Source organism: Chlorocebus sabaeus, chromosome 7 (genome assembly GCF_047675955.1).
Source record: "Chlorocebus sabaeus isolate Y175 chromosome 7, mChlSab1.0.hap1, whole genome shotgun sequence".
Taxonomy (NCBI): Eukaryota; Metazoa; Chordata; class Mammalia; order Primates; family Cercopithecidae; genus Chlorocebus; species Chlorocebus sabaeus.
Genome location: NC_132910.1, coordinates 103,472,990 through 103,761,347, shown reverse-complemented (window position 1 = coordinate 103,761,347; position 288,358 = coordinate 103,472,990). Strand labels below are relative to the sequence as shown.

General features: G+C 40.5%; 4 protein-coding genes and 2 pseudogenes across 9 annotated transcripts; 2 read left to right on the top strand and 4 right to left on the bottom strand.

Annotated features, from left to right (window-relative positions):
- Positions 1-17,625: 17,625 nt before the first annotated feature.
- On the bottom strand, positions 17,626-61,983 carry FHDC1 (FH2 domain containing 1). 3 transcript variants are annotated; one of them, XM_008000015.3, is made up of 12 exons: positions 61,486-61,983; positions 54,149-54,773; positions 43,862-43,923; positions 43,115-43,217; positions 36,733-36,818; positions 36,539-36,639; positions 34,515-34,585; positions 34,250-34,357; positions 32,423-32,493; positions 29,254-29,371; positions 24,816-24,980; positions 17,626-22,681 (listed from the first exon to the last, which is right to left on the bottom strand). In XM_008000015.3, the coding sequence occupies exons 2-12, from the start codon at positions 54,644-54,646 to the stop codon at positions 20,615-20,617; spliced, it is 3,450 nt and encodes a 1,149-aa protein (XP_007998206.3). In that variant the 5' UTR covers positions 54,647-54,773; positions 61,486-61,983; the 3' UTR covers positions 17,626-20,614. The 3 variants fall into 3 exon arrangements, with proteins under 3 accessions (XP_007998206.3, XP_007998207.3, XP_007998208.3); XM_008000016.3 differs by lacking the exon at positions 61,486-61,983 and adding an exon at positions 61,213-61,402; XM_008000017.3 differs by lacking the exon at positions 61,486-61,983 and adding an exon at positions 59,748-60,073.
- Positions 61,984-68,497: 6,514 nt separating this feature from the next.
- Positions 68,498-72,304, bottom strand: LOC119622035 (PSME3-interacting protein pseudogene; annotated as a pseudogene).
- Positions 72,305-84,029: 11,725 nt separating this feature from the next.
- On the bottom strand, positions 84,030-209,935 carry ARFIP1 (ARF interacting protein 1). Of its 4 annotated transcripts, XM_008000009.3 has the most exons (10): positions 209,586-209,888; positions 161,097-161,198; positions 131,697-131,805; positions 125,887-125,982; positions 124,196-124,308; positions 115,025-115,246; positions 113,340-113,497; positions 107,528-107,702; positions 101,119-101,209; positions 85,791-85,898 (listed from the first exon to the last, which is right to left on the bottom strand). In XM_008000009.3, exons 2-10 carry the CDS (start codon positions 161,187-161,189, stop codon positions 85,894-85,896), a joined length of 1,062 nt encoding a protein of 353 aa, XP_007998200.1. In that variant the 5' UTR covers positions 161,190-161,198; positions 209,586-209,888; the 3' UTR covers positions 85,791-85,893. The 4 variants fall into 4 exon arrangements, with proteins under 4 accessions (XP_007998199.1, XP_007998201.1, XP_007998202.1 ...); XM_008000008.3 differs by lacking the exon at positions 101,119-101,209 and having other exon boundaries at positions 84,030-85,898; positions 209,586-209,878; XM_008000010.3 differs by lacking the exons at positions 101,119-101,209; positions 125,887-125,982 and having other exon boundaries at positions 84,030-85,898; positions 209,586-209,935.
- Positions 191,915-195,441, top strand: LOC140712041 (ribosome biogenesis protein NSA2 homolog pseudogene; annotated as a pseudogene).
- Positions 209,936-210,027: 92 nt separating the features above from the next.
- Positions 210,028-225,076, top strand: TIGD4 (tigger transposable element derived 4). The gene is made up of 3 exons (XM_008000013.3): positions 210,028-210,338; positions 218,101-218,190; positions 218,348-225,076. The coding sequence occupies exon 3, from the start codon at positions 218,889-218,891 to the stop codon at positions 220,425-220,427; it is 1,539 nt and encodes a 512-aa protein (XP_007998204.1). The 5' UTR covers positions 210,028-210,338; positions 218,101-218,190; positions 218,348-218,888; the 3' UTR covers positions 220,428-225,076.
- A 31,082-nt stretch (positions 225,077-256,158) lies between these two features.
- Positions 256,159-256,703, bottom strand: LOC103236399 (small ribosomal subunit protein uS17-like). Its single transcript, XM_008000006.3, has one exon. The coding sequence runs from the start codon at positions 256,686-256,688 to the stop codon at positions 256,212-256,214; it is 477 nt and encodes a 158-aa protein (XP_007998197.3). The 5' UTR covers positions 256,689-256,703; the 3' UTR covers positions 256,159-256,211.
- Between the last annotated feature and the right edge of the window lie 31,655 nt (positions 256,704-288,358).

Sequence of the window (288,358 nt, the reverse complement as noted above, 5' to 3'; positions counted from 1 at the left end):
GAAACCACTATAAATAATTTTTTAAAATAAATTCTTACAGGACACGTGGCTCACACCTGTAAACCCACCACTGTGGGAGGCTGAGGCAGGTGAATTGCATGAGCTAAGGAGTTCAGGACCAGCCTGGGCAACATGACGAAACCTTATCTCTACAAAAAAATAAGAAAATTAGCCAGGTGTGGTGGTGCGCACCAGTAGTCCCAGTTACTGGGGAGGCTGAGGTGGGAGGATCACCTGAGCTCAGGGAGATTGAGGCTGCAGTGAGCCATGACCAAGCCACTGCACTCCAGCCTGGGCAACAGAGCAAGACCCCATTTCACAAAATAAATAATCTCTGAGAATCCAAAATAGCTGCTGTCCCCATATCCTCTCTCACTCCCTCTACTTTCTCTCTGTCTTCCTATTTCACCTGGGCTGTAGGTAGACCCAGGAATTCAAAACTCTGGCTTAAATCATAGCAAAATGCTCTAATTCAAAGATGCAGAAGAAAGTCTAGGTTCAAACGTTTAGACCCTGGAGGAATGAGGTCAAATCTTTTATTGACCGAAAGGACAAATAGTTCACTGGGTTCCATGGACACAAATTGCCCCACCAGCCCCAGACAACAGTCTTCTTTTTTCCTACCCACTTTCCCAGGCCTTTTCTCTCCAGAGACTCAGGCCCAGATTTCTCGTCTAAATGACATGGCCTCCCCCAACAGCAGGCACTGCACTAACAACGTGTGATAAGGTGGAGCTTCCCAAGCTTTGTGCTGTATCGGAATCCTCCTGGGCAGCTTTCGCTAGGATTTGTACCCCACGGAGCCTCCTAGGGATCTTCCTGCAGCCCAGGTAGGGTAGGAAGTGAGGGAGGACAGAAGGAAGGGCTGAAGGAGGCCAGGAAGGAAAGGAGGTCACCGGAGAGCCACAGGGTGAACTTCTTTCTGGAAACACCAACTGAATTTGTTCTATTTTTATTTAAAAAACGTAAACTTCCCGGCGGTTTTGACACGTCCCAAACCAGAGGTCCACAGCTACATGTTACTCTAACCAAGCTAGGCTGAAAAATTCCCCCAACTCCTGTTCCCACAGGAGGGTAGAGAACGTGGCCCTCCTTCAAGAAAGGCACGGAGCTGTGGGAGGGGCCCAGGAGGGAAGCGAGTGTGGCCAGCGTTGAAACGGCCTTAGAGGCCAATTTTGGGCCCCATTTCTAAGCATAGGGAGCTCACTTCTGCCAGGAAGCTGGCTGTAGCCTGGGGCTTTCCTGCTCAGACAGGGCTGTGTTGAAGACAGATTCCAGGGCCCTCGGAGAGAACCTGGCAGGGCACTGCCTAGGGGAAGGAGGACGGCAGAGGCTGCACCGGTGTTCAACTTGGCCACCTGGCCATGGATCTGAGGTAAGGCGACAAAAGAGGGATTCAGAGGAAACAAACAAACCGAGCTGTTGGGGGTGGGGGGCCCGTGGGAGGAGAAGAAGAGAGACCTGAGGCCCTGGTAACCCCCAAACACTTTCCCAGAGAGCAGCAGAGCCTGAAAGTCCAGTTTGGTGAATGGGTGGAGAGGAGAAGAAAATTTCTCTTCAGCAAAGCCAGCGTTGAAGTAAGCAGAAAGATAATTATTTCTCCTTCAGGTAATGCAACTTCCTCAGTATGGTGTAGTCAAGATGGCCCTACTAATTTCAGAGGCTGCATTCAGGTTTCCATTTCAGGAGAGGGGAAAGAAAAGGCTCCCCCGTCATGGCCAGTGAGCAGAAGAGCAAAGCGAAGCCATCCTCCCGAAGTGAAGCCATCCTCCCAGTGTGTGGGCGTCCCGTGAAAGTGCTCTGCCAGACAGCTGTGCCTGCCCCCTGGCTGGGCCACGTCCCCACTGTCCTGAGGATGGGAACAGTCAGTCAACCTGGATAACCTTTCCCAGGGTCTGAGTGGGCTGGACTTGTCTTCTGTCTTCCAAGCAAGGCTGACAATCGGCCCAGTGGCCTTTTCTTCTTTCTGGAAAACAACTTTGCTGATGGTTGCTTGTTTTATGAGACTGGGGACCCCTATTCCACAGGGGAGGCACTTCTCTGGCTCAGAAGGGCTCTCTTGCTCTTTGCCCCAGTGACACCCTATCCCCTGGGACCGCAGATCCTCAGTTCTCTGGACACCCAGGTCTACGCATTTCTACAGCTTTCCATGAATGTGTGTGAAGGGGTGACCCTGCACTTCCAAGGCTCCCCTCCCCATCTCCACTCAGATGGCTCCAGGTGCCCAGGGCCACGCCTCCTCCCTCTGCTCCTCCTGCCCATCTCCCTTCACCACAGCTGCCGGGGAAAGAGCCTCAGCTCCTGTCACCTCTACCACGGTCATAGCCTCACAATCCCTACCTGCCCTCAGAGTCTTTCCTCACCAGACACCTCCAGAGAATCTTCTCAAGTGCTAATTTGTTCTTGCCCACTCTGTACAGTCTTTGATGAATTACTGCCCCCAGGATATGGCTCTGCCTCCCACCCTTCCCCCTGCAGCCTCACCTCCCTGCACCCCAGCCCATCACCACCCAGCCTCCTGGCCTCAGCCTCCCGCTCCAGAAACTCAGGACCCTCGCGCCACCTGAAGGCACTGTGCCATCCTCACTCAGACCTATGCATGGTAGCCCTGGCTCAGATGGTTCCTCACCACCACCCTCTTGACAGAATTCAACCCCAAGAGTCCCCTCCTCAATGCTGCCTGAGTTAGCCAGTGCCTCTTCTCTGCCTCCAGTGTCCCAGGCGACGACATTGTCATTAAAAAAAACTCTTCTTTATGCATCGTAATGACTTATTTTCACAACCCCCACCCCCCTACTGGACAGTGAATTCTTGAGAGTTTCGGAAGCCCACATGCTATCACAGGGTCATCGCATAATTGACGCTCAATGAAAGAGAGAGGGAAGAAGAGAGAGGGAAGAGGAAGGCACCAGGTTAGATGCTAAACTTGTGGTCAAAAGCTTTCCTAAGTCTGGTGTAGTGGCTCACGCCTGTAATCCCAGCACTTTGGGAGGCCAAGGCTGGCAGATCACCTGAGATCAGGAGTTTGAGACCAGCTTGGCCAATATGATGAAACCCCATCTCTACTGAAAATACAAACATTAGCTGGGCATGGTGGCAGGCACCTGTAATCCCGGCTACTTGGAAGGCTGAGGCAGGAGAATCCCCCTGGGAGGAGGTTGCAGTGAGCTAAGATCGCGCCATTGCACTCCAGCCTGGGTGATACTGAGATTCTGTAAGAAAGAAAGGAAGGAAAGGAAGGAAGGAAGGAAGGAAGGAAGGAAGGAAGGAAGGAAGGAAGGAAGGAAGGAAGGGAAGGAAGGAAGGAAAGAAAGAAAGAAAGAAAGAAAGAAAGAAAGAAAGAAAGAAAGAAAGAAAGAAAGAAAGAAAGAAGGAAGGAAGGAAGGAAGGAAGGAAGGAAGGAAGGAAGGAAGGAAGGAAGGAAGGAAGGAAGAGAAAGAAAGAAAGAAAAGGGAGAAAGAAGGGAGGAAGGAAGGAAAGAAAAGAAAAAAGAAAAGAAAAGAAAGAGCAGTTGAAAATTGTGTTTGAGGCTCAGAGCTGTGTCTGGGATGAGACAAGGGAGACCCTCTTTCCCGGGTCTTGCCTATGCAGATGGGCACCGGACAGTGAGGGCTCCTTAAGTTTTGTGGCCTGGACAGTGCTCTTCCCTTCCTAATCCCTGGAGGCTTCAGTAGTATTTGTCACAGCTCAAGCTCACTCACTGATTTATAAAGCCACTGGCTGTTTGCTGGGCATCTACTGTGTTAGCTCGGTCTCAGGCATGGGGCGTAATACAACTGTGAGTGAGAAAGCCACTGTACGTGCCCTCAGAGAACTCATGGTCTAGGAGGAGGGACAGAGAGTCAAATAGTAAATCAATTCACATTTAACTCAAACCATGATGCGGACTATAAAGTAAGGGGATGCACAGCTCTTAAAATAGGACCCAGTGAAAAAACCGCACCTTCCCCGGAGGAGAGAATCTGGAGCCAGCACCAAACAACTCAGCCAGACAATGGCTCCCGTTCAGCAAGCCCCTCTCCAGCCTCTCTTTCCCCAGCACTGTGCCACCATCTCCTCTGCCCCCACCCCTAGAGCAATCTAGTCAGGACACTGCAGATAACTCTGTCTTATGAGGCAACAGCTCCCAAGAAACTCTCTTTGAAGTCCTTAAGCGGATGATGTGGAAATGTCCACAGTGGCGCTATGTGTGGTAACATGGTATATAAGTAACATAGGTGTCCAGCGTGAGAGAAATGGATAAAATCAATGTGGTGATCCCATACCAAAGCGCGGTGGCTCACGCCTATAATCCCAGCACTTTGGGGAGCCGAAGCTGGCAGATCACCTGAGGTCAGGAGTTCAAAACCAGCCTGGCCAACAAGGTGAAACCCCCATCTCTAAGTAGAGGTGTGTACAGGTGGCACACACCTGTAATCTCAGCTACTCGGAAGGTTGAGGCACAAGAATCGCTTGAACCCAGGAGGCGGAGGTTGCAGTAAGCCAAGATCTCACCACTACACTCCAGCCTGAGCAACACAGCAAGACTCTGTCTCGAAAAGAGCAAAAAATAATTCTATGCATCAGTAGGAATTAACAAGCTAGATGTACACACAGCAACATGGAGGGATCATGAAAACAGAGTGCAGAGTAAAGAAACGGAATGAGATTTCCAACATGCTACCATTTATATAAATTTAAAACATACCCCAAACTGTGCTATGTATTTTACAAGGATATATCTATAGATAGATACACACAACACACACACACACACACACCTCACATATATAAACACACACATATCTAAGAACAGATATCAAATACATTGTGGTGGGTGCCTGCTGAGGAGAGAAGACTAGGGATAAAGGGGGAGAATAGAATAATACCTGGCATGGAAAGGCTTTGCACAGACTGATGACAACTGTGACCAAGAACAGAGGCATGTGGTCAGCTTGCTCTTCTGCTCCTGCAGTCCAGCACAAAAGAAGACAATGCAAACCCAGTCCACCAACCTGTACAAACCCTGACTGCATGAGCATGGTGATTTCATTCCATTCTTTTCAGGGAACTTAGAAATTACTCCTACCCAATTTGTCACTTTTGGTTTAAGAAACTCAAGGCCCAGAGAGGGCAGGTGAGTTGTCCCAGTCACACGGCTCCTTGGTGGCAGGAGGAGAATGTTCTAGCCCCCAGCTGGCACTCTCTGTGTCCTGTCCTCTGCCCGGTTCCATTTTCTGACCGCTTGGCCTAACATTTCCACAATGTTTGTTTAAAGGGCTTGGCTGTGTTTATCTTAGCACATGAGTGCCCAGTCTGAAGTCACGTACTGGCATTAGCTGGCCTTTTCCTATGTGAAGTTCAAGGTGAAGGCCTCCTAGGGGCGGGAGGCTCAGGTACTACTTTATGTTTGTTGTTTAGTGTTTTTTCTCTTTCCAGGACAACCGCCTCAAACCTCAGATGAGCTCATTGACTCACCTGGGCAGGTAAGCACAGAACCTGGACGGGGCTCTAATGGGAGTGCACGCTGGCTGGAGGAAATGACGTCATTGTGGGGCTGAGGGCCTTTAGAGGCCCCATCTTTCCCACAGCCTGTTCAGCATTGGCTCTGAGCACAACACATCCAGAAGCCTCTGCAGAGTGTGGGTATGATGTGTTGATGTGCTGATGTCAACAGTTTTGTTGGAACCCATGGACCCATAAAGCTGCTGGCAAGAAAATTGAGCAGGGTATTAATGTGGGCAGTTGGTCAAGGGTTTGTAACAGAACTTTTCTTTTTTTTTTCTTTTTTGAGACGGAGTCTCCCTCTGTTGCCCAGGCTGGAGTGCAGTGGCGCTATCTCGGCTCACTGCAAGCTCCGCCTCCCGGGTTCACACTATTCTCCTGCCTCAGCCTCCTAATTAGCTGGGACTACAGGCGCCCACCACTGCGCCTGGCTAATTTTTTTTTTTTTTTTTTTTTTTTTTTTTTTTTTTTTGAGACGGAGTCTCGCTCTGTCACCCAGGCTGGAGTGCAGTGGCCGGATCTCAGCTCACTGCAAGCTCCGCCTCCCGGGTTTGCCCCATTCTCCTGCCTCAGCCTCCCGAGTAGCTGGGACTACAGGCGCCGCCACCTCGCCCGGCTAGTTTTTTGTATTTTTTAGTAGAGACGGGGTTTCACCGGGTTAGCCAGGATGGTCTCGATCTCCTGACTCGTGATCCACCCGTCTCGGCCTCCCAAAGTGCTGGGATTACAGGCTTGGGCGACCGCGCCCGGCCTAATTTTTTGTATTTTTAGTAGAGACGGAGTTTCACTGTGGTCTCAATCTCCTGACCTTGTGATCCGCCCGCCTCGGCCTCCCAAAGTGCTGGGATTACAGGCATGAGCCACCGCGCCCGGCCGACAGGACTTTTCTTGAAGCGAGGGTCTGAACAGAAGTAAGTGTCAGAGTGCCTCTCAAAGAAGCAGCCTTCAAAATGGGTTTCCATCATGAATGCCCCCAAATCCTGCATGGTCCTGTGCGTGTGTGTTTTTTATTAAAACACTGTATATATACATAGAAAAAATTGTATGTATTGTAAGGATGAAGTTTCACGAATTGCACCTGCCCAAGTAATCAGCACCCAGATCATGACACAGAACATTCCAGAACCCCTCCCCCGACATCCCTCTTTCCCTGCCCTGTGTATTCTTCAGGTTACCACCTGCCCTCCTGACTTCTAACAACACAGATGAGTTTTGCATCCCTAGTTTCAGCTCCCTGGGGACCAGGGTCAGCAGACGTCAGCAGACAAGAAAATCTGTGCTACTTGATTTAACTCCAAATGTTTGGGGTTCCAACTGACTTGGAGTCTGAAGCTCCTAGAAATTCCATCCTGACAGGGATGGGTCATGCCACCAGTTCTATTGGTTACTAGACTGAATTGGAATTGAGGGCTTGGAAAATTTCTCAGGGAGCCCAATTTATCAACCAGCAGAATGAAGAAAGAAACAACTAGGTGAACCTTTTTTCCTGATGGCTATGTTTGCACTCAGGTTTATAAACATCTGAGCATATGTTTATAAATATATGCTATAAACATATAAATATCTAAGCAATGTTATTTTGAATCTACAGCAAAATAACATTCAGAGTTAGCTCCTGGTAAGAATATTATGTGGTTAAAACCACTATTCAGTTCCAATATGCCACCTGTCACTCAAGATTGAAGCCCTTTTAAAATGAGCTCCCTTGACCATACTACATTCCAGTGAGATAGGCAGGTGGCAAGCCGTCTTCCCATTCTGGGCTGCAGAGGCACAAAGAGAACAAGTGGCTTGCTTAGTCACTAAGTCCCATAATGAGTTAGCAGAAACCTGGACAATCAGCCAGGAACCCAGGCTGGCTCCCAGCTCACCCCGCACCAGCTGATATCTGTGAACAGCATCCAGCAGGCTGAAGCTCTGCGCACAGCCGTCCGAGCCACGCTGGGAGGGCCACAGGTTGGAAATGTGATAGAGGCCCCTGGGAGATGCCTGGCCCCTTCCTCCGAGAGGGTTCCATGGTGACAAGCCTTAGAGATGTGTTTCATTGTTAGAAACAGCCAAATAGTGTACCCCATGTGAGAAGCAATGGTCTGGTATGCTCAAAGTGCTTGGAGAACTTCTCTTTTGGAAATTCCTTTGGTGCTGGCTGATAAGCCATCATTATTTTATCTTACAGTTGCATCTCATTTGTGATGGAACAGGGGTGTAAGCCTGTTTGACTCCCCACCATTTTTCTGACACGTGTTCCCATCAGGAAACAAAGCTCCAGCCATTGTCATGAAGCATACAGGACATAGTCACAGAACAGACTTCCCTAATAATTCAGCTGACCATTTATTTAGCACCTCCTATGCACCACTTAAATAAGCACCCCAAAAGGTAGGCATGGTTTTTACTATTTTACAGATGAGAACTTGTGACTCCCCAAGGTAACCCAATCCATAGGTGCAAAGTTGGGATTTGAACCAGGTGTGTCTGGTTCCAAAGCTCATGCCATCACCCATCAGTATTCACAGGTTCTCAAAGAGGCCCCAGGGTTCTGGAAGGGACCATAAAGAACAGCGAGGGGAGGGCTCTTTGAGCCCCTTCTAGGAGATGGGTGGAGGCTACGGGCATAAGATGTGAGCACTGGCACAGAGGGGTGGGCTGCAGTGGGGGTCAACATCCTAACACTCTTACCAAGAACTGTGCCATGAGAATCAAAGAACTTCAGCCCTGATGGGAACTTGGACACTGAGCCCACCTCCCTTGGAAGAATGAGGAAACAGACATTTAGAAAAGATGTGTGACTGCCCAGGTTCACCCAGGACAAGGCCAGGAGGTTTCATGCGCTCCAGGCCTCTGCTCCTTCCCTAACATCTTGAGGACTCCTCTTTGCTAGTGTTCCATAGTCACTGGGGCACTAAATGTCTCCTCCCCTCCTGTCTTGCCTACTTCACAGCTGGGGTGACAGCGTCGATGTGGGCAGAGGACACACCAGTGCAGGTGGTGCCTGGGAAGCAGGTGATCCCAAGGTGGAGTCAGGCAAGAGAGTCCTGGGCCCCAGAGACAGAGCCTCCCTGTTCTTCCTGCTTCTGCTGGGCTTTGTTGACCTTAAGGGAGAGCTCTGGGCACAGTGTGTTCCCTTGACCTTTCCCTGAAGGGACATAGTGCCTGCTGCTACGTAGACAGCACTTTCCATTCTTATAAGTGGTGGACAAACATTCTCCAGGAGGGAGGGATGCCAGGAGTCCTGGATGGGAGGGATTCCCCAGAAGACTTTGGCCTTGAGGATGAGATCATGGGCTTTGGAAGCAAATGCATTTTATAGATCCAATAAATTAGACACAATCTGGCTATTAATGTGCTGTCAGGTGTCATGGAACCATGCCTTGCTTTCTCCAGTGGAGGAGGAAGCAGAAATAGAGGCATAGCTGGGTTTGACGACCTACCCAAGGTCACCAAGCAGATGGGGGTGATGTCAAGGCATCATAGGTCACTGCCCTGAGTCATCAGGCTGCTGTGACTCCCACCTGAGGCACACAGGTCTCTACAGCCATCTCTCTGGCAGGCAGAACTCCAGGAGTGCATTTCCAACTGAGAAGTTGCCATGTCTGTGCTCTGGCCTAGAAGAATGATAATGGCAAACATTTACACTGTTTCAACACATTTAGTCATTTAACTCTCTCGATTGCTCTGCGATTAGATACAGCTATTGTTCCCAAGCAGAGATGTTCAGCAATTTGCCCAAGGCCAAATAGCTAATAAAAGGCCAAGCTGGTCCTACCTAGCTGCTGGTAGAGCGCAAGCACCCAGCTTGTCCATTTCCCAATATCCCCTGGAATATGTTGAGCCCTCTGCAAACTAGGGATGTAGGACATGCCTTGAAATGCACATTGGCTGCTCCTTGCTGCTCAGTGCCTGAGGGTGTGGTGTAGAAGCGTTCAGAACAGGGGGAGGTAACTGCCTGCAGGGGTGCTATGACCAGTCCAGCTCCCTCCTGACAAGCCTGAGGGTTTCTGGGATGCCATGAGTTTGCCATTCTTCTCAATGTAAAGCCTAGGTTAGGTGCCTTGGGCACTTGGTACTGTCTTTATCTTTGCTCTTGTCCCTTTTCTGGCCTCTAAGCACCCTCGTCTACCAGAAGCCCTTTCTTTGCTCCCTCTATGGGAACTTTCAACAGAAGCCCTGGGTGCTGTCACCTTTTCCCGCCGAGGCCAAGCCCAGGGAGAGGCAGAGATCTGATTGGGAGCAGGTCCCTGGGCAGTGGGTCTTGATCATGTGTTCCCCTAGGACCAGGGAGATCCCAGCATCTTCCCTTCGTGTATTCAATTCCATCAGCCTGCACACGGTGAGCACTCACTTAATGTTGGCCCTCACTGGGTCCTGGAGAGCTCTACAGATGAAAAAATATACCACCTCAACACACACACACCCTGAGGAGGTCACTGCCCAGTTCAGTAGCCAAACAGGAACAACTGTCGAGTCAGGCAGGTGGGGATCAGTGTGATGACCCCAGGTGCTCCAAGAGCTCAAGAGAGGGAAAGATCTATTCCAAGGCCACGGGTCAGAGGAAAGATGATGGAGGGAAGCATTTGAGCTGGTGGATGCTTTTCATGTTGCTTCTCTGAGCTTTCATTTGTCATTATTGTAAAATGTCATTATAAGATGCCATATTTTCTTATAATCTAATTCGTTGTGTTTGTAATCACTGGTTTTAAGTTAGCTTTTCAAAACCGCACCATCAGTCTAGTTTGTGAACACATGGCTCCCCTGGGGCCTCGCTACCAATGGGCTGCCATTTGTTAATGCTGTTTTAACGTTATTTTTATTTTCTGATTTTTAAAAAATTAACTGTAATTCTCATAAGAACCTGTGATAGGTAGAAAAAGTTCTGTGTTTTTGTTGCTTTCATTATTGTTGTCCAGATTCTTTTCAGAATATTTTCTTTGGTTTTTGCATCTACTGATTATGAAACTAATTAGTTACTTTGCTTCCAATTTTGGTTGTTGCTATTATAATACAATATGGTAATATTTAGAGCAGAAATTGTTTTCATGTGTATAATATACTTTTTTTTTTTTTTAAGATGCAGTCTCGCTCTGTTGCCCGGGCTGGAGTGCAGCGGTGCAATCTCAGCTCACTGCAAGCTCTGCCTCCCAAGCTCAAGTGGTTCTCCTGCCTCAGCCTCCGGAGTGTCTGGGACTACAGGAGCGCACAACCACACCCAGCTAATATTTTTTTGTATTTTTTTTAGTAGAGACGGGGTTTCGCCGTGTTGGTCAGGCTGGTCTCAAACTCTTGACCTCTACTGATCTGCCCGCCTCGGCCTCCCAAAGTGCTGGGATTACAGGCATGAGCCATTGCGTTCGGCCTTCATTTGTATCAGGCATGGGAATGTAATGTTGCTTTATTTTTATATGCTCTGAAATTTTTTTTAAATTAAGGTTTGTATTCTTAGAAAATAGTAGACCTGGCCGGGTGCGGTGGCTCATGCCTGTAATCCTAGCACTTTGGGGCTGAGGCGGGCTGATCACCTGAGGTCGGGACTTCCAGACCAGCCTGACCAACATGGAGAAACCCCATCTCTATTAAAAATACAAAATTAGCCGGGCATGGTGGCACATGCCTGTAATTCCAGCTACTCCAGAGGCTGAGGCAGGAGAATCGCTTGAACCCAGGAGGCAGAGGTTGCAGTGAGCCAAAATCGCGCCATTGCACTCCAGCCTGGTCAACAAGAGCAAAACTCCATCCAAAAAAAAAGAAAGAAAAGAAAAGAAAAGAAAAGAAAAGAAAGAAAGAAAGAAAAAAAGAAAGACTATTGTAGACTTACATATATGAAGTTGAGAGAAATATTACAGAGAGATTTTGTGTACCTTTCACCTAGTTTCCCCCAGTGGCAACACATTGCAAAACCAGAGTACAATCTTACAGTTGAGATACTGGCATTGATGCAGTCAAGCTACAGAACATTTCCATCAATACAAGGATCCCTCGTGTCGCCTTTTTATAGCCAGTACTTTGTTCTCCATTTCTATAAATTTGTCATTCTAAGAATGGCATACAAATGGAATTACACAGTATGTAACCTCTTGCGACTGGCTTTTCTTCACTCAATATAATTCTGTGGAAATTAACACAGGTGTTTGCATGTATCCATAGTTCATTTCTTGCCATTGCTGAGTAGTATTCCATTATATGCATATACCACAGTTTATTTACCCATTCACCTGTTATAGGACTTCTGGATTGTTTCTTGTTATTAGCTATTATGGATAAATTTGCTGATTTGCTGTAAAAGTGTACATGCTTTTGCATGAACTTAGGTCTTCCTTTCTCTGGCATATATGCCAAGTCAAATAATTGCTGGGTTTTACAGTTGCATGTAAGAAATTGTCAAACTGCTGTCAGAGGGGCGCTACCATTTTAAATTCCCACCAGTCAATGTATGAGTGATCCTGGTTTTCTGCACCTTCTCCAACATTTGATGTTATCCCTGCTTTTTTGTTTTGGTTTCGTTTGTTTTCTTTTTGAGATGCAGTCTCGCTCCGTTGCCCAGGCTGGAGTGCAGTAGCGTGATCTGGGCTCACTGCAACCTCCACTTCCCAGGTTCAAGTGCCCCTCCCACCGCAGCCTCCTGAGTAGCTGGGACTACAGTTGTGCACCATCATGCTTGGCTAATTGTTGTATTTTTGGGTAGTGATGGGTTTCACCATATTGGCCAAACTGGTCTCAAATCCCTGGACTCAAGTGATCCGCTCACCTCGGCGTCCCAAAGCATTGGGATTACAGGAGTGAGCAACCTTGACCGGCTTCTCATTGTTTTTTTTGTTTTAGCCATTCTGATAGGTGTATGGTGCTATTGATTGTGATTCGAATCTGCATTTTCCTAATGTCTAATGATAATCAGGAGCGTCTTTTCATGTGCTTATTTGCTGTCCATATCTCCTCTTTGCTGAAATGATGCTTCTTTAATTTTGTGTATCTTCAAATTTCTCCTCGATAAAATGTTTAAAAATGAAAAAAAAAAAATAAGTATTCGAGCTGGGGTGGAGGACGACTGGGATTCTGAGGAGCCATTAGACAACACAGACCTGAGCACCCCATTTCCAGAATCCCTGCAAGACTCAGTGCTTCCCAGAGTCACACACTTTTCCTAACTCCCACTGCGAATCTGTTATAAGGTGACGGTCCTTGTACTCCAGAGCTCTGCCATGTGGGTGAATCCAAGAGGAATATACAAATGCTGTTCCTCCTGAAAGGGAGGTTCCAGGGCTGAGGACAATGTCCAGTGACCAGGTGGACCTCATTCTGGTGCTATCGTTCCAGGAACATTGCCAATGGTAGCCACATGGAACCACTGGTTCACAAGCTCCCCCTTCACAACTCCTGGAAGGAATTCCTCCACTGACAAGTGGGAATGATATTTGACAAGTGGGAATGATGTTTGACAAGTGGGAATGATATTTGACAAATGGGAATGATGTTTCACCTCCTGCTTGGTCACTAGGACCGTGGGAATGTGGTAAGTACTGTGTGCAAAGCCACGAGTTTCTTGGAAGACAAGCTCCAGCCAGAGTTCAACTCATTGTGAACTGGTTGAGAAAAGCAGGGGCTTGAGAAAGAGCTGAGAACAATTAGGCACTTTACCCCACTGCTTATCTAGTGATTCGTAGTTCTATTGTATTGGAGTCGATCTTGAACTTGAGAGTAGGAGGCCCTATGGGGGTGGGGAAGCTGTTCTGCTGCCTCAGTCTCTCAGCAGTGGTGAAGAAGCCTGCCCTGCAGGGGAGCCCACCTCTTCCCTCTCCTCCCTGGGGATGAATCAGCTGGTGGGAACCTCTTGTACCTTGGGAAAGAAGGAAATGCAGCCAATAGGGAAGTTGACGGCTCCACTCAGCCATAGCTGAATGGAGGCACTGTTCTTTCTGCTGAGGCAGCTTCCAAAGCTGAATCATCATTTTCTTTTTTTTCTTTTGTTTTACATGGGGTCTCACTAGGTTTCCCAGGCTAGTCTTAAACTCCTGGGCTCCAAGTAGCTATGATTACAGACATGTGCCACTGAGCCTGACTGAACCATTGTTTTCATTCAAATATAGCTCAAACCCTTCTTCAGCACTTGCCTAGACTGGCAAGATCATCCCTGAATGTAGCAAGACTGTCCAGGTTCTTCCAACAAACTTCTCAGACTGATGAGCAGCCATTGACGGCATGGGAGATGGGAAATGGTCAATTATTCTATGCTGGCCACTTTGGTAACAACCAGGCTCGGTCCTCCTTCCAGGGAGGGTTTCCACATTAAAACAGGGTGGGAGGCTGTCTTCCCGCGTCCCTTCTTCTGCCTGCATTCTGAGTCAGCACCCTGGAGAGCTGCACCCCACCCCCTTCCTGACCAGTGAGGTCAGTGCAGATGCCGGCTTGCCTGGCCCCAGCACAGAGCAAGAGGGAAGGAGCCACAGCTGCTAGATGGGGCTCCCAAGGCCCAAGTTGAAGTGATCCTCGTGAAGGCTGTGGAAAACTCCAAGACCCAAGAGGTCCAGGGAACAGGGTTCCAAAGAATAGTTTTGCTGACAAATTCTTCCTGTGGGTACTCAGACATGGGTGTGGCCTTGTTCAGCACTTATTAGTAAAATGCTTCACATACACTATGGCAGCTATGGCAAGACGCTAGTGAAGTGTCACTTCCAATGTTCTCCCAGGAGCCATTGTTATGGAAGCTCTAAGGTTGTGTGACTGAGAGCTCCAGACTCTCAGTGGCCATGCGTATGACTGGAAGTCCTTATGTTTTAAGATCCTCAGGCTCCTTTGAGGCAGCTCTCCTGTTAATCGGATGCTGAGTTCCGAGTAAATGCCTCTGTCTTGCTTGATCAGAGTGAAACACAACTACATTGCCTGGACAGCGGCTCTAAGAGGGGCCCAGCCTGGAGAACAGCTCATGAGCCTGCATGGGAATCCTGGCATTCTTACCAGTCTGCCTTCTTGCCTCTCTCCAGCCCAGTGGGTCTCAACAGCAGGAAGGAAGATGAATCAGTGGAAAATTTCTTAAGTGCAAATCTGGGGGCCTATCAGAAAGATTCTGGCTTGTAAGTCTGCGGTGGGACTAGGAATCACCACCCCCAAGTAATTGGGCTGTGCACAGGAGCACTCCATGCTGTGGGTGCCGCTGGATCCTCCAACACTGTCGAGTCAGGGGCACCGAGGGAAGCTCACCACCTGCAGTGATCATCCCGGCTCTCACCAAGGTGGCTCACTTCCCCAGCTACCAGCTGGCCTTGGCTCATGGGTCCTTGGCCCTGGCCCTGGCCACACATAGCTGTATGCAATCCACACAGCCTCTGCCATCTTCTCATTAGTTGTCTAGCAGGCTAGGGCTGAATCCAGCCTCCCTCCCAGAAAATGAAGGCAGAGGGTGTGCACCCTTCTGTTGGCCCAGGGTGCTCTCTATTAGGAAGAACAGCCAAAAGGCAATTACAGTTAGAGAAATGACCCATGTTTCCTGGAGTTGACCCGGGAGACGGAAACCCCTGTGTCTGCTTCTGCATTCAGTCCTGCCTGAGGAGCAGAGAGGTCCTTTCTTCTCCAGCAGTGGAGGGTGGACATCGCTCCTCCGGTCGCCAGTGCCCTGAAGCTGCAGTGCCTTCACCTCCACTTGATGGCAGGAGGTAGAAGAGAAACGTTCCTGGTGCTCCTGGCCTTTTCCCTCAGGAACACTGCCGTAAGTGAGCTTTTCCCTCAGGAACACTGCCGTAAGTGAGCTTTTCCCTCAGGAACACTGCCGTAAGTGAGCTTTTCCCTCAGGAACACTGCCGTAAGTGAGCTTTTCCCTCAGGAACACTGCCGTAAGTGAGCTTCTCTTCTGTAGAAATTTCGGTGCTGCAATCTACCCACACCTGGCGTCTCAGGCTGCCTGGGCTGCCATAACAGAATACCATAGACTTAAGGTCTTACAAGCAACAGAAATGTATTTTTCACAGTTCTGGAGTCTGGGAAGTTTAAGATCAGAGCACTGACAAACCCAATGTTTGCTGAGAACCCGTTCATGGATGGTCACTTCTTGCTGTGTCCTCACAAGGTGGAAGGGATGCTTGCGCGTCCTTGGGCCTTCTTATAAGGGCATTAATCCCATTCATGAGGACTCCAGGCTCATGACCTAATCACTCCCCAAAAGCCCCACTTCCTAATCCTACGTCCTTGGGGTTAGGATTTCAACACCGGAATTTGAGGGGGAACAACATTCAGACCACAGGGGACAGGTTAAATATCTTTCTAATGTGCTATCCTGAAAACATACCCGTAATGCATGACGTGGTTGCTCTGGGAAAGTGCATTCTGAAATCCTCAAATCTCATTGCAAGTAAACTTGGGGAACATCCTCTGCTTGTGAGCTGGGGACTGCCTGCATGACTCAGCCCTTTAGTGTGTTTCTGAGGCGCAGGGAAAAGCCCAGGACCTGACTCTGGGTGCCTGGCACGAATCCATCGGTGAGGACCTGGAATAGGCATCCTCCCTGAAACGCCCAGGTGCCTCCCTCCATGGCTCATAGTCAGGGATGTCAGGCTCCTGGTGGGCCCTTGGTAAAGGGTCTGTGAATGAACGACTATGAATGCTGCTTGCGGCCAGTCCAATTGTCCCATCAATCAGGAAGCCAAAAGCCCCACTGCAGAGCTCTGGCTCAGCAGACAGAAAAGCCGTTTTCTTCAACTACAACATTACTCTTGTCTTCACTTAGGAGATCCGGTGAACTGTGGGACATCCAAACCGGGAGATATTAGTGGATGAAAAGCCCCGAGGAGCGGGTGTTCTGGGTTATGTTTTCAACTCTGCCACAAATTCGGTTTGAGCTATGCATTCTTTCCCCACAGAGGCTGCGCAGGGTGATTTTGCAGAGACCCCGGTGCCCCGGTTTGTTTGTGCTCACAGCCCAAATAATTTTAAACAGCACTTAATGAGTGATCAGATGCAACGTCCTTTATTCAAATTTGGTTTATATATTTGATGCTTATATGTGTTTGGGGACAAGCACCAAAACAATTCTCTATTTTTTCTGACAGGGTTGGAGCATGCAGCAAAAATATAATGATGAATTAAGTTTAAGTTTCAATGGAAAATTCCGTAAAGTTGCAAAATGTCATCACTGCCATATGTGGGGAGGTAGGGGAAGGATACTGCACCCTTAGAGGCAGAAATTCACAAATGTACACACCCCTGAAGGGGAATTAATAGTTCTACCAAAGTCTTCTGGGGTCCTTCACCCTAACACATAAATATGCAGAGTCTTGAATGAACAATTAGGAGATGGTGTTCCCTTGAATTTAATGAATTTCTTTAGGAGGATGAAACCACAGGTTCTTTATGAAAGCCATAAAATAAAAGGGAAGGAGAAACAGAAGATTACTTGAGACCCATTAGAAAAATAAAAAGCTTTCTTGGTGAGGGGGTGGGGGCGGTACATGTCAGTAATCCCTTCAACAGCAGGATTGAAGGTTTTGGGAGGAGTCTGGTGTCCCAAACTGCTTACAACACAGACAAGACCAGCTTCTAAATGTTCAGGGAGCAAGCGGCAACTCCCAACAAGAATATCATTTACTGTCATCTGCTGATTCTGACCCAGGGATGTCCCTTTAGCCCACTTCAGATAAGGCAGGAAAGTAGCAAGGACTGAAACATGACATAATCCCCACTCCTTTTCACATATGCACAATGCTGGTCATATAAAGCCATCTCTCCCTCCTCTCTGCTCATTCCTGAGTCAGCCATGAGGTGAGCTGTGATTTCCTAATGGTGTCCTGAATCAAAATGCAGGAGGACACCCAGGACACCATCTAGACTTGCCGGGCCCACGGAGATGACATAAAACTTAGCTCAGCATGGAATAACGTGAGCTGCGCACTCCAGCCTGCGTGTCAGAGGCGGGGTTGCATCCCCACGGCCTGGGGCAAGGCCCACTCCCTAAGCCCTCAATTATGAGCAGGTTCTGTGCTAGCAAGAAGACACACAGCCAACAGCCTCATTTAAGCTTTCAAGCCTTTGGAGGGCAAGTCAGCTGCATCCCAACCCTCCCTCGCCTCCTGGATCTCTGCTTCTCTCTGGGCAGGAAATTGAATACTCTCCCAGCAAGATCACACAGACACATCCATGGAAGAAGCTGAGATGAAACACGACTCTCATAAACAGGAACTTTATTAAACTACATGTTACATAAAAGAACATATAAATGGACCATTAAATACATTCAGTTCATCTTAAACAGATTTACATTGAAACTTATTTACATTTCTCCATTTGTTTTCTTAAATTATTTTTCCAAGCTTACTACCAATAAAAGGTAATAGAATGATCATCTGCTCATACAGATGCATACAGAAGTTGTCCACAGGGCTAAGCACCACTTCCCAGGAAACACAGCTTATTAGATCTTCCAGCAACAACTCCTGCTGAAGGTGCTTTCTTCTGAGCAGCCCTTGGGGTGAGGCTTTTGCTTTAGAGATGCTGGGGGTTGGTTCTGAGGAGCTGATCCAGGGCAGAGATGGGTCCTTGGTGATTGACCTGACTTGGACTCATAGAGTCAGAAGGACCCGTGGAGACCATCATCAAGGCCATGGCCCCACATCTGTGATATGGGAAACAGGCTTGGGAAGAGGTGGTGACTTGCCAAAGTCACTCAGCATCCATGATAGAGAAAGGGCCTGGGAGCTCGGTACCCAGGGTTCCTCCAAGTGGTCCCGACCCCTCTGCTATCCACAAATCCACACACTTAGAATAACTTCATTCATTTCCCACCACCATGGACCTTATGCTTTGAACTGTTTTGTCTACCTGATTAACTATATAACTTCTTAGGCTTCTTGAAATGGTGAAAAGCAGCTCAGGATTCACATAAGCATCTTTGTGGAGCCCCGGAAATACCTACTCAGGCCATTTTTACAAGAGATTTTGTGGTCAGGTGCTTTACTACTTCAGTCCTAACATTTGCCTTTAAAACTCAGCTGAGTGACGGAAGCTCAGCATTTCCAATTAACTTAGATGAGAGGCAACAGTCTGCAGAATGGAGGCTCTAACATCAACCATGTGGATTCCCCACAAATGCATCATATTTGCCTAAATCCATCTACCTACCAATGTCAGATCTAAAATGACGTTTCACTAATAAGTGACCTAAAATTAAAAAAACAAAAAACAAAAAAAAGTTCCAATAATTTTCCCATTTCCCAATTAGTCTCAGATGAGTCATGAAATGGGCATTGGGTAGAAAAAGTCCATGTTTTGAACTCTTTCTTTCGAAAAAAGCATGATTCCCCCCTCCCTGCCCCCAAACTTTTCCTGATGATATACATTCTTCTGAAAGCAATTTCATGCTTTTGGTCTGCTTTAAAAAACTTGATTTGGTTCTTCTCAGGATTTAAAAACCACTGTATCAAGGAAGGGATGTCAATGTTAAAAACTATTAAGAGACAGAGACAAGGAGAGAGAGGGACTCTCTCCAGGCCATGTTAGAAAAGAAGGAAGTGCTGGGGGCACACACAGAGATTAGAAAGGTTGGGAGACAGAATGGTTTGCACCTCCCTGTAACCAGAGTGAACACAGGTCATAGCAGCCTTCACTCAGTTTTATAACAGACACACGAATGGAGGAACACGGGATTGGAAAGACGTACACTGTCAAACAGCCCTGATGCCTTTCCACTAAAATATGGCACTTCTAGATTCCAGAGAAATCCAGCATTCTACCAGGGTCTGCCACCCATCTGCAGGGAAGCCTGCCCTGCAGCCATGAGGCCCCCGAGGCTCATACCCCACTGCTCACAATGTGCGCCCTGAATACATGGAAGCATCCGATTTCTGTCTGAGTCCAACTTTCCCTCCTGTTCCTAGACAGACTCACACCCAGAGTCATGCACGGAGAAGTAGGCAAGCCAGACAATCTTCAGGGAGACACAGCCCATCACAGGATACCCAAGGCTTGTGGGGAAGTCCAGTTGCCAGCAATGGACAGTGTGTGGGCAGGTGAAACTCTGAGGCCAGAGAACACAGGAAGATAAAAATATCTTCATATTGAGGATATACTGGCCAAGTGTGGTGGCTCATGCCTGTAATCCCAGCACTTTGGGAGGCTGAGGTGGGAGGATCAACTGAGCCCAAGAGTTCGAGATCAGCCTGAGCAACATAGTGAGATCACATCTCTACAAAAGATAAATTCAAAACAAAACAAAACAAAAAAACAATTAGCCAGGCAGGTGTGCTGGTGCCTGTAGTCCCAGCTCCTAGGGAGGCTGAGGTGGGAGGATCACTTGGGTCTGGGAGGTCAAGGCTGCAGTGGGCTATGATTGTGCCACTGCACTCCAGTCTGAGAGAGCAAGACCCTGTCTCAAAAACAAACAAACAAAAAAACCCATACATATACATACATACATATATATATGTATGTATGTATGTATTTTTTCCTGGGAAGCATTTCACTATGCAAAAGGAACCAAAACTAAAACATTTCATTTTTGTTTTGTTTTGTTTTAGATAGGGTCTCACTCTGTCACCCAGGCTGGCGTGCAGTGGTGGGGTCCTTGGTTCAAGCCATCTTCCCATCTCAGCGTTCAGAGTGGCTGGGGCCACAGGCATGTGCCACCACACTCGGCTTAATTTTGTGTTTCTGATAGAGATGGAGTTTCTCCATGTTGCCTAGGCTGGTCTCGAACTCCTAGGCTCAAGCGATCCGCCCATCTTGGCCTCCCAAAGTTCTGGATTACAGGCATGAGCCACTGCACCTAGCTAATTTTTATATTAAAAAGAAAGTCTTTGATATATAAAAACTGGCCAGAAAAAAACTTTTTTGACTTGTTTCATAAGAATGTCACCTTACACTCCTATTAAGTCTTTCTCGGGATCCGGGGTTTGGGGGAGGCTGGGGTGCATGGGGGAGGTGTGGCCCTCACAGTAGTGAACCTTTGTCCATCTGGATGCTGGACTGCAGCAGGGCTCAGCACAGCAGGCTGCAGTCCACAGGCCTCCTGGACTGTGCCATCCCGACAGTGTCACTAGCAGTGGCACCAGTGGCTGCTTTATCTGTAACAAAGACATGCTGCCTCTTTCCCCATCCTTATCCCAGAAGTCAGTCTTCACCGTCTGAATCCCAGGAGGCAGGAGAGGACAGGCACCCATCACTTCCATAACGGATTGAGGATTCTTCCCAGCGTGGTCCGACTGGAGTCCTTCCGACGGAGGGAGGCCCTTTCCCCAGCCCCTCTGGACTTCAGAGGGGCCTCCGTGTTGGCACTGGGACCCTCCGCAGACTCTGGGCGCTTCTTGGAGGCCCGGGCACTGCTGGCTCGCCTCAATGTGCCGCTGTCCTTGGGAGTGGTATCCTCGGGGTCCCCTTTCACCCTCAGCTGCCGCTGCGACACTGTCCGGGTGATGCCGGGGGCTTTGGCCGCGGGAGGAAGATCTGTTCTCATGCTTCGAGAGGAGGAGGCCACCGTGTTCCGGGCAAAGCTCGGGACACGGGGGAGTTCATGGGGGACGCTGGGCACCGGGGGGGTCTTGGGCTCTTTGGGACTCTCGGGGCCCTCGGAGTGGGAGCGGCAGGTCTTATTTTCCTCAGGCTTCTGTTTGGGGAGGTTCCTGAGTGGTTTGGCACTGGGCTTCTTGAAAGAACCCCTGGGCTGCAGGGGGACGTCCCTCCCCGGACGGGTGCTGCTGGAGCTGCTGCTCCCCCGAGGCAGCCTCTGCTCCTCGGCGCCTGTGGAGGTCCTCCTGGGCGACGTGTCCGAGGCCCTCCGCACGGAGTTCTGGCGTGACCACACAGTATCTGTGCTGCTGGGGGGATTCTGGGAGGGCCCCCGGGATGACAGCTCTGGTCGCCTCCAGCCGGCGTCTCTGCTGGACTTGGTGATGGGCATGACCTTGCGCATGCCCTCGCTCTCCGAGGCGGTCAGGGTCCGCACGGGCTTGGCCATTGCCCCCTGGCTCCGCCGGACACTCCCAGGCTTGGAGGCCCCCGGAGACGCCTCTTTGAGGGAGCCTCTCTTTGGTGCTACAACATCCTTCCTTTTGGTGGATTTGTCCCTGGGCAGGCCACCCTTGCAGCTGGGCTCACTATCCACAGAGATGGGGGCAGGAGCCTCCCCAGGAGGGTTGGATGTAGGGTTGGAGGAGACTTGACTGTCCCCCATTTCTCCAACCCCAGAGGACATGGAGCCATCCCCTTCCCCGCCTTCCTCCGGGTCCCCGCCTCTGGGTCTGGAGTCGGTTCCCTCCGAGCAGTCCAGGGTCAGCGAGCAGTCGGTGTCCGAGATGCAGAACAGAAGCCTAGGATCTTTGTTCTCAGGGTCGCTGCTACCCACAGATCCCAAAGCCGCACTTCCAGGCTCATCGGGGGCAGCTGTGCCATCCTCCAGGGCTGGGCTGAGACTCCCCAGGGCATCTCTGCCCATGGGTGTCAGGCTGCTGCTGCTGGCACTGAGGGACTGCGGGACCCCATGCCCCACAGACCCTGGCTCCATCGGACTGAAGTCACTCAAAGTCAGCTGGGAGGTCTCCTCCATGCCCTGGGAACCCTGGAGGTTGAACTGGGCCAGCCCTGTCACCAGTTCATGCTCCTTAATCCCCAGAGCCAATGGCGAGAGAGGAGGGGACTGTGCTGAGCCCAGGCTCACCGGCTCACTGTACCTCTTTCGGAGGACACTGACGCCCTGGTGCCGAGCTCTGCGGAAGGCAGAAGCAGGGTCCTCAGGCTGGGCGGCTGGATGCTGGTGCCCTCGTGCTGAGGGTGGGTTGGGGGCCTCCTCCTGGCCCCCCAAGGCCTGAGGTTTGTATGCAAAGCTGGAGTCCCGGTGCCTCACTTCTTCAGGCTCCAGGCAGGCTACCGTGGTCCTGGCCTGCCGGGGGCTGCTCCGGGGCAGGCTGTGGAACTTGTTGGGCTCCTCAGGGCTGCGGGTGGAGCTCTCCAAGAAGGTCAGCAGTTCCTGGTCAGCAGAGGGACCCAGGGAGAGGCGGGAGCGGCGGGTGTTTGGGGGCCTGTAGGAGGGGCTGGCGGGGCTGATGGGCCTGGGGTGCAGGAAAGGGAGAAGACCCTCTGCACCCTTCTTCGTCAGCAGCTCCACATCATTCTCACTGCTGCTCCGGCCAAATGCCCCCAGCTCCCCAGTTGCCCAGGAGCGCTGCCTCTGCTCCTGCTCCTTCAGCCTCTGCAGCTGCCTCAGTTCCTGCACCTCCCGGTCGTGGTTGTCCTGAGGGATGGAGAGAAGCCCGAAGATGCATGAGACATGTGGGACCCATGTGCAGTTCCAGAGCCACCTACGCTAAGAGCCAAAGAAAGATACAGGCATGGAGGGGAGCTCTGGGTCATGTCTTACACTGAGAAAGAGGCTGTGTGTGTGTGCGCGCACGTGTGTGTGTCTGTGTGTGTGTGTGGAGGGAGGGTGAGGCTCTGCAAAGCTACCAGGGATCTGGCCAGAGAGGGTGAATGCCGTAGACCTGGCCCAACAATCTGTCTACAGTTTTTATCCGGTCCTTGGGTCCAACTTCCAGCTTTCCAGCCAAGGCACTGCCCAGTGGAGGCTGCCCTTCCACATATGCACACGACCTCAACTCCCAGGAAAGCCAGCTCTGTTTCTGAGCAGTGTAAGACAGAGAGGACTTCCAGGAAAGCGCTATATAGGCAATAGCTGAGAGAAAAATACTGTGGGTGTATAAAGAGTGAGCCTCAAATTGTACTTCTGTGCCGCATGGATCTGTCCTATACACATTCATGTGTAGCACATTCTACTTAACAATGATTTGGATGTTTTAATGTATAGCCATGATATTAAGAGATGCTCTGTTCAGCTCTGTTCGCTGACTGCTCTTTGGTAAAGCAACACCACACATGGCATGGTGGCTCTGCCAGCTGCAGCCTGCAGCACATGGCTCTGTCGCTCACGTCCTAGCCTGTTCCCACAATCAGAGAAGAGGAAGAGGTGCAGGTGTGCTTTACGAATCCTTCAGCCCTTCACCCTGCTCCCGAGTACCCAGCCCTTCCCATCCAAACTGCACCAGAGCAAGCTCACATACCAAAGCACTCGGTACCACCTGGCCGTGTACTTTAAATAGATTGTGTCATGGAAATATGTGGATCTCACAGCCCAAATGTGTTATCGTTAGCAGTTTTACTTGACAATCAATTTCCTCCAACGATAGCCTTTCCCTTCCAAGTTTCTGTTTCTGTGGGGCTCTAGCTGGGGACTCTTGGCTCCTCCTGCAGCTCTAGCCTCAGCCTCCCATCTCGTCCCCAAGTCTCTCAGGTCTTCTTTCAAGGTTGCCTGTGGTGGTGGTGGGACCGGTGCCTGGCTCTTAGGACAGTGGGGCTGAGAGCATCACACAGGTGGCTTCACAGGCCTGTGGAATTCCTGGGAGTGAGGGCCTCATTAAGAGCCAACTTGGCCTTGACACCCACCACTGCCTCCCACAGCTGAGCTCACTTCTTGGCCAGAGGAGCACAAACGTGGCCACAGGCTAAGCCTCCTTCTCTTAACTGGATAGAGAAAGGAGGGGTTGAGAACACAAAGCAGTTCTGGGCTTGAGAGAAATCTGACCAATCCCTCAAAGAAATTCAGCTATGGACAAAGTTGCATTCCAGCTGGAGGCAGAGAGATGACTCAGAAGCTTTGCTTCCTCGTCACCACCCGGAATGAAGGGATGTGAGTGGCCGGTGTGCTTTCAATTGACGGATTAAAGTTTTACTTGAAAGCCAAGCAACCCAGAGAGTTTTCTGGCTTCTACATAAAACCCAGAGATGACTGGAATTGGTGGTTGAAGGGCAACAAATGTAGCTGTTTTGCTCAGTACGGCAGCAGGCTGTGTGGTTATTTGGGAATCTGGAAGACCGCTCTGGGGAGGACAACATGGTTGCCCTGGTGCCAATCCCACAGTGACGGCAGCAGAGCTTGGAAGAGGGGAAAGGGAGGGCCGTCCCATCATCCCACCACAACAGAAGTCTCCCTGAAAGGGGACATTCTCTTCTGGGAGCGGGTGAGGAAGACATTCAGGATCTTCAAGAGACTTTTAAATGGTATGACTGCCATCATGGAGGAACTTTACTAACAAAATGCTCTCAAGGCATTAATGTGAGCGTCAGACAGCCTGTGCACCAAAGCAGCAGAGGCAGTCAGATGCCGCCCTGGATGCTACACAAGCCCTTGGGGCTGGGATGGCAGAGCCACTTTCCAGCAATCCCAGCCGAGAGCCTGGCAATGCCACCTGGGTCAGATGTTCCTGAAACCGTGGAGATGCAAAGTGCCTTTCTGTGGTAGGCAGAGGACTAGGTCGAGAAGAAGCAAAATAAAAATCCAAGCAACCCCGAGACACAGATGCCGCCAGCCATACCTTAACTGCTTTGTTGAACCTGGTACAGAAATCTCTAAATATCTGAAAGCATTCATCCAGTTTCATGGTTTTTTTGTCTTCACAGAAAAAATCTATAAGGGTGTGGGCCTCGTCCTGGAGCTCTTGTTTCCAGCATTCCAGTTCCCTCAGCTTTTCTACGGCAAACTGCAGAAAAACAAACGAACACACACTGAGGTAAACGTGGTCAGCTGATGCGGCGCCAGGCACTGCATCGGGTGTCCAGAGAAGACATGCTCTGGGGTCTTGGAAAAGGAAGGTTTATTGCAAGGCCAATGCAATCAGAGCCAAAAGGAAAATAATTCAACTCAGACCAAACCTCGGGAAAAGCAAGGTGAACTCCCGTGTGAGACCCAGATAAGCAACAAGATAGATTGAAGAGCTTTAACCTGCAGAACGTCACTAACGAAATGTTCACTTTTAATGTCACTGAAAAAAATTACATGGGTATACAGTTGGTTTCACCAAGGAAGATCCATTTTTCATCTGTTCCTCCTCCTCTTAAAATTGAGTTTTACATGGGTCAAGAGTTTACTTTAGGGTCCCTGAAGCTACTCGCTGTACTGATGCATTATCAATTTTGCCCCACCGAGAGGGTGTCTAAACTTAATCCCAACTGAGCTCTGTGAGGGTCAGGGTCACCCCCACAGGACCAAAGCCCTCGTGCCTAACTGGGGGTGCTGATCCAAGTCAGCTGGGAAGCTTGGCAACAGGCCATGCCTGCATCCCTCCCATTCAATTTCACCAGTTTAGGGTGGATCCAACACTAATATTTTCTGAAAGCACCACCCCAGGAGATTCTGAGGGGTCCCGAGGGCTAGGCATTACTGTCCTTTACAAATCCACCCTCTTCGCTTCTTCATTTTCTCCGAATTCTTCTAGGACAAATAAGTCTCTGAGGCCCCTATGCAATCTGGTACTGCACTGCCTCAACACAGTGATGGGAAGGAAGCTTGTTTTCCTCCAATGAGTTCCAAGGCCTTCAGCATGGAATCTGCCATGTCCAAGGGTCACACACACTTCCCTCATGGCAGTTCAGTGACAACATGGGGAGCTGCATGAGGAAGTAGTACGGTGCAGAGAAAAAGGGCTCCATAGCAGCCACAGCCCATGCAGAATGAATATTTGGAATCACACTGAAGTCTTATGTTGAGACAGGGTCTCACTCCACTACCCAGACTGGAGTACAATGGTGTGATCACGGCTCACTGCAGCCTCGACCTCCTGGGCTCAAGCAATCCTCCCACCTCGGCCTCCTGAGTAGCTGGGACTATAGCTACGCACCACCACACCCAGCTAATACTTAAATATTTTGTAGAGACAGGCTTTCCCTGTTTCCCAGGAAGGCCTCAAGCCATCCTCCTGCCTAGCCTCCCTAAGTGCTGGGATCACAGGGGTAAGCCACTGTGCCTAGCCTATGTTGCTTCCTTGTTTACTGGGAAATAATGGTTAGATGAAGAAGGAATGTATGAAGTATGTTACTCTATGAAATCACATGTGTCATGTTTTTTAAAAAAAGCCTGTATTTGAAAACATTTTTTGAGTGAAGCAAAATGTTGGGCTGGGAAACGGTAAAGCTAAAGTTGGCCACTTTGGAGGGGTGAAACTGCTGTTTGAACCTGCGTGGAGAGCTACGGAACCTACAGGGAAATTCTGTGAAGATGCTACCTCCTACCCACTCCAACCCACTTTCCCCCTTAAAAGCCCTTCTCTTAACCCAAACACACTCAAGAGGTAGTAGGAAACCAAAACTATGTAGGAAACCAAATACCAGAGAAAGTAACCATCTGAGTCAGTAGCCCAAGGCAGTGTGTGCATTCGTGCTGTATTTTTCTTTATGGAGGAATGGTATTAATGAAAGGATAAATCTTTGCCTGTCATTCTTCCACAGGGGGAAGGATGGATTCCAGCCAAGAACAGCTCAACTACAGAAAAATAGGCCTCTTGACAAGAATCTACATGGGAGCTCAGCTCCACCTCGTATGTTTCATCTCTAGATCCTGTGGGGATTGACAGAGTACCAGGAAGGAAAAACTTAAATACACTGAAGTCACCCTTTGGACTTGGGAAAATGGAACATTCTAAATGTGGATCTGAACAGTAACCATACTTGAAGTTACCGGCCAGGAGTTCTACATGATTAGGGCCAGAAATGGAAAAGTTCAAAGCTACACTGGCAAAGCAAGAATGACAACAGGTTAGCAGCTGTAGTGTCCAATTCAACCTTACATCTCTAACTTGCCTGCTACAAACCAAAGTTTCAAACAAGTTTACTCAGTGTTTCTTACCCCAAGGGTGAAAATGCTGAAACAGATCTGCAAAAATGTGTTCTTGTTATTTTTCTGCTTGAATCCTTGAAGAGCTCCCCACCTCTTATGGCATAGGGTTTAGTCCAGCATTCAGACTGGTGTTCAGAGACCTGTGTGGCCTGGCCCTGACCTACCTTGAAGAATTTTATCTCACCTATTCAAAAGGAAGTTGAATTTAAGAAGGAAGAGTACATAGCTGTATGAAACGTTTTACTTATAGAGATAGAAATGAGACTGGCTGGGCATGGTGGCTCATGCCTATAATCCCAGCACTTTGGAAGGCAGGCAGATCACGAGGTCAGGACATCAAGACCATCCTGGCTAACATGGTGAAACCCCATCACTACTAAAAATACAAAAAATTAGCCTGGTGTGGTGACATGCGCCTGTAGTCCTGGCTACTCAGGAGGCTGAGGGAGGAGAATCACTTTAACCTGGGAGGCGGAGCTTGCAGTGAGCCGAGATCACACTACTGCACCCAGCCTGGGTGAAAGGGCAAGACTCTGTCTCAAAAAAAGAAAAAAAGAAAAAAATGACTGCCAGAAAGAAGTGTAAAGGGGTAAAACAAGACTGACTATGAAAAGCAGTCCAGAGGTAAGGCTAAGTCAGAGCTGTTCTTCATCCTAAGCTTCTCTGTATGAATATTGCCTATGAGATGGTAATAGTTAATATGAGAACTTGGAAGAATGAAACATCCAGAATTTTAATCTTGATGTGCGATGGTCCTTATTCTTGAATTTCTGGATTTGTTTAACGCATTTGTTTACTGTTCAGTACTTTTGTGGTGGTGGTGGTGGTGGTGTTTGTAACAAGAAAATTAATTTGGTTTTACTTGAAGGAAAATACAGAGCACGTTTAATAATAAAAATAAACTCACAGCAGAGCCAAACAAAATCAAGCATCTGCCGAAGGTCATAATATTTTGAAGGAGCTGAATTAAGAAGCAAAGGCTTCAGCTGGCACAACCTCAGGAGCATACTGTTTCCCCCCAGTGCCCAGGCAGTTCTGCCACACGATTCCACCTCATAGGTCTCAAAACACTAACAACATTTCAGATCGCACAGCCTTTCGCTGAAGACTAAAAGCATGAGATGGTGCCTTTTTTTTTTTTTTTTTTAATAAGGAAGATAAAAGAAGTATGTCAGACTATGTGATTAGTGAGTCACAGTGAGCTGTCACAAACATGTCCACTCTGCTGTTTTTTGTTGATGTTATTTGGAGCAGCTCCTGACACACCCTGTGGGCCCTGTATACTCCTGGTGTTGACGGGCACAGCGCTCATGTGTTCTGCTGCTCTCATTATAAAACATGCCAAAACGCAGCTTGTTTCTTCAATGTAAACAAGTGAAGAAATGACAGCCCAAGTTCTAAGGTGTCTCAATTTCTGTGGAACTTCGTTCTGTTATCCAAAAGTTTAATTGGTTTAGAAACAAAACCTGAGTTGCTAGGTATAGCCCAAGTGCAACTCCATGGCTGATACCAGTTCACCACAGTAAACTGCAATCGTGCAAACTGAGCAGTGAACAACAGGAGCCTCGCAGAAGCACTGACCCTAAACAAATACGTCAGGCTCAGGCTGGGTGCGGTGGCTCATGCCTGTAATCCTAGCACTTTGGGAGTCCCAATGAGGGCAGATCACCTGAGGTCAGGAGTTTGAGAGCAGCTTGGCCAACATGGTGAAACCCCGTCTCTACTGAAAAAATACAAAAATTAGCCAGATGTGGTGGTGCACGACTGTAGTCCCAGCTACTGGGGAGCCTGAGGCAGAAGAATTGCTTGAACCAGGGAGGCGGAGGTTGCAGTGAGCCAAGATCACACCATTATACTCCAGCCTGGGCGACAGAACAAGACTCCATCTCCAAACAAACAAACAAACAAACAAAACAGTCAAACAAACAGAAAAACAAAAAATATATATATCAGGCTTAGATCACATTTAACATTCTCTGCAAAGAATGGGCATGGAAATACCAAGTTCCTTTTACTAACTTGGAGAAAAAAAATATGAATGGGAACTGCTGCTTCCACAAATACACCCATGCAAATTTAACCAGCCCTGGGGTGCTGCTGGGAGATGAGATTAGAGGGACTGACTTGAGTCACCTACAAACCTGAAGAAAATCTTCCATCTGCTGACAAAGTTCACCATCCCGCTGGATGTTTTCTTTTAGTGATTTTGTCCTGACAAACAACAAGTGCAGTTCTGCCTCTGTGTTCTCCAGGGATAATCTAAAAGAAGAAAGGGGAGAGTGGGCAGCTGGAACAAGGAAGCCATGTGTCATGTAGGTATATGAAATAAGACTAACTGTTGTTCAACCTTGGAAACAGAAGGGGAGAGCTACTGCGATGATACTTATGATCTATGATATTGTGATGATCTAAATACCTACCCCTGTATGTAGATCTTTTGCGTTTCCTCCTGCTTTAAGAGGTGATTTGTTTCTAAAGACATATACTGGTTGAAAGAGAACAGGCTGTAACTGTGCTCTTGATGGTGAGATCATCAAAACCATGGGACCTGTATACCTTTTCATGAACTAGCTCTGAACACCTTTATGCAATAAGCATTACAAACTAAATACCAGCAGGATTCTGGGATTCATATGCTTTCCATGGGCCACTAAACACAAATATGAAACTCTAACCCATAAGAAGCAAGGCGATATATGTTGATAATTCTAACACTAAAGGTAACAGTGAGAGAACAGCAGATTCCATGTTGTTCACCACAGGTGGCCACAGCAAGCTTTTTATATTTTACAGAGAACTAAAACATAGCTAACAAATGTGTAACTTTTTTTTTTTTTTTTTTGAGACAGTCTTCCTTTGTCACTCAGGCTGGATTGCAGTGGCCTGATTTTGGCTTACTGCAACCTCTGCCTCCTGGGTTCAAGCAGTTCTCATGCCTCGGCCTCCAGAGTAGCTGGGATTATAGGTGTGTGTCACCACGCCCAGCTTAATTTTTGTATTTTTAGTAGAGATGGGGTTTCACTATGTTGGCCAGGCTGTTCTAAAACACCTGAGCTCAAGTGATCTGCCGGCCTCGGCCTCCCAAAGTGCTAGGATTACAGGTGTGAGCCACCAGGCCCAGCTGATTTTTATTATTATTATTACTTTTTTTAAAAGAGACATTCTCACTCTGTTGCCCAAGCTGAAGTGCAGTGGCAAGATCATGGCTGCAGTGAGCCCAGTGAGACCTCTGGGCTCAGGTGATCCTCTCACCACAGTCTTTCAAGTAACTGGGATCACAGGTGTGCACCACCACACCCAGCTAATTTTTAAATTTTTGTAGAGACAGGGTCTTACTATGTAGTCCAGCCTGGTCTCGAACTACCAGTCTCAAGCAATCTTCCTGCCTTGGCCTCCCAAAGTGCTGAGATCACAGGCATGAGCCACCACAGCCAGCCCTAATTCTGCAAATTAAGGGTTGGATTGATTGCAATGCTTTTGTTATATACATTAAATCAAGATAGGCAGAATGTGGGCCTGGCACGGTAGCTCAGGCCTGTAATCCCAGCACTTTGGGAGGGTGGGGTGGGCACATCACCTAAGGTTGTTCAAGACTAGCCTGGCCAACATGGCGAAACCCCATCTCTACTAAAAATACAAAAAAATTAGCTGGGCATGGTGGCAGCTGCCTGTAGTCCCAGCTACTTGGGAGGCTGAGGCAGGAGAATCACTTGAACCTGGGAGGCGGAGATTGCAGTGAGCCAAGATTGCAACACTGCACTCCAGCCTGGGTAACACAGTGAGACTCTGTCTCAAAAAAACAAAAGATAGGCAGAATGTGAATGACGGTTCTGTTACCCAGAAAATTGAGTAGGCGAAACCTAAAACGCATGTGAAATTCATAAATTAGGACGCATTCATGCTTCCACTGACAATTCAAATTTTTCTTTGTGCAACAAAGTTTTCCACCTTCACTGGTCACCGGCACGTATCTGAGACCTGCTTGTACTTCACAAGTGTATTTCACCTTCCATTTCAAATAAACAAGCTTGCTGAATAGGATTTTTCTAAGACAATATCTAGCTCCAATCCAGCTCTGACCAGAAACGCCATTTCAAAAATATAATGCTAATTTCTACCTATATGTCTCTTAGGAACATTTTTATTCCTTTTATTCCTAATTAGAGTAAAAATGTTCCCACATAAATTTCTTTCAGTAATTCAAAACCAGAAAGGTTCTTATCTTATAAGATGTCCACTTTTTGGAGAATAATCTAGAGATCTATAAACATGAATTCTGAACTGTTTACACCTTTGAACTGATAATCCCACTTTGGGAAAGATATGTAATCTGTGGTTAGATGGTCATAGAATCAGTAACTTTGAGGTACAGGCCAGTGGCAGGGCTGTGAACTATGGTTCATTTATTTATATGCATATGGTTCACAGATGTCATAGCTGGATACACTCACTCAAATAATAAGTATATGCTAGGAACTGGGTTGACACATGAAGCGGTGGCTGAACCCGCTCATGAGAACCAACTGCGGGTGTCTCTTCTTAATTTGTATTCAATAACATATGTCAGCAGCTTGACATCAGCCATGGTGACAGTATTTACAACACGGAAATCAGCAAATGCTACAAATCAGGACTTTTTTCTCCAACAGCTGGTTATTGAACATTTACCGTGGAATGCGTGGATATAATATAAATTTAAAAACACATATACAAAAGTCAAAATAGTATATACACACAGAATCTAGCCACATTAAGTTACATATCTATATTAGGATCAGAAGCAAATTAGAGTGATGTAATTAGAGCCTTATGTTTGGCAGATACTTTGTATGTGCCTTTCTCTGTGAGTGACTAATTTAAAGTAAAATTGTTTCACAGCTCTTGGTACAGTTCCAAACTCTTTTAATGCAAAGGAAAATAAATGTACCATATTAGATTCTACAAGGAAACAGTGAAATGTGGCCATGAAAGTTTGATTGATATATACCAACTCCCAGGGAAATAGGCGGTGTTGTTTAAGCTGTGTCTCTTGGGTGTGGAGGGATCTGAAATTCTTAATCCATAGTTTTAATACTGATGATATTCATTAGAATAGACTGAAATAGTTTCTTTAGTTTACAAATAAAGATTTTTCAGAACCCCCAAATTCCAAAGGTGCACACACATCTGTGTTAAGCAAATGAAGGACAGTCTGAAAGTTCAATGAAACAAAACCTTTTAGAGTTCAAACTGGAATCTAAAGGTTTTAACTACTTATCAGTTTTCATAAAAAGGTAAAGAATCTTGAATTCTCACAATTCACTTGCTCACCTAGCAGTCTTCTGAACGTGATCCAATTTTTCTGAAAAGTTGAGAAGAATGGTGTCTTTCTTTTGGGCTTCCTGGAACAAAAGCAGAATTTCCTCTCACTATATTGATAAAGCTGGAAGGAAATAATTTTCTTAGGGCTTAAAGGAATCTTAGAATCACTGCTGCTGTTTTTAAACTTGACACATTCAAAGCATTTCACTGAGACATGAACTCTGATACTCTTAGTAAGATTCGCTAGAACTCTCCTACTCTCAAGATACATTTAACTTGCCAAAGCAACTGATCTTGACACAAAATACAATTAATGAGCATTTGGCTGCAGCTTAGCAGGGCCCCTTGTTTCTGAAAGAATCCAACATATCCTGCTTAAATACCACCCAGACCTGTGAGCATGCCTTTCAGTGAACGAGATACCTTCAGCTGTTAAACCAGTTTGCAAACAGAGTTTAATCAGAAGGTACAGGAGCCATGGCAGTGTTTGGATTCTTCACCTGTTCAGAAGGTGAGAGGAAGGCAGGTGGGAAGGAAGCAATGACTGACCCAGGAGGCCTCCCCACACGGACAGAGACCAAATTACCCAGAGGGCCTGGACATTTGGATTCAAGAGAGCTGTGCCCGAATACTATCCATAACCCATGCTGGGCAAGGAACACATTTTCTTCTTTTGATGCCTTAAAATTAACCTTTCAATCAAGTCCCAAGTTAAACATGGCCCTTTTTCTTCTGAAGAATATAGTAATAATAGTGTGTATGGTTATTTATGGAGAGCTCACCATAGGCCAAACATTGAGATAAGCACTTTATGGAGTCGGCTCCTTCAGCACTCTCAATTACCTAGTTTTGGGGTAAGTTACCACTACTCTCACCATTAGATGAAGAAATTGAGGGTCTTCAGGTTTAAGTAACTTGCCTCAGGAAGTACAGCTAGCAAAGGACAGTCAAAATCTCCCAGTCTTGTCCTGTTCTGAAGCTCACATTCAAAACAAGACAGCACCATGGCTTCCTCCCCAGGTTAAAGCTACGACTATGGCACTGATGTCAAAATAACTGAGTGATTCAATGGAGGAAAAGAAAATCAGTTCGATTAGTTGAGATCATTTCAAAACAGAGACAACTGTCTTTGATTTTCCACTTTGTACCTCACTCTTTTGGTGTTATAGAGACCCAGTCAAAAAAAAAAAAAAAAAAAAAAGCAATGGAGAGAGTCAGATCCCAAACCCTGTGCTAGCAGCATTGCGCTCAAATGCCTGGTTCACAGAGAAACACAGAAGTGATCTTTCTACACATAACTGCTCACAAATCTAGTCAATTCCACATCAGGAGTATTTCAATCCTCCATCCTCTCTATTCTCTGTCCCTATGACCAGTACCCTCCCTCAACGCTCACCAAACAATTACAGCCAACTTCTGCAGAGGTATATTCCTATTTCTAGTTCTTTCTCTACTCTAACCCAGCCTCCATAGTGCCTTATTTGCCTAAAAACAAAAACAAAAGAGCTCCAGTCAAGCTATTACACTGTGCACAAACTCCTGTTGGTTCCCCACTGCTGAAGCATGAAATCCAAATTCCCCACCTTTGACACTTAAATCCTTCATAGCTGGCTTCACCAGCCTCTCTGCTTCACTCTCCCACTTGCCTTCGTCCTATAGCCCTGGGTGCAGTACAACTCAGGAATCTGCTAATGCTGCTTCTGCAAACAGAACTGTCTTGGAACTTGCCATGTCCTTTCCTAACCCTGCTTGACACTATCTTATGCCTGGGAAAAATTTCACTGCTTCCAAGGGGTATTCATACGCATTCTCTAAGTCCTAATCATTTCCACATACCTGTGCAACAAAGTGCAGGAGATTCATCCCAGGTTTGTTTGCTTTTGTGTCTGCCAATTTGAGCAAAGAAGACAGTTTAAATCCCACTGCATTGCCGGCATACCCTCCCTAAAGAAGACAAATCAAAAAGAAAAAATTATGTATACATTTTTTATATATATATATACACACACACACACACACACACACACACACACAGACAAACACCTTTAGACAGACAAATAAGCTTGAAAACATAACATTACAATCGTTGGATTTTACTTACTGCATTCATGATATTCCCAGCCTGGAGCACCAAGTGTAATATAGAATGTAGCTCTTCACATGACATCAGTTCTATCAAAAAGAACACATCACAGCATCTTAGAGAAGCCTTCAGCTTCAAATGCACAAAAGAGAGCTACCACATCCAAGTTCAAGTGTGTCTGAAGCAAGCTGTGACCTTAAACTGTATATAAAACTGAACAAACAAAGCAATACATTCTATGGGATACCTAACACATCATTTGCTACCGGCAATCCATGTCATAGTGTTTACTTAGAAATCAAATAGGTATGATAGTTAAATAGCACAAAATAGTTCAATAATAAAAATTTTCAATTAGTGAGAAATGCAAAAGCCTGATGCAAAGCAGTATCCCGTGACATAGGAGTTAACTTCCCTCTCAGCAGTTATTTAATTTTTCCTTGTATATCCACTACTGTTTGAGTATGCAGTCTCTTTGAGACTGCATTTATGGAATATGAAAACAGCAAGCAACGTTTTGCTTAGTCAATGAGTTATGAAGAGATAAAAAAATAAACAAGCTGGGGTAACATGTAAATAACTTGCAAAGCACAAACTGCGAGGGCCCAGGTATCCAGGGAATCTTTTCATTTTATTCAAAGCCACACATTTCATTTGGATTGGCTGAAAGCTTTAGAAAGAAACTTATCATTGTAATATATTGGTAAACTAGTTCTTTATTAACACCAAATTCTTTATACACCCATGCAAAGAAACAAAATTAAAAATTTTTAATACATTTAGAAAGGTAAAAAGAAAACTTGATTATTAAAATTACACTGTCAATAAATAATAAAACATCACTGACATTTTAAGTTAATATTCTCCATTAAGTCTGATAATACTTTCAAAAAATTACAGTTGGATCACTGCCTATGTTGTGTTATCTAAGAAGGCCAGTTTCTGAAGGGTGACCAGATAAGAAATGTTTCTCCCATGCCCACAAGTTTGCATTGCTCAATATAAAAACATATTCTTCCAGAACAAACCTTCCAAAGTTGCTGCAATAGTGTTAGTATGGAAAAAAAATGTTAAAGGCCTCTACACTGAAATTTTAAAAAATCTTTTTCCTTCTTAGTCTCCTCTCTAAAATGAAGAAAATATGATGGACCAAAGAGAAAAATTTTATCTCAAAACAGGTCAGAGCAAGTAAACAGAAAAACCAAATAGGAATAAACAATTCTACAACAATAATTAGAAATACAGAAAATGACCAAAAGGAAATCAGGCTGGCACTGACGCATGCTGAAAAGTGTGTCAGGAAGGGCCAGAGAATACAGCTGGGAGCTGAGAAGACACCAGCTGCAACTCCGCCGGCATTCTCAGTGCCAAGATGCCAGAAACCAAAGCTCCTACCCCTACGGAAGGAGATGGCAGGGCAGCTCTGAGAAGAGGCTGTCCAAGCTGGGCAGGCGAGAATGTAAAGAGTTGTCCAATAAATGAAAATGGCCTATCTGCTCCTCTCAAATTTAAATAGCTCAGCAGAAGTTGGAGTATGGAGGAGTGGGAGATGACACCACAGAACAGAAACGTCAGGAACCCTGGCAGAAGAGTCACACGGGTGACCCCAGGAAAGGAGGTCTGCTTCTGGAAAGGCTGGGTCCCAGCCACCAACGGAGGCCATGACAGGGAGGAGAGAGGCAGCTGGGCCAGGGGCCTGGGCTTTGTGTACGTGCGTAGCCCACACCACATACCAACATACACAGAGAAAGCTCATCCAGGAGAGGAACAAGAGCAAGTGGTAACCAGCAAGGTTGACTCTGAAGCCTGAGATGAAAGCAACTCCCTTCCGTGGGAGGGTAATATGCAAATTAACATTCATTACAGGGGAAAAATGTCAATGGAAATAAACCTTAAGTGCATCCCTAGTAACATCTCATTTCCCTTTTAAGGGTATATCAGAAATTCAGGACTTTCCATGTCCAATTTCATTTGGCTTTTTAAAAAAAATGTTATCGAAATTAATAAAAAGAAATTCTGTGAAGGATCACATGTTGACTCACCTTTTATAGCAGTTCTTAAAACTGTGATATCTGTATATAGAGAAGAGCAAGAAGGTAGAAATTCCTTCTTTAGCACCATGGCTTCAATCCGAAGTGAATAGCTGAAAAATAAAAAAGTAAAACTGTAGAATCTGATGTCATTAGCTTAAAAATCTTACTGTGCGAAGACTAACGACCAGCGGCTGTATCCTTACTTTGGCACCTGAATTAAGCCGTACAGAAAGGAATCTGCCAGAGACAGCTTGGACACGTCGCCACTAAATGCTTTTAACTTCTTTACCTAAAAGACAAATGGAAAGGGGGGGTAGATAAAATCACTTAAATTAAAGTTTAAGATTAATTTTTAAGATTAAAATTTAAGATTATTTAAATTTCATCTTTGAATTCTTCTTAAAAAAATAGGATTTTAGTGCTAAATTCAAATTAATTTAGAAAAGACAAAAAAGGAAATCCTCCCATCTGCTATTTGGTTTTTTTAAAAGAAAAATACAAACTCACAAATTTGAAAGCAAAGAGTTAGTGTCACTTATGTAGCTACAGATATATAGTCTTGTGTAAACAGGAGAGCTGGAGCCAGCAGAATCCTCAGGAAGGTTACAAAAGGGAGGGACTAAAAAGGAATCAGTTCTAAGGATGAAAATTTTCTGTAAGCAATAATCTGGAAATGAGATCATTGGGAGAAGAAATAAAAGACTGTAGAGTCATTATAATATGGTCCTTTAAGTCATAAACGGAAAAAAAAATCTTATTTTGAGTATTTTGTATATAAAATACTTAGACTGATAAGATCTAACACAGATTTTCTTTCTGTGGCCAAATCCCACTTCACATATAATAGCTTTAAAGGAAGAGACTACTGTATCTTCAGGTGGGTACATATCTGCTCTTCAGCAGAAAGACAAAAAGGAAAATTGCCTAAACAATGGGAAGATCACTGTTAAGACTGCCCCCAGGGACCCTGGCAGAAGAGTCCTACTGTGCATGCCTGGAAAGGAGGTCAGCTTCTGGAAAAGCAGGGTTCCAGCCTGAAAAGACCAGGCAATAAAATAGTATGTACAGGATGCCATTTCTATAAATTTTTTAAAGAGGTAGCTATTAACCTCCAACCCTCCCATACACACACCTACATACCCAGGAAAAAGATGAAAAAGTCCCACATCTCCAGGTGGTGACTCATGCCTGTAATCTCAGCTCTTTGGGAGGCCAAGGCAGAAGGATCACTTGCGGCCAGGAGTTCAAGACTAGTCTGGACAACATAGGGAAACTCCTCCCCCAAAAAGCCCCACATACACTAGGTGATAGGATCACAGTTGTCTGCTATTTTCCTCTGTTGCTCATTTTTATTTTCTAAGATATCTACAATGAACATGATTACTCTTTAAAAAATAAACTAAACTAAGTTTTTAAACACACAAACAATTATTCCTTCAACCGTAATACAGGAAAAAGAGAAGAGTTCTGACAACAGGTATATAGCCAAATAGCAAGTAGGTGAGAGTGGAGATGAAAGGAAAGTTTTCAAACAACATTAGATCATAAATCATGCCTTCCCCACAGAACACTGGCCATTCCCATGGCAAAACTACTTCTAAGTCCACTGTTAATAGAGAGTCATCCAACAAAATTCTTTATGGTAAGTAGTACCTTAATACTGTACAGCCTATCTTTGCAGCTAACTGTTGCCAGTAAGTAGCTAACACTTCGTATTATTCTTTATAAAGCTTATTCTCTTCCACCCCCTTGGTTATGATTAACAAAATGATTTTAAGTTCCCTGCAAAATAGGAAATGACAGTTCAAAAATATAAAGAAAGGAGTATTTGCAAAGATCCACAAACTGAAACAGCTACCTCAATTATGTGAAAATATAAAATGTAACACTTCGAGTTCACATCCTAGTATTAATTCTGACTCTTAAGACTATTTTCTTTATTTAGGACAGAAAATAGCCATTTATATAATTGCATTTCCCTTACTGGTAGAGCCTCAAAGCGAATTGACCATTTGTAGCCTTATTAAATTTAAGGGCACATGGCACTTCTGGTTTAGCTAAGCCCAAATCGGTCCCTGGCTTCTGCGCTAAGAAACCTACACGGTGAGTTCTAACCCCTTCAGAACTAGAGTTTAACAATTCACTATATATGGGCAGGGGCAGAGGGAGGTTGTATAAGACCATATATGTAGCATGTGTGAAGCCTCTGAAAATCACAGCATGGTTTTCAGTCTAAAGTGTAAGAACAGGTCATGCTAAGTAAACTTGGTAAATGTTTCTATTAAACATGTGCTAAACTGTAACTGAGCAATGATTAATCTCCTTCACTTACGTAAAAAGCTAAAAAAAATTTATGGACTTCAACAGAAGGGTGATGGAAAGACCGTATTTAATTTAAATGCCATGTATACAGTTCTTTGTTCAATTTCAAAATGAGATTTATGTTCTTTAAGAGGGATTATTGTATCTTCACAGTGGCAGGGAAGTAAAAAAGAAAGGTGAACAGACCCTATAATTATTATGCATTCTCATTACCAAAAAAACATTTATTAAACATGGTTAGGCATAATTTTGTGGGCTGAGCCAAGAGACACTCATTATGGCCCCGGTTGTGCCTGGTTGCTGTCGTAACAGTGAGAGCAGGCTCCTTGAGACTCTCACACTCCAAAGGGCACGCCTCCTTCACCCTATCTAATTCCAGTCACATGGCTTGAAATGGCAGGATTTCCCACAAACATACCCACCCAACAGAAGACCCACGAGCCTCCTGTCATTCCCCTCCCAGCAGCCGAGTCAATGAAGAAGGTGGGAAACATACTACAAATGTCCAGCAGAGGCAACTCAAGTTGCTTCAGGAGAACAGAAAGTTTTTACTATGTCTAGCACCAGCCCACAACAGAGGAAGGGCTGGTCAGGTGCAGTGGGGGGTTCCCTGGCTTGGGAACTCTGTGCTGGACAAGAACACCCTCCCAGAGTTTCATTTCTGGGCCCACCTTCTTCCTCTGCAAGTGTGAACCGCACATTAGAGGAAAGATGAACAGACGTGCCAGATAAAAGATTTGTGGTAGAGGGCAGAGAAATTCTCAACAACAAATTAACCTTGGCTTTGGTTGGCTTGTCAGCTGAGAAGGCAGGAGAAAAGGGCTGTTTCCGTTTATATCTTTCAGCATGCTGATAAGATTACAGTATTATTCAAGTGACACTTATTCACACCAGTACTTTGTGATAGCAGAGGTGATGAAAAGGCTGGCAGGCCAGCAGCGCGAGGCGGGGTTTTGACAACCTTTGCCCTTCCTTCCTCCAAGGCAGGCAGTGGCGTGCAGCAGAAAGAACCACGCTGGGCTCAGCGGAATCAGGGCTCAAGTCCACCCCACTGCTGTATCACCCAGCAATCATGTGACACCAGACAAGGTATAACCAACCTGTGTGAGCCTCAGTTCCTCATCTGTAAAACCAGGAGTGTCTTATAAGATTGCCACAAGGATTAAATGAAAAATACACAAAAGAATCATAGCTAGGATTGACTTTTTATGTGCCAGGCACTAGGCTAAGCACTTTCAAAACATTATCTCATCTCACTTCATTCTGCCCTGTCCAGTCAGTGCCCAGTACACAGGGGCACTCAATAAAGGTTCAGTCCTTAATTGCGCTAAAAATGGGCACAGAATGTTACACATAGGCTGAGAGCCACGTGGTTACGTGTCCACTTATGAATTTATTAGCATATTTCTGCCACATTCCTAAACCTCTCTTACTTGGCCCTGCCTCCTCCTTGGCCTCTTCCACATCCTCCAACCTCCATCCAGAGACCCAAAGACTCCAGGGTTGGCCCTGGGTCTGAGTGGTGCCAGGGGACACAAAAACAGTTTGTCCTTACAGTGGGCAGCAGTCAGGGAGCGGCTTCGGCTTTCCCCAGACCCCCTCCCGCAGCACAGATACCCCGGAGTATTTAGGAAGGGGCTCCGGCCGGCTCTGGGGACTGTCAGGGTGTTCCTGCTGAAGGAAACTCCCAGTTGAGTTTGGAGGGTGTGGTGAGCTGAAGCCCAGAGTCAGTAATGTAAACAAGGAGGCGAAGTGTGACCAAGCGCGCCAGATATTCAGACTGAGGATGGCCCTGCAGCAGGAGGCTGCGGGGAGAAACAGCTGCTGCTGGCTCAGTGGCTGGGAAGGCATTTCAGGGTTCCAGGCCAATACTTTCATTTCGGCAGGACCCCGTCTCCCGGGTTAGCTAACTGGGGGTGACAGAGTCTCGGTGATTTAAGGCAGCGCCTGGGTGGGTTTTCATCACCTTGCCCTCAACAGTCTTCCTTTTGAATTATATCCCCCACACAACCCAAAGATACAAAATTCTTTTAAATATGAGGTTTGACAGCTTACTTGCTTCTTTGAAAAATCACTTTGCATTTTCTAATCACCTTTGAATTTTAAATGAGAAATGAAGATATTAAGAAAATTATATTCAGTTTCCCACCTCACCGCTGCGTGAAGCTGAGCTGGCAGCCTCCGTCGTGCCTAACTTTGATTTAGTTAGCAGTTCAAAGCTTTTCAGAGCACTTTCACATGCGCTGTCAAATCTGATCCTCACTTAACAACACGATGAGGTCAGTTAGGAGTGGGCCCGCAGAGAGGTCTGAAAGGAGCCTTGAGAACAGCCCAAGCAGGAATAAGGTTTGAAGAGCAAGTACATCGTTTTAAAACTCAAATTAATTAAAAACTATCTATCCTAACAAGATTTTGGAACTCCTATCCTTCACAGAAAAGATTAAGTACTGTTCAGTATGTACAATCCAGGGTAAGTTATGATTTAATGTACCTTTCCTTTAAGACTTCAAGACTCTACTGCTAACATGAATAACTGCCACTAATTAATCTTGGCTTGGGTTAATTACATTTAATGTGCAAAGAGAAAACTTGAGGGAGAGAGAGCGCCCAGGTTAATAGGAACACCTAGATATAACTACATCTCTAGTTACTCACTAAGATCCTAAATTTGGCATTGTGAGTTTGACACTAATCAATGTAAAACAAAAAATACAATTATATCTCTCTTGTTATTAATGACACTAAAGTAAAGCTACATAAATTATGTCTGGGAAGAAGAGTGGGAAAGGGGAGGGAGAAGTCAGAAGTGCCTGTGAAAAGGATAACATATTAAAAAGTCACCCTTACTTTTTACTTATAAACGTTGGCCAGGTGCAGTGGCTCACGCCTGTAATCCCAACACTTTGGGAGGCCAAGGTGGGTGAATCACTTGAGGTCAAGAGTTCAAGACCAGCCTGAACAACATGGTGAAATCCCATCTCTAACAAAAGTTAGGCGGGGTGTGGTGGCATGCACCTGTAATCCCAGCTACTTCAGAAGCTGAGGCAGGAGAATCGCTTGAATCCAGGAGGTGGAGGTTGCAGTGAGCCGAGATCACTGCACTCTAGCCTGGGCGACAGAGCAAGACTGTCTCAAAAAAAAAAGTTATCCATTACTTTTACTTATAAAGTAAAAAACTTTGTAAGAGTCTATATTATTTAGGTATTTATAAGCATAGGCATTTGTGTAATTTCTTACTGAAATTTTTCAAGGAATTTTTTCCTTAGAAATAAAGGACAATATCAAAATTTTGGAAGGTTTTATACAACTGTTTTTCTGGGTTTTTTTTTCTATCAAGCTCCTAACCATTCAACAATGCAGTTAATTCAGTCAGTCCAAACAAAATAAATAACTTTATATAATGGTAGTATGTATTACTATCACAACAATTTCTGCCTTTGAGTTAATTATATAGACATTTTATTAACAGTTTACCTACCTCTCCAAAATTTTAGAGCATCTTTATTCAAAAATGATTGTTTTCATCTTATTTTTTAAAAGTATATGGATTATAAAATAACCTGGGTTTATACTATGCAGAGGTCATCTTTAGATGATAGAAAAGGAATCCTTTTCTTTGGATGATGAAAATTTATTGCGTTCCCCTGCGCCAAGTGCCATGTTAGATGCATAACCAGGATTTCATCATCTTGACAATCCAATGAGGTCAGCATCATTATCCTCCCTTTACACGTGAGGAAACTAAAGTTCACAGGAGTTAAGAACCTTGCTCCATTTTCGCAATTAAGGGAACAGCTCAAATCTGAATCTAGATTCTCTGACTCCATAAGCCATGTTCTTTCTACCAGGTCACTTTTGACTTTTATGTGAGAAAGCTCTGGCTCTGAGTTTTTTTTGAGACAGATTCTCACTCTGTCACCCAGGCTGGAGTGCAGTGACATGATCTTGGCTCACTGCAAATTCCACCTTCCTGGTTCAGAAAATTGTCATACCCCAGCCTCCTGAGTAGCTGGGATTACAAGTGCCTGCCACCACACCGGGCTAATTTTTGTATTTTTGGTAGAGACAGAGTTTCATCATGTTGGCCAGACTGGTCTCAAACTCCTGACCTCAGGTGATTCACCTGCCTCTGCCTCCCAAAGTACTGGGATAACAGGCATGAGCCACCGCTCCTGGACTTCCATGTGAGCTTTGACATGCTTACAAATACTAAGTTTTTATGATCAATCCTAACATCTACAACTCATGCGCTGAATTTCTTACCTCTTCTGACTCTGGCAAAAACTTAAGAAATTCTCGCAAGGTCTCCGATCCATAATGCTCACTTTTTCCTTGATGAATATCTTCTACAATGGACCGAGGAGACCTTGAAAAGACAACGAATCACATTCTGTTTCCTGTTTGCTAGAGTGCCAACAGAGCTGCAAGCCAGTGGAAATCAAATATCCACCCTCCTTCCCACCCACCTCCTTCCCGGTCTGGCTGGCAGTTTTGTGTGAGTGCTCAGAACAGCCCCACTGCCTCAAAACAGGGAACCCCAACACTCTGCTCAGGGCCCTTCACCCAGACCACCATCCTTGGGCATCCCAAAAAGGCTGAAAGCATCAACAACCACGGGGAGTCTCTTCTGTTGCGAGAAAAATAATCCCCTTTGGTCTCACCGAAACCCCCGCATAACCTTCTCCTTACACTTCAGAACACAAAACTCCAACTGCTATTTGACTCATCAGCCCAACCTCCACTGAAGGGGCGACACTAAAGGTGACTCTAAAGGTGTCCCTGATGGGACAGGCTTGAATGGATGCCCTGGGGCAATTCTCCATATACTTCAAGCTGCCATGTTACGTTTCCCTGAAGGAAAACAGCAGAAAGTGACAGTCACTTCCAGACTCATCAAGCCATGCTTCTAAGAAGGATTTGAAGGTGTGAGGGATTTGAATTTCAGCTCAGTCACACCCACAGACTTTGATAATGACAGCAGGGATATGACTAAAGCGTGCAAAATCTTACTTCTTAAATTGCTTAAGAAATATCCCAATGTTCATGCTCCGTTTTGCGTCCAAAATAGTAATCTGGAAAAAAAAATAAGGACACATAAGATTACTAAATTCAAATAAAAAGAGATGGAGAAAGTAGATAATTAAAACCGATCAAAATGCAACACTAATTTATCAGAGAACAATTCCCAATGTATAAATCTGGTGATTAACAGATATTCTTAACATAGTTTTACAAATATTAAAAGATTATCATCTCCCCAAGTTTTCTACAGTGATATTATATTTCCTTAAATGTAATAATAAAACATACCTATTTTAATATTATATAACTTTTAATATACAGATGGTCCCGACCTATGATGGTTCAACTTATGATTTTTCAAGTTTACTGTGGGCTTAGTGGGATATCAAATGCATTTTCTTTTTTTTTTTTTTGAGACAGAGTCTCACTCTGTTGCCCAGGCTAGAGTGCAGTGGCATCATCTCAGCTCACTGCAACCTCTGCCTACCGGGTCCAAGTGATTCTCCTGTCTCAGCCTCCCGAAGGCAGCTGGGATTACAGGCATGCACCACCATGCCTGGCTAAATTTTGTATGTTTTGTAGAGATGGAGTTTCACCATGTTGTCCAGGCTGGTCTTGAACTATTGATCTCAAGTGATCCACCCGCCTCGGCCTCTCAAAGTGCTGGGATTACAGCCGTGGGTCACCGTGCCCAGCCACATTTTCAACTTACAACATTTTTGACTTACAATGGGTTTTTAGGATGCAGCCCCATCATAAGCAGAGAAGTATTTGTAAAGTCAGTCATCCTTTAGTACCATAGGGGATGAGTTCCAGGACCCCTGAGGATACCAAAATCTGAGGATACCAAAATCTGAGGATGCTCAAGTCTCATATAAAATTGCATGTATAAGTGTCATATAAAATTTTGCATATAATCTATGTTCAATCTCCTGCATCTTTTAAACCATCTCTAGATTACTTGTAATACCTAATACAATGTAAATTATGTTATGTAAATGGTTGTTATACTGTATTTGTAAGTTTGTATTATTTTTTATTGTTGTATTGTTATTTTCTATTTTTTTCTGAATATTTTTTATTCATGGTTGGTTTAATTTGAGGATGCAGAATCTGCAGTCATGGAGGGAGGACTGTAAATACATACTTTAAATGTTTTTAATTTAGTAATTTCCCCTTAGAATAATATTGCCCACATTTAAAAGCCCCAATTTGGAAATGGATGTCTTGGCCTAACAAGAATCATGAGAGATTTGAACTGAGAAAATAAAAAACAACTCTGAAGATATGGCAGATTGAGTCCCAACCCTGATTTATGGATGCAAAAGAACCAATAAAGTCATATTTCAGAAACATCATTAAATTTTTTTCTAAAAGAAAAATTTCATTTCATTCAAAAACTTTATATATGTCCAGTAGATCTTTTAGGAGAGAGTAAGGTAGTGTCCCACATTTTATTTACTCAAAATTTTCAAAAGAAAAATCTTGTGCTGTATACATTTCCCCAAGGCTAAGATACTTTTTTGTTTGTTTGTTTGTTTTTGCATTTTCCTGATCTCTGGAATCAGGATGTCTTACAATACAGGGAATCCTTTTATTTCATGAAATAGGGGATAGCTATTCTGTCAAAACCAGATTTGGGCTGCAGCAGGTTTTCATTGATCGAAATTTATAATTTTAAGTGGCTTTATCGGACTAGAAATTAGAACTTTTTTTTTGGCTGTTAAATACAGAAGCCATTTCCATGTCTGGATGCAAACATCCAGGCTGCGTGGAGGAAAGATAACCTGAAAACTGCTGCATTTTTTTCCCATTTGTTTTTTGGTAAAGGGAGACTAGCTAAAATAGGAATGTTGTTACAGTGCTCTTCCTTTCCAAATGTATGTGATTCACTGTGAACAAAAGAGAATCAGGTTTCAGACTAAATTCCTGATCTCTGGGTCTGCTTCTGAGTTTATAACCAGCAGCAAGACTGTTAACCAACGTTAATGTCACTTCCTGGCTATAAGGTTAAATTTTTACAAGAGTATGGTTGCCTTCTTTTGAAGACCAATCTTTAACAATCACATTATTTACTAACCTCGGGGTTTATTTCAGGTTAACACAATCACCTGCCAGCCATAAAATAAACTCCGAAGCTGAAAGGGTAGCCTCCTTATTGGAATCCTATCTAGGGACTGCAGTTCAAGTTCAGTGTAAAGGGAGGAGAGGGGAAGAGAAAAAAGAAGGTGAGAATAAAATCTGTCAAACTCAACACCCTTTAAAAGCTCATACCAAAAAAGGAATCTCAATTTATGAAGACAGAAAACTGGGTTTCCTATAATTCATAAACTAAAAGGCCATGCATAAAAATCTGTATATTGATATAGTTACATAGCACGTTCAAAGAACTTCCTCTGCATTCACCTAGGATGGATAAATGAAACGACTTGTTTTGTATTCTTTTCACAGAAGTGCCACCTTCCGCTACATTCAACCCTTGACTGCAGTGCTCTCCCACGCCCCACATGAACCAAGCCCCACACTCATCCTGTTCACTCCTCAACCCTCTGGGACTCTCTTCACTCAGCCTAGATTCAGAGACATTGCTGCTGGAAAAGTGAAGGAGAAAATTACTCTTATGATCTCTACTGGACAGGTAAGGAGAATGAGCCTCATGGACATCATTTTATGACTTTCCTAGAGCAGTGTTGAACTGATAGGCTAGCCTGGTTCTCTTTGACTCCTTTTCACTCTAGTGTCTGTGGGTTTTCATATTACTGGGCTTCCTATAGAGACGCAGCAAATGTTCCCTACCAGCATGGTGCTTGCATTGTGAATTTTCTCCAGGAATGGGGGCAGATGTGTAAGAAGCTATGTGTGCCTGGCCAAGTCCCCTGGTGACCCCAGAGCTGTATCTGAGAGATGATGGATGGGAATCATGTTCTCACTAGGCAAGAGAGCCTCCAGGGGCCTGAGCCCTGGCCCTACAGGAGCAGCCCACGGTGCCCCAACCCAGGGGCAGCCCAGCTGTGGAAGCAGGCATCTCTACAGCTCAAGCTGTGTTTCAGAAACGAAGAGAATTCGGTGATATTCCTAAGGGAAAACCTGGGCTGGCTGTGACTGAGCACCTTACAGGAAAAACAGAGCCCAGTACTTCACCCAAACAACATTAAAATGAGACAACTGATACCACTCAGGGACAGTCCCACTGGCTCCCGGCATCCTCAGATTTGCCTAGTGCCTGAGGAGTCTCTTTCTCCACTTTATCGCATTTGATCCTTCCAAAGCAGTGTTATAAGAGTGACTGTTGAAGTCCTTTAAAGAGGGTTATCACTACACATGTAAATTAGCTTATCTCACTTCCCAAATGCTTGCTGTCTCAAAGCTGGGCCATTCAGAAACAAAGCCGGGTCGGGTTGGGTGGTGTTTTGGAATCATTCAGAGCAGTGGAATCTGCACAAGGGATCCCAGTGGGACTCACTGGCTGCACACGCTGACAAATCAGAGGCAAGAAACTGCCCAAAGAATAGGGATAAACAAACCCAGCCAATGAGCAAACTGCATCATCCCCTCCTTCCCACCAGCTCCAATCAACAGGCCACACCAGGACATGCAGGCAGGACCGCCACAGAAGTCACTACCACCGGTACAGTCAGCATACTGCAGAGTCCGTTAGCTCTTCCCCCAAAATTCCTACCAAAGAGTGGCAAACAAGGCAGCTAGAAATATAAGGTAATGAGGTAATTAATGCACTCAACTCATTTCAAGGATTTCCTACTAGGATGAGAAGGGGGCCCAGAGGACCAGGGTTGTGCTGATACCCACTGAAACAGTCAGCAGTGCTATGCCACTCAGTGAGGCGTGTGAATGGCTACACCACCACTCTTGCTAAAACCTCCAAATCCGCTCTCCTAGTTTATTTTACTACAACTTTTGTAGTTTCAATTCACTTCATCAATCCACTACAAAATCTGCCTCCCATATCCTTTGAAGGAAGAAGAAACTTTTTATCAGTTGTGGTAAAATACAAATAACAATTACCATCATAACTTTTTTTTTTTTTTTTTTAAGAGACAGGGTCTTGCTCTGTCACCTAGGCTGGAGTGTGGTGGTGTGATCATAGCTCACTGCAGCCTCAAACTCCTGGGCTCGAACAATCCTTCTGCATCAGCCTCCTGAGTAGCTGGGACTATGGGTGTATGCTATGATACCTGGATAATTTTTAAGACTGTTTTTTGTGGAGATGAGGTCTCACTATGTTGCCCAGGCTAGTGTTGAATTCCTGGGCTCAAGCTATCCTCCTGTCTTGGCCTCCAGAAGTGCTGAGATTACAGGTTTGAGCCACTGTGCCTGGTCCATAACCATTTTCTTCTTATTATTCCTATTACTGAGACAAGGTTTCGTTCTGCTGCCCAGGCTGGAGTGCAGTGGCATTATCTCAGCTCACTGCAACCTCCACCACCCGGGCTCAAGCAATCCTCCTGCATCAGCCTCCCATGTAACGGGACTATAGGGACAAGCCACCATGTCTGGCTAATTTTTAAGTTTTTTGTAGAGATGGGGGTCTCACTAAATTGCCCAGGCTCCATAACAATTTTTAAGAATACAGTTCAGTGGCATTAAATACATCCACGTTGTTGTATAACCATCACCACCGTCCATCCCCAGAGCACTTCATCTTGCAAAACTGAAACTTTGTACCCACTAAACAATTAGCTCTCAGCCCAGTGCGGTGGCTCACACCTGTCATCCCAGCACATTGGGATGCTGAGGTGGGCAAATCACTTGAGGTCAGGAGTTAGAGACCAGCCTGGCCAACAAGAGGAAATCCTCTCTCTACTAAAAAGTACAAAAAAATTAGCTGGGCATGGTGGCATGTGCATGTAGGCCCAGCTACTCAGAAGGCTGAGGCAGAAGAATCGCCAGGAGGCAGCGGTTGCAGTGAGCTGAGATCATGCCACTGCACTCCAGCCTGGGTGACAGAGGGAGACTCCATCTCAAAACAACAACAACAACAAAAAAAACAATTAACTCTCCATTCCCCCTCTCATTTCCTGGCAACCACCATTCTACTTTCTGTCTCTATAAATCTGGCTACTTTAGGTACTACCTATGATGGAATCATATAGTATTTGTCCTTTGTGATTGGCTTATTTAGCATAATGTCCTCAAGGTGAAGGTAGGAACTTTTAAACCAGTTTTGTTTTTTATGTCAAAGGGGGCTTCTTTACCTACTTAAGTAACACTACATAGTGGCTATTTCCATCCCACTTCAAGTCCTGAAAAACAAAAATGTAAAGATCTTCCTCTATCCTCCAATATGGACCTAGCTTTCGGGTTTTGATGGTTTTTCATTTTCTTTTTCACGTTTAGTTGGCTGTCAATTGGAAATTGTTATTTCCCCTAACTTTGGGGGAAAAAAATGAAAACCCAGTTGAAGCACATTTTTCCCAAATGTATTTGAAATGCTCTATCTAGTTCTACGGTTCTGGATTGTGAGCAATCCCGAAATTCTAGAACATACTGGCATCATAACAAAAGGTGAGAATGACCGACAGCTGAATTACAGCGTGGGAGAATAAAATATTTAATATTACTTGTCATAAATTTGGAAAAACCAATCTTCCTTCCATCCTTCCCTTCTCTCTGTCTCTCTCTGTCTGTCTGTCTCTTTCTCTTTCTCTCTCTCTCTCTCTCTCTCCTCTGTGGTCTTCTTTTTCTAATTAGCCATTTTATTTATTTCCTAGATGGTGAATGTTATATGGCTGCAGACATCATAGTGAATGACCTCAGGTGTTTCAATATCTGTGTTTTCTTTGTGAGCCCCAATTTTGATCTGTTGATGCCTCATAAGCTGATCCCTTTGCGCTTTTGGTTCAGTTCTGTCCAGTTCAGTAACCTTTTGTTTCCTTTGGAAGATACCAAATGGCTAAGATATAGCCTTCCCTTTAAGAGCTGGTCAAACTGTAGAGGGAGACACACACCCTCAGCTAACACTGGTGGAAGGCTCCCAGGAGGCCTGAGGAATGTCAGTAATAGAGGGTCAGGAGCTACAGGACTTCTAAGGGGATGGGATCAGCAACTCTGAGAAGATGAGTTTAAGCTGAATCTCTCTGTTCTCATCCCCAGCAATATGTCTTTATTTCTAATTGCTGTATTATGTTTTAATTATTATTATACTATCATATCTACAGTCTCTTAGAGTTAATTTTTAGTTAACAAAGATACAAGGATAGTAATATTTCATAACTTCCCATACTAAATGTCTTTTTTTCTTTTTTTTTCTTTTTTTTTTTTTTTTTGAGACAGAGTCTCGCTCTGTTGCCCAAGCTAGAGCATAGTGGCGCGATCTCCGCTCACTGCAACCTCCCCCACCCACATTCAAGCGATTCTCATCCCTTAGCTTCCTAAGGGGCTGGGATTACAGGCATGTAACATCATGCCCAGCTAATGTTTGTATTTTTAGCAGAGACAGGGTTTCACCATGTTGGCCAGGCTGGTCTCGAACTCCTGGCCTCAAATGATCTGCCTGCCTCAGCCTCCCATAGTGCTGGGACTACAGGTGTGAGCCACTGTGCCCATCCCTATACTAAATGTTCTAACTCACTATTTAAATGTTGTTCTTTCTAAGTTCAGCCATTCTCCCATCTTCCCTATCTTGCAGCAAATTTCTTGCTTGCAAGTACAATGGAACTTATTAGTAATGATGTGTAAGGCTTTAAAGTATAAGCCAATCACATAATGTCGGGCTGTTTCTGTAGGAGGTTATGATATTTCAAGGGTCATAGTCTGTGCCTGGGCAAGTTCGAACCTCCAGAACTGCAGCCTGTGTTGTAATGTGGTGATGCTGTGGTTCCGGGCTCAGGAGCAGTGCTTCTGCTGAACAGGCTGCGGAGGGAATTCTGCAGTCCACACAGACAGATGGCAGGACTATTACTTTTGACCCTGGACTCCGCTTACTGCAAAGTGAGTTGGAAGATTTATTACTGATCTTTGTTAGACAATAACCCTGCTGAGTTCTAACTTCTTCAGAAGAAAATTGAAGGAAGGAAGAAAAGAGCATGTACCATATTCTTTTACTGCAAAAGAAGTATATATAATACTTCTAGCCACGCTACAGATAACATGAAAATTGAAAATAATTCTGGATAATCTCAGTTATGTGACAACATTACCTAATGCACTTAAAGGGATCATTCTCAACTATTTATCATACCCAAATACTGAAGAGTTGCAGAGTTAGATTATCTTATGATACACAGTCACGGTGATTTACTTTTTCTTTCTAGTATGCTGTCTCTCAGACCAGGACCTACAAGTGTTAAAAGCAAAGATTTCTGTACACCCATGTACACAGCAGCATAGTCACAAGAGCCAAAGGTGGAAGCGACCCAGCTGTCCATCAACAGATGAGTGGATAAGCTAATGTGGTCTATATATACAATGGAATAGTATTCAGCTTTAAAATTCTGACACACGCTACAACACGGATGAAACTTTTTTTTTTTTTTTTTTTTTTGAGACGGAGTCTCGCTGTCGCTCAGGCTGGAGTGCAGTGGCGCAATCTCGGCTCACTGCAAGCTCCGCCTCCCGGGTCCACGCCATTCTCCTACCTCAGCCTCCCGAGTAGCTGGGACTACAGGCGCCCGCCACTGCGCCCGGCTAATTTTTTTTCTATTTTTTTAGTAGAGACGGGGTTTCACCATGGTCTCGATCTCCTGACCTTGTGATCCGCCCGCCTCGGCCTCCCAAAGTGCTGGGATTACAGGCGTGAGCCACCGCGCCCGGCCAACACGGATGAAACTTGAGGACATAATGCTAAGTGAAATAAACCAGTGACAAAAAAGACAAATATGACATGATTCCACCTACAGGAGGTACCTAAAGGAGTCCAACTTATAGAAACAGAAAGTAGAATGATGGTTGCCAGGGGCTAGGGAAAGAGGGGAACAGACAGTTCTGATTTAACAGGTGTGGAGTTTCAGTTCCACGGGATGAAAAGTGTTCTGGAGAAGGAAGGTGGTGATGGTTGCACAAAAATGTGGATGTACTAAATGTCAACAAACTGTTTAAAAATGGTTAGGCCAGGCGCAGTGGTTCACGCCTATAATCCCAGCACTTTGGGAGACCGAGGTGGGCAGATCACTTGAGGTCAGGAGTTCGAGACTAGCTGGGTCAAAATGGTGAAACCCCATGTCTACTAAAAATACAAAAATTAGCTGGGTATTGTGGCACGCCCCTGTAATCCCAGCTACTCAGGAGGCTGTGGAACGAGACTTTCCTGCACCCAGAAGGCGGAGGTTGCAGTGAGCCAAGAGTGTACCACTGTACTCCAGCCTGGGTGACAGAACAAGACTCTGTCCCAAAAAAAAAAAAACAAAAAATACTTTTTAAAAATGGTTAAGATGCTAAATTTTTATGTTATGTTATTTCACCACAATTAAAAATAATTTTAAGACCATTTAAAAAATAATTCTTAAAAAATAAGTTAATGACAAAAGCGTAAAAATCTGCATAGGGTGCAGGGGTGGAGGAAGGCAATTGAGACAGAGTATTTTTTTTCCCTGAATTTCAGATCTGCTTTAGAAATGGACATCTCTGCTTCCATCATAGCTGAGAAAAGATGCCACACCCCTGCCACTTTCTTCTCTCTCTCTCTCTCTGAGTGGTTCTTAACCTCTCTTTAATTTGGGAACATAAAGCAGCAAGTTCCCCTTAGCCTCTTGAAATTTTCCCAATTCACAAACGATGCCACCTACTCCAGCCTGACAGCTGCCTCCCCGGACACGGTGAGCCAGCCCTCTTCTGTTACAGGCGCTTTGGTGAGACACAGGCCTCGTTTCCATGTGGGCCCACCCAATAGTTACTTCAGTATTCTTGAATTTCAGTAAAGAGAGCTGGGAGACAATAGTGAGAAATGACCTACTGTACAATAAAGAACCTCTGTTGGGAGCTGGGGCAAAGGCCAGGGTACTAAGGAAATGACTTCTTGCTCCTTCCAATATTGAAAGGATACTCCAGCAAATAAAAGGACTTTGCATAAAAGGAAGAGACAGGCAAGCCTGTGTTCAGCACTGATGGCACTAAGGGTTCTCATGAAGATTTCCTTCTCAGATTTATGCCACAGTTTACATATAACCCCAGTGTGTCCTGCATTTCATAAAAAATAGACTCTTGGCTATTTCAACAGGAGATCACACAATCAGCTTTAAGGGCCCCCCAGTGAATTAGTGGAGAGAAGGAGTTAACATGTTCCTGAGCCAGAAAGAGAAAAGAGGTCAATACTGTTGGCTCAAGAATTCAATAATGCATGGAGCTCCTACTCCATCCCAGGGCCCTGCCCATTCTCTTATCTAATCAGCTCCATCTCTGACCTGTTTTCTCTGCTCCTTTACGACATATTTTTAAATGATGAATTTCTGTTGTCTTTCTCTGTTTTGTTGTTGTGCTTTGTGTGTGTGTGTGGGGGCAGCATTCTTTCCTTTTATTTTTATTTATATTTATCTTTTCTAGCAGGTAGAGGTTTCTTCAAGTTTCTAAATTGACAGTGTTTACAAATGTAATTTTTGATGCAGTTTCTGTAATATATGGTGATCTGCAGCTCTGGGGTCATGCTTTCAGTTAACTTCCTGAAACTTAATAGCTTTATTTTTTCTCAAAGTAACACATTTAGTGTTAACTAGAAACATCCTTCCTATACAATCTCTCTGAAAACAGCTTTATGCTTTGTCTCTTTGGAAGCCTCTGTTCCCCAACAGCCATAATCTAGTTCAGAGATCTGAGGAATGAAGGCCATCTCGAAACACTTGTTATATACAAACTAGAGGAGAAAATAAGGGTAAAATCCTAAGGATGGACGTCAGCTGATGGTGTTATTTAACAAAAGGTAGTCTGCCCCAGTCAGCTCCAGTTCATTCCAGATAACCAATTTTAGAAACTCAGTTTTTGTTTCAACAGAGACTAACGATCCTGGACTTCAGCAGAATTCTCCAATAGGGGAACCTTCAGCAGATGTGCTAGAGATAGGGGCAGTGATCCCAAATAGCATGTTTTCTGCATGAGGTCATAATCCACCAGGGCGTCTGGGAGGATACAGCACGCACACTTCTTACACTTTCTCAATACTCAGTTCAAGCTCATCGTAAAGACTCTGCCTATCATTTTTCCAAGGCACATTTGCTTCTATTATCTCATTTCTTAGGGATGTCTAGCAATTGTTTCAAATGTACACACATCCCAAAACACAAAACAATGCAGTATGTGGAGGATTAGCCCTCCACCTTGCATTCTTACCTCTTCTCGAGCATCTCTGAAGGATGAATTTGAAGTTCTTCCTCTTCTAGGAAGGGAAGACTTGGTGGTGTCTTCCTGCTGCCCAAAGAGCTCCTCAATGGTCTTTGTATCAATTTGGTAGTGATGCTCCTGCCTGGCTGCCAAGGTCCAGATGTTGGTTTTGCCCCGAACTTGCTCCTCCGGAATAGTTTTCCAAAAAAAGCTTCTCATCCGCTTTTTCTTACCAAGGTGGCTGTAGCCGTTCATATGAGTAGTTGGGGGTGGGCCTGGTGGGGGAGGTGGGATGGGAGGCTCCCCAGGAAGTGGAGGTGGTGGGGGTGGAGGAGGGGAGGAAGGACACTCTTCCCTTGAACATGAACATGGTGGAGATGGAGGGGGTGGAGGAGGAGGTGGAGGAGGTACTGGAGCCGGTGTCTGCCCAATCATGAATCCAGGTGCTGTGGCAATATTCCCATTTTCTTTATCACTGGCCAAGGAGACACAATTCATAACATGCATAGTACTGTCGCCGCCTATGGAGATAATTTCTTGGCCTTGGAGAAGACGACACAAACATCAAACTTGTGTAGCACTTTTTCACCTGCTATCTGCCGCCAGAATAAAGGGCAACTGTCCTCTTCCAAACCTACCAAGATAAAACGAATATAAAATTAGTTACAGACAAACAGTTTCACATCAGCATCTCCCTTCAGAGGCTAGATCAATCTTCTCATATGAGTTAGATATGAAAATCAATGAGGGGCAACACATACCAAGTTGCATTACAAGGAACCGATGCTTTTCTAAATGTGAATCAAATTTTACTACCTGGAAATTCTGCCAAAAATATTGCAACAAATCCAGTTGGAAACCTGACATTAATCAACAAAGCACATACATATTGAGAGCCTGCTATAGGCTCAGCAAGTATTGCTCACTTTATGAATAAACTACTTGTTTACTAACTAGTTTGTTCTCTTTGGACAATGGTTGCCCAACCCCTAGGGAAACTGCCCAAATTGCTGAAGCATTAGGCATTAGTGACCCTACCTTTTTCCAGTCTGGACATGTCTCCTACCAATCATGGGTCAAAAAAGGCATCTTGCACCTTGGACGGATAAGGCAGGGCATTTGGAGATGATATAATAATGGCCTAGCTCATTTCCCTGGAATCAGGGCCACCATATTTCTGCTCTACCTGGTGATGCGGCTTTCCCCCAGATAGAGAACAGAACAGCAGATATGAAAAATGAGATTCCAGCCCTAAATCAAGCTTTACTGCTTACAGTTTTAGACAAGTCACTTCGCCTCACTAGACTTCCATTTTCTCATTTGTAAAATTAGGAGAACACATTAAATGACCTCTATCATCTTGGATTCTAGTTAAGCCACTCTTTGGAAACGATCACCTACCTCTTCTGCTTCTGACACTTTTAGCAAAGAAGAGATATGCCCAAGGACATGCTGCCCATGTCACATCTACCCCATGTCACATCTACCCCATGTCTCTTATACACAGTCACCAACTTACTTTAGTGGGTTGCATTTTTATGGAATTTCAAATGTTTGTTTTTGATGCTGGGCTGTTACCGATCTGATGTGAGAGGTCAAAACAACTAAATTTCTTCAGATATGAGAACAGGTAAGTGGGAGTGCAGAAAAGGCCCCATGCAGGCTATTGAGTGAGCACCCCAACTAGGTGGGAGTGTGGAAAGGGGACTATTTCCTGCAGATCACAAAGGGCCATACACAATGGCTTTTTACACTGCACTTCGGGATGTAATTATCTTTTTACAGCACCACTGTCAAGCCCATACTTACAAACATAACTTAATCAAATAATTTTGGACTACACAGAAGTAAACAATCTGATCTCACAGATTCAAATATTACAAAATGATTTACATAGAACCATATCCAAAAGACAAGGCTGCCTTGGGAATAAGAGTGGAGATTCTAGGAATAGACCGCTTTTTCTCAGAAAGTTCTGCTGCTTTCAAGATGTGCAACGTGAGATGAGGTCAGTAACGTCACCTACATTTCAGCATCTCATCTACAACATGAGGAAATACTTGTTCCATTGGTTTGTATAAAAATAAAGAGCTAACACATGTATGGTCTTTATCAAGATGCCTGGTACACAGTTAGCTATTATTTATAACAATAACAAGCTGTTATCATATGTGCATATTACTTCCCTTTATTTTCACAGGTATTACATTTGCTTTAACATATGTTTTGGGTTTATAGATAAAATGCCAAGTTACCCCTGGCTGCTAGGAACGAACTTGTAATATTTCCATTCTTTGCTATCGAAGTTTGTGAGATCTGTCCTTTCTCAATTCTTGCTGATCATCTATTAAATTGTCTCCATATTTCAAAAGCAAATATTTTAATGAAACATTTGAATATTGGAGTTCTGAAAACTGCCTCTATATGGGAGGAAAACGGCATTTCCCGTTATTAATTGGATACTTTAAAAAATCATTTTAACCATTTTTAAGTGTGCAATTTAGTGGCATTAAGTACATTCACAGTGTTGCACAGCCATCACCACTGAATAGTTTTTAAATAAGTAAAATAGAAAATATTTTTTCAAGCTGACATACAGCTCACTTGAGATGCAACTGGCTTCTAGAAGGAGTTTTCATAATTATCATTAGGGGCATAACTAGGCTGTTTTCATAGTTGGCACCCTTAAAGCAAATGACTCATTGTCAATTACAGTTTATAGTTATATTTGAACTCTTCTTTTTCAAGACTGTGCAGGTAATTTTGGCAGTTTATCCTTACATATTTAAAAATACTTCGGTACATAAAACATCTCATGTATAGAAGAGTGGTTAATCCTCCAATTTACTTCTAATTCCAGATATGCTGACTTATTTATAGATTATCCCTCTTAAGAATGGTGATAAGCTCAAAAAGTCTCCAATCTAGAAAGCAATAACTCATTCAGTGCTGCCTATGTACAGATGGGCCACTAAACCTCACAATGCAAATACAGAGATATTGACAAAGACTAAGGAAGACTATATACTCCAAGGTTAAGCAACCTCACTGTTTCCTAACAACAAAGCCAGAAAGGTGCCTGTTTTAGTACTGTGCTTTGCACAGAGGAAGTGTCAGATAAACAATGGTCAAAGTAAAAAGTGACACTTGTTAGCTCTGTATTGGGATGATTCTAACCAATGCCCCATGTAAAAGAATGTTATTTTTAAGTTAAAGGAAACAAAAGAAAATGTACAACACTGTCCCTGGTATGCTGTCTGATTAATTTTTTCCCAGGGTAACACACAAGGATCCTAGCCCCGCAACAGCAACAGCTTCTAATGAATAGGTTCACCAGCAATGATTAGCCAAGACGCTAATGCTTTTACTACCCTTACTCCAACAGGGTTTCCCCCTGGGCCAGGATGTCCAATGTGAAAGAGGTGGCAGGAAAAGCAGAGTACAGACAGAATTCTAACCCTTTCCACAGCCACATGGAAATTAAAATAGAGAATATACAAAAGAATGCTGGATTTGCTGTAGTACTGCCCACAGCAGAGATGCAAACACACACTCTCCAGGTACACTAGGAGAACGCAAGTGATGCCGCAGCCCTAACAGACCACACTGACTGCCTGTTTCTCACAGCTGACAATTGCCAGTAGGGACAATGGGATTAGCCCCCACTCTGTCTGGAAAATGCTAAGTAGCCCCATCAATCTGCCCCCGGGGAAGACAGAGACAGGCCTGTATGTAAGATCTCAGCCACAGGTTGGAGACCTCAGCAACAGGATGAGGATAGCTGGTAAGGCTGACAAGTGCCCAGCTCTGAGTAAAATGCAGAGCTGTCATGGCTGGGTTCTGAAGATGGGAATGTCTCTTCAAGTCCCCTAAGTGCTACTCATGACCCATCAGAGTTGTGTTTGAGTGATGGACTCTCCCAAAGAGGCTGTAGCTCAGCTGAGCATCTTTTAAGTATTTGAAATTTCAATAAAGCAATGCTGTGATCATGTACTTAACTTCCAGTTAATTGGCAGGCAAAAAATCTTAGAACGTTCATTAAGGGTCTTCAAAGCCGACCCCGGCCCCCTCCTAAGCTCTCTTGCCTAAACAGCCCGCTGTACTTTTTCCTTGGTGTCAGAAACATCCCTAGAAGTTCTAGTCTCGGCCGGGCGTGGTGGTTCACGCCTGTAATCCCAGCACTTTGGGAGACCGAGGTGGGCAAATCAGGAAATGAGGAGATCAAGACCATCCTGTCCAACATGATGAAACCCGTCTCTACTAAAACACAAACACACACACACACACACACACACACACACACACACACAGTAGCTGGGTGTGGTGGCGCGCGCCTGTAGTCCCAGCTACTTGGGAGGCTGAGGCAGGACAATCACTTGAATCAGGGAGTCAGAGGTTGCAGTGAGCCGAGATCGCGCCACAGCACTCCAGAGCCAGACTCCGTCTCAACAGCAAAACAACAATAACCAAAAAAAGAAGTTCACAGCACTCCAGAGCCAGACTCGTCTCAACAACAAAACAACCATAACCAAAAAAAGAAGTTCTAGTCTCTTGAAAGGAGTCAAGAAAAAAGAGCATGTAGGCTTCATCTCACAGTGTATTTAAGGGGACAGCATGTTCCTGGACGTCACTTTGGAGCTCAGGACTTTCTTGAACGAGGACCAGTGGGGTCTTGGTGCTCAGCTGGTCACTCACTCCTTTGGTCAACAATAATCAAAAGGAACATCAAGGAAAACCTGCCAGAAACCTTTCCCCTTGACTCCTGGCATGTGCCATAGATGAGGCGGGGGCAGGAAGGGCTGGCCCACATGCTTCTGATGACAAACCGGGGCAGAGCAAGCCCAGTTTGAAGAGCAGAGGTAGAGAAACACACAGCCCTATTTTACTGCATTTGGGAGAGAAGAAAAGGATGGGGAAAGTATGGACAATTCTAAACTGGAATTCTTACTCTCACTCCACTAATTCGGGAAAAGGCTCCTCCACCACCACTTATCTTTCAAAACTTTTCTTGATTATTAAACACAGAATGTCAGTCGGTACGACTATACAGTAGGGCCAGAGCCGGACCGTCCAACTCTTCTGTGAGTTCCGTCGTCTGTGTTCCATCTGCCTGTACTCCAGGCAGTAGTGAAAGAACCCGGGGCAACGCGTTCCCAGTCAGCACCTTCAATCTGCAGCACAATGTAAACATTCACAGACGTCCAAGACAAACACCGGAGAGCGGAGGAAGAATGCCTGTATTTGACTGTACATTTTCAGTTTCTCTTACTGTCCCAAAACCAAGAAAAAAAAAAAAAAAAGTACATGCGTGCCAAAGGATGCTCTAGAGAGCGGGAAGGAAGCGCTGGCTGCTCCTTCCAGGAAGACAACTGTGGGTCAGTATAAGGGGGTCACAGACGGCCGAACCCCGGAGATCCTTTCGGTCCACACAAGAAGTTTGAAAACCGATCATTAAGTCCGGAGGAAATTCGGCCTGGGGGGTCCTGGGTCACCACTTGACTTTCAAGTTTGGATACATAGTAGTTTACTAGGTCTCCGCATTAGCCAGCGGTCCGCAGCCTCCTTCCATCCCCAACCCAGAACCCCCGTCCCTGCCCGAGCCACTCACCAACAAGCCACCAGCTGGACCGCGAAACCCCGGGAAGCCGCACTGGGGACAGCAAACTGAACCCGAGTGGGCGGCCCCGCGGGCCGCACGGAGCCCCAGCCGGGTCCTTATCAGCGCCGGGCAGGAGCTCGTCGCGGCACGAGGGTGGGGCGCCGGTGCGTGCGGAGATCTACGCCCACACGCGCCGCGCCGGCTCTGCGGCGGGGAGAGAGGCCGCGGCCTGCAGGGCGGAGACTGCAGGGCGGGCGCCCAGCGCCGGCGGTGCACGACCCTCGGCCTTCCGCAGCGCCGACCGCTCTTCCGTCCGGCGGCTGGAGCAACTGGGTCGGCCGCCGTACCGGCTCGCCCATTCCCGGCCCCCCCAACGTCGGGAGGGGGTCTGGGCCCCGCCCCCACCCCGGAGGGGCCCCAGCTGGAGAGCCCACGCCCCCCACGCCACGCCCCCCGGGGCGCCAGCCCCTCTGCTGGGGTTTAGCACGCTGCGCCCAGAAGTGGGGTGGGAGACGGCTAACTAAGGGAGATGTCCATGTAATTGAAACGATAGTGGGGTGTCTTGCGGCTCGCAGACACCCGGTCTGCGGCGGCCGCGCGCTCCCACCCCACCCCGAGCCTCTGCCGCGACATCTTCCCACGTCCCCCGTCCGGGTCGCAGGCGCGGGGGAAAAGCCTCACGGTCGCACTGCGGCTCTGCCAAAAGGGAGCCGGGACGAGCCGGTGAGAGAAACACGGGGGAGACTCCTGGCGTTTGAAACCGGTCAGAACCCGCTCTCCAAGAGCTGGGGACACCCCTTGTCTGGAGGCTGATCCCCAGCCCACCCGCTTCCTCCCCCTCCCCACACTCCTGCAGGCGCAGGGCGCAACTTGTAACCCGAACTTCGCGCAGCTGGAGCAAGTGTGTCGGGGCGAGAAGCGCGTAGTCCTCGGTCCGCACCACCGCACTGGGTCCCCGCCACCGCCACACCAGTATCTCAGGGGCCAGGCGTGGACCCCGGCTGGCTAGGGAGCCGAGCGCGGCGCCGCGGCTGCGCATTCTGTGCGGGATGCCGCTGTCTCCCACGGGCGGGGATAAACTAGGGGGCGGTTGATCTGAAATTCTTAGCCACGGCTAATAGTCAACCACCCAAGTGCGACCCGAGGCAGCCCGGCAATGCAGCTCGTTCTCCAGACGCGGGTCCACACCGGCGCGTCCTCGCCTCCAGGGACCGATCGCAGTCCTCCAAGGCCGGGTAAGGGCGACCGCCTACGTTACCCGGGTGTATGTGGAGGGAGCTGGAACCTCCTTTCCAGCTTTCCCGGTGAGGCTCGGAGGAAGCCGAGACCCGGCACCCATCGGCCGCGCTTCTCGGCGCCTCAGCCTCGGGTCCCGGCCAACACCCCGACCCCGACCCTCCCGAGCTGCGGAGCTCCAGCTCCCGGTGTCCCGCGCCGCGGTCGCCCCCGCCTCGGCTGCCCGACCCGCACTCACCCGCTGCCAGCGCCCCCCGCTCCCGGCGCGCAGACCGTTGCAGCCTCCCGCCGCTGTGTCGGCGCAGCGGTCTCCTCCCGGTCACTGCAGGCCCCGCAGCCCCGGAGCGCGAGGGGGCAGGGCGGGGCGGGGCGCTGCGGCGGCCTCAGGTAACAAAGCTGCGGCCCCACTGCTCCTGGCCGGTCGCGAAGGGCAGCGCGCCCTTTCCTGCTCCGCCCCTCCCTCGCCCCTCCTTCCACCCTCCGCGCGCCACCGTCACCGCCACGCGCTCACCTTCACCTGCGTGGGGCCCCGGGGGAGACGCTTCGGGGCACACTGCTCCCCGCACCTGAAGGCTGGCGCGGGGCCAGGCCCGGGGCCACCGAGAGATGTAGGGGCGGCAGGAGATGGAGATAGCTGGGCTGCCCAGAAGAGCCAGGTGTCCTCGGGAACGGGCAAGAGGAGGCGCCAAGCTGGCTTCTGAACCGGCAAGTGCCTTTTACAAAGGAGCCTTTGCGGCAGCCTCCCGGGAACCCTCTCTTGTGCACACGGGCGCGCACACACTCTTATATACGCGCGCGCGCGCGCGCACACACACACACACACACACACACACACACACACACCCGCACACGCCCCCCGACGCACGCGCCGGACCACCCTCTGCCCCAACAATTTCTTCTCCCTGGAAACCTAGTAGCACTTGGGCAAACTGTCCTGTCCCAGCCCCTGCAGCTGAAACCTGGCTGGGCCAGAGCTTCCCAAAGGTCAGCTCCTCCCTGGGGCCTGCCAATCTGTAAGTTTGTTACCGTTTTTGTTTTTGTTTTTAATTCTCTATGATGATAACAGGAACCTTTAGGTTGTATTAAAGCGTAAAAAGACCCCTCAAAAATTTTTGCCAGGCCTGATCGAATGAACGCACGCTGTCTGGGAAAGGCACACTTCTCACAGAAAGAAACAGGGGAATCGATTTCATCACTTTTTTTTTTTTTTCTTTTTTTCCTTCAAAGTGACTTGGGCCGCCAAGCAGTGAGAAGCAAGTAGTCAAAAAAAACATCCCGGGCAAACCGGCTGCCCGAAAATCCACTGCCTGGGTAGGGAGGCGCCCTCTACGGGGATGAAGTCATCGCTACCTTTGCCTCTTTGATTCTAGATAATCGACCAAGACTTTTCCAGCCTCATGCCTGACGCCTTTCGCTTCCTCCACCCTGGTCCTCAGTCCCTGAACTCCCAGGACAGAATTCCTGGCCTCCATATGCAAGCCTTGGATCGAGAAAGAGAAACTATTAGTGTAAACAAACCCATCAACAAAAACCAGAACTGTGCCTGCCAATAGCCCATTTCTTGGCCATTGATCCGAGCATGAAGAGAAATGGATCCAACTAAGAGAACCTTAAAATCTTAAGGAATAAGAAAATGTAATAAAGAGAAAGACAATGTCATGCTCAGGGAGCTAATATTAATCCCAAAGGAATATTGACTGTTCAGGCTCAAGTTAAATTACAGCAGATCGAAAGTGAGGAGTGGAGTGGCATCTTCTTTTCTTTTACTGTCGACTTTGTTAAATGGGGACTCCACACTCCCTGCCTACTCTTCCCTCCTCAACCCCATGACAGTGGCATCCCCGCAACTGTATTGAGCATGCGCTCTAAAAACAGTTACTTTTTGAGAAGTCAAGTCTGGTGACCCATCCTCAGCCCCTCGTCCCTTTGATCTCCTTGGCAGCATCCTACCCTAAGGCCTTCTCTATGCTTCTCTGGCCTTCTCTGCTGACCCTTCTCTTCCTTTGAGGACAGTAACAAGGTTCTTCCAACTCTTGATCTCCCATTATCCCATTAAAATACCTTCTGATTTCAAATTGAACCCATCCAGATGTCGTGGGGCCTGAAGCTTGTATAACTCCTCCGGGAGCTTCTTAAAGGAAAGCAACAAAAACTTACAAATGTAATACTAGACATGGATCCTTGGAAGGGCCCAGGGAAAATGAGGGGCTTGGAAACTTGAGCTTCAAGGTACATCTCCAGGTTTCTCTTCAATGTCAGGGACTCTTGAATCCATATTGTCATTGTAAAATTTCAAGTCCAAATTCAAATATCCAAAAGTCAACTCATCTTTCCCTCAAAACTAGTACTCTTCCCGCACCCATCACCTCCCCCTCTTTACCTAAGACCTGGTTTTTCTGTTTGAAATCCTAGCTTTTCCTTTGCTTCATTTTCTCTCTTAAATTCTTTAAAATTCAAGTATTTACTAAATTTGCTGCTCTTTCCCAAGTAACCTGTCTTATTTTTTACATGCACCATCACCGCAGTAACCCTAAGTAGTGGAAGAGGGAACCAGTATTTATCTGCTGTTGGCCACATATCAGGCACTACACTTGATTCTCACCATGATCCTATAAGCATTCGGATTTGCCGGCTTAGAGAGGTTAAATTGGATACCTACATCCACTGCCTTGGTGTTCTTTCTGCTTCTCTCTTCTTCCTAAATCCATCCCAAAACTGCTGTCAGTTCACTGTTTTTAAAAAAAGTCTGATTTCATCACATTACCTACCTCTTCAAAACCTTCTGCAGATTCCCATGTGTTCCTCCAGGAAGAAGGCAGCATTCTTCAGTCTGACAATCTGGCAGCATCCTACGTTTACCTTCCACAATTGGATGCGTCCCATTTCACTCAAGCAGTGGGGTGTACTGCCCCTGAATATGTCATGCTTATTTTGACTTTTTTTGTTTTTGTTTTTGAGACGGAGTCTCACTCTGTTGCCAGGCTGGAGTGCAGTGGAGCGATCTGAGCTCACTGCAATTTCCACCTCCCGGGTTCAAGCGATTCTCCTGCCTCAGCCTCCCAAGTAGCTGGAATTACAAGTGTGCACCACCACACCCGGCTAATTTTTGTATTTTTAGTAGAGATGGGGTTTCACTATGTTGGCCAGAATGATCTCGATCTCCTGACCTTGTGATCCACCCACTTCAGCCTCCCAAAGTGCTGGGATTAATATACGTAAGCCACCGTGCCTGGCCTATTTTGACTCTTATTTTTCAAATTGTACATAGGACATGGTCAAAAAGTGCTTCAGTGAAGCATGGCACAACTCTTAAATAGAGTTCTTATCTTGATGGATTGGATCTAAAGCTGCAAGTCTAGAAGACAATGTATTCTTCATCTACTAATATACTGATTGTCCATCTGTATCCCCAAAATGTGCCAACCAGCCTTTGAGTAAGGCTGGAAAGTCTCCTGGAGCCCAGTGTGCCCAAAGTCTGCCCAGCCACTGGCATTCGTGGCCTGGAGGTGGCACTGCTGCAACTGCAGGGCTCTTGAGCAGTGGACAGTGTGACCAGCTCTCAGTTTTCCAACAAGGCCAGACCTCCCGGAAAGTGTGTCAGATAACTCAGTGTGGCCCAGAAAATGGGTCTGTACCAGGCACTGGTACCAGGCCCTGCAGAAGAACTGCTGTGTTTTCCTGATTCCATTTGCAGCTTGCTCTTCGCTCTCCCTGGGTTGCCCTTTCCGGAATGCTGTATTTCCTACACCCAGTTTATTTTGATTCTTATGGTTTCTGCCTCCTTGGCCCAGAGGCTTTTAGTTTCTCCTACATCACGTATTTTGTATTTCAATCTGTCATTAGGAACAACTAAACAAAGCCTTCAAAATGAATCAAATTTCAGAATCCATGTAAAACAGACTTTTAGTATTTGCTTAAGGAGTAAGCCTACATGAACTGACTTCATGGGCACTCTAGGATACAGACTGAGATCTTTACTTAATCTTTAATTATTATTTTTCTTAAAATATATATTTGATTAGATCAGTTGTTCAGTATTAAGATTCTAGGCTGTTTTTGCCTTTTAAAATTGGAAACTGCAGAAACAAACAAACTCTGTCCATATTATAGTTAAATAGATTTGCAGACAAATGCAAAGGCTTGCCAACCCTCTGACCTTGCTTCCTTCAAAGGGTGGCAAGTGTAAAATAAAATCAGCAGAATTGTTACTGTTACCATAAAATGCAAATTTGTATCAAATACCTTATTGGCAATTTTCCAAATAACTTTTTTTTTTGAGATAATAGTCTCACTCTGTTGCCCAGGCTAGAGTACAGTGACACAAACATCCTCCCACCTCATCTCCCAAAGTGTCATGGTTACAGGCATGAGCCACTGTGTCTGGCCCCAAACAACTTTTGAACTGAAAAAAATAATACTTTATTTCTGATTTTTAAATTTTTTTTAATTTTTTTAATAGAGACAGGGTCTCACAATGTTGCCCAGGCTATTCTGTAACTTCTGGCCTCAAGCAATCCTCCTGCCTTGGCCTCCCAAAGTGCTGGGATTTTAGATGTGAGCCACCACTCAGCCAATACTTCATTTTTGAAGGCTAACAAATTTAAATGGAAAGTTGCCTTTAAATACTGTAAGTTATGACTAGGCTCTGATCATTAAGAAGGAGAAGAGGGAGAAAGGGAGAAATATTTTTGTGAATGCTAAGTAGTGATGTTTGAAGTTTTTTTTTTTTTTTTTTGAGACAAGGTCTTGCTCCATCACCCAGGCTAGAGTACAGTGGAGTGGTTACTGCTCACTGCAGCCTCAACCTCCTGGGCTCAACTGATCCTCCCACTTCAGCCTCCCAAGTAGGTGAGACTATAGCCACGTGCCACCATGCCCAGCTAACTTTTGTATTTTTTGTAAAGACAGGGTTGAAAGTTTAAAATAGAAAATGCTTCCACATGTGATGTTAGTATCTAATGTAGCATCAATGACATTTGCCTTGCCAGAAGTAAATAAGGGTATTTTGTCAACAGTAGTGCCTGATTTGTTTGAAAGTAGGAGAGATTAAAGACAACCTTTACCCAACATACAGGAATGAGGTAGTAAGATAATGTGATGACTCTCATGCCTGCCTATCTATATTGTATTTCCTTAGAGCAAATTGTCCCTTTGTTTTTCGTGTGTGTGTGTGTGTGTGTGTGTGTGTGTGTGTGTGTGTTTTGGAGGCTGGAGATGGAAGAGGAGACTAAGGAAAAAAACCTCTGGACATCACCGAGCTTTTACCCAGAAAACCTCCAGCTAGAGCTCTTTTTAGTTTCTAGTTGATTCGGTGCTTAGAAAACTGCTTGCTGTTTGTGTAGGGTCTGGCTGTTACAACATTCAAACCTTGAAGAGAGAAATAGCTGTAAAATATAACATCAAAACCTTTCATTTCTTTCCATTATTTATCACCAGAAAAAAGTATGTGAGTCTTAATAAGAGGAATTAAGTTAAAGAATTTGTCAGATGCCAGTTTCTTTTGCTATGGGTTCAAACTATTTTCAAATTGTTTACCCTACTAAGAAGTTAGAAGAGCAAACAGTAATTTGAAACCATAACACACACAGTTTAAGCAGTCTCCAAACAAACCCAATGAATCAACAATATTGGAGAGTGTGAGACTCTGTGTGTGTGTGTGTGTGTGTGTGTGTGTGTGTGTCCCTGGGGAAGTGCTATGTGCACATCCCACGTAAGTCTTTGTAGGACATAGAAAGATGGGCAAAGGGACATGTTGGTGACTTAGCAATTGGTAAAACCCTTTCTGCTCCCCTTGGAAATCCAGTGTGTGCTTAGTTTAGTGAACTAGCTCTGGACGGTTCTTTGCACTAAGCTTCTATAATAAGAAGGTAAATACTTTGGGTATGGTAGCAAATAATAAACCAGTCCACAACAATCAGAATCTTAATATTTCTCAAGCAGATTTATAGAAATAATTTAAATGGAACATTAAAAAGCAAAGGGGGCAAGCTTTTTATTGGAAATACCATTATTCAAGTTTTGACTGGCCTTGGACACAAAGAGGATCCCTGTCAAACACTTAGCATCATAATCAGTTTACATCTACATCTCTTTGTGGGCCTGACCTGGCTAAAATTGAAAGGGGGTCTTTTGGGGTTAAATCTAGGACTCCTTTCATCTTAACTCCTAACTTGCTGGCTTCCTACTGAAAAACAAGGATCTGGTAATTAACTCAGAAGGGTTGGTATTAAATATTCAACCTTTTTTCTAGTGTTTTTGTGCCTTTGATCAACTTTTGTATGTTAGATATTAAATTGTAAATTAGATAGTAAAAAAGAAGAAAAATTATCTGTACATTACAATGTGTCCAATTGGTGGTGATTTCTCAAAACTATGCCAGAATAAGTTTACACTTAATCTGTCTTGAAATGTTGCTGATTTTCCAAGTAATACCCTAGGCTTCCTACCCCACCACTGTGCGGAAGGCACAGGTGAACAAGTTTCTGCATTTTGGGGTTTTGAATTGTGCCTTGCTTCCTGTGGGGTGATTGATGGGCAGTGTCACTGCAGGCGTCTGTTTCACACGGTTGGGGGCAGGGAGGGAGTGCAGGGCAAGCGCACAGCTAAGCACAGGACAGTTTACACTGTCAAATGGAATTGTTTTCATGCTGGAAATGGCTTCACAAAAACAAGATACAATTTTTCTTTTCTGGAGAATTGAAAATGTTAAAGGACCATGGAAAAGGGAGAGCAGAGAAAATACTAGATGTCCACACATCTTCATGTCTCCCTCCATGCTTCCCATGACAGATTCGAACATATTTTCTAGCTTCACATTCCCTCCTTTATGGCATGCCTTCTTCACAGTTTATCTTATTTGATAAGGAGATTAATATCCAAGGGTGGCTACTTGCCTGCAGAGCATAATCAGGTTAAACATTGTCTATGGCAGGGGAAGAAGGCAGAGAAATTAATCCTATCCCAGCAGCTCCATTGCACAGGAACTCCTAAAAAGAGGGTCTCTGGTGATCCCCCTACTGATGCACAGAGTCTACAGAAGTCCCTTGATGGTACAAAAGGAAAATAAATCTCGGGACCCCCAAATCACTAAGCCAGAGAGAAAAGTCAAGCTGGGTACTGCGTCGTTGGGCAAACCTGCCTCCTATTCTGTTTCTAAATGAGATAGCTACAAAGATTAAAAAGCGACATATCTCCCTCACAGTTTGCACACAAGGAAATTCCTTGTGGACAAAGGACAGACAGAACTCAAAGTCATCCCTCTGCTCATGTGAGACAAATGTGTATCTGTGCTTCCTTTGCCTTTTTGTTTCACTAAGCCAGACTAAGGTATAAGTGACTATTCCTGTACGCCCCCTCACATGTAAGTTGTGTATTCAGTAAAAAGTTAATCAGAGACTCAAAAGAATGCAACCATTTCTCTCTTATCTACCTATGACCTGGAAGCCCCTCCGTGCTTCTCGTTGTTCCAGTTTTCTGGACTGAGTCAATGTACATCTTACATGTATATTGATTGATGTCTCATGTCTCCCTAAAATGTATAAAACCAAGCTGTGCCCTGACCACCCTAGGCACATGTCATGTCATCATGACCTCCTGAGGCTATGTCATGGGTGTGTCCTTAACCTTGGCAAAATAACCTCTTTTTTTCCTCTAAACTTTAGAATCTTAAACTAAATCCTTTATTTCAAAAACCAACATAAAATGATTTCCCAGGCAGAGAAAAGGTTTGCGATGGAAGCATTCTTGTTAGCACTCCCTTCCTGCATAAATGGGATTGGATAGAGAGGGGAGAGGGAATGACCAAGGGTACGGAAAGCTTTCACAATGTATGCCAAGTGTGAAGTGACACCCCCAGCAGATGAGGTTTATCATCTTTACTTAGTCACACAACATCAAGGACTGGTTAGTTCCAGGGAAGGGCTCCATTTCATCACCTGGGTCAGTTCTCTTCCCCCGCATGCTCCACAATGCAGTAGAACCAAACAACACATTTATCTACAATAGAATGTTTAAATAACACCTGTCCAATAACTGCCCTTACTTTTTTGTGCTGTTGGGGAAAAGAAAAAAACAGAAAGCAATAAAACCCAAACCCTTTGGCAAGTCGGCTGGTGCCTATTCTCCTAGGGCACTTTTAGTGGAACTTTGGCTGGGCCTTGCCCTCCTCCCAGTATCATTGAGGAAAGTGGCAGCAGGACAAGTTTGGTCATCTACACTGGAGTAGAAAGAGAAACCAAACATGATTTGGGTCACAGGTGGATTCTGACAAATTTTTGGATTGGTTAAAAATGTCATGTTGTGCACAGGATGCAGGAAAAGGAGGTTTTTTTTTTTTGAGGGATGTAATGTCTGTAGGCAGCATGAACGGTCTGATCTACCCTTGGGGAGGAGCTCCCTGTGTAAGGACAGAGAAACTAGGGGGCCTCGAGGAAGCTGTTGGTTCAGGAGACAATCATTCCGGTGGCATTGATGGTGCCTTCGCTGTCTGAGCTGGACTCGGAGTTGCTGCTCCCAGAGTAAGCACCCAGGCCTGGGAGGATGCCGATACAGACTGCAGCAGAGGGGCAGTGGATGGAGGGGCCACTCAGGGAAGTGTTTCCAAGAGACTTGCAGGATGAGGACTCCTGATTCTTGTCATCTGGCTCCGGGTCTGGTTTCAGTCTTTTCACACTGTTGCCACTCTCTGAGCTCTTATGCTTCACAGCTCCTGCCAACAGCTTCACCTGGGAGAACTTGTTCTTGGTTTCTATGGGCTTCACAGTCAGTTTCTTTTCCACTTCCTTCTTGTTCTCTTGAGAAATTCCAAACTTCTTGAGGTTATTTCTGTATTCCTTCAGTTCTTTCAGTTCTTCTTCTCTTCGTTGCTTTTCTATTAGTTGCTGCTATTGAGGAACCCCATCAAGGAAGTTAGTCTCATATTCATCTAAGCCTCTTACCATTTTTTTAATTTGAACTGTTCCTCATACTCCTGCTGCTTCCTGTCCTTCTGTTCCTGCAGCCTTTCATATAGAGATCAAGAGTCACAAACCTCCTCTGGACATTCTTCTGGATCTTCAGGTTTTCGAACTTTCTCCCATTCTTCTTGCCTCCTTTTGCGCCGTTCATCTAGTTCTGCCTCAGACACGAACCTCTTTTTGATAATAAGGTTACCATCATCCCCTCCATCCATAATGAAACAACCAATCGCCACTATAGAGTCCCGGCCAAATAAACTTTCTAAGTTGACTGAGACCTGTCTCATATATTTTGGGTTCACAATTGACAACCACGAAGGGATTCTGAGTGGAGGTTCCCCTGACCTTTGACAAATTTCTTATTGGTGCTTGGTATCAGCTTGAGCTATCTTTATGACTCAAACCAATAAGATACTTGGCTGAGGCCTGGGAACCTCCCATTTAGAGAATCCCTGATCTCCCCAAATTTGGTCAAGATCTAAAGTTTACTTGGCTGTACAACCCCTCTTCTGGAGTTTCACTTGCTTCCAACAAGGAGGGCAAGTTTTCCTACTTCCATGACAATGGAAGGCAGGTAACTCTTTTGTGGAGTCTGAGCTGACTTCAAAACAATTTGAGATTTTTCCTGCTTCTAGGATGGTAGAGAGCAGTCTTCAGCCTGAGACCCATTCTTAGGTAAGTAGCTGAATCAGGGTTCTGTCTTAGCTAAAGATAAGATTCACAACCAGCTGGTCTTAATTTCTCCTTACCATTAGAGTACTCAGTAATCATATAAATTGTGCAACTGTTTGATTTGCTTAGCTGTTTTTGTTCTTGTTGCTTGTTTGCTTTTATTTTTATTTTATTTTATTTTTTCCCATTGGGTTTGACCAACTCTATCGGCCTTGAGGAAATCCAAAGGAAAGTCCAAATTGTGGGGAACAAGGCCTCTGAACTGGCTAAATTCCCACAACTGAAAAAAAAAAAAAAGGGAAAAAGAAAAAACGGCCAGCAAAAGGAAAAAAAGGGAAAGATTTTTTGTTTAGATTACCTAAAGGGCTTTAGTTATATAACAAGGCCACTGCTGTTTTTTGTTTTTTTTTTTCACTAGCCAAGCCAAACTAAAAGAGCAATGGCTGTCACCTCATGCTGCAGTTTGATAACTGAGGTTATGCCCCTTTTTTTTCATCACATCAGCCTAGGTTTGGTTCCTAAATCAAGCCCTTTCTCGTTTGGTATTTGTGTTACTTTTGAAATATCAGCAATGTGTCCTAGCTAAAATATGGTTATGAGATTTAAAAGAATTTTTTTAAGGGAGCTTAATGGTTAAAAGTCAGCTTAATTAAAAGCTAACATCTAAGATGTGTTTGTGTGTGTTGTGTCTGTAGGTGTGTGTGTCTGTATTTTAAAGGCCGTCATGTTTTGTTTTGTTTTCTCTCCTAGGACCTTGGTTTGTTTGTTTGTTTTTAGCAAGTTTTTTTTTCTTCTCAGTGGACTGAATCTGTTTTTTCATTTGTTTCTGCTGCCTCTCCTTTTTCTTGCCACCCTCTGCTGCACGAGGAACCTAAAATAGTTTCTAACAGCCTGTCAGTTTCTAACAGGCATTCCTTAAAGAAAACAGAGAAGGTGCCAGACTCTCTTTTGGGGAGAAACCTCTGTTTTTCCTTATGGAATCCCAAGAGTGTAAACAGACACGTTCATCTCAAGTCTTAAACTCCTTGCTTTTGTATTATGTTACCTGGTGGTCCTTCTCCTTCTCCTTCTTCTCCTTCTCCCTTCTTCTTCTTCTTCCTCCTCCTCTTCTTCTTCTTCCTCTTTCTCTTCCTCTCCTTTTCCTTCTCCTTCTTTTCCTTCTCCTTCTTCTTCTCCTCCCCCTCCTTCTTCTTCTCCTCCTCTCCTTCTTCTCCTTCTTCTCCTTCTCCTCCTTCTCCCTCTTCTCCCTCTTCTTCTTTTTCACTAAAATAGTTACTATAACAGAGGTTACACTTGGGCATTTAAAGTAAGGAAGAGTATGGTTTAGACACTTAGGGAAATGTCTTTGTTAAAAAAAAAAAAAAGGAGGATGCACCGTAAAAGCATCATGTGGTCTTAGCCTCATAATAATTCTATTTTTGGAGACCCAGGATTCAGTGTGGGCTCAGTCCAGAGCTCAGAGATCCAGTTTAGAACTACCGATCTAAATAAAATTGGTCTTCTTATATAATCCTATGATAGATTTCTATAATTTTATGATTGATTTGGCATTTGTTTTTAATCTCCCTCTACTTTCAACTCCTCAAGGCCAGGGACTATCACAGAAGAGGCAGGCATGTGAGTAAGGGCTGATTTTGAGAGATAAAGTCAGGTGAGTTTCTCTATAAATTAACCATGAATGTCAAAGGCACACTAATGCAAGACCAGCATATAGGCCCCTGTGTCAGATTGACAAGGTTTTCTTGGTGAATTAGCTTGCTCCTTAATAAAATATATAAAGGTTATAAAAAGCTTGTGGAAATTATATCTTATGGTCAAGATGGTTAAAATTTTATAGGTCATTTACAAAATTTTGAAAAACAAATTTAATTGGCCTTATGCTGTCTTTATTAGGTCTTAATGTTTGGGAAATTAAGTTTCCTCTCTCAAAGAATGAAGGTTTTAACTTTTTTTTTGGTAATCTTTAAGTTATCACTTTGGCTAAATGAATGACTTATTTTACAATGACCTGTGATCCTATTTTGTGATATCAAGTGTTTTAAATTTTTTATATTTGACAAACTCTAAAATCAAATTCTAACTTTGGTCTTCATTAATTTTTTTACGTTAGTCCCCTGAAGTCAAAAGAGATGCATTTGGCTTATGATATAATAAAATCATACAAGAAGTATTGTCAAATATGAAACAGTGTTTAACTTTCTTTGGTTTATATTTATATAAATGTGTTATTAGTATGTATTCCAGAATTGTGTGAAATTCCTGTGATTCTGTTATGTCTTAGCATATATTATTGGTAGTAATTATGGTTATTATGTAAAGTCACTGTGTGCCACAGAACTAACCAAATTTCTTTGTCAGTTGTGTCTTTAACTATGATTGTTCTAAGACTTTTGTCATCCACAGTTGTTTTACTTTTATTCTTTTTTAAATGTGGTTTTATAATCAGCTATAGGACTCTGACAGGTGCTTTTGAATGCAGGTTTCTGATAACTTTGGATATTGCAACACTAGAATAGAGGAAAACTTCCCAAGACTCTCATGGAGAGCTGAAATGTTCATGAATATGAAGCCAAACAGGAGTTAACTGCAGGACTGGACTAATAGAAGACTGAAGTAGTTCTTTTATGATTTTTTGCTTAAAACATTGCTGATTCTTTGTTTTTCAGAGCCAAGAAAACTACTGAACTTTTTATAGCTTTTAACAATTAAGTATACTCCTATAAACAAAATTTGGAGCATACTTCTAATTTCTCCAAAATTTGGAAACTAGCTGGATTCTTAATATATCACAATAGACTTATCTGCATAAGTTCAATAACAATGTTTTCTTTTGTAACAGGACACAATTGGAATCACTGGTTTTGATTGGAATGGCATGCTTTCAGATATAAACAGTCTCCTTTAAGGAATGAAAGTTGACTTATAGGGCCAATAAAAGCCCCTTGGGAAAGCTGGCCTCACACCCTGTCTACACAGTCCCTGTGGTAAGTAAAGAATGTCACTTTCAGACAGGCCCAGGAGCCCCAGGTTTTCTTGGGACCTCAAGGTGAGGAATTCACCCAATTAATACAATTTTTGCAGGCATAGGCTGGGCTTAAGGCATTAAAGTTGAATCTGAGATTCCTTATGGAATAAAGTTCCAGCAAAGCCAATTAAAAAAAAATAGGAGCCTATATGGCAAACAATTATCCATGCTGACTTTATGCAAATACTCCAGCCAAGTATAATAAGACTAAAACTTATTTTGTAAATGAATTTGTCTTTGATGTGTCTTTGGTGAAAATGGGACTGGAGAAAGAATTACGTTTCAAAATAAACTGTAGTACATCTGTTATTAGATTCTAGTCTTGCCTAATGTTTTTCCCTTTTTATTATTTTCTACAGTTTGGACTGAATTCTAAAATTTTTAATGGCTACAAGTCTCCAAAATAATGTTTTCAATTTTTTCTTTCCTTTCCTTTTGTTCCTATTTTTCCTGATTTGAAATTACTAAATATTAAGCTGTACTTTCTTAAAGTCATGAAAACCAAAGCTATAACTTTAGAAGAAAATAACAGTGACCTATTTACATCCATAAACCACTTTTATACCTGTTGCCTACTAATGTACAGACTTTAGAATAATATGGCCTATATTGATTTCCCAAGATCCTCATTTGTTTTTTGTTATTTTCTCCCTTCCTCCCCCGATTTTCTCTTTGTAGGATGTGAGGCTTCACAACCTGCTAAAAATGAGCTTTCCTAATAACATGTGACCTACCCATCTAGGAATGAACCATCTTAGCCATGAGAGATTAGATAAAACCTGAGACCAGAGACTAATTTTCTTCTAAAATGCTTTATCTGAAATATTTTAAAAAGAAAAAGGGGGAAATGTGAAAGGAAAATAAATTTTGAGACCCCCAAATCACTAAGCCAAAGGGAAAAGTTGAGCTGGAAAATGTGTTGTTGTGCAAATCTGCCTCTCATGCTATTCCTAAATGAGATAGCTACACAGACTAAAAAGCTATATACCTCCCTCACATTTACACACAAGGAAATCCCTTGTGGACAAAGGACAGACAGAACTCAAAGTCATCATCCCTCTGTTCATGTGAGACAAATGCATATCCGATGGCTTCCTTTGCCCTGTTGTTTCACTAAGCCAGACTAAGGCATGTGACTATTCCTATACCCACACATAAATTGTATATTGAGTAAAAGTCTAATTAGAGACTCAAAAATATGCAACCATTTGTCTCTTATCTACCTATGACTTGGAAGCCCCCGCTGCTTCGACTTGTCTTGCTTTTCTGGACCGAACCAATGTACATCTTACATATATTGGTGTCTCATGTCTCCCTAAAATGTATAAAACCAAGCTGTGCCCTGACCACCTTGGACAAATGTCATCAGGAACTCCTGAGGCTGTGTCATGGGTGTGTCCTTAACCTTGGCAAAATAAGCTTCCTAAATGGACTGAGACCTGTCTCACATTTCGTGTTCACAATGATTGACAGCCCTTTGTCCTGTGCAGCACGCTGGGTAGGGGCACCATGAAGAAATCAGAGGGCTAACTCAGAAGGCTGGAGCAGGGACAGAACATAAAGGGAGAAAGGGGCCCATGGAAATTATGACTTATCCTCAGTTTTTTATTGGCATCAAGGTTTTTAACAAAAGTCATATACTATTCTACCTTTAGCTAAAGTTCTTGAGATAACCAAGGAAGACACATTTTATGTGTATGCGTGTGTATTCTCTGTCACAATCAGTCAATTTCTTCTTCATTAGATTGCAAAAATAGATGCTATAATAAGGAACTTACCAGGCTGGGTACAGTGGCTCACGCTTGTAATCCCAGCATTTTGGGAGGCCAAGGCGGGTGGATCACCTGAGGTCAGGAGTTCAAAACTAGCCTGACCATATGGTGAAACCCTGTTTCTGCTAAAATATAAAAAATTGGCTGGGCATGGTGGCGGGCACCTTGTAATCCCAACTACTCAGGATGCTGAGACAGGAGGATTGCTTGAACCCAGGAGGCGGAGGCTGCAGTGAGCCAAGATCGTGCCACTGCACTCCAACCTGGGCAACAGAGTCTCAAAAAAAAAAGAACTTCCCTACCAGAATTGCCTTCCAATTCCAGAAAGCTGTGTTTGTAGACTCTGTCTCCCATGGGTAACCTTGAAACACCCATGCAACCCAGTCCTTGTGTGCCTGTAGTTAGAATCCACACACTTGAACAGGTAGGGTAACTAGCTATTAATTTATTTTCCTTCTAAAAAATGGCAGTAGTTAGGCTGACCTCTAAATCAAAACTACGGTCATATAAATTGCCAAATATTCTAGCCAACAATGACTCTAATGACCTAGAAGCTTCAGACGAATTCTGCCACTTCAACTGTCCAAATATATTCTAGTGCCACTGGGTAAAAAGGAGTCAAGCATTCTATGTTAGAATGTCTGGTGGGGGGAAAAAAGGTATTAAGATTCAAAGGCTCCACAGAAATAATATTGTACTATATTTAAGATTTATGTGAGATTTAGTTTGGCAACATGGATAGGACCATCTTCACTGACCTAGCTGCCATGGTAGAATGGTAAAATGCCCTCTTCTCCACCCAACAAACACAAGTGCTCAGAATTAAGACATTCCAGTCTGGAGCTGAAGGCTGGCTGTTTCCATCCTCAACCACTAATCGTATGTTCTCCATCCTGATCCCTCCCTTCTCCTGACTATTCGTTCCTTATGATTTGTAAGAACTTTCTCCCCATTAAACCCAAAAGTTTAAGGGCAAGCCTGTCTTATTCAACTTCACATCTTTGTAGTATTTATCTTCAAGGCTTGACAGCAGTTAGTAGTCAACATATTTTCACATTGCTTGTGATTTTCATCACCAGCAAATGTTACCAGTGGGCCTCCAGTCATTGAAGGCTAAGTGCCCCAGCAATGCTAATTATTATTGAAAACACTGAGTGACCTTTATGTGCAAAGCACAAGGAGGGCTACAAACATGTTCAAAACAGTTCTTGCCCTCAAGAGGCTTCTATGGGCCAGAAGCAAATCTTCTAGATCCAAGCTCTTTGAAGCCTGATCCTCTTCAAGGTGTTAATGGAATCACGTGGTAAAAGTCAACATGGGTAAGTTGACCGGTCATTCAGCAAATACTCATGACCATTTAAACTTACATTTAAAAAATAACCTACTTGATAGTACCAGTGAGTTAAGATGCAAGAGTGCATGAAGGGAACAGCCAGGTATCATAAGATTTTAGGTGAACCCAAGAAATGTAGACTTGTACAGATCAATTAAGCAAAACCTTTCAGAAGACATGCTGATGTTCGACCCAGAGCAATGTGGCTCAGTGTTGGACTGAAAAACAACTCCAGCTTTGACATGGTTTGGGAAGAAAAGGGATGGACTGAGTTCTTTCTTCAGAAATTTGATAAAGTGATCAGGCAAAGAGGATTGAGAATCGAAGCATGTAGCTTTGATCCTCCACTTCTTTTAGGGCTACACCAAAGAGATGGGGATGCGTGCTTTTAAACAAGACTAACTATAGCCTTGATAAGACAATTACCTGGCTCTGTCACTGCTTGGGCTAAAGCGTTTCCATAAGCTAGGTGTACAGGATTCCAAAGAGGCTACTGTAAGGAAAAACAAAATCATAATAATGAAAAGTCAGCAGACTAGAAATTAATCGTTGAAGTTAGTTCACTACTAGTGAATGTGAATTCACAAAAAAAAAAAAAAATGAGCTAAAAGAACTAAACAGGCAGAGTTCTTCCTAGAATAAATCAAGGTCAGTGTTGAGGTCACTGGCAAGGAAGTCTGGAGTGGCTTGGACTGAAGCTACTTGTGTTTGGGGAAAAAAGACTTGTTTTCATTGCTCTAGTCATAAGCATAAATAGTGACTCCAAAAGCTTGAAAACTCGAAGACAGCACAACAGCCTCTTAGTATGTCATTGTATTTTTTTTAAAAGGACAAAGGGGCAAGTTAGGGCCACAGCCTACTATGAAGCTTTAATACTTGCCTTTCCATTGTGAGTTTAGGCAAGGTCTCTTATAGACACACACAAAATTTTGTCATTAGACATAGCTGTTCATTTGCTATTTCTAACGAATTTTTTTTTTTTTTTTCTCATTTTATGGCTGGCTTCATTGGAGAAAAATGCTAACTAAGCTTCACAGAGAAAATATGGTGAGCCTTTTCAGAGAAACAAAATTTTGAGAAGAAAGAAATTGTTAGTGCCCACTTCAGGAATCATCTAACCCTCTTCAAGGTGTTAGTGGAATCAGGTGGTGAATGAAAGTCAACATAGGCAAGCTGAGCGGTCATTCAGCAAATACTCATGACTGTTTAAACTTACATTTTTTTAAAAAACTCACTTGATAGTACTAGCGATTATATAGTAACCATTGCCATGGTTAAAACTCAATTCTCCAAACATTGCCTGGGCTTTTTGCTACTTCTGTTATTGATACAAACTAGTCAGAAAATTTTAATCCATAGGATTTTCTTTGTTCTTATCTGAGATGGGGTGGGAGAATAGGAAAAAGAGAATTTGAGAACAATATAAATAGATATGCATTACTTATTTGAGGAATGCTTTAAAGAGTTAAGCAATTTTATTAGTTTTAGAAGTGCAAATTAGGGAAAATGTGGCCATCCCATAAAATATATTTTTGGATTGGAAATAACCATTATTAAAAATTACTAATGTATAAATACTTATTTTTAAGCAGTCTTGTTATAGTAAATAAAGCTCTTAGCAGCTTCATTTAAAAAAATCTATAGTACAGATTAGTAGTATATGCTTATTTACAAGAGGGCAAAAAAACTGAGACAGTAAAAAACTATCCTTATTAGGCTAAAAGAAAGCTAGTGTTTTGTTTTTGAATTTAACTTCCCTTGAACTTTCAAATAGCTATTTAGAAAGCATTAATTTGGGGCCGGGAACAGTGGCTCATACCTGTAATCCAGCACTTTGGGAGGCTGAGGCGAGAGGATCGCTGGAGGCTGAGGCGAGAGGATCGCTTGAGCCTAGGAGTTTGAGCCCAGCCTGGGCAACATGGCGAAACCCATCTCTACAAAAAATACAAAAATTAGTTGGGCATGGTGGCACATGCCTGTAGTAAATATAGTAAGTTTTTTGAAAAGTTTCAATTTGGAAATGGGCTGAGGAGAAAAACAAGAGAAAAAGGTCTAGTTTAGGCCGGGCGCGGTGGCTCAAGCCTGTAATCCCAGCACTTTGGGAGGCCGAGACGGGCGGATCACGAGGTCAGGAGATCGAGACCATCCTGGCTAACACAGTGAAACCCCGTCTCTACTAAAATACTAAAAAATACAAAAAAAAAAAAAAAAAAAAAAATAGCCGGGCGAGGTGGCGGGCGCCTGTAGTCCCAGCTACTCGGGAGGCTGAGGCAGGAGAATGGCGAAAAAACCCGGGAGGCGGAGCTTGCAGTGAGCTGAGATCCGGCCACTGCATTCCAGCCTGGGCGACAGAGCAAGACACAGTCTCAAAAAAAAAAAAAAAAAAAAAAAAAGGTCTAGTTTAGTGAATGCATGTTTTCCTATATGGAACTTTTTTACATAGTCCTATCCTAAACTATTTCTGCCTCTTCACTTGTCCTGTACTCTTTACTGACAAACTGCTCAACTTTATGCTTACTTGAATTTCTGTTTCCAAATACAAATCATCTCCCATGCTAGAGGAGAAATTCTAGTATTTCTAGGAGTGGAGCAAGTGGTATCACTGTCTATACCAAAAAAAGCCTCTGATTGCAACCCTGGTGCAAGAGGAAAGATTTAGTGGGTCCTACTGCCTTTCTGGACCAAATATCCTTTTTTTTTAAAAAAAAATGCTATTATGAAAAACATTTTTAAAAAGAAAATGTAAAAGACTATTACTATGGAACCCCACGTATCTACCCACTTATCTCAACAATTGCTAACATTTTGCCATATTTTCTTTGACATCTTTCTCTCTATATATGTGAATACATATGAATGTATTTTTGCTGAGTCATTTAAAAGTAAACTGCAGACATCATGCCACTTTGGCTTTCAGCAGTTTAGGCATACATTCCCAATAAAGCTGTTCCCCTACATTACCACAATATAATATCATACCTAAAAAAAATAAGTTCCTAGCAGTGTCAAATACACACTCAAGTGACTCAGTTGTTCCTCCACATGTCTTACATAGCTACTTTCTTTGAATTATGATCTCAAATCTTTTGTTTTCTAACGGTATTACTATTTTTTTTTCTTTTGTGATGGACTTTTTGAAGAGACCAAGACAATTATGTTGTAGAATGTCTCAGATTCTGGATTTGTCCAGTTGATTTTTCTTGGTATCATTTAACTTATTCCTTAACCCCCTGTATCTTCTGTACACTGGAATTTAAGGTAAAATACTTGATTCACTGCAGATTGAACAATTCCAGCAGAAATATGTGATACTGTGTAATTTATATCTCATTATAACTAAGGCACAATGATTACGATTATTCATGATTTTAAATTTGATCACAATTTAGGTTGTAAGCACAAATCTCTTCTTATTAATGGTACTTTTTCCCCTTTCAAATTGAGCCATTTGTAGGGTAATACTTTGGTATTATGGAAATAGTCTGTTTTCCATTAATCTCTCACCTAATGATATTGGCATTCATTGGCCATCTGTGTGAATCAATTATTTTAGTCATGGTTGCAACATGGTGATTTGTCTAATTTTAAAAACTGGTCACTCTTCTGTAAACATCCTAATGTCTTAGGTAACATCCTGACATTTAGAGTAAGTTATAAGTATACTGCCTCTTTTGTAACTCATTCAAATGACATTGCAGTGCAAGCACTGAATATTTTTCTGCATTTGAATTTTGGATCAAAAACCAAAAAATTTTTATACATGACTCCTTTGAATTAAGAACTATGCAAGGAAGCCTGGCACAGTGGCTCACGCCTGTAATCCCAGCACTTTGGGAAGCCGATATGGGCAGAACTACGTATACTAAAGGAGTTTGAGACCAGCCTGATATACATGGTGAAATCCCATCTCTACTAAACTAGCACAAAACTTAGCTGGACCTGAGCAACAGAGTGAGACTCTGTCTCAAGAAAGAAAACTATGCAAGAAGGTGGGGATACAGGGTGAAGAAGACAGCCTATCCTGTGCCTTTCTTAAGAGCTGAATGTCTAGTCATAATAAGTATATATTCCTCAAAGGAAAGAATAATTATCTGCCTAAAGCCTTAGGCAGTTTTTATAAAAAGCTTCCTAACGTAGAATCAGAAATCATTTAGGAAGAGAATAACAGTAAAGTAGCATATATAAATAATTTATCTTGAGTACTTTATTCATTATTCTAAGGCTTCATAATTTAAAAACTTTTCAGGAAGGCCAGCAAGATTAAAGTAACCTTTCCTCTCACTACTCTATAATGCTTTACACTCATTTGAAAAAAAAAAAAAAAGTTTTTACAGTTTGCTGTTAATAGAACGTCAATAATCAAAGCTCCAAGATGTAGTGAGATGTATGTGGCTTACGTTCTTCTTCCTATGTGCCCTATACCAGCTAGGTGTACATTTCACCCGTAAGTTATTTATATGAACATATACACCTGTACCAAAGGGAAAGTGATATGGAAGTCGTAAGTCATAGAAAGTTACTTTTAAAATCAACAAAATGGTATCCTGTTCCTCTTACATCTTCCTTATGAATCAACAATTCATGCAATCTTTGACAGAGTTTATGGTAAAGCTTAGCTTGGACCCAAACAAAACTGTGGTTTTGGTTCTTATGGAACAGTTTCACTTGTTTAAAAAACCCAGAATTCTTAGTTCTGATGGCATACTAACCAACTAACTGCACAAGAGTAGAGTTATGGTATTCAGACTGGACCTACTTTCCTCATATTTCTAGTCTCCTTTTTCCCTACCAGAGCTGATACCAGACTAACAAACAGTTCTCACTTAACATACATAAACTACTAAGAGTCAAACTTTATTTCATGAAAACAAAGCTGAACTTTGTAGTTTCCTGTACATTATGGTGACCACTTGACAATTTATTATAAAGGCCCATTTATGCTGGGAAACCTGTTGAACAGGAAACCTTCAAGTGGGAACATAGAACTGAATTTAATGAAAGTCCTCAAAAAAATTGTTTGCATTGTCCTATTTTAATAGGTCCTGCTATACTGTAAAAATAGTAAAGGAACTGTGACCTTGGGAAAGCTTTGAAATAACGCAAAATACAACTGGTCTCCTGATCAGAAAAATAGCCTCCACACAACTGGATAGTCTTAGCTGATGTAAATTTGTAGTCTTGGCCAGGCGCGGTGGCTCACGCCTGTAATCCCAGCACTTTGGGAGGCCGAGGGGGGCAGATCACGAGGTCAGGAGATTGAGACCATCCTGGCCAATACGGTGAAACCCTGTCTCTACTAAAAAAAATATTAAAAAAATAGCCGGGTGTGGTGGTGGGCGCCTGTAGTCCCAGCTACTTGGTGTGAACCCGGGAGGCAGAGCTTGCATGAGCTGAGATCGCGCCACTGCACTCCAGCCTGGGCGACAGAGCAAGACTCCCTCTAAAAAAAGAAAAAAAAAATGTGTAGTCTTAAAGGGGAATTCGATTTTTTGAAATGCCTAAATTTGGTTAAAATTGAGTGATCAAAGATTTCAGGTAGTTTCAACTCTCCCAGGCAAACTGAAAGGTTAAAAAAGAAAAAACAGAAAGAGCTACTGGCAAAGGATATTTAGGGCAATTGCAAGTAGTTATTTAAGTAGTACTTCACAAAATTAGCATCAATTATACTTGAATGCTGCATGGAACTAGCAACTCAGACACTTTACTTTTCTTTTTCTCAACCACAGTCATCTCCAGTGAAAGCTAAAGACGAATAGGCACATTCTGAGGTAGCTACATCATTCTTTCAATTAACAGTTCCATGATTAGAAGAAATTTATCTTTAGTTTTTTTCAATATATATCATTTTACTTTATATAACACTTTCCAAGCTCACCTGATTCCTTTTGCAGAATACTGCAAGTTGAAGGCCAGTGGAGAGAAAGGCAGGCATCTTGCATACTTTGCAATGTACCTAGTATGAAGCCATTTGCAGGGAGATGGATTTTTTTCCCCCAATGGGGAAGATATTTAATACACATTAACTTTAGAAGAAACGTGACACTTTTGACACATTGATTTAATTATGCAGTTGAAATGGCAGGATTTAAAGGGGAATTCAAGTATATAGTTGCAAATACTCATGTGGCATTACATTTGGAGATGGGGGTTGGCTAAGTCAGTTTAACATATTTTGAAGCCTTGATAGTTTCATGTGTCAAAAAAGTGCGTTACATAATCTCTAAGGAACCTTCTAGTTTCACACGCTATTGGATAAGCGTCAGTAATGTTATCAGTGTGTTTTGAATATGGGAAAGATGCTTCTTAAAGCCTAGATTTCAGCTAAATTGCTTTTGCAAACCCAGATAGTTCCTGGACCCTAAAATTTGGAAGCTTTGGGATAAAAAGTTCAATTGCACAGACCAGTTCCTCAGTGCGTTATTTTTTTCTAGAATAACAACTTCTATTTTAATGAGAGAAAAGCCAGCCATTTCCATCCACTCCCTGCTCTCACACCCAGCATCCCCAAACTCTCCAGTTGGTGACTCTTCAGCCTTTATCTTCCTGTTTTTCTCTTTTATTATTTCATTTTATATATACAGTACTGGCTTAAAAAATATACTAAACAGGTACATGTGTATGCTGTTACAGGTGTAAATTGGCACAGTCTTTCTTGAAAGCAAACAGGCAATATATTACAAAGTTTTAAAAGTGTGTATATACTTTTAAGGGCCCATTTTCACTTCTAGGAATATAACCTAAGGGACTAAGTAGGTAAAAGTGCAAAGATGTAAATGTATGTTATATTAAAGGATATTCAAAATAGAGCTTATAATATTAAAATCCAAAACTAAAATATCCAACTTCAGAGGTGTTGGGTGGTTCCATGCAGCATTTATTCACTTGGGAAGGTAGTTATCTTCTATTACTTGAAATTTTCTTCTAATTCTTTTCTATAATGAACATAAATTACATTCCTAACAAAGTAAATGTGCCATTGGCTAAATATATTGATTTACTTTTTTCTTTTGCTCATGTGCCCACTATCACAATCATGGGTATTTTAAATTTATTCTGAAAAGAATCAATCCATGAAACTATTTAGCTCCTTAGCTACAATAACTGTTATTGAAATGTGGTTAAGAATGGACATGTTGAGCTCTCAAAAGAGATTCACACTGAAAAAAAAAAATAGCTTACTGAGATAAAACAATTATAAGTGACAGAAGCACCATTTTTTAAGGTTCAGAAAAGACAAATCATGTGTCTTCAGAATTTCCAAATAGTTACTTCTTAAACTATGAAGGTCCAGAGAAACAATTTACTGCAGCAAACACTTTTAATAAGAATACAAAATTCACACCAGAGGCACATTCTGGGGAATGTAAATGAACTATCACAAGTAGTAATTCTGCTGGAAGAATAAAATAAGGCTCTCTGAGTACAAATATACAGGAAGGAATGATTTAAAATAGGTTTATGATTTACAATCACATTACATTGTATTAAGCGCTCAACACAGGCATATTAATTAAAAAGCCAGCTAAAAGGCATTTGAACATATATAACAAATCTTACAGTCCACAAAGTTCATGTGTAACGGTTATTTTAGGTACTTCATTTCAACACAGAAGAAATGAACAGGTGAGGGATGCCTCTACAAATATTAATTTATGTCTATGACAAAAACTGAAAGAGCTTTACATTGAAAATGGATTACACTACTGACAGAACCATGTAGTGGACAGGGCAACCACATGAACACAAAACCAGTAGTGCCGAGCAACTAAAACAGTACTGGCCTTTCCAATCCTCTTTCTTCCTGGCACCACCACACTGTCCCACATTACCTCTTCATTACCCAAATCAAAGAATCCTTCTGTTTTCCCATTCCTCAAAAGGAATGATGAAAAACCAAAGAGCAAACTCAAAAGATGATTTTTACCATAAACCTCAAATGTGGCTTAACAAGTACAAAGAAACCCAACATTTATACGTAGTGCTTCTTTCCATGGAAGGAAGAGACACATCAAACATTATCCAACAGGGGTTTCTTTATGGATTTTGTACATTGGTTGAACAAGAATTACTGTATCTGAGAAGGCACATATCTGTGATTTAAGGCTTAAACGGTATTGTTACATATATGGAAGTCAATAAAAACTGTCCATGTATTCGCTTCTATCAAAATGGAATTGACCCAAAAACTAGTTTTCTAAGAACAGATTTCTACTCTAGAAACCATCAAGAATTTCCATTCCCATGTCCACCTGTCAAAAAAAAAAAATTCTCTTAAGCAGGTTTTGTTATGAACCAAAAGAAATTGCAAACGTAACTGTCCAATGACTTTGGGTAAAGCAAATTCATAAGCTTAAAAGCCTCACAGAAATGACAATGTGATTTCTGTGTCTTTAAAAAAAAGTCTAAACAAAATTACAATGGTACAGATTCATTTTTAAAAAGGTATTTGCCACAACTCCACAAGCTAACCATTCATTAGAGCTGCTGCCTCTGTGTGGACGCTGCAGGAACACCATATAACTTTACTCTGCAAAATAGTTTCTTTTTTCTTTAATACATGAAAAGGAATCTCTTAAAGATGTTTAATATATTCATATATAAAATATCTGATGTTGGTACAAATCATGTAAACCTCCCTTTGGAAAAGTTACAATTGGCCCTCATTTCCAGGACCAAAAACCTTGAATTTTTATCTCGTCAGTGCAAATCTATAGTAGATGTTTTCAAACTACAGAAATAGCCATCAACCCTCACAATACAAAAGGATTTCTCAAAAGGGAAAATTATTGTGTTCAGATTATAGAAACTATGTTTACATTAAAACCACCCACCTTCCCATCAAATTTAACAGTTCAGTTGTTAAAGTATGAAAAAGGGAAAAATTAAAGCTGTTTGTGCAAGAATCACTACAATGCTTGTCACCCCTTCCACTTCCCCCAACTCTGCTTAATTCTTGTTAGGTTTGTTTAGAAATATAACAACATGACTTTCTTTTTATTTTCTGCTTTGATTTCACTGTTCTTCAAGCCAAGATGGGGCATCCACTCCAGGGGTTTTCAATTTGATATGGAACTGTTTAAGTGTCTGTTCAAGCTGCTTCTGATTCCCAGCAAAGTAAGCGGCGATGGCATTGTGGAAAAGGACCAGCTGATTGTGCAATACTTTAACCTGTGGACAGGGCAGAGTTACAAGACCAAGCATTAACACCAATAACAATAAAATGGAGGGTGATTTATTACATTCCTTAATTAAATAGTGTATCTCTCTTGAAGAAAAGCTGGCTTAATAATGACCAAGTATTTCACACATACCAAGTGTACACTGCCTTGCAGGGCCACTGAGCCTTTGATGACTTTTTAATTACCCTAAAGAGAACAGGTCAGTTTTAAGATGCCAAAATATATACCCTGTTAGCCATTTTCAAACATTAGTGAGAGGATTAATTAAAAATATCATTAAATCCTCCTCAAACTAAGTACATCCAAAATCATGTGAGATATCAAAAAGGGTAATTATATATGTTACACAATGTATGAATAGTGAATATGGACATCATTAAATCTAAGCTTTATGTAAGCCAAGTAGGCTAGATACTTTTAAATATTGATTTTCTTTGTAAAGAATCAAGCAAGTAGCAAGTGTTGCCCAGAAAATCAATTTACTTAAAGCTCATATGACTCTCAATTATTTTCAACTGCTTATTACTTGTGCTGATATCGAGTATATTTAACCAAGTCATACTACCTCTATAAGTCTTTCTTAAAGAAACAATTCATCAAAAAGATTTATAAATTGCCTCCTGAGGTTGTTTTTGTTTTGTTTTGTTTTTTGAGACAGAGTCTTGCTCTGTCACCCAGGCTGTTATGCAGTGGCACAATCTTGGCTCACTGTAACCTCTGCCTCCAGGGTTCAAGTGATTCTCATGTCTCGGCCTCCCAAGTAGCTAGGATTACCAACATGCCCACCTAATTTTTGTATTTTTGTTAGAGACAGGGTTTCACCATGTTGGCCAGGCTGGTCTCAAACTCCTGACCTTAGGTGATCTGCCTGCCTCAGCCTCTCAAAGTGCTGGGATTACAGGCATAAGTCACCAAGCCTGGCCATCTGAGGTCTTATTTACAACTGCAAAATGTTCAATAAGAATTCAGATTCCCATCCAATACGATATTCATTAAAATTGAACTTTAACAATTTTAATGATGTAAAAATATTTGAAACATGATGCTAAATGAAAAAACAGGATAGAAAATTTCTGTTTCACTATATTACACACACACACACACACCACATTCTCTCTAGCCATTTCTGAAAATGATTTCCAAAACTGAGCTGGTCTCAGTCGCCTCTGCCATTGTGACTGAGTTTCAGATCTCTTCTGCAGAACAGGTTGTCAGGGACAGGTCTAAGGAGCACTTCAAGGGCAATCTGCCTTGATAGAGGGTGGAAAAATCACTGTATGATGTTACATAGGAAATAATTTCTTAAGTTAGGCTTAAAAAACCCATAAATTACAAAGAAAAATACTGATAAACTACATTAAAATTTAGAATTTCTTTCTTTTTTCTTTTTGAGATGGAGTTTCGCTTCTGTTGCCAGGCTGGAGTGCAGTGGCACCATCTCAGCTCACTGCAACCTCCGCCTCCGGGATTCAAGCGATTCTCCTGCCTCCATCTCCCAAGTAGCTGGGATTACAGGCACACACCACCACATGCAGCTAATTTTTTGTATTTTAGTAGAGACGGGGTTTCACCATGTTGGCCAAGACGGTCTCGATCTCGACCTCGTGATCTGCGTGCCTCGGCCTCCCAAAGTACTGGGATTACAGGCGTGAGCCACTGCGTCCGGCCTAAAATTTAGAATTTCTATTCATCAAAAGATAGTGAAAAGATAAGCTACATACTGGGAAAAGGTATCTGCTTTATATATAACTGGCAAAGAATATGTATCTGGAATATATGAAGAACTCCCAAAAACCAAAAACAGCCCAATTAAAAAAGAGCAAATAATACAGATAAACATTTCACAGAGGAGGAAACAGGAATGGACAATTACATCTGAGAAGATATCCAGCCTCATTAGGAAATAGGAAAATGCAAATTAAAACTAACATGGGACACCACTTTATACCCTCCACATTAGGAAAACTAAATATTATAACAACTATATACTATTGACAGGTGTATAAATATGTACAAATGTTTTTGAAAACCATCTGGCATGAACTAGTAAAATGAAAGATACAAATGCCCTATGGAACAGTAATTTTACCCCTAAGAATCTGCCACAGAAAAACTTTCATGTGTGTTTCATGAAACATGTACAATTATGTTCATGGCAGCACTGTTTTTAGCATTAAAAAAGCAAGAAAACCACCACAAAGTTGTATATACAGGAGAGCAGATAGAGTGGTTTCTTAGCGCAATGGGGATACTATGTAGGAGTAAACATAAATGAACTGTAGCTGCATGCATCATTATGGATGAAACTCTGGAGTATCAGGTTAAGCAAAGCAACTTGGAGAATGCCTGTGGTAGGATTCCACTTAAGAGAGTTCAAAAACATACATAACTGAATGATATATTCATATGTGGCAAAACTACAAGAAAATCAATAGGAACAATAAACAAATTCAGAATAGGTTTATAGAGGGAGGAGAGCAGAGAGGATGAAGTAAGAGTAAAGCACAAAGGATGCTTCAAAAGTATTAATATTTGTTTCTTAACTTGGGTGGTGGGAACATGGCTGCTTTTTTTGTTATTTTTGTTACTCTTTTATATTTTGTCTGTATGTTAAACATTCTTTTGTTTATTAAAAAAGGGAAAAAGATTATGAGAGCTAACGTCTGTCTATATCAACTTTGTGAAGACTTGCACTGTTCACAATGTTCTAATGAACTACAGACATCCCATTTTATATTCAGAGGGAAAAAACCACCTAAAATGTTACTCACCTCCATTCATGTAACAGATATTACAATATTGTTATGTGTCAGGCACTACTCTAGGGGCTGGGAATGCAAGCAATCAACAAAAAAGGCAAACATCTCTTCTCAAAAGAAGTTTATGTTCTTATTGAGGGAAGAAAGAGAACCATCTAACACATATAATATGTTACATGGTGATACATGTTACAGAGAAAAATAAAGCAGCAATGTGGAATGTGAGATGTATGTATGGGTGAGAGTTGCAATTAAATAGGAAGGGCTCATTGAGGAAACAGTTGAATCCAGATTTAAGGAAGTGAGAAAATAAACTTTAAGTGATCTGGAAGAAAAACATTCCAGACAGAGGAAATAGCAAGCTCAAAGGGCCTGAGGTAGACAGTGTGCTTGGTATGTTTGAGAAGCACCAACAAGGCCTGTATGACTGCAGCAGAGTGAATAAGGGCCTGGTAGATGTGGTAAGACAGATAATGGGTGGCTAGATGGTGCAGGCCCTTAGATATCATTATAAAGATCTGGCTCCTTGTCTGAATGAGATGAAAAGCTACTGGTAGGCTCTAAGCAGAAAAATGACAACATTTAATTTAATAAACATGCAAAAGTAGAAGCAGAGAGACCTATTAGAATATTACAGCAATAACCTGGCTGAGATAACGGTGGCTTGGACCACAGTGGTAAAAGAGGAGATCATGAGAAGAGGTGGGATTCTGAATATAATGTGAAGATGAAGCCAATGGAATCTGACAACAGATCAAGATGGGAGGTGACAGAGAAAGAGAACACTCAAAGATGTGCCAAGAGTTTTGCCCCAAGCAACTGAAAGAATGAAGTTGCATTTACTGAAATGGCAAAGACTGTGAGAGGGGCAGGCATGGAAGAGGAGAAAAGGTGGGTATTAACAGCTTAGTCTCTGGACACGTTTGAGATATCTCTTAAAATAGCAGTTTGGGCTAGAGTAGTAATTTGGGAATCATTAATATACAGATGATATTTAAAGCCACATGACTAGATAAGCTCATAAGAGAGTAGACAGAGAAGTGATTCGAGGATTAAGTCATGAAAAATGAACCTTGACCCTTGTATCTCAAAATACAGACAAAATTTAACTTGAAATGGATCATGGGTTCAAGTGCCAGGGCTAAAGCTCCAAAAACTTATAGAAAAAAATATGAGAAAATCTTAATGATCTTTGGTTTGGCAGAGAGTTTTAAACAATATACACGAAGCATTAATTATAAATGAAAAACATCAATAAATTGGACCTCAAAAATATTTCTCTCTTCAAAAGACACTTACAAAAATGAAAAAGTAAGCCATATATTTGGAGAAAATATTTGCAAAACAGGTATCAAAGAACTTGATTCTAGAATACATAAAGAATTTTGGCCGGGCACGGTGGCCCACGCCTGTAATCCCAGAACTTTGGGAGGCCGAGGTGGGCGGGTCACCTGAGGTCGGGAGTTCGAGACCAGCCTGGTCAACATGATGAAATCCTGTCTCTACTAAAAATATAAAAATTAGCCGGGCGTGGTAGCGGGCACCTGTAATCCCAGCTACTCGGGAGGCTAAGGCAGGGGAATCGTTTGAAACTGGGAGGCAGAGACTGTGGTGAGCCCATATCGCACCACTGTACTCCAGTCTGGGCAACAGAGTGAAACTCCATCTCAAAAAAAAAAAAAAAAAAAAAAGAATTCTTACAATTCAATAAGAACAACCTAACCAAAAAGCAGGTAAAAAATTTGAACAGACATTTCATCAAGGAAAACACATATGGCAAATAAGCACATAAAAAGATGCTCAACATCTTTAGTTATTAGGAAAATCCAAATGAAAACCACAATGAGATGCTACTATACATCCACTAGAATGGCTAAAATTTAAAAACCTGGACCACAGTTCTTATTGACCAGGATGCCGAGCAACTAAAACTATCGTACAGAGTTGTTGGGAATGCAGAATGGTATAAGCATCTTAGAAAAGTTTGTCAGTTTCTTAAAAACTTACATATACCTACTGTGTAACACAATTATTCCACTCCTAGGTATTTGCCTAAGAGGAATGAAAGCAAAGACTTCTACATGAAAGTTCATAATACCTGTACTTGTAATAGCTTAAAACTGAAACAACCCAAATGTCCATCAACCATTTCATGCCAGTCAGAATGGCGATTATTAAAAAGTCAAGAAACAACAGATGCTGGGAAGGCTGTGGAAAAACAGAAACACTTTTACACTGTTGGTGGGAATGTAAATTAGTTCAACCATTGTGGAAGACAGTCTGGTGATTCCTCAAGGATCTAGAACCAGAAATACCATTTGACCCAGCAATCCCATTACTGGGTATATACCCCCCAAAATATAAATCATTCTATTATAAAGATACATGCACACATACGTTTACTGCAGCACTATTCACAATGGCGAAGACATGGAATCAACCCAAATGCCCATCAATGATAGACCAGATAAAAAAATGTACATATACAATATACAGTCATAAAAAGGAACAAGATCATGTCCTTTAGAGGGACATGGAGGTAGCTGGAAGCCATCATCCTCAGCAAACTAACACAGGAACAAAAAACCAAACACCGCATGTTCTCACTTATAAGTGGGAGCTGAAAATGAGAACACATGGACACAGGGAGGAGAACAACACACACTGGGGCCTGTCAGGGGGTTGCCGGAGGAGGGAGAGCATCAGGATAAACAGCTAATGCATTCGGGACTTAATATTTAGGTGATGGGGCCAGGCGCAGTGGCTCACACCTGTAATCCCAGCACTTTGGGAGGCTGAGGTGGGCAGATCACGAGGTCTGGAGTTCGAGACTATCGTGGCCAACATGGTGAAACCTCTCTACTAAAAATACAAAAAATGAGCTGGGCATGGTGGCATGCGCCTGTAGTCCCAGCTACTCGGGAGGCTGAGGCAGGAGAGTTGCTTGAACCACGGAGGCAAAGGTTGTTGCAGTGAGCCGAGATCCCGCCACTGCACTCCAGCTTGGCCACAGAGCGAGACTCCGTGTCAAAAAAAAAAAAAAAAAAGTAGGTGATGTGTTGATAGGTGCAGCAAACCGTCATGGCACACGTTTACCTATGTAACAGACCTGCACATCCTGCAAGTGTACCCATGAACTTAAAATAAAAATAAAAATAACTTAAAAAAAAAAGAATTTTAACTTCCAATCTTTTAGAATTAGAGGAGAGAATAAAAGCAGAGTATGCGATTTAACTCATGTACTGGCCTTGCAGGGAGCTGCTGTTAATGGTCTAGAAAGTTAAGACAGTCAGAAAGAAAGTGGGAAGGGCATCCAAAAATTTTTAACTAGCCCTGCAAATGTCAATATAAGTCAGTTTGTTTACCCACCCCCAAGTAGCTGACTAAACACAGAGAGACAGCTCTTTTTGTAGCTGAGGAAGACTCAGCAGCCCACGAACAAAGGCTCAGGCTTAGTATATTTGTTGTATTTAAAATGGCCCCCCAGCCGGGCGCGGTGGCTCAAGCCTGTAATCCCAGCACTTTGGGAGGCCGAGACGGGCGGATCACAAGGTCAGGAGATCAAGACCATCCTGGCTAACCCGGTGAAACCCCGTCTCTACTAAAAAATACAAAAAAATCTAGCCGGGCGAGGTGGCGGGCGCCTGTAGTCCCAGCTACTCGGGAGTCTCCAGGCAGGAGAATGGCGTGAACCTGGGAGGCGGAGCTTGCAGTGAGCTGAGATCCGGCCACTGCACTCCAGCCTGGGCGAGAGAGCGAAACTCCGCCTCAAAAAAAAAAATAAAAAATAAAAAAAAAATAAATAAAATAAAATAAAATAAAATAAAATAAAATAAAATGGCCCCCCACCCCACAATGCAACTTAATCCATGGGAAATCAAAGAAGGTGCTTTGCAGGATTGAATTCTAGTTTTCACAACAAAATGATACAATATCCATATCCACAAGAAACATTCTCCCAGTAATTGTTAGAAGATTGATGTGTCAAGCCTTTTAAAGTATACATATGCATCAGATCAATTCCCTGGTATAGAGGGGACCTTCGAGGATTCACAGCTTTGTAATTATAATGTAAAAACAAAAGAAAAACAACTCCAAATGGAAATGAAGCATAAAAGTTCATCCTCAAATATAAGAAGCTATTTTTTTTTTTCCTAAAAAGCTAATTGTTCTCACTCTGGCTTATAACAAAACAGATAATTTACCTCATTTTTCTATTAGTATTGATTACTGTAATCTAGTACAAGCTTAATTTTGGTAGTGTATCTTCTAAATCAGATACAAATTTACCTAAGAATAGTGTGTTGACTCATCCAATCAAAACATAATGAACAATCCTCAAGATGAATATTCTTTTTCAAGTAAATGAATTAAAAACTTAGAATATTTTCTGCCTACTTTTTATTAACTAATTTGCACTATGATATGCATTTGTATAATATCCTCAATGCCATTCTGCCTGATACGCTACAGAGAATCCTCAGAACATTTTGGTTATTAAATACATTGAAATAATTACCAATTAAAAAGGGAATAATTAAGTAGTATTAGAAAAACAATTACAATACAACTTTTAAAATAAGAAATTTTTGCAATTTTGAGAATCATGCTGTTACTATACAAGCAGTTTCAGTAGAACATAAAATTATTATTTCAGTTTATTTCGTTTACTTGGTTTATCAGGTTCACTTTACCAGGCAATTTGACCTTGTAAAGGTCAACCTGGGAAAGATTCTGGTTTCTCAAATACAGCTGGCTTTCAGAGAGAGACAAAGAAAGTGAGGTGATAGGAAGTTCAAATCCCACTTTTAGGAGAAAGGACAAAAAGCCAAAATGTTCCAGGACATATTTCAGGGTCTTTACCTTTTTTCAATTACTTCTATATTTAAGCTATCAGCCCACAGGAACTGAGGAGCACAGAATAAAAGAAAGAGCAGGTATTTTTGGTAGACTATGCTTTGTTATGGTGGGGGAGCACTAACTTTTGGAAACACCTTCTATATGACACATAATGCATTACCCTTACATCTATTCTGCTTAGCCTCCCCCCGCCCCCACGCACACAGAGACGGGATTTCACTCTGTTGCCCAAGCTAGAGTGCAGCAATACAATGATAGCTCACTGCAGCCTTGATCCCCTTGGTTCAAGTGATCCTCCTACCTCAGCCTCCTGAATAACTAGGAATAATGGCGCGCATCACCGTGCCTGGCTAACTTTTTTATTTTCTGTAGAGACAGGGTCTCGCTATGTTGCTTAGGCTGGTCTCAAACTCTTGGCTGCAGGTGATCCTCCCACCCTGGACTACCTAAGCACTAGGATTACAGGTGTGAGCCACTACATCTGGCCTTGTACAGTCTTCAGTCCTTGATACAGTTGAAAAACAAAAAATAAAGAAAACTCAGAAAGTTAAGTAATTTGCCTAAGGTTAGACAGGTGATAGATGGACTGAGATCTGGGGAACACAGGAATGTCTTATTCCAAGAGTGATCTATGTCCTTTCACCTGTTTTAATCTGCTTCTATTCATGGGCAATAAACATTTTAGAAACCTTTTAAACAAAATTTGAAACAGACAAGAAAGGGCAGCAGAGCACTTAAAGGAAAAGTGGTAGTGCAGAAAAGATACACAGCACTTTAAACTTGTTCCCAATTTTGTCTCTGGCCCTGAAGTTGTATTAAAACATCCTTGGGACAAGGACCTAACACAGGATTGGAGCAGACGAAAGAAATAAAAGTTAATTCTTGCTAAAACTATGAAGATTAATAAAACATTAAACTTTTATATAATCTTCCCATATTTACAGAGTAGAAAAAAGTCTTTATTGAACTATTTATGTCCTAAGTTAGAAATGATTTAAAATATAAAATATTAATACAACAAAAAGGCAGAGATTTAAAACAGGAGCAAAAAAAAGTTAGAGGTAACAATTATAATGGAATGGCGGCAAATTTGATAAATTTTGAAAACCTAACATCAGAAACAATTACAGCAACTTAGAAATATACTAAATCATTGCAAACTCACTTAGGAAGAACTTTCATAAAGATCTGCCAAACAAAGAGCAAAACCACTACGGTAACATCTGTTCAGTGACCTAAACATATCATACAATACTTTAATTGTTAAAGGGCAAAACAAACTCTAACACTGACTACCAAGGCAGAAAGACAAGCTGGAGTTTTAAACAGAAACTAGGTAACTGAAATTTAAGAGCAGAACTCACAGATGATGCCAAGTGGACTACACTGAAAACTTTCTCTTGCCTACACAGCATGTATCAATAGATTATAAATAACATTTACAAACTTACTGACTGAAAAAACTAGTGATATCACTATCTTGTCAACATCAAAATCATATAAAAGGCAGTTTATTTCTACCAAATGAACTTTTTCCAAATAAAATTTAGATCATATGACCTTCTTATTCAGGGGCACTAAATTTGTTTTAAAAAGCAATTTCCTGTTAAAATAAGTTATTAGTCTTCATTTATTTAGGGTGGTGCAAAAGTAATTGCAGGTTTTGCCACTGAAAGTAATGGCAAAAACCGCAATTACGTTTGCACCAACCTAGTATTTATGATTGTTACGTTCTTCAAAGCAGTTACTGGCTTTCCCAATAATTCTATGAAATAGGGGTTTATATTAAATGTACGAAAATATTGGGATAGTAGCTGGCTGTAGGAAAAAGGTGTGTGAGAAAAAGGTGAAACAAATCATTTTTTTAGTAAGAGGTCCCCAACCGCTAATATGTAAGGTATCAACTCCTTTCTTTACTCCTATTAAAAAATATACCATTCTGTGCTTTCCTGCCTATCACTGAACTTTTCCCAGAAAGAGATCAGAAGAATATCAGGCAAGAAAATATACCTGCCTTGGCCTTTTATTAGGTTTGTGGGGCATACTTTTATTAGTTTGCAATGGCTTTGGAAATGCCTGTCATGTTAAAGCAACTACTGGTTGAGAAAGAGAAACACTATAAAAAATACGGTTGTGGCCATTGGGAATGGAGTGAGAGAAGGAAAGACAAATATGAACTACAAGTGGGGTAGAAAAATAGATTTGTACATTTTTCTGATGCATTGGGATAGGTTTCAACAAATCACTGACAAGCAGAGGGTTAAAAAAAAGTCCTTACAGAAGTAAAAACAAAGGCAGAGTTCTGAAGATAACTGATGAAACATGACCTATAGACTCCAGTAACAGCAGGTCACAGAACAGTGGTGACGTCTTATAATTCTTTATCCAAGAATTAGATACGTTAACATTCTAAGTGCGGAGATTTTCTCACCTTTAGCAAAAAAAGTCTATTGCCTTTTTTGTTCTATAATTTTACAGGGTTAGTTCCCGCTCTTCAATCCCTCCCTCCCTTCTTCCTCTCTCCTTTTCTCCTTCCTTTCCTTCCTTCCACCCTTCCTTCCTTCCAAGAGCTCCAAGTTTAGACATGATCAATACAGCTTCTGTTTTCCAAGGTTATCTTTCCATCTTCTCTCTCTGCTATCTTAACAATCTCACCTTGGGCAGCATTACAGCATTGTATTATACTTAACTAAAAGCAGGGCTGTGGAGTCAGAGAGATCTAGATTTAAATCCTGGTCTGGCTGTGAGACTTTCAACAAACTACTTAACTTCTCTGAACCCCAGCATTATCATCTGTGCACTGGTATATAATCATCTAGATCACATATTATACAGTTATAGGTATTATATAAAAATCCTTATATAATCTCCATTTACAGATTATAATACTCAAAGATTAGTGTCCATCGACTAACTCAATACTCAAATGTAGGAAGGCCATGCTCTATAGATGCATCCATGGAGCACCTCTAGGGGCAAAAACAGACTAGCAGGCAATCACAACATAGTACGATATGTGCTTTAACTGGAGAAAGGCCTAGGCACTATGGGGAGGAGGGAGGGATGAACACACTTTCAAGTTGGCAGAGAAAATATAAAGTATCATAAATTACCATCTGATCTCCGAGTCCAAAATCAATTTAGGTACAAAAGAGTAGGTAAGGAATTGGGTATTTCATTTCATCAACAAGGTGAGAGATATAAAGTTATTTCAAAAAAGTTGGGAGATTGTTACTAACCTAACAGAGAAGTGTGACAATCATGGGCTTGACAGCATTGAATCCTCTTTACAAAACCACACAGAAGTCCATAGTTACAGAATTAGGGGTAGTGAGATCCCAGGAATAGCATGGGAGGCCATAGGGAACAGAAAGAGGAGGGGATCCCACCAATGTTTTCTTTTTTTACCCATCCTATAACTTCTCTCAGAACTTTACCCCATTCCTGATCTCAAGTTCAGAATTAGTCCCTGTACCTTGAGGTATTCACAAAATCCCTATGAAATCCAGAAAAAAGTGATAAATATATAGGCAGGTGTTAGATGGGGTGGAGGGAGTCACTGAATTCCATATTTAGATAATAAGAAACAGAAAGCTCAGGTATCTAGATCTGCTGGAGCTATCTGGTAAGTGACAAAATGGTGTCAAGTCACCGCAGGGATCAGCAGACCCTGTGCTCACCAGCCTTTGGATACTGGGCAATAGGAACCAGTCAAACCAATGGCCCATCCAAAGGAAAAGCCTTATCAAAATTTGTTATGATAAAGCATTACTCTTCTTTTTAAAAAGCCTGTAAGTAGTAATAGTATGCTGTGCTTCAAGAAGGGAACAGATGATTCAACAGAAGTTTACAAATCACTTAAACATATGATCCAGGGTTTCTCCAAGAATTTTTCTTCTGACCCCTTCCTACCTATGCATGTTACCCATTCTTGTGTGGTCCTGCTCAGGTCAAACTGCCTAGCTTACCAGGTACTTTTAGCCCACACTAATATTTTTCTTCATCAAATTCTGTATTTCTTTCTCATCTTTAAGTTAGTGTTTTATATATAATTGATTTTATTTAAATTCCTCCATTAGACTGTAAGTTGCCTCTCCGCAGGGAGTTTGTGATAATACCTTATATGGTTCTTTAGGATCAGGCATAATTGCACAAAACAAGCACCTTAAAATACTTAAGGTCAATTTTTAAAAAAGTATCTTTGAAAATTTAAGGGAAGAAATAAGGATAGAAAATCAGGATGTTATTAAGTTTATGAGGAATGAGGAAAAAAGTTATGAATATTTTAACAAAGTATAGGTGAGTCATGGGAAGAAATTATGGTCAACATGAAAATGCTGAGTCATTACTGAGAGAATTTCAAGAAAAAGTTAAAAAGAGCATTGCAAAGTCAAATTCTTAAACACTGCTAGTGTCTTCTGAGACTTTACTCAGAAATACTAATTAAAGGTTTTACGTTTAAGCAAACTGAAGGAACCATAACTACGAAGAACTAAAAAAGTATAGCAATGTCACAGCCATAAAGACCCAGTACCATCATCAACAGCACAACCAATGCAGTTATTAGTGATCTGTTCAAGTATCACATTGATCACTTAAAAACTCACCTTTATCACAAAACCTGGCAAATCAAGTTGAATAATACCCAAGGCTGGCAAAATAAGTGAAATGTGGATCTGAAGAGCACACATGCGTATCAACCATTAGAACAGATACATTACAGCAATAATGATTAAAAAGTAAATTTTTAAAATGAATTCTGAATTTTCATTCAAAGTGAAAGGAACAATTCCCTCACCTCCAACATATACGGCAGAATAAGAAACTCTAATCCTACTCTATAGTAAGTTGATGGCTTCTGACCAAAAAGGGTTAGAAAATACATAAGTACCTTATGATTACTGAAAAAGAACCAAGTCTATAAGAACAGTAATTCATGATTATAAAGCTATCCTTCCTGGAAAGCTTTTCAATACTGAATACAAAATATCCCTCCCTTACAAAAATTGTCATGCCAGAATCTTAGCACAACTGACAACAAAACCTATATGAATTGGTTAGCGAGGTGTGCTTCTCCCCAGCACCCACTCAGGCTTTCATCCCTACTCACTGTTCAACAATTACCATTACCTTGATTTATTCCAAACAGGTATGGGTTGGATGAGTCTAGTTTAAAAATCAATGTACAACTCACAATTCTTCTTGGCTGCATGGTTTATATAAAGATAGTTAATTTCGGCCTCATTTCCAAAGAGAGAAAAAGGAGGCAATGCAAACCACAAGCAAATTTTTCCTCCTCCATGTGGATTTAGAAAGACAAACCACTAACAGCAGCAAATGTTGCACCATATGTTAAAATATTCAAAATATTTTCCTCTATAAATGAAAGGTACGATATCGCACTATTTCTACTCTGTCATCTAAGAATGATGTTGCAACAGAACTCACATTCTAAGTTAACTTTTTCTATTCTCTCCAACACAGAATTAATCATCTAATTTTGAGCTAAGAGGAAAATTAAAGACTATATTTGGGAAATACAAGTCTATTTTAAGTCTCAATTTGGAAAAAAGATAAGGCATAGTATTTAAAAAACATTTTCTAGCTAACTTATTTTCCTATCTTTTTAAAAGTATTATTTTTTTAAATACGTTAAGACATATATGTGGTTCAAAATTGAAAGGATACAAAAAGTATACAATGAGAGGTTGCATTTTCATTCCTGTTTCCATTCACCCTGTTCCCTCTATAGGTAACTGATTTTATTAATCCTTCCAGTCTTTCTTTATGCAAATATAAGAAAATGTGATTATACATTCTTCTTTCTTTTCTTACACAAAAGATACTGTACAATAAACACTACTTTGAACTTTGCTCTTTTCATTTAATTATCCGTCCTGAGGAGCTATCATTAGCATTCTCATTTTAAATAGCTGTAAAATATTTCATTGTATAAAAACACCAGTTTATTCAATTAGTCCTCTACTGCTGAACCATTGAGTTCTTTCTCATCTTTAGAAATAACAAGTGATGCTACAATGAATAACATTGTACCTATGCCATTTCATCTTTGTGTAGGCCCTAGACTACCTCTCCAGTTTCATCCAGTGCTATTTCTTCCCTGTCCCCATTATGCTCTGGCCTCACTGACTGTCAACATATGCTGTTTCTTCTACTTAAAATCCCACTCCATCACATACCTTTACCTTACCCCTCTCTCTTTGTATCCTGGCCCCAATATCACTGCCTCAGGGAAGCCTTCCATGATACCCCAGGCCCTCCCCCACAACACACACACCTGGCCAAGTTCTCCATATACCCACATGACATTTCTATTTTCCCTTCATCACACTTACCATAGCTTGTATTTACGTAATTGTTTGGTTAATGCCTATTTCTCTTACCTGACTATAAGCTCTATGAGTGTAAGACCATTATACCTCTATCACCTAACTCAGTGACTGGCATATAAAAAGCAATCCATAAGACCTGGCATGGCAGCTCATGCCTATAATCCTAGCTCTTTGGGAGGCTGAGGCAGAAGGACTGCTTGAGGCCAGGAGTTTGAAAACAGCCTGGGCAACATAGTGAAACTCTGTCTCCACAAAAAAATAAAAAAATTATCCAGGCCTTGTGGCACATGCCTGTCATCCCATCTACTCTAAAGCCTGAGGTGGGAGGACTGCTTGAGCCTGGGAGGTACAGGCTACAGTGAGCCATGATCACACCACTGTACTCTAGCCTGGATGACAGAACAAGACCCTATCTCAAAAAAAAAAAGAAAAGAAAGAAAAGCCAAGTGCAGTGGCATGTACCAGTAGTCTCAGCTACTCGGAAGGCTGAGGTAGGAGGATCATTTATGACCAGGAGTTCAAGACTACAGTAAGCTATGATTGTATCAGTGTACTCTAGCCTGGGCAACACAGTGAGACCCTGTCTCAAATAACTAAATAAATAAAAATAAAAAGAGAACTCCACCAATATTTGCTGAATAAAGGAATAAAATGTCAAAGGTGCCAATTACACATCAGTCTGTCTTACTGTTTTACATGTATTTGTTTTACCTTTTAAATATGCCTGAAGCCTTCAGTTCACTCCATTTCCACTATCACTACTGTAATCCAACTACCTACCATCTCCTGTCTAAGCTACTATACTTACTCTTAGGCCCTACTAAGATCTATCCTCCATATTTTAGAACTATCATTTGCTAAGAAGTATTTCAAGGGCTTCCCACTGATATTAAACTTTTCACTAATATGGCCTATCAGGGCTACATAGTCTGACCATCACTTACCTCTCCAGCTGTTTCTCTATGCTCTGGTCACACTGGCTCCAGTTACATTCATTCTTTCACCATACCACACCCTTTCCTGTCATAACGCAGTTACACATGCTGGTATTTCTTCCTGGAATACTCTCTGGTTCTCAGTTTCTCACTTTCTCAAGTGATATTAATGTTCAGCATCACTGCCTCATGGAGGCCTTCCCCAACCACTCTTAACTGACCATGTACCTTCCCTTGAGAGCACCAGTCACAGCCAAAATTAAGTCTGGAAATAAAGTTGCATGAATAAGAGAATGACTCACAGGATCCAAACGTAGGTAATAATATTTGGCACAGTGTTGAAAGGCAGGTTCTTCTGTGTCCAGCACTATGAACTCCCTGGTTGCTTGTTACCTTTACAGACATCAATCCATAAATGCTTATTTTAAAATTTAGAACCAGGTAGTTCTTTCACCTATATAACTTAATCTCACTTTCCCTAGAAGCACACACCAAGAAGTACTACTGTTTTTGCTTTGGAAGTAAAGGTGACATTAAGTTACTGGCATGAATATTTTTAAAGTACTCAAGAAGAAATTGGGGTTCTTTTTCTTTTGACAATAGGAAAAGAGATTTCAAGAATGTATCTCCTTGTACACATTAGGTATTAACATGCTCCTTAAATTTTGGCAACAAGTATCTTTTTTAAATTCTGAGGTTTATATTTTTTCCTCTCAAGGAGAAGTTTTAGTAAGCAAAGAATACCTCTGCCCTCAAAGTTTTCCCAAACCTTTAGTGTATTTTTACAAAAAAGTACTAGGCTTTGAGCATTTTTTTCTTCTTTTTTCTTTTTTTTTTTTTTGAGACAGAGTCTCGCTTTGTCACCCAGGCTGGAGTGTAGTGGTGCCATCTCGGCTCACTGCAACCTCTGCCTCCCGGGCTCAAATGATTCTCCTCCCTCAGCCTGGGGAGTAACAGGAATTACAGGCATGCCAGGCTAATTTTTGTATTTTTAGTAGAGATGAGGTTTCACCATGTTGGCTAGGCTGGTTTCAAACTCCTGACCTCAAGGGATTCGTCCACCTCGGCCTCCCAAAGTGCTGGGATTACAGGCGTGTTAAAAAATATATTAGAAAAGAAATCGTAATATACAGGAATGTTATTGTATTGTGATTATATATGAAACACTGTGAGTGAAAACAACAGTTTTCATATCAGTCTAAGATTAGGAACGACTATAAATTTTAAGAAATATTATTTTTTAATTAAGTAACTATATAAATCAAATATGTGTCCAGGATAGATCCCAAGTCTGGTTCATCTTTTTCTGCCTCCTCTGTCATCCTTTAAGTCACTAAAATATAACATAATAATGAAACAAACCTGCATTTAATGGTTATAGCTAATTTAACTGACATTACCTTGGGGTAGGAGTATATTTTATACTTCTTAAGAATAAAATCCTTACTTTTTATATTTATACACCAAACTGCTTTGTTGAATCTTCTGATATATTCAGATCCCACTCCCAATATATTCATAGCCCTTAAGATTTATCATTCCCAAGTTAAATTACACCTTAAAGAAAAAATTAACCTTCAACTATTTTTTCACATCTTTATAGTTCCAAGCCACATAAAAAGCTATCTAAAAAAAAAAAAAAAAAAAACATGAGTCGCTTACATTGATCTGCATATTTTTCTTTAACTTTTTGCCTCCTCTTTCCGTGCAAACAGTAAACACTGCAGAAAACAGAAGCATTTATGAGAGACTATGCTTGCCCTCACGAAAAAAAAAAGAGTGAGGTAATCAGGATTCCACCTTTTATCCTCTCTAGTTGACTTTCATTCACTTCCATCTCCTTCCAATTCCTGTAGTGCACCTCTAATTCTGGGAAGAATGCAAACATACACTTGCTGAATGAGTACTATATACCTGCACCATTGCTAGGCTTTATGAGGGCTGTAAATGAAAGCATGGTATCTACTCTCACAAAGTCTACAAAGCACCAAAAATGTCTATTATTCTTTCTCTTTACTAAAGTAGCCTATGTTTTGTTTTGAACCCTGAATGAAACAATAACAGGTAAACAAACTGCCTTAAGTCACAAAATAGCTCAAGTTACATTATTTAAAGGTCTCAAAAAGGAGAAATACTGATGAAAGGAGAAACATTAGAAGACTGATGAGCTATGTCTTTACTGCTACACAACTCAGTGTGGTTTAGTAAACAAAGAAGAGAATATCAGAGATGAATAAGGACTGTTTAGGTTAAAGGCAAACACAACCAAATCACGGGGTGAAGAGACAGAAAATATGAACTATAAATAGTAGAACAACACGTTTTTATTAAGGGTAAATGACAAATTCCCTTAGGTGCACTTATCACGCACATATGCAGAAATGTGAGTATTTTATACACCTTACCTACTAGACTAGTACATGGCTAGACTAAGTACATATAAACACATCAATTTTATACCTAAGAACCTAACTCCTGATCTGCCTCAAAATTTAAAAAAGTTCTAAGAGGGAACAAACAAAAACACTAGATGCTAAAGCTTATTACTATAGTACCATACTCAAGGACTACTTGCTTTTACTTTATGCCTTATTCTCGTTATTTGGTTTTCTGGCTTCTCATTTTAGAAGAGAAGCGTTATGAAAAGATATTCCAAAAGCCATGATGTGAGAACCAAAAGAAAACCAAAAAGAGAGAGAGAAAAGCTGCAAAAACAGGTGTATATACTGCAGTAGTCTTTAAGACATTATCAAATTACAGAACAGCATATTCATTGATGTTTCATTTCTTCCTGTTAAGAAATAGGACCACTAGCGGGATGTGGTGGCGTGCGCCTGTAGTCCCAAATGCTTGGGAGGCTGAGGTGGGAAAATTGCTTAAGTCCAGAAGTTCAAATCTAACCTGGCTACATAGTGAGATCCAGTATCTTTAAAAAAAAAATCAGGGGATGGGGAGTGGTTGGGGGGAAGAAATAGGAAGAGTATACTATATTTTCTTCAAATTAAAGTGTTGGGCCTGGTGCAGTGGCTCATGCCTGTAATCCCAGCCCTTTGGGAAGCAAAGGCGGGTGGATCACTTGAGGTCAGGAGTTCGAGACCAGTCTGGCCAACATGGTGAAACTCGTCTCCACTTTAAAAAAAAAAAATTAGCTGGGCATGATGGCACACACCTGTAATCCCAGCTACAGGCAGGCTGAGGAAAGAGAATTGCTTGATCCCAGGAGGTGGAGGTTGTAGTAAGCTGAGACTGCATCACTGCACCCCAGCCTGGGCAACATAGCGAGACTCCGTCTCAAACAAAAACAAAAAGAAACAAACGAACAAACAAATTAAAGTGCTAAGTAAATTACCTGGCAACCATACATAAAAGAGATGTTGAGGTACAAAATCACCTACAGTTTAACAAAAGAACAAAAAACCTAGACTTGAGGCAGTTCAAATTACCAAGGAAGCAAACAGGGATGATAGACAGTTCCTAGGCTAAAAACCCGCTTTTCCTTCCTTTTTAAGCTATAATAACAGAAAAGAGTAAATGTTGCTCAACAACAACAAAAAACCAAAAGTTTTCTCATGGATCTCTGTTTTCTTCTAAATGACAATTACTACTTAAAATAGTCCAACAATACTTCTTTATCGTTTTGAAGAGTTAAATAAAAAACATACAAAGACTAAAGCTTCTTTATAGATTTTACTTTAGACACAGCTGATTACTCAGTTCAAATTCAAACTTGCCTTGACGACAACTGTGGAAAGCCAAAACAAAGAATATCTATGCTATCTGCTGTAGTCTGAATGTTTGTGTCCCTGTCAAATTCAAATGCTGAAATCTTCACCCCCAATGTGATGGTATTAGAAGGTACTAATCACCTTTGGGAGGTGATTAGGCCATGGGGGTACAGTCCTCATAAATGGGATTAGTGCCCCCATAATAAAGGAATGGGAGGGAGCCCTCCCTGTTCCACCATGTGAGGACATAGCAAGGAGCCATTTATGAGTCAGAAGGTGGGCCCTCACCAGACATTTGTACCTTCATTGTGAACTTCCCAGACTCTAGAACTGAAAGAAATAATTCTCTCTTGTTTAAAAGCTACTCAGTTTATGGTATTTTGTTACAGCAGCCCAAAAAGACGAAGACATCATCTAAGAATATAAAATCCTTGAGAAAAGAAGCAATTTTCTATTATTATTTAATAGTAGTAATAATATTATTCTTAAAGCAATGACTTCCAAGCCTTTATATCTGAAGCCCTGACTCTGTTCATACAAACTGTAAACACACATCATCAAATTCCTACCAATTGTTTCCACTTGAGTATTCTGTCATCATTTCTCAAACTAAACACTGGATCAAATAGAAAAAATTCCCAATCCTTTTACCCTTACCGCCTTCAGGCCACACCAGCTTCCTATTTCAATTTTCCGAACCCTGTCATGCAGCCTTAAAATCACCATATTCCTTCCTTCCTGCTGCTATTGCAAAGACCCTAGTTCAGGCTCTTAATCATTTCATTTGGCTATAAAAGATTCCTCATTAGTATGTGTGCTTCTACTTTCTTTCTTCCTTTAAGAAAGAAAGAGTCTTTCTAAATGAGTTTTTCCTGCTACTCTCAACTTTAAAAATTCTTCAATATTTACAAGATAAAATTAGAAGTAAGATCCATCTGACTGACATTTAAAATTTATAGAGATGACCTGGCTGTCTATGAAGGTGTCTCCTTCTTCCCTCCCTGCTCAGTGTAAGTCCCTTCCAAGGCCACAATCCAAAGTCTGTATGTGGTCAAGGCTTGGTATAATCTGGCTTCCAATTACCATTTGATTCTCTCTTCCTTTAAATCACATGAACCTTAGGTTTCACTATGTTAGTCTACTTTTCTATCAAACATGTATATTCTTTTAGCATACCTCTTTTAGTATTACTGTGTAGTGATGATAGGGTGGAATGTCAAAAATATTTTTATATTTAAAATATACAATGTCTATTATCTAAATATTGATATATTCACATCCATTATATATATGACTAAATATATATGACTAAAATGAATATGGATATATGACTAAAATATATAGTGTATATATACTAAAATATATAGTATATATTAGTGTATATATACTATATATATAGTGCATATATAATATATATAGTATATATATACACACACACACATGCACACACACTAAAATAGGTATATATATGACTAAAATGAATGCAATCTTTTGGGCTCAGCTAATGAACACCAGAAGGCTGCACTGGGCTCTGTCTGAATGATGCCAGGCAATTTTTCTGACAATTCTGCTGAAGTTTCCTTTATTGCCACTATAATGTTTTGTGGTGAGTAATTTTCACCCATAGCAGCTTAAAAAATCAGTGAAAGTCCTGGACTAGGTGGATCCCAAAGAAATATATTATTTTATAGGTTTTATAGTAGCCATGAAAGTTTCGAAGGAAACATTAAAGAAAACAGTAAGATACTGACAGTTATAGTTTACTAAAATGCCCTTTGATGTTATGGAGGAGAATATAAACACGACTGTTTCCTGAGAGAACTGATAAACAATTTTAAGAGGGTACCTCGAAGAAAGTACAGTTGAAGACCTGTCATGACTTTACAGGATGTGAAAAGCACAGAAAAAACTACCAATGTGCAATGATGAGACCCATCTTTACAGGACTGCACTACACCTATTCTGTACCATGCTCACTCATTTCCCATTTCCAGAACTGCAATCCTGCATACAAAGCTGAGTATGCAAGTAATAAAGATATGTCAAACATGAGAAATGGTCCTTTTACTTAAACCAAAACACAGGAGCCTATTAGTATATGAATCCACTTCCTGCTGAAACCTACAGCTGGTCCAGTTCAGCCCTCGTTGCTCTAGTCCTTGGATGTGTTCATATATTAAAAAAATGTGGAAAATGGATCTCTTGGCTTCTTCCTTCTAGGTTATGCTAACTGCAGCCCTAAGCTGGACCTTTTAGTTGTTTTTCATTTATCAGTTACTGAGAAGAAGATTGTAGTTCTTTTCCTGAAATCTGTACCTACCATTAATAGAAAAGCTTCAAAATACTCAGAGCATAATCTATCAATATTTCATTTTTTATTTTTTTTATTTTTTTTTATTTTTTTTTTTTGAGACGGAGTCTTGCTCTGTAGCCCGGGCTGGAGTGCAGTGGCCGGATCTCAGCTCACTGCAAGCTCCGCCTCCCGGGTTCACGCCATTCTCCTGCCTCAGCCTCCGGAGTAGCTGGGACTACAGGCGCCCGCCACCTTGCCCGGCTAGTTTTTTTTTGTATTTTTAGTAGAGACGGGGTTTCACCGTGTTAGCCAGGATGGTCTCGATCTCCTGACCTCGTGATCCACCCGTCTCGGCCTCCCTAAGTGCTGGGATTACAGGCTTGAGCCACCGCGCCCGGCCAATATTTCATTTTTTAAAGCACTTGTTACCAATGCCAATCCAAAGATCAATGGCTGTCCATCAAATACTTTTTGCCATGTGTTATATGTGAAAGACTGGGACAGTAGCATTGATAACTTTTATCAAAGAAAGGTAAAGATATTTTGTAAATTTCTAAAAACTCAAACACTGATTACAAATGGAATTCCTTGCAACTGTCATACAAGAGAGTTAAGAGAAACAGAAAAACTGACTCTCTCTCTTTAGGGTGACTTTAAAGTCCACAGAAAGACCTTAAAAGGTAAAGAATTTACCTTATTTTCTTCTAGAAATTTCAGTTTGACAGAAACATCATTGCGCATTTTATCATATTTTTCCTTATGTGCTTGGAAGAGATGCTGTGACTGCTCAATCTTTGGCAGAGTGTTTGCGTCACGTGGTCCAAGATTCAGTTCTTCCAAATCAGTGCGATATGCATCATATTCAATCCTGGAAAGAAGAGAGTAAGTGAAACATACTACAAAAAGAGTAAAATATGTTCAAAAGATGAGATGGAAATATACAATATTCAGTCTCATACTATACAATAATATATAAAATTCTCACACATATTCTACTTGACAGTTTTGAAATCATTATTTCTTTAAAAACAAAGAGCTATTCAAATAAGAACAGGGGAAAAGCTGCTGGTTAATCTCATTAACTATTTCTCCCAAAGCACAGTATTAACTGACAAGTAAAATTTCCCAAATCTAAAAACCAGTTAAAAAAAAATAAATGCAAAACAAGATCAAGGGTAGAACAAATACCCCATGTGAATTGCTTAATACTGATGAGGCAAAGCAGGTAAGGATAGCAGACTCTAGAATGGCATACTAAAACTAACAGAAGTGTAAATAGTTCTGAAAAATGTCTGGGTTAGCAATGCACAACAAAAATGTAATGTGAGCAACACATGTAATTTAAAATTTTCTAGTAGTTACAATGAAATAATAATTAATTTCACCTGTTATCAATATATTTCATTTTACCCAATATATTTAAAATATTAATCATTGTGGCATGTAATCAATATAACAGAATTATTCATGAGGTACTTTACATTTGGAGAGTAGGCAGTGAGTCTTTGAAATCCACTGTGTATTTACACTTCTATCCCATCTCAATTCAGACTAGCCACATTTCAAGTGCTCACCAGACATATGTAGCTACTATACTAGACAACACAACTCTAGATGAATTTCTGTAACATCACTATTCAGAATGTAACAACAGTATTTGTTGTAGAGCATTTACCATCCTGTGTTCTGTGAGATGCCTCACTCTGATATTCTCCCCCCATCAACTCAAATAGTTACCCCACCACTGTCATCACTCCATGATCCTATAATCCCTCATGATAGCTCTATCACAGTGCCTGTCTAAGTATAGCACTACCTTGCTTATTAAAGAGTGATTTATCCAGCAGTCTCAACTATTCGGTACTCAGCAAAGCAGCAGCAGAGTGGCCTCTAATTTAGTCAAGATCAGAATCACAAAGCTTATACCCTAAAACTAAAGCTCCTTATTTGGAGATAATAGGAGTATAATTCACATCTCCTATTCTGGGAATTAACAATACTTTAAATAACATAATCTATATTGTATATATGACTTGAGAAAGAATATATCAGTCCTTCACACTGATCCTAATTTATTCTTAACTCATACTGAATTTAACAGTATGAGTTAAGATTTAATTTAATTGACTCTTTCAGGGTCAAAAGAGAACCATTCATTCATTCACTGATACACTGATTCATTCAACGGTTCTCAAGTGAGCACTTTCTACGTTCCAGGCACTGTGTTAGAAAGTAGAGCTATAAAAATGAACAGATACGTTTATCCTCAAGAAGCTTGTATTCTAGAGGAAGAGAACCTTGTAAACAATTACAACAAAATGAGACAATAAGAACTACCATAAAGGAGGGTAAGGTATAATGGAAATCAAGAGGAATAATTATTTAATTAGATATCTGAAAAGGTATCTCAGACAGAATTAAAATACTATAATTAAAATTTGAAGGATGGTAAAAGCTGGCTAGGTGAATTGGGATAGGGGGTAGAATATTCTGATTCTGAAGAGAATAGCATGGACAAAGGCATAGATTTGTTAGATACAATAGACACACTTGGGAATTCAGTATGTCAGAATCTGAAGCTGGAACATGACAATGGAAAAAATTAACATCAGACAGGCAGGCAGGATTGAAGGTAAGCAGCCCTACAGGCCATGTTAAAGGGTTTAAATTTAATTCAGTAGGACAGGTGATGAGAAGCCACTGAAGAATGTTGATCTGACATAAAAATGACATGACTGTATCAGGACAGAAAGATGACTCTGGTGGTAGTGTAAGAGATGGAGGATAGAATAAACGATTAAAAAATCAGGAGCAAGGAAACCTATTAGAAGACGATGGACATATAAGAAATGAGTCACTGAATGAGGACAAAGGCATTGGAGCTAAGGAGACAAATACAAAAGATTTAGGAGGCAAGACTGACTTGGCAATAGTAACAAGTTAGTTAAATCCATGGGTTCAGGAGCCAAGGCTGAATGACCTCTCTGCTTTTTGGCTCTATCTTGAGCTAGTTATTTCATTTCTTTGTGCTCCAGTTTTTCAATCTATAAACGTCAATAAAAATCTCCACAAAAACTTCATATAGATAAAGCACACAAGACACCTGGTAATAACTGATACCTTTAAAATGCTTATTATTATGGCCAAATTAGAAGAGAGGTATCTAGAAGCAAGCACACTAAAAACAGTAAGAAATAAAACAGAAAAATGTAGAACTAAATAAATAGTAATACATGGTGATTTAATCTAAGGAGAAATATCCTTCAATAGCCTTGGAGCACATTTCTAAACAACAGTGATTAACTTAAACATAATCAAAGTTATAATACTGACCTTATATTTCTTAATTTTACATTCAGAGTTTATAGGTGGTACCAAAGTAAAACTTTCCATAACAGCTTCTCTAACAGTGCTCATTACCACCAAGAAGAGAAGCTCACTAAGTTTTCAAAAAGCAACTTCACTTCAAGGTTGCCCGTCTGAACTGAGTCCATATCAACAAAATTAATGATGGTTACTTTATGGCTTATGTAAAACTTCTAGAGAACAGGTGTCCATATCTGAAAACAATTTGACCACATCTTGACCACAATTGACTCCCTTGTTGGTGCTGTTGTGGAGAAGTGTTGAATGGGCTGTTATAAGATTTTCTATACATGAAGCACCAGAGGGCTAGGAAATACTTGTATACAATGCATAATAGGAAGCATTAAAAGGCCACTCAGGCATTTGCCTAAATTACCACTTTTTGTACTGATCAAATAGATGACCCTTGCCCTAAAAGTCAGTAAATTCTGGCTTTGACAGAGAAGAAAATTCAGCTACTGAAAAACTTTTAACCTTGGATTCTTTTTGACTATTATCCATCAGTAGGCAATGTTTTAGTGTTAACAACTAGCCAATTCCACAGGTACTTCATAAACAACAGAAAAGTCAAACCCCAAGCTAAGCTTAATGGATAAGATCATATATTGTAATTTGAATAAAAAAGGATATATTATGGGATGACATAAAACAAAAACAACATTGCTATTTTTGTTTTTTAAAGTATACACAGAAGCTGTATAAGGGTTTCCTTTAAGAAACCAGCTACCAAGTACATGTAACTTGATTTATAATTTTGTTCAAAGTTCCAAATGAACCTATATACTGTATTTTATAATCTGAGATCTTATACCGCATTACACTTAGGGCACTAATACTCAGGTATAAGGCCTACTGATAAAATGTGAACCATTGGGAACCAACGGGTTCTCATTTTGGCTTTGAAATTGACTACAAGTAAGCAAATCATTTAATTTCTAGAGCGTTTTCTCCTCTACAAATTAATCATAAACTGTTTAGAAATAAAAGTTGAAGGGAAAGAGATTATTATTAACGAAAATATATTTCAAGATAGGTAGACAATTGCAAAGTAGAGAATCTAGATTCACAAAGTTCTTAACTAGGAGGTGATGGGGGTATTTTTGGAAGAAAACAACGTTCATCTTTAAAACCCATAAATGTTAAAACAACCAGAAAGACTAGAAGAAATTTAAAATGATTAGAGATAAAAGAAAGAGTATCATTATGAACAAATTAGGACATTATGAATAAGGAACAGACAAATTTAGAAAAGAATCAAATAAAACTTAAATAAATGAATTTTTAAATTCATATACATAATGAACCCTTTGAAAAATGCAATTTCCATGGAAGGATTTAAATCGAGACTGAAAAACCAATCACTGAGAATGTTATTGAAGACATTTCCACGGAAAGCTATCTTACTAACAGCTATCCTCACCCTTACACCTCCACACAACCACAGCTGTTTGACCTTCATTTTCAAGTCAATAAGAATCTCATACGTTAATACTAAATGGAAAATGACAAAATAAACATGGTATGGGACAGAAGCATCTCTTCCCATGAAAACATCAAAAATTAACTTTTCCAAATGATTTGTGCTTTTACTTAACTGAAGTGTCAGGAAATATATATTTAACAAGCACTCAATTGCAAAAAGACTAGATGAGTTTGGAGATTTTACAGGCATTTCTCATACCATTAAACTAGGATAAGAGGCCAAAGAGTAAGTTATCCTTCTAAAAGGTAAAGTTTACCTTCAACTATGCACAAAAAGAAAATGGAAAATAAGAATTTTGAGCGTTCAAAAGAAAAAAATCTCGGCCGGACGCGGTGGCTCACGCCTGTAATCCCAGCACTTTGGGAGGCCGAGGCGGGCGGATCACGAGGTCAGGAGATCGAGACCATCCTGGCAAACACGGTGAAACCCCTTCTCTACTAAAAACGCAAAAAAATTAGCCGGGCGTGGTGGCGGGCACCTGTAGTCCCAGCTTCTCGGGAGGCTGAGGCAGGAGAATGGCGTGAACCCAGGAGGCAGCGGAGCTTGCAGTGAGCAGAGATTGCGCCACGGCACTCCAGCCTGGGCGACAGAGCAAGACTCTGTCTCAAAACAAAACAAAACAAAACAAAAACAAAAAAACAAAAACAAAAAAAAAAAAAGAAAAAAATCTCAAAAGGGACTAGAATGATACTTAAATAAAAGTGGCAGGACATATGGAGAAAAAATTGGGCCTGGAATCAAAACGTGAAAAGGCTATTATAGATCTGCTACATTTTAGACTCTTCAAAATATTTATTAATGTATTTATTAATATGTATTTTGTTTACCATTTAACAGGATAGTTATGAGACAGGGAAACTGTATGTATATATATATGAATATGGATATATAAAAACCCATTAAAATAGGATGTATAAAAACACTGTATTATAAACAGCTATCAAAATACAAGTCAAATATTTAATTTATATAAAAGGTAAAATTTGAAAGGGTTTGAAGGCTTGCTATAATCTGGATAAATGGAAGATGACTGATATCCTAACAAACAAAAATCACGGAGGTGAAACAAGCTTATTATTCAACAGAAACTGAAAGTATGGGTCTGGCTATTGTGGAAGCAGCGGTAATAAGGATGAAAGGTAAATTTAGGCCAGAGTGTAGAGGACCATGTAATACCTGCCTGGAAGAACACAATGCCCTGTCCTCTTCTAAAGAAGCTGGAGCTGGGAGATCCTCCATTTCCCTACTCACTAGAAGGCACGGTTTGGGCACATGACCAAAGATCAATTAGATAATCTCAAGTCAATGAAGAAAGAATTTGTGGGTATTCAGGAAATTATTTATGGTAGCTGTGGCAGCATTAAGTACTAGAGGCACCCAGCATAGGGGTTCTAATTAGATTCTTCTGAGGCTTAACTTGGCTTTGGTTCTTGGTTGTTTTCAGAATCTTGTTCTCTCCCTTTCTGCCAGTTCTGTGGAGGTATCCTGTAACTTTCCAGTACATTTTTTTCCTGTCGATATTGGCCAGAGTTGGTTTCTGTTGTTTGTAACCAAGAAATTAACTGAATTATATCTGTAAATTCAGACAATATCTGTAATTATATCTACAATATTATATCTGTAAAACAGACAATGTAGTAAAAATGTATACCTTACCTGGCACTTTCATACTGTTTCACAGTCATTAATGTATCTTCAATTGTTTTATTCACCAAAGTGTTCACACTAGCAATGAAAAAATTAATGGCTCCAAGAAGAGTCTCTCCATTTTTAGCCAGCAGCTTCTGGGTATCGGCATTATAGCCAAATTCTTCCTAAAACAAAGAAGTCACCTTAATTTATCCAGTAATAAATCAGTAAAAGTGACTTAAAAATCTCAAGCACTTCACCAATGGGAAAATATGTGATTTAGAGATCTAGCTGTAGCAGTTTTACTTTTTCTTTCAGTCTTTAAGAATCGAAATCACAGCTAGCTATATAATTACTGAAAAAGTCTAATAAACCAAAATTGTCATCAGCTGAGATACATAGCTAAAAGCTAAATAATTTTTATAAGTTACTTTGTAGTAGAAAGAATATTTTCATTTCTACATTTTGTTTCTATTATACTATAAGCACAGCTGTTGGAAAGAAAAATACAGCAGATTATTAATCAGAGAAACTATAACTTTCACAGCCAAATTAGGTAATAATTGGTTAAAACTTTCAGACATAAAACAAAATGCATTTTTTTTGTGTTTTGACTGAATCTCCTCAAAGTATAAATATTAAGAATACATATTTTGTTGTAAACTTGGTGACTAGTTGACTCCCAAGCTCAGCTCTATTTAGGCACACAACTGAGGAAGGATCACTCAACACCAGATTTAGTTCATTCTTTTTGAATAAACTGCATCTCGGTGCAGTAAACATTACATATGACTCCTTCAGATATGGCAAGAACTAATTCTAGCTCTGTATATTCAGCAGTGAAAGCTTTCCAGTGTTAAGTTTTACTAATTAACAGACTAATCAGGAATGCACCTAACCAAATAAAAAATCGATCACGTAATATTTTAAGATGTATCATTTAATTTGATAATTCTCCAGTTTATTATAAAGTACTTTTCAATTTCAGTTGAAACAAATAATATATTAAATTAACTAGAATAGTAGAAGATACAAATTTAATGCTATTGCAATAGCTGTAATTACATTTCGTAGGTGACAAAGTATTCAATAATTCAGAAGATAGCAGGAAAGTAAAATTATCTTTATTATGCTAAAACCATTTTCCATTTAAGAGATGTCCATGTAACTCCACTCTGTACTCGGTCTTCGAAATATTATAGATCTTGATTTGCAAATATTGGCAGATAAAGGACTACATAAAAAGATTACCAATCAATGTATGTGAAAACTAAAATGAAAGGCAGGACAGCTTAAGATTTTTGGCACCAAATTTCCACAAGCTAAGTTACACACTTCACTGAAGTCTACATAAATGTTACTGGAAACAGAAAAATAAAGAGAAAAACATTTTTACAACTTCTAGAAAAAGTTAACAGGACATATTACAACAGTAATCCTTGATATTCAGTAAGAAGTAAAAGGCAAAATAAAACATTAACAAACAGGAAGAAAAATATGAAAGATTTATATACACGCGATAATTGATAAAAAGTAAAGTTAACAGAAGTCAGTTGGGCCTTCTTAAAATGATATGAAATAATCTTAAAAGAAAATCTCAGAATTCCATTTTCATTAAGAGTTCAGTAAATCACAAATATAACAAATTACCTCTTTGAATACTTCTATTATCATTTTCTCCCATCCCTAATAGTTATTTAGAATAATCTTACATGAAGTTCTAGTGACTTCAAACTCAGGTCAGCAAATGCATCTCCAAGTTGCCTTTGGGTATGTACCATCTGGAAAAGCTGGGTCGACAATGTTTGAGCCAGTTTTAAAATATTTTCATATTTTTTCTTGTTATCCCTTAATATATCAATTTGAGCTTCAAGTTCAAGGTCCACAGTTCTTGAGCCGCGGCCTAGCTTCTCAGAGATAATCTGTCGAGTACACTAAAAGTGGAAGATGCATTTTGTTTAGAAAGAAAAAACAAAACAAAATACAAATGCTAGAGCATATGGCATACACCATTTTTTGGATTCAAACAAGCTAGCATAATAAACTGAAAATTGTCAGCTCCCTTAGTTGATCAGGACTCAGAAAGTAAATTCACCAGATGTGTCTAATAATTATTACTAATCAAAGGAAGTTTAAAGACATATCTAGCAAACTTATATACTGCCATAAGAACTCTCACATAATTATTTTGCAAGTTTAGTATATTTGGGTAGATTATCTAAAACAGAGATATTTGACATTAAGACTAATATAGACTGTTAATATAGGAATAATAAGAACACCAAACTACTACTCTCTTATTGCTTTCAAATGTTCTTTTACTTCTGTCTTCCCCCTTAAATGACTTCTATAGATATATATGTGTGAGTATGAATGAGGAATAAAGAAAGAGGAAGGGAGGAAGGAAAGAAAGGAGGGGGAAAAGAGGAAGAGAGAGAAACTACTGAGTTACTTTTACTCAGACAGTGTGGTATTATATTAAGTTATTGTATTCTGCCCCAGAAATAATAATACAGAAACCTATATATATATATAGTCTGAGATGGAGTCTCGCTCTGTTGCCCAGGCTGGATGAAGTGCAGTGGTCCGATTTTGGCTCATCGCAACCTCCACTTCCCAGGTTCAAATGATTCTCTTGTCGGCCTCCTAGGTAGCTGAGATTACAGGTGTGCACCACCAAGCCCAGCTAATTTTTTGTATTTTTAGTAGAGATGGGGTTTTGCCATGTTGGCTAGGCTGGTCTCAAACTCCTAGGCTCAACTGATCCTTCCACCTAGGAAGGCGTGAGTCATTGTGCCCAGCCTAGAAACCTGTAATTTTTAAAAAGTATCTAATTTCAGAACACATGGAAATAAGTTTTCTAGTATTAATGTTTTACTCTCAACTTCATTCAATAATACATTTTAAGAATAACTGGGGCATTAATATATACCTCATCATTAAATGTTATCAGAAATATTCTTAAAAAGTAGTAAAAAATACTACAATTTTGTTGTTGCTGCTGCTGTTGTTTTTTGAGATGGAGTTTCGCTCTTGTTGCCCAGGCTGCAGTGCAATGGCGCAAACTCAGCTCACCACAATCTCCACCTCCCAGGTTCAAGTGATTCTTCCGCATCAGCCTCCCGAGTAGCTGGGATTACAGGCATGCAACACCACACATGGCTAATTTTGTATTTTTAGTAGAGATGGGGTTTCTCCATGTTGGTCAGGCTGGTCTCAAACTCCTGACCTCAGATGATCTGCCCCCCTTGGCCTCCCAAAGTGTTGGGATTACAGGCATGAGCCACCGCACCTGGCCAGTACTACAGTTTTTAAAACTTGGTCTTTATCATGTTCTTCAAAGTTCTGGTTACAGAATTAATGTCTGTGGTAAAAATTAAAATAATGTATGAAATAAGAGGTGAAGTTCCTCTTCCTTTAATCACACTGAATAGCAGAAAACTACTATTAACAGTCTGATAGGTATACTAGACTTTCCTTTAAACATATATAATCTCATATATACATTTTTAGAGTAAACATGAGATTATGCTATATATAATATCCTGAGTATTTCTTTTCTATGAACAAAATAATCTTGAGACTTTTTCTTGTCAGTATACACAAATCTGCTTACATATTTTTCTACTTCCCAACACATTTTCTATTCTCATCAACTAAGGATCCTTATAAACTTTTTTATTTCTTTTTACAAAAGAGTTTTAATTTTTAAAAGTAGAGAGATTCTTAACCACAAATAACAGGACACGTGAGAGACCAAAACCATGGAAGGGGATAAAAGTATTACTGTGGAAAACGTACAAACACTTCTAGGAAATGAAAATCATAAGAGAAACGCTGAACTGAGTATGTGATTTTAACAAGAAAACCATCAGCAAAAAATAATGCCTGAAATATTAACAAGATAAAGGAGATACATAGGTCACTTATTCCCATATTTTTTTTCCACACCAGGGTTTTCCCTATGCAATATTATCAGAGACATTTACTCTATCCACAAGCCAAAGCATGTGGTACTTTCACAGCAACCTAGATATAATAATCCATTAAGTCAGAATTCATTGAAGGAGCATTGTTTCTTAGCACAGTGAGAGAAATGTATTCACTGCTGTCTGAGCGGCCTTTTTTTCCCCACAGAAATAACAGTTATAAGCAGGCATAGAGGTGAAGAATTAATGAGGAAATGTTTTTTGTTTCCAGGAAGCCAAAGCAGTGGGAAGAGTAAGATGATACTGATTACAAGGCAAATTAAGGTAAACTGGACACTTGAAAGAAGTTGTAAAACTAGACTCACATATATTCCAATTTGATAATTCTACACTCTTCAGCAAAACCTAAAGAATCTGGAAATGAGAGTACTACAGATTCCCTAAAGGAGCTTTGTAAAGAAAGTTGTAGTGAGAAGATATAAAGTTGCTACCGATTTCCCAACTCATCAGGGTCCTAGAGGAAGTGTCTTAGATGATCTCTACAGTGGATTTTTATTTAAATTGCTTTGTAGTATATACTGAAATAAAAAGTAATATTGGAGATCAGTATATATTATAAAGCAAGTTTAAAACAGAGGAGAATTAAGAATCTAAATTCTTTAACCTTCCTCAGAGTCCCTGAAAATGGAGATCACTTACAATGAGCTGGTGGTCCTATTCAGTTTTCCATATGAATGAAAAATTCATTTTGAAGAATAGGACAAATGATGCTAAACTGAAGAGGCAAAAGGAAGCTAAAGTAAATTACTGACCTATGTTGATTCTCTACTTGGGGGAGGGTGGGTGAAATACAGTGACAGTGTACAAAATACCATATCAGCATTATACTGGTTTATGAATTTATGCAACAGTCAGCTGTGTACTCTGAGTATTTAAGTAGTGTATTAGTCCATTTTCACGCTGCTGATAAAGACATACCTGAGACTGGGACTAAAAACAATTTTAATTGGACTTAAGAGTTTCACATGGCTGGGAGGCCTCAGAATCATAGCGAGAGGCAAAAGGCACTTCTCACATGGTGGCGGCAAGAGAAAATGAGAAAGAAGCAAAATTGGAAACCTCTAATAAACCTATCAGATCTCGTGAGACTTATTCACTATCACAAGAACAGGCAAGACTGGCCCCTATGATTCAATTACCTCTCCCTGGGTCCCTCCCACAACACACAGCAACTCTGGGAGATACAATTCAAGTTGAGATTTGGGTGGGGACACAGCCAAACCATATCATTCTGCCCCTGGTCCCTTCAAATCTCAAGTCCACACATTTCAAAAGCAACCATGCCTTCCCAACAGTCCCCCAAAGTCTTAACTCATTTCAGCATTAACCCAAAAGTCCACAGTCCAAAGTCTCATCTGAGACAAGGCAAGTCCCTTCTGCATATGAGTCTGTAAAAATCAAAAGCAAACTAGTTACTTCCTAGATACAATGGGGGTACAGGTATTGGGTAAATACAGCCATTCCAAATGGGAGAAATTGGCCAAAACAAAGGGGTTATAGGGCCCATGTAGTCCAAAATCCACCAGGGCAGTCAAATTTTAAAGCTCCAAAATGATCTCCAGGTCTCACATCCAGGTCACGCTGATGCAGGAGGTAGGTGCCTATGGTCTTGGGCAGCTCCACCCCTCTGCCTTTTCAGGATACAGCCTTCCTCCCAGCTGCTCTCATGGGTGGGCATTGAATGTCTGAGGCTTTTCCAGGTACATGGTGCAAGCTGTCGGTGGATCTACCATTCAGGGGTCTGCAGGATGGTGGCCCTCTTCTCACAGCTTCACTAGGCAGTGCCCCAGTAGGGACTCTGTAGGGGGACTCTGATCCCACAATTTCCTTCCATACTGCCCTAGCAGAGGTTCTTCATGAGGGCCCCACCCCTGTAGCAAACTTTTGCCTGGGCATCCAGGCGTTTCCATATCTCTTCTGAAATCTAGGCAGAGGTTCCCAAACCTCAATTTCTGACTTCTGTGCACCCGCACGCTCAACATCATGTGAAAGCTGCCAAAGCTTGGTGCTTCCACCCTCTGAAACCCAAGCTCTACAATGGCCCCTTTCAGCCATGGCTGGAGTGGCTGGAACACAGGGCATTAAGTCCCTAGGCTGTATACAGCACAGGGACCCTGGGCCTGGCCCATGAAACCACTTTTTCCTCCTGCGCCTCTGGGCCTGTGATGGAAGGGGGCTGCCGTGAAGGTCTCTGACATGGCGTGAAGACATGTTCCCCATCGTCTCAGCAATTAACATTAGGATCCTTGCTACTTATGCAAATTTCTGCAGCTGGCTTGAATTTCTCCCCAAAAATGGGTTTTTCTTTTCTACTGCATAGTCAGGCTGCAAATTCTCCAAACTTTTATGCTCTGTTTCCCTTACAAAACTGAATGCCTTTAACAGTACCCAAGTCACCGCTTGAATGCTTTGCTGCTTAGAAATTTCTTCTGCCAGACACGAACCCAGGAGGTAGAGCCTGCAGTGAGCTGAGATTGCACCACTGCACTCCAGCCTGGGTGACAGAGCAAGACTCCGTCTCAAAAAAAAAAAAAAAGAAAGAAATTTCTTCTGCCAGATACCGTAAATCATCTCTCTGAAGTTTAAGGTTCCACAAATCTCTAGGGTAGGGGCAAAATGCCACCAGTCTCTTTGCTAAAACGTTAACAGGAGTCACCTTTTCTCCAGTTCCCAATAAGTTGTTCAGCCTGGATTTTATTGTCCATATTGCGATTAGCATTTTGGGCAAAGCCATTTAACAAGTCTCTATGAAGTTCCAAACATTTCCACATTTTCCTATCTTCTTCTGAGCCTTTCAAACTGTTCCAATCTCTGCCTGTTACCCAGTTCCAAAGTCACTTCCACATTTCCAGGTATCTTTTCAGCAACACCCTACTCCTGGTACCAATTTACTGTATTAGTTGGTTTTCACACTGCTGATAAAGACAGACCTGAGACTGGGAATAAAAAGAGGTTTAATTGGACTTACAGTTCCACATGGCTGGGGAGGCCTCAGAATCATGGCAGGAGGTGAAAGGTACTTCTTATATGGTGGCAGCAAGAGAAAATGAGAAAGAAGCAAAAGCAGAAACCCCTGATAAACCCATCAGATCTTGTGAGACTTATTCACTATCACGAGAATAGCATGAGAAAGACTTGCTCCCATGATTCCATTACCTCCCCCTAGGTCCCTCCCACAACTCATGGGAATTCTGGGAGATATAATTCGAATTGAGATTTGGGTGGGGACACAGCCAAACCATATCAAGTAGCACCAAGAGCTCTTCTGCAGTGCCAAAAAAGAGAATAAAGGTATTTAAGGACAAGCAAAAGAAGAAACTTATGGCAACAACTAACAAATACAACAAGGATTATTAAGGTAAGGGACAGAGAAGGTAGCATAAAAGGAAAATGAACAGGGGAAGGAGGTCAATCGATAAATGAATGAGGCAATATGACAGGAAAAACAGGCATGAAAGTTTAAAAGACACTGGTTTAAACACATCAAACGTTAACTTGATAAGGGTGTGAATGCTAATGGCAAATTCTTAAACATTAAGAAAAAAGTTTGGCACCTCATGTTCTCACTCATAGGTGGGAACTGAACAATGAGATCACTTGGACTCGGGAAGGGGAACATCATACACTGGGGCCTATCATGGGGAGGGGGGAGCGGGGAGAGATTGCCATTGGGAGTTATACCTGACGTAAATGACGAGGTGATGGGTGCTGACAAGTTGATGGGTGCAGCATGCCAACATGGCACAAGTATACATATGTAACAAACCTGCACGTTATGCACATGTACCCTAGAACTTAAAGTATAATAATAAAAAATAAATAAAAAACCCATACCAATGATTAAAAAAAAAAAAGGAAAAGAAAAAAGTTTGGGAAAGATGCCAAATAGCTCTGAATGCTGAAACTGAGATGATTATTCCTTTTTTTTTTTTTTTTTTTTTAAAGACAAACTTCAAAAAGCACTCTATTCTAGACTAGGAAAAATAAAAATAAAAAACATAAATAAACCACAGTTTATTATTTCAACTATTTCTGTAGATGAAAATAAATAAGGAAATAGATTTTGGATTCAAATTTTGTGAATAAAATCAGGTAGATTAAAATAATATTTAAGAAGATAGGTTCAATGTCTAAACCTAAAATTGCTCCTATTACATATTTGCTTTAAATCACCATGTTGGTCTTGGGACCAAAATTAACAACCAATAAATGAAGTGCTAAATATTCCCTTTGCGGAAAAACATTAAAGCATTTGTTAGAGAATAGAAACAGAAGAAATTAAAGGTAGAAAGCATGAAGGAGAGGACCAAAGACACAGCCAGAATCAAGTTATTCGAGAGTAAAATGGGGCCGGGTGTGGTGGCTCAACACCTGCAAATCCCTGCACTTTGAGAGGCTGAGGTGGGAGGACTGCTTGAATCCAGGAGTTCAAGACCGGCCTGAGCAACATAGGGAGACTCCGTCTCTACAAAAAATAACAAATTAGCCAGGAGTGGTGATGCCTGCCTATAGTCCGAGCTGCTCAGGAGGCTGAGGTGAGAGGATCACTTGCGTCCAGGTAGGTGGTTACAGCTGCAGTGAGCCATGATCATACAACTGCACTTGAGCCTGGGTGACAGAGTGAGACCCTATCTACACAAACAACAAATAGTAAAATGGACAACAAGCACAGTCTTAAGTCAACCAAATCAGAATCAGTAATTGAAGCATTATACAAATGACAGTGAATGCCCAACATTAGCTAAAATTTGAGCTGAGAAGCTCAAAACGCAGTAAGAACACAGAGAGTCATGTAGACCCCATAAGGTCATTACACTATGAACTTTTTTTGGTTGAGCGGAATATGTCGGCCCGGACACACTGGACTATTAACTCCATAGAATCATGTAAGTCAGATACTTTCTTTTTATTTTTTGACCTAGATTAAAATATTCAAGTTAAGTTCTACTGAAAAAAACTGTCATTTAAAAATAAATAAAATAAAAAGAATTTTGTACTAAATTCTTAAATTACATGCAAAGATCAATGATAAAACGAATACTTCATTTTCTAATTGTATTTCTACCATGTTTACATGGCATTTTCTCTTCTCTATATGCATTTAATTGCAACATAATGACTTGAATAAACATATAAAGAAAATAATGCCTCCTTCACATAGTATTATACCATATGTATAACATTTTAAAGAGTTGTCATTTTCATTAGCACAAATTTTCAATAGGCTAAATGTGGCATATTAATATGAGATAAATATGGAATCTTAATAGTGATTCAACTCAGATTATTGTAGAGATAAGAGATGCAAGACAAGAAACAGATAATAACACATAAACACATAGGAATAAATAGATAACGAAGAAGAAAAACATCAAGTAAACAACATGAGAGGAAGGATCAAATGAACAAAAAGCTTAAACTTGCTCAGTCTAGCATGAAAGATGAACAAGTAAAATGAAAGGGAATTCAAAGCAGTAGGCAAATATAGCCTTATGAACAAAGTTACAGAAGTATGAGAAAGCACAGATTCTTTAGGAAGTTTCTGGGTAATTTGGTATGAATAACTTGATCCATAGATAGAAAAGAGGCAGAGACAAAGTGGGAAAGGTAGATAGAGGTGAGATTTATGCCACTCTAAAAACAGTGGGGACTGACTGAAGGATTTTAAGCAAGAGGGAACCCACGTTAGGCAGGGTGGAACATGCAATCTTAGAGAATTGGTTAAGAAGTTGTTACAGGAATGTGAGAGAGTAATAAATATGAACTATGGCTGTGAAGGCTGGGATTGACAGCAGGGGAAAAGGTGAAATAATATTAAGAAGGCAGAATGCATAGGACTTAATGACTGACTGGCTATGTGGAATCAGCAAGAAGATGGACTAGAAATCTGTGAATATTTTAGAAGAAGAGTTTAGTTTAAGCAAGCATCACTTTTTGAAGACTACCATTGGGATTTCTCAGATTCTACACTGACATGAGCTAAACAATTTTTGGACAGAGTCATGTAACATGTTTCAGGGAGGTTTTACCATCTTAAGAAAACCTATACTTTTGAAGAAGACTTCTAGATCATATTTTTAAGGCATTAACTCAAAGAATAAATTCACTTCTGTTTTACTATTGAGAAGATGTAAGAAAGGCCTGTTCTGTATAAAATATAGACAATTCTTAATTTACCAATCACTAGACCCACAATCAGTTCACGAATATAGGGAGAATTGTGGCTAATGCTCTAACCTGAGTGCTAGGGCTTTCATCCTAACTATTCCACGAATTCTACAGTCTTGTCCCTGTTAAAATTCAAAAGGTACTAAGTGGATTTGGGGGTTGAGCTGTTTGTAATACATCAAATACAATACGGGTTAAATAATTTGCTTATTTGTTTTATGGAGGGCATAAGAAAAATAATCACCAATTACTCTGAAGCAATGCAACTAAGAATGTTAACAAACTTTAGAAACACAACTCACTTGCAATCCAGTGTTGCCCATATAGTTAATGCTTAGTTATTATAGTAAAATCAGAGAATTTCAAACTTTGTGGAACTAATATACCTCTCTTGACCTTCAGCTCCTATAAAGTATCAAAAGGAGGGGAAGGAGCAAATAGATCTATAGTAGCAGCTAAATAAATTCCAAAGCAGTACATGTCTTCAATTATGTACATTATCAGTTAATAAGCATTTTAATAGCTTTTTTACTCTTTTGTACGAAATTCTTAAATTACATGCAAAGATCAATGATAAAACAAATACTTCATTTTCTAATTGTATTTCTACCATGTTTAGATGGCATCTCTTCTCTATATGCATTTAATTGCAACATAATGACTTGAATAAACATAAATAAAAATTTTTAGAACCATTTAGGGTGGAAACATTAAATAATTACAAACCTTATAGGTGTTTAGACTCCATTTTCTAACAAGTTCTAACTTTTCCATTGCAGGATTTTTAATTTCATCTGCTAGAATAACTGGTCCACTTTTTGTCTGTGTTCTCTGGCCACCTGCAAGGTAACAAAAGATAAGAACACAATCCAGATGAAGACAAGCAGGGAGAGAAAACAAAACCCTGACATTGTTCAAATTAAAATACTTATGCATCTAAAAAAAAGAAAAAAGGTTCCCACAAAGTAAAGAACTAGAACTTCCTGGAATTGCTGAGGATAGTTTCCTAATTACTTAAACAACACTTCTGTCCATTAAACACAAGTGCCATGTGACTTATCTGTCTTCTTTAAACAAACAAACAAAAAACAAACCTGCTGCAATCAGCCTTATTTTCTATATAAGCTGTGGTTTACTTTAAGAAAAATAAAATTTCCACAACTAATCTTATACACTAATGACACTAAAAAAGAAGTATCTTGGTCAATAAAAATCTAAACGGCCACACGTATTCCCCACAGTGATCTTTCACTGTAATGTGCAGATTACAACAACAATAGAATGTTGCTATAATTTTGGAGAATTTGAAAAAAATAATTCAAATTTCATATAGTTGTTCAATTCAAATAGTCATTAAAGATATGTTATCACTAGTATGAAAGGCTGGGTTGAAACAAGATCTACATTGTACCTCTTTTTTCTCAAAAGATCACACAAAAAAGGCAAGAAAACCAAAAAGAGCCATAATGAATAAAGAAGCAGTGTAAATTCCTGACAATATACTCTTCCAACAATTAAGAATTTTTGATATGAAAGCAACTCTACAACTATATACTTCTTAATAGTAAAATACTTTTCATAGTCAAAATATTTTTCATTTCAGTTTCAGGATGGAAAGTTTCTAATAATTTAAAAAGAATAATGAAATAAAGAGAAAACTTAAGATTGGCAAAAATTTCTTCTCTCACCTATTCCTATAATCGGACCAATCTTTCCCATAGCTTTACCAGTCCAAGAACAAGAATGGTATATAAAATAGAACACATTTAAGAATTTACAAAATTCTCATAAAACAAAATATAAATGTTAACATTTCATATAAGAAGAAACGTGGAGTTCATTTTCTCTCCCATTTTTATAGTCCAGTAGCAATAAAGTGCAGAGCAAATTCAATGTGAAGATATTGATTTTCCCAAGTATTTTTCACTGGGTATAACTGGTAAATTAATAGTATTGTGTTGCAATCTGCAAACTATTTGTAAGTTAAAGCTAAAAGTAAGAAGACAAGACCTTTTTCACTTAACCCATTCTTAAAAACAACCAACCTAATTGTTGAAGGTTGTTTTTCCTTTAACTGAAAATAGAAGGCAGAGCTGCAAAGATGAGAGTTTAGGATCAAATGGTAAACCTACATATTCCAGAGCAAAGAAAGAATGTTTTAAAGCAAATCAAATTTTATGTTTTAATTTTAAAATGGATTAAGTTTCAGCTATGAGATACAGCCTAATTATTCTGAAAAGCCAGAAAGATAGGATACAGTTAGAAAAATTATTTCCTTTATTGTTAATAAGACAGCCACCAAAAAAGTCAGAATAACACACACCTAAGAATATAAAGCAAGTGATTATGAAACTGAGTAAATTAGTGTAGCTTCAGCAGTAGCAAGAAGGGCTTTATCCAATCAGTGCAGTGAATACCTGCAGGAACAATTAAATCACTTCCTTGTTGAGCCAGTCGACTAGCTGCAACCCTGCTAGGAGACATAACAGATGGCAGTGGCGGTGCTGGGGAACCTGAAAAGGTAGACATTTTAACTGTGAAAATCCTTTTCCTCCTCCACATACTGTACATTTTGAATATAGGGTTACTGATATTTCCTTTAAAATATTCAAACACTAGGATTAAAAACTGGAATTAATATATTTATTTTCTTTCAGGGAAGGACTAATAATAAATGTATGCTACCAGGCTCACTTTTTATGTAAACTTTTCATCAAACTATCAAAACTAAACAAAATATGTAACTATATGATGAAATCTGGTAAGATGACATCTAACCAGGATTTTAACTGGACTCTACTATTTCCAAAATCAGTTAACAGAATGTGAATACAGTCCCATAGTTGCATGATTTAAAGCTTCGGTAAATATTTCATAACTTGCTACTCTCAAATATGAAGGAAAAGCTCAAGTAAAAATTCAAAGGCATGTAAGGGATATTAAAACATGCTTTCATATCTCTTACAAAAAATGTGAATGAATTATAGCCTTCACAGGAATTGCAGCCAAAATTTTCAAATCATAAATCAAATGTCACATAGTGTGTCTCATTGCTATTCATAATGTGGACGTAGGGGACCTTCTGCAATTCGCCTGGATGCTTGTTAGAAATGCAAAATCTCAGTCCCTGCCCCAGTCCTACTAAATCCAAGCCTGCACTTTCGTAAGATTTCCCCAGGTGATTTGTATGTACTTTGAAATTTGAGAAGTGCTGATATAGAGTATTTTTTGACATTATAAGAATCACTTTTGGAGCTTTTCAAACATACCTGGGATACTCAACAAGATCTACTGATTTTCAGTGAAACAGGCATCTATTCTTTTGCAAAAGCCACTCAAGATGATTCTCAAACACAATTAAGTTTGAGAACCAGAGGAAACAACACCATTTTTGAATGAAACACAACTAAGTACTGAGCTTAAAATTCTGGCTCTATCTACCACATGATATCAGGAACACCCTGGCAAATTACTAAACACCTCTGAGCCTTAATTATCTACAAAGTAAGAAATATTGACTACTGGCTGAGAGCTGTGTCTCCTGCTTGTAATCCCAGCACTTTGGGAGGCAGAGGCAGGTGGACTGCTTGAGCTCAGGAGTTGAAGACCAGCCTGGGCAACATGGCAAAACACCACCTTGCTGGGCATGGTGGCACAAGCCTGTAGTCCCAGCTACTCAGAGGTTGAGATAGAAGGACTGCTTGAGCCCAGGAGGAGGAGGCTGCAGTCAGCCGAGATCGCACCATTGCACTCCAACCTAAGTGACAGAGCCAGACCCTGTCTCAACTAAAAAAAAAAAAAAGAAAAAAAGAAACAACGATTACCCAACATTGTTGCTAATGTCTAGCATTAAACAAAAAAAAAGGAGTAATAAATTTTTAAAACTGAAAAATTATGAAAGTCCTTCCATGTTTAGCTGAGAATATTTTAATGTCTATAATGTACTTTTATTTCAACTACACTCTTCCCCAGTTCTCTGGAAAAAATATAATGCATTACATTCATAATTAAATTTCCTAATAAGAAAGACATGTCTACTTTCTTTACTTACTATTAGTAATAATTGGTCATATCCCAGATGTACTAAATTCTGATATAGAAACAGTCACGAGTTCTAACAGTATAAAATAAACCTTAACTTGAACTGGATCTCACATTAAAATTCAAACATGCAATAGACCTAAACTAAATAGATTGTTGTTAACTTTCAAAGTGAGAGATATTTGTCTCTTTAAATTTGTTAAATTATAAAATTTAAAACCAGAAGGGATGATGGAAATCAACTAAACTCTCACATTAAACGGTAAGATTAATGAAGCTCAGAGAGGTTCAAAGTTTCTTATTAGAGACTCAGATGTTCTGAACACCATAATATCTCCATTATTAAATTCAATACAGAAATCACTAATCTACAAGTTACTTGCTGAGTTGGAAGGCATTTTAATAGGTTATCCAGTCCGATCACCATTTTAAACAAAGACTGTATCTCTACTGTCAAAGGCATAAGGGATTCTAAATAAGAAAGTGTAAAATAAAAGAAGACTACCGTACTTCCATGTCTTGACCCCAGGAATAGGAGCTCTGTTGTTCTAGTTATTACAGTTTATTAATCTTGCATAAAAAATAAACCATGGCACTACATGAGATGTGTATAACATATATAACAAATGAAATGTAACTCTCCAAAGTAAAATAGCAAATAATGTAGTGTGGCTGTAACTGGGACTTCAGCTTTTTTGATTTACCTTCAAAGGTAATTACCGCTTCTCTGTATCTTTAATACTTTAAGCTTTTAAACAACTGTTACCAAAATCATTCACCAATACCAACTAAAAAATAAATAATAATATAGGATCTCTCAATAATACAGGATCTTACTAACCGGCTAAATTTGGGGAATTAAATCTATTTCATCTCAACAACAAAAATCTAGAAGATGAATACATATGTGCAAAGATTTATACCCCCATTAAAACAAAACCCTGGTACAAAGTACACTTAACTCTTATGAGCTTTGATTTATTCATGATTTCCACTATTACTGATTCTGTAACATCTTTGGTGCTAGGCAGATTTCAATATTTGTTGTTTTTAAGTTGAAGTATAACTTTTAAATCTGCACTAGATAGATGAAAAAGTAGATGGTTAATACTCTCCTTGTTAACTGTTTAAGCAAATAGTCATAATTTATCATTTAGTCATCTTTCCAGAGAGCTAACACAGTCCTAATTCCTTTAAGATTTTTTCGTAAGACCTGTTTTCCAAATTGTAATCATTGTATGTTATTCTTTCTCATGTTCATTCCAATTTATCTACATATATCTTAAAACAATCACAACTTTCCAACAAATGCTTAACTAATTTAAGTATAGCAGCAGAATTACTTTCCTAATACACTGATCAACAATACAGTTTAGATTTTTAAATGTTTTATACACTCAGTTCAGAGAGACATATATTACTGCCACTATCATGAAATATATTTTCTTTTTCCAATTGGAAGAATTAGGATGTATCTATAAGCAAGTGAAACTGATGGGCATTTTAATGCTCATGTATACCAGTTCATAATGGTCAACTGATTTCAATTATTGTATAATACCATTATACAATAACATTAAGGGTAAAAATGGCAGCTAAATAATTTCATTAAAAATATTTAGGCCAGGCGTGGTGGCTCACGCCTGTAATCCCAGCACTCTGGGAGGCTGAGGTGGGCGGATCACGAGGTCAGGAAATCGAGACCATCCTGGCTAACACAGTGAAACCCCGTTTCTATTAAAAAATACAAAAAATTAGCCGGGCATAGTGGCAGGCGCCTGTAGTCCCAGCTACTTGGGAGGCTGAGGCAGGAGAATGATGTCAACCCAGGAGGCGGAGCTTGCAGTGAGCCGAGATCGCACCACTGCACTCAAGCCTGGGGAACAGAGTAAGACACCGTCTCAAAAAAAAAAAAAAATTTCTAATCTTACTGATACATCAGAAAAATTATTTTAATGAGCAAAATTAAGATCATTCAATTGCCATGTCTAATACGTAAAAACTGAGTGACGTCTAATATAATCACAATGAGCCTGGCTATTGCGTAGTATAAACAAATCATTCACTTGCCATGTTAATAGTGAAATTAGTTTTTTATTCTATGTCAACATTTAAATTTTAGAATTGGTGATTAGTCAAAAAATGGTACCAAATTATGCAAAGTAAGCTTTATATTTTTCAGCACTCATAGTTTTAGGTACTCAGTCAGTTCTTCCAAATTCAAAGTTATCCCTGATATAAGAATGCCATGATGCTTCAGAATGACTACTAAGACATTGACATGATTGCTCCCTTTATTTTTCTAAACATAAGAATGAAAAGAGAAAAAAAATGTCAGTAGACAATCCATTCACTTCATAGACTAAAGTAGAGGATATACTGGATTATCCTAAATGTCTATTTCCAGGACCCATATAGCAGAGAATATACTTCGAAATCTAAATTGTTATTTAAATAAAGTATTGGCCAACTGTACAATAAAAAAATACAGAATACGGCCAGGTGCGGTGGCTCACTTTGGGAGGCTGAGGCGGGTAGATCATGAGTTCAGGAGTTCAAGACCAGCCTGGCCAACATGGTGAAACCTCGTCTCTACTAAAAATACAAAAATTAGCCTGGTGCGGTGGCAGGCACCTGTAATCCCAGCCACTTGGGAGGCTGAGGCAGGAGGATCGCTTGAACTAGGGGGGTGGAGGTTGCAGTGAGTCGAGATCATGCCACTGCACTCCAGCCTGGGCAACAGAGTGAGACTCTGTCTTTTAAAAAAAAAAAAAATACAGAATACTAATATCTGCAAGAGGGCTATAGTTTACAAAGGCATGGACATAACTGTTTCTTCATTTTGTAAAATTTAATGCAGCATTAAAATTAATATGCGCTTAATTGAACTGAACATATAGCTACACTTTACAGTCCTGTCTAGAACATCTATTTCCCACATCTAAATGTTTACATGGCTTTACTTTCGCTTGAGTTAAAAAAAAAAAAAGTTTAAAAAAGTTATCACAAGTAAAAGCATTAAGAAAGGAGGCAATATTTTCCTATTAAAAACAGACATAGATATGAGATGTATGCAGAAAAGAGTTAACATAGCAGGTCTAACTGCCTATCCTTAAAAAGGCTGGCATGCGGGAACTTGAATTTTGGGAGGATTCCCTCCATTGCCAGAATGATTACGAGTGCCTCACTGTGCTTAAGCTGTTTACCTGCAATGTGGCGTATGCTGCTTACCTGCTTTCCTTCTGAAGTCTAGAATCTTGTTATGTAACAGACAGAGAAACCTATGTGATCAGCTCCCCGTAAAAATCCCAAGCATGGAGTTTCTACATGAGCTTCCCTAGTTAGCAAAATTTCACATATGTTGTCAGTCTCACTGCTGGAGGAATTAAGCAAGTTCTGTGCGATTAAGCTGGGAGAAGATTCTTGGAAGCTTATGCCTAGCTTTCCTCAGACTTAGCTTATGCACTTTTTGCCTTTACTGATTGTGCTTGCTATTCTCATATAATAAATCATAGCCATGAGTGTCACTATGTAAGTCCTGTGAGTTCTCCTAGCAAATTACTGATTTGGTTAAAGGAATGCTTAAAGAATAATAATTTGGCAGACATGTAAGAACAGCTTGGAAGAGTCAGAAACTGAGGCAAGATCAATCATAAGATACCACTATATCTCAGGTATTCAATAGCTACACTTTAGGATAGAGAGGTGGTCAAAAGAATGGAGAGAAGGGGTGAAATTTGGGAATAATTAAGAGTAATTAAAATACGAACTTTTAATGAGTGTGGTCTTGGAGACCTTCTATATAACGTAAAAAGTTCATTTTTCTATTTGCTTTGAAATAAGAAATCTGTATTTACGAAAATCAACACTGATTTATAAATTTCATAGTTACAAGTTAAAATAATCTACATCTACATTTCTAATTTTTGTTTTTATTTCAGTATTTTACAACCAATTCTTAAATAATAACCAGTGATATCATGCACACTGATCCGTTTATATAAAGGAGACTACTGAAATAATTCCTATAATACTTAAATTGAAGAGCAAAAGGATGACATTTATAATCAATGTTTTATCACAGAATGAAAGGCCTTCATTCTTGTGCTTTATTAATAAAGGTAGCATTTGGTGAACTTCTCCCATCCTCCACCCCAGCCATCTTTACAAATATATGGGCTCTTACCTTGAAATGCTCCTGCTTCAATAACCCCCTCTTTGGTATTGTCAAAGCCATGAGATGTAATTTGAGTTTCTGAGAGACCAAGTCCAGATGGTAATGAATGCTTCAAATCCTTAGCAAGAGTTAAATAAAATAAAAAAAACTTTGTAAAAAATCCCACATGATGTAACAGTTCAGAATAATTGTATCCTTTTAATCAAATCATAGATTATTTTTCTCTCTGCTATGCAGTATTCCCTTATGCTGTCATGGCATTCTATAATGATGTATAATCAGCAACAAATACAGCAAGATTTGTATTAAGTGGTATTGTGTATATCACATACAATACACTTCCATCATTCTGGAATTAAGCAGCAGGCAGGTATTAAAATTCAATGTAAAAATTTTAATCTTACTGATACATCAGAAAAATTATTTTAATGAGCAAAATTAAGATCATTCAATTCCCATGTCTAATATGTAAAAGCTGACTGATGTCTAATATCATCACAATGAGCCTGTCTAATGCATAGTATAAACAAATCACTCACTTGCCATGTTAATTTCTCTTCCATTTCAAGAGGGCTTCTCTGACTTCAATCAGGGTGAGGTAAACAAAACTGTATTTAGATTTACATTGCACAATGAAAATAGTTAACCTAACTGCAAATTAGCCTGTAACAGAACCTTATTGTAATAAAAATAATATTCAACACTGAGTTTTAAGAGCTTAAAAAGTATAAAAAGTCAAGAAGCAAAACGTTCTTTAAAAGGCACAATCCTAGTTAAGTATATTCTAAGTTTTTTTTTCCAGAACCTTGTAAATTAAATCTCAGGGCTTAAATAATAATTAGGCAAAAAGGCCAAGTAAAACTGTAAAATCATCAGGAAGTAAAGCTGAGGCTACAGTCCACTGGCTTCAAGTGATGCAACAATTATTAATAATGTAGACTTAAATCTGGCCTATCCCCATGACTAGAACTTAAGAGAAATCAAACTGAAATGAAGGCATTCAATCTAAAATAAAACCACTTTTCTATTTACCTTTATTAAGTTTTCATGGGAATTTCAGGGCTATGACAAGTTAAAAGTAAACACAGTAAGCTAAATTTTTAGACTGATCATAGTTTGAGATAGCAGATTTTAGATCATAAATATATATAACTAGTGTTATATATTTTTTCTAATCCATTACACCTTTTCTTGATGTAGTGGTAAAGAATAGAGCCTATAGCAGGGGTCCAAGATATTTCTCCAAAAACAGAGTTACACTTTTTTTTTTTTAAACCTAGGACAAAACATACACATCTTAATCAGTAGGTGAAGGCAATATGCAATCAAAAAGGAAAGTATATAACAATTTATAATGTAGTTAAGAATTCAGAAGAGGGAATGATCAGTGTGCATTCAACAGAAGAAAAGTCTTAATGGAAGAGATGGATTCTAAGCTGCATCAATGACCAACATGGATGATAAGGAATGTTGGAGGGATGGAATAGGGTTAGGAAGGGTTCATCTTCAACCTAGTAGAAAAGCTCTTGGAGGACAGGGTGGGTAGCACTGGGCAGTCATTATCATATTATTGGGATAGCATGGAGGCCAGCAACTAGACTCCCATGGCCAACGTTGCTAAAGGTCTATGTTGCGAGATAGGGGTAAATGAATCAGAAAATTTTGAGTAATGGGTTTAGTTGATTTGGTTAAAAGATTGCTTAAAGAATATTAGTTTGGTAGACATGTAAGAACAGCTTGGAAGAGTTAGAAACTGAGGCAAGATCAATCATAAGATACCACTGTATCTCAGGTATTCAAATAGCTAAAGTTTAGGATAGACAGGTGACCAAAAGAATGGACAGAAGGGATGAAATTTAGGAATAATTAAGAGTAATTAAAATACAAACTTTTAATGAAAATTCAGGGTATAGCGATATGTCAAATATAATAATAAAGTGGTATAGCTAAGATAATATATACTACTGAAATAAGAAGCCCTTTCAGAAGTTAATTCCCATAATCATGAACCAAAATGCAAAGCGATTATTAAATCACTAGCCAAGAAGATTTGATCTTAAACAATCATATCTGCTCTGCTACTGAAGTAAAAATAATATAGGACAAGTTAAGTGATATGGTTGTATATAACTTGAAAACACCCTATTTTGGAATGTTTGCTGAAGAAGTTTCCATCTGGATTCTAATGTTCTCCTAAATGTACTCCTTAAATGTACTTCATGTTTTTCTTGACCAATGTATAAGCCATCCTCAATTACCCTTTCTTCCTGAAGTTTTTCACTATTTTCAATGTAGAACTTACTAACTTACACATCGTAGAAATACAGTAAGAATGACTTGGTTCATCATCCCTGTACTTCTGAGAAAAGGTACATGCTGTAAATGAAAATAGATAGCTATAAAGAATAGAAACAAAATAGTTCCTAAAGATGAATAGAATCTTCCAGGTGCTAGGCCATAGAGTCATGCTTTTCTCTACTTTGCATCATCTTTGGAGGACTCTCTGGGACTCTATTACGACCAGGTACCCAGGTCCAGAGTATGCTGAATCTCTATCACTAAACTTCTTTAGTTAACCATGAATATTTATTAGAATACATGATTTCAAATTAAATACATCGAATATAATTTCCATTCTGAAAGGTCAAGTTTTACATTGCTTAAAACTATTCTTACATATTTTTACTAAAACATTTTAAAAACTGAAGTGTAAAAAAACCAATTTGGTTCAATTAAATTAAAAATAGTTCTTAAAATTCCCTCCAGATTCTAACACCTAAGAACGCAAAAACAAACATCCGTATACTGACCTCCTACTGTCTGTTAATAACATTTGTAGGCTGTCTATGAAATCTAAAAATCTATCTTGTCATAAGTATCTTTGTTTAATTTTAGCCATTTTAGTTTCATCTATTCAATCTTAAATCTCCAATTTTGCAGCTTGGTTTCCTTTTTCTAGCTAAACAAATACCTGTCCAGTTACTGACTAATTTATTATTGGAAATAAATTAAATGGAGGGGATTGTGTCTGGGAATGGCTCCTTTATCCTGTAGTTCTCAACACTGGGATTTCATCACACTAGCAATGAGATATGTGTAAAGTGATTTGTTACTAATAGTAATTGAAAGCAAAACATTTATCAACTTCAGTGTGTAAAGTATTCATATTACCGTAGGTTCAAGGTAATCTCTGTGACTCTTTTGTTGCATTTTAGTATGATTTTTGGACTCAGAGATACAGGGTGGAATTTCAGACGGCAAACAAAATTGTTTAGCACTTTGGACATCAGTGAAAATGTCTGAGAACTAGCTCTGATTTCAAATGCATCCATTATTTCAAAAAAATAGTAACTAGCCCTCATTTGATGAGGCAGTTTGATATAATGGATGCAATGTGGGCTCTGAAGTCAGCTCAGATATACCTAAGTTTGAATCCTGACTCCAGTCACTTAATGGCTGCATAACCCCAGGCAAGTAGACTGAATTGCTGAGTTTCTTGACTGTAAAATGATAATGTTAAGGGATAATTATTCTTACTTCATAGACAACATACAAAAAGTACACTAAAACATCTGGTACTTCAAGTATTAATGTCTTTCTCCTTCATCCCAATTTTTAAATAGAACTCTTCTGGAGACTAGAAGTTGGAATGATGAAAGATTACTTTCTTATATTTAAAACTGACCATTATATCTAAGAATGTATTTTCATATCACTTAGGATTAGTGATTTTTATTTTCTGAGTGACAAAGTCATGAAATTATAAGTATTTCCACCCTTAGTATTATGCTTACAACCCCATCTTAATTATATTAGAGCATGCCTAGATGTGAAACTAACCATATAATTAACTTCTGATATCCAGTGACTTTAAACAGAGCAACTAGATAGAAGTTACAAGTCCGAGAGATCTGTTTTAAAATGTATAAAACAATATCTTTAGTAGAAATAGAGTTTCTCAGTGAGAGACCAAAAAATGTGGGAAAAAAGGTATGCTTTAAAGGGAAGGTGATGAGTTTGATACAAAAAGTGAGGAATATACAAAGTACAAACCAAAAAACGTTGAGAAAAGCCTAGCTGGAAGATCATTAAAAATAAGTACCTTCAGTAGCGAAAGGAATGCTTTCATACTAAGAGAATTTGAAAGATATTTTGAAAGAGAAATTGAAAGATTTCTCTAAAGAGAATTTGAAAGATAAACTGGTCTTTGAAACAGTCATTGGAACACTTGTGAAAATCCTCAAGACTACAAGCTTGGGAATTCTGAAGAATATCACTCTACATTCAATAAGTGAGGCATCTGAGGAATTCTAGACCCCAAGACACATGATTGGTTACCTACTGTACATAAAATCCAAATCAAACTCTTTCTTTCAAAGAGATAAACTGGTCAGGCATGGTGGTTCACACCTGTAATCCTAGCACTTTGGGAGGTAGAGACAAGAGGATTGCTTGAGCTCAGGAATTTGAGACTAGCCTAGGCAACAGGGCAAAACCCCAACTCAAAAAATACAAAAATTCAGCTGGGCATGGTGGCATGTGCCTGCAGTCCCAGCTACTTGGGAGGCTGAGGTGGAAGGATGGCTTGAGGCCAGGCAACGGAGGTTGCAGTGAGCCAGCTCGTGTGACTGTCCTATAGACTGGACAGCAGAGTCAGACTCTGCCTCAAAAAAACAAAAACAAAAAAGAGAGATAAACTAGTATGTCTCTTATATAGGAAAATAAAAATATTGGTCTTGGGTCTCCAATGGGTCTCTCAAAACATTAGATTTCCAACTAAAAGTCTTTTTACCATCTGGTTCGGATATGAGGTTTGGATCAGAGATTTACAGGGCTTGCTCCTTTGAAGATAACCAACAACACAGCAATCCCCTCCAACCCCCACAAAAGAACTCCCTATTCCCCTTACTTTGTTGTATTTTTCTCATAGCAGTGATCACTAAGTGATATATCATGTGTATATCTGTTTATTTTTGTGTCCCCTCACTATAGTATAGCCGTCATGAGAGCAGGGTTGTTGTCTATTTTGTTTACTGCTATATACCCAGCACCTGAAATAGTACCTGAGATATAGGAGGATCAAATTAATATTTGAATAGATAAATAATGAATTTGTTGAATGAACTAAAGGATTTATGATTCAATGCCATGTAGATTAAGAAGCTGCAATAATAACAAGTTTGTTATGAAATATAATTTAATGCATATTTGCCTATTCTTACATTAGACTTTTTGGGCAGAGAAAGAGGTAAGGTACACTCCTTGCCATCTCATTGGAGACAAGATATGCATTAACATAAAAGTTGAACATGGTGCCAAAGTAAAGACACTAAGTATCAGAGGAATTCAGAATAGACTAAGTACATAAAAAACAAATAGGAAAGAAGAAAGCACTGCCTGAGCTATGGAACATAAATTATTTATTTACTTATTTTATTTTACTTTTTTTTTTTTTTTTTTGAGATGGAGTCTCGCTGTGTCGCCCAGGCTGGAGTGCAGTGGCCCGATCTCGGCTCACTGCAAGCTCTGCCTCCCGGGTTCACGCCATTCTCCTGCCTCAGCCTCCGAGTAGCTGGGACTACAGGCACCCGCCACCACATCCGGCTAGTTTTTTGTATTTTTAGTAGAGACGGAGTTTCACCATGTTAGCCAGGATGGTCTCGATCTCCTGACCTCGTGATCCACCCGCCTCGGCCTCCCAAAGTGCTGGGATTACAGGCTTGAGCCACCGCGCCCGGCCTATTTTACTTTTTTGAGATAAGGTCTGGCTCTATCGCCCAGGCTGGAGTGCAGTGGTGCGATCTGGGCCCACTGTAACCTCCGCCCCCTGGGCTCAAGCCATCCTCCCACCTCAGCCTCCCAAGTAGCTGGGGATTACAGACATGCACCACCACACCCGGCTAATTTTTGTATTTTTAGTAGAGACTAAAAATACAAAGAGTTTCGCCATGTTGCCCTAGCTGGTCTCAAACTCATGAACTCAAGTGATCCACCCATTTCAGCCTCCCAAAGTGCTGGAATTACAGGTGTGACCCAACAGGCACAGCTTATTTACTTACCTATGTATTGAATCAACATCTAATGACCATCAACTTCATGACAGCCACTGCTCTAGACACTACAGACATGGCAGTGAAGGAAAAACAGATAAAGTCCCTGCCCACATAGACTCATGTTCTGGGGGGTGGGGACATAGGGAGGGAGGAGATTGATAGTAAACAAACATAGGTGGTAATAAGTCCTGTAATTAAGTAATAAACAAGTAAATAAGTTTTTGTTTTTGTTTTTGTTTTTAAAGGCAGGATAAGAGGGATAGAGAGTGACAGACAAAAGGTTGCCACTTCAGATGCAGGATTCTGGGAAGGTCTCTCTGAGGAGATAAATTGTGAACAGAGTCTGAACAAAGTGAGGGAGTAATAAGCTGGGTTGTTGAGGCACTGGTGTTATTAAACTAAACTGTCCCAACTGAAATTAATGTATATTGGAAATATACAAAGCAAGAACTGTCTATATATTATCTCATTTAATCTTGACAAACACTTGAAGTACTTACAGATGAGAAAACTGGGACACAGAAGTATGTCATTTTGATAGTAACTAGCAATATGGTTAGGACTAAGCTTCCAGAAACAATATTAACTGTAATGTATTATAAATGTAAATAGCCATAGGCAATTTATTAGATACTTAGAATTTATTTTAGCTAGTATGTTTTCTAAAAGATTTACTTAAAGAAATAGCTTTAAAAAAACACTATTTCAGAACCTGCTTAGGTTTAAGCACACTAATAGAAATATGTTCTAAAGCTGTAATTTCCTATTGGTACAAAACAAATGAACTGCCTTTATCCCATTCACTCATTTCCTAATATCACTTAAAACCTCTTGTCACAAGACAACGCCCTTTTCAACTAAACATTGTTCTGAAGAACACTTAGAGTCAAAAAGAAAACATTTCTTACACTCAAGTTTTATTTACTTCCTATTTTTAAACCAAGTCTCCAAGTCTGTTCATTTCACTGAATAAGTGACCTTTAACTTTCCCAGTTAGTTTTTAATATCTAAAATCAATGGTTTCTAGTTTTAAATATTAGTATTCCTTTTATTCATATTTATATTACTAGAATCTTCCCTTTCTGAAAGACAAATATATCACTTACAAAATAAAATGCTGTCAAATCACTGAAATAATTTGTAAACTTTGCAAGTTTGGTCATTAGGTCAACTATTTTTGGAATGGCTTTCTTGAATGTTGCCTTGCTTAAGTCTTGACAGCTTTTCAGTAGCTTATGTTTTAGTGAAGATAACAGCTTTCCTTAAGGAAAAAAGTACCAAAACACCCCTCAAAACACAAGAAATGTAAAAAACAAAACAAAACAAAACAAAAAACCCTAACATCTGAACACAAACAACATACAAATGGCACAGAGTTGTCCTTTGGAAGACTGGTTCCAGGATCCCCTGGATACTAAAATACATGGAAGCTCAAGTCCCTTACACAAAATGCATAATATTTGCCTATACCGTATACACATCCTCCCTGTATACTTTTAAATAATCTCTAGATTACTTACAATACCAAATACAATGTAAATGTCATGTAAATAGCTGTTATACTGTATTGCTTTTAAATCTGTATTATTTTTAATTGTATTGTTATTTTTTATTTTATTTCATTTTCCCCAAATATTTTCAATGCAGTTGGTTGAATCTGTGGATGTGGACCCTGGGATACAGAACCTGGGATAAAGACAGCTGACTGCATAGGTCCAGAATGGTTATGTTAGATGTATCCTTGGAACTTTATCAGAAAGAACAATACTCATCTGAATCATTCTCCTGTCATAGAATATTGTATAAATTTCTGGAAAAGAGATATAATAGTAGTACTATCTGGGAGGATGGGACTAAGTAATGTGTTATTAAATAGTACACATGATAGATAATTCTGATTGCCTAACTTTTCAAGCAGTTATAGAGACACCTTTCATCTTGTCGCCTGTGGCCTCTTAGAAGAGACAATGTAAGAGAGAGGCTTCAAGATGGCTGATTAGAGGCATTTCACACTCCCCTCCTCCATTAAAAAGAACCAAAAGAGTAGATAATCACACTTTGAATACATTATCCAAGACAGACCACTGGAATTCAACAGAAAAGTGACAGGAAATATCTAAAGCAAGGAAGGAGAAGGAAGCAAGGCAACCTGCTCTGGCAGGATCAGCTGGGAGGCAAAAGGAGACTTCCCTATATGGGAAAGAGGTAAATGACAGACCCTCAGAAGTCTACATTCCCACTGTGAACTCTTGCAATCCTAGCTACAGGAGAGCCCCTGGACCCTCATGGGCCCTGAAACAAACATAGGCAGCTGCCAGGAGACTGTGTGATGACACTGCCCCAGAAAGGAGGCTCACTCTGGGTCCCACATGCTCTCTGAGATCTAAGCAGATACAGCAAGGTGCCATTTCAGAACTCTGCTCCCAACAGACCTCACACTGTCCTGAAAAACAAGAGAAGCACGGACTGCTGGCCCTAGGACTTAGGTGCAAGTGACAGCAGACTACTGCATCCAGGGCTGAGGCACAAGCACGGCAGGGGCCGAGATCTGAGGGGCATAGATGTTCCCTATCCACCAGCCTAGGCTGCCACCAGTCACTAAAGGCAGCACCGCCCTCTCCAGTGGAAGTGCAGAATCAGAGCTGTTGCCACCTCCCACCCACGCATTCTGCACTCCACCCCTCCCCACCACAGCTAGCACACCTGTACACACCATGGGGGGCCTGAGGACAAGCCTACCCAACCTCGCTTCCCCACCCCCTACAGCTGTGCCAGAACACATAGTCTGGGGACCACAGCACTGCCCAGCCCAGTCCACTACCACGGGCACCTGAACACTCCTCCAGAGGACCTGAGGTTGGACCTACCCCCCTAGCTGCTACCACCTCAGTCGGCACCTACTTGCATGCACTCCCTGAGGGCCTGGAGAGTGGTCTGCCCAGCCCATCATAGCTACTGCCAACACCTGTGCACACTACTCAGGACCCAAACGGTCGTCTGCTACTGCCACTGCCATTGCCCACGCTATGCTGGCTGTCTAGAGGTCCAAGAACCTGCCCACCTGCCTGGCCCACTGCTGCCACTACTGGCATCCAAGTAAGCCATCTGGAGGCCCAAAAATCTACTCGCCTGGACCCATTAACACTGGTGCCAGCATATACCATGCTGGGGCCAAAGGACAGGCATGCTCAGCCCACCACTGCTACAACTGGGGCCTGAAGACTATCTGGGGCCTGACATCTAAAGCAAAACTTCACCACAGCTTCCACTAATAACTGTACACTTAATCCACTGAGGAAAATCACAGATACCACTGATGCTGTATATAGCCAAAGAAATTACACAGAACACTACTGCATGCACAAGAATCAAAGTCAAAGTAGCCTACTCACCCAACACGATAGATACAACTTCAGGAAAAAGTCCTCCTCTACAATAGCAAATTCAAACTAATGGAGAAACGGTTAAACCAGGTATCAACGTAAAGACACAAAAAACATGAACAAGCAAGGAAATATAATACCTCCAAAGGATCACAATGATTCTCCAGCAACAGATCCCAACCAAAAAGAAATTCAGGAAATCTTGGAAAAAGAATTCAAACTACTGATTCCCAAGATGAAGATACAAGAGAATTCTGAAAAACAATAAAGGGAAATCAGAAAAACAATTCAGGATATGAATGAGAAATTTGCCAAAGAGATAAAGATCATAAAAAAGGAAACAAATTCTGGAATTGAAGAATTCATTGCTTGAAATACAAAATACATTCAAAAACTTCAGTAATAGACTAGTTCATGCAGAATAAAGAATCTCAGAACTTGGCTGGGTGTGGTGGCTCATGCCTGTAATGCCAGCACCTTGAGAGGCTAAGGCAGGTGGATCACCAGAGGTCAGGAGTTCGAGACCAACCTGGCCAACATGGTGAAACCCCATCTCTACTAAAAATACAAAAATTAGCTGCATGTGGTGGCATGTGCCTGTAATCCCAGATGCACAGGCGGTTGAGGCAGGAGAATCGCTTGAACTCGGGAGGCGGAGGTTTCAGTGAGCCAAGATCGTGCCCCACTGCACTTCAGCCTGAGTGACAGAGTGAGACTCAGTCTCAAAAAGAAAAAAAGAAAAAAAAAGAAAAAGAATCTCAGAACTTGAAGACAGGTCTTTTGAAAGAACCCAATCAGAAAAAAATAAAGAATAAAAAAGAAGGAGGAAAGTATTCATGACATGAGACAACATAAAGTGACCAAAAAAGAATGAGGAAAGTATTCATGACATGTGACAACATAAAGTGACCAAATATTCATATTATTGGGGTCTCAGAGGGTGAAGAGAGAACGAAAGTGTTAGCAAACCTATTTAATAAAACAATAAATGAAAACTGTCCAAGTCTAGCAAGAGATTTAGGCGTCCAGATACAGGAGGTTCTCAGATCACCAAACTGATACAATACAAAAAGATCTTCTCTATGGCACATTATAGTCAAAATGTCCAAAGTCAACAATAGAGAATTCTAAAAATAGTAAGAAAGTGTCTAATCACCTACAAAGGAATCCCTACAAAGGAACCACTACCAGTGGATTTCTCAGTAGATAGAGGCAGGAGAGAATGGGATGATATATTTGAAGTGCAGAAAGAAAAAAAAACTGCCAGCCAAGGATACTATATCCAACGAAATTACCAGGAGTAGAAATAAAGTCTTTCCTAGACAAGCAAAAGCTGACGTAATTCCTTACCACAGACAGGCACTACAATAAATGCTCAACGGAATGCTAAACCTGGAAGCAAAAGGACATTTTACCATCATCAAAACACATGAACATATAAAACTCACAGGTAAAGCAAACACGTAAATGACAAACAGAAAAGACTCCAGAACTACAGAAAACTACCAAACCATAATGAGAAACAATCAGGCAAAAAGAAAGGAACAAAGATTATACAAAATAACCAAAAACCAATTAACAATATGAGAAAAAAAAAACACCAATAATAATCTTAAATGCAAATGGAGACAACTGTAGCTGAGGACATTACAGTCACTCAAATCACTCCCTATTGTCTGCTGGGGTTCTTTACTAAACAAACAAAAGTTCTTCCAGAAGACAACCCTACTGTCCTATAGGTAAAACAGGTGTAAAATCTGAAAAGCACTAAGGCCTTCCTATGCCTAAGTTGCTACTAATAGAAGGAGCCTAACTAAAAACGATAAAAATAGGTTCAATTCCAATTCTGAAGAGAACTATCATTCCGACATGGTTTCACAGCTAAATGCAACACAAAACGATATGGGCTATGTGAGAGGAATTTATGACTTGTGAGATAATACTCGGGATTTTATGAGCTTGTTGACTGTTTTCAATAAAATACTCATTCTCTAAGTAACACAGTTCACCAAAATTTTAAATGTGTTTTCTTTACATAACTTTTAAATTTCTTTTCCTTTTTTTTTTTTTTTTTGAGATGGAGTCTCGTTCTGTCACGCAGGCTGAAGTGCAATGGTACGATCTCGGTTCACTACAACCTCCACCTCCCGGGTTCAAGCAATTCTCCTTCCTCAGCCTCCTGAGAAGCTGGGACTACAGGCACACACTGCCATACCTGTCTAATTTCTTTTGTATTTTAGTAGAGATGGGGTTTCCCCATGTTGCTCAGGCTGCTCTCAAACAGCTGAACTTAATCTGCCCGCCTCAGCCTCCCAAAACGCTGGGATTACGGGCGTGAGCCACTGTACCTGGGCAACCCTTAAATTTTTTAAGTGTATCAGTTTTGTAAGTCTGTGCCTAGCTTGGAAACTTTTAAAGTATCTGCTACTGAATTTACTCCTATATTTTCCAGAATATATTTCAGAGACAATGAACCCATTTATAATTAACAACATAAAATTCCTAATTTGCATTTTTATGTTGCTAACATTCAATTCAAAGTTTAACACTTCGCAAGGCCAAGCTTAACAAGTGTACAATAAAATGGCATAAACCTCAGTTAACCTTTTATTCAAGCTTTTAGGATAATGCTGGATTATTTAACAGTTTTAAAAAATATTTTTCAAACAATTAAGCTAAAACAAAATATGCTTTTGGCAAAAGCTCCAAACACGTTTTTGTACATTTTAAGTACTTTTAAAAGAATACAAAGTAATATCTGTAGTAATAGCTTTCATAAAGCTGTGAAAAATAATGTCTCCATTTTGCATATTTTAATAGAGGTTATTATAATTATGACATTAAAAACATAAAATTTAGCATGGTAATACTTTTGAACTGAAGTTAGTGTAAAACCAATACGTGAAGAACACAAAACGTTCAGCAAATTTGTTTTAAAATATGTATCCTTGGCCGGGTGCGGTGGCTCAAGCCTGTAATCCCAGCACTTCGGGAGGTCAGGAGATCGAGACCATCCTGGCTAACACGGTGAAACCCTGGCTCTATTTAAAAAAAAAAGAATACAAAAAACTAGCCGGGCGAGGAGGCGGGCGCCTGTAGTCCTAGCTACTCGGGAGGCTGAGGCAGGAGAATGGCGTAAACCCGGAAGGTGGAGCTTGCAGCGAGCTGAGATCCAGCCACTGCACTCCAGCCTGGGCGTCAGAGCAAGACTCTGTCTCAATGGCCGGGCTCGGTGGCTCAAGCCTGTAATCCCAGCACTTTGGGAGGCCGAGACGGGCGGATCACGAGGTCAAGAGATCGAGACCATCCTGGATAATACGGTGAAACCCCCGTCTCTACTAAAAAATACAAAAAAAAACCTAGCCGGGCAAGGTGGCGGGTGCCTGTAGTCCCAGCTACTTGGGAGGCTGAGGCTGGAGAATGGCGTAAGCCCGGGAGGCGGAGCTTGCAGTGAGCTGAGATCCGGCCACCGCACTCCAGCCTGGGCTACAGAGCTAGACTCCGTCTCAAAAAAAAAAAAAAAAAAAAAGACTCCGTCTCAAAAAAAAAAAAAAAAAAAAAGTATCCTTGAGAATGTCCTAAGTCTCACTCTTCTGCCATTGATGACTGAACTTGTTTCCCATGCCCATGCCTCTATTACTGTCAGCCCCGCAATTGATTCTTTAAACTGTAGCCAGAGACAGTCTTCTAAAATGAGAACCCAACTGAGACACACCCATTTTTATAGCATTTAGTGGTTCTCATTGCCTTTTAGGTAAACACTAAACTCTTCGATACGGTTTTAAGGTTTTGCAGGATCTACTATCTACTTATCTCTCTAGCCTCATTTCTCACACACCTGCCCTCACATTCTCCATTCCAACAACATGAATTTCCAGTTCTGTGCTCTCACACTTCCTTCAGGTTGTTACAGTTGCTTCTGATGAGAATATTTTTCACCCTTTATCTGGCTAGGTCATCCTTCAGACCTCAGTTTATATAGTAATCACTCAGGTAATCTTTCCATGCTCCTACCAGTACTCAGACCATGCTATACTTGGCCTAGCATAACATTTTTCACATGGTATTAAAATTAACTCGTCTATATTCTCTCTCCCCACTCCGAAGACCATATGCTAAGATCAGGGAGCTTATCTATCTTGTTCACCACTTGTATTCTTGACATCTAGCACAGTGTCCATTACTTTATTCAGCAAGAAATCTTCTCAGTAACATCTCATCCTTCAAAATGGACAAAACCTTCCAAAGCATCTACATAATCCATTTTTTAAAGAAACAAACTGAAAAACTTATGTTAAATGTTTGAGGAATTCTGTTAATTTAAAATCTCCTTTGTTAGTTTAACAGTTAGCTGTCTATAAAAAATATTTGCCAGAAGCAAAGCTACTATTAGAACAGCCTCCACATCCCCAGTTCTGTAACATTATTAACCCTCCTTATAGTGGCCTCTCTGCTTCTCCACAATTATCTTGAGTTTTATAAAACTGATTATCTTCCAACATTCTACTTATCAACGTTCTATTGTTAGAAGGCAGGGTCAGCATTTTCTAAGCTCTCTATTGGTACTTCTAAACAACCAGTTCTCAAACTTTAATTTCAGTAGGAATCACTTGAGGATCCTGTTAAAAATGCAGATTGCTCTTAGCTGCCTGTTGTGATTCTCACTGAGTTGGAATGTGAAGTCCAGAAATCCGAATTTCACAACAAGGAAATCAGGTGATTCTGATGCAGGCGATCCTTAGTCTATTTTGAGGAACTGTTGTAGAGAACTGCTTTCCATTCTTGTGCAACTCTGCCCCATCCTACCCCCGTTTCCTGTGTGTCACCTTCCTCACTGCCCTCGTCCCCACCTCAACACTGTCATCTACCTTCTTTCCAATCAATTTCAAATATTTATTGAGGGCTAGGGCTTTGGCACATCTAGGGCTTCTGCTTTATCCCTAACTCTCACCATTAAACTGGGTGTTTCTAACCTCTTGCATGTTGTTGGGCACATTTTCAGGAAATGATTATAGATGTTCAGTTAGCAATTCCTTCCAAGCTGATATATTAGCTGTCTAGGCTGAAAGTTTTCCTAGATCATTAAAAATACAGTCCACTAATGTCATGGTGTATAGTATGTTGCTATATTTTAAAATATAAATTGTAAAACACTTAAAATCTGTTCCATGAGCCTGCCTACCTATGTTGATGCAGAATGACAGGGGATAGTAATAATGATATGTAAAGGTATGTGATTTTATTTTCCCTCAGTATACTTGCAGAAATGCCTAAAATTGGTAATCTGGATCAGGTTTGGGAATCTGTCGTTGGACAACATGCCAAAAAAGTGTCAGGGCAGATAAGACATTTTAGACTTAGGATAACCCAATCTATACCTTAGTCTCAGATTTCATTAACATCTTCATCTCTAATGCCTTTCATCTTTCATACTGCATATTCCACTCAGGCAACCTAAACTCAAATTGCCACTCTTAGACCTTGTCCTGATTTGGGAAGCAACACTTCTAGACCCTCATTTTAATAAGTTTAATAAGTCACTTTATGATCGCAATATCCTCCTATATCTTATTCCATCTAATCAAGACAGTAAATCTCCTAACATTTTTATTAATATTTTTTCCATTTTACCACCAGGCGCACACACACATACCACAGACACACAATTTCAATCTTCCTTTCTCCCTCTGTCTCATTCAATCATTCAACAATATTTAACAAGAACTTACAGTACCTTTTGGTGGTTCACTGCCCACCCTCTTGGCCTCACCTACTTAGTCTAGATTCTAAGTAGTTCAGAAGCCTGAATCATGTACCAACTTGCATCAAAGAAATACTGAATTCATTCACATACTATCACTGTGGAAATATTTATATGTATCTACATTGAAAATAATTCCTCCAAGAAATTTAAGAACAACATATTCCTAATAGCTTTTGTTTATAAATAAGGACACACTCTCAGATGATAATTTAAGACAGATAAGCCTTCAACCTTTCATTATGAACTGTATTTTCAACAGGACTCTCAATCCAGAATTAATTTAATGTATATGTATATTAAAAATATATATACTTAAAATATTAATTTGTAGCAATAGTATTAAGAGTATAGCCTATAGCTGAAAAGCAAGCAGTATTAAAATGAATCTAGATTTGCATGGGTTAAACAATCCTTGAAAATCATTTGCCATTATCTCTAAAAGGGACCAATATACATATTAGGTCAAAACTGGCTCTCTGAAAAAGTCCCCATCAAATCATTATTGCCATTGACTGAGCCACCACATTTTTTAGGTGTGAGTAACGTGGAACCATTATAACGTGGAAACATTATATTGCATTCCTATATAGAATGGAGACAAACTGTCATCACATGCTATGAGAACTCTAGGGTAGGATGGCTGAAGTAGAAAAGATGTCAACTTTTAAGCCTATTAACTACAATTCATTCTTTTATTGAGCAACTATTATGAACCATAAATTGTGCTGTGTATACACACTATCTCTGACCTAACAGTGATTCCAATCTCTTGGGAAAAGCAGATAAATAAGTTACAACATGTGACTGGTAAGGGTAGGAGTTGGAGGAACAGTGTTCCAACAATTTCTTGTATTTCTTTCCCAAATCTTCTCCAGATTGTAGTGTATGATATTGCAGACTGCTAAGTACAAGGGAATGAAGAAATGACTTAGTTCAACAAAATCATTAAAAATTAAAACAATAACAACAAAGACTCCACACTCACAAACCCAAATACCACATGCAGGGAAATTAAGGACACAAGATGTATCAACTGTAAGATTACAATATCTCTTCCCTGGTTTTTCAGAGAAGTCTAAAAATATGGTTTCTAGTCCTCGTACTCATTCTTACATGAATAAACATTCATTTATTCACCAAACATTTATTAAAAGGCCCTCTTTGGTAGTATGTGCCAAAAACTGTTACCAAACCCTGGAAGTAAGGTAATGAAAGAGAGTGCTCTTGCACTCACTGCACTTATAGTCAAATCACATAAGCTTTTGGTACACCTATTTAATTAATACTGGGTAATTCTGTAACAACTTCAAGGGCCTTTTTCCTCCACTGTAAAATAACATAGTGAGACTCAGAGATCTCTAAGATACTTCTACTGAACGAATACTCTGTGATTTAACTTAAAACTTAGAGGTGGGAGGTTCTCAAGACTCAGGGAACCGGAGAACCCTTATGCAGGGTTCAGGGGGTCCCAAGCTCACTAAATCTGAATGCAAAATTTGGTAGGTTTGTGTATGTACGTTTTCCTAGAGAAAGTGTTCATAGGTAAAAACACCCTAAATTTGTGGATTTTTGTTTTGGGCCTTCCACAGGAAAAATTCCACTTGAATTAGGTCTAATGAGGTAACATCTTTAAATCTACCAACTATAAATTAATTCACAAGAAGTTTCAACCATGTGGAGTTAATACGATTTGCTTCTGCTCTTAAACTCATGGTATGAGTTGCAAATTTCTAATTAATTTTGACCAGCACTATAACAGCATCCATTACAAATACTACACACAGTTTACAAATCAGAGTAACCTGAATTATTTACATTAAATTTTACTAATCTTTTTGAAAAGACTAATTTTTAAAAGAATAAAATTATTCTTTTAAGAATAATTTTAATTTTTATTTTCTAAATAAAATGCATTTATTTAGAAGCAGAAATATTTTTGCTGTAAAAAACTGAGATAATACTAAGATGAGTATCCTCTCCACGTCTAGCCATTGCTGCCCCATCTTAATAAAAAGAGGACACCGGGCGCAGTGGCTCATGCCTGTAATCCTAGCACCTTGAGGGGCTAAGGTGGGAGGATCACCTGAGGTCAAGAGGTCGAGACCTGCCTGGCCAACATGGCAAAACCCTGTCTCCATTAAAAATACAAAAATTAGCCAGGCGGCCTGTGGTCCCAGCTACTTGGGAGGCTGAGGCACGAGAAACACTTGCACCCAGGAGGCAGAGGTTGTAGTGAGCCGAGATCGCACCATTGCACTCTGGCCTGGGGGTGACACAGTAAGACTGTGTCTCAAAAAAAAAAAAAGGAATAAATCTAAAAACATTAACATATGAGGCAATGACTAAACTGCTAGCAAAGGGATTTCTAGGACGAAATTATCTCTACATAAATGTGAATGTTGAGTGTGAAGCTAACCAGGGCCTCTCTTAGGACAGACTAAGAAAGTAAGTAAAATGGAAAATCAAATATCTGCAATGAGAAACACAAACAAGAACCAAAAAAAATTGTAATTTCATTGCCTGTGCCACAGTGACACCAGCTGGTCAGCCAGGTTATGACAATGTAATATGACAACGTAATATGACAACCTACCACCTTGATTTTATGCAAGACTAAACTTTTAAAAGTGTATTATGCATTAAACAAAAGACATTATAAGATTTTAAGGCCGGGCATGGTGGCTCAAGCCTGTAATCCCAGCACTTTGGGAGGCCGAGATGGGTGGATCACGAGGTCAGGAGATCGAGACCATCCTGGCTAACACGGTGAAACCCCGTCTCTACTAAAAAATATTAAAAAAACTAGCCGGGCGAGGTGGTGGGCGCCTGTAGTCCCAGCTACTCGGGAGGCTGAGGCAGGAGAATGGCGTGAACCCGGGAGGCGGAGCTTGCAGTGAGCTGAGATCCGGCCACTGCACTCCAGCCTGGGCTACAGAGCGAGACTCCGTCTCAAAAAAAAAAAAAAAAAAAAAAAAAAAAAAAAGATTTTAAACAAGTATAAAAGAAAGATGTATATAAGTAAAGTACCTCAGAAAACTTTGGTTATGATCCAGTTTTACATATGAGATTCTCTTCACTGGTCTATAAAATATATTAATATACTTATTTTCTCTATAAATTTTATCTCTATTAAAATAGAAAAATGAATTTGGAGTTAAATGCAACTTTCCTATTTATTCTTCAGAAAAATAAATGGGGAAAAGTAAGCCAAAATTTAGGTAGACAGATGCTTAAAAGATCTTGAGGGTAATTTATTCAAAATAGTCAAATGATGTTTCTGAAATACTGTTTTCACTCATGGGTTAAGAAAGCACATGGCTGAGTTTATTTTAATTCAAAACTATTAAATATGTAAAGGACTCATATGCTCTTTGTGTGTGTGTGTGTGTGTGTGTTTAATTTCAACTTTTATTTTAGATTCAGGGGTTACATGTGCAGGTTTGTTACTCGGATACATTGCATGATGCTGAGGTTTGGGGTACCACTGATAATGTCACCCAGGTACTGTGCATAGTATTCAATAGTTTTTCACCCTTTGTCCCATTCTCTTCCTCCCTACTCTAGTTGTCCACAGTTTCTATTCTTGCCATCTTTATGTCCATGAGTATCCAATGTTTAGCTAGCACTTATGAGTGAGAATATAAGGTATTTGGTTTTCTGTTCCCGTGTTAATTCAGCAGGAACAAAAGCAGGTGGATGGCCTCCAGCTGCATCCATGTTGCTGCAAAAGACGTAATTTTGTTCTTTTTCATGGCTGCATAGTATTTAATGATGTATATCTACCACATTTTCTTTACCCAATCCACCACTGATGGGTACCTAGATTGATTCTATGTCTTTGTGATTGTCAATAGCACTCCAATGAACATACGAGTGCATGTGTCTTTTTGGTAGAATGACTTATTTTCTCTTGGATATACACCCAGTAATGGGATTGCTGGGTCTGATGGTAGTTTTAAGTTCCTTAGGAAATCTCTAAACTGCCTTCCACAGTAGTTGAACTAATTTACATTCCCATCAACAGTGTATAAGTGATTCCTTTTTCTCTGCAGCCTTGCCAGTATGTGTTATTTTTTGTCTTTTTAATAAGAGCCATTCTGACTGGTGTGAGATGGCATCTCATTGTGGTTTTGATATTCATTTCTCTGATGATTAGTGATGAGCATTTTTTCATATGTTTGTTGGCTGCTTGTATGTGTTCCTTTGAAAAGTGTCTATTCATGTCTTTTGCCCATTTGTTTAATGGGGTTTTTTGCTTGTTCAATTGTTTAAGTTCCTCATAAGTTCTGGATATTATACCTTTGTATAATAGATGCAGAGTTTGCAAGTATTTTCTCCCATTCTGTAGGCTGTTTACTCTGTTGGTAGTTTCTTTTGCTGTGCAGAAACTCTTTAATTAGGTCCTACTTGTCAATTTTTGTTTTTGTTGCCACTTCTTTTGAGGATTTATTCATAAATTATTTCCCAAGGTCAATGTCCAAATGGTGTTTCCTAGGTTTTCTTCTAGGATTTTTCTAGTTTGAGGTCTTATCTTTAAATCTTTAATCCATCTGAAGTTACTTTTTATATATGGTGAAAAGTAGGGGTCCAGTGTTATTCTTCTGCATATGATTATCCATTTATTCCATCACCATTTATTGAATAGAAAGTCCTTTCCTCATTGCTTATTTTTGTTGACTTTGTCAATAATCAGATGGCTGCAGGTCTGATGCTTTATTTCTGGGTTCTCTTTTCTGTTTCATTGGTCAATGTGTCTGTTTTTGTACCAGTACCATGCTGTTTTGGTTACTACAGCCTTAGAGTATAGTTTGAAGTTGCAAAATGTAATGCCTCCAGATTTGTTCTTTTTGCTTAGGATCCCTTTGGCTATTTGGACTCTTTTTTTTTGTTCTACATGAATTTTAGGACAGTTTTTTCTAGTTCTGTGAAAAAAATGATACTGGCAGTTTGATAGAAAAGCACTGAATCTGTAGATTGATTTAGGCAATATGGCTATTTTAATGATATTGATTCTTCCAAACCAGAACACGGAAGGTTTTTCCATTAGTTTGTGTCATCTGATGTGTGTATTTTTAACAAGACCAGATACAAACAGAAATAATTAACTTGTATTATGTTGAATTTCTTTAAGGAGGTGAAACAGGTTATTGCTTTTATGGAGGCTTGCCCATTGATAAGGTTCCTATTCAATAAGGAGAGATCTCCAACACAACCTATGTTTTCCTTTTCTGCCTTCCAATAGGAAGTAAAATAATTGCAAGGGAATCTTTAAAAAGAGAATTTAATATAAGTCAATCAGTAAATTCACAAAGGAGGAAGTTATTGGCTTTGAATAAGCAAAGAACTCATACTGGTATGTTGCAGTTTAATTTACTTTATTCTAATAAAACTTTTTATTGTAAATTTAGTTCCAGATCGACTGCAAGAATAAACCAGCAATCCTGAGAGGACCCACAGACCCTCTGAAGGAAATGGACTGCTCCCAGAGGACCCGGAAGACATCCCAAATACTGTGATTGCCCCAACTATGGAAGGGGGAAACGGAGAGCCTCCTCTCCCAAACACATACTCCCACTGGAGAGGCTGAAGGTCTGTTTGTGGGAGAAGTTTCTGACTTTACCTAAAGCTGAGTCAGTTTAGAGAGCCAAGAGAAATACAGGGGTAAAGGAAGCAGCGGAAAGGCCCTGGGAACTCGCTGGGTCCCCTAGCAGGCCATTCCTGCCTGGCACCACAGGGATCCATCAGGAGGGTGACCAGAGGAGCAGGGGGTAAAACTCCACAGTGAGAGGGAAATCTCCAGCTCAACTTTGTAACAATTTGAACAGCTCTAGAAGCCTCCTGGCCAGAAGTTGGGGGAGGGCACAAATCCAATGTGCAGACTCCACAGGCCATGGAAGAACCAAGCCCTCTTTCGCAGCTGGAAGCCAGGTAGCCTGGGTCAAGTTTACAAGCCCATCACGCTCTCTGCCTTGAAAAAGACTCAGGGCTGTTAGTGGGGTGGCACGGTGGGAGTGAGAACAGCCCTTCAGTTTGCGTGGGAGCTGCGTGAGGCCTGTGACTGCTGGCTTTCCCCGACTTCCCTGACAACCTGCATGACTCAGCAGAGGCAACCATAATCCTCCTAGGTACACAACTCCAGTGACCTGAGAATCTCATCCCCATCCCCCACAGCAGCTGCAGCAAGAGCCACCCACTGCGAGTCTGAGCTCAAACACAACTAGCCCTGCCCCCACCTTCCTACCCACCCTGGTAGCTGAAGACAAACGCGTATACTCTTGGGAGTTCTAAGGCAGTGCCCACCACCAGTCCCTCTCCACATTACTACAGCTGATGCTTTCTGGAAAGCACCACTTCCTGGCAGGAGGCCAACCAGTACAAAAATACAGCATTAAACCACCAAAGCTAATGACCCTCATGGAGTCCATTGCACCCTCTGCCATCTCCACTGGAATAGGTGCTGGTATCCATGGCTGAGAGACCCATAGATGGTTCACATCACAGGACTCTGTAGACAACACCCAGTACCAGCCTGGAGCCAGGTATACTCTCTGGGTGGCTAGACCCAGAAGAGAGACAAAAATCACTGCAGTTTGGTTCACAGGAAGCCACATCCATAGGAAAAGGGGGACCATACTACATCAAGGGGACACACTGTGGGACAAAAACATCTGAACGACAGCCTTCAACCCTAGACCTTCCCTCTGACAGAGCCTACCCAAATGAGAAGGAACCAGGAAACCAACCCTGGTAATATGACAAAACAAGGCTCTTCAACACCCCCCCAAAAAATCATACAAGTTCACCAGCAACAGATCCAAACCAAGAATCCTTGATTTACCTAAAAAAGAATTCAGGAGGTTAGTTATTAAGCTAACCAGGGAGGGACCAGAGAAAGGCAAAGCCCAATGCAAGGAAATTCAAAAAATGATATAAGTGAAGAGAGAAATATTCGAGGAAATAGATATATAAAGGAAAAACAATAAAAAATTCAGGAAACTTTTATGGACACACTTTTAGAAATCCAAAATGCTCTGGAAATTCTTAGCAACAGAATTGAACAAGCAGAAGAAAGAAATTCAGAGCTCAAAGACAAGGTCTTTGAATTAACCCAATCCAACAAAGACAAAGAAAAAAAGAATAAGAAAATACAAACAAAGCCTCCAAGAAGTCTGGGATTATGTAAAACGACCAAACCTAAGAATAATCGGTGCTCCTGAGGAAGAGGAGAATTCTAAAAGCTGGGAAAACATATTCAGAGGAATAATCAAGGAAAACTTCCCCAGCCTTCCTAGAGGTCTAGACATCCAAATACAAGAAGCACAAACAACACCTGGAAAATTCATTGCAAAAAGATCCTAGCCACAATGTCATCAGGCTATCCAAAGTTAAGATGAAGAAAGAATCTTCTTTTTTCTGTAGTTGCAAGATTTAATAGAGTGAAAACAGCTCCCATACAAAGGGAGGGGACTCAAAGGGGGTTGCCACTGCCTGCTTGAATGCCTGGGTTTATATCCCGATCATTGTCCCTCCTGCCGTGCTCTTAGGTGATAGATGATTGGCTATTTCTTTACCTCCTGTTTTTGCCTAATTAGCATTTTAGTGAGCTACTCTCTGATTGCTCGGGTGTGAGCTAAGTTGCAAGCCCCGTGTTTAAAGGTGGATGCAGTCACCTTCCCAGCTAGGCTTAGAGACTCTTAGTTGGCCTAGGAAATCCAGCTAGTCCTATCTCTCAGTCCCCCTTCTCAACAGGAAAACCCAAGTGCTGCTGGGGAGGCTGGCTGATGACTGCTCTGATTCCTGCTGAATTGGGGTGTGGTAAGGGTTGTGCAGTTGAGATTTCCTTGAGAGGGGTGCCTTCGATGTCATTAACATTGGAGCATGGGCTAGCAGGCCGGTCCAGGGGTAGAAAGAATCTTAAGAGCTATGAGACAGAAGCACCAGGTAACCTATAAAGGAAAACCTATCAGATTAGCAACAGATTTCTCAGCAGAAACCCTACAAGCTAGAATGAACTGGGGCCCTATCTTTCACCTCCTCAAACAAAACAATTATCAGCCAAGAATTTTGTATCCCAGGGAAACTAAGTATCATACATAAGGAAAGATACAGTCGTTTTCTGACAAACAAATGCTGAGGGAATCTGCCATTACCAAGCCACCACCACAAAAACTGATGGAAGGGGCTCTAAATCTTGAAACAAATCCTGGAAACACATTAAAACAGAACCTCTTTAAAGCATAAATCATACAGGACCTATAAAACAAAAATACACATTAAAAAGCAAAAACAAAAAACAAAAGTACACAGGCAACAAAGAGCACAATGAATGCAACTGTACCTCACATTTCAATACTAACATTGAATATAAATGGTCTAAATGCTCCACTTAAAAGATACAGAACTGGCCAGGCACGGTGGCTCATGCCTGTAATCCCAGCATTTTGGGAGGCCGACAGTGGTGGATCACGAGGTCAGGAGATCCAGACCAACTTGGCCAAAACAGTGAAACTCCATCTCTACTAAAAATACAAAAAATAGCTGGGCGTGGTGGTTGGTGTCTTGTAATCCCAGCTACTTGGGAGGCTGAGGCAGGAGACTCACTTGAACCCAGGAAGTGGAGGCTGCAGTGAGCCAAGATTGCGCCATTGCACTCCAGCCTGGGCAACAAGAGTGAAACAGGGTCTCAAAAAAAAAAAAAAAAAAAAGATACAGAGCCAAAGAATGGATAAGAACTTACCAACCAACCATTTGCTGCCTTCATGAGACTCACCTAACACATAACGACTCAGCTAAACTTAAAGAAAAGGCATGGTAAAAGGCATTTCATGCAAATGAACACCAAAAGCAAGCAGGGGTAGCTATTCTTAAATCAGACAAAACAAATTTTAAAGCAACAGCATAAAAGAGACAAACAGGGACATTATATAATGGTAAAAGGCCTTGTCTAGCAGGAAAATATCACAATCCTACACAAATATGCACCTAACACTTGAGCTCCCAAATTTATAAAACAATTACTAACAGACCTAAGAAATGAGGCAGACAGTGACACAATAATAGTGGGGGATTTCAATACTCCACTGACAGCACTAGACAGGTCATCAAGACAGAAGGTCAGCAAAGAAACAATGGATTTAAACTATACCTTGGAACAAATGGACTTAACAGATCCATACAGAACATTTCATCCAACCACCACAGAATACACATCCTATTCAATGGCACATGGAACTTTCTCCAAGATAGACCATATGATAGGCATAAAATGAACTTCAATAAACTTAAGAAAACTGAAATTATATCAAGCACCCTCTCAGATCACAGTGGAATAAAACTGGAAATCAACTCCAAAAGGAACCTTTGATACCAAATACATGGAAATTAATAACCTGCTCCTGAATGAGCATTGGATCAAAAATGAAAAAACAAGGTAGAAATTAACCTATCAAAACCTCTGGGAAATAGCAAGGTGGTGCTAAGAAGTGCAAAGAGGTGCTAAACGCCTACCTCAAAAAAACTGAAAGAGCACAAACTGACATTCTAAGGTCACACCTCAAGGAACTAGAGAAACAAGAACAAACCAAACCCAAACCCAGCAAAAGAAAGGAAATTACCAAGATCAGAGCAGAACTAAATGAAATTGAAACAAACAAACAAAAATATAAACGATAATTGAAACAAAAAGGTGGTTATTTGAAAGACAAATAAAATTGACAGACCATTAGCAAGAAAAGAAGAGAGAAAATCCAAATAACCTCACAAAGAAACAAAACAGGAGATATTACAACTGACACCACTGACATACTAAAGATCATTCAAGGCTACCATGAACACGTTTACACACATAAACTAGAAAATCTAGAAGAGGTGGGTAAATTTCTGGAAAAATACAACCCTCCTAGCTTAAATCAGGAAATATTTGCTACTCCGAGCAGATCAATAACAAGCAGCGAGACTGAAATGGTAATTTTAAAATTACCAACAAAAAAAGTCCAGGACCAAGAGAGATTCACAGCTGAATTATAACCAGAAATTCAACAAAGAATTGGTACCAATCCTTTTGACACGATTCCACAAGAGAGAGAAAGAAGGAACCCTCCCTAAGTCATTTTATGAAGCCAGCATCACCCTAATACCAAAACCAGGAAAGGACATAATCAAAAAAGAAAACTACAGACTGATGTCCTTGATGAACATTGATGCTAAAATCCTTAACAAAATATTAGCTAATCAAATCCAACAACATGTCAAAATGATAATCCACCATGATCAAGTGGGTTTCATACCAGGGACGCAGGGGTGGTTTAACATATGCAAGTCAATGAATGTGATAAACCACATAAATAGAATTAAAAACAAAAGTTAATCATCTCAATAGATGCCAAAAAAGCATTTGACAAAATCCAGCATCACTTTATGATTATATTAACACTTTATGAGATATATGGTTTACAAATATTTTCTCCCATTCCATAGGATGCCCTTTCATTTTGTTGATTGTTTTCTCTGCTGTGCAAAGTTTTTAGTTTAACGTAGTCCCACTTGTTTATTTTTTTTGTTGCCTGTGCTTTTGATGTCATATCAAAAAAATCATTCCTAAGACCAATGTCATGGAGCTTTTCCCCTATGTTTTCTTCTAGAAGTTTTATAATTTCAGGTCTTACAGTTAGGCCTTTAATCCATTTTGAGTTAGTTTTGTGTATGGTGTAAGTTAAGGATCCAATTTAATTTTTTTTGCATATGGATAGAAAGAACAGTCTTTTCAATAAACAGTGCTGATCAACTGAGTATTTACATGAGGGGAAGAAAAATCTTGGTCCCTACTTCACATCATACACAAAAACTAATTCAAGATTAATCACAGACCATACTGTGAAAAACACAACACAACTTTTAGAAGAAACAAAGTGTCTTCAAGATACTGAAGTAGGCAAAGATTTATTAAATGGGACATAAAAATTACTACAGAAGGAAACATTGAGAAATTGGACTTCATTAAAATTAACAACTTCTGTTCATCAAAAGATGCCATTAATAGAGTACAAAAAAAAGACACAGACTGGAAGAAGACACTTGCATATATATATCCAAACAAATGACATATACCCAGAATATACAAAGAACTCCTACAAAGAGATTAGAAAAAAGACACACACCCAGTAGAGAAATGGGCAAAAGTCTTGGAAAAGTACTTTATAAAAGACAATCTCCAATAGTTAATAAGAATACGAAAATGTGCTCAACATCATAGTCATCAGGGAACTGCATTTTATAACCACAATGGGATACCATTATGCCTCCATAAGAATGACTAAAATTGAAATGTATGACAATTTGAAGAGCTGGTAAGGATGTGGAACAACTAGAACTCTCATTCATTGCTGGTGTTGTTAACTGGTCCAACCATTTGCCAAACATTTATATACTCGTGACTTGGCAATTTCACTCTTGGGTATGTACCCAACAGAAACAAATAATCAAGTACACCAAAAAATCTGTACAAGAATGGTCACAGCAGTTTTATTCATAATAGCCATACACTGGAAACAACCTAGATAACCATCAGCTGAAGAATGGATATACAAACTGCGGTATATTAACACACTGGAAAACTATACTACAATTTAAAACACTGAAATACTCAGGGGGTGGGGGGCAAAGGGAGGGAGAGCATTAGGACAAATACCTAATGCTTAAAACCTAGATGATGGTTTGACAGGTGAAGTGAACCACTATGGCACATGTATACCTATGTAACAAACCTGCATGTTCTGCATATGTATCCCAGAACTTAAAAGTAAAAATTTAAAAAAAATTCAAAAACTGCCGGCCGGGCGCAGTGGCTCAAGCCTATAATCCCAGTACTTTGGGAGGCTGAGAGGTGCGGATCACGAGGTCAGGAGATCGAGACCATCCTGGCTAACACAGTGAAACCCTGTCTCTACTAAAAACACAAAAAAACTAGCTGGGTGTAGTGGCGGGTGCCTGTAGTCCCAGCTACTCGGGAGGCTGAGGCAGGAGAATGGCGTGAACCAGGGAGGCAGAGCTTGCAGTGAGCCAAGATTGCACCACTGCACTCCTGCCTGGGTGACAGAGCAAGACTCCATCTCAAAAAAACAAACAAACAAACAAACAAACAAAAAAACTGCAATAAGCAACAACATGACCGAATCTCACGGACCTAATGTTGAGTGAAAGCCAGTTGAAAAAGAGTACACACTGTATGATTCCACTGATAGGTATGATTCCACTGATACGTAGTTCAGGAACAGCCAAAAGCAATTTATGATTATAGAGTTAGGTTAATGTGTTTATCCCAGGATGGGGTGAGTTGTATTGCCTACAGGGCATAAGGAAGCCTTCTGAGGTCCTGGAAATGTTCTACATCTTTATCTGAGCGGTAGTTTTCTTGAGTGGTACACTTAACATTTGTGCTTTCTGCTGTGTAGAAGCTATACCTCAATAAAGAAGAACAGGAAGAAGAAAAACAGGCTTAAGATGGCAAGTGACTTCCCTAACCATGAATGCAACATTTTCTATGTATTATTGCATTATTCTTGGATAAAGGTCCTTAGCTTTCATCAGATTGTCTTTTAAAATATCAACTACCTGATGACAGATATTCTTGTTCACTGTATATTCCCAGTAGCTGGTACAGAGCAGATAGTAAATACTTGCATAGTAAGTTTGCAAAAAGAGTTGTTACCAAAAATAAGATGAAGAAATCATTAACTTGAATCTTGGCATAATTAGTATTAAAATTAATAAAAGTTTATAAAGTAATTGGTATAGTCTAATGATGCTAACTTAAGTTTCTTATTATGCAGGTATGTCTTGGAAAGACTAAAATCTGAAATGAAAATTTCTTTTGTGTGCTCAGAATTTAAAAGTCTCTTGGTTCTATGAGTCACACCATGCTGGACCACAAGTGCTCAGAAACCTAGTTAAAGCACTTGCCATTAAAATAAACCTCAAGCTTGAAGACATACTAGGTCCTTTCAAAAGACTGTTAATGCAAAAATAAATGAAATTCAGTGGAATTTTCTACTATCATTTAAACTGATCTATTTATGACAGTGATTCTCAACCAAGGAGGAATTTCTCCCCTCTCCTGGAGACATTTAGCAATATCTGGACATTTTTGTTTGTCATAACTGCAGGGTACTACTGGCATCTATTAAATAGTAGGAAGAGGCCAGAGATGTGCTAACCATCCTACAATACGTAGGCCAATAGACCCAACAAAATATAATTTGGCCCAAAATGTCAACAGTGCTAAGACTGAGAAATCCTGATTTAAGTTATAACCTTCTGCTAAACTTTTATAACTTTCTGCTAAAATTTTATTCTTAAATATATGGAGTAAAGAGTACTATTTAAACTACACAATAATTTAAGTACATTTCAACCACTACTTTTTCAAAAATATGAAAACTCTATTTTTAAAGTTGTACACTTATATCAAATGTCATAAAAAGGAATGTTTAATGCAAGTATCTCCAGAAATAACCATCACTATCACTTCTATGACTATATTAGACATATTACTTATCTCATTTATTAATATCTTCATGAAAGTAAATAAGATATTCATTACAGAGATTAGAAAACAAAAACCTGAAGAGATTAAATAACTGGCACAAAGTTATACTGCTAGAAATGTGGCATAGCTGAAATTTGAACCCAGATTATCTTCAAACCCATGGTGTTCCCATTAAAATGCACTAAAATTAAATTTCAACTGACAGACAGATAAAATTAAACGAACCCCGAATACCATTTTCCACTGAGTCAAGTATGGCACTTTAGAAAATGAACAGCAAAATCAGAAGTGGCTATTTAGAAATTATGTACTAAATGACATACATACAGAAAAGATATTAGAAAGTGCCAATTTTAAAACGATAATCTTTTTTTACAAACAGAATTAGGTAGTCTTATAAAGTTAGATACCAAAATCATCAGACATACTCTTGTGCTGATCAATTACTGAAGATAAACCAAAACCTAACAGTTTACTGGCCTGGAGCTTAATCTTGACAAACTACTAAAATGGCCTTCCTTGTCATCCCTATATAATAACATTAGATTCCTGACTGAAGCCAATCTAAGAAAACAATCCTATATTATATTTTGTCTATTACTTTCATCTCAACATTTAAAGGCTTATCATGATTCTTTGCATTAAGAGAAAGAAAAATGTTCTTACCCTATTAAAGCCGTGTTCATGAGAGTCATCAACTTCTCCATTACTAGTCACTGGAATTTCTGCTGCTGAATTTTTGGGAGATTCTTGAGCCATGGTAGACTCCTAAAACAAAAGAAGAAAAAAAGCGCATAACTAATACCAAATCATAAAGACTGTATTCATGTTTATAGCACTTACAAGCCACCGTTTTAATAATTTTTATCATTGCAACCTACCAAATACTTGTATAATAAACAATACATATATAATTTTAAAATTCCATCTGGCTGCTTTAACTTCACTTAACCTAAACTTCTTAATTAAAAATGAGTTACATATTTGTTGTAGGTACCACAGGCACTATCCTTGCCTCTTAAATAGTGTTATGGTAGAACACCACTTATAATTGGGGAAAAAAAAAATTACAGAAAGCCAAGCTTGGTTGTTAATTCAACTACGGCAGCTCTATTTTTCCAACTGGAGGACTGTGAAGACAAAGGAGAGCACAGGGCAGAGTAGAATTAGGTTGGTAACAGATCACTAGCTTAAAAATCCACAAACTTTAGTTGACATGTGTTATCAAAATAATTCTGTGTCTATTACCAGACTTCAAGACTAGCTGGAAAGCTACAGTAATCAAGACAATGTAGTATTGGTGAAAGAACAAATAGGTCAGTGGAATAGGGAGCCCAGAAACAGACCCACATTAATGTAGTCAACTATCACTGACAAAGTGGAAAGGCAATGCAATGGTGAAAAGACTATTTTCCACAATGGTGCTGGAATACTGGTGCCGGACATCCACATGCAAAAATAAATGAAATTCAGTGGAATTTTCTACTATCATTTAAACTGATCTATTTATAACAGTAATTCTCAACCAAGGAGGAATTTCTCCCCTCTCCTGGAGACATTTAGCAGTATCTGGACATTTCTGCAAAAAATGAATCCAGACGAAGACCTTACACTTTTCATAAAAATTAACTCAAAACGGATCACAGACGTAAACATAAAATGCAAAACCATAAAGCTTGTAAAGATAGCATAGGAAAAAACCTAGATGACCATGGGTGTGGTGATGACTTTAATCCATGAAAGAAAACACTGATACCATAATCCACGAAAGAAATCCATGAAAGAAAAAACATCATAATCCATGAAAGAAAAAATATGGATTATGAAATTTTAATGAAGCTGTACTTCATTAAAATTTAAGATTTCTGCTCCACAGAAAACAATATGAAGGAATGAGAAGACAAACCACAGACTGAGAGAATGTATTTGCAAAGAACACATCTGATAAAGGACTGTTATCTAAACTGTACAAAGAATTCTTAATACTCAACATTAAGAAAACAGCCCAACTAAAAATAGGCAAAAGATCCGATGTTTTATCAAACAGCTGGTTCGTCAAAGACAATGTAAAGATGGCTAGTAAGCATATGAAAAGACGTTCAACATCATATGTCGTAAGGGAATTGCAAATTAAAACAACGAGATACTATAACAAACCTATTAGAATGGCCAAATTCCATAACTCTGACAACACCAAATGCTGACAAGGATGTGAAGCAACAGGAACTCTCTCTCACTGCCAGAAGGAATGCAAAATGGTACAGCCACCATGGAACACAGTGTGGCGGTTTTCTTGCAAAATTAAACATACTCTTACATATGATTCACCAGTTCTGCTCTTTGGTATTTGCCCAAATGAACTGAAAACTTACCCACAGAAAAATTTACACACAGATGTTTACAGCAGGCTTATTTATTTATAACAATTTATAATTGCCAAAACGTGGAAGCAATCAAGAGACCCTTCAGTGAACAGATAAATTGTGGTACCTACATAAATGGAAGATTATTTAGCACTAAAAGTAAATAAGCTATTAAGTCACAAAAAGACACAGAGGAAATTTATGCAAATTACTAAATGAAAGAACCCAGGCCAAATGCAGTGGTTCATGTCTGTAATCCCAACACTTTGGGAGGCTGAGACAGCGGATCGCTTGAGCCCAGGAGTTTGAGACCAGCCTGGGGAACACAGTGAAACCCCGTCTCTACAAACAACACAAAAATTAGCTGGGTGTGCTGGTGCATCCCTGTAGTCTCAACTACTTGGGAGGCTGGGGTGGGAGGATCATTTGAGCCCAGGAGTAGAGGCTGCTGTGAGCCAAGATCACAACACTGTATTCCAGCCTGGGCAACAGAGCAAAATGCTGTCTCAAACAAACAAAAAAAACCAATTTGAAAAGGCTACATACTGTATAATTCCAACTATATGACGTTCTGAAAAGGGTAAAACTATAGAGGCAATAAAAAGATGAGAGGGTGCTAGAAATTAGTGAGGAAGGAAGAACAGGCTGAACACAGAGGGTCTTTAGGGCAGATAAACTTTTCTGTATACTACAGTGGCAGATACATGTCATTATACATTTGTCAAAATCCATAGTGTACAACACCAAGAGTGAACCCTAAGGTAAAGTATGAACTTGGGGTGATGATGTGTCAATGTAGGGTCATCAATTGTAACAAATGTACCACTCTAGCGAGGGATGTCAACAGTTGCGCATGCGTGGGAACAGGCAGTACAGGCGAACTCCCTGTGCCTTCTCCTCAATTTTGCTGTGAAAACTGCTCTTGAAAATAAAGTTGATTCATTAAAAACAGTAATAATGCTGTCTAAATCTGCTACTGCTTCTAAATTATGACCTTATGAAAGAATTGTTCCTAGATTCTTTTTAAAAATTATTGTAAACAACATGTAACATAAAAATTACTATCTTAACCTATGTGTATAGTTCAGTACTGTTAAGTATATTCACATTGTTATGCAATCAATCTCCAAAACTTTTTCATCTAGTAAAATTGAAACGCTATAACCCATTAAATTGCCCTCCATTTTCCACCTCCCCACAGCATCTGGCAACCACTATCTACTTGTTTCTATGAATTTGACTAGGTAAGTGGAATTGTACAGTCTCTTTTCGTGACTGGCTATTTCATGTAACATAACATCTTCAAGGTTTATCCATGTGGTAGCATGTGTCAAAATTTTCTTCCATTTTAAGGTTGGGTAATATTTTCTTGTATGTATATACCACATAGATGTATCCATTCATCCCATGATGGATACCTGGGTTGCTTCAAACGTTTAGCTATTGTGAACAGTGCTGCTACAAACATGGGTGTGAATGATCCTGCAAGATCCTGCTTTCAATTCTTTTGGATATATGCCCAGAAGTAGTATTACTAGATCATACTGTAATTCTAGTTTTTTAAATAAAATTTTTTGTTTCAATAGCTTTAGGGGTACAAGTGGTTTTTGGTTACATGGATAAAGTAGGCAGTAGGGAAGTCTAAGGTTTTAGTGCACCCATCACCCGAGTACTGTACATTGTACCCTATAGTTTTTTATCCCTCACTCCCCATCACCCTCCCCCTCTTCTGAGTCTCCAATGTCCATTATGCCACTCTGTGTGCCTTTGTGTACCCACAGCTAAGTCCCCACTTGTAAGTGAGAACATGTGGTATCTGGTTTTTGATTCCTGAGTTACTTCACTTGGAATAATGGCCTACAGTTCTATCCAAGTCGTTGCAAGGTATTGTTTCATTTTTTGTTAAGTAGTATTCCATGGTATATATAAACCTCATTTTCTTTATCTACTCATTGGTTGTTGGGCACTGAGGTTGATTCCATAACTTTCCAACTGCGAACTGTGCTGCAATACACCTATGCGCAGTTTTGATATAGTGACTTCTTTTCCTCTGGGTAGATACCCAGTAATGGGAATGCTGGGTTAAATAGTGGACCTACTTTTACTTCTTTGAGATCTCTAGATACTATTTTATCACCAGCAACGTATAAGCATTCCTTTTTCATCACAACCATGTCAACATCTACTGTCTTTTGACTTTTTAATCATGGCCATTCTGGGTAGGGTAAGGCGGTATCTCACTGTGGTTTTAATTTGCATTTTCCTGAAGATTAGTGATATTGAACATTTTTTCATGTTTATTGGCCATTTGTGTATTTCTTTTGAGAAATGTCTGTTCATGTCATTTGCCCACTTTTTAATGGAATTACTTGTTCCCTGTAGATTCTGGATATTGGTTCCTTGTCTGATGCATAATTTGCAAATATTTTCTCCCATTCTGTAGGTTGTCTGTTTATTCTGATGATTATTTCTTTTGCTGTGCAGAAGCTTTGTTTAGTTAGGTTGCATTTATTTATCTTTGTTTTTGCTGCATTTGCTTTTGGGGTCTTGGTCATAAATTCTTTGCCTAGGCCAATGTCCAGAAGAGTTTTTGCTAGGTTTTCTTCTGGAATGTTTATGGTTTCAGATCTTAAGGTCTTTAATCCATCTTGAGTTAATTTTTGTATGCAGTGACAGGCAAGGGTCCAGTCTCATTCTTCTACACGTGGTTATCCAATTTCCTCAGCACCATTTATTGAATAGTGTGTCCTTTCCCTACTCTGTTTTTGCATGCGTTGTCAAAGATCAGTTGGTTGTATTTGGCTTTATTTCTGGGTTCTCTATTCTGTTCTGTTATTCTGTGTATCTACTTTTATGCCAGTACCACACTGTTTTGGTTTACCATAGCCTTATAGTATAGTTTGAAGTGGGGTAATGTGATGCCTCTAGATTTATTCCTTTTGCTTAGGATTTTGGCTATTTGGGCTCTTTTTTGGTTCTGTATGAATTTTAGGATTTTTTTTTCCAATTCTGTGAAAAATGATGCTGACATTTTGATAGGAATTTCATCGAATCTTTGGGCAGTATGATCATTTTCAGAATACAGATTCTTATGGAATGTATTTTCATTTGTTTGTGTCATCTATTATTTCTTTCAGCAGTGTTTTGTTCTTCCCCTCGTGAAGATTTTTTGCCTCCTTGGTTAACTGTGTGCATGTATATGTATATGTGTATACATATATATGTATATGTATATATACACATACATATACACATATATATACACACACATATACATACACATATATATACACACATACACACACACACACACATATATACACACACACACACCAATTGTAAAAGGAATTGAGTTACTGAGTTGATTCTCTGCTTGGTTGTTGTTGGTGTATAGCAGTGCTACTATTTTGTGTACATTGATTTTGTAACCTGAGACTACTCAATTCATTTATCTGATTGAGGAGTCTTCTGGAGGAGTCCTTAGGCTTTTCTAGGTATCCAATCATTGGCAAACGGAGATCACTGGACTTCCTCTTTTCCAGTTTGGATGCACTTTGTTTCTCTATTTTGCCTGATTGCTCTAGCTAGGACTTCTAGTACTATAATATGTTGAATAGAAGCAGTGAAAGCGGGCATCCTTCCCTGTTCCAGTTCTTAGGGGGATTACTTTCAACTTTTCCTTGTTCAGCATGATGCTGGCTGTTGAGTGTGTCACATATGGCTTTATTTTGAGGTATGCTCCTTCTATGCCTAGTTTGTTGAGGGTTTTTATCATAAAGAGATGCTGAATTTTATCAAATGCTTTTTCTGCATATATTGAGATGATCATACGTTTTTGTTTTTAATTCTGTTCATATGATGAATCACATTTATTGACTTGCATATGCTGAACCATCTCTGCATCCCTGGAAAGAAACTCACTTGATCATGGGGAATTACCTTTTTACTTTTTTTTTTTTTAATAAGAGTCTTGCTCTGTCGCCCAGGCTGGAGTGCAGCGGCATGATCTCAGCTCCCTGCAACCTCCACCTCCTGGGTTCAAGCGATTCTCCTGCCTCAGCCTCTCGAGTAGCTGGGATTACAGGCCTGCACCAACACTTCCAGCTAATTTTTGTATTTTTAGTAGAGAGGGGGTTTCACCATGTTGGCCAGACTGGTCTGGAACTCCTGGCCTCAAGTGATCCACCCACGTTGGCCTCCCAAAGTGCTGGGATTACAGGTGGGAGACACTGCACCTAGCCTCATGGGGAATTATTTTTTTGATGTGCTATTGGATTCAGTTTGCTAATATTCTGTTGAGAATTTTTACATCTATGTTCATCAGGTATATTGGTCTGCAGTTTTCTTTTTTGTTATGTCCTTAGGGAGCAATCCATCTTTCTCAATATTTTGGAAAAATTTCAGTAGAATTGGTACCAATTCTTTTTTCTTTTTTATTTTTTGAGATGGAGCCTTGCTGTGTCGCCCAGGCTGGAGTGCAGTGGTGCGATCTCAGCTCACTGGAGCCTCCGCCTCCTGGGTTCAAGTGATTCTCCTGCCTCAGCCTCCCAAGTAGCTGGGACTACAGGCACACGCCACACACCCGGCTAATTTTTGTATTTTTAGTAAAGACAGGGTTTCACCATGTTGGCTGGGCTGCTCTGAAACTCCTGACCTCAAATGATCTCTGCCTTGGCCTCCCAAAGGGCTGGGATTAAGCCACTGTGCTGGGCACAAGCCAGCACAATTCTGGTACCAATAAGCCACTGTGCCCAGCCAGAATTGGTATCAATTCTTTGAATATCTGGCAGAATTCAGCTGTGTCTCCATCTGGCTGTGGGCATTTTAAAATTGGCAGTTTTATTTTATTTTATTTTTTAATTACTGAATCAATCTCACTGTTTGTTCTTGATGTGTTCAGAATTTCTATTTCTTCTTGATTCAAGTTTGAAGGGTTGTATGCTTCCAGGAAAGTATCTAATCCTTCTAGATTTTCTAGTTTGTATGCCTAACAGGTTTCCATAGTAGTCTCGAATGATGTTTTGTATTTGTGTGGTAGCAGTTGTAATGTCTCCATTTTTATTTCTAATTGAGATTATCTGAATCTTCTCTGTTCTTTTCTTGGTTCATCTAGCGAGTAGTTTATCAATTTTGCTTATCTTTTCAAAGAACCAGTTTGTTTCATTGATATTTTGTATTTTTTTGTTTCAATTTCATTTAATTATGCTCTGATCGCTGGTATTTTTCTTCTGCTAGCTTTGGGTTTGATTTGTTCTTGTTTCTCTAGTTCCTTGAGGTGTGATGTTAGGTTGTCAATTTATAATATTTCGTATTTTTTGATGTAGGTGTTTAGTACTATACATTTCCTCTTAGCACTGCTTTTGCTGTATCCCAGGAGTTTTGAAAACTTGTTTCACTGTTATCATTCACTGCAAAAAATTTTTAAATTTCCATCTTTATTTCATTGTTAACCCAGACATCATTCAAGAGCAGATTGTTAATTTCTATGTCTATGTATAGTTTTGAGGGTTCTTTTTAGAATTGAGTTCTAGTTTTATTCTGCTGTGATCTGAGAAGATACCTGATATAATTCCGATTTTTAAAAAAGTATTGAGGCCTATCATGTGATCTACCTTGGAGAATGTTGTGTGTGCTAATGAGAATCATGTTTATTCTGCGGTTCCTGGGTGGAATGTTCTATAAATATGTTAGATCTATTTGTTCTACAGTGTAGTTTAACTCCAGTGTTTCTTTGTTGACTTTCTGCCTCAATGATTTGTCTACTGTCACCAGTGGAGTGTTGAAGTCCCAAACTATTTTTGTGTTGCTGTCTGTCTCTTTTCTTAGGTCTAGCAGTAATCGCTTTACAAACATGGAAGCTCCAAAGTTAGGTGCATATATGCTTAGGACTGTAACATTTTCTTGTTGAATTATATAATGACCTTCTTTGTCTTTTTTTTTTTTTTTTTTAACTGCTGTTGCTTTTATAGTTTGTTTTATCTGATATAATGGCTACTTCTGCTTGCTTTTGATTTCAACTTGTGTGAAGTATCTTCTTCCATCCCTTTACCTTGAGTCTGTAAGAATCTTTGTGTTATGTGTGTCTTCTAAAGACAGCAGATACTTGGTTTGCAATTTTTTATCCATTCTGCCAATCTGTATCTTTTAAATAGATGATCATATTGTTACCTAGTGACTGTTTTCTTCACTGTATTATTGTTATATGAAATCCTTGTGAATTTTAAGCCTTTAGAAATTTCTATTCTGATGTGTATCAACTTTTTGTTTCAAGATTTAGAATTCCTTTTAGCCTTTTTTTTTTTTTTTTGAGACGGAGTCTTGCTCTGTCGCCCAGGCTGGAGTGCAGTGGCGGGATCTCGGCTCACTGCAAGCTCCGCCTCCTGGGTTCATGCCATTCTCCTGCCTCAGCCTCCCGAGTAGCTGGGACTACAGGCGCCCACCACCTCGCCCGGCTAGTTTTTTTGTATTTTTTTAGAAGAGATGGGGTTTCACCGTGTTAGCCAGGATGGTCTCGATCTCCTGACCTTGTGATCCACCCGTCTCGGCCTCCCAAAGTGCTGGGATTACAGGCTTGAGCCACTGCGCCCGGCCCCTTTAAGCATTTCTTGTAGGGCTAGTCTAGTACAGACAAATTCCCTTGGCATTTGCTTGTCTGAGAAAGACTTTATTTCTCCTTCATTTATGAAACTTAGTTTTGCTGGATGTTATTCTGTTTAATGAGACCAAAGATAGGACCCCAATCCATTCTGGCTTGTAAGGTTTCTGCTGAGAAGTCTGCTGTTAGTCCGTTTTCCTTTACAGGTTACCTGACGCTTTTGTCTAACTGCTCTAGGAATCCTTCCCTTCATGCAGACTTTAGATAGCCTGATGACTATATGCCCTGGTGATGTCCTTTTTGCAATGAGCTTCCCAGGAGTTATTTAAGCTTCTTGTATTTGGATGTCTAAATCTCTAACAAGGCCAGGGAGTTTTCCTTAATTATTCCCTTAAATAAGTTTTCTTTTTTTTTTTTTTTTCTTTTTTTTTTCTTTTTATTCTCTCAGTAACATCCATAATTGTTAAGTTTGGCCATTTTATATAATTCCCTATTTCTGGATGACTTTGTTCATTTCTTTTAATTCTTTTGTCTTAAATTTTGTCTGACCGGGCTAATTCAAAAGCCTTGTCTTTGAGCTCTGAAATTCTTTTTCCTATTTGGTCTAATCTATTGTTAAAGCTTGCCACTGCATGTTGTAGTTCCCTAAGTATGTCTTTCACTTCCAGAAGTTCTGGTTGGTTTTTCTTTAAAATATCAATTTAGAAAATTTTCATTCATATCCTGAATTGTTTCAGGATACAAGACTTTCTGTTCTTTTGTATCTCCTTGAGTAACTTAATAATCAATCTTTTGAATTCTTTATCTGGTACTGAGTAACTTAATAATCAACCTTTTGAATTCTTTATCTGGTATTTCAAAGATCTCATCTTAATTTGGATCCACTGCTGGAGAAGTGGTGTGATCTCCTGGAGGTGACTCTCCTTGTTTTTTCATATTGCCAGAATTAGTTTTCTGGTTCCTTCTCATGTGGGCAGACTATTTCTTCTAACTCTTTTTGAATTTATTTTTTATCGTACTGGGTTCTTATAAAAATTTCCTTTTCTCCACCTTGAGGATGTGACTTAAGTATTTGTAGCTTATTGTCACTTAGCTTCAGCTCTGGGTGCTTTCAGTGGTGAAGACTCTGTATGAGTTCCTTGGTTATGTAGAGTCTTTGTGTGATGGCTTTGCCAGACGCTGGTTGCAGGAGAAATGTGCTGGGTGTGTGATATGGTTTGGATTTGTGTCCCTGCCCAAATCTCATGTTGAACTATAATACCCAATGTTGGAAGAGGAGCCTGGTGGGAGGTGATTGGATCATGGGGGCAGATTTCCCCCTTGCTGTTCTTGTGATAGTGAGTTCTCATGAAAGTTGGTTGTTTCAAAGTGTGTAGCACTTCCCCTTCATTCTCTTCCTCCTGCTCCAGCCATATAGGATGTTTCCTGCTTCCCCTTCACCTTCCACTACAACTGTAAGTTTCCTCAGGCCTCCCACGCCATGCTTCCTGAACAGGCTGTGGAACCATGAGCCAATTAAGCCTCTTTATAAATTACCCAGTCTCAGGTAGTATTTTTATAGCAACGGAAGAACAAACTAATATAGTGTGTGAGAAGGTTAACTGTCCCCTGTGGGGCTGGAATGGCAGAGGTCTCATGAAGCTTATCTTGTTCCCCAGTGGTGTGCACTTTTTAAATTTTTTTCCCCCGGTATTTTATTCACTTGGTTGAACAGTTCAGGCTTCATGCCAGTAGGAGGCACCCATGGGTAAAAAGTGGCTGCAGCAAAGGCAGGTGGGTAAATGCAATACTGCAATGTGGTGGGCAGAGGTCCCAGCCTTGACAGAAGTGGCTGGGGAAGCTCTCAGTGAAATGCACTGAGGTCTTCTTTGGGGGTGAAGGGGCCACCACAACTCTTCTTCCAAGTCAGCAGGAAAGCAATCTACCTCTCAGTCACACTCTTGCCCCAGTGTTCCAGTGATTGAGATCACAAACAGGTGCATCTTTTCATCTGCAGGAATGCTGATGTTCCACATACAGAGGAGTTGTGACTCTACCTCTCATGCAAGCCTGAATCTGGAAGGCACTCCTCCTATGTGGATGTAGTCACCCTGAAATGTTCCAGAAATATTGTCTAAAGAGGCACCCGCAATGAGCTCCCTATGAGAAGCTGTAGCTATGTTTGCAGTGGTGGGCAAGAGGGAGAAGTAATCTCCTTCTCCAACACCCTTCAGGAGCACCAGGACTGCCTGACTGTTGAGGTAGAGCTGCACTTTCTCTACCAAGCCAAGAAGCCAAGAAGTGCACTTGTGCCTCTGCTGAAAGAAACTTCCCACAAGTAGAAAATTCATGGATTCAAGGCCTGCAGTCTAGTTTCCTTTGTCCCACGGGGTACTCCCTTAATGTGACTCACTCACTCACTCCCTTCCCCTAGGAGCAGCAGTCCCTGAGGGCCATACTCTGAATCCTGCTGCTCCGCTGGGTCTAGTTGCCCAGTGAAGCTGCCATGCTCCAGGCTGGTGCTGGGGAATGTCTGCAATAGATTCAGTGATATAACCTGTCCTCTAGTCTCCCAGCAGCAGGTACCAGCAGCAGCACTGATGGGGGTGGGAGGGAAGTGACGTAGATTGAGACTTCCTCAGTTATAAAGAGCCTTAGTGTGTTGCCTTTCTCAAATGCCAGCAGTAGTAGTAATGTACTGGGTACATGAACAGACTCAAGGCCTTCTAGTTAGTCAGGGTGATGCAGGCGATGGCAATAGTTGAGGTCATGCCACGGTTTTCTCTTTCCTGAGCGCTGTGTTGTTGTGCCTGCAGATGTTGTAATGGGCTGTGCTAGTTGTCCATCAGTTAGGAGGTAGCACTTGCAACCGCACCAGCTACAGTTCTTTGCCCATTTTAAAATTGGGTTGTTAGGGGGGTTTTTGTTGTTGTTGAGTTATACAAATCCTTTATATATTCTGGATATTTACTTCTTATCAAATATATAACTTGCGAATATTTTCTCCCATTCTATAGGCTGCCTTTTCACTCTGTTGTGTCCTTTGATGCACAGAAGTTTTTCATTTTGTAGTCCAATTTGTCTATTTTTACTTTTATTGCTTGTGCTTTGGTTTCATAACTAGGAAATCCTTGCCAAATCAGATGTCAGAAAACGTTTCCTCTGTTTTCTCCTAAGACTTTTATAGGTTTAGGTCTACATTTAGGTCTTTAATTCATTCTGAGTTAATTTTTGTATATGGTGTGAGGTAAGAGTCCAACATCATTCTTTTGCATGTGGATATCCAGTTTTTCCAGCACGATTTGTTGAAGAGACTATCCTTTCTCCATTTAATGGTCTTGGCATTTTTGAAATTCCTATTTTCCTTCCTGCCACTGCATTCTCACGCTATATCTAGATTACCTGTGGCTACTGAAGTTAAGTTTCTGTTCTTTACAAATAAGAGATATACACACACTAGTATTTGGACTCTAATCAGGAAGACTAAGATCCAGCTATCTAAATAATCACTACCTTTTCAAATTATGCTATTATGTTCTCACTTCATTCCTCCTAAAAACAGCTGGTGATTCAACATGTATTTACTATACGCCTACTATTATAGGCAATGTGCATGAGATAAAATAGAAATATAAATCAGTTTTTAGCCTTCTAGAAACTTAAAGTGTTTTTGGCAGATAAAAAATTATAATTAGTGTTGTGAGCACAAAAAGGGAAACAATGTTGTGAGCAGTAAGATGAAAAACTTAACAGAGGTAACACTTAAGCTAAATCTTGTATGATAAGATTAGGAATATAGTAAAGGAGAGTTCCTCAATAGGAGGAATAAGAAGCAGAGTGGAAAAAGAGTCACATATTCTAGAAACTGCAAGTAAAGCAACTTGGCTAGAATGGTGATTGCTCACTCAAACATTCATCAATTCAACTAATTTATCAAACTCTATAATGTGCTAGGTACAATTTCAGATATATAGTATATTTTGTGATGTTCTGTGAAGAACAAAACAGACAAAGCTCCCTGCTCTCATAGAGCTTACATTCTAGTTAGGAAAAACAAACAAATATACATGTCATATAGTCATAAATGTTCATGGTCATATATGTGTATATGTGTTCACACTTGTGCTGTTTTAGATATAGTGGTCAGGGAAAAGCTCAGAAAAGGTATATTTTTGTGAGACCTGAATAAAGTGAGGGAGCAAGTCATAAAGACAGTTACAACACTGCAGGCAGAGAGAATAGTAAGTACAAATACTAGGAGGTGGTATCATGCTCAGCTTTTCAAGGAATGGCAAGAAGGTCATGTGGCTTGAGGGAAGACAGCAAGGGGGAGAAAAGTAGGAAATGGCAGAGAGGCGACCAGTGGCAAGAACATGTGTGACTTCAAAGATTATCACGAGCACTCTGGATTTTATTCTGAGTAAGATGAAAATCTACCTGAAAGTTTTGAACAATGGGGTAAAACAATCTGACTCAGGTTTTTAAAACACTGTTCTTTTGCTGCTGTGCTGAATTAAACAATAATCATGCACAGGCAGAAGGAGAACAATTAGGAGTCTACTGGAATAGTCTAGGCAAGAGATGATAGTAGCTTGGAGTAGGGGAACAGTAGCTGAGGATGTAGAGAAGTGGTCAGATTACAGGTATATTCTGAAGGTAAAGACAACATGAATTCCTTACAGACAGATGTGAGATAAGGAAAAATGAGAAGTCAGGGATAACTCTCAAGAGTTTTGGCCTGAATAGCTGGAAAGATGGAATTGCCATTGGACAAGATTGGGGGAGGAGCACAATGTAGGGGAAATATCAAGAGTTTAGTTTAGGACATATCAAAGTTTACAAGCCTATTATATGCAAGTGAAGAAGGTAAGTAGGTTATTGGATTTATGAGCCTGAGGTCCACACAAAAGCTTGAAGCTGGGAATAAGAAATTTAGAAGACATCAGTGTGTAAATGCACTTAAATCTCTGACTGGATGAGATCACCTAGAACAGGACTTGACAACTTTTTTCTACGAAGGGTCATATAGTAAATATCTAAAGCTCTGTGGGTCATAAGGTCTCTGTTGCAACTACTCAGTTTTGCTGTTGCAGTCCCAAAGCAACCACTGACAGTATGCAAATGAATGAGCACGGATTTGGCCTGACTCGTGCCCTAGAAAATCTGTAAAGATTTAAAAAAAAAAAAGAATCTAAAGACTGCACTCTGGGATATCCCCAAATCTGAGATACAGGGAAATGAAGAGGCACTAGCAGAAAAAACTCATAAAGAATGGCTTGTAAGGTAGAATGAGAATCATAACAGATGGCTTCTGAGGACAGGTAAAAAGAACAAAGGTTCCTGCTTCTAAGACTGATGACAAAGACCCTACTGAACCTCCCCACACCTGCAAGAATGCAACTACAAAAGTGAACACAATTTAAAAAGAAATCACCTGAAAGTATCAGAAAGTAAACAGAAACTCTGGTGGGGAGGTCATGCTTACTTGCAGGACGGAACAGGGAGCTATGCAAGTAACTTTCTGTCTCCTAGGCTTTTAGCTTTGAGCTAAGTTCTATCTATGCTGTGCATCCAGCAGTGGCCAGGGCACCCAGGGGGAAAGTTGTAGTCCTTTTAAGCTGGGAAAAAGTTAAGTTGAGGAAAAATGACAGGAATAGGAAACCTTGAAAAGGAAAGATGCAGAAAGGAGATCCCAGAATGTGCCTACCCACATCTCTGACTAACCCTTAATACACTTGAGCAAAAGGAGCTCACCTATAGACAAAATATCTCAATTGAGAACAGAGCTGCCACCAAGAAACAGTTTGAAATGCAAGTCCAGCCAAGAAAATTACTTTCTAAAACAAAGGAAACAATACTCATTGGAGAAAATCAACAGAATCTGGACAGTATCTAGACAGAATCTCCACATCCCGATGTGCACAATGTTCAAAATACAATCCAAAAGTACTAAGACATACAATGAAGCAAGAAAACAAAACATTCCAAGGGGGGGAAAAATCCATCTAAAAGACTCTGAGACGAACCGATGTTGCAACTAGCAGACAAAGATTTTAAAGAAGCTATTATAACTAGTCTCAAGTAAAATATTTTCAATGAATAAAAATCTTGGCAAAAAAATGGAAAATCTCAGTACAGGAATATAACCATTAAAAATGAGCCAAATGAAAATTATAGAAAAAGCATAATTTTTAAAAAATCACTGCTTAGAATTAGCATCCAGATGGAGATGACAGAGGAAAGAGTAAATGAACCTAAACTAAATCAAAACAAATTAGCCAAGCTGAAGAACAGAGAGAAAAGAAGACTGAGGAAAAAAGAGCTTTAGTGGCCTGTGAGATATTATGTGATCCAAAGTAAGTGTAGATGAAATAAAAGAAAGGAGAAATGGAACAAAGAAAATATTTGAAGATCTAATGGCCAGAAAGTTCCCAAATTTGATGAAAGACAAAAATTTGCAGACACAAGATGCTCAATGAACACAATGCAGAACAAACACAAAGAATTCCATGTTAAGGTACATCAAAATAAAACTATTTAAAGCCAAAGATAAAGAGCTAACCTTGAAAACAGCAAGGGAAAAACAAGTATTACTATCCTAGAACAACAATCCAATTAATAGCTGACTTCTCATTGTATTTACAAAAGCCAGAAGAGACTGCAACCTTTTTATCTTACTTTTACCTACTCTTTTACCTTTACCTTACCTTATCTTATTTGATTGTTTGAGACAGGGTCTCAGTCTGTTGCCCTTGGCTAGCAGTGCGATAGGGTGATTATGAATCACTGCAGCCTTCACCGTGCAAGCTCAGGCAATCTTCCCCCCTCAGTGCACCACCATGCCTGGCTAACTTTTGTTTTTTAATTTTTTGTAGAGGCAAGGGTGTCATTATATTGCCCAGGCTGGTCTCAAACTCCTAGATTCAAATGATCCTCCCACCTCAGCTTTCCAAAGTGCTGAGATTATAGGCATGAACCACTGTACCTGAGCTGAAACATTTTTAAAGTGACAAAAGACAGAAACTGGCTAGGAGTGGTGGCTCACATCTATAATCCCAGTACTTTGAGGGCTGAGATGGGTGGATCACTTGAGCCCAGGAGTTCAAGACCAGCCTGGGCAATATGACAAAACCCCGTCTCTACAAAAAATACAAAAAACATTAGCTAGGCATGGTGGTGCACACCTGTGGTCTCAGCTATTTGGGATGCTAAGGTGGGAGGAACACCTGAGCCCAGGGAGGTCGAGGCTGCAGTGAGCCATGATCATGTCCCTGCACTTCAGCCTGGGTGACAGAGTGAAATGCTGTCTCAAACAAAACAAAACCAAACAAAGAAGAAGAAAGAAGAAGAAGAATAAGAAAAGAAAACTGCCCACCCAGAATTCCATATCGAATAAAGGAGAAATAGATATTTTTAGACAAAACCAAAAGAATTCATCACTTGACTTACATTACAAGAAATACTAACAGAAGTTCTTCAGGCTGAAGGGAAGTGAAATCAGAGAGAAAGATGGATTTTCAGAGAAGACGGAGGAAGAAGTAAATGGTAAATAACTTAGTTAATACAAAAAATAACTCTATTTTTTTCCTTTTGCCCTTTCCTCTCAATTTATTTATAATCCACATAAATGCTTGAAAATGTTATAAGATTATCTTCTGGGGCTTAATACGTATCAAGATATAATACATAAAATAACAATTATTATCAAAGAACAGGGGAAAGGTAAGGAAAATATGGACCTAAAAGGTTGTAGGATTTCTATATTTCAAGTGAGGCAGTGCATTATTACTTGTAAGTGGACTACAAAATTTCAGGATATATAATGTAATCCTTATGGCAACCACTAAAAGTATAATGCCAAAGAAGTACAGCTAAAAAGTAATCAGAAAAATAAAAATGGAATTCAAATAAAAATATTCAAATAATCAACATTAAAAATATTCAGATTATCAAATAATAAATGAAAAGGCAGGAAAAGAAGAGGAGAGGAAAAATGTAGAGGAGAGAAGTATAAAAACAAACAAAAAACTGAAAGGAATAACAAAGCAAGAGGAGTCTGATCAATTTACAGTCATCCCTTGGTATCCGTGGGGGACTCGTTCCAGGACTCCTCAGCCCCCACTCCCCATTCCATGGATACAAAATTTACAGATGCTCAGGGCCCTTATATAAAATGATGTAGTGTTTGGATATAACCTATGCATATCCTCCTGTACCCTTTAAATCATCACTAGATTATCTGTAATGCCCAATTCAATGTAAATGCTATATAAATAATTGTTACACTGTATTCCTTTTTATTGTTTTTCCTCCTCAAATATTTTCAATCCAAGGTTGGCTGAATCCATGGATTAGAACTCATGGATAGGGAGGGCTGACAATATTTTAAACAGCCTGGTGGGAGGCTAGACTGAAGGAAAGCATCACAGACTGAAGACAAAAAAGCTATCTGAAAGACTAATTTACAATACAGTCAATAGATCATAACAACTGGAATTAAAGTTGTGGGAATGAAAAAAGATGGATTCAACAGACATTAAGGAAGCAGAAATAAGAGACTTACAAAGTAATTGGATTGTGGAAATGAAAAAGGAGGAGGAATCTAGAATGACCTACCTCTTCTCACCATCCTCCAATTTATGGCTTGGGCAACTGGAAAGATATACATGTCACTCACCAAAATAAGGAAAGCAAGAGGTGTATTTGGCTTGGAAAGGCCAGAGATTGAGTCTAGTTGTAGACATTCTGAATTTGAGAACGTTTGTGAGGTATCCAACTCCACCGGTTCATTGAGAATTTCAAAATGCAAGTCCAGAGTTCCAGGTTGAAGACATAAACCTGGAAATTATCACTGTAGGGATGTGGATGGCATTAACTGTTAAGAATGACAAAAGAACTCAAGAGAAGAATCCTGTGGAACATTAGAAGGCAGAGAAGGCCAGGCAGGGCGGCTCACACCTACAATCCCAGCACTTTGGGAGGCCAGGTGGGAGAATGGCCTGAGCCCAGGAGTTTGAGACCAGCCTGGGCAACACAGGGAGACCCTGTCTGTACATTTTTTGTTTGTTTGTTTTAATTAGCCTGGCTTGGTGGCATATGCCTGTGGTCCCACCTACTCAGGAGGCTGAGGTAGAAGGATTGCTTAACCCAGAGAGGTCAAGGTTGCTGCGAGCTGTGATCGTGCCACTGCACTCCCGCCTGGCTGATGGAGCAAGACCTCATCTCAAAACAACAACAACAACAAAAGGCAGAAGATACTGCAAAAAAGATTCTGGGGGTAAGGGGAGTAAATGGTTCATGATGCCAATATAGCAGAGAAAATTACAGCAATGGAACTATGTACTGTTCCGGGTCTGTGACTTTAAATAAAAAAACATATATTCTGAAAATGAGAAATACAATGATAAACCAATACTACTTTATGCCATAAAGTAGGTAATAAGAATACTCATTTGCCAAAAGATATGCAAACATTGCAACTATTATCTATTCATTTTCTTCCCTACAAGAATGACCCATTTTGGGGAACACCATTTACTAACCATTAATTATAGTACTGAAAATTAACAGCCAAAATACAAATCAGTAGAATAAGACCCCAAACCAAAAGCTCCATGTTATCTCCCTCGACAAAAAATATCCATGATACCTCACTCATGCTTAAAATTGAAATAGAATTTAAATTCAAATCAGACAACCAAAATAATTATACAGAAGGCTTTGGGAAATAATTATGTCCTTTAGGAATAAAAACAGAATCTCTCTTGTTCTAAGGTTCATGCTATTTAAGGTCCCTCACAATAGGTTCCAATCAACCTTGCGGGCTTTACTTCTTTTAACTTTACTCTTCTAGATATCCTCTATTACTGAATCTACTACTTATCATTTCTGGAACATGAAATGTACTTTGATATCTATAAACATTTGCTGAAATTGTTCACAATGTCTGAAATATTCTTCCAACTTCAATATCTAGTAAGATCCTGCCCATAACTTAGGGCTCAGCTCAAATGCTCTCTCTCCTATAAAACTTATTCCAAAGCCTCAGAGAGACCACACACTATAAAGAGAAGGATAAGGACTTTGGAATACAAGAGACTTGGGTTAAAATCCCAGCTGTACAATACAACAGCTGCTTTCTGATCCTTATTACTTAATCTTATTTTTCTCATCTATAATATTAAGAAACATATTGGATACTTGAGGAAATTAAGTAAAGGTTTATTCAAAACACTAATGAAGGGTAGCCAGCACACAGTAGGCATTCACTGAATAAAGAACGATGTCTCCAGTGGTGTGCTAGTAAATGTTTAACAACCAGTTTTCCAAACTAAAAAAAAAGAAGAAAGGGCTTAACCTTAGTGTATGGCTGTTGTCCATTTCCATGGTGCCAATACTCCTACAGTGGCCAATTTCAAGCTTCAAACATGACCTCACTGAATCCAGAGGCAGGAAAAAGAGATATGCAATAGCACACCATCATACAGTAGAAAGAGATATGCAGCAGCACACTATCATATAGCAGAGATATGCACAGCACACCATCATACAGTAGAAAGAGATATGCGCACAGCACACTATCATACAGTAGAAAGAGATGTGCACAGCACACTATCATACAGTAGAAAGAGATATGCTCACAGCACACCATCATACAGTAGAAAGAGATATGCGCACAGCACACCATCATACAGTAAAAAGAGATATGCGCACAGCACACCATCATACAGTTGAAAGAGATATGCGCACAGCACACCATCATACAGTTGAAAGAGATATGCGCACAGCACACCATCATACAGTAGAAAGAGATATGCGCACAGCACACCATCATACAGTTGAAAGAGATATGCGCACAGCACACTATCATACAGTAGAAAGAGATATGCGCACAGCACACCATCATACAGTAGAAAGAGATATGCGTACAGCACACCATCATACAGTAGAAAGAGATACGCGCACAGCACAACATCATACAGTAGAGATACGCGCACAGCACACCACCATACAGTAGAAAGAGATATGCGCACAGCACACCATCATACAGTAGAAAGAGATATGCGCACAGCACACTATCATACAGTAGAAAGAGATATGCGCACAGCACACCATCATACAGTTGAAAGAGATATGTGCACAGCACACCATCATACAGTAGAGATATGCGCACAGCACACTATCATACAGTAGAAAGAGATATGCGCACAGCACACCATCATACAGTAGAAAGAGATATGCAGCAGCACAGTATCATATAGCAGAGATATGCACAGCACACTACCATGCAGTAGGAAGAGATATGCAGCAGCACACTATCATATAGTAGGAAGAGATATGGAATAGCACCATCTTTTTTTTTTTGAGACAGAGTCTCGCTCTGCAGCCCAGGCTGGAGTGCAGTAGCGCAATCTCGGCTCACTGCAAGCTCTGCCTCCCAGGTTCACGCCATTCTCCTGCCTCAGCCTCCCGAGTAGCTGGGACTACACAGGTGCCCGCCACCAAGACCGGCTAATTTTTTTTTTTTTTTTTTTTTTTGTATTTTTAGTAGAGATGGGGTTTCACCGTGTTAGCCAGGATGGTCTCGATCTCCTGACCTCGTGATCCACCCGCCTCAGCATCCCAAAGTGCTGGGATTACAGATGTGAGCCAACGCACTCAGACAGCACACCATCTTACAGTAGAAAGAGATATACAGCAGCACAACATCATATTGTATTTCTACCATGGAAACACCACAGACACAACTTTAAGAACACAGATAATAGTAAAAGACAGTAATATATTTAGGAACTAGTAAGTTTGATGTATTACTTTTATTTTTAATATATGTATTTAATAATAACTTTACATAATTTTTAAAATAATGGCTGTGTTTAACAGTTGGCTTACAAATTCTTGAAAATTTACTATCAGTTTTTGCAGGCAGTACAAGCCAGCTTTAGCCACCACTGAATTATTTCCAAGTTAGAAAAGTATTAGGCACACACTTTGTACAGCTGAATCTTTGGAAACAATCTTTAAAAATCCAATATATATGGATGTCACATTCCAATTATGATGTTACTTTTTTGGAGATGATCTAAAAGCATCGTCATATACCAAACCTGTATACTAACAGAAGGTTAGATTCATTCACTATTATATTCATAAACAAAAAGCTGAACACATTTCATTCATTTTTTATTTTATAAAGCCTCAATCAAATCACGTGCCTTTTTTGGTGTTGTTCCTTGTTACGTTCAAGTACATTCTAAATCCACAATCATGTTAGAGAAGATCAAAGCTGAGCAAACACTCTTACGTGACCATGACTACTGCTCTAGTGCTAACAGAAAGAGTGCATTTATAATAGGTGATTTTCTGGAGTTGTACATAGAATATACTTTAAAAGCAGAATTAGCCTTGTAACATGAAGAGTAATGCAAAATAAAAAACATGAGCATAGAACTTACCTAGAGGGCTAGTATACTGTACAACCAAAAAAGGGAAGGCTGGGAACTAGCTTCTTGAAATGGTCAAAGTTGGGGATAAATTAACATGACACATATCTAATAAAGATTTTATAGTTGGTGCTTCATTCCTAAAGGGTACAGCAAGCCCTCTTGAGAAGCAACGGAATATTTCATTCGTATATGCCAATGATTATCAACCCTCTGCATCTTAGAACTACCAGGGGAGCTTTCTGCCTCTCCACAGATATCATAATTTTAATCTTTTGAATTAATCAAGAGTTGTTGCATGCATCAGTAGTTCATTCCTTTTGTATTGCTGAGGAATATTTCATTGTATGTATATACCACAATTTCTTTATTCATTAACCTAATGATGGACTTTAGTTTTGGGTTCTTTTAAGTAAAGCTGCTATGAATACAAATCTACAAGTCAGGACCCATATAGATGGCCAGTATGCTTTTAAGATAGTTTTAAAAGCTCACCAGGTGATTCTAATGTGCAACCAGTAGAACCAGTGCTATAAGCATGCCCTATACAAGAGAAGAAGGTTAATACAGCAAAATTAGCTATACAAATATCTGCTGTATTTATACAAAAACCCAAGAACACCTACTATTACTTAAGGACCTGTGTTTACATGCTACAACCCTTGCCACTGTTTTTGTTTTTGTTTTTTTTTTTTGAGACAGGGTCTTCCTCTGTCACCCAGGCTGGAGTGCAGTGGTACATTCTCTGCTCACTAAAATCTCCACCTCCCAGGTTCAAGCGATTCTCCTGCCTCAGCCTCCTGAGAAGCTGGGATTACAGGCACACACCACCACAGCCCAGCTAATTTTTGTATTTTTAGTAGAGACAGGGTTTCACCATATTGGTCAGGTTGGTCTTGAACTGCCAACCTCAGGTGATTCTGCCTGCCTCGGCCTCCCAAAGTGCTGGGATTACAGGCATGAGCCCACCATGCCCGGCCCCACTTTGTAAAACACACAGAAAACCTTAGTATTGGGAAGGAGCTACAAAGTCATTCAGCTCAACTTGTCATGCAGATTAAAACCACAAGATACCATTATATACCCATTAGAATGGCCAAAACTAGAAAGACTGACAAAACCAAGTAGTAGTCAGTATGTAGAGCAACTAGACTCTTATACGTTGCTGGTACAAGTGAAAGTTGGTAAAAATCACTTTGGAAAACTATTTGGCAGTACTATTTGAGCTAAACATACAACTATCCTATAACCCAGCAATTCCACTCCTAGGAAATATACCCAAGAAATATAAATGCACATGTTCATTAAAAGGCAAGTACAAGAATATTCATAGCAGTTTTACTTATAACGGCCAAAGCCTGGAAACAATCCAAATGTCTATCAAATAAACTGTGGTAGAGTCATACAATGAACTACCACACAGCAATAAAACATAACAAACTACCACTACAAAAAAAAAAAAGGAAAAAACTTCAGACATAATGTTCAGCAAATAAAACCAGAACCAAAGAGTACATACTATATGATCCAAATCAAAAAGAAAACTAGTAATGTTGATTATATAGGCAGAACAGTGGATATCTTGGGGAGGAATAGTACTGAGTCATGACTGTGGGTAAGCAAAATTTCTTAGACACAAAAAGCAAAAACAAGGAAAGAAAAATGCTGATAATCTGGACCTCATTAAAATTAAAAACCTCTTTTCAAAAGACACCATCAAAAAAATCGAAAAGGTGAACCACAGACTAGGAGAAAATCAGTTACAATATCTATATGTGACAAATGACTGAGAGTAAAGATATATAAATAACTCTTGCAATTCAATAGTAAGAAAACACAAATGAAAAATGGCCAAAACTTAACAGAACACTTCGCAAATGAAAGTATAAGAATGGTGAATAAGTACATTAAAAGATGCTCAACATCATTAGTCATCAAGGAAATGAAAATTAAAACCACAATAAGATACCACTACATAACCACCATAACGGCTCAAGTAAAGATGACTATAATACCAAATGTTAGTGAAGGGCAACTGGAACTTGCATACATGAATGTAGGAAATGTAAAAAAGTACTTCACTTTGGACAACTGTTTAGCAATTTCTTGTAAAGGTAAATATATACTTGACTATAAGACTTAGCCATTCTATACAAAAACACTCACTAAAGAGAAATTAAAATAAATGTCCTGACTTGTAGATATGTACTTCTAGCAGCTTTACTTATAAGAACCGAAAACTAGAAAAAAAAAAAAAAGGTCCATCACTAGGTTAATGAATAAACAAATTGTGGTATATTCATACAATGAAATATTCCTCAGCAATACAAAAGGAATGAACTACTGACGCATGCAACAACTCTTGATTAACTTCAAAACATGAGTTTGACATCAAACTGAGCAACACAGCGAGATGCTCTCTAAAAAAAAATTTTTGTATTAGCCTGGTGTGGCGGTACATGCCTGTTAGTCCTAACTACTCAGCAGGTTGAGATGGGAGGACTACTTGAGCCTGAGAGTTCAAGGTTACAGTGAGCTATGATTCTGCCACTGCATTCCAGCATGGGTGTCAGAGTGAGACCCTGCCTGCCAAAAACAAAACAACAACAAAAAAGCCAGACACAAAAAGAATACATACTGCTATGATTCCAGGTATATAGAATTTTAGAACATACAAAACTAATTTGTTATGAGAGATCAGTGGTTGCCTGTGAGACGAGTAATGAAGGGGAGAACTGACTGAAAAGGGACACAAGAAACTAACTCTACGGTGATGGAAACATTCTGTATTTTGATTGTGACTGTGGTTTTCCAAGTTTACGTATGTGTCAACATTCATGAGACCACACATTTTAAACGAATACACTTAGAGTAAATTTTACCTCAATAAACTGTTGATTTTGAAAAAAAGGTAAAAATTACATTTTATCATCTCTAATGGCAGAGGACTTATTTTTCCTGCAGGCCCCCAATCCACCCAGAGAGCAACCATACCATAGCAGTCTGGTGGGGTGAGGTGACCCTGACCATAGTGCCCACCTACAAAGAGGAACTAATCAGTTCCACAACGCAGCAGCAAAAGAAGTTTGTCATTTTCCACAATGTGTCCTGCCCACAAAAAATAAAGTACACCAATACTCTCTCACTAGAAAAATCACTGCATGGTTCTAAGTGTCATTTACAAACCTATTTTCCCGGTTTGATCCAGAGTCTGAAAATTAGAAGTACTGCCTCAAGGAGAACATCTAAAGAAAGGCAAGTATCTGAAGAGTGGCAGAACATAAAATGCAATCATGAAGGAAAAAAATCCCTCTGTTCCTCATTTTAGATCATTTAAAATAGCAATAAAGGCATAACTGGTTTGCCAAGTCAGACTTTAGCCAAGTAGACGTATATTTCCTTATTTTTGGCTGCCCAGCCCCAGGCCCCAACCAAAGTTGGGGAAAGCCTCCACATTGTGAGGCTTGGGAAAGGGCAGAGCCTGCCTTGGATTACATAAAAGCTCAAAATACCAGACATTCAAGCAAATATCTGAAGCCAGATTGTTTGTGTTCAATTCATGGTTCCTCCACTAGCTGTGAACGGTAGGCAAGTTCCTAAAGCACTCTTTCTTATTCTGTAAGATGGTAATAGTACCTACCTCATAGCATTGTTGTGGCATAAAATAAAAACATACAGTATTTAGAAGAATGCTTGACATATGAGTGTTATATTCAGTTACATTAATACTATTCTTTCCCAAGCTCTAGGGCACCGCCATCAGGACCTAGGCTCTGCCAAATCAAAGCCCACTTGCCCCAGACTTAGAATCAGAAACTAGGGTTAAGAAGAAAGACATCAAAGAACTCATTAGGGGGCAACAATAACCAGCAAGATCAAATTTCTAGGTCAGAAGTGACCATAGTGGCAGCATTCAGTCACCAGAGCTAGAGGTACTGGCAGTGCCAAATCCAGTGTTAAGCAATGGTGTCGACACTGGACCACCATTATTTAGATCAATATTCCTAGATATGTGGGCCTGGATTCTGGTTTTCCAATGCTCCAGACAATTCTATACACTACCTCATAGCCTCTTGGTAAATCCCTTTTCTGAGTAAATGAGCTGAAACTGGTTTCATGTGCTTACAACGTAAGACCTTGACATCAGATTTACAATCAGGAAGTGGATAAATGGAAAATGGTCTTCCAATATCTTTATGAATGCTCTTGAGTATGAGGTGATAACTCTGAAATGGTCTAGCAAGTTTTTAGAATGTCAGAATGCTATAAAATTTGTTTGATACCTTCATAGTTCCCTACTCTAATCCTAACGCTAATCACTAAAAATCTGGCCTTTATTGAGAGTTTCCTACATGCCAGGCACTGTGCTAAGCACATTACATAAATCATTTCATTTAGCCTTCACAACTATCCTGGTGAGGTAAATATGATTTTCCCAATTTTACAGATGGGAGACTGCAGCCTAAAAAGGTTAAGGAAATTAACTAATTTAAATAATGTATCCACTTGCAAATGAAGTTCTACAACAGTAAGAGCTAGCGTTTAATGGGTACTCACCATATATCAGGAACTATTCTATGTTTTTCACATTAATTTCACATATTAACTGACTTAATTCTACTCACTTTATGTGCATTATCTCATTTAATCTCACACCAAATCTCTGACCTAGGTACCAAAATTATTCCTATTTCACACCAGTACTCTTCACACGTAAGAAAACAGAAAGATTAGGAAATTTGCTTAATGACACACAGCAAGCAAGTGATGATCTGGGGATTCAAACCCGGCAATCTGGTTTGAGTTTTTAATCTGTATATCACACTGCCTCTCCTAGAGTGAGTGAAATACACGAATGGGCCTTCCCAACCTATATATATATACACACACATTCAGACCTTTATAGGAATCTTACATACTGCTTTCTTGATATTGACAACTTGTACTGTTGTTTCTTTTATCTCCATATTATCATGAGCAGTTAAGAGTAGCACCCATCTTAATTTACTCTGACCCTTTACTTGCAACAACTGCAGATTGATGCATTAACCTCCATTTATATCATTAGGGCTGTCTTCTGCTAATACCAGAGCCTTAGAGACAGCTGCATCCAGGAACCTCCTACTCCTACCAGTTGGCAGTTGCAGAATTAAACTAGGACACCTGGAAATCAGGAGTTCCAGGATAACAAGTGTGTTGTTGAAAATGGCATCAACTGCCTCAAAATATGCACAAGTTATCATTGACCCTGACAACTCAGTGGTTTTCAAATTGGGGAGGTGGGGGGTAGATTTTGATACCACCTCCCCACCACCCAAAATTTAGCAATGTCTGGTTGTTATAGCTGGGAATGGTGCCCTGCTGGCATTTTGAAGGCAGAGGCCAAAGATGCTGGAAAACACTGTACAATGCTGTTTAAGACAATTCCCCAAAATAAAAAATTACCCAAATATGTCAATTGTGTCAAGGGTGAGAAATTCTGTAAATTGCCTGATGCTATAAATTGCCTGTTAGATTGGCAGGCCCAGGGTCTTTTATTATTCATTCACCTCAGTGTCATAAATGTAACCTATTTCAACTGCACTGGGGGAGAATAGCTTTCCCCCTGCATTCCTTTGGTGGAACAAATAGCACTCCAGCAAACTTTCTCAGTACTGCAATCGTGGTAACATGGCTCATAAAACTGCTTACAGTCTGACCTCTACCTACTTCTCTAGCAGCTTCTCATACCATACTGTCCCCCTCCTTTCTTCCTACTGGCCAATTTGGACAGTGGACAAATCTCCACTAACTTCATCTTTACCCTGAGGATACACAGTAAGTCTCCTCCCTGACAATTCAACCCCTAGTCTATAGCCCTTTCTGTAACTGCCCAAGACTTAGGGCTAAAATTTGAAAGTTAATGTACTTTTTTTTCTCATGCTACTTACGTTTTTCAAATCCTGAAAATACACTTTGACGCTAACATAAATAGCTTTACATTTGACAATTTGGCATTTATAGGCTAATACCAAAAGGAAAATAAGAGTCATCCAAAGACTAAAACACTATCTTAATAATGCAAAAGAAAGGCACACTAGAAATAAGTTTCCTGCTATTCAATTCATTATATTATTCATAGTAAAACATAATTTCTAAAATGCTTAGAAACAACATAGAAACTTTCTAGAAAGGATCTAAAATAACTTGCCTTAGCCTTAGTTAAATTTGTGGAACTACATAAGACATTATATTTTCTAAAACACATTTACATTGGTCTTTAATCCAGTTTACCACTGAGCAAAAAAAAAAAAACAAAGTAGTATAATAATTAAAGTTTTTCTAGCTATTTCTTAAATCTACTATTTCTTAAAGTTATTTGAAAATGCAATAACAAGTACTGTGAAATATTTCCAATGTTCAGGTTATTAATTACATATGTCAAGTAACTATTTTGTTCTGTTATCAAGTAGTTATATTTTCTTCCTATTTAAAGGATCAAATTCTTAAGTTCAGTCAATTCTAGGCAAAGCAATGAAGAAAGTAAAGAAAGTAAAAGAAAAGACGGACACAAAGCTAATTCAATTCTAACTGCTTTAGTTATGGCTTCAGACAATGAAGGCTGCAGTGCTTAGTGGACTAATTATGCATCTCGAGAGAGACCATATTTTGTTCTAATACCAAAAAGCACAAATGTCTTCTGTGTCAGATGAAATTATTCAGATTTTTGCCTAGAAAAAGAAAGTAATTCTATTAAATTCATAATTCAAATAGTTTTTGGAATTTCCTTCTGTATTAGTAAAAATATAGCCTTTGAAAAGTGGTTAATGTATTTATTACAAAGTGGTAATTCAACATGGTTCAAAACTATTAGGTGAATAAGCCTACTTCACGAAATTGCAGAACTAACCAACATATTAAGAGACATGGACTTGGCCGGGCGCGGTGGCTCAAGCCTGTAATCCCAGCACTTTGGGAGGCCGAGACGGGCGGATCACGAGGTCAGGAGATCGAGACCATCCTGGCTAACACGGTGAAACCCCATCTCTACTAAAAAATACAAAAAACTAGCCGGGCGAGGTGGCGGGCGCCTGTAGTCCCAACTACTCGGGAGGCTGAGGCAGGAGAATGGCGTAAACCCAGGAGGCAGAGCTTGCAGTGAGCTGAGATCCGGCCACTGCACTCCAGCCTGGGCGACAGAGCAAGACTCCGTCTCAAAAAAAAAAAAAAAAAAAAAGAGACATGGACTTAAGGTCCAGCTCTGTCTCTTTTTATCCTTTGCATCTCACTTTACTTCTGTAACTTTGTTTCCTCGTTTATAAAATGAGATTTTTAACCTCATCTGTATATAACACAGCTGTTGTGAAAATCAAACGTAAAATTATAGTACACTGATTTCACCTCAAGACTAACAGAACAAATGTTGAAGTAGTTCCAATAACACTAGTATTTACCAGCACAGTTACTCTTTGTAACTTTGTCACTATGGGTACCCTAAGTGTACTTTTCTAAAACAGACCACAATCAAGACAGATTTGAAATACGATTACAAAGGTTACTATCTGCAGCCTTGGTGTTTCTTTCTTTCTTCTATCTATCTTGGCAATTTCACGGCCTCAGTTGGAAGGTGATTCTCAAACCTATTATTATAAATGAATGAATAAGGCAAATACGGTGAAATCCGGATAATTACTGAACATAGATGAGTATACAGAAATTCATTTACTCTAGGGAAAACCAACCTAGCTGCTAGCTACTTCTTGAACCACATTCCTTTTCATCTTTCCTGACAGGCAGTTCTACCCACAGAGCCCTCTCCACTGTTCCTCAAACACACCAATCTTACCAGTATTTTTGCTCTTGCTCTTTGCTCTGTCTGGAAAGGTCTTACTCCTGGATTTTCACATGATTCTCTTCCTCACCTCATTTAGGTTTCTGCTCAAACATCAACTCCACAGAAGGGCTATCATTGACCAATCTATGTCAATTAGCACTCTTCATCGCTCTAGCCCCTTATGCTTTACAGCAGTAAACACTAGTTTACATTACATTATAAAATAAGTTACATATGTCTTTAACATGGTGTGTCTCCCTCCCCGATGTGTCTACAATATAAAAGCCGACTCCTCAGCTTGACACTCAGAATCCTTCCTATGGTCTGACCTGTTTTCTTTCTGCCAATCATGCTTCTTCAGATACCCTATGAAATCAAACTTACTCTTCTCCATACATATTTCTCAATGTTCTTTGTGCTTTTGCTCAAGTAGTTCAAATTCTACCCACGCTATAAGACTTCAGAATAAACGGCACCTTCACTGATATTCCTGGCTGCTACTCCTCTGAACTGCCACAATGCTTGACTTGTACCACTCTAAAGGAATTATTATTCTGCACTTTATTTCATTTAAATGTCCTCTACTAAACAATACGACCTTGGATGCAGGATCTGTACTCAATTCACTTTTCAGATGTCTGAGTTACACAAAAGAAGAGTGCAAATATCTGTATATTTTCCTCAAATATTAGAAATAGGTATATGTTTTAGTGTTACTATATTGAAGGGCAGAGAGAAAAGAAGAATGAAGACTACAATCTCAGGATAAACTAATAAATACCTAATGCAATTTCTTTGCTTCTTTAGTCACTGTTATAAAAATATACCTAATTTGCTTGTTTCCCCAATTTCTTGCTTCCATTTTTAAATAGTTTTTTTCTATACAGTTTCCTAAATTTACTCATCTTTTCTTTCATTTAGGCTCAAATCATAGCTCTGCTCCTTAAGAGCTATGTTGACCTTTCCAAGTCTTAGTTGCCTAATCTATAAAACGGGAGAAAACATCAACAGGGTTATTATAGCATTAAATGAGATGACATATGTAAAACCTAGTACAATGCCTGACACTTAATAGGCCCTCAATGAATGTTGCCTATTAGGCTACTGTTCTTCTTGTAAACAAATCTGACCCGTAAGTTTTAAAGACACAGGTTTAAATTAGTAGAATACTAATGAGTCGGGAATTTTAAAGTCATAAAATATTCCTAAACTGTATTTTTGTTAACTGTAAACTCAATGCTTTTAAATTGGAGGATAAATTCAGCTTACACTCACGTACCTGTTCTGTTTTTAAATTTAATAAGAATATTCCCTATGAAAGCTGCACATGTGGATATGGCTAAAAACACAAGGAATGCATAACATGGATTTTAATGTTAATTTCCAGACAAATTTGAACAATGAATTGCTTGGCAGTAGTTTCCTTCAGATCACTGTCATCCAGACTAACTTCCTATTGAGCAGGAAATTTCTAGTTTAGCATCTACCAGAGTGACAATTACAAAGACAAAACTCACAATAGTAAACCACAAACAGAATACTTTCATTTATTTTTATGAATCCCATCATTGGCTAGGCTGTTAATCTTTCCTAGAACACACATGCACAGTCTTCCCCGGATCATCTCTCAGCAGGATAGATTCAGAGACCTGATCCTAAAAAATCAAATCCATGAACTAAGATATGTACAGTATACACAATTCTCCAGCTTCTCACGATTACCTGTAACTACAACACTGCTTTGCCAAATGTTAAACACTCAAGCTGTTTTAAATCATAAGGAATCCTGAATCCCCCGCAAGGAATACTTACTGTGCAAAAAATTCATCTTTGATTTTTGGACTAAACATAAACAATCCAGCTCTAAATCCCACATTAAAACTTATCACACTGAATCACAATAGCTTGGCTTAGTTGAAGAAACACTATGCCTAGTACTGTGTCACATAAACAGATGGCAGATTGGCACAGAAACACTGCAACTGGAGTCATAAAACTCCATGTTGTGCTCCAGTCTTACTAATTCCTCTAAATCAGTCACCATCTCTCTGAAGTATATTTGTCCAACTAAAAAAATGGGGAAAATAATAACTAATTTATTTGTATTCAGAATTTGCTTTTCAATACTATCTACAATCATATGTATATCTATTCATTACAACAGGCAAACCATTCTAAAGACAAATAAAAATTCAGAAAAATTATCTGGCAAAATGTAAAAATGCACACTGCAAAAAGCAAAAATTAATTTCATAAGATCATTCAGATATGAAACAGATTTTTAAAGATCAGACCATCAACTTGATTTGACAGATGAAAAAACTGTGATGTCTGATGCCAAAATGTTAGTTTTTGTGACCTAAGTAAAACAAAGTTCCAGACCGGAACTCAGATCTCCCCACCTTCATGTGGTGGTAGTGCTCTTTAGGACTGATGTGACTGTTCGCTATCTAAGTGAAACATGATATTCAAATTTCATTCAAGAAAAGTTTAATGTGCTATTTCTGCTTCTATTTTTATTCAGTAAAATTTAGATAATACCAACTACATATGAAGAATTCTGCTAGGCACTAAGGGTAATAAAAAGTAAACTCTAGTTCCGGTTCTAAAAGCACTCTGAATCCAATCACAGAGACAAATACACAAACAAATAAGTACCAAGACACCATTTTAGCTACAACAATGCAAAGAAACAAATTTTTACTCTAGAAATACAATGGAGGGAACGATTTTACTGTTTGCTAACAGAATGTAATAATTAAGAAAATAATACAACATGACCAAATGGGATTTATCCTAGAGGTAAAGGATTGGTTCAATTAGGAAATCTATTAGTACATACCGTATTCATAAATCTAAGGCAGGTAGCAAACATACAATTTTCTCCATACCACTGAGATGGAGTGTACGTGACAAAATTCAACACTCATTTGAAACCCAACACTCAAGGAAACAAGAATTAAGAGGGCCGGGCGCGGTGGCTCACGCCTGTAATCCCAGCACTTTGGGAGGCTGAGGCGGGCGGATCACGAGGTCAGGAGATCGAGACCATCCTGGCTAACACGGTGAAACCCCGACTCTACTGAAAATACAAAAAATTAGCCGGGCGTGGTGGCGGGCACCTGTAGTCCCAGCTATTTGGGAGACTGAGGCAGGAGAATGGCGTGAACCCGGGAGGCGGAGCTTGCAGTGAGCTGAGATCAGGCCACTGCACTCCAGCCTGGGGAACAGAGTGAGACTCCATCTCAAAAAAAAAAAAAAAAAGAATTAAGAGGTAATTTCTCAAAATGATAAAATATATACATTTTAGTCCTACCACCATTAAATTATTTAATAAAGAAATAACAAAGGCATTTCCACTAAGATTAGGAAAAAGGCAAAGATGCCCACCATTTCTACTACTATTATTGTTTTCTAAGACGGTATCTCGCTCTGTTGCCCAGGCTGGAGTGCAGTGGTGCGACCTTGGTTCACTGCAACCTCCACCTCCCAGGTTCAAGCGATTCTCCTGCCTCAGCACCAGACCCCAACCACCCAGAGTAGCTGGAATTACAGGTGCCTGCCACCACGCCCAGCTAATTTTTTGTAGAGACAGGGTTTCACCATGTTGGCCAGGCTGGTCTTAAAGTCCTGACTTCAGGTGATCCACCTGCCTCAGCCTCCCAAAGTGCTAGGATTACAGGCGTGAGCCACCACGCCCAGCCATTTCTACTACTATTCAACATCATACTAGAGGTATTAGTAAATCAACTAGTTAAGAAAAATCAATCAGAGGAATAATAGGTAAGGAGAAAGTAAAACTATCTTTATTTGCGGATGATATAATAGTAGCCTAAAAACCCTTGAAGAATCAATAATAAAATTAACTCAAAAATAAGATTCAATGAAGTAGCAAGATAATAAATTAACATACAAAAAATAGTTCTATACAAAAACAATAATCAGGGAAAATAATGGCAGAGAAAATCCCATTTATATTAGCAACAAAAAGATTAAATACTTAGGAATAAACTAAACAACGTGTAAAAACCACACAAGGAAAATTTCAGCACCACTGAAAGACACTGAAGAACACCTGAGCAAACAGAAAGACATCCCCATTCTTAGACAGGATGACAACATTATAAAGATGACATTTCTCCCTTACTTTATAAATTCGAGAAAATACAATGAAAATACTAACAAGCTATTCTGTAAAGTTTGGAAAGTTGATGTTCAAGTTGATATGGAAAATCAAACATGCAAGAATAGGTAGGAAAACATTGAAAAAGGAAAACCACAAGTAGACCACCTTTACAAACACTACAACACCAAAAATCATCTATAATTAAAGCAGTGTGGGACTAGACATAAATAGACCAGTGGAATTTAAAGTCTAGAATTAGACCCAAATATACCCAGAAATTTAGTAAATAACAAAGGTGGCATCTCAAATCACTAAAGTACAGATGGACTTTTCTATAAATGGTGCCAGGAAAACTAGGTATCCATTTGGAAAATATAAAACTTGATCTCTATCTCATATCATACTCCAGAATAAACTCCAAATAGATTAGGAATCTAGATATAAAACATGAAACCAGAGAAAGTACTAAAAAAAAATATGGATGAATTCTGCTTAAAGTTGGTATAGGGAAAGGAGAATCCAGAAACAGTAAAAGAAAATATTGACTACATAAAATTTTTTAATTGGACAACACACACAGTACATGCAAAGCAAACTAAGATGAAATGTTCACAATATACACCATAAAAGGCTAATATATAAAGAACTCTTAAAAACAAAGGGAAAGGAGAGCATTTTTGCACCCCAGGGGCCGCTTCTGGGCACTTTGCAGCCGTCACCATGCCACAGAATGAATATATTGAATTACACTGTAAACACTGCAGATAACATTTGGATTACCATGAGACAAACAGAAAGAAGGAAAGTTGAGAGGCTCATGAATGTTCAAAGAAGGCAAAGAATATGATTGGTCTGAAGGCTAAGCTTAATTATAAACAGCGCCATGCTGAGAAAATACAAATAAAAAAGACTATCAAGATGCATGAAAAGAGAAACATCAAACAAAAGAATGATGAAAAGACTCCACAGGGAGCAGAACCTGCCTATCGGCTAGGCAGAGAGACAATCTCGAGCTAAAGTACTTTCCAATATGATTAAAAAGAAACAAAAAGAAAATGAGGGAAAATGGGAAGTCCCTCTGCCCGAAGTATGTGCCCAGAGAGAAACAGAAGTATTAAGTTATTCAAACAGGAAAGAGAAAGAAGAAGGCATGGAAGAGGATGGTTACTGAAGTCTGCTTTGCTGGAGATGGCTTTACAAAAAAACCACCTAAATATGAAAGATTCATCAGGCCAATGGGCTTGCGTTTCAAGAAAGGCCATGTAACACATCCTGAACTGAAAGCCACCTTTTGCCTACCAATACCTGGCATAAAGAAGAATCCCTCATCCCCACTGTATACAACTTTGGGTGTTATTACAAAGGCTGTCATTGAGGTAAATGTGAGCAAATTGGGCCTTGTGATGCAAGGAGGCAAAGTTATTTGGGGAAATATGCCCAGGTTATCAACAATCCTGAAAATGATGGATGCATAAATGCAGTCTTACTGGCTTGACAGCAATTTCATATATAATTGTTGAGCGCTACACACCAATTGAAAAAACTACCATTACTGTAATGTTTCTGAATACTACCAAACAGCCATACCTGTCTGCAATCATCAAGAGATTATTAAATTGTAAACATTAAAATGGGAAACAAACAAACAAACAAAAAACAAAGGAAAAAGGACCAAAAATCAGACACAGGATAAAAGACACAGTCAATTCACCAAAAAAAAAAAAAAAAAAAAAAAAAAAAAAATTAAAAGGGACCTCAGATATATAACAATCGCTCAAATTCACTCAAAATTAGAGAAATGCCAATTAAAACAACACTGAGATACAATTTCTCATCTATTAGACTCGCAGAAATTTTAAAATATGACAAAACATTCCATTAGTGAGTATGTAAGGAAAACAGGCACTTACATACATTGCTGACGGGAATACAAATTGGTACAATCATTCTGAAGGGAGTGTTGGTAATGTGTAACAAAATCGCGTATACACTTACCTTTGGTCCCAACAATTCCACTTCAAGGAATCTACCCTGGGAATATACCTCCAAATATACAAAGACAAATACACACTGCAGCATTCTTTGTAATTGTAAAATATTGGAAACTTGGATGTGCCATATTCAATTACCTTCCTATGGTAGGAATATGGCACATAGGAAAGTGACTGAACAAACCATGGTACATCCAAGTTATGCAACTGTGGGGAGAAATAAAGAATGAGGAAAATCTCCATAATATGAAATGATTTCCAGGACACAGTGTTAGCTAAAAAAGCAAAGTCTGAAAAAAGCAAAAAAATACCTATAGTATGTTATGTTCATGTAAGAATGAAGGGGGATATAAGAAAATACATGTTTCTACTGAAAAAGCAAAAGAAACCCAAAACACCAGAAGGATAAACCAGAAACTGAAGAGGCAGGATACCTACCCTGGGCAGGTGAGAAAGGAAAAAGGCATGGGAACAGTGTAGCAAGGCTAAGGATGGCGTGATACTTCTCTGGATACACAATATATTTTGTAATAATTCTGACCCTAAGAACCATAGTAATTTCCACATGCTGACATGGTGTCGGAAAATAAAGAAAACTTCAAAAACAGATGGGGGTTTGTTGAAAGAACACAGGAGCCGGGCACGGTGGCTCAAGCCTGTAATCCCAGCACTTTGGGAGGCCGAGACGGGCGGATCACAAGGTCAGGAGATCAAGACCATCCTGGCTAACCTGGTGAAACCTCGTCTCTACTAAAAAATATAAAAAACTAGCCGGGCGAGGTGGCGGGCGCCTGTAGTCCCAGCTACTCAGGAGGCTGAGGCAGGAGAATAGCATAAACCCGGGAGGCGGAGGTTGCAGTGAGCTGAGATCTGGCCACTGCACTCCAGTCTGGGCGACAGAGCGAGACTCCGTCTCAAAAAAAAAAAAAAAAAAAAAAAAAGAAAGAACACAGGAGCCAACCTGAAGGAGCCCAAAATGGCCAATGCTGGAACTAATATAGCAACAAAATAAATGATAGTACTAGATTAAAAACAAGGAGTAAAATATTAATGAGTCCATACTGATATAAACAATGTGATAAGTAAATGGAGGAAAAGGGACAACTCTTCTTCCCAATAGACTACAATAAGTAAATTAACACAGGAAGCAAAGTGGGAAACAATCAATATCAGGCAAATACCACAAACACTGCAGACAAGATCCACTTGATAGATGCTAAAGTTAGAGAGCAATAGTTTGAGGAGAAACAGGATTTACACAGTCTCCATGTAGCTCCAACAAGATACTTACCAACTAAAAAGGGAAAGATAGTAACTTCATAGTGTAAAAACAGCACACTCAACCAAGTGATCAAGTAATCATAAGTAGTAAGACATATATCATAAACTCCTCAATACAATGCACTAGGAAAGACACAACATCACTTTTGTGGTATTCTTGCCAAAAATGCATAGGCTCATTCCAGTCATAAGAAAATATCAGACAAACCCAAACTGTGAGATATTCTAAAAATAACTGATCCGTACTCTTCAAAAGTGTCACAGTCATAAAAGAAAAGCAAAATATCAGAAACTTTAAGAGACTACGGAGAAATCGCTAAATTCAATGTGGGTTCCTATATAGGACCCTGGGACTGAAAACGGACAGTAGTTGAAAATTTGGTTTCACTCTAATAAGAGCTATAGTTTAATTAATAATACTATACCAATGTTAATTTCCTACTTGTAATAATTACATTACAGTTATGTAAGATGTTAGCATTAGGGGAAATGGGGTGAGGAATGTAAAGGAACTCTGTACTATATTTGCAGCTCTTACGCAAGTCTAAAATTAGATTAAAAGTTTTTTTTAAAAACAGTAAGAAATTCTGAACAAAGGTAGAGGAATTACCCTTTAAATAAAAGGAGAAAATCTCTTCCAGTGAGGCCAGAATAAAGGAAGAAGGAACCTGTAGAGACAGTGAAAAGTAACATGGAAAAATGGAAGGTTAAGGCAGTTCATTTTTGCTATCTTTTACTTTCTTGCGAAATAGGAGTTATCATTTGACCCCCTGTATAACACAGCACCAATGAGGAAAATATAGTAGGTCCTCCCTTTATCCATGTTTCAGCTTTCCACAGTTTGTTATCAACTGTCAACCATGGTCTGAAAATAAACCTCTCTTCTTTATAAATATTACTCAGCCTCAGGTACTCCTTTATAGCAACTCAAACAGACAAAGAAAATATGTTATAATTGCTCTATTTTATTATTACTGTTGTTAATCTCTTATTGTGCCTAATTTACAAATTAAACTTTATCATAGGTATGTATGTATAGGAGAAAACTTAGTATATATAGAGTTTGGGACTATCCACAGTTTCAGGTATGTGGGTTTTGGAACATCTCCCCCAAGACCATGGGAAGACTACTGTACATCATTATCATTCAGCTCTGGAAAAGACCAGATAACTCAAGGCAGACAGAGAAACATAAATCAAATTTCTGTGAATTACAGAGATAGGTACTAAATATGATATAAATATATATATATATATATATATATATATATTTTTTTTTTTTTTTTTTTTTTTTTTTTTTTGAGATGGAGTTTTGTTCTTGTTGCCCAGGTTGGAATACAATGGCGCTATCTCAGCTCATTCTTTAAGTGCTCTGATCCACTTCATATTTATTTCTTAAAGGTCTTCTTGTTTATAACTTTGATAACAAAATACATGGGAGTAACAAGACTTAAGAAGTTAATGACCTACAATTTGTGCTGTTTAGCTTATACATTTTCTAATTTTTGTATGAATTCACTTATCTTTAAAGCTGTCTTTAAAACAGAGTGATAAATTACTACTACAAAACCACCACTGATGTTCAGCCCTCACAGGCCAGTTATATTGGAGGCCAAAATGTCGTAAGTCATCTCTGGGGGTTCTACTATAAATGAGCCAGAGGTATTTGCTAACAAAAGAGTGTAAGAACCAAAGACCTACAAAGTGAATTATCAATTAGAATTTGTCACCTCAAGTTTAAAATCCATCCAACTCTTTGTAGTTGCTTTGATTTTACTATAAAAATCCTATTTTTATATGTACATACTGAATAGACCAAATCTATACAGAGGGAAACCTTATAAGATCCTTTCCCAAATTTTAGTGAGGGAGAGTTTTATACTCTACCACTCTTAAATGCATTTAAGGTCTTCTTAGCACCCAGGAAAGAGAGGGCAGGAGGTATTAGATTTGCCAGGATCCCTAAACTTCAGAGTCTCCATGACAACACTGAGTTTAAAGATTCAGAAGTCTAATGACAAAGGATTTATGGCAGGAGTGTTGTTGAACACAAATCATAATGTGAGCTTTTCAAATTCAGGTACTCATATAACAGGTGGTCTGAAGTGGTATGCCCAAGACACAGGAGGGCAGATATAACACAGCAGACAAGATAAACATGGCACATTACACTGGAATACGAATTTACATTCTTTTTCACTAAAATACATATGATGGAATCCAAAGCAAAATTCACTTGAATAAAACAACACACATAAGTCTTCAAAGAAATTTACTGAATTTTTATGATAAAATACGAGTCTTCAAAGAAATGTCTGAAGAGTTATTACTCTTTCTAAAGGTACTTTAGTAAAAAAAAAAAAATTTGAAAAGTGCTATGAATAATGATATACAGCGTCAAGAACTTCTGACTGGTGAGTCAAGGACAATAAAAGAGGTAAATAGAAAACTGAGAGCAAAAACTAGCAAAACTTGGGCTTGCTTTGAAGTGATTTTGTTTAGTTTCTTTAGACTTGATATTCCAGAGATCAGTTATTATTCTAAAGATTTTTTTAAGTGGCTCTATTTCTTTCACTTTTGATGAAATCTACTGGAATACGCCCATCTTTTCTCATTCACAGATGAATAGGAAGACAATGGTAAGATCAGTTTTTTCTTTACCATGAGAATATGTTTATTTTGCAAGTTATTTTTAATTCTTTAGCCACAATTTCCACACATTTTTATATTACCACAACTTTTAAAAATACTTTCTAAACATCAGATAAAGAACTTGTTCGAGGTTAAAAAGGAAAAACATATTCTTTCTGTTGAATAATATCACATTATATTTAACCTAAAGACTATCAACCTTTTGAATAGCAAGAATGGAAGCAGCTGGAGGTCATACTTAGTTGTAGGTCCCAAAACAGGCCTGAGGTCCTAGAGGAAAATATCTTTTATAAACCACAACAAAATTCTCACCTCAAAATAAAGTACTATGAAATTTGCACAATTATATCTATATTCACATCTTTACAATATCCAGAAACCTACTGGATTTTTAGAAATTACAATGAAAACAGGTTTATATTCAGAAAACAGAGTTTATACCAAGATGACACTGCTTGAAACCTGGAAAAGACTTGTTTTGATTTCATAACTGAATATTAATTTTCAAGTTGAACTGACTTGTTTACAATAAAAAATTGAGTTACAATACACGACTCCATTTTAAAACTATATGTTCAGAGTTGAAAATATCCAGTGGACAAAACTGACGAACATTATCTCAAGCCAAGTAGTCAAGGTTAATATCAATGGTACTGTCACGTTAATAGTTTATATTCTTGGCTGGGTACAGTGGCTCACACCTGTAATCCCAACACTTTGGGAGGCTGAAGTGTGTGGATCACCTGAGGTCGGGAGGTTCAAGACCAGCCTGGCTAATACGGCGAAACCTCTCTCTACTAAAAATACAAAAATTAGCCGGGCATGGTGGCATGTGCCTGTACTCCCAGCGATTCGGGAGGCTGAGACAGGAGAATCACTTGAACCCGGGAGGCGGAGGTTGCAGTGAGCCGAGATTGCGTTACTGTACTCCAGCCTGGGCAACAGAATGAGACTCTACCTCAAAAAAACAAACAAACAAAAAGGCTGTATTATTGATATGATGCAATGGGAATGGCACTTTACTTCCGTGATCTTCCTCCTAGAAACATATCACCCAGTCAAATTATGAGAAAAACAGCAGACAAGTCCCAACTGAGGGACAGTCTACAAAATACCTGACCAGGGAGTAATCTTCAAAACTATCAACTTGTCATGAAAAACAAGGAAATCTGAGAAACTGTCAAAACGAGAGGATACGTGACCACTAAAGGTAATATGCTATCCTGGATGGGATCCTTGAACAGGAAAAAAAAAAAAAAAAAAAAAGACATTGGGGAAAAGTGAGGCAATCTGAATAAAACATGGACTTTAATAATTATGTGTCAATATTGGTTCATTGTGACAAATGTACTATGCTAATGTAGTATGTTTTTGTTTTTGAGATAGAGTCTCACTCTGTCATCCAGGATGGAGTACCATGGCATGATGTCTGCTCACGGCAACCTCCGCCTCCTGGGCTCAAGTGATCCTCTCACCTCAGCCTCCCAAGTAGTTGAGACCACAGATGAGCACCACCATGCCTGGCTAATTTTTTGTGTTTTTGGTAGAGATGGGGTTTCACCATGTTGCCCAGGCTGGTCTTCAACTCCTGAGCTCAAGCAATCCACCCACCTTGACCTCCCAAAGTGCTAGGATTACCAGCATGAGCCACCGCACACAGCCTAATACCTTATATTAGGTGAAAGTGGGTATGGGAAGCTCTATTCTATCTTTACCGTAATTCTGTAAAACTAAAACCATCCAAAAATAAAAGGGTCTTTTACAAAATAATCTAAGAATACTGTGCTATACTTTATATAACTACTAATAACACTTTTTTTTTTTTTTTTTTTTTTTTTTTTTTTTTTTTTAAGAGACGGAGTCTTGCTGTGTCACCCAGGCTGGAGTGCAGAGGCATGATCTCGGCTCACTGCAACCTCTGCCTCCTGGGTTCAAACGATCTTCCACCTCAAACTCCCAAGTAGCTGGGATTACAGGTGCAGGCCACCACACCCAGCTAATCTGTATACGTATATTTTTTAGTAGAGACAGGGTTTCACCATGTTGGCCAGGCTGGTCTTGAACTCCCAACCTCAAGTGATTCACTCACCTCAGCCACCCAAAGTGCTGGGATGACAGGCGTGAGCCACTGTGCCCAGCCTAATAATTTATTTCCATACACTTGAAAGAAATAGTCTAAATGAAAAATTAATCACAGGTTGATTATCCCTTTTCCAAAATGTTTGAGACTAGAAGTGTTTTGGATTTCAGATATTTTTGGCATTTGGAATATTTGCATATGCATAATGAGGTATCACCAGGAAGGGACCCGAGTGTAAACACAAAATTCATTTATATTTCATATACACCTTATACACATAGCCTGAAGGTGATTTTATATAATACTTTTAATAACTTTTTGCATGAAACAAAGTTTGTATACACTGTACCATCCAAAAGCAAAGGTGTCACCATCTCAGTCACTCATGTGGACAGTCTGTGGTTGTTTGACATCACCATCATTCCTGTCTCTGAATTTATATGCTACTAATAACCAATCATTTCTTATACATACACATGGCATTGTATTGCCCTTTGTGGGCATGCTTGCGTAGGTGTATCTGGGTGTATGAGGAAAAGATATATGGCAGCTGAAGGGGTCAGGCAGGTCTTTTTTCTCTTGGGGAAACTGTTGTACACCTGCATTCTGACTTCGATTCATCACATAAAGTTGGGTGTGGAATTTTGTACTTGTAGCATCATGTTGGGCTCAAAAAAGTTTTGAATTTTGCAGCATTTTGGATTTTAAGATTTTGGATTAGGAATGCTCAAACTATATTACTGTTTTAACACTATTTTGATGAAAATTCACATTCAAATTCTTGTATTACAAAACTCGATGAACTGAAATCCTTAATACCATTAACTTGGAAATTTAATGAGTCAAATTTACATGTCAGGCACTGAGCTAGGTCCTACGGATTCAACAATGAGCCAGAAAAGAAAATAAGAAATGGACCTTACCTTCATGAAGTTTATAGGCCACTGAACAGAAAGACAATCTTACAGTCACATGAATAAATGTAAATTGCAAAGTGTGGGAAATGTATGATGCTATTACCTTAATGTGGGAGGTTAGCATATTCTCTAAGGATGCAAAACTTCAGCTGAGGTATGAGGGATGACTAGGCACTACCAAGTGAAATGAAATGAAAGTAAAGAAAGAATGGTCCAGACAGAGAGAAAAGCACGTACAACAGCCTTGCAAAAAAGGCAGGGAGCAAGGTACATACAAAGGACTAAAGAAGGCCAGCATGGTTGAACTGGAAACTCACGCATAACATGGTACAAGATGAGTTTGCAGAGCTAAACGTTGTTAAGCAGTTTTATTTTGATACTAGAAGCAATGGAAAGCCATAAAAGCACTGGGGGAGGAAGAAGGAGAGTGACAATCAAATATGTGTTTCAAAATAAATCACTGTGCCTTCAGGATGGGTAATGAATTAGAGAGGGGCCAAAGCAGAAGCGGATAGATAAGAATGGAGGCTACTGTAAAAGTTTCAGGCAAGATGAAATGGCAGTAGTGGAAACAGGAAGAAACAGAAAAATTCAAGAGTCATGTAGAAAGTAAGATTTTAAAAACTTGTTGATCATTGGATCTATCAGGGAGAGGGAATTAAGGATCTCTTCTAGTTTTCTGGATTTTACAATGAACAGATAATTGTGTCACTCACTGAAAAAACGAACAAAGAAAGAACCAACATTGTACAGTTTTGTAGGGAGGGAAGGAGAAATCAGTTTTATTTTAGACATATTGGATTTGAGATACCTTTAAGATATTCAAGAGAGGATGTCAACAAGACAACAAGATATACAGATCTACAGCTCAAAGGAGACAGAAAACACTCATGCCCTTAATGAAGCTGACATCTTTATCCTAGAAAAGCAGCTAACTATAATCCCCAAACATCCAAGAAAAACATTAGACTTAGACTTTGACCATCTGGATTTAGTTAAAACAAAAAGCTGAGAGAGAACATGGCAATAACATTTCATCAGCTGAAACGAAAACTGCTAGGCACCATGGGTAACAGATTTTTAACCTCATGGCTCAACAACATGGGAATTATGTATCATATCATACCATGTCGCATTTTAAAGTTTTATCAGGGCTGGCCAATGTTGTTGGAAATGTTCTGAATTTGCATTGTCCAATAAAGTAGCCACTAGCCACATACGATACTGACACTGAAATGTGGCTGGTACAACTGAGGAATTGAATCTTTTATTTGTATTTAATTTTAACTAACTTAAATAGCCACATGTGGCTAGTGCCCCTGGCATTAGACAGTGCAGGTTTACAGCTTCCTCATATATTTCATCTGATTCCCCAATACCTACTTTTCAAATTAACTGGGAGAGAGGTGCGGTGGGTCGAGAGATTAGAGGAATAGAAAAACATCCTTTCCATTTTCTGCTTATTACTTGAATCTTTATTCCAAGAATTCATAATACTTAGGCTAGATGCATTGGCTCACACCTGTTATCCCAGCACTTTGGGAGGCCAAGGCGGAAAGATCGCTTGAGCCCAGGAGTTCAAGACCAGCCTGGGCAATATTTAGCACTGAAATAAAACAGATAAGGTCCTGGCCATTTTAGAGATTACAGATCACAGGTTTATATCCAGGGTCTCTTTCCACTGGGGGTGTAAATTCTTGATCCATCCCTTTGTAAGTGTGTGTGTGACCCTGGACAAAGCACTTTACCTAAATCTCAATTTCTTTATTTCTAACATGGTGATGTTATCTGCTCTACCTATTTGGAATGGCCGGAGTAAAAATAAAACGAGGATATATGTGAAAGTGCTTTGTAAATTATTACATGCTAAACAAACAGAAGGTATTAAACAAAGTAACATATTCCTTTTCTCTAGGGCAAAGATTTCCAACCAGTGTGCCAAGAATGGATTACAGATGTGCTGAAATTGTGACCCATTCCCTCGCGCCACAGCTTCCAGGGAACCAGGGAGGGCCTGGCTCTAGTCTGCCGTACAATTATAATCATTTTTTATGTGTGCCATGATGACTATCTCAGGCTAGCAGAAACTGGAGTTGGTGAATTGACTCCCACCTCTGGATGATTTGGGGCTTACCACTAACTCTGCTGCTTTTATGATCCTGTTCCAAAGGCAGAATGCCACTGTTCCCCAGGGACCAATGAGGCTAAAGGTTGAAAATCAAGGAGCTGCTAGTCCAATGCTATCACAGATATACAAAAATAAAATATAAATTCTTATCTTAGGTGAGAACATGGCAAAGACACTGCCATATTTTCACAAAAGATTTGAGCAATTGCCTGTTTTGCAACTACCTTCAGATCCCCAAATCTTTGTCTTTCAAGAGAGGATGTGATTTTTTTTCCAAATACCCAAAGTTATTCAGATTCTAGTGACTGAGGTCATGAAGTGATGATGCCAGGCAAGAACTTTTCATTTTTGTATGTCTCAATCTGAACTGACAGTAATACTAGAAGATTTCAAAGCAGATTGCCTACTCTGAAGAACAGCATTCACTTAAGTATGTTCGTTAAGGGAAAAAAGTGTATTTCATAAAGAGACTTTATATTCCTTTTTCAGGAACAACTAAAGGTTTAAGCAACACCTGCCTATGCTCATCCTAAGACACAGGCTTAGAAGGAATGGAGGATAATGGAATGAGAGGTGGGAGAAAGAGAACAGGAATAAAGGAAAGAGAAAAAGAAAATAAATACTTTTGTCTCATAAAGAATATCTGTTAACGTGCAAGAGCCATTCGGTGGCCTCCATGACTGCCAAAAGCTAGTCGAGATCAAGGAAAACAAAATTATTTTCAGACCAATAGTCTTTTTCATACATCCAGAAGTAGTGCCACATATCTGACTTTTAGTTTGTCATGGTCCTAAGTCACCAACTTCCATATTAAGTGGAACAACTCACTTTCCATTCTGTACAAATATTTTAGTTTTTCATCCATAGCCATATTAAAGTTTCCTGTTTAATTTACTCCTTCTTCCATTCTGAATTGATTCTTTCCTCCATCATAAATTCATTATTCTAAAATTTATTTATACTTCCAGACTCTTGCAATGCCCAGTTTATTACTTATAATCTTCGTTTTCACATTTCCACTCCTCATATACACACAAACCATCTGTTTATTATTTGAATCTTCATTTCAAGAATTTATACTTACAATTCTTTATTTCAAGTAGGTGTGGGTGTTCTGACACACACACACACCCCCCAGAGACTTATATCCATCCCCATAGGAAACCCCTACCAACTGCCTCCTCCAAATTCACTTATTTTTGTCAAACTTCTCAGTACCAGATGTTCATCCACTGAAGATTAAGAAAGGAAACAACCTTTTCTTAACACCTGATAGAAGATCTGGTGATATATCTCCAACTCATTTCAAAAAGGACATAATGGACACATGGTAGAAATTGTCTACAGTAGTAGTCTGGAGTCAGACAACCTGGGTTCAAATCCTGGCTCCACCAGTGCAATTCTGAGCAGACTACTTTAGCTTCAGTTAATCATTCAGCTTTATTTTCTTCACCTATAGAAAGAGGACTTTAGCCACTTTATAAAGTTATCAGATAATAATGTAAAGCACTTAGCTTAATGCACATAAGCAAATAAATGTAATTGTTACAGTGTTAGATATAAACTATCTGCCGAATCTGTCATTACCTTAAAGGGAAACTAATTTAGCATAAGCTAGTCTGTTGTTGTTGTTGTTGTTGTTGTTGTTGTTTTTGAGACGGAGTCTCACTCTGTTGCCTAGGCTGGCGTGAAGTGGTGGGATCTTGGCTCACTGCAGCCTCCGCCTCCTGGGTTCAAGTGATTCTCCTGCCTCGGCCTCCCAAGTAGCTGGGACTACAGGCATGCACCACCATACCCGGCTAATTTTTGTATTTTTAGTACAGATGGGGTTTTACCATGTTGGCCAGGCTGGTCTTGAACTCCTGACATCAAGGGATCCACCCGCCACAGCCTCCCAAAGTGTTGGGATTACAAGCGTGAGGCACTGTGCCCAGCCTAGCATAAACTATTGTCTAAAAACTTATGTTGACTGCTCCCCCAAGTGAGGTTGCTAGACAGAGGAAAGCTTATTTCATTTTGTGAGCAGAAGAAACTGGTTACTCAAGATAGACTATGATGAGCTGTATAGGTTTCTTCAAGTTAACATTCTAAAAAAAAAAAAAGTATCAGACTTTTAGAATTGCAACCCTCAATCAACAAATAATTCACAACCAAATTGGTAAGTTCAAACATGTACTCTAAAACTTACATTAAGCTTGGAAGCATACTAACTTATTCACAAGAGAGAAACAATCATTAAAATATCTCATACACAACGGAGGGAAAGGGGATGTCAAGATAAGCAACAACATTCCAAAGGACCACACCACTGAAACATCTTGTTTGTTCTTCTTAGCAAAGCCAAATCAAATCCTAAGGTACATGCCTCAAGCAAAAACAATTAAGAAAATGAAAGCAAAATGCAACTAGAATTTAAATTTTTTACTCTGAACTGTGCCTAGTAGCTTGGTGATATTTAATACATATTAAAGATAAGCACATCAGTTTGTAAATCCACTGGATCTCCAGAGCACTGACCACAAACAGCTATCCCTAAAAAGAAACCTCGAAACCACAAATCAGGAAATGAAGTGGGCAGCCTCATTTCCTTCTGTAAGCCTAGGAAGGAATTTAGAAACACTAACGTTTTAAAGTAGAGATTTCAATATCAAACTAGAAGAATCCCTGCATTCTCATTTCCTTGGTCCCAAAGCAAACAATTTACAGTTTGGGAAAACACACAAAACACACACACACACACACACACACCTGTTTTCACTAACTTCAACAAGACACTGCCTAAGTAGTGGTTTTAATCTATCAAAAGGCTATATATCTCCTTTGAACAGTTTCGGAAAACACACACACACAATACACACACACACACAATACACCCACACACATTTTCACTAACTTCAACAAGACACTGCCTAAGTGGAAAACAAACGCGCGCGCGCACACACACACCTGTTTTCACTAACTTCAACAAGACACTGCCTCAGTGATGGTTTTAATCTATGAAGAGGCTGTATATCTCCTTTGAGAATTTGATAAAAAGAATGGACACTTTCCCCAGGGGGGAAAATATTTACTCAAACAAAACTGCATATAATTTCAGGGGTGGGAATGAGGAAGACCCCTGAAAGTTGTTGACCCTTAGGCCATGAACCCCAAGTCATCATCCGGGATTAAAGCAAATCATAATCCAGGGTAAACCAATTTATCAATTTGAATATAAACTAAAGTAACTTAGGCAGGGATTTAATCCAGAAAATACAATAGAAATCTTTTCTGTTTTCTCAGATAAAAGTGTGTTAGACTTGGTAGTTGGGAGAAGACGTGGGTCATGCTAAGCAAGGAAAACAAAACAAAAAACACCACAGGACAAACGAAAGAAAAGTAGAATCAGAACAGTAGTAAAATATAGTCATCTGTAGCCGCTCTGAGAGAACAGCAATGAAATGGCCAATTAGGCCGGGCGCGGAGGCTCACTTCTATAATCCCAACACTTTGGGAGGCCGAGGCGGGCAGATCATTTGAGGTCAGGAGTCCGAGATCAGGCTGGCCAAGACGGTGAAAGCCCGTCTCTACTAAAAATACAAAAATTAGCCAGGCGGTAGTGGCGCCTACCCGTGATCCCAGCTACTCGGAAGGCTGAGAAGAATCGCTTGAGCCTGGGAGATGGAGGTTGCAGTGAGCCGAGTTCACGCCAAAGCACTCCAGCCTGGGCGACAGAGTGAGACCCTGTCTCAAAAAAAAAAAAAAAAAAAAAAAGAAAAAGAAAAAGAAAAGAAAAAAGAAAAGGCCAATTCCCGAAGCTTTAACAGACAGCTGACTTAAGGTAACCATTTCTAGTGCACATTTCTATGCCAATTAAGTTAATTAAATGGCAAACGTGAACACACCCTTACAGGTGAAAGTATGAAAGCAAAAGTTTATGAGAAGTTCTGGATCTCTTCCGGCTTTTCCTTATCAAATAAGAACGGAGTTAGATGAATTTTATACTTTAGGAGAAAACAGGGTAGGGGCGGGGGACAGAAATCCTAAGAGTGGCTAAAGGATCTGCAGGAAATGTAAAGTGTAAACTTTTTGAAATCAAAGGGCTCAAGAGGAAGGTAAGAACAAAACGAAGTAATAACAAAATAAAGTAAAAGGGAAAAACGTCTAGCGTCTAAAAACTTTTTAAAAAATTCTCTCCTTTTCCTAGACACGTAAACAGTAGTAACTTGGCAAACAGTAACGGAGAAGAAGACAACCGCACAACTCCCTTTCCAAAACTCCAGCATTTCTTGAACGTCCACAGACGCACAGTCAGGCTCGGACATTTCACAGGCAAGACTCCTCCCTGCACCACTGCCAGAAGAACCTCTCAGAGGGACTATCACTCTCTCCCTTCCTCCTACTGCGGGAGAGAGGAAGTTGGGGATGCAGGGAGAGGAGGGGAGAAATGAGGGTTGGAAACCAAGCCTGAAGGAGGCCCACTCCGACACTTTGTCAAGAAACGTCCGGATTCCGGATCCTGCAACCCCTTTTCCCACCCAATGTATGCAAAGCCAAGAGAGTGCCTCCCTGCAAGGGCCGGTCCTACACCTTCACTCGACTGTTTCGGAGGCACACTCAGAGGGACAGAAGGAATGAAGGAACAGAAACCAAAGGCATAACACTTGGGCAGATAAGGCACAGACTAAGGAGAGGTGTGCCCTGTAAAAGTCCGGAATGGCGAACCCGGAGGCAACGTGTCCGCCCCACCAACCACCTCAAACCATCTTTCCCCCGCCTTTTCCCAGGCGAGCCAGCTCCGCCCTCACCTGTCTTAGGGTAACTCGGTAGCTTCTAAGTCGACGCTTATCCCTTCCGCCGCTCTCTGGAATCGCCTCAACCCTGGCAAGAAGTGAGCGGAAACGAGACCCGGAGCTTTTCCTTCTTCCTCTTCCCCCACGCACCTCGGCTGCTCGGGGGCGGGGAGCAAGTGCAGCTGTCACAAATTCACACTGACCAACCGCCGAGGACAGTCGGACCGGCGACCTCTCAACCCGGCCTCCAGAACCAGCACCAAGATCAGCGAAGCCGGAAGTGAGGAGACCGGAAATAGCGTTGTCCCTGGCCCTGGACGGCCTCTCTCTCCCTCAATCTGGCCTTGCCCGGCCACGTCTCGGTGGTGCCAGCGCACCTCCCACGAGGCTCCCTCCGCCCTTCTCCGGGGGGCGGGCTGCGCCCCTCCCGCTGCTGCCCTAGCAACCACATCCGGGACTCCGGCGGTGTCGTTGCCCGGGCAATTTTCTGGCAGCGACCTAATAGTAGAAGGATGTGCGCGCAGGGCCAGAGGCACTGGCTAGAGCTGGGAGCTTGCGGAAAGGCGCCCCTGCCTGGTCTTGAGAAGTCAAAGGTCTCCAGGAGCCCTCCGCCTCCCTGTTTTTTATTCACACACCCTAGCCTCACACGTTAGGAGTCTCCCCAACAGACCGTGAGCCGGTGTCGGGAGGGTGGAGGTGGATGTAGCTCACCGCCACGCTACCACAGAAGAGCGAAAGCTGCTTTCTCAGCCACCGGAGAGCACGAAGGTTATTCCAGTCCCGCGGGGAAGGTGGGGGTGGTGGGGAGAATGCGAAGATAAGGGAGCAGACGGAATGTGGGCGCTTCCTTGCGCTACCCCCGTGCCTGGGGAGCCCCCTCCCTTCAGAAAGGCTAGACCCCCGGGCCCGGCATCCCGGAGCTCTTAGTTGCTCTGGATCTGTGATCGCTTTTTGCTTTGCTCGCTCTCTCACAGTAGATTCCCTGATATTTTTCTTTCCGGCTCCTCTTTATTTTTCCGGATGACCGAGCTCTGCTTTCTTTGCTTGCCCCATTACTTCTTAAATAGATCATTGTCCTGTCACGGAAACTGCTGAACAATTCGCTCTCTCAGAGTCCTTCGTACTTTCCTAAACGGGGCCCCAACCTGCTCTACTCTCCCCATCCCCAGCGCTGAATGGTGGGAAAGCGTGGCTCCGCCGTGGCGCTAGATAGACCTGAAGTTCATTTACACACAGTACCATACAGTTGGTCCATCACAGAATATCCCTTCGAACTGCTGGACTGCTTTTTCTTTGACAACTTTGAATGCTCATTTTTATTCTCATTTCGCTTGTAGAAATGCGAAGGGTAACTGTGCATATGGCGAGATTTACCCTTCTTTAGACCGTACTTTTCAGCTGCCTTTAGTTGTCACAGTAGCTGACAAGATAATTTTAATGACTAATGCCCAAAGGCAGAGCTCTACCTCTACAGATTTCCAGGGAGTTTCAGTGTAGTGAAGTATCCCTGGCAGGAATCTTCCCCAGATCTGTGAATAGTAAATACCTGTGTCACCATAAATGTTTCCAATGTATAACAAGATTGAGCTCTCCAGGATACCACCTCTTACAAAAATAGTACTGAAATTCCAGAACAAAAATCTCTCAAGTGGTTCTGTCTTAAAACAAAGGAGCAAATATATATGTCAACCCACTCAAACTATAACTTCAGTTCTTACAGCTTACTGTGGATTTTTCTGTACAAAGCCATCTTGTTGGTTTGGAGACCATTAGTCTTCTCAATTATAAGAAAAGAATCCCAATCTAAAATAATTACTGCTGTAATTGTGTAGGAATAGAGTGACTACAGAACTTGCAGCTAAGTACAAGTGTTGTTCCCCGGGTTTCAGAAGGGTGACTTGGAGGAAGTGTATGGTAGGGCTCAGCGGTGCTTGAATGATTGTGGACAGTGAATACTGAATTGTTTTTGCTGGCTGTTGTGTTAAGGATTCCTGCTAGCTGTCTCTTGAGTTTGGAGATGCTAAGCTTCATTAGATGCGTAGCTTCTAATAGTTAATCTAACTATTAGACTGTTAGACCCAGGGGTGTTTCTTATTTTGGAAAGGTGGAGACTTGCTTTAGTTTGTTCATAGCTGGATAGTTCCCTTGGCACCTGCTGGTGGTTTTGACAGAGATTCAGATGGACTTGGAACTAATTCTGACTTCTGCTAGGCGAAGATGCTAACCAAGTTAGATACTCTTCAGTGAGATTCTGTACTGTGTATGATTAATCCTCACCCACAGTATTACGCTGTGCAAGGCTATATATACACACGATTAATCTTTCTATGATTTCCACGGACCTGAAGGAAATTAGAATAGTCTGGCTCAAAGAAAACACTAGACACTACTTCAGCTGATGATGGAAAATAGTGGAATTCTATACATCCTTTGGGACAAAGGAAGCAGCAACCAGTGTTCTTTGGATTGGGGAATATTTTTGGTACTAACTGAAAAACATTATTTTAAGCCTGTCCCTGTTTAGAGGAGACTTGTTTTCTCTTCCCTCTCTCCCTCTCTTCCTTTTTTCCCTCCTTCCTCTTTTTCTTTCTTCCTTTCCTTCTTGTCTCCCTCCCTTCTCCTTCGTTCCTTCTTTCCTCTTTTTCTTTCCTCCTTCCCTCCCTCCCTCCCTTCCTTTTTTTGTTCATTCGTTCCTTCCTTCCTTCCTTCCTTCCTTCCTTCCTTCCTTCCTTCCTTCCTCCCTCTCTCCCTTCTTCCTTCCCTCCTTTGCGCTAAAACTTGGGGGACCCTGCCTGTTCATTTTGTTTAGAATAGAAGATTACTACTTTTCTCTAATTGTCATTTGTTTTTGGAGACTAAAGGGAATAGCTGCCTTCCATATATATTTATGACATGGAGATTATCTACTCATTTAACTTTGCACTGCTATTGGCTGTTTATTTGGCTTTTTGAAAAATCAGGTGCTGTTTATTCATTGGGCTTATGGGGAACTCTAGTAGCCCTGAATGGCATTTGTGGCATACTCCATGAAGTCTAATTCTTTATCCTGGCATTAAAGGCTTACCAAGATCTGGCCTCAATCTTGCAAATGAGCACTCTCTTTTATATACCTGAAGGAAAAGTGCTAATTTAACCAACTAATACAGATAAGTATAAATACCAATATAGACATAGGTGTGAAACTTCAGTTGCAAAGAAGTATTTAATATGCTTCAAACTGCATATTTCCCTCTTCCATGCTTTATTCTCTATTCTTATCAGCAGAAATGTCTTCCTATTTTTCCTTACTTGTGATGTCCCTATCCATCCTTTACAGTTGAGCTCAGATGCTACTTCTGTCATGAACCCATTATTTATCCTCCCTTTGAGAATTCATTTTTCCCTCTCTTTGGATCTTGCAAGCCTTTGATTTGAGCCCCCATTTCAGTCAGCTTTGTATGACTGTTTTGCATGTTTTCCCATGATAAATAAGATGCTTTTTGGGAAACTGAACTTTGGACTTATTTGATTCTCTTATAGCACCAGGAAATTGACTAACTCTAGTCGAGTTATGGAAATATGTTGTCTGCTGCATACCAGGCAAGTTCCAGAATACCAGCAACTCCTGCTACTTAGGGTAATGACACAAGCAGGATTAAGTGGATATAGTTGCTATCTATTTGTAGAAGACAGTGAGTGAGTGCTTTCTTAAGTTTGGAAAGTAGTTGATTCTCTGCAGAGGGGTATAAACTACTGATAAAAGGAGAGTGACTCATTACCCATAGAGATTCTGAATCGGAAGAATGCCAGCTTTATGTTTTCTGATACTGATTTTTTTTAATAACTTGGTGCAAAAATAGAACATTATTCTAGCATGACTGTTGTAGAGGAAAAAAAAGGTAGAACATTAGAGTTGTAAAAATGTGTTTAACTATAAAGAGGAAAAAGCTGAACTTATTTATAATTCATTTACCTAGAGAGAACATTCAACATTTTGGTCAATGTATTTTTTTTCTTTATATCTATGTAGATATATATTTCTTCATTTATTTAACAAATTGTTATTGACAACCTATGGTTTACTGGAAGTGAGCTGTGTAGGAATAACCATGAGCCTCTGCTCTGATGTAATTTTTAGTGTATGTTGTATTTGTTGACATATAATTTTATATTTTGCTTTTTTTCACTTAACATATCATGGAATTTTTTTCATATCATTAAATATTCTTTGTGTGGCACAAAAGTATTTCAGCATGTAGATATTTCTTAATTTATTGAATGAATCCTTTTTGTTGCATATTTTCAATTTTGTCTGTAATTATGTAGCAACGCAGGGAATAGTCCTGTGTAGTAGGTAGAATTCTAAGATGAACTCCAATGACCCTTACCTTGTATAATTCCCTCTCCCTGTGAACATGATGGGATACTACTTCCATGAATATGTTATGTTACTTACAAGGGAATTTTGGAGATGCAATTAAGGTTGCTAATCATTGATCCTGAATTAATCAAAAGGGCGGTAGTCTAGGTAGACCTAACCTAATCAAGTGAGCCCTTTAAGAACAGAGAGTTTTCTCCTGCTTGTGGCAATAGAGGAAGTCAGAGAGATTCAAAGTGTGAAAGAGATTCTACAGGAGGAATATTCTCCATTGCTGAAATGAAGAGGGCCACAGACAAGGACCTGAGGGAAGCCTCTAGAAGCTGAGAGTAGTCCCTGCCAACAGCCAACAAAAAAGAACTAGGGACCATAGTCCTACAACAGCAAGGAACTGAATTCTGCAAACAATCTGATTGTGCTTGGAAGCAAATTCTTCCCGAGAGCCTCCAGATAAGAGCCCAACTTCTGACCAACATCTTGATTTCTGCATTGTGAGACCCTAAACAGAGGACCCAGTTGAGCCCACCTGTACTTAAGATCTACAGAACTGTGAGATAATAAATGAGTGTTGTTTTAAGGCATTGAGTATATGGCAATTTGTTGCATTAGCAATAGAAAACTAATACATTTGTAAGAAATTATTTTTATATCTATAATTATTCTTTTGGGATAAAATCCTTGATATAGGCCGGGCACAGTGGCTCATGCCTGTAATCTCAGCACTTTGGGAAGCGGAGGTGAATGGATCACAAAGTCAGAAGATCAAGACCATCCTGGCTAACACGGTGAATCCCCGTCTCTACTGAAAATACAAAAAATTAGCCGGGCGTGGTGGCACATGCCTGTAGTCGCAGCTACTCGGGAGGTTGAGGCAAGAGAATCGCTTGAACCCAGGAGGCAGAGGTTGCAGTTAGCCAAGATTGCACCACTGCACTCCAGCTGAGATTGCACCACTGGGTGACAAAACGAGACTCTGTCTTTAAAAAAAAAAAAAAAAAAAAAATCCTTGATATAGACTTGCTAGATAAAACGTTATACACGGTTTTAAGGTTTGTATATCAGGTATATCATATTGCAAATTTGCCCCCCATAAGCATGTTGTAACAATTTATGTGCCTCCTAACAACCTGTTACCTCACCCCAGCAAACACTAGATACTGACATTTTGATAGGCAAAAACAAAAATGTATCTCTTTTTTTAAAAGAAGATTTATGTGTTTCTTATTAATAGTAGGATTGACTGTTGTATTTTCTTTATTTGAAATTAATTTGGTGAGTCTTTTTTGATGAATTGATTATTCTTATTTTCTGATTAGCTTAACCATTGACACAGAGAAAATATTCCCTAACATGTAGAATAGTGTTTCTCTGCTGTAATATTTTCAAGAGGGAAAATGATGAATGAGCTTGAGAGGATGACTGTTCTGAGAAATATTAGCTACTGCCATTACTCCTTGCAAAAGAATATCCCAGATGTTATACTGTTGGAGTTTGGAGAATGTCAGCTTCATTGAACAGGTAGTATTGATGCCTTATTCTTTTCTAGGGAAAAAGTCTAATTTGTCTGTTTGGCATTAGAAATGTGATTGCTTTTAGGAATAAAGATATATTGTATCTTATCATGGAAAATTGTAGCTTTGACTAATGTTAACTCAGGGGAAAAACCTAATCTTTCTAAATAAAGTTATCACATTTTCAATTTTCTCAAGATAATGAGTAATCTCTGATAGTATATATTATATCACTTTAACCAGGATGGGAAAAGAAGAAATTCAAGTTACTTTTTCTACAGTTGTTATTTGACATGGTAGATTTTATTTCTGATAAATGAGATAAGGCAGGAGGGAGAGAGGAAGGAAGGGAGGGAGAAAGAAAGGGAGGGATTGGGGGAGGGAGGAAGGAAAGGAAGGAAGAGAAGGAAGGGAAGGGCAGAAGGGAGGGAGGAAGGAAGGAGGGGAGGGGAGGGGTTGGGAGATTCTCTTAGTAAATTTGGTTGGTTTTGTCTTTTTTGAAAAATTGGTTCTTGCTACATCAATTTCTGAAGGTTGGTATCTTCCTAATAAGAGCAAGAATTTTATTTTTATTTTGAAATAATTGCATATTTACAGGAAATTGAATGAAAATGTAAGAAGAGATCCCATATACAAGCAAGATTTTTAATGTTAGTTTTATGGCCAAATCTTATTACTTAGGTCAACCCTCCCTAACAGATAGAGTTGCTATTTGTGTTCACAGAATTCATAATGACCTATTCTTTCATGGAGGCCTAATGTTGCTTTTTATTGTTTTAAGACATTGGAAATGCTGGCTTAGGTTGGTGCTGGGAGCATAGAATCTGTAACTATGGTCACAGGAGGCCCCACCAGTGTGATTCAAAGATACTGTAATATAGTGAAAGGAATGCTGACTTGACATTTAAAAGCCTGGACTCTAAACTGCTCTTAACCACATGGTAACTGTGGGACCAGTGAAATCCAGTTTTACCTTCCTCCTTGGTTATTTGGAATATAGGTAGTAAAACCATTTAAAAACTAAAACCCAGGGCTATCATTATTTTAAAGACTTTTTTTGAAACGACACTTTTTTTAAAAAAAAGAATTCCTTTACTGGTTGTAATTCCTATGATAAAAATTCCTCCTTTGAGTTGGACAACAAGGGCAGAAGAATTTTGGCAAAAAGTTTTGTCAAAAGATTTTGTGCAAAAAGGTGCGCATCACCTGGGAAACCTGGAAGCCCAGCAAGAAGAATGGAGTGCCCACACACATACAGAAGTAACACCGCTCATCAAATTAGCTTGTTATTATCTTGGCTGCTTCATAGATTCTGATAAGGGAGGTGCTGACTTGGGAAAGTAGAGATGAGCCCATCTGGGGCCATGTGACTGTTCTCATGGCTTAAGAAAAGCCCTGCTTTAGGCCAGGCACAGTGGCTCATGCCTGTAATAGTATAATAGTAGCACTTTGGGAGGCTGAGGCAGCCAAGGCGGGCAGATCACAAGGTCAAGAGATTGAGACCATCCTGGCCAACATTTTGAAATCCCGTCTTTACTAAAAATACAAAAATTATCTGGACATGGTGGTGTGCGCCTGTAGTCCCAGCTACTCAGGAGGCTGAAGCAGAAGAATCGCTTGAACCCAGGAGGCAGAGGTTGCAATGAGCCAAGATCGCACCACTGTATTCCAGCCTGGCGACAGAGTGAGACTCCGTCTCAAAAAAAAAAAAAAAGAAAAAAAGAAAAGCCCTACTTTGAGTATAGATTTAAGGTGGGATTCTTGCTTCTGTTTGCAAGTAGGATTTTATAAAGTTTTCCAAATTGTAGATTCACACAGCCAAAAGACATGAGAGTGATAATGATGATGAGATCATCACCATCCATTTGTTGAGCACTTTCTTAAAGTACTAAATACTGTGCTAAGTGCTTTACATTCTTTCACTGAATCCTTTTGAATCCACAATAATGAGGTAAGTGCTGTAGTTACTCCCATTTTACAGATAAGGAAGCTGAAGCTTCAAATGGTTAAGTAAATGACCTGGGATCACATGAGTACTAAATAGCGGAGTCACTTCTCAATTCAGAACTGCCTGGCACTTTCTTTTTTACAGATAGAAAGTAGAGGACCTGAGATATTAAGACTCGTGGTCACTATCCTTCCTATTCTTAGTCTACATCTTTTTCTGCATGATAGTCTCCTAAATGTTTGTTACTATGCCTTTTGTCCAGTATCTCTGGCCTCTGTACATTCAGCTAATGTGTCAAATTAATACAAAAGTTACTGAGTTCTTAGCCCACTAACAGGATAAGGCTTTAAAAAAAAAAAAAAAAAAAAGAGGGAAGAGAAAAAATTTAAATAATAAAAATAAAAAGGTACTGGGTTTTTAAGCTTTTAGGTCAAATGGGATTTAGATTTTTTAAAAATAGAATTGTACTTGATTTTTTAGTGAAGCATTTTCTGTTAGACTCCTATAAAAGAGACACTGTCTCCCATGTGCTATTAAAAGTTGAACCTTGTGACTACTGTCTGACTATGTTTTCTTTTGGAGAAGTTAGAGGGTGCAGTCTGTGACCTCATGTGAAAAATAGCCACCAAGCATCTATCCAGCATCATTTTTAGTTCTTTAATTTTGGTAAGCCCACATTTTCAAACTAAATTAAATTTATCTGATTTATTTCAGAACTATATATTATAAAGCATTCAAAGGCAAGTGAGAATTCACATCTGTAGAACAGAGCTAGAGAGCTTTTACAGAGAGGGCTTTTGGGAGGTAAGCATTTCTCTTGGAAACTTTATTGTATTTTCAGAAACATGTTTCTATTATTTTCATTATTAAGAGCAAAACAATTGGGTATAAGCATTATTTTAATATTCAATTGACATATTGCTAAAATTGCTTTTTTCTTTTTTACATTTTCAAAAAACAGAAGAAGATATACTGGCAACTTCTAGAAGGATTCCACCATTTTCTTCTTTACCATGAACAAACTTGAAAATTAATGGGTAATAGTTGCATGGAAACTTCTGAACGTTTTTTCTTCTTGTCTCTGAGGCCTCCTATGGAGAATTAATAGGAGGTTCAATGTGTGCATGGATAAAATGGATCATCTTAAAGGATTGAAGTTCCAAAAATACATCAGCAGGACTGGACAGGTTTGATATAATGAGATTTCTATTTTAGCTTGACTTCTACAACTCTGAATAAGCTATAAACTGAGCTATACAAGGTTCTAGGAAGGAAGTTTGTCTTCTAAAATATTCTAGTTGCATATAACATTTTTCTTCTTCAGATCTTTGAAAAAGCATATTTTGTCATCAAGTTCCTAGGAAATAAGACTATCAGACACTTACCAACTTTTAGTATATGAAGTAGGATAGAAAGGAGCAATCTATATCATACTGGAAAACAATTAAAGAAACAGTCACCAGGAAGTAAGAAGAGTAATCTCTACATAAGCACTGGCTGAGATGGCAGAAGCTTCTGCAGATGCCTCAACTCTGCCCATAACAGTGAAGAAAAAGAAAAGCCTATCCATTGAGGAAAAGATCGACATCATAAATGCAGTGGAAAGTGGCAAGAAAAAAGCAGAGATTGCTGCTGAATATGGAATAAAGAAAAATTCATTGTCTTCTATTATGAAGAATAAAGACAAAGTTCTAGAAGCCTTTGAATCTCTAAGATTTGATCCAAAGAGAAAAAGACTGAGAACTGCTTTTTATACAGATCTGGAAGAGGCATTAATGAGGTGGTATCGAATTGCTCAGTGTCTAAATGTACCAGTTAATGGTCCGATGTTACGTCTAAAAGCTAATGATTTTGCCCAGAAACTGGGCCATAATGATTTTAAGTGCAGTAATGGTTGGCTGGATCGTTTTAAATCCAGGTATGGTTTAGTATTCAGAGCTCAACCTGTAGAAGCTACAGGTGTATCAGTAGACCCTTCGACTGTCTGGTACCAAAATGTACTTCCTTATTATTTAAATGATTATCATCCTAAAAATGTTTTTAATATAAAAGAGACTGGGCTGCTTTATCGAATGTTACCTACCAATACATTTGCATTTAAAGGTGAAACATGTTCAGTTGGAAAGTTATGCAAAGACAGAATAACTCTGGTGGTTGGCACAAACATGGATGGCTCAGAGAAACTTCCTTTGCTTGTCATTGGAAAAAAGAGAAATCCACATTGTTTCAAAGGTTTAAAATCATTACCTGTGTGTTATGAAGCTAACAGAATGGCATGGATGACCTCAGATGTATTTGAACAATGGATGCGAAAGCTTGATGAGAAATTTCAAGCCCAGCAACGAAGAGTGGTGATTTTTGTTGAGTCTTTTCCAGCACATCCAGAGGTAAAGAACCTGAAGTCCATTGAGTTAGCATTCTTTCCATCATGTTTATCTTCCAAATGTATAGCTATGAAACAAGGCATTATTAAAAGCCTTAAAATCAAATATCGACACTGCCTTATCAAGAAATTTTTAAGCTCTGTTGAAGGTAGCAAAGAATTTACATTTTCACTGCTAGATGCAGTTGATACATTGCATCTTTGCTGGAGGGCTGTAACCCCAGAGACTATTGTTAAAAGCTATGAAGAGGCAGGATTCAAATCTCAGAAAGGAGAAAGTGACGTAACAAGTGCAGAGAAGGATACTGGTCTGGATTTGGTTGCTGATGCTGTGGGGGCAGGAGTAGAATTTCCTGAAGGTTTATCTATAGAAGAGTATGCTGCCCTGGATGATGATTTGGAGACGTGTGAAGCAGCACCAAATGGTGATTCCATATGTACCAAAGAAAGTAAATCAGACGAAACTGGATTTTACACTTCTGATGAAGAGGATGATGATGGATCTCCAGGAACTGAACTCCCTTTACCATCAAAATCTGAGGCAATAACTGCTTTAGATACTCTGAAAAAATTTCTTAGAAGTCAAGATATGAATGAAGGACTTCAGAATTCTTTAGCAGACCTTGAAAATTTTATTAACTCTTTATCAACTAAGTAACTATGTATTGTGTATCTGAAGAGTAATAGCTTTTCCTGATACATTTTATTATATACGGTTTGTAAAGGAGTTACACCACATCGCCTAAACATAAAAAATGAAAAACTAGTAATCCTTGGTTTAATTGCAAAAACCTTTGGTTTGAGTAGCAAAACTCCCTAGTAAATAATGATTGAATAAAAAATACAGATTTCTATTTAACAAGGTTTTAGGGAGTAAAAAATGTATGTCAAAGGGCTATATTAGACAGATATGGTCAATATGTCAAACATAAAAGGAACTCCTGCTATATTTACACATTGAATTGGTGATTTCTATTTTGTTTTTTAAATTTCAGATTATGTTCTAGAATATTTTAATTTACCTAATCTAAGAAAAAAAAATCTAGCAATAGTTTACTTTTTTATAAAGATATATATATGCCATATGTATTCTAACTAGACTTTTAAATATTAAATATAAAGTAATTTAAAATTATTTTTCACATAACTAGCTGACCTTTTTAATAAGAAATTGTGGAAAATTGCTGAAAATAAAATCTGACCTTAACTATATACCAAAATGATTAAAAATATGAGTCTTACTACTTTCAAGTTATTTGTATATCAGGGCAAATGAAAAGCTGTGACCCTATCAGGTTTGTCATCTATAACCAGAAGCTATGGATTCTTCCTGAATATTTATATATATATTTGTGTTTAATATAAAAATAGATTATTGAAACATTTATTAAACTCTTATTATATTTATAGTTTAATAGCTATGCCTAGATATTTTTCTAATTTTAACAGCTCAAGCTTTTATTCTATAATATTTAATTATTTTTTGGATTTTACTGAATTTTATTTTTAGGTAAAACTAAATGTCCTTTTAGCATATTTTGATGTATGTAATCCTTTTTTCCCCCAAATTTGATGGGTAACACTTTGGATTAAATTCTGTTTGAGGAAGTTTTATCTATAGAATGTTTTAAAATATTGTATGAAATTAATTGATTTCCATCTATAAAGTAGTCTTTGGATAGTAGAAAATTGTAACAATAATTTGTGAGACTTTTCCATTGTTAAATTTTAAGTAGTTTGCTTATTTAACTTATTACACTCGATTTAGTGTCCCCTTTGAAAAATATTTTATAAAAATGTAAAACATACAGATTATTTTTACTATGAATTATTAGTCTGCCAACAGATGACACATTTGGAAGGAAATATCTATAGAAAGCATTTTTATTTTTCAACTGTTGATTTATTCTGCTTTTGAGAGTTGGTAATAGTAAGCCTTAAAATGTATTAAAATTAAAGTTTCTTTTAGAGTGAAATAAGGATTACTTAAAAGCATTTTATTAATGATTTGATTTAAAGTTGTAATTTGGTACAATCATGGGTCTAATGGAGCTCTTAAGAGTTCCACCTTTAACTGTAGTACTTGGCATATATTGGCTCCTCAATATTTTTTTTCTTTTTTTGTGATCTGTTTTATGTAATCATTCCAGATATTCAATGATAAAAGAATCGTTATCTCCATTTTTATAGATGAGGAAATTAAAACCTAGAAAGATGAAATGATTTGGTTAAAAATATCTCAGAGCCAAAACTAAAATGCAGCTGTTCCCTGTCACCTAGTCCTGTATTCCTCTATGTACCATGATGCTTCTTATCTATACTCTATGAAGGTAAATTGTATTATTTTCTTCCCTTGAGTTTAGGGGACTGAGGGCGAAGAAAATATGCTGGATCCATGCTAGTAGCACTATTCATAAGATCTCTTCTGAGAACACTATTACTAGTGAAATACTGGGACACCATCAGCTTTGGTAACTCTGTACCAGTCAATCACAGAGTTCCAGTGTAGTTCTTTGAAAATATTTAAAATAAGTTCAGTATTTCCAAAGTACTGAAAGCACCCTCTTTTTTTTCTCCTATATGACATGATCCATTCCATAAATGGATCATCATCCATTCCATGATCCATAAATATTTCTGAGATGTAATGTATCTAAAGATAATATAAGACAAGGCTGGGCATGGTGGTTCACATCTGTAATTCCAGCACTTTGGGAGGCCAAGGCAAGAGAATCACTTGAGCCCAAGAGTTCGAGACCAGCCTGGGCAACATAGGGAGACCCCATGTCTACAGAAAATAAGAAAATTAGCCAGATGCAGTGGCGCATGCCTGTTGTCCCAGCTACTTGGGAGACTGAGGTGGGAGGATTGCTTGAGCCCAGGAAGTTGAGCCTGCAGTGAGCAGTGATTGTGCTACCGCATTCCAGCCTTGGTGACTGAGTGAGACCCTGTCTCAAAAAAAGTAAAATTAATTTAAAAAAATAAAACAAAGCTATTATAACTAAGAATTAAAAATGCCCACAGATTTAAATTCAAAGATAAATTGTTACTGTGTACTCTTTTGTAGTTTAGAAGACATATAAGCAATTTTTTGATCAAAAATTTTAGAAATTTTCCTCAGATAATGACAATCACTGCTGCATATCTTGTTCCTGATTTATCTTCTACATACACAATCATTACAGAGTTAGAACTAAATATTGCTTGTCTTTTCAAAACACAACTTGATTTAGTTTGCCTGTTTTTCAATTTAATGTGGCATTATTTTCATTATTCTTGCCTTGCAAATCCCTACTGTTTCAACAATGTTTTTGCTTCCTTCTACTTCATCAAGAGCAAGTCTTATATTGAATTGGGGACATAATTTCACTACCAATAGCCACTTAACTACTAGTGAAAGGTTTGGTTCAGGATAAAGTAGGACAATGAGTAAATTAAGGCCTATGAGTTTCATGTTGCCTACCTAGCTTCTCATTTGGACCTGAGATCAAATCTCAAACTTCCCTTTCACTGTATACAAAGCAGATTAACTGGAACGGGGAAAAGAAGAAAGGTTGAAGGAGAGCTTTCCAAGCAAATACCTCACCTGTTAAGAGGCACTCTTTTCAATTACTGGTCCAGTAGGGGCTCCAGTTTGGTAGGGACTGGCAGAGAGAGGTTTGCACCTTAGGAGAGGCAGTACCGCACATCTGGCTGTGGGTTTAGAGCCCAGTGTTAGGCTAGATCCTTAGGGCACCAGAAGCTACCTGAGCTAAGTAAGTACAGTATGGCTTAAGTCTATCAGGAAGCTAAGAGAAAATCCTACCACCACAGCAAAGAAAGAGGGTGGGGACCATAGTGTGCATACAATAAATTCTCAGAAAAAGTTGCATTCAGTGGAATAAATCAAATCAAACTCTAGTTATGTGCTACCTTGTGATAGACATATATTTCTCTGAATCTGAGTTTATTCATAGAATGAGACTGAAAGAAAATTGTGCATATAAAAATATAAATGTATTTAATAAAGTGTTCCACAGCTATAAGGAATGATTACATTGTACTTCCATGTTACCACTTCCAAATATGCCCAAATGTTAACATGTGGTCAGTAAGCATCAGTAACAGTTTTCTCATTGGCATTCTTCTATGCGATAAAATAGGGAAACCAGCATTTCTAGAAATATGGATCCCAGAAACTATTTTCAGGCCAAGGCAGGAGGATTCCTTGATACTTAGGAGTCCAAGACCAGCTTGGCCAACAGAGAAAGACTCCATGTCTACACAAAATTTAAAAATAAAAATTAGCTGGGCATAGTGGCAGGAGCTGGTAGTCCCAGCTACTCAAGAGGCTACTGTGGAAGAATCGCTTGAGACCAGGAGCTCAAGGCTGCAGTGAGCTAAAATCATGCCACTGTACTCCAGCCTGGGTGATAGACACCTTGTCTCAAAAAATAAATAAATAAAAATAAAGAGGTTTTCATTTTGAATGAGGGAAAACGGTGACTTAGAATCCTTTATCCTGAATCAATCCTTATGCAAAGCAATACAATAAAATGCACTTTACAAAGAAAGTAGCTCTTTCTATTGCCATATTTGCTGTTTCAGTTGTCCTATTTCCTTGGGTTATAATTAACTTGTGAAGCCTGGAGTAACCCAGAGTCTGGGGACACACTAAGTAACAAATATATTACTGTATTTGTCTGCTTGGGCTGCCATATTGCAGTATCATAGGTGGCTTAAACAACAGAAATGCATTTCTTACAGTTCTGGAGGCTAGAAGTCCAAGATCTGGGCATTGACATGGTTGATTTCTGATGAAGGCTCTCTTCTTGTGTTGCAGACTGCCACGTTCTTACTCTGTGCTCACATGACCTCTTCTTTGTGTGAGCATGGAGAAAGAGCAAACTCTCTGGTGTCTCTTATAAAGGCACTAACTCCCAACATGAAGATCCCAACTAACACTAATTACCTCACCCTCATCTCCAAGTATCACATTGTGGGTGGGGGCTTGAACATATGAATTTTGCGGTGGGCGGTGGGGGCGGACACAAACATTCAGTTCCTCACAACTACCTGGTACAAATGAAGGTATTCACATGTTAATTTAGTTTTCCATTTGCTAAAAATTAAAAGGGCATGCTTATTTCAGAACTTGTTAATCAGCTGTAGCTATTAAAAAGGACTTTAAAGTTTATGAAACATACATAAATTTTATGAAGAAATGAGGACATTTTATGTTCTTGAATAAATGAGAAGACTCAATATGGAATATGCTAGTTTTCCTCAAGCTAATTCCAATCAAAATCCCAAGGCAGTTTTGTTGGAAACTTTGCAAAAGCATTCTGATTTTCATTTGGGAAGAGTAAATATGTATCAATACCTAAGAACATTTTGAAAAATCAAAATAATGGAGTATTTGCCCTACCAGAAGTCAAAACAATATGGCGTGGGCAAGAGAAATAATATTAATAGATCAGGCTGTGTGCAGTGGCTCATGCCTGTAATCCCAGGACTTGGGGAGGCTGAGGCAGGCGGATCACTGGAGGTCAGGAGTTCGAGACCACCCTGGCCAAATGGGGCTCTACTACAAATACAAAAATTACAAAATATAAAATTTAAAAGTACAAAAATTAGCCGGGTGTAGTGGTGCGTGCCTGTAATACCAGCTACTCAGTGTCTGAGGCATGAGAATCACTTGAATCCGGGAGGCAGAGGTTGCAGTGAGCTGAGATCACACTACTTCTTTCTAGCCTGGGTGACACAGTGAAACTTGGTCTCAAAAAAAGAAAAAAAAAAAGAAAAGAAATAATAGATCAATCAAAGGATTAATATATAATACCTAGAAGAAGACCAATAATTTAGTATGTGATAAAAATTGAGTTTTTAATCAGTAGTGAAAACGTGAATTATTCAGTAACTGGTATTTAACTGGTACTGGGGCAACTGGCTAACTCTATAGGAGTTTTTTAAAGTCGTATAACAAAATTAATCCTAAAAGGATTCAACTCTGAAAAGGAAGAAAGGAAGGAAGGAAAGAAAGTAACAAACAGGCTTGCACATACTAAGAAAAAATACAAGTAAATGCAAATATTGTAATAAGGAATTGTAATAGGAAATTAAGTATTATAATAGGGAAGATCTTTATAAAATTGTGACACTCAAGAAAAAAAGTATAAAAATACTAATGGTTCATGAAAGTAGGAAAATATTTTCAACATTGCTGGAAATCAAAGAAATGTAAGCAAAACAATGGGGTATATATCTCTCTCTGTGTTTGTGTTTTGGCCTATCACATTAGACAAAAATGATAATCCCAAATGTAGATAAAAGCATAGGGAAATGGATGCACTGTTGTTAGAAGGATACATTGGTTACAAATTGGTACACTTTTCTGTTATAATTATAGCTGACATGCATTAAATGCTTACTAATTGCCAGACATTTCAAGTGTTTTGCATTTAATCCCTAGAATAACCTCATTTAATCCCTAGAATAATTCAAAATCTTATCCCCATTTTGCTGACGAGAAAATTTAAGTATAGCTACAGCTAATAAATGACAGAACAAGGATTCCAACCCAGAAAATTTGACTTAATATGTATACACTATATACATTTATCCTGACAAAACAAAAATGTTAAGGATATTTGTTGCAATGCATGCAGTTCCAAACTCCCATATTCAAAACCCTGGGGCATATGTGTTTCACAATTCAGAACTTCTCATATTTAAAAAATATAATATTGCATATGCTCTATATTGTATAACACCCCCAGTGGGTACTGGAACAACACCCTACAATGAAATAATTCTGCAGTGAAACATATATTCACGTGAAGTCAGATAGGTGAAGATCATAAATAGCTTAATAACTTTGTAGGTTTTATTGCTAAATAAGTTCATGTCCATTCAGCGTTCACCACAAAATGCGTTACAAAAAAGTTTTCAGAGCTTTTTGTATTGCAGAATCACAGAAAAAAGATTGCAGTACTATAATCTCATAAAACAAAAATAAAAGATTGAAACTAAATGTTTCTAATAGAGAATTGACTCAATATACATGTTTATATATTGAATGAAATGTCTAGGCTCAAACTTTTTTTAACTTCTTTTATTATACTTGGGTGTATATGCTATGATGTTGGCCTGAACTGAAGAGTATATTTTCTAAATTTGACTTGCAAATTCTTCTTGTTGAACATTTTACCATCACCACAGGGCTAGACAATTCCTTGCCAAGTAAAATAGAAACTATAGCATGGTACTGAATTGGTGAAAAAGTAGACTTGCTGGTTTAACGTAATAAATTATATGTTCATCTTATTTTTAGTAGAGATTTTCAGTAGTAGAGATGGGGTATTTTTAGTAGAGATGGAGTTTCTCCATATTGGTCAGGCTGGTCTCGAACTCCCAACCTCAGGTGATCACCTGCCTCGGCCTCCCAAACACCTTATTTTCTATATTACAAAATAGACTTATCATAGAGATAGGAGCCATTTTCATGTCACTGCCTGCTCAAATGAGGAACCATTCCCCCAAAAAGATCCAGAATTGCATCTCTCAATTCTTGGAGTGCTTTGAAGAAAGATATTCATCCCACACCATACAGTGACTAGTTTACTGTTTTGGTATGCCTTTTCTATGTATAACAAGTCTTACACCTGCAGCCAAAGGTTATGCTATGGAACAGTTTAAATATTACAATGTCTAAATAACATACGTGTGTGTGTGTGTTTATGTGTGTGTGTACTTATTTATTTATTTATTTATTTATTTATTTATTTATTTATTTTGAGACGAAGTCTCACTCTGTTGCCCAGGCTGGAGTGCAGTGGTGTGATCGTGGCTCACTGCAACCTCCACCTCCTGGGTTCAAGCAATTCTCCTGCCTCAGCCTCCCAACTAGCTGAGACTACAGGTGTGTGCCACCACACCCGCCTAATTTTTGTATTTTTGGTAGAGACAGGGTTTCACCATGTTGGCCAGGCTGGTCTTGAACTCCTGACCTCAGATGATCTGCCCACCTTGGCCTCCCAAAGTGCTGGGATTACAGGCGTAAGCCACTGCACCCAGCCCAAGACACTTAGTTATATTTAAGTGGAAAAATTAAATTTATTTTTCTGCTACCAAACAGAAATGGGGGCTTAAGAGCAAGTAAAGTTTAATCTGTTTGAAAAAGAATTTTTCTTCATTCCTGAATTGTAGTATGTGCAATTTAAATCTACCAAGAAGCTAATACTACGAAGCTAATTCTTCTCCTTCACCTCCTACATTTTTTTCCTGTAAATAAGATAGCTACTACTTTCCCAGCCCTAACTACAGGCCAGTCCCTGCAAGGCCTGCCCTCTACCCCACCACACTTTTCCTTACTCTAGAGGCTTTCACTTCCTGAACTGATACAGCCTCTTTCTCCCGCTTTTACAACATCTACTTGTACTTAGGCTACAAGTACAAGCGGAATTAGGAATGTAATTAGGCCTTAAGTACAAGTGGAATTTCAACTTTCAGCCATTTTCTTCTAAATTTGATCATTGTCCTCCAGATTTCATTATTCTGTTAGAGAAATTATACTAAATCCTTTGGAAGTCCAGATTGGTCTTACCTAGTTTATTTAGTTACTGAGGGGGTTTTCACAAATAGAACTGATGCAATTCTAGTGACTCTAAAAATTGTAGTGGGGGGAGAAAATGACTTTATTCAGCAAGGGCCTATCACGCTCCTGATGTTAGGCACTGAGGATTTAATGATGAACGTGATTAAAAAATCCCTGCCCTCATGGAACTGGCGGTATAGTGTAGGAAGCAGACACTACCCAATAATGACACTAGCAAATATAACATTGCAGTTGCTATAAATGCTCTCAAGGAGTGGTACCTACTTTTATAAAATTGTATAATTTGGGAATTTGACCTAGACTCAAGGTCAGGAAAAGATTCACTGAAGTATTAGGAGCTGAGACCTGAGATTTGAATGATAAATAAGAGTTAACTAGGCACGAGCAACTAGAGGAAGAAGACGACCATTCTGGACAAAGGCTTTGCAGGAGAAAGAGGCTGTGGCTTTGCAGGAGAAAGAGGATGTGGAACATAGCCAAGTGTTAGTAAGAAAGTAGAATTTGAGGAAAGCGGAGTTGGCTCTCAACATTAAAAAAGATTCCCTCCAGGCATGGAAAGAAAGTGACTAGAGGGACTGAGAGCAGAAAGATCAATGGAGCCTCCCAATAATAAGGAAGATTAGAGCCAAGGTCACTGGGAGGGACGTTATTTGAAGGTCAAGGAGCTGTGGGAGCTGAGTTGGTTCTGCGGATGGCCCAGCCCCCACTGGAATGAGCAATGTCCATTGCCTGGACCTGTGAGCTTGCATTAATGCCTTTTCCTCCTCTCAGCATCCCCAGAGAGGACTTCCTTCGACAGCAGCCAGTACTTTTCCTGGTGACCACCTTGCAGAAATGATTCCAGTCTCAGCCTTAAACCTTGGCATATTTTGTCCACTTCTCTATGTGGGCCACCTCTCTGAACTCCCCAGAGAAGGGCAGTAGGGCCTGGAGACCTCATGAGAGGGTGAGGGTGAGGAAGGGAAATCTTCCCATACCTACCCTTGAAATAGAACCTGAACGGAGCCCATTTGAGATCGCTGTAACTGCCCCACACCAAACATCCATAAAGTATAAGCTGGTAAGAATGGGCATATGTGGAACAAATACATGGGTCACGCTATGAAAGACATCTTTACAAAAACAATAAAGGGATTTTAATATTATTATTAATATTCTCGATTCCCTTCCTGCCACTGCTTTACAACAAATATGTATAAATATAGTATGTAATAATAAAGCACAGGCTGAATAGTAACCAGGGTTCTCCTAATTCTGTGTTGAGGTATAGTTTTTCATGGGGCAGCTTGAATTATGTTAGGTCAGTGATCTTAAATGGCCTCATTGGTAATTAACATCCTACTTGGAGAGTAATTGGAAAAGAAGTAAATAATCCACCTGAAAACTGTATTTTAAGGTTGAGCCTCAGAAGGAAGATACGAAAACACTTGATGAAGAAAAAAAAAATGACAAAAGGCAAAACAAATTTTTATTTATTTAGAGACTAAGTGACTGATAAACAATATCCCATTCTTTTTTATTCTCATTTAGTATAGTAACAAGATGTGTTCTGTAGGACAGGTTGGGGCTCAGGTGTCAAGAAGGAAGAGTAAAAAGTTTAATTTTAGGATACGTGAAGCACAAAGGTAAGTTTCTTTCTCAAATTTTTAATTTGGGGTATTTTCTTTGGTACTTTAATTATATTCTGCAGCTATCCTTAGCATAAAAGATTTAAAAAATATTTTTAGAACTGTTCACCATCCCTTCCAAATTCTGTTATCACTGGAGTGACCGATATTCTCAGCTGGAGTGTCATTCACTGCATTATGATGAGCACATGAAACAGGGACAAGTGTCTTTAAAATGACTTTCACTGAAAGCTGGTGTTTCTTCTCACCCTGCTCCATTCCCACTCTGTTTAATAAATCAGAAGCCAGACTTCTTAAAAACTGACTTTATTCCACATAATTCCCCTGGTTACAGGATAGTTTTGATTTTTATTTTCTGCAGGAGTTTTTACCAGAAGCACAGACAACCTTTCTTCTTTTAATAATGTGTGTAATAGACACACTATGCTGAGCAGTTTGAAAACTTCTTGGAGTCTGGAAAAGGCATAGTTCCTAATTAACTGCCCAGAGAATGGTTTCACTATGTGGGAATCAGTTAAGTGCTTCTAGTGGGTTTTGTGGGACCAAAGGGAGATGATACTACATTTTTAATCAGGCAAACTAAAAAGCTAACACTCTTTAATGACTTGGCAGCCCCACTCCTATGAGGACTCCAGATGTTCAAAGCTCTCAAGAGCAACTCTAGAAATCCTTGTCAAGTTCCCTAGGTCCAAGGGATCATTACATAAGTTAAGCCTTTGAATGCTACCTGTGTTTTGTTTTTCTTTTTAACTTTGAGACCGATAAAGGTAGAGGGTTTTTGTTTACTTCAAAGTAAGTAAAAAATGCACTGAAACTTGAGACATACTTGGAATAAAGGTAATTTGGAAGTATCTTCATCTCTCCTATTAAACTCAGAGTAAGGCCAGGCACAGTGGCTCACGCCTGTAATCCCAGCACTTTGTGAGGCCGAGTTGGGCGGATCACCTGAGGCCAGGAGCTCGAGACCAGCCTGGCCAACATGGTGAGACCCTGTCTCTATTAAAAATGCAAAAATTAGCGGAGCACGATGGCACACACCTGTAGTCCAAGCTACAGGGTGAGGCAGTAGAATCACTTGAACCTGGGAGGCAGAGGTTGCAGTGAGCTGAGATCGTGCCACTGCACTCCAGCCTGGGCGATAGAGCGAGACTCTGTCGCAAAATAAACAAACAAACAAACAGAGTAGTAAGTAGGAAGAACGCTGTGTTTTTAAAATCTCTTTTGATTACAAGCCCATCTTTGGGAATACATATAAAGCTTTGGATTTTCTCCAGAAAAGGGACATGTGCAGTCATCTCTTGGTGTCCGTGGGGAATTAGCCAGGAACCTCTTAGTTACCAAAATCTATGAGTGCTCGAGCCTTTTATATAAAATGGTGTACTATTTCCATATGAGCTACACACATCCTTCTATGTATTTCAAATCATCTCAAGTTACTTATATTACCTAGTACAATATAAATGCTATGTGAATAGTTGTTATTCTATATTGTCAAGGGAATAATGACAAGGAAAAAAGTCTGTGTGTGTTCGGTAAAGATGCAACCATCCTTTTTTTTTGTTTTTGCCCAGAATATTTTCGATCCAAGGTTGGTTAAATTCACAGATCTGGAACTCACGAATATGAAGGGCCAACTGTATATAAAATTTATTCAACATTTCAGAAGATTCACTATTAAGAAATCTTGCTTCATCTTTTCACCACTTATAAAGTCTTCATTATTAAAAGCTGAACAAAATCTTAAAAAAGAAATGAAAAAAAAAAACAGTTGCTAAGGAGATTGAGCTAACATTCCACATCTGGCCTCTTTTTTAAACACTTCAGTGTTATCACTAAATACTTAAATAAATTGTAATAGAATTCTTTTTCTACACTTATACTTGAATTAAGCAATATAGCTTTTTTTTGTACATTATTTTTAACCTTCTCCTTTGAATGTTATTTTTAATAGTTTGCTTGTGTATTTTTGCAAGGAATTAACTCTCCTTGCCAAATCCAATTAATAAATAGAACTATCTGTGGACTTGTGCTCTCTAGAAGCCGAACATAGAGTCTGGAATTAGTACCAGGCAGAATCTCCACAATGACTTGCTCATTGCAACACTCTCCGATATTATCATCTAGTGAAGTATCAGAAATACAACATTTAAAAACTGAACATTACAGATCCCAGGCTGACCTTCCAAGAATGACATGTTTACTGTTTTCAGAGCTAAGAAAATTACTCAATCATGTAATCATTATTAGTGAAGCTATTTCGGAACTGAGAAGAAGACTATCACATAAACATAAAAATATTATTTTGGGGGCCTTCTCTGCCAATGCATTGTGTTAGGTAGTGAGCTGGGATACACAGGAGCTAAAGACCTGTTCTCTACCTTGGATTTTACCCTTTAATTTGGGAAGACAGAATAAATGCACTGAATGATAAAGCTAAGCTTCAAATCAGTGAGACAAAAGAATTCCAAAAGTGCAGAGAAGAGCTTGGTATGAACTGCTGTAGTCGGGAAGGTTTCATGCAGAGGGTCTCAAGTCTGAACAGGTAAAGTGCAGGGAAATAAATCCAGGTAAGGAAAACTGGGCAAAGGACCTGAGGCAGAAATGAACAAGGCACTTGGGAAAAATTTGTAAAGGTCTTTTATTTGATCTTTCATGTCATATATAAAGAAGAAAGTGTACATTTACAATATTTCCAAATATAGATTGTAGAAGATGAGTCTATTAATTCACCTAGAGCTTATATGTGTTGTAGATAAATCTGCAAAACTCCACCCTTGATTGCATGAAGTTCCAATGAGAAAATGCCATTTCATTCCAAGTATGTGTGTAATCTTCATAAAGAAACTTTTTTAAATGATTAAAATAATAACCACAATAGATATGAAACGAAAAGTTAGGCTTGAGCTCATGCTCCTTTAAGATATCAAGGTTGGGGTTGGAGTTGGATAAAAGGATCAAGTAGGAAATACCTGTCTAAAAGAACACTGAGGTCAAGAAAGATAGTTGGGGAGCTAGAAGTTTATATTAAGCATTTTAAGGAGTGGCTGGAAAGTCATGTGGCTCATGTTACTTCTTGTTCCTTGCCCTCGCAGCAGCAAGTTAAAAGGAGCAAACCTCTGTCTGCATGAAAGAGTTTGAAGAAAAAGCAAATCATCTCTCCACTAAATTTATTATTTGGTTTACTTTTCAGTAATTCAGTTTCAAAGTAACTTTAACCAACTTAAATATAAGTACAAAAGTATAAAAATTATTCTAAGTAGTATACTTAAAACCAATTCCCACTCCATACCCCCAAATCCAAACCATCAAAACTTAAGACTCCACTTCAACCAGATAGATGTTATTAATAAGGTCTTACATAAGTGAAAAAATAATCAAGTTAATGACACATTCTGGGGAACCAGGACTAGCTCAGTTCTTGAATGGAACTGACTAGTTTTCGCATTGTCTCACAAATTTCTATGACCACCCCCTTCCTCTCTCTCCTTCTCTCTCTCTCTCTCTCTCTTTTTTGAGACAGGGTCTAGCTCTGCAACCTCCACCTCCTGGGCTCAAGCCATCCTCCCACCTCAGCTTCTTGAGTGGCTGGAACTACAGGTGCGTGCCACCATGCCCAGCTAATTTTTGACGGGGTCTCGTCATGTTGTCCATGCTGGTCTCAAACTCCTGGGCTCAAGCAATCCACCTGCTTTGGCCGCCCAAAGTGCCAGGATTACAGATGTGAACCACTGCACCTGGTCCATGTCTGCCCTTAATGGTAAACAGTAGTACCAACTACCTATATGCTTACAATGTGCCCAGCACTGTACTAAGCATTTTATGTTCATTAGTTCATATAACATCCTAATAAAAGTAACCCATAGGCAGATATTTTCTTGATTTTACAGATGGGAAAACTATTAAATAGCAAACCAGAAGTCAGGCACTTTAGAGGATGACTCTAATGCTATCCCTAGCTACATATATTTCTCCTCCTAGAATGTCCTTCCCACTCCTCTCTGCCCGCTCACATTTTGCGAAGGCCCAGCTTAAATCCTAGTAACTTCTCTGGTAAGTGCTCCTACTGCCTACATTAATCTCTCTCATCTCAGAATTCTTAAAAGCATTTACTTACTGAACTCAGAAGAACATCATTAGTAAAACACAGAGTAATAGAGATTTCACAACCTAATCAGAGTTAAAAACGTATTGAGTGCTTAGTCTGTATGAGGAATTGTTCTAAGAATTATATATGGATTAACCAATTTCATTCTCATAACAAATCTATGAGGTCAGTAGTGAGTACTGTTATTATTCCCATTTTTAAATGTGCAAAACGAAGCAGAGATAGGTTAACTAATTTCCCTAAGGGCAAAGTTTAGGAAACTTTCTCAGGTTGGTGAAGACTCTAGGAATTGAGGATTAAAGAAGTTTATATGTGGAAAGCCTGTAGAACAGTATCTGGTACATAGAGTGTTAGGTATTATTACTATTTCACTCTACTCCCTCCCTGAAAACATCTCTGACTCCATCCAATTGAGTCGTCTACCCAGGAAGAAAATGAAGCATCTTCGATGAGCCAGATGCTGGGTTTGACAGTTTAATGATTGTCATTTCATTTATTAATTCAACAAATATTTATTGAGCACCTACCACCGCCTGGTACTATTCTAGGCATTGAGAATCCAGCTGTAAAATAAAAAACAAAGTGGTTCTTCACAATAATCCCATAAAGGAGGTTCATGAGTTCCATTATTACAAATGACAAAACTGAGGTTCACACAGCTCACCAGTTGGAGGGTTGGGATTTAAATATAAATCAATCTTAAAAGTTTCAGATCTTTCTCTCACAGGATATAATGTTACTTCTGCCTGATACACCTGATAGAACCATTCTCCCCAATGAAACCTAATGAATTCGGAAATTAGGAAGCTATTGTTTCCCTTTCTCATATTTAGGTTAGAATTCCGAATATCACCATCATCCCCAGATAGTATTTATAGAGTACATGCATGCATTATTATTGTTGAGACTGCTTTCCCCATCCCTCCCAGTGCCTTCCAGCAAATGAACTACTCAGGGAAAAGAAGAGCTGCTCTAGCTGAGAGTGGGGTTGGGGTGGGAGTGGATGGGCCTTGAGCCCTGGTTGCTCTGCCTTCTTCTAGAGTCTCCAAGGTGCCCAGATTCCACTGCAGACACCTGCCTCTGGACAAGGGGAACGTGGTGGCACCCAGAAGCTTGAAGACACCAGGAACTGCAGAACCCCAAAGAGGGTGTCACAGCCCTGGCTCAGGGAGTCCCTGGGTCTGGGCTTCACAAGGGACCAGCTCTTCCCTCCTTCTCATCCCCTGCAATGTGGCAAGCAGGGCATACATGTTTCATCCCTGTTTGTATTACATTTCTTTTAGACCAGCCATTTGGCAGGTCCTGAGTTCTTGTCCCACATCCAAGAAGAATGAGGTAGGCAGACACCTGGAGGGTGAGCAAAGTGCAGAGGAGCTTCATTGAGTGGCAGAACAGTTCTCAGGAGACTCAAAGTGGGTAGCTCCTTTCCACAGAAAGGTTGTCCCAATGAATGTCCAGCTCTCAGTGGAGAGGAGACCTGGAGTGGGTGGCTCCTATCCACAGGCAGGTCACTCCAACATCTGTGCAGCCCTCAGCAGAGAGGAGACCCTGAGTGGGTGGCTCTTACCCACAGGCGGGTCATCCCAACATCTGTGCAGCGCTCAGGGTAGAGGAGACCCAAGTGACTCCTATCCACAGACAGGACATCCCAGTGTCTCTGCCGCTCTCAGCAGAGAGGAGACCTGGAGGGGGTGGCTCTTACCTGTAGGCAGGTCATCCCATCCTCTCTGCAGCCCTCAGCGAAGAGGAGATGCAGAGTGAGTAGTCCTATCTGCAGGCAGGTTATCTCCTTGCCTCTGCAGCCGCCAGTGAAGAGAAGTCCCAGAGTGGATGGCTCCACCGCAGGCAGGTTGTCCCTTAGTCCGCCAGAGTCTGGCTTGGAGGGGTGGGGCGGAGGGCCCTTCAGAGGGGAGGAAGTGTGTGCTGATTGGTCCATGGGCAGCCATGGGCAGACCTGGAAAAAGCACCATAAGTTCTCCGTCGGCGGAACTGGCAGCGCAGCCCCCAGGCTTCAGGACGTTTCTGGCTTAAGTGGGGTTTCACCCGGGACCCACCCCTTTCTGCCCAGGAACCTGTCTGCCTCCCGCCGCCATTAACGTGCTGTCCACAAGCCCACAGTGCGCAGGCTGTTCATGCCGAGGTGGGCCTGCAGGCCTGTGCCGAGCTGCCCTCACCACCCCTCGGCCTCCCTCCCATGCTCCTCGGTACCCAAAGTCCAGAGGGGGCTGAGGTGGCAGGGGCTGGTGAGTCAGCATTGCCTGAGCGCGTGCTCACCCAGCTGGGTCGCAACAGTGCCTAGGTTCAGCCTCAACTTTGCTCCAAAATTGGAGCGGCACTGGGAGCAGGGAAAGGCCTGGCAGTTGGAGCAGACACTTCCGATCCTGCGAGGGAAGGTGGTCTCTGAGAGCTTCCGGTTCTCTGAGAGTGAAGGGATGCCCGGGTCTGCAGCTGTGGCTGGGCGGCTCAGTGCGCCCGGGAGGCTGGGTCTCCTGCCCCTCTAACTTGGAAGGGGGTGAAGCTCCTACCTGTTCCCAGCTCCCGCTGGCTCCGTGGAGTGCGTAGCCTAGGCCGTCCCTCCCCAGCCGCTGCCATAATGCCACTACTGTCATTAAGGTGACCTTGAAACTAGCATCCAAGGTCACACTACAAGTGTTCGGAAAATATCTGTTGATTTCTGATTCCTAGATGGCTTTTGCCTGGTAGCCCATTAAGGACCTTCATGTCCATAATGTCAAACGTTATAGACATAGTGTGTGTCTATAATATTTAAGTTCAGTTTTGGGATTCAAATGCAGGTGAGACAAATGGTCTCTTTTATGAACTCAGCTTCTCTAGTGTAAGCTGTAAAGGAAGCCAGGCAGTGTTGTATTATTGAACTAGTTTGGGGCACACAAATATCCTTGTCAGTTTCAGAAGGGTCAGTGGAGTATTCTGTTGACTGAAAATTTTCATACATTGCAAGGAGATGAAATGCATTGAGAATAAAATGAAATGTCATCCACAGTGAAATGAAATGTCTGGGAAAGGGAAAAGGAGACAGACAAGGATGATAGAGTTGGCAGTCATGGGCAGACAGTCGTTTAGCATAAGTTAATTTACCAGCCAGCTCAGTCCAAAAGGAGGCTTATATCTGGCTTACGCTATGATATATTAGACTGGCACGAGGAGGGGAGGAGGCATAAAGGGCCATTTCCAAGGACATAATATATTCTGTGTATGAAGTGCAAAAGCACATGAAGGTCCAAGAAGAAACTGATAAGTATTTTTCATCTTTTTCTGACTCATGCCACCTTTGTGTCAATGCCATCTCCTTTTCTGGAAGGCAAGACCCAACTAGTTTTGATGTACCAAATTAAACTATGTATCATGCAGGTAGATAAGAGATTTCATTTGGCATCAGCCAGAGATATGCATATATCTGCACTCATATATGTAAGTATATGGCTAACTTTTTCATGAGAGTCAGCGAGAAAGCAAGTCAGTCATATTATGTACGTATCTCTTAAAGTATGACTTTTACTGGATATTGGTAAATAAGGTCTCTGGTTATAATTCAAACAACATTTAAAATGCAAAAATGAATAAGACCTTGGTTTCTAGAAGCTTGAAATATTCAGAAAGACTAAAAGACAACTTGATTCAGCTTTTCTAATTATGAGCAGCTGACAAAACAGTTCCTATTAAGGAGACAGAAACTTGCCTTTTCTCCCTAAGTACACAGAAAGGGATACCCAGAAACAGTTGCACAAAAGAATCATAAAGGAAATGAAGACAAAACACAATTAGATTGCAAGCCATTCTTGGAGCACCTTGGACACAGTAGTTATTCAACTGTTTTTTTGGTTTTGTTTTGTTTTGTTTTGTTTTGAGACAGGGTCTCACTGTTTGACCCAGGCTAGAGTGCAGTGGCACAATCACGGCTCACTGCAGCCTCGACCTCCCAGGCTCAAGCCACCCCCTGCCTCAGCCTCCAGAGTGGCTAGGACCACAGATGCGCACCACCAAGCCAGGCCAATGTTTGTATTTTGTGTAGAGACAGGATTTCGCCATGTTGTCCAGGCTGGTCTCAAACTCTGGACTCAAGTGATCTGCCCACCTCAGCCTTCCAAAGTGCTGGGATTACAGGTGTGAGCCACTGTATCCAGCCTCAATTGCTTTAAATGAGAGGGCAGAGAGTTTCCATATGAAGGAAGACCAAGGTCTTTTGACACTTAAGGTGATTGTAATTATCCGGTGACGCTGCTCTCACTATTATTTTTGTCAAATGGTATTCAGTCAGAGTAAAGGCCCATAAAAGAGAAAAACCAATGTTCTGGGCAGAGCGACTATGTCCAGCCTGGGTTCAGCTTTCCCTCTGCAGTCATTTTTTACCCCAGACACAGTCTTTTTATTTGCCTGATCTCGAAATGCCTGGTGGAAAGACAGGTGGATAGGAAAGGTGAGTGCTACAGTGGGAATATCTTGCCTATTGATGGCTGTCTGCAGGAAAAATAGAAGGAGGTGTAACTTAATTTGAAAAGACTGTGCTCTTGAAATTTTGGATTTAAATATAAAATGGAATCATACTATACATGTACTTTAGGAATTTATTGTGCAAAGGAAATCTAGGGTATACCTTCTCTTAAGTGCAAATCCTGTTACTTTAAATCAAAACAATATAATTATATTTTAACCAATATGTCCTATAAGCTTGACTTTTAAATGGCAGGTTTTCTTATGGAGAAATACCTTTATACTCTTAAATTTATTTCTGTCATAATTCTGTACTCCAAAGCAATAAAAAAGAAATCACTGAAATATAAAATATATTCAGTGAAAATGTTTAAAAAGCATGGAACCAACAAGAGTTGCCCTCTATATTTTGTAAGGTAAGAATCTGTATTTACTATTTCATAAAAGAAATCATACTTTACTTGTAAAAAGTAAAAAGGACATAGCATAAAGGATAGTTGGTAATCTGACAACAGAGAGACACAGATGAAATATATTTTTATAAATATGTACATAATTTTTGAGTTTAGAAGATTTACTATATGAAATCCTATTGCATTGTACATAACTGTTAGTTTGATACAAATTCATCAGCTTGTGGTTATATATTCAATGGGACACCATAAAGTAGAGCATCAATGTTCAGTGTATTCTCATATCTTTATCATTCACTATGAAACTCAGTTTCTCATAGGTTACCAAAGATGGAAGTAACACTCTTAATGGCATTTCCCTTAATTTGGAATATTCTATGTAAATGAAAGCAAGTTTCCTGATTGCTCCGATGCTGTCTTTATTCCTTACTGGGCCATGAAGAACTTGCAGGGCAGATGGTAGAGCCTAGGTGCCTAGAGCAAGTTCTTACTCAGTAGCTCCTCTTAGCTGAGGCTGAGCAGCTGAGGCCCTGGGCCTCCAACCAAGAGCCTGCAGGGATTGTGGAAAAGATGCTGTGGCCTATGAAAGCTTTCCCTCAGACCAGTGCTGTTCCATTGTTTAGCATTTGGGAACCACTGTCCTACAGCATGTAGCTAAAGGTCAAATTTGCTTTTGATTATCACCAATCATTGGATAGTGGGCTGTAGTAAAGAATAACAAGGTAATCACAAAGAGTAAATCCGTTTCCTATGTTATAAATCCATAATCTCCCTTTTTTCTCTATTTTCTGCAAGTGTCACATGTTATAGTGGGTTGAATAATGTCCCCTACCCAAATTTATGGCCACCCAAAACCTCAGAATTTGACCTTGTGTGGAAATAGGGATGTAATTTTCTTAGCATATGTAATTAATTGTAACTGGTTAAGGGGCTCAATATGAAATCATCATAGATTAAGAGTGGGCCCTGGCTGGGGGCGGTGGCTCACGCCTGTAATCCCAGCACTTTGGGAGGCTGAGGTAGGTGGATCACGAGGTCAGGAGATCGAGACCATCCTGGCTAACACGGTGAAACCCCGTCTCTACTAAAAATACAAAAAACTAGTCCGGCATGGTGGCGGGCGCCTGTAGTCCCAGCTACTCGGGAGGCTGAGGCAGGAGAATGGCGTGAACCCGGGAGGCGGAGCTTGCAGTGAGCCGACATTGGGCCACCGCACTCCAGCCTGGGCGACAAAGCGAGACTCCGTCTCAAAAAAACAAAAAAGGCCGGGCGCGGTGGCTCAAGCCTGTAATCCCAGCACTTTGGGAGGCCGAGACGGGCGGATCACAAGGTCAGGAGATCGAGACCAGCCTGGCTAACACGGTGAAACCCCGTCTCTACCAAAAAAATACAAAAAAGAAAACTAGCCGGGCGAGGCGGCAGGCGCCTGTAGTCCCAGCTACTCGGGAGGCTGAGGCAGGAGAATGGTGTGAACCCGGGAGGTGGAGCTTGCAGTGAGCTGAGATCTGGCCACTGCACTCCAGCCTGGGCGACAGAGCCAGACTCCGTCTCAGAAAAAAAAAAAAAGAGTGGGCCCTAAATCTAATGACTAGTGTCCTTACAAAATAGAGGACACAAAATCACACAGGGAAGACCATGTGAGGGCCAAGGCAGAGACTGGAGTTATGCTGCCCCAAACCAAGGAATGCCAGGAGCCACCAGAAACTGGAAGAGACAAGAAAGGGTTCTGCCCCAGAACCTTCCGTGGGAGCACGGCCTTGCCAACACCTTGATTTTGGACTTTGGCCTCCAGAACTCTATGAGAATAAGCTTTTGTTGTTTTAAGTCACCAAGTTATGACTAGGAAAATTGAGAAATATCTTTTGCTTTTTATGACTCAATTCTTTTTCTGCTATATCCTTTGCAAGAATAAGGTCATAAAACCACACAAGAGATTCTTTGTGGAATCTCTCTGTTGACTAAGTAACACTTCTCACTTCACAAACTCCTTTGTGTTGGTGGTCTTTCATTGTCATGACTCTCAACTGTTTTTGTTTGTGTTTGTCCCCTTCCTGTGCCCTTAGAAGCACTAGCAGAAGCGTTTTGCAGATGGAGGGGTGCCTTGTCTGCTGTCATCTTTCCATGTAACACTGAGTAGTCTCAGAACTAATTCAGTGGATTTAGATTTGGAAGAATTCATCATGCTCAGGTCTTTTCCAAGACGGTCAGGTTTCTAGCATTAATCCTCCCACATCAGTGCTCAGGCATTTGCCATTGATATTTATAACTACTGGCCCATTTCAGAGACTCTCTTTTTTACCAAGACAATGTCCTCTTATTTGGCAGCTCCTCCCTGGCCCCTGCATATCTGCTCTGGTGCCTTAGTAATCCCCTACTAAATTCAAGGCTGAAAACAGCCCCCCGGCCTTTTTCTAAACAGTTCACATCATAATCTAATCAGTCCGGAAAGTTCAGAAACATTTATTGTGAACTGGGTGAGGGCCTGACACTGTATCGGGGTTCTTGTGTGTGTGTGTGTATCATCATGTATACACCAAATAGGAAAGAGAGAAACTCCTTAGTCTTCATTTCCAGCCCTCTGGCTATCCCTAAATACTGCTCTTCTTTCTCCTAAGTCCCCCCAGGGTACCACTGCACCATAGACAGAGTCGTTGCTTTGCTCTAACACCTAGAGTTTCTCCTGCTAATGTGTAAACGAAGGGAAAGATACTTTCTCTGCTGTTCCTATACCCTATTTTTGCCTTTTGGGTAATAATGCAGAGGGGAAGGGTGAAACCAACTGTGCAGCAGATAGCTCTTAAATGCTCCTGTCCTGGGCTATGCTCTGTTCCCTGAGCACCTGACCTACTGCAGAGCATCTCCTCCTCTCTGTCCCCCATGCCAGTTTCCAAAGGGAGCCTGCCAAAGGGCTGAGTGCAATCGTCACCGAGCAGGGACCCCACAAGTTGCTGGGCTATGGGGGGATCTGAAGGGCTCACAGGGGAGAGGCCCATGGAGGACTTGGGGCAGCAACTAATACCAATTTGTACAGAAATACTGAACATTTTAAGAACAGTGTGGCCATGCTAGTGGGTGCTAACTTATATCAACCCTACCTCACTGTGGTCAACACAGAATGACTTAACCTCACTAGGACTCAATTTCCATGTGTGTTCAAGGGATCGTATTTGTCTTACCTACCTTACAGCCATTATACCGGATCATTGTCTGTGATGAATACTTGCTGCTTAATAATTTAAATGCAGAATTTACATGGCTTTTACTTAAACTTTACCTTTATATTTACCAAGACTCTCTGTATGACCTTGGGTCAATTATTTAACCTAACTGTGTTTGTTTCCAAATCTGTAAAGTGAGAGGTAACAATAATACCCAACTCAGAGAGTTGTAAAGATTCCACAAGTTAATACAGTGGGGTGGTGGGAACAGTGCCTGGCTTCATAATAATTAGGTGGCACTGAGTTGGCAGCTCCCTAAGTCCTGTAAGTGGAAGGAGGGGCTCTGGGCTCCAGTTACGAAAATGAAAGCCCTGTGGGTGACTGGAAAAGGAGGCTGTACTTTTGTTTGCTGAATATTTATATTTCCAGATGCTGACAGTTGCCAAACACAAACAGAAAAGCAAAAAGGATTATTTTTCAATACTTACATGTCTTCTAAAAATTTCCCTTTGACTTTCTCAGTCATCATATACCTCGCTTCCTCTTTTTAACAATCTTGTTATGTTTTTTTCCCCACAATTTCCTTATATGACCTTGGGCAAATCACTTAATTTCTCTGAGCCTCACTTTCTCTTCTGTAAAACAGGGACAAATATGTGAGAATCAAGCAAGATAAGGAATATGGAAGTCCTTTGAAAATTAGAGGCATTGCATCGCTTTTACGAATGAAAACATGCTTATGGTTTATTAATTACATCAGCACAAACTTCTCTTTAGGATTGGAAATGCTTCCCTAAGGGTCATTAAAATCACAAGATAAATAACAAAACCTGTGGAGATATTCAAATGGAAGGAGGACTATGTATCTTGAAGGTGGATATACCAGAAACCTGGAGAGACTTAATGGTGTTCACATATAGAAAAGGTTGGAGAGGATTATGTCCAGCTGTTTTCCATCTTCATTGATGACAAGATAAAAGAAAATGGGCATCAACAGGAGGGATTTAGCTAGACATGAAGAATTTCTCTGCTGTTGCAGATTTTTAAATAATTGAAATGTACTGCTTGGTCTGTCTGAAAGTCCATAGATTTGATGTGTAGTAAGGACATGAGAATTAGCACACCAGGTCAGATCAGGGGATTTGCCTGAAAACTTCACAGATGTTCCCAAACTGCCATGTTCACATCCACACTTTTCTAGAACAAATTTATATTTTTAGCCTTTGCCAGTTTAATGACTTATATGCTTTCTGCATATAAATTAGCATCCCCGTTTATTAGTTAAGGGCTGTTGCATTGAGGTTAGAAGCACACACTTAGGAGTCAAAAAGCCTGAGTTCCAATCCTGATTTTGCCCCTTGGAGCTGTCTCAGCTTAGCTATTTTTATTTTTTTCAGCCTCTGTTGCCCAGGCTGAAGTGCAGTGGTATGAGCTCACTGCAACCTCAACCTCCTGGACTCAAGGAGGACCAAGCTCAGCCTCTCAAGTAGCTGGTACTACAGCGTGCACCATCGCATGCAGCTTATTTTGTTTATTTTCTGTAGAGATGAGGTCTCTCTATGTTGCCCAGGCTGGTGTCAAATGCCTTGACTCAAGCAATCCCCCCACCTCAACCTTCCAAAATGCTGGGATTACAGGCGTAAGCCATAGCACCTGGCACCTCGGCTGATTAATTGAGTGCTATACCTTGTTTCCTTATCTGTAAAATGGAGATCATAATGGTTCTTACATTATGGGTGGTTGTAAGCATGCCTGCCATGGAGCAAATGCTCAAAAATGGTCGCCAGGATTACACTAATGCAGCCCCTTCATAGTTTCAAACAGGTGCCTCTTAGAGCTAGTATGTAAAGATTTGTTCTATTACTTCACTGTTTTGTATGTGTCCATTTTCTAGTCTGCAGTTTCTTCTTGTCCCTCCTCCTCCTTGTCCTCTTCTTTCTCCTTTTCTTCAATCCATTCTCACAGGAAAGTACATCTCTCTCCTTGTTTATGTTACTTGCCATTCTCTGAACTCTCTTCAGGTCCATTACATTTTTCTTGAAGGGAAGTGACCTGGAATTGTTCAAGTGTGATCCTCCCTAAAGGCAGAGAGATGGACTGAATAATTTATGAAGGTACCTTCTGGCCATATCAATCTATGCAGTGACTTTCAGGTTAAGGGAATTTTCGTTTCCAAACTACCTCATCAGTTAGCAGATATCTCCTTATAACACTAGGGGTCACTATTAAAGCAATGTTTCAAAAGCATTAGCCTTTAACCAGCAGTAAAATTGAGAAAATCCTTCAGAACACTGCAAGAAAAAAGATATTATACAGGTAGTCTGAGGGTAACAGCTGGGATTTTATCAGGTTCCTAAATTGAAATTCACTTCGTTTATTTTTATTTTATTTTTTGAGAGGGAGTCTTACTCTGTTGCCCAGGCTGGAATGCAGTGGCAAGATCTCAGCTCACTGCAACCTCTGCCTCCTGGGTTCAAGCAATTCTCCTGCCTCAGCCTCCCAAGTAACTGAAATTACAGGTGCCCACAACCACACCCGGCTAATTTTTGTATTTTAGTAGAGACGGTGTTTCACCATGATGGTGAGGCTGGTCTCCAATTCCTGACCTCAAATGATCCGCCTGCCTTGGCCTACCAAAGTGCTGGGATTACAGGCATGAGCCACTGCACCCAGCCTTGAAATTTATTTCTAATCTCTTCTTGTTTCTCACCCCTAGAAAACAATTCCATTTTCCCTGAAGTGGTAAGACCTCTACCTGGGAAGATCTGGGGGTGAAAAATCTGCTCTGGCTTGGGCTGCTGACTTTAAATCCACTTCTCCAGCTCCAACACCGATGCTGAGCCAACTTCCATAGTTCTGAGCACCTTCAACTCATTTCCACGTGGGAGTCCCCCTGCCTGCACCTTCCACTCCAGACATGTTAAACCAGAATCCACCTCCCAGTCCTTTATTCCCCTCCACTTTCACACCCAAATAGATTCCCCTTCTCAACTTCCTCATTGGTGATTAAGATTCAACCTGCAATTTAAAGGCCCTCATTCACCAAGTCCTTGCTTTTTAAATATATCTGCTTCTGTAAAATTGGAATAACAATAGTGTGCACTTTATAGAGTTGTGGGGATCAAGTAAGACCACCATTAGGCAGCCACCAAGAAAGGGCGTGGCTCAGTGTAAGACACCCCTTTAGCCAGACTCCATGCCTCTCCCAGCAACCATCGAGGGGGATCCCCAACCCCTCCAGCTCCTGTCAAGTTACCCTGCCCCACCCCCAATCCTTCACTGTGTACCTTGCGACCATTAGGACTAATCTCATCATGTCCCTTATCCCCACTGATGTCTGATCCCCACAAGAAACCCAAGGCTCCCAGGTTACCTCTCATCACTGGGCATCTAATCCTCATCTGACTCTGCCCATCCCCTTTTCTAACCTTACTCGCCATCCTCCTCATCTCCCAAAACCTCTTCACTTGCAATCATCTGCAGAATCCTTTCCTTTGTGCTCTCCTCTGAGTGTGTCCTTCCCCTCCCCCTGGAGGAGTAACTGAAACTTGGCTCTGTTCCCTGGTGACACTGCTTCCCTGCAGCCCTCTGCAGTGGTAGCTGGCTTCCCTTTCACAGGACCTGGAGGTTGAGGTAGGGTTCCTCTTGCTTCTCGTTGCTGCTGCTACACCATACCCCCTGCCTCCTCCATAATTATCTTATCATCAGACCACATCACTTAGTCTCCAGTCATTTATTAATCACTTTTTTATAATGTTAATAACTGACCCACATTCACTCACCTCAATATTACCTCTGTCTTGGGTCTTAGCGATTTCAAGTTATACACAGATGATCTTTCTAACACCTGGCTTCTCCTCTAGTGATCTTGTCCTCCATCCAACCTCAGCCACTTATACCCATGGTGACAGCCTAGGCCAGCACTGTCCAAAAGAACTTTCTGCAATGATGGATATATTTTACAGCCACTCTGTCCAATAAAATAGCCTTAGTCGCATGTTACATAGGGCTACTGGGTGCTTGAAATGTGACTTGTACAAGTGAGGAACTGAATTTCAAATTTTATTTAATATTTAACTAATGTAAATATGAAGCATCTACCTTTCCTTGTATTCTTTGTTCACTCCTGTTCCTGTAGATGAATTTAGCTCCTGGCTTAGGTCAACTCATCACTAGTACCTTAGAGGTCATTCCCTCCTAAAAACATCCTCCTTCCTTTCTTTATCAGTTTTCCTCTCTCTACCAGGTTATTCCCAGCAACCTCCGAGCCTGGTGCTATGTCTCCCATATTAAAAAAATCTTTCTTGGCCCCAGCTTCCCATCTGGCTACTGCTGTATTCCCCCAATTCCTTCTAGAGCAAAACTCCTTAAAAGAATTGTAGCGCTCAGGCGCAGTGCTGGCACCTGTAATCCCAGCACTTTGGGAGGCTGCGATGGGAGGATTACCTGAGCTCGGAAGTTCAGGAACAGCCTGGGCAACACATTGATACCCTCGTATCTACAAAAATAAAAAATAAAAATAAAAATAAGCTAGGCATGGTGGCACATGCCTGTAATCCCAGCTACTCAGGAGGCTGGGGCAGGAGGAACATTTGAACCCAGGAGTTTGGGCTGCCCTGAGCTATGATTGCACCACTGCACTCCAGCCCGGGCAACAGCATGAGATCCTACCTCTAAAAAATAATAACAAACACACACAAAGAATTGCCTATACTCACTGTACATTCTCACATTGCTACAAAGAAATACCTGAGACTGGGTAATTTATAAAGAAAAGAGGTTTGCCCGGGCATGGTGGCTCACGCCTGTAATCCCAGCAATTTGGGAGGCCAAGGCAGGTGAATCACTTGAGGTCAGGAGTTCAAGACCAGCCTGGCCAATATGGCAAAACCCTGTCTCTACTAAAAATACAAACATTAGCTGGGCCTGGTGGTTCATGCCTGTAATCCTGGCTACTCAGGAGGTTGAGGCAGGAGAATTGCTTGAACCCAGGAGGCGGAGGTTGCAGTGAGTTGAGATAGTACCACTGCACTCCAGACTGGTTTCAGAGGTGACAGAGCAAAACTCTGTCTCAAAAAGAAAAGAAAAGAAAAGAAAAGAGAAAAGAAAAGAGGTTTAATTGGCTCACAGTTCTCCAGGCTATACAGGAAGCATGATCCTGACATCTGCTCAGCTTCTGGGAGGCCTCAGGAAACTTACAATTAAGGTGGGGGGCGAGGCATCTCAAATGGTGGGAGCAGGAGCAAGAGAGAGCAAGGGAGGATATGCTGCAAACTTTTAGACAACCAGATCTCTTGAGAAGTGACTGTCAGAAGAAAAGCACCAAGGGGCTGGTGCCAAACATTTATGAGAAATCCACCCCCAGGATCCAACCACTTCTCACCAGGCCCCACCTCTAATACTGGGGACATGTATGTGGAAATCTCATGTTCAACATGAGATTTGGTGGGATGCAGATCCAAACCATATGATTCACAGACATCAGTGTCTCTTCTCCCATTATTTCTTGAATCTCCACTCTGAATCTGCTCTGAACAGGGTACCAGTGACCTCCATATTGCTAAATCCTGCGATTCTTTCCCAGTCCTCATCTGAGTTGACCTGTTGCAGCATTTTACATAATTGTTTGATCATGTTCTCCTCCTTGAAATGCTTTTTTCACTTGGCTTCCGAAACAGCACACTTGCCTAGTTTTCCTCCAACTTCTCAGATGGCTCCATTTTCTCTCCCTCTCTTCCCACCCTTTATTTTGTTGTGTTGTGTTTTGTTTTTTGACACACGGTCTTGCTCTGTTGTCCAGGCCGTAGCACAATGGTGCAGTCTCAGCTCACTGCAGCCTCCATCTCCAAGGTTCAATCAATCCTCCCACATCCTCAACTTCTGAATGTTGGAATGTCCAGGGGCCTAGTTCTCAGATCCCTTCTTTTTTTCTCTTTGCTCACTCCCTATTTGATCTCATCTAGTCTTATAACTTTAAATATCACCTATATGCAGATCAATCTCACGTTGTTATCTCTAACACAGACCACTCCCCTGAAGTCCAGGCCAATATATCTAATTGGCATCTGGACATCTAAAATCTGATAGGTCCTAAACTGAGCTCCTGGTATCGCCCTCCCCACACACATAACTTGCTGTCTCCAGTTTTCCCTACCTCAGTTAAAGGCAACTCCATTTTTCCAGCTGCTCAGCCTAAACCCTTTGACTTATCCCTGTTTCTTCTCTTTCTCTCTCTTTGATCCATCAGAGATCTCTTGAGTTTTATTGACTCTATATTCAAGTCATAATCAGAAACTGATTGTCTATTTGTCACCCGCTCCATTGCAGCCATCTTGTTCTGAGATACCATCATTTTTCTCCAGGAATATAGTACTAGTGGTTTCTCCAATTCTGCCCTTGTCCCTTGCAATCTATTCTAAAAAATCTGCCAGAGCGATCTTGTTAACATGCAAGTTCCATCGTGTTGCTCTTCTGCTCAAGATGCTCCAGTGGCTCAGCTCACTTGGAGTAAAAGTCAAACCCTCATTAGGGCCTCCAAGGTTCAACAAGATTGGGACTCTACTATGTCTTTACCTAATCTCCAACTCCTCCTCCTCTCATTCACTGAAGTCTAGACAAACTGGCCTTCCCACTGTTACTGGAACTTAGCAGGTATGTTCATGCCTCTAGGCCTTTGCATATGCTCTTCCCTCTACATGGACTGCTCTTTGCCCAGATTTTTTTGTGGCTAGTTCCCTCATTCCTTCAGGTTTATTCAAATAATCGCCTTTTATTGAGGTCTTGCCTGGTTCTGCTATCTAAAAGTTTTACACTCCTCCCTAACACTTTATTTTCCCTTTCCTGTGTTGTTTTTCCTCCTTAGCACTCAGCATTATCTAACATGCTACTAAATTTTATTTATTTATCTTGTTTATGGTCTGTTTCCTCAGTGGAATGTAAGCGCCATCATAGTAAGGATTTTTGTTAGTGGTATTTGCTACTGTATCTTATTGCCTGGATCAGTGTTTGATTTATTCACCTATTTGTTTTTGGTTTGTTGTTTTGTTTTGTCTTTTAGAGACAGAGTCCCACTCTGTCGCCCAGGCTGGAATGCAGTGGTATGATCTCAGCTCATTGCAACCTTGATCTCCTGAGCTCAAGTGATCCTCCCATCTCATTCAGTCTTCTGAGTAACTGGGACCACAGGTGCATGCCACCACATCCAGCTAATTTTTCTATTTTGTGTAGAGATGGGGTTTCGCCATGTTGCCCAGGCTGGTCTCAAACTCCTGGGCTCAAGTGATCCTTCCACCTAGGCCTCCCAAAGTGCTGGGATTACAGGCATGAGCCACCACACCTGACCCACCTATTTGTTGAATAAATTAATAAAGGAAAACAATTCATTTAATGTCCTTAGAACAGTGCCTAGCAAGAATAGTAATGGTTTTATTAATCTTACCTGATTTTAAAAAATTGTTATAATTACCATCATCTTCCTCATTGCTACTGGGTTCTCCACTCTTCCTGTCCCTACAGTAGTTTCATCACTTGAGGGTCTCATGATCTCTTGAAAGACTATCTCATTAGTCTCAGAAGTTGTCTTCTAGCCACCGATTTTGCCTCCTTTAGACACACCCACTGCTTCCTGACTTACATTTCTTGAAAACAAATTTGATCCTTTGACATCCCTGTCAAAAAGCCTTTCAGTGACTCCCCCATGCTTTTAGGTGAAAGTTCCAGCACTCACATGGCAGGCAGACATAGCCTTCCATGAACCAGCCCCTGCTCATCTCTCCATTCTTCTCTTCATTCCTTCCTTACACTTAAGACATCCCAACACTCCATGCCCTTTCACAATACTGCGTCTTTCTCTGCCAAGAATGCCCTGCCCTCCTTGTCTGCCTCATCAGCTCCTAGTCATCTCTTAAAACCTTCTTTCAGCAAGCACGTCCTCCTCTGCAGAACTCATTCCTGCCTCCTTTGTGCTGTCCCTTATGCCTGTGTCTGTTAGGTGCCACATCACAAAATTGTATGTTGTGTATTTTTTGCCCACTTTCTGAGTCTGATATTTTTCCTTTTCCTATCTGCCTCTCGTACTTGGTGTAAAGTCTCTTTTCAAGATCTATTATTTCTTTTTCTCTTTTCTTTTTCTTTTCTCTCTCTCTCTCTCCTTTTTTTTTTTTTTTTTTTTTTTTTTTTTTTTTTTTTTTGAGACAGAGTCTGGCTCTTTCGCCCAGGCTGGAGTGCAGTGGCGCAACCTTGGCTCACTACAACCTCGACCTCCCAGGTTCAAGCAATTTCAGTGATTCTCCTGCCTCAGCCTCCCGAATAGTATTTGTGATCACAGGTGCCCACCACACCTGGCTAATTTTTGTATTTTTAGTAGAGATGGGGTTTCGCCATGTTGCCCAGGCTGGTCTCAAACTCCTAACCTCAAGTGATCCACCTGCCTTGGCCCCACAGAGTGCTGGAATTACAGGTGTGAGCCACTGCGTCCGGCCAAGACCTAGTATTTCTTAAACTGAGACTGACTCTATGATCTGCCCCAACCATATTTCTTCAATCACATTTGCTCACAGTTTTCTAGGATTTATGCTCCTTAGACTGGAGTGCAGAATAGACCACGCCTCGGTGAGGGAAGGCACCACATTGGTTAGGACTTGCTTCTGTATACCTAGCCTCTAGCTCACAGTAGGAGCTTTGTCGATGTTTATTGAATGGATGCTTGAAAGTCTGCATATGCCCCTGGAGAGTACAAGGCCAATTTGGGTGGAGATATGTGAAGTCACATGAATAAAGTATATTTTCCTGCAGCATCTGTTATACTTGAAGACTTGGGAGAAAAATAATAAAGAATTTAGTATGTAACCCCAATTACATTGTATATCAAAGCAAACATCTGTTATGAAGAAGTGTATCAAATTCATAAGTACTTTTAAGACTAGATATGGCATTTCAAAGAAATTTTGAATTTGTGGCAAGTCTCTCTGGGCTGCTCCTTTGGTCCCTCAAGGGCATGAGTTCCTTCTCCTCAGGTCCCTCTGCACTGCTCCTTCCTGCCCCTCAGAGGCAAGAGTTCCTTCTCCTCAGGTCCCTCTGGGCTGCTCCTTCCTGTCCCTCAGAGGCAAGACCTTCTGAGGTCCCTCTGGGCTGCTCCTTCTGGTCCCTCAGAGACATGAGTTCCCTCTTCTCAGGTCCCTCTGGGCTGCTCCTTCCAGTCCCTCAGAGGCATGAGTTCCCACTCCTCAGGTCCCTCTGGGCTGCTCCTTCCGGTCCCTTAAGGGCATAAGTTCCTTCTCCACCTGTGATTAAGCTGCCTCAGTGGGAAGATTAGAAGTGCTGCCTTCCACTTCAGCCACTTTTCCTTTTCCTTGCTCTCCTTGGAACTGTCGGAGCTCCATCTGCACCCCCAGGCCCTACGCCTCCTCATAGTTTCCTCCTCCTATTCCTCACCACCAAACCCTAGAATCTACTCTTATTCCCCCAAACATAACATCTACCTTAGTAGCTATTTGCTAATCTAGGAGCTACCCAATATCTTAATCCTCTCCTACTTCAGGGAATTCCCCATTGTGTGGTCTCCATGGGAGATGGGACCCTGCTTGTCACCACATGATGTGGCTGCAGTTTCTTCTACCCAGTTGCCCTTGGTTTCTCCCTGGTTTCTTGATCTAGGTATTCCTGCCTTCTGTCAATTCTGTGAGCTCCCTTGTAGCCTTCTAATAATTTTCCCCTTAAACTAACGAAATTTTTGTTGCTTTCAAATAAGAAAAATAAGAACTTTCACACACACACACACACACACACACACACACCCCTCCTGTCTTTTTAAGCTGACATTCAATGAGCATTTACTATAGGGCAAACACCACCATGCTAAGGCTTTACATGCATTATCTTATTTAATTCTCATAGTAACCCAGTGTGAAATGTACTAATATCTGCATTCTGCAGTTGAAGAAACAAATGCAAAAGGGTTCATTGCTTTGCCGAGTCACATGGCTTGCTAAGTGCCAGAAATAGGATTTAAACCTAGGGAAAACAGGCACAGCGGCTCACACCTGTAATCCCAGCCCTTTGGGAGGTGAAGGTGGGAGGATCACTTGTGCCCAGGATTTTGAGATTAGCTAGGGAAACATAGGGAGACCCTGTCTCTATAAAACAAATTTAAAAACCAGCCAGACATGGTGGCATATGCCTGTAGTCCAAGCTACTTAGGAGACTGAGGTAAGAGGATCACTTGAGCCCGGGAAAGTTGAGGCTGCAGTGAGCTGTGATCACACCACTACACTTCAGCTTGGGTAACACAGTGAGACACTGTTTGGAAAAAGAAAAAAGATTTAAACCTAGGGAATCTGATTCAGGAGATCACAATAATATACTCATACTCATCACAATAATATATGGCTTTAGGCGGGGCACAGTGGCTCACACCTGCAATCCTAGCACTTTGGGAGGCTGAGGCCAGCGGATCACCTGAAATCAGGAGTTCAAAATCAGCGTGACTAACATGGAGATACACCATCTGTATTGAAAATACAAAAAATGTAGCCGGGTGTGGTGGTGCATCCCAGCTACTGAGGAGGCTGAGTCAGGAGAATCGCATGGACACAGGAGGCAGAGGTTGTAGTGAGCCAAGATTGCGCCACTGCACTCCAGCCTGGGCAATAGGAGTGGAACTCCATCTCAAAAAAATATATATATATGTGTGTGTGTGTGTGTGTGTGTGTGTGTGTGTGTATGCATAGCTTTAGCCTCCTGAATTCAACTCTGCCTTCAAATGCTATGCTCACTGAGAGCTCAATTCTTATCCCTCCGTGGAACTGTCCAGTCTACTCCAGTGCACACTGAAGGTTTCCCTCCTCAACTCACATAGCACTCACTGTCCATGCCACGTAATTCAACACTTACCAATATATTGTACTATTATTCCAATACCAACATACTGTGCCACAATATACTGTGCTATTTTTAATAGTTTCATACAGTTCCATTTTTTCTCAATACATTTCTTCTTCCTCAGAGCAATCTAGTACTTCTTTTGTATGCCACTTAGCAACAAAGAGTTAGGCTAGATGGGGTGTTGTATAAGACCCTGGGTCTCTGTCCATGGCATGGGAGGACTTAGTGAAGACTGGGACTCCTATTTGGGAGAGTCCATTCTATGACACCCTACTTGAATGTTTACTACTTATAGCACAGATTATGGACAGGGCATAGGCTTTAGGGTCAAACTGACCCATGCTTAATATGCTTCCATTACTCTGTGACCCAGACAAGTGATTTAAGTTCAGGGAGCCTGTTTCTTTACTTGTGGAAATAGAGAAAATACCTAAAACACATGGTTGTGGTGAGTATTACAGGCGTTAATAAGTAAAGCCTAAAGTACTCAATCTGATTTTATGTATTTTAAGTTCCTCTTTCCTCACCCAAGATGGCTCTCAAGAGGCATCTGGGAATCATTTTCTTTTTAACAAAATCAGATAAAGCAGAGTTTCTCAATCTCTATATTATTGACACTTTGGGATGGATAACTTCTTGTCGTGGGGCTGTCCCATGCATGGTTGGAGGTTTAGCAGCATGTTTGGCCCTGGCCTTTATCTGCTAGAGGCCAGTAGCACCACCCCCAATACTTCTCCACCTCCCATCTTGTCATGGTTATCAAAAAATGTCTCCAGATATTGCCAAGTGTGCCCTGGGGGACAAAATCACCCTGGTTCAGAACCACTGAAGTAGGGGATATGAAAGCATTCTCAGCCGGACGTGGTGGCTCACGCCTGTAAGCCCAGTACTTTGGGAGGCCGAGGTGGGTGGATCACCTGAAGTCGGGAGTTCAAGACCAGCCTGGCTAACGTGGTGAAACCCTGTTTCTACTAAAAGTACAAAAAATCAAGACCAGCCTGGCTAACATGGTGAAACCACATTTCTACTAAAAGTACAAAAAATAAGCCAGGCGTGGTGGCGTGTGCCTGTAATCCCAGCTATTCTGGAGGCTGAAGCAGGAGAATTGCTTGAATCCAGGAGACAGAGGTTGCAATGAGCCGAGATTGCGCCATTGCACTCCAGCTTGGGCAACAAGAACAAAATTCTGTCTTAAAAAAAAAAAAAAAAGAAGAAGAGGAAGAAGAAGAAGGCATTCTGTTAGACATACAGCCTATAACAATGACACACTATTTAGCAGTTTATATAAAAGTTATTTACAACTTGATGTAGGTGGATATTTGTCCTCTCCAAATCTCTTGGTGAAATGTAACCCTCAATGTTGGAGGTGGGGTTTGGTGGGAGGTATTTGGATCATGGTGGTGGATCCCTCATCAATGTAATGGTTTAGTGCCATCCCCTTAGTGATAAGTGAGTTCTTGCTCTGAGTTCACAAAAGGTCTGGCTGTTTAAAAGAGCCTGACACCTCCCCTACCCTTGCTCCTACTTTCACCATATGACACGCTGGTTCCCCCTTTGCCTACCACCATGATGAAAGCTTCCTGAGGCCTCACCAGAAGCTAAGCAGATGCCAGCACCATGTTTGTACAGCCTGCGGAACCGTGAGCCAATTAAACCTCTTTTCTTTATAAAATAACCAGACTCAGAAATTCTTTTACAGCAACCCAAGAATGGACTAACACGCAACTGAAAATGACCTATTTACAGCTTAGGTAATTAGATAAAACTTTTGAGATTATTTAAGGGAAACAGAATTGATCAAGAAGACTTTACTTCTCCCTGAGAAAGGAATTTGTTTTTACTTTTGCTTAAACTGCCCCGGGTCTCCAATGGCAGGGCCAACTGGGGCAGGCAGTGGGAGGCTCAGTTCCTATCCAGTAGCATCAGAGCAGAGAAACTGCCTTAAAAGTCTAAGATATTTTCCTCTTCCCATTTGAATTTAAGTAAAAACATTTTTTAAAAAGTGGAGGGAGGTATTTCTACTTTCTTTCCTACCGCAAAACAGTGTCAAAGTCCTTGTTCTTAACCTGCTAGAATATTTTGGTAAATGTTGAAAAAAATTGGATTTAATTAGTTATAATCAACAATTGAAATCATCCATAGAGTCCTTGACCAGACTCCCATGGTAAACATTTTGAAGAAAAGGACAGCAGAGAACTGATAAAACTATTGTTGTTTTCTTAGGATTTAAAGAACATTTTCAGCCTGGGCAACATGGTGAAATCCCATGTCTACAAAAAATATAAAAATTAGCCAGGCACGGTGCCATGTGCCTACAGTTCCAGCTACTCAGGAGCCTGAGGTGGGAGGATCTCTTGATCCTGAGAAGTTGAGGCTACAGTTAGCTGTGATCACGACTCCACTCCACTTCACTCCAGCCTGGGTGGCAGAGCAAGCCCCTGTCTCAAAAAAAAAGAAAAGAAAAGAAAAGAAAAGAGAACATTTTTCATATATCTGAATTCAGTTTAAAATTGTTAAAAGGAAAAAAGGATTTGAATGTATTATTGAAGATTTAAATATGCCTACATATAGGAATGCATTCATCCATTTTATAAAACATCTATTTTTCTCTTGCTTCCTTTTCCATTTCAGAGAATTATAGAATTTCAGAACTGAAAACACCTGTGAGTTTGGGGGGTCTTTTGGTTTATTTTGAGACGGGGTCTCACTCTGTTGCCCACGCTGGAGTGTAGTGATGTGATCACAGCTCACTGCAGCCTCAACCTCCTGGACTCAAGCAATTCTCCCACCTCAGCCTCCTGAGTAGCTGGTACCACAGGTGCCCACCACTGTGCTGGCTAATTTTTAAATTTTTTTGTAGAGATAGGGTCTCATCATGTTGCCCACGCTGGTCACAAACTCCTGAGCTTAAGCAGTCCTCCTGCCTCAGCCTCCCAAAGTGTTGGAATTATGGAGTGAGCCACCATGCCCAGTGACTTTTGAGATTATTAAGGGATTTCTTTTTGTGTCATAGACCCCATTGGCATTCTGTTAAAGCCTACTGACCCCCTCCAGAATAATTTTTCAATACATAAAATAAAATGCATGAAATCCTAAAAATGTAAATGATGCTGAAATAGTCATCAATGTATATTTTTGATTTTTTTTTGGGGGGGGGGTAATGAGAAAATAACTTTATTTCATTGTGGGGAGCGGGCCGATGTCCAGCCTCAGAACTTCTGGAACTGCTTCTTGGTGCCAGCAGCCTTGGAGACCTTGAGCACGTTGAAGCACACCGTCTTGCTCAGGGGCCGGCACTCGCCCACTGTGACGATGTCACCGATCTGGACATCCCTGAAGCAGGGGGACAGGTGCACAGACATGTTCTTGTGGCGCTTCTCGAAGCGGTTGTACTTGCGGATGTAGTGGAGGTAGTCTCGGCGGATGACAATGGTCCTCTGCATCTTCATCTTGGTCACCACACCAGAGAGGATCCGCCCTCGAATGGAGACATTACCAATGAAGGGGCATTTCTTGTCAATGTAAGTGCCCTCAATAGCCTCTTTGGGTGTCTTGAAGCCCAGACCGATGTTCTTGTAGTACCGCGGGAGCTTCTCCTTGCCAGTTGCTCCCAGCAGGACCCTCTTCTTGTTTTGAAAGATGGTCGGCTGCTTTTGGAAGGCACGCTCAGTCTGAATGTCCGCCATCTTCCCGGCCGCGTGAAAAAGGCGATTATTATTTTTAATTGTGGCAAAATACACATAGTATAAAATTGACCTACTTAACCATTTTAAGTGTACTGTTCAGTGGCATTAAGTACATTCCCATTGTTGTGCAAACATCATCACTGTCTATCTCCAGATCTCTTCCTGTATTGCAAAACTGAAACCCATTCCCATTAAACAATAACTCTCCATTCTTCTCTCCCTGCTAGCCTTTGGCAACCACCTTTCTACTTTCTGTCTCTATGAATTTAACTACTCTAATTACCTCATATAAGCGAAATCATAAAGTCCTTGTCCCTTTGTGACTGGCTTATTTCACTTAGCATAATGTCCTCAAGGCTCATCCTTGTTGCAATGTGCCAGGATTTCCTTCCCTTTTTAAGGCTGAATAATATTCCAATGTATATATCTACAATGTATTGTTTACCCATTCCTCTGTCAATGGACAGCTGGGTTATTTCCATTTTTTGGCTATTGTGAATAATGTTGCTGTGAACATTAGCAGACAAATACCTGTTCAAATCCCTGTTTACAGTGCTTTTGGGTATATATACAGGAATGGAATTGGTGGGTCATACGTTAATTCTAACTTTAATTTTTTGAAGAACTATCATCTGTTTTCCATAGTGGCTGGACCATTTTACATTCCCACCTACAGTGTACAAGCTTTCCAATTTTTCCACATCCTCGTGAATACCTGTTATTTTCTGTTTTTTGGTAGTAGCTATCCTAATTGATATGAGGTGGAGTTTTCAATATATTTTTATAAACCAATTTGTTATATAGTAATTTATAAGCTTTTATTAACATACTAGTTAAAAAACTCTAGCAGCTGGTCTAATAGCTACCATAACATCAAAGTAATGATAAGTCTTAACAATATTTTGAGATATCTCCAACAACTGCCATATAATGTGAATGTATCTGTGATTTCTGTTTGCCAAAACACAGCTAACACATTGCTAATTCTACTCTGGTTTGTTACCTACAACACAACTGAAGAAAGTGCCTATTTGCAATTAGAAATTAGTGAAAACAAAACAAAACAAAACAAAACAATTTTCTCAGCACTTTGGGAGGCTGAGGCAGGAGGATTGCTTGAGGTCGGGAGTTAGAGATCAGCCAGGGCAACATGGCAAGACCTTATCTCTACAAAAAATTTAAAAAATTAGCTGGGCGTGATGGCATGTGCCTGTAGTCCCAGCTACTTGGGAGGCTGAGGTGGGAGGATTGCTTGAGCCCTAGGAGGTCGAGGCCACAGTGAACTGTGACTGTGCCATTGCACTCCAGCCTGGGTGACAGAGGAAGACCTTGTCTCAAGAAAAAAAATAACCAACACAACTTTTTCTCCATGCAAGTTTATGGACCCCACATATTATCCTTGAATGTCTTGTGGGTCATGAACCCCAGGTTAAGAAATACTGATCTAGTTTCTCCCTTGTCTTACAGGTGAGGGAAGCAAAGCCTCCAGGGGTTAAGTGATCTGCCAAGAGCCACCTAGTTGGTGGCAGAGCCAGGACTAGAACTCAACCACCCGATTCCTAATCCCGTGTGCTCCTTGTCCTAGACATCCCATGTAAAATGATCTATATCTGAGCCATCACTATATGCACCAAAGCCCTTAGCTCATTTTCCTGAACATTGTAGCTCTCAGTAAGTATAGAGGATGAATGGTATAGATTATGGACAGGAGAGACAAAAGCCGTCCACATAATCATCCTCCCTTCCTGAGAATCTTCGTGTGGGGGCATATTTTTCTATCCAGCAGCAAGATGGAAATTATTATTTTGCTTGTGTGCATGAAGAAAAGGGGATTAAAAATTAAAGATGTTTTGGTTCCAACATGCATAATGAACATTTTTTCAAATAAATTCATGAAAGCCTGGTGTTTTATTTATTTATTTTTCTCTGTAGTCTAATCCTGGGAAAAGTCTGGTGTTTTAAAAAGTTGTCTGACATTAATATTTAGACATAAGTCTTAGAAAATAGTCTCAGGTCAGGTGCGGTGGCTCATGCCTGTAATCCCAGCACTTTGGGAGGCTGAGGTGGGCAGATCACCTGAGGTCAGGAGTTCAAGACCAGTCCGGCCAAAATGGTGAAATGCCATCTCTACTAAAAATACAAAAATTAGCCAGGTGTGGTGGTGCACACCTATAATCCCAGCTACTTGGGAGGCTGAGGCAGGAGAATTGCTTGAACCCAGGAGGTGAAGGTTGCAGTGAGCTGAGATCACGCCGCCACTGCACTCCAGCCTGGGCAACAGAGTGAGACTCCATCTCACACACACACACACAAAAAAAAAAAAAAAAGAAAGAAAGAAAGAAAGAAAAGAAAAGAGCTTCAGATTTCAAAATATTTTTTAAAATATTCTTTGTCATTTAAGTCATGTGTTTTAGAAGATATCTCAACATTTTTTGTATGTCCCTATATCTGCTCTTACCCATTCTTCAGTTTCTAAGACATTAAGAAAGGACTTGCTACAGCCTGGAAGCAAAATAAACAGAAGTAAAGGCGCAAAGAAAAATAAGACAATGGACTCAGCATTTCTTTACACTTCCTTATGTCATCTTTAGACCCCTGTTTACCAACTGATGTAATTCGATTTATCTTGTTAGTAATTTTAAGTTTGTTCTTAAAACCTATGATGACATGATAAAACTTAAAAGATGACGTTTCTTCTAAAGCAGATATCTAGTGATTGGTATATGTATTTAGATTAGTTAGATCTGTCATTCATCTGGTACAAGTTCTGCTGCAGTTGAATATTTGTTACCAGTTTTTCTAGTCCATATTGGGCTGAACGATATAACCAACTTTCTGTGTCTTTGATTGTGAGAGAAGCTACAGAAACTTCTAAGCTGTCTGTTTGCTTTAGTTTTTATCTGTCTGCCAACAGGGTGCTTACCTGTTAATTTGCCAGATGGCTAGACTGATGTTTGTTTTTGGAAGGAATCGCCTCCATATTTGACATATCTGTAGGCTTGGTGTGCCTAGTCTGAGGCAAAGGGCCACATCTCTTAAGATTGCTTACCTGTGTCATGGCCAAGGGACTGGTGTTCTTTTGTCTAAACAAGTGGACTTTTCCCTAGAAAGATTTTAAACTCTCTGGCAGAAAGAGTAATTTGGCATCATTTTATTTTGCTTCCTTGGCTTTGGGGAGTAATATAAAATCCCTCCCGGCACCCTGTGCCCGCTTTTTTTCCAAGACACAGTATCACTTTCTCGCCCAGGCTGGAGTGCAGTGGCACGATCTCGGCTCACTGCAACTTCTGCCTTCCGGCTTCAAGCGATTCTCCTGCCTCAGCCTCCTGAATAGCTGGGATTACAGGCAAACGCCACCACACCGGCTAATTTTTTGTATTTTTAGGAGAGACAGGGTTTTGCCATGTTGGCCAGGCTGGTCTTGAGCTCCTGGCCTCTGCCCACCTCAGCCTCCCAAAGTGCAAGGATTACAGATGTGACCCACCACACCAGACCTAAAAAACCCTTTAGATTTTTAAGCTTCCAGCTTCTTAGATGCTTCCAGTGTTTGCTCTCTGGCAGGCAAGTCCTATCTGGTTCATGAATCCTACTGATATGACAGAACAAGTCGTATTTTTACGTTTTAATATTTGACAATCTCCAGGTATTTAAAGATGAATAAATGCACACATTTTCACAAGGCAGGGAAGCGACCTCACAAGCTTGCCAATACCACATGTGGTGATGTACTTAAGAAGCCTGCTGTTCTTGAAACATGTTTGACAAGAGTGCTGAGCCCTGTGGCATATATTCAACTTTGATTTTTAAGGTTCAGAATTACCATTTTATTTGATCTACAGCCCAGCTGTTTTCTTTTTCTTTTGTTCTTGGCACCTGAATAGGCTTGTCTGCTAAAAATTATGAAAAAAAATATGGCCCTGGATTCCACTGTGTTCTGGCAGATCATCAGCATTTTAAGCAGGTCAATGTAAGTCTCCCTTTAAATCAGGCCTGCTACTGTGTATTTCCAGATTGAAAAATAATAATCATAAAATCAGTAGGTGGGTTATATCCCAACATTAAGAGGTTAATTCTAACAGGCTGTGAAGTCCACGCTGGAACCTGTGAGGGGTCTTAACCTGTGAGGGCATTTTAACCTTTGAACCTTTGAATTCCTGTTTCTGATAAAAGAGGGCTGCTGACCAAAGATCAAATACCCAGCAGCAATTCCCCTAACCTCTACATATGAGGATTTAGAAGCAGAAAGGAAAGATGGGACCTAAACTCTGTTTATGCAAAATGATTCCAAAGACAGGCAAGTTCACTTTTTTCTCCTCCTCTTCTGCCACCCCAATCATCTCTTCCACAGATGTTTGCCTTTCCAGCAATAGCACTGTCCTCTCCCTTTGTTTTACTTGAGATGTCTCACACTCCTGAGAAGCTGCAGCAGGAGATGGGACCAGCCAGTGTGATTGACATCATCGGCCCCTTTCCTTTCCCTGGCTCAGCAGTGTGCACAAGAGCAAGGGCAATGGAGCCCTGGAGATGGTCTTAGGTTAAGCTATCATTCATGCATTGTCAGTCAGTCATTCAACACATATTTATTGAGCACCTACTACTGTAGCACTGCTCTAGATGCTGGAGTACAGTGGTACGGAGTGAATAAGAAAAAAAAGGTTCGTTCTCTAATGGAGCTCACCTTCTAGTGGAGAGAAAAACAAATTCCAGAATAAGGTGAGTTCATATAGTGAGAAACACTGTGATGAAGTAACATGGAATCTTTAAGGGATACCTGTCTGGTTTTGAAACCCAAAATATAGGTTTAGGCTCTGCCACACTGGCTGCCTGGCTCTAGCTCAGGGCTTTGCTCCTGTGGTTCCCTGTTGTGGAACACTCTCCCCCCAGATTTCCAATGTGGCTCATTCTTAGACAGGGCTTCCCTGACCCCCCTATTTAAAAATGCAACCCCTGACCCACTACCTTGCTGTATATCTCTCCTCAGCATTTGTCACCTTCTAAGACGCTGCTATGGTCTAAATGCTTATGTCCCCTCCCAAATTAATATGCTGAAACTGAACTCAGAAGGCGATGGAATTAAGAGGTGAGCACTTTGGGGAGTGATTAGATCATGACATAGGAGACTTCATGGAGTGGATTTGTGCCCTGATAAAAGAGGCCAGAGGAAACTTTTTTTTTTTTTTTTTTTTTTTTGAGATGGAATCTCATTCTGTCACCCAGGTTGGAGTGCAGTGGCATGATCTTGCCTCACTGCAACCTCCACCTCCCGGGTTCAAGCCATTCTCCTGCCTCAGCCTCCCAAGTAGCTGGGACTACAGTCATGTGCCACCATACCCAGCTAATTTTTATATTTTTAGTAGAAATGGGGTTTTGCCATGTTGGCCAGGCTGGTCTCGAACTCCTGACCTCAAGTAATCTGCCCACCTCAGCCTCCCAAAGTGTGGGATTACAGGCATGAGCCACCTGCCTGGCCAGCCTGAGGAATCTTGATTGCCCCTTCTACCAAGTGAGGATGCAGCCGGAAGCCGGCAGCCTGCAACCCAGAGAGAGCCCTCGCCAGAACCTGACCATGCCGGCGCCCTGAGGTCGGACTTCCCAGCCTGCAGAAATGTGAGAAATAGTTTTCTGTTGTTTATGAGCCATATAACCCACTCCCTTGCTGTACATCTCTCCTCAGCATTTGTCACCTTCTAAGACGCTGCTATGGTCTAAATGCTTATGTCCTCTCCCAAATTATATTGTGTATTATCTATTATAACAAAATCCCCTCCTATGGTATTTTGTTATAGCAGCCCAAAAGGATGAAGATACATACTATGTAATTTAGTTTCATCAATTTATTTAACATATTTGATTTATGGGAATGGAAGTTTCATCATGATGTGAATTTATGTCTGTTTTGTTCATTGCTATATCCCTAGCATCTAGAACTCAATGCTTGATAAGAAATTATTTAATGAATTAATAAAATAAAATTTCTGAGAAGTTGCGATTTTTAAACATAAATTGAATTATGTAAGCATTTTAAATAAACAAGAAGAATTTCCTTTTAAAGTAAATTATCTTCATTAAATATTCAAACAGAGTGGTATGACCATTGTCAGAAGTGTTACAGAGGAATTCCTGCACTGGGCAGTTTAAAATTTGAATATTCAAATCACATGTTAATGTATCTGTTTCTCATACTGGCAAGTTCTTACATGTACAGACCACCAACGGTGGGGGAAGCTGTGTGCATAGCCCAGATCCTAAACCCCTTTGGGGTTTCCCTTCTTGCTCTTTTATTTTCTCATTGTAATTGCTGTCATTTTGGGTTCCTAAAACCATGCTTCTTCCAACAAGCAGTCCCATTGTTTAAAATGAACTAATTTTTAGAAAAGAACAATTTGAAATGTGACCATTAACTGAATATTTGCTCTTAAAGATCCACTGTTAGTTGTGTAAGCTGTGGTCATTGTATTATGGTTTTTGGAAAAAATCATTGTCTCTCAGAGATACATACAGAGATATTTAGGGATGAAATGATATGATGTTTGGAAAGCAGAACTGCCCATGGCTTAATGGTTATTGGGGCTAGGTGATTGGTACATAAAACTTATTACACTGTCTACTTTTGTGTCTGTTAAAAATTTTCATAATAATTTTTTTAAACGACTGGCTAAAGTAGTATTGGATTATAGCCTAAATTGAAAAATAAATATCCATGAGTCCATAGTGATATAAATAAATGTGGGAGAAGCAACACATCTCCCATTCAGAGCTCCAGATAACTAATGTAGATACCTCATCATTAAGGAGGTAAAGTCTTCACTTCCTAGTGTGGGCTGCACATAGTGACTTCCTGCCAAAGAGCATAATGGAAAAGGGGAGAAAAAAAGAGCATCTTTCTAGTGGAGAAACCTGACAAATACTATCTCAAGTCAGTGATCAAGGTCAACATCAACAGTGGTGAAGTTATATTGATAATATGTTCCCTTGATATGATGTGATGAAAATGACACTTTACCTCTTTGATCTTCCTCCTAAAAACATATTAACCCAGTATAATCTTGAGAAAGATGTCAGACACACTCAAATTGAAGAATGTTCTACAAAACGCCTGACTCTTTGAAATTGTCAAGATCATCACAAATGAGTAAAGTCTGAGAAACTGTCATAGCCAAAGGATTCTAAGATGTTAACAAACAAATGTGATGTATCCTGGATGGAATCCTGGAACTGAAAAAGGACATTAGGTAAAAACTAAGAAAATGTGAATAATGTGTGGAGTTCAGTTAATAATAATGTATCAATATTTGCTATTTATTTATTTATTTATTTTTACTTTTTGGAGACAGAGTCTCGCTCTGTGCCCAGGCTGGAGTACAGTGATACAATCTCAGCTCACTGCAACCTCCGCCTTCTAGGTTCAAGTGATTCTCCTGCCTCAGCCTCTCAAGTAGCTGGGATTACAGGTGCCTGCCACCACGCCTGGATAATTTTTGTATGTTTAGTAGAGACAGGGTTTCACCATATCCGCCAGCCTGGTCTCAAACTCCTGACCTTAGGTGATCCACCCACCTCAGCCTCCCAAAGTGCTGAGATTACAAGTGTGAGCCACCACACCTGTCCAATATTTGTTAATTGTGCAAAATTCACCACACTAATGAAATATATTAATAATAGGAGAAACTGGGTACATGGAAATTCTCTGTACTATCTTCACAATAATTTTCTCAATCTAAAAGGGTCCTAAAATAGAAAGAATATATTTTTTAAAAACTTACTGGTTACAGTGTGATGTATTGAAGTTCTTAGAATTTGTCATTTCTACTTTGAGTATTTTTCCCCCCAGCAATCCCTCAATCCTTATCTAAAACTGTTTTAAGATGTTTCTGTGAGAAAGATCAAAAAGGGGGTGGGTGTATTAATCCGTTCTCAGACTGATATAAAGAACTACCTGAGACTGGGTAATTCATGAAGAAAAGAGGTTTAATTGACTCACAGTTCTTTAGGCTTAAAAGGAAGCATAACTGGGAGGCCTCAGGAAACTTACAATCATGGCGGAAGGTGAAGGGGTAGCAAGCACCTTCCTCACATGGCAGCAGGAGAGAGAGAGAATGAAGGAGAAAGCACTACACACTTTTAAACCATCAGATCTGGTGAGAACTCACCCACTATCATGAGAACAGCAAGGGGGAAATCTGCCCCCATGATCCGGTCACCTCCCACCAGGCCCCTCCTCCGATTCGACATGAGAGTTGGACGGGGACACAAATGCAAACCATACCAGGGGGAGAAATGGAAAGTGACTGGAAGTTGACATTTTATAGTCATTCTGTCTTTGTAAGTTTGAGTCCTCTTTGCTTCAGCAGAAGGAACCGGTAGGTGGCTGCTAACCTAAGATTCACTGCTGGCTCTTGCCTCAGGGTTGCAGCCTCTTTGGCAGGCCTGCATCTTCCTGATGGTGGGAGTTGGGGGGATTATAGGGAGAAAATTGTGCTGTTAACACAGTAATGTTGTTTTCTAGTAATTCAAGCAGATTGAGCCTAATCCCTTTCTCCCATCTCTTGCAACAGCTCCTTTCACTTATAACTTTGTCATGGTAAACAGCAAACACCTCTTAGAGAACTCTCTTTAAAAACCTTGGTAGCAATTTTGCTAGAGGAATAAAAAAGATGGTGAAGTTAGGGGATAAAGATCAATTCTGCAAAGAAAGCATTTTTTTTTTAACTTTTCCTCAAAATGAGGAGGGAGATATATTAAAAGAATAGTGAATTCATAGGCTTTTCAGTCACAAGTGGCTCCATTTGCCTGAATGCTAGCTTCTTGCTCAGGCATTTATGCTGTATCTCCTTCATCCCCACCTGGTAAAGTCTGTTTAGAGAGAAACACTAGGCTAGCAGTGAATGAAGCTCATGCACTTAGATGATCTTTTTTGTATTTCTTGGCTGCAGAGAGAATTCAGCTTAATATTCTGAGTCTTCCTGTCACTCAGCAAGGTCCTGAGGGGGCTTGGAAAGCAACCTGACTGCGTTAGGATCACGGCCTGAGAGAGAGGGTGGTCCCCTGGGTGGGGTTGTTCCTGCATGGACAAGGTTGAACAAACTTACATAAAGATGATTATCTTTTTTTTTTTAAGAAAGGAAATGGGTGAGTCCCTGAACCAATTTTTCGATGTCTTTGGAAGCTCTAGGTATTTGTTTTTTCTAAACATATTCTTTGGAGAAGCCTGGAGAGAAAAGGAAAGCGGTCCAAGTGCACACAGATTGTAAATCCACAGCTCCCATCAACAGCAGCAAAGAAATCATCTTGACTCAAGCAGGCCACCTCTGAGATAGGAAATGAAGCCTCAGGGGAACATAGGGAATGAAAGTCCCTGAGTCAGAATGATACGCTGCTTCCAGGAGACACACAAAATGGCACTGAGTCCTGTCTTCCCCCAAAGGGGACATTTTCTAAATGGCAGCAAAGTAGATATTGCGCTGGGCAATCAATCAAGTCACTGGGTAAGTTCTGATTTTCTGTAGTTTTCTTCATTTGATTAGAAAGTCACTAAACGATGTTGCCTAAAAAGAACGCTAGGACAAGTGAATTTCTCTTGAAATAAAGAAAGACTTTCCAAGCATGGCATTGAAAACAGAATATAAGGGAAAAGATCAATGAATTTGTCCAAGTAAAAACTAAAACTGTATTTTTTTTTAAGAAAACATTATAAACAATACTAAAGGAGAGGCAAATGACAATCTCTTTAATTCTAATTTTTCATTGACACATAATTGTACATATTTATGGGATATAGTGCATTTTGATGCATGTATACAGTGTGTAATGATTAAATTAGGGTAATTTGCATACCCATCACCTCAGACATTGATCATTTCTCATTTTAATTCTCAAAATTAAAATTTTCGTGAGCACATCCAAAATTTTCTCTTCTAGCTATTTTGAAATATACAATACATTATTGTAAATCGTAGTAACCCTACTGTGCAATGAATACTAGAATTTATTCCTCCTATCTGTACTTTGAATCCACTGACCAACTCATCTTCATCCTCTTTCCCCTCTTCCCTTCTCAGCCTCTACTAATCACTATTCTACTCTCTACTTCTATGAGATCAACTTTACTAGATTTCACATATGAGTGAGGTCATGCAGTATTTGCCCTTCTGCACCTGGCTTATTTCACTTAACATAATATCCTCCAGGCTTATCCACGTTGCTGCAAATGACAGGATTTCATTCTTTTTTTAAGTCTGAATAGTATTCCTTTATATAAATATAGCACATTTGCTTTATCCATTCATCTGTTGGTGGACACATAGGTTGATTCCATGTGCTATTGTGAATAGTGCTACAATAAACATGGGAGTGCAGATACCTCTTTGACATATTGATTTCATTTTCTTGGGATGTATACCGAGCAGTGGGATTGCTAGATCATGTTGTAGTTCTATTTTTAATTTTCTGAGGAATCTCTCTACTGTTTTTTATAGTGGTTGTACAAATTTGCCTTCCCACCAACAGTGTATAGGAGTTTCTTTCTCCACATCCTCACCAGCATTTATTTTTTGTCTTTTTAATAATAGCCATTCTAACTGGGGTGAAATGATATTTTTTGTGGTTTCAATTTGCATTTCCCTGATGATTATGATGTTGAAGCATTTTTTCATATACCTCGGGTATTTTTATGTCTTCTTTTGAGAAACATCTATTCAGATCTTTTGCCCAATTGTAAAAACTGGATTTTTTTTTTTTTTTTTTTTTTTGCTATTGAGTTGTTTGAATTCCTTATGTATTCTGAATATTAACTCCTTGTCATATATACAGTTTGCAAATATTTTCTCCCATTCTGTAGGTTATTTCTTAATTCTGTTGATTATTTCCTTTGCTGTGCAGAAGCCTTTTAGTTTTATGTAATTCCATTTGTCTATCAAATGACAACTTTGAGTAATGTTTCCCACATACATAGACAAAAGATTAAAAATCTTAATACAAGGAACTCTTACAAATCAAAGAGAATAATAGAAAAATATGTAAGCATGGGCCAGGTGCGGTGGTTCATGCCTGTAATCCCAGCACTTTGGGAGGCCGAGGCGGGTGGCTCACTAGAGGTCAGGAGTTCGAGGCCATCCTGGTCAACGTGATGAAACCCTGTCTCTACTGAAAATAAAAAAATTAGCAGAATGTGGTGGCACATGCCTGTAAGCCCAGCTACTTGGGAAATTGAGGCAGGGGAGTCACTTGAACCTGGGAGGCAGAGGTTGCAGTGAGCCAAGATCGTACCACTGCACTCCATCCTGGGTGACAGAGTGAGACTTTGTCTCAAAAATAAATAAATAAATAAATAAAAAGAAAAAGAAAAATATGTAAGCAAACGAATTATTATTATTATTTTTTTTTTTTTTGAGACGGAGTCTCGCTCTGTCGCCCAGGCTGGAGCGCAGTGGCCAGATCTCAGCTCACTGCAAGCTCCGCTTCCCGGGTTTACGCCATTCTCCTGCCTCAGTCTCCCCGAGTAGCTGGGACTACAGGCGCCCGCCGCCTCGCTCGGCTAGTTTTTTTGTATTTTTTAGTAGAGACGGGGTTTCACCGTGTTAGCCAGGACGGTCTCGATCTCCTGACCTTGTGATCCACCCATCTCGGCCTCCCAAAGTGCTGGGATTACAGGCTTGAGCCACCGCGCCCGGCCAAATGAATTATTTTTAAAACAAAAGTGCTCATACTTTGGGAGGCGGAGGTGGGTGTATCACTTGAGCTCAGGAGTTCGAGACCAGCCTGGGAAACATGGTGAAACCCTGTCCCTACCAAAAATACACACAGACACACACACACACAAACACACACACACACACACTAGCCGGGTTTGGTGGCAGCCAGGTGGTGGTCCCAGCTACTCAGGAGGCTGAGGTGGGATGATCACTTGAGCCTGGGAGGCAGAGGTTGCAGTGAGCCGAGATCGCACCACTGCACTCTAGCCTAGGTGACAAGAGTGACACCCTGTCTCTAAATAAATAAATAAATAAATAAATAAAACAAAAATGCAAATTACCAATAATTTTATTTAAAAATTCTATAAAACTAGTAAGCAAGGAAATCCATATTAAAACAATCATAAGGAAACATTTTCACCAAATAAATTACAAAGAAAAATATAACCAACATTAGTAAAATTTCATTAAGAAGTAGTACTTCTATATATGCAGAACATAATTTGGTATGTTTCTAAAGTTTGGCAATATGTATCAAAAGCCTTAAAAGTAAGTTTTCCATTTGGCCTAGGAAGTATCATAAGGAAATAATTTAACATGTGTACAAAAGTGTGTATTTAAGAATTTTCAGGCCAGGCGCAGTGGCTCACGCCTGTAATCCCAGCACTTTGAGAGGCCAAGGCGGGTGGATGCCTTGAATCAAGGAGTTTGAGGCCAGCCTGGGCAACATGGCAAAACTCTGTCTCTACAAAAAATACAAAAATTAGCCGGGCATGGTGGCGGGTACCTGTAGTTCCAGTTACCTGGGTGGCTGAGGTGGGAGAATCACTGGAACTCTGGAGGTCGAGGCTGCAGTGAGCCATGATTGCACCACTACACTCCAGCTTGGGCAACAGCTTGAGACCCTGTCAAAAAAAAACAAAGAATGTTCAAGTCAGCATTGTTTATGATGGCAAAAAAGAGGCCCCAAGTCAGAGTAACACCCAACAATCAGGAATAGGTGAGGTAAATTGCATTGCAATGTGGGTTAGTGGTTCAGCGCCTGGACCCTGAGACTGCCTGGGTCCAAATTCTGGCTCTCTGCCTAATAGCTGTGTAGAATCTCTGTGCTTCAGTTTACTCTTTTGTAAAATGAGGATAATTTCATAGTATCTGATTCAATAAGTTATTGTGAGAATGAGTTACTCCATGTAAAGTGCCTGTCACCTTCTAAGGGTTAGCTACTATTATTTTTTCTGTGCATACAACATGGCCATTAAATATGCTGTAAAAGAACATCTGAAAACATGGGGAAATGGACACAATATATTAAGTGAAATAAAAAGCGGATCACAAAAGAGTATTAATAATACAGATAACAATTTTATAAATACATTTTATATGTATATAGGCAAAGAAAAAAGACTGGCAACAGACTAAATGTTAACAGTGTTTATTTCTGAGTTATAAGGGTTTGGGATGATTTTATTTCTTCTCCGTTCTTTTCTGCATTTTACAAATTTTCACTATAACAGTATTTTTGCTTTTTTTCTTAATTTTTAAATGTCTTTCTATATATTTTTTGCCTATTGTTTTTTCTGCTTCAGATGATCTACAGGAATATTTTTGCTTTTAATTGGAAATTAAAAAAATAAGAATCCAGTTTTAAATGAGTGTGACTCAGATGTGGGTCTGTTTCACATTCAGTGTCTGACAGTGGTAGAATGAGGTGGAACATTCTTCCTGCTTTTCACTGATACCCCTGCCTCTTCCTTTCCCTGACCCAAGGCTGGGCTCCAGTCTAGTCCTGGAGGGACAGATGAAGCTGGTGGGAATCTGGGTCTTGTGATAATCCCAGGCAAGGAAGTGGAGCCAGGGGCAGGCGTCTCCAGGGTGAAACTGTGATGAGTGGGGGGCCCCTGCTGGGTCACTAACTGCTAAGCAGTGGGAGGTTGCAAAGCCTCTGGTAACTAAAGGAGCTCCTGCTGGGGCAGGGCCTGGTGTTAAACTTGTTATAAAATGCTCATTTTCCTATTGCTGTAATGAAGAGCAAGAAATATTATGCGAGTAGCATTCCTCCCCACCTCTAGATTTGGCAAGGTCTTTAAGTGACTTGATACCCCATACTTGCCTTATTGCCCAGAATTGCTAAATGATAGCTTTACTCATACCTCCTTGGGGGAGAACTGGAGAGGAGAGAGAAGGCTGAGATTCTAATTGGTCGAAGCCCAAGCGTCAACGTGTGTGATTAAAACAGGTTTTTCCCTTTCTCTTTAGCTGAAAGCAAGAGATAATTTAGGCGTGTCTAGCCCTCTGAGTCACTGATGGGCTAGTTTCAGTCTTTCCTGTGGCTTTCTCAGTGTTTTTGTTTTGTATTTCTGGAGGCTGGCATATTGTGAGTGATCCACAAATTTTGTTGACTGAATGAACAGATAAATGAAAAATTAAGAGGATGAGTAAATGAATAGATAGATGGGTGGATGACTGGCTGGGGAATGAGGATCTTGAGGTTGACATGCTTCTTGAATTCCCTAATTTTTCCTCTTTTTTTTTTTTTTTTTTTTTTGAGACTGAATCTTGCTGTTCCCCAGGCTGGAGTGCAGTGGTGCGATCTCGGCTCACTGCAACCTCTGCCTTCCAGGTTCAAGCCATTTTCCTGCCTCAGCCTCCTGAGTAGCTGGGACTACAGGTGTGTGCCACCACACCCGGCTAATTTTTGTATTTTTAGTAGAGATGGGGTTTCACTGTGTTGGCCAGGCTGGTTTCAAACTCCTGACCTCAGGTGATCTGCCCATCTCAGCCTCCCAAAGTGCTGGGATAACAGGCATGAGCCACCATACCTGGCCTTTTTTTTTTTTTTTTTTAAATTTTAGACAGGGTCTTGTCTCTGTCACCCAGGCTGGAGTTCAGGGGCACAATCACAGCTCACTGCAGCCTCGACCTTCTGGCCTCAAGCAAGCCTCCCACTTCAGCCTCTTGAGTAGCTAGGACCACAGGTGTACACCGCCATGCCTGGCTAATTTATTACAGTTTTACTTAGAGACAGGGTCTCACCATGTTGCCCACGCTGGTCTCAAATTCCTGGGCTCCAGCAATCCTGATGCTTCTGCCACTCAAACTATTGGGATTACAGGCGTTAGCTATTATGCCCCGCCCTTTCCTCTCCTTTCAGCTTCCCAGAAGGAAGGGCTGCATCCCACCTACCTCTGCTCATCACAGTCTCCCCTGCTCTCAACACTGAAGCCAAGGCAATGCATACTAAACTAACCCAGACAGAACCTAAAGCTAGCTATTTAGGGCAAATAAAATAGACGTTTGCTAGCTATGGGTTAAAAGGTGATTTCCATTTAAAGTCTCTTGAAATTAGGATAATGAGCAAAATTTTCAAACCAAATGCCAAATCTACAGAAGCAAAGCTGGGGTTCAGTAGAAATCTGGGTTGACAAATGCTCAGTACTTGGAGGAGCTGTCATTGGATATCAGAGCATTCTAGTGTTCAGGACTAGGAAAACCAGTTTCCTGAAATCTCTAGATCTAGTCAACAGTTTGTTTACAAGCCAGAACGCAGACATTCACCACGAGAAAACTGGGCTTTAGACCACTAGTTCACTCCCAGGAAAATGCAGCACAAAGGAGAAACCACTGATTAGGGCCTGGCGGCTCCAGGAGGACTAGGGTCCAACAGGGTGCTCTGAAGGCTATAGTGCCCGCCTCTCAAGGGCAGCGACCACAAGTGAGGGTTAAGTGGTGCTGTATGAAGAGCAGGTGAGCAGCCAAGAAGAGTTGACACACTCTCCATGGAAGCTATTCCTTTCATTTTCTCCTCAATCCGTGAACACTTCCACCCCAATGTTTCCTTCTTCCTCTGAATACTAACATGACCCAGGCTCTCTTATACCCCCATCCCCCAAAATTCCTAAATTTCTCTCACCTTGAACTGCTGGCACTCATTTTTCCTTTTACTTCCAAAACTCTCAAAAAAAAAAAAAAAAAAAAAAAGAGATATCTACACTCCATGTTTCTCCACTTCCTCATAAGTCTCTCATTCCGTGACTTCTCTGATGCTTCTTAACTGAAATTGCTGCCAAAGATGACCACGACTTCACCAAGTTCCCAAATCAACCATCTCCAGTTCATTCTTATCCTTCTTGACATTCTGTTAAGTGTGTGACACTGATGACCACTGCTATCACTTCCTTTTTGACCTCAGGGACTTCTCAGTGTCTTGATCTCCTATCCCTGGGGCCTTTCTCTATTTCCTTCTCTGACTAATTTCTCTGTCTCCCACGGCTTGCCCACCTTACTGAGTGGGACAGTATACTCCAGTGGTCACAAGTCTTCACTTGGCAGTGCTCAAGCCAGTGCCTGGCACATTGTGAGCATTAGAGAGATGTAAGCTTACAAGGAAAGAATCTGCCTTCTCTGGGCCCTCCCTCCTCAGTGCTCCCATCCACCGAAGGATTTCCCACCCTACTCTGCAACCCCTTCTGCTGCAGTGCTGGAATCTGTTAATGCAGGAGGGGCACGTTTCCTCCATGGATCATGACAACTCCACGGGGAGGAACCCCATCTTTCTCACTTTTGTAGCCCAAGTGAGTAGCACAGTGTAGACTACCAGAGAGTCTCATGTTTTTGTTTGTTTGTTTGTAGGAAAAATGAAATAACTCAGTGTGGGTAACCTAAATGTCTGTCTCCAGGAGGCTTTTGCTTTGCCTTTTTTTTTTTTTTTTTTTTTTTTTTTTTTTTTTTTTTGGAGACAGAGCTTTGCTCTTGTTGCCCAGACTGGAGTGCAATGGCGCGATCTCAGCTCACTGCAACCTCTGCCCCCTAGGTTCAAGTGATTCTCCTGCCTCAGCCTCCCAAGTAGCTGGGATTACAGGCACCCACCATTACACTCGGCCAACTTTTGTATTTTTAGTAGAGATGGGGTTCTACCATGTTGCGAAGGCTGGTCTCGAACTCCTGACCTCATGTGATCCACCCACCTTGGCATCCCAAAGTGCTGGTATTACAGGTGTGAGCCACCATGCCCGGCTGAGCCCTTTGGTTTTAAAGCTGCAGATTAATGTTTCTGCCGGCCTGTTGGACATTTTCATGTAAGTGTTTCAGTTTAAAACCAAACACATGGTTCAGAACTGCCATTCTCTCAGAAAGACTCAAAATTGCAGCATGATCATTGTCCTCTCTCCATCACTCCTGACATACAGATACCCGGTCCTGGTGTGTCTTCTTTCCCTGTTCCTTCATCTAACCTACGTTTTCTATCCCTAGAACTCCAACCTGGCTGAGGTTTGCACACCTCAATCGATACAGTGGCCTCCTACCAATTCTCTTTACCTCCTGACTCACTCCACTGTTTCATCAAAGCACATTGCCGCCAAATCAACCATAAAGCACCATCTTGGTTCTGATGTCTGTAACCCTAATTAGCTACCAAATATAATTCAGGTGGTAACGAGTCAAAGCAGGCCTCTGGCCTCCCTTCACATCCTCCTGTTCCATTCCTCCTGACATGAAGACTGACACTTCCTTTCTCCAAAGACACACCGGACATTCCCACCCTGTGGCTTTGCTCCAGTCATTCCTTCTTTTTGGAATATCTCCCTTGCTTTTGCCCTAGCCAGCTCCCAGCTGTCATTCAGGTAACCACCACCTGCCTTCCTGTATACCATAGCTAGTGGTCACCCTTCTCTGATTGCCTGAGACACTGAGTTTGTACTTCTGAGCATAAATGAGTGCTATATCAGTTTGTGTCTTGCTCGCCCTTGAGGGAAGGGACTGTATTCACAGTGCCTTGCACGGTTCAGGACATAAACATTCATTTGCATGATTGAATGAATCACTTTATCACAACTTTGCATCCAGAGATCTGCGGTTTCCACAGCTACCAGTACCGGCTCATTTTCACGCTAGATGGGTCTGTGATAATTGGGCCCCACAGAAAGAAGATCCTATTCGAGTTAGGCTCCGAGAGGATAGCATACACAGCTTAAAGCATGAGCCAAGTAAATGCAGCCATTCAACCATGGGAGCTACTGGGGATCAGTGAAAAGAAGGGTAGAGACATTTGATGGAAACTGCGCACCAGGTGAAGCCTATTTGGAACGTTTTCATGGGGCCTAGGTTTTCAACTTAGAGCACATCTCAGATTGACCATCCAATCCTTGGGCCCTGGGCAGGATCAACCTCGGTAACATAATTAGGAGTTCCTCCTCCCTTTCTTATCAATACCCTTGTTTCCCTTCCCTTTTATCCTGTCTCCCAGACTATCCCATAATCTATTTTTTTTTTCTTTTTACTTGCATCCCTGTAGTCCACCTGTTTTCACCACAACCCATTTTTGCAGTCTAAGTTCCAAACTTCCCAGGAACCAAGATACAGTATAAGGCAGCAAACAAGAGAAACACTAGATATTTTGCCAACAGGAGGTGCTGTTCTTGACAGGCTAAAATCTGACACCATCTAGCTCTAACACCAGTCCTAGTTTCAAGGGAGTACTTGGGGTATTCAGGAGGAGGCCCTGGTTAATTCAGAATCGCTGCAGGGGATCTCCAGGAGAAAAGATGACTTGCATTAGCCTGTACTTAATAGAGTTTTATAGATAGTGATTAAACACTTGTTAAAAAGCAATTATTAAACAACTAAACACCTGTGAATGATCCCTTGAAGTGTGCAGCCTGAAGACAGCAGCATCAAATCATCTGCGAGCTTGCTGGAAACGCAGTCTCAAGTCACATTCCCAGCCTACCGAATCAGAATCTACATTTTTTTTTTTTTTTTTTTTTTTTTTTTTGAGACGGAGTCTCGCTCTGTCGCCCAGGCTGGAGTGCAGTGGCCGGATCTCGGCTCACTGCAAGTTCCGCCTCCAGGGTTTACGCCATTCTCCTGCCTCAGCCTCCCGAATAGCTGGAACTACAGGTGCCCGCCACCTCGCCTGCCTAGTTTTTTTTTTTTGTATTTTTTTAGTAGAGACCGGGTTTCACCGTATTAGCCAGGATGGTCTCGATCGCCTGACCTTGTGATCTGCCCATCTTGGCCTCCCAAAGTGCTGGGATTACAGGCTTGAGCCACCGCGCCCGGCCCAGAATCTGCATTTTACATGACCCTCTAATGATTTGTGTCCACATCAAAGGTTAAGAAGCACTGCCATAAACATTCTTTATTAATCTCTTTAAAACCATATTGTAAGAGTCAGTGTTATAAAAGTTGTCAGCAACCTACTGCTCTACAGGGACTTGCTTTGTCCTCAAAGGGCAAACAGTGGGAAATACTCATGAAATGAAAGGTGTCACTATTGACCTGTCCCATTCCTCCCAGTTGCTATCTGGTCCCGTCTCTTCCCTTCCTTGCTCAAGTCAAGGGGCACTTGTGATATGAGAGGCTGTTGAAACAGAGGTGGTGGGGAGGAGCGGGGAGAAGTGGAGGGGTTGTGTGGAGATGCGACCACCTTTCCCCACAAGTCTTCCCACACTCTGTGGAGTGACTTCTGCTCCCACTGCAGCAAGTCAGAAGCGGCCAGAGCAAGAAGCCTCGGCAGCAAGGAGTGCTGGGTGTTTTCTGAAGGACCACTAGCCCAGTTGGTTGAAGACCTGGAAACAATGTAAACATCCACCAACAGATGAACAGATAAAGAAATTATGGTATAGCCATATGATGGACTACTACTCAGCAAGAAAACAGAATAAATTGTTGATACATGCAGCAATATAGATAAATCTCAAGATAATTTTTCTAAGTGAAAGCAGACAGACTAGAGAGAGAGAGAGAGAGAGAAAGAGAGAGAGAGAGCACATACTGTATGATTGCATTAATGTAAAACTCTAGAAAATGCAGACTAATCCCTAGTGACAGGCAACAGATTGGTGCTCCTTGGGAATGGGGGGCAGGGAAGGGCAGGAGGGAGGGATGACTGAGGGGGCACAAGGAGACTTTTTGGGGTGATGGATGTGTTCTCTATCTTGATTTGGCGGTGATGGTTACCTGGGTGTATATGAATGTCAAAATTTATCAAATTGCACAGTTAAATGCTCAGTTTATTTTGTGTCAATATATTTATTTTGTGTCAATATATTATACCTTAATAATGCCATTTAATAAAGAAAGAGAGAGAGAGAAAGCTGCTGGTCAGAGTAGCCAAGATCTAGGAACAAACGACAAGAGAAGAATAATGGAGAGAAGCCTGGAAGCCCAGAGCTGGGGCAAGGTAGAAGCAGGAAGTCAGGTGCACATCCTGGCCTCCACTGGACTCCATGCTGTAGGGAGGTGGCCTGCCTCGGTATGGCTCCACCCTGGGCATGGCTGACTGGACAGGAACTCATCTGACAGAGCAATCCAGGCCCCACTTCATCTCTGGTCCAAAGGGTTCTTTCCAGAACCAGTGGCAGGCTGGCTTCCAGAAACATATGCTTCCTGTGATGGAGAGAAGCCACCTTCCCAAACTGGCTTTGAAATGGACCTTGCTCATCACGGAAACAAGGGACATTTGGGGCCTATCCATTCAGAGCCATGCCTGGCTCTCTCTTTTCTAAGTCAAAGTCAGATGGCTGTTTGGCTGAAGAGTGCAGCATTGCTCACGAAGACAGTGGCCCCATGGCATGCAGTACTTTTTTGGGAGGAGGGAAGACTGGAGTTAGCTGGATTTGGGGACCTACTTAAGCTTACCAGGTGCTGACCACCTGGTAGGCAGGGATGCCTCCAATCCCTTTCACCCTGGAGCCTAGGTGAGAAACGGCTTATGGTGGCCATGCTCGACCTCAGTGACTTCCACTTTCTGTGTGATCACTGACGATATGACACCATGTATAAAGGGCAGCCCTGACAGAGCCCCTTCCCTTCCTTTTTAGCCAGCATCCCAAGCTGGCTTTCTTTACTAGTAAAGAAAGTCACTTCTGTTAACTAAGCAGTCATAGCAATTTCCTGCAGGGCTGGAAGCCTGTGGGAAACCTGCATTTGTCTTCAGTGGCTCTGAGAGGGGAGAGAGAAGCATGGACAAGCTGCACTGAAGAGGACTGAACATAGATATGACATCACAGGAATTTGCATGGTCTGTTGAAGACAAACGCCAATGCTGGTTTCATATTTTGAAGATTAAAATGTAATTTCCGTATGTTAAAATTCATCCTCAGTGAACAAGTCAGTGAGTTTTGATGAATGTGTACCGTAGTGTAACCATCACTAAAATTAAGATGTAGATCCACTCCGTTACTCCTAGAGTTTTCTCAGATTCTTCTCGTCAACCCCTCTCCCCTACCCCCATTCCCTAGCAACCACTGGTCTGTTTTCTGTCCCTAAACGTTTGCTTTTGCACAAATAAAACTCCAGAAAATGCATACTAAACCATAAATCTGTAAGCAAATAATATGCAGACTTTCGAGTCTGGCTTCTTTCATTTAGCATAATGTTTTTGAGGTTTATCCATGTTGCAGCATGAATCATTAATTCATTCCTTCGTATTACTAAATAATATTTCATTGTACAGATGTACCATAGTTTGTTCATCCATTTCAGTTGAAGGACATTTGGGTTTCCAGATCTGGACAATTTTGAATAAAGCCACTATTAATATTCATGCAAAGGTTGTTAATGTGAACAAAGGATTTTATTTCAGTTAGGAATGAGATTATTGGGTCACATGGTAAGTGCATGTTTAACTGTAAAAAGAAACTGTCAAACTGTTTTCCAAAGTGGTTGTACCATTTTACATTCCAAGTAGCAGTAGAAGAGAGTTCCAATTGCTTCACAACATCCTGACCAGCACTTAGCATTTATTGTTAGTTAGTTTTTACTTTTTCATTCATTTATTTAAATATTTTTTTGAGACAGGGTCTTGCTCTGTCACCCAGGCTGGAGTGCAGTGGCAGAATCATGGCTCACTGCAGTCTCCATCTCCTGGGTTCAAGCAATCCTCCTGCCTCAGCCTCCTGAGACGCTGGAACTACAGGCCTGTGCCATTCACCATGTGTGGCTAATTTTAAAATATTTTGTAGAGACAGTGGTCTCACTATGTTACCCAGGCTGGTCTTGAACTTCTGAGCTCAAGGGACTTTACCGGTATGAGCCATTGTGCCCAGCCAGTTTTTTTTTTAAAAAAAGTCATTTGGATGGTCATGATGGCTCATGCCTATAATCCCAGCACTTTGGAAAGCCAAGGAGGGCAGATCACTTGAGTCCAGGAGTTTGAGACCAGCCTGGGCAATGTGTTGAAACCCCATCTCTAAAAAAAAATACAAAAAAATGGGTGTGGTGGTTGATGCACGCCTATAGTCCCAGCTATTTGGGAGGCTGAGGTGGGAGAATCACCTGAGCCTGAGCCCAGGGGGCAGAGGCTGCAGTGAACCGAGATTGCACCACTGCACTCCAGCCTGGGTGACAGAGTGAGACCCTGTCTCAAAAAACAACAAAAAAAGCCATCCTAGTATCTATGTGGTGGTATCCTGTTGTGTTTTTTGTTTGTTTGTTTGTTTGTTTGAGATGGAGTCTTGCTCTGTAACCCAGGCTGGAGTGTAGTAGCTCAATCTCAGCTCACTGCAACTTCTGCCTTCTGGGGATAAGTGATCCTCTTTCCTCAGCCTCTTAAGTAGCTGGGACAAAAGGTGCACACCACCATGCTGGGCTAATTTTTTTGTACTTTTTGGCAGACACAGGGTTTCACCATGTTGGTCAGGCTGGTCTCGGACTCCTGACCTCAGGTGATCTGCCTGCCTCGGCCTCCCAAAGTGCTGGGATTACAGGCATTAGCCACGACGCCTGGACTTTTTGTGATTTTAATTTGCATTTTGCTAATGGAAAATGATGTTGAATATCTTTTCATGTGCTAGTTTGCCATCCATTAAGCATTTACACATTAGGCCAGGGGCTTGATTGGGGTTTCTGAGGGAATGGCAAGGCAGGGCAGGGTGAACAGTGTGGTATTGGCTGGTTTGGATATAGTTTTGGTGGGTTCTGAGCTGTAGTGGTTGTCCTAGGTTCCTGATACCAGGCCTGGGGATGATTAAACAGTGGAATATTGCCTCCTGAGGGCCAGGTAGAGGAGATGTGGCTCTGGATTGGTTAGTCTGCTTAACAAAGGCATGTTCCCCGCTGGGTCCTTTGCTACCTCTAAGAATTGACTGGCTCCTGGACAGGCAGTCTCTCCCCAGCCAGAAAGGTTAAGATGTCAAAACATCACAATATACAGAAAATCTTAAAAATATTTACAATACACCATGGAAAACCTGCTACAGTGTTGAATTACAGTAGGAAGGATGACCAAAAGGTCATCTCAGAGAGGACGTGAGTCTGGGATGGAGTCGGTACAACATTAGGGCTAAGATATTATTCAGGAGAAATATCTTCAACAAGCATGCAGTGGAAATGTAGCAATGTGGTGCCTCGCTCTCAGCCATCAGATGCCCAGCTACCAATAGATGTCGTGCTCCCTAACCTGCGGGGTAGGAGCTGTGAAGTCATTTTTAATCTGCATGCTCCACTCCCACAAGACAGTCTTACAGTGATGGATACGGCTCAAGAGAAGTGCTGAGAATGCCACAGGCTGACTCTCCCAGATAAAGAACATGAAATGATTTCATTACTTTTGCTCTCCCTGAGAGCTCTCTAGAAAACAATCATTGGTTTCAGCAACCAGCCTCCAGGCCAGAACCAGCAGGCCTAGGGAAGGAGTGACTTTTTTTGTTTGTCTCAGGAGGATTGTCTGGGTGAAGTGCTTAGGGCATGAGACCTGGACCAGAAATTGCTTTTACTCTCATGGTCCTATTCTGAAGATTTATAGGTGGTTTTTTTTTTTTTGTATTTGCAGGCTTAGGGATGTTCTAGTTGCAAATAATTCTCTTTGCTCAGTGAATGATTCCCCATCCCCACCCCTTACATGAACTCACATGAAAGAAGGCATATTTCTTCCCTTTCTAGCTCCAATGGCGTTAGAGGCCACAGATGGTTTTATTCTTGGGGATACAGGAATGCCACCCACTCCCTTTGAGTGCATGGTTTGGCCCAGGGCATGGGGTGTGACCGGATGAATTTACCCCAACCCAGGCCATTCACCTGATGGCTCCTGTTCTGCTGGAGAAAGATCTCCACTGGAAAAGGCCTGGACCTGAGGCTCATTCCAAAGGGCCCTGGCTTAACACTGCAGAATCCTCCTTCAAACCTGCACAGCTTTGAGCCTTCACTGTACCAGGGTCTCTAGCAGACTTACATGGATAGAGAATTTACTACTCTATCGAGGGCTTCGAACTCTAGCTATTAATTTTTGAATGTTTTTAAGGCACTACTGCAACATGTAAGTTTTGTTCATTGATTTCTATAAGTACTTATTGCGGTACGTATGCTGTTGTTATAAATCATTTAGATTTATGCATTGGTGTATTCCATTCTTATGCATGCCCTGCAGGGCCTAAGAACCCTAAAGAGATAATTATTATATATGCTGTGTTCTTAGATGTCCTTGAATAGTGTTCTCACCACACATAGAAAACACGAGCCCCAGGGGAGTTTTGGTAGCCAGATTGTTTTCTCCTTGAATTGTACATAGGTGGGAGGCTGTCTTTTTCCTTCCTGCTTCCAAAGAACTCTTCTTTTCTTGCATAGAGAAGTATACAGAACTAAATATTTAATTAGGAGAATAAACACCAGGAGCCTGTAAAGAACTCAGTGTGAAGAGAGAAGGATAAGAAGTTTAAAGGCAGGTGAAGACGTTTTTTACGCATATCCATCAAGAAAAATCATAAAATTTTGTCCAGTCCTGGTGGCTCACGCCTGTAATCCCAGCACTGTGGAAGTTTGAGGTGGGTGGATGGCCTGAGCTCAGGAGTTTGAGACCAGCCTGGGCAACATGGTGAAACCCCGTCTCTAATAAAGAGACAGAAAAAAAGAAAAAAAAAAAAAAAAAGAAAAATCATAACATTTAGAAAAGCAAAATAAAGACAATTTAAAAGTCACCCATAATTTCACCACTCCGAGTTCCTCAGTGTTCACATTTTGGTGTATACTCTTCTAGACTGCAGAGGTTGCAATGTGTGAATGTGCATTTTTGCATGCATGTGGTTTTTTTTTTTTTTTTTAACAAAAAGTAGTATACTGTGCATGACTGTAACTTGCTTTTTTAAAATTTATTTTTATTTATTTATTTATTTTTTTGAGACGGAGTCCTGCACTGTCGCCCAGGCTGGAGTGTAGTGGCGCAATCTCAGCTCACTGTAAGCTCTGCCTCCTGGGTTCACACCATTCTCCTGCCTCAGCCCCCCAGTAGCTGGGACTACAGGCACGAGCCACCACGCCCGGCTAATTTTTGTAGAGACGGGGTTTCACCATGTTAGTCAGGATGGTCTCGATCTCTTGACCTCGTGATTCACTCGCCTTGGCCTCCCAAAGTACTGGGATTACAGGCGTGAGCCACCACACCCGGCCTGTAAATTGCTTTTTAAAATTCAAATATATTGCCTGACAAAGACAAGTAAAAATAAAATAAAATTCAAATATATCACAACCATTTTTTATATCCATGTACAACAGCATATGGATGTGCCACAATTTGCCCAATTAATTCCCTCTAGGTTAGGTCTTTGGATCAAACTAAATAGACAACTAATAAGTCCTAAATGATTCTGGCACCAAAGTTCAGAAAAGTGCTTTATGAATTAGAAAGAAATTAAGTGCAATGTCATAGGCTGGAGACGGGAGGCTCATTAACCCTGAAGAATGGGCGAAAGAAATGTGCTGAGGGGGTAGGGTGGATATAATACAAGTTAGGGAATGGATTTAAAATAATTGAATCTGTGATGTCAAAAATATATATGTAGTTTGGAAGCTGAATATTCTAGTTGCTTTCCTAGGCAAGTTGTGTAACCCTTTTGAGCCTCAGTTTCTTCCTCTGTAAAATGGGAATACTTGTTTCTCTATCAGAGTGACTGTAAACATAAAATAAGGAATTATACAAGACTCTGAACACTGCCTGTCATAGAATAGGTGCTCAATATTTCTTAGTTCCCCTGCTCCACTTCTACCTCTTTGGATTGTATTGCTCTGGGAAAGTGTTTGGAAGCGAGGCTTGGACTCTGCACTGTGAGTGGACTTGTGTGCTAATGTGTTCTGGTAACACAGGGGCCGGTTGCTTGGAAGGTGGTCAGAAATTAGTGAGTTTCATGCAAATGATTTTTCAAGTTAAATAAAACTTCTCTGAGTCTGAGGTCTTAATGAAAATTCTCTGCGTTTGAGGTCTTAATGAAGTGTTTTCCTTTCACAGCTCTCGTTGGCTGGCAGGTGTGGTGTAACACAGTCATTCTCAGAATGTGGTTCCCAGACAGCAGCAGCATTACCTGGAACTTGTTGGAAATGCAAATTCTCAGGCCCCACCCAAGACCTACAGATTCAGAAACTCTGGGGCTGGATCCAGCAATACATGATTCAACAAGCCCTGCAGGTGATTCTGATATCAGACACTGACAACTGTGGCAACAGTCCTGGAAACTCAGAATCACTAGGTCTGGAATATACTCTAGCTCACCATTCACTGTGGGGCCTTGGGCAGGTCACTTCCTTCCTCTAAACCTTCATTTTCTCACCTGGACGATGGGAAGATAGTATCTTCCTCATGACCTCAGGTGATTGTTTCACAGGCCAGATGAGTTTAGAAAGGAGAAAGACATTCAATTAATGTGTTCTAGAAATGGAAGGTATACTTATTATTCTCGGTTCTTAGGCAGGGCAATGTAGAAAACATCCCTATTAGATGAAGAACGGTTCTATTTTGATCATTAAAAGAATCATCTGTGCCCTCCTTGGAAAATATCACTGGATGCTTTAACAGCCACCACAGCATTTTCTCCTGTGTAAACCTAAATCCCTGTGCAAGGACAGTCAGTATCTCAAAATGTAAGGATGATATCAGTCACTGGAAAGACAAAAATTCTGGCAAAGTAAAAATCCCTTATACATGCAGACTAACATTTATCATTTGTTCTCCTTCTTCAATCCTTAGTGAAAACAGAGAACAGCAAGTCACCCCCTAGAGGTGCACACCCCTCGTCTACATGAACGGTATTACATTGTCTCAGCCCTCCTTTCTTTCCGGCCACACAGTTGTGCTTTCTTTCACCTCTGCTCAAAGGCTTCATTGTGCTTCCCTGTATTAGTCATCTTGGTTCCTCTTCTCTGAACCCTTTCCAGCTTCTTTAGCCACAACCTTCTATGATGTTCAGTACTCTTCAGTTCTGGAGCCCAGCATATACTTATTAGGCTGGTGCAAAAGTAATTGTTGTTTTTGCAATTAAAAGTAATAGAACCATCAGAGAGGATGACCACCAACAGAGAGGATGACCTGATAGTTCTAGCACACTCCACGGATGCCTCAGATCAAGGCTATTGCTCACGGAGAAGCACTGGTGTGGATCAGTTTTACCCTAACTTCTCTTGTCATTCATGTTTTACTTTCATTTCCCTTTGTGTACCATCTTTTATTTGTGTCTAATGATCTTTTCTATTCTCCCAACTTCTTTGATTTCCTAAATAGAAAGTAAATTTAACATATTTGTATTTGCACAGATATTTAGAATGAATGCGCATAAAAAGATTGGAAGGAGAAACACCAGAATCTTAAAAGTAATTTTCCTTGGAAAGTGAGATTATAAGGGATTTCATTTGTTTTCTTTTTGCTTCTCTGAATATTTAAGTTTTTTGATGGTTGACACATCTATTGGTTAACATTTTATTAAAAAAGAAAAAAGAAAATTGGAAAATTAACTCTCTGCATGCTCACAAAACAAAGAAAATATAAAATGCTCGTGTAAAGTAAGGTCTCATAGACCCATATGAGAGGGTCTTCTCTTGCAAGACACAAAGCTGTGCTTGATCATGGGACTGTTCAGGACTGTCTCAGTTTTAGCCCTTGGAACTAGGCAAACCAGGACAGGTGGCTGCTCTCTCTCCCAGCCCCCGCTCTCCTCTTTTTGTCTGTTGAACCGCCATGGCTGCCCACTGGTCTGTTAGGGCCCATCTCTCTTGTATCTTGCTTTGTCATTTCTAGGGAAGTTCAGCTCAATTGAGCCTTGAGGTAAGAAGACACCTCAGGAGCACGATTTGTGTCTGCTGGTTCAGGTGAGGCTTAGCGGTGGTCAGAAGGCAAATACGAAGAAGCAATTGAACCAAGCTGCCTACCAGCGAGAGAGGGAGGGCAAAGCCTTTGGACCACCGTGAAAAGATGAAGGTCCAGTGGAAGAATCAATGTTGCTACCAGAGCTATTGAGAGTGCTTTGTGGACACATCTCTTGAGAGCGTGAAGAGAGAGTAAGCAAAGCCCAGGCTTTCTTCCCACTGATATTGTTTGGAAACTTTTTGTTAGCTGTATTTCTCTCCTCCATTTTAAATTTGTTATATTTTCTTATCCAGAGATCTGAGTTGATGAATATTTCACTCTAAATCAGTGGTTCTCAATGCTGGCTGCCCAGGAAAATCACCTGAGAAGCTTCTAAAATGCTCAGGCCCCATCCTAGACCACTAAAATATATATTATTTTCATCTTTCATATGTGTATATACACATATATCTAATAATTACATATAACGTATAATTATGTGTAAAAGAATTTACGTATAATATTATAATTACATAGTATATAAAGATGCTACTTGACTTATGATGGGTATATGTCCCAATAAGCCCATCATAAGTGGAAAATATCATAAGCCAAAAATCCATCTAATATCTCAATCAACCCAGCGTAAAGTCAAAAAAATCATACGTTGAACCATTATAAGTTGGGGACCATCTGTATAATATTTTATGCATATGTAAAATTACAGTTGCTCCCTACAAGGTGGACTGGCAAAGGCTGGAAGTGAGGACATTATGTTCCCATCAGTGTTTATTTATTTATTTATTTTTAAGAGACAGAGTCTCACTGTTGCCCAGGATAGAGTGCAGTGGCGCGATCATGGCTCACTGCAGTCTCAACCTCCTGTGCTCCAGGGATCCCCCTACCTCAGGCTCCCAAAGTGTTGGGATTGTAATTATAAGCCACTACGCCCAGTCCCATCAGTGTTTAGAAAGCACAAGAGATGTCAGTCAAGAATTTCAACATTGTCCTATGCTCTTCCATACTGAGATCCCACAATCTGGGAACCAGATGGAGTAATTCAGGGTCAGATGCTCATACATCGGGCAAGTATACGTAGACCTGCTGGAGAAAAGATGTAAGCTGCGTGCATGCTTGTTTTATGTTTTCTCCAAGGCTTAGAGCCAGGCCATTGAAGAACATGGACAGCAAGTGTGAGGTCAAGGAAGCTATCAAGAGCAAGAGGTCTCTCCAACCCTCAGCTCTCAGCCTGGAAGCTCTGAGCCAATGGTTCAAAATCATGACTGTACAACAGGAGCACCTAAGAGATTTCCTAAAAATACAGAGGCCAGGTCCTCACCCTCAGAGTTCTGACTTGCTTGGTTTGAGGTAGAGGCTGGTTTATCCACATTATTTAAATATTCTCCATGTGATGTTAAAGTGTAGCCAGAATGAGAACCACTCATTTTAAGTTTGGTAGGGCAACCAACTAGGTGGTCAGTCAGATGGGGGGCAGGGGAGTGGGGAGGGGTAAAGTGGCTCGGAGAACCGTGTTTGCTCAGCAAAAAGATGTTAACCCTGGAATCGGTCTAGGTGCTGATTTTTATTTGGCCCTTTTGCCTACTGATTTTTTTTTTCATTTTGCAATGTTTTTTGTTTGTTCATTATGACACAGAGTCTTACTCTGTTGCTCAGGCTGGAGTGCAGTGGCACAATCTCGGCTCACTGCAACATCTGCCTCCTGGGTTCAAGGGATTCTCCTGCCTCAGCCAGCCAAGTAGCTGGGATTACAGGCATGTACCACCAACCTGGCTAATTTTTGTATTTTTAATAGAGACAGGGTTTCACCATTTTGGCCAGGCTGGTCTCAAACTCCTGACCTCAGGTGATCTGTCTGCCTGGGCCTCTCAAAGTGCTGGGATTACAGGTATGAGCCACCACGCTGGCCTCATTTTACAATTTGGAATGTTTTAAAGTGTCTGTTTTTCTTTTGGATTCACAGGTGTTAGCTACATCAGCCCCTGGGGATTCGTTGGTTCTGGAGGACTTGTTAAAACAGATTGCTGGGCCCCACCCCCAAGCTTTCTGATTCAGTAGCCCTGGGGTGGGGCTCAGTATTTGCATTTCTAGCAAGTTCCCAGTTTATGCTGGTGCTTCTGGCCAAAGAACCATCCTTTGAGAACTGCTGGGCTTAATTTATTTTATCATTTCATCTTTTTGGTATCTTAGTTTCCTGGATTTAATGATTCAGTTAGATCTCAACTTTCCTCAGCCTTTGTTTTCCTCTTCTCATTAAACTATGCTGTATTTAAATTTTTTCCTAATCTGTATTTTAATCTAGATTTTATACTAATTTTAACTCTAATTTTGTACTCCATTTTTGTTTTACCAGTTATTTCCCCCACTTTTTAAAGTAGTTTTTGAGAATTCAATACATTGTTATTGACTATCCTCACCCTGTTGTAAAGTAAGTTGATAGCTCTCTTGAAGTTATTGCCTATCTAACTGAAATTTGGTATCCTTTGACCAACATCTTCCCAACCCCCATCAGTAGTTTTTAAATTTGCTTTTTTTTTTTTTTTTTGGAGACGGAGTCTCGCTCTGTCACTCAGGCTGGAGTGCAATGGCTCAATCTCGGCTCACTGCAAGCTCCGCCTCCCGGGTTCATGCCATTCTCCTGCCTCAGCCTTCCGAGTAACTGGGACTACAGGCACCTGCCACCATGCCCGGCTAATTTTTTGTATTTTTACTGGAGACGAGGTTTCACCGTATTAGCCAGGATGGTCTCGATCTCGTGACCTCGTGATCCTCCCGCTTCGACCTCCCAAAGTGCTGGGATTACAGGCGTGAGCCACCGCGCCCGGCCTGCCCTATTAAACCATATGACAGACACCCTTAGTTGCCCACTCAAGAATCATTTTGCGCCCCCCTCTTTCTGTTAACCAAACCCCTATTTTGTTGAGGTATTGGGTAACAATGTGTTTCATGAGCCCCTCTCCAGTCTCAGGGGTGACTCTTGATTAGGCTAAACCAATGATGTAATTCCATTTCTCTTGCCAGTGACAGTGGTGATGGAGTGTGAAGGGAAGCCAGCTAGTGGTCTCTGAGAGAGGTTTTCTTAGAACTCAGGGACATTATCTTTTCCAAACTTCAGACACTGTGTGTAAGGGTTTGATCCTTGGAGGAGAAATAGCCATCTGGCATCTATGAGGAAACAAATCTTAGGACCAAAAGTCAATAAAAATTTTGAAGATGGCAGAGCAGAAAGACAGAAGGAACCCAGGTCCTTGATGATTCCTTGATGATGTTGTTTAGCTATTCATTAGACCAGTAAGCCCTGGAACTGCCTTATGTCTAGACTTTTTTTTTTTTTTTTTCCCCAAAGAGATAGGATCTCGTTATGTTGCCCAGGCTGGACCTGAACTACTGGGCTCAAGCGATCCTCCTGCCTCAGACTCCCTAGTAGCTGGGACTACAGGTGTGCCACCATGGCTGACTGGGACTTTTTTTAATGTGAGATTCTCTTTGTTTTTTAAGCATTTTAAGTGAGGTCTTCTGTTGCTTGAAGCCAAAAGCATCCTCAATGAAATATGTCATTTTAACGTTCTTAAAATAGCAGTATTTTTATTTGTCTGTAGATATTTATAGTTATATCTCAATAAGTTCCTTGAGGTTGGGAATCATGACATTTTACCTGGAGTATCCCAAGATCTTGAATACAGTACAATGTTGTTTGAGAGAACAGGTGAATTATTTCATTTGCATAAACATTAAGATTTACTTCATGTCTGTTTCCTGCTAATGACTGGGAACACTAAAATAAAATTGAGAATAAAGCACTGTTTTTCTTTTTCTTTTTCTTTCTTTCTTTCTTTTTTTTTTTTTTTTTTGAGACAGGTTCTGTCTGTTGCCCAGACTGGAATGCAGTGATACTATCTTGGCTGACTGCAACCTCT

Bases quoted from the DNA above. Each gene is read 5' to 3' on its own strand.
- FHDC1 (XM_008000015.3), bottom strand. From the start codon at position 54,646: ATGCATGTTATGAATTGTGTCTCCTTGGCCAGTGATAAAGAAAATGGG. The intron at 43,218-43,861 runs GTAAGATTTTGC...TGTCTTTTCAAG, and splicing joins TTTCTTAAGCAATTTAAGAA to GTCTCCTCGGTCCATTGTAG. The intron at 34,358-34,514 runs GTAAGTAAAATC...TGTCTTCTTTAG, and splicing joins CTGGGAATATCATGAATGCA to GGAGGGTATGCCGGCAATGC.
- ARFIP1 (XM_008000008.3), bottom strand. From the start codon at position 161,189: ATGGCTCAAGAATCTCCCAAAAATTCAGCAGCAGAAATTCCAGTGACT. The intron at 131,806-161,096 runs GTAAGAACATTT...ACTCTTGCTAAG, and splicing joins ATGAACACGGCTTTAATAGG to GATTTGAAGCATTCATTACC. The intron at 107,703-113,339 runs GTAAGGTATACA...TCTTCTTTCCAG, and splicing joins AAACAGTATGAAAGTGCCAG to GATTGAATATGATGCATATC.
- TIGD4 (XM_008000013.3), top strand. From the start codon at position 218,889: ATGGCAGAAGCTTCTGCAGATGCCTCAACTCTGCCCATAACAGTGAAG.
- LOC103236399 (XM_008000006.3), bottom strand. From the start codon at position 256,688: ATGGCGGACATTCAGACTGAGCGTGCCTTCCAAAAGCAGCCGACCATC.